The following is a 288,358-nucleotide window of genomic DNA, read 5'->3' on the forward strand; positions in this document are numbered from 1 at the left end:
AATTATGGTGTTGATGGATAAACAAGTGGTTCAACGTGCCAACGAAAACTCGTTTATTTTCTTTTACGTAAATATATTATTTTCATTTCAACAATATCAATTTATGCCATAAATTTGATAAAATGTTAAAACAAATGTAATAATTATTTAATCAACGTGGTATTTTGATTATAATTTTTGTGCTCAGATGTTGGATAAAGCTGTATAGCAACTAGAAAAATGCGTTTGCTATACCCTATGAAGTGTCCCCCCCCCCCCCCTGTATTGTGTGTCGTTCCTTTTCTACAATGCGCTCTGATGCGCCATTTTCGTTCATGTTTGAAGTACTAATGTAATACCGTTACGTGTTTATTTAGTTTTAATAAAACAAATGATCGCTACAATTATAAAAATATTTTACATCGGCGTAGCTGTCTAATTTGACCATCATCTTTTAAAGGTATGCTCGTATTCGTACACGCACCTTTCCTCTCGTGATGTATCCTTGTAACAAGATCCGTATCGTGAATGCATTACTTTAGTGTCCATTCGTTCATAACGTAATTTGTAAAGGAATGTAAATGAGGTGTTCAAACAGCAATGACAATAAATCCAAGTCAGATTTTAAAAAATGCAAATAAAAAGAGTAGGGTTCTAAAAAACATTTAAACGTGTTTTTAAGTCCATTCACATTCTCTCCTGATTCTCTTGCTCGAAGCGCCAGGGTTGTTACCTGCTCAATCAAAACGATATTATTAAATAAGTTGCCTGAGTAAAAAGGGGTTGGAAGGAATGGGGTCAAAGTATTAAGCAAAGACGAAAATTGTGTCAAAAAGCGGAATTTGCGTAGCCAACAAAATAAACTTTAACTAAAGTAAAACATTAAATAATCCTGTAAAATAAAAATGGAAGAAAATGTCAGGAATTTGGTTCATTAGCCATTTGTTAATACCCTGTGATAAAAATAAGAGTCGAATAATAACTTCAGTAAGTTTAGAAACATTTTAGTCAAGCCATAGACTGTACAAGTACAATTACCTACAATATCTAATTTTAAAAAATACTTGTTTTTTTTGACCCCCTTCCTCAATGTACTCAAGCAATCATTCACTATTTGTACATAGGGAATTACTTCAAACTACAACAGATTTCTCTATCATTTATATTGCTTTAATACTTGTGATCATTTTATTTTAAAATATTTTAATTTTAGAGCAATTTTTTTTTGTCTTTTAATTACTTCATGTTTCCTGGAAAGGAAAATAAAGGGGGGGGGGGGGGTGGGCAGAGAGAACCACTTTGCCCGCTGTTTACATTCAGCCTTTTTCCTTTAGGTTGGTAGGAGTGATTGATTTTTATAGTTCTGTTTAGCATTTCAGAGATTCAAGTTAACTAGAATCCTGTTTTCAATGGTCCATGTTCCTTGCCGTTTGCTGGTGCTGACCACAGTACTGGCATGTTCAGTGTGTTACAGCCGTTGCACCAGAATGCCAAAGCGGAGGAGCGATGTGTGGTACCACTTCACGCACCAGGAGCTCAGTAGGGCCACATGCAACTACTGCAAGGCACTGCTTAGCTACTCGGGGGGCTCCACTGGGAACCTCGCAAGGCACCTCAAGAAGAGACATCAAGTCATTCAAGTAGAGCGGCCCGTACCAGCCACCACGACAATCCAAGGACTTCTCAGGAGCTTCCCGTTTGAAGAAACTCCAGAGATGAAAGTATGGAAACGATCCATCTTATTTAGAGATGGGCAAAGTAACACACTTAAATGTTTCAACTCATTTTAAACAACACAGCTTACAGTTTTGAAAGTGTGACACACAATCAACGTACTGGAGAATGATTATGTAACTGTAAGCTGGCAGGCTGAGCGAAATTATTTGCATGTCAATACAAAATGCAATGCATGCGCTGTTGAAACTTCATGATAGCATGTGAGTTGAAACACACTACTGACATCAAGATAGCACTGCACTGCATGTGCTCTAATTTGTCTTGACTCACGACACAGTGAAGAGTTGAAACAGTATGTTGTGTTATTGATACAAAGTAACATATCAATAATGGTTGCTACCTTTTTCATAGTAATAAATTGTAAGAATTTTTTTAAGGAGACCTTTACTGATTTTAATTCATTAATATCATTTATTTTTTTACTCGATTGTTCACAATAAGTAAATTATTATTATTATTATTATTATTAAAATTAAATCCTTGGACTCAGTTTCGAAATTTTCTGATTCACCATTGTAAAAAAAAAATGGAGGCACAAAGAGTATTTTAGTAGCTAAACAACTTTGTGGAACATAGTGTTTGTGCAAATCATTCCTTGCTGCTATTCCAAAACTAAAGAATAAATATTCACTAACATAAGGTGTTTTTCTTTCTTCATGCCGTTGGAAAGAAATTATTATGACAGTTTTATGGAATCCATAGTAAAATTTAGGGACATGTAGGTGCCCTTAAGCATTGAAACTCAATTTAAAGGCTTTTTAAGAAAAACGGGGAGGGGGGGGGGGGCATATGATCTCTTTCAGTGCATTGACATATTAACACAGGCATTCTCTAATATGATTGTAATTTTATTCACATAAGTTTAAAAAACAACTTCAGTGCTTTATTTTATAATTTTATTTGTGAAATACATGCAAAAATATAAGTAAGCAATAAGACTGCAGTTTTGTGCAAACATTCCTTTCATTCCTGCCGCTTGGAACACTTTCCAATATGTTGTGTCAAATGAAGTTGGAGGGTTATGACATAACCGAAGACGTCAATAGCGCAGCCATGTTTGTTTGACAAGTTAGTTGACTTCAGTTTCCATAAAATATTTTGCATATAGGACAGGTTCTAAAATATATTGGCTGTTATTCAGGCAGTCAAAATTGTGACTTTTGAAATGAAAACATATGAAATGACATGCGTTTCCGTCACAATGAATCTTTAAAATGGCAGAGAACACATGGGCGATTAAAGAGGTTATAAGAGTGAAATACATAAAATAATATAATGTATGTTAAATATATATATTTTTTTTGGGAAAAAAGGCAATTACGTATAACTTAAAAAAATTCACAGAAAAATTATTTTTATTACTAAATGAATATTATTGTGGGTTAAATTTATGTGTGTTTAGAAAATTTATAAATGCACAAATAGCATAAAAGTTTAATAAAATTCCATCCAGCACTAATATGCATTATTTAATTTCAAAATGAGATTAAAATTGAAAAAAATTTGCAATAGCTCGGACAAAAAAAAGTGAATTAGTACGTTGGTCAGTAAGTGACTTGAGCCAAATCCTTCCAAAGCTTTTATCACTCGTCAACTTATTTAGGTTTTTACTCTCTTTTAACATTGAAATTTGTTTTTGCAACACGACATGTAATATTCCACAGAAACTTTTAAGATGTTCTTTTGAACACATGGTCGGTTCTGAACGCACGTCGAAGAGCGCCGGCACGTGCAGCGTGAAGCGAGGTGGTTGTTCCCCCCGCAGGAGCCCGAGGCGGAGGCGGACGGCGGGCGGGACGAGGACGCGAAGCCGGGCGCCCGCAAGAAGGCCGCGCTGACCACCAGCAGCGCCCTGGCGGAGCTGATGCGGCTGTGCAAGGCCTGCGAGTCGTCGGCGGCGACCAAGCAGCAGCTGGAGGAGCTGAAGGTGCAGCAGATGAAGGAGCTGCACGACATGAAGATGAAGATCCTGCAGACCGACTTGAAGATCAAGGAAGAACTGCTTGGCAACATCAAGAACGGTAAGTGGCGATCGTTTCCGTACCGTGTACCCGAGTTTATACCTTGATCCTGTGGTACATTATGCGTGCTGTTTTTAGTACATCGCAAGATCCTGACCAAACAAAGACCCAACATCAAAATAAAAACAAATTAGGTCTCAGGTCTTGAAGAATACTATTATTTTCTTTTGTATTCTATTTGTGATCATAATTGTTATATCACATGTTATGACCAGGATCTTTTGGTGTAATACCGTATTTACTCGCATAATGTCCGCAGTAATTGGCTACATTTATGACCAAAAAAAATGGGGTGTGGACATTATGAGGTGAAGTCCGAAAAAAAAATTTTTCCTCCAAATTTTACATGTTTTGTGTAGAGTAAAAAAAAATTGTTCTCATAATTAGTTTACTAGTACCCTGATTTTACGTATGCTCACGGTTCCGCGGATTGCATTAGTAAAATCGCTGCTTCGTAAAAATTGGCACCCTTCCCTCGGCCCAGTTGAAAAATATTAACGGTGGCACACTACTTCGCACAGCACTGGTGACTGGCGACCCTCCGCAGCGGACGTGAGAAATGTGACAGGTGTCAAGATAATTGGGTGGCGGCGATTAGTTGAAGATGCCACTCAATTTTTTTTCTTCTATCACACCTGCGTGTGCGCTCTTACGTTCAGAAGCCGCAGCCAGCCTACACAAAATAAACGCTTTGCGTGAAAAGATATTTTTTAGGGATGGGGCGAATCCTGATTTCCTCGAATCCGAATCCTAACTCGAATCCTCGACTGGAATTGCCGAATCTCGAACCCAAACCCGAATCTTTTAATAGATGATGTCCACATATCTAATGTAAGTGAGATGTATTCTGCTTGCACTAAAAGTCCCTTGACTTTATCACATGTAGTTTGGTACATTTCTGGTATAAGTGTATATAAAGACAACAATTTTTTCTTGAGAAATTTCAGTTTTAGTACAGATTAGCGGTTAGGATTTTTTTCTATAAATAAGCTAGAGGTCTGCGAGCCTAAGAATTTTACTTCGAGCCGAGCTCGAGCTTTTGTGGTACAGTTACACTTTTGGGAAATTATTTTTATCTTAAACTTAATATCATGTTTGAATAAAGTATTAAAATGAAGTGGGCTTATTAATTTTGGGTAACTATTTACAGAGTGTGTTTACATTTTGCACTGCTAGAAAAAAAATAACATTTTTTTTCATTGAATCTTACCTGTTTCCATTGGTTCATTAGTAACTGATATCATCCAACTAACATAACCAAGTATATGTTTGTGTAAATGTAACATATCTTTGGAAAAATTTCACCCTTGTCAATTTTTCTGGAGTCCTTACTGAGCTTCAACAAACTTAGCACCAAAAATCATGTTGTTTGAAAAGTACATTCACATTGTTTCAACATTTCCACTTTTCAGCACAATAATTCTGAGAGAGATTGTCACAGAGTATTAAATTCTGTTCTTTAATCTATCATGCAGAACAATAATTTGTTCTGCACGTTCAGGAGTTAAATTAGCTCTACGATTGGAGATAGTGTTTCCAGCAAAAGAGAAGCGTATCTCGCTGGCAACCTGCTTGGCTGGAATGCTTTAGTAAAATTGCTTAACCTCAAAATTAGTGTCATAAATATCTGTAACTGGTCATTAAAGTTTAATCAATTGAAAGTAATAAAAATAAAAACATTTTACTTCATTCAATTTACACTTGCAAAAAAAACATACACACAATAAACCTACATGGAAATTAAAGTCTTTTTCAATATCCTGAAGTCTGAAATATGTTTACTCATGTCATTAAATGTAGAGCTGTATTGAAGAAGCCAATTTTGCCAATATTTAGTTGAATCGGCATTTCTGCCGACTTCCGATACAGTACGCTCGTTAATTTTCGGCCGATATTACTGAAAAACGAAAGAGACTGCCATAACCTAAAAATCCACGAGTACCATTTTCACTTTTCGTAGTAGTACTGCATTCTTTCAGATCGCATTATTTCTTAGCAACATGTGCCAACCGTACATATCAAAGTTTAACATCCTTTTTTTTTTTAACAATGTTCTTTAATTTAATATGTCATAAATAAATAATACATTACTATCACGGTAAATATACATCTCGGTTGTTACGGTAACTATAGTGCAAATATGGTAGCTAACATGCTTCTGTAGTAATTATGGTATTCTACAAAGAATCTTTAGTTCTTTTTATGGTAATTATCTTAAAATAACTATTGGGTTTGTACTGTAGTTATGGTACATCATCCATATTTCTTCGTATGTTGTTGTTCATTTGTCTTTTCTTCATATTTACGTACGCCATTATTTGAGACAAGAAGTTTCAGAAAGAATTTTAACTGACATTATATCACACATTTAATGGCGTAATGACGAGACCTCGGGCAATTTAAACGCTTTATACGGAAAAACCTACCATGCGGGACCTCGTAAGCGAGTTTTACTGTATTTTTTCCCCGTAAATAGTAAAAACCGAATCCTTTGACGAATCCTATATCAGACCCGCCGAACCTTCGAATCCCTAGGATTCGGCGGATTCGGCGGATATTGGATTCGGTCGCCCCATCCCTAATATTTTTTTAATCTTTCATTGAGATGGCCACTAACGGCACGGGGCAGATGTCTAATGTCTGCATTAGACGGCGCTGGCGAGCCTCCCTCCCTGTCCCTTGCCCACTGTGTGTATAAAAAAAGTTACCGGCAGACGTCTGTGCATGCGAGTCCCCTCCTGCCCTGCTTGACTGAAGCGGGGGAAGGAGTGCAGAGTGTGGAAAAGGCTGAGCAGGAATTTTTAACCAAAACAAAGCAGAGCCTTGTCTTCTCCACTACCTCCCCTACTTTGTGACATAGTGTGAGTTGCAGCTGCATTGTCCGCGCGTCTACGCGTGGGACGTGTACTGGCTTGTGCTATATATAGCCCATCCCCTTGCAACTCGCGTGACGTCGCAGGCAGCTGCGCAGTAGAGTGCGAGTTTCTGAGTCCGGACGGTTTCACCACGCTACAAACCCTCTCAGCGACCGCTCTGGAGAAATGAACAACTCAAGGTCAAAGCATTGTTGACAGTAATTTTCCATCCCGTTACTGTGCCTTTCAGGGGTGGCCAAGGTTGCTTTGTCTGGTGCTGACTTTATGCGGATTTTAAAAAATTCCATTTGAAGTATTTAAAAAGTAATGTGCCGACATTATGCGATTAAATACGGTAAATTAAAACAGCAAACATGTACTACAGGATCAAAACTTGGATACGTGATACAAAACTTTTACCATTAACTTTTTTATTACTTGCCAAGATTTTTGTAGATGACTTTAATTTGCTGCATGATTAAAATAATTTTGTGCAAGGAACGACTGTGGAAACCAGTGAGGTTCCACAGTTGTTAAACACTGGTCTCTTAAATCATTTCGGAGGATTTAGGTTCAAATCCTAGTGTGACCGTCCCAACTTGTCTGCCACTGTTAAATTAAATAATTCCATAAATTTTGTTGATCACGTTATTGAATGCTTTAAGTCATTAGAGAAGATATCCCTGTACCAGACACATTTAGAAAAAAATGGGTTGGGGGGGGGGGGGGTGTTATTGTTGAGAATCAGAATTCAAATGATTCATGCCAGTGTGATGAGATGCCGAAAGTTGTTTCCACAGTCAACAGAACCAACTGTTTCACTTGGCACCTGTCATCCTCAACCGGCTTGGATAATGGACAGGGTAAGATGACGAACTGGAGAAGCCATTACGGATTGAAGATGGTAGGGGAAGGAGAGCATCCAGAGAAAACCCACCTACTAATGACGAACATGTATGTTTACCTCTTGCTAGAAACTATAGTGAGCATCTGCCGAGGTCAGAACCAACACACTTTGGTGAGAGACAAATGTCTGGTGGTAAATTATTTACAAAGTCCCTCTTTAAACAACTACATACGTTAAAGATTTGATCAGTGTATGTTCATGCATGTTTCAGAAATTGTATGAAAATAATATACTTTCTAATAAATACTTATACATTTTTTTTTTCAGGTTCTCTTCCAATTCAAGATGCTATACGATACCTTGAACTTCACGACAGCTAATGTCATATTATAGTTTTCTTTATGCATTAGTAAAACTAAAATGTTATGTTAATTTTGTGAAAAACACTGGATCTTGATGTTATTTAAATGCCAAGATTTTTCATTCATGATAGATTACACAATCAGTAATTAAGCTGCTCACTACTATTTATTATCAAAACAAAATTATTTGTATGTGGAACAAATGTTTAGAGCTTGATGTGTTTCAAGAAGTGCGGTGGAAGACATTGATGTTTACTTGCTGTTGTGAGATATTGTTCATCATAATAGGCAGTGAAAGAGTGAAGATAAAAGAGTAAACAGAATGAAACTTGTGGTCATGATCCCAACTTGTATTTTTGTCTATGGTCTTGAAGAATAATTAAATGTGTGTATACTGTTGACTCATATTACAGCAGTCACCTTTTTTTTGTTTGTTATTTTGTACTACCACAAAGTGTCCGTACAGACATTTAATTCTTATTTAAATGTATTTTCAGTATTATTTATATACTTTCCTATTGTTTGAATTAACCTTCTCTCGTGTCAATGCATTTTTACGAGCACACTATTGTTGTATTACCTTAACTTGAAAAACACTATAGGTCTAACCTGAAAACAAGAACTTATAATAAGTATTTTGAACCTTATTATTATGAACTTATTTTTCCTATGTATTGTTGGAAGTCCTACTGATTTTTCATGTATGTTTCATCCTGTTCACATTTTTTTATTTGAAATCTTATTGTTTTCGAGCTATTACTTACCTGTGATTTAACACTATTGTTGTGACCGAAGGCCATGAGATGCTGCTCTGGATCTCCCAGACAGGGTCTTCACGGGATTCGGCAGCACCGGAACAGGAAGTAGATTAGAAATTAAGAAATAAGTTTTTTTTTTGGCGTTACCACGTATAGGCTGAGGCCTAACGCCTTGGTGATTTAAAATCTATAAAATATGGTTTTCTTGCATTGTTGCTTATATGGTGTAATGTAAAATTGTGCATCTCGACCCAGACATCGACAGTGAGTAAAGTTGTTCTGGAACTAAGGAAATTATTTTAGATGAAAATTGACTTAAGTTTCACTAGTAAAGGTACGCCATAAGCAAATAGCGTCGCCATTGTATTAAGCAAGGGGCTTATACTAAAAGTGATTTTACGCCCGCATTAATTCTTGAACTGTACCGTCATGTAAACGTTGTAACATTTAAACATTATTTGGAACGAAGATCAAATATTTTTGGCTATTTTTGAAGAGAAGTACGTTTTTCCGAACACTCAGAGGTCCTTCAGATCAATTTAAAATTGCTTCTACTGAGTAATGCCGTGTGCCTTAAGTAACTATTATTTTCTGTTTTCGTTATAACTATCTCTTTGAATTTAAACTGTATTAAAGTATCTACAAACATTTGTAATTTATCTGTGCCTCCGTATCTCCCAATGAGTTTAGCTACAATTAGACTCCAGAAGGGATAGATCACATGTAAATTTTAAATATTCAAAATAATTATATTTTTTTTTGCTCAGAAATAAAGCCTGTAAAATATAATAAATTTTCAACTAATCCTCAACTACGTCATACACCAAATAGAATTGTAAACTTATTGTAAGATTTTCATGTTTAATAATCTTAATACTGTTTAAATAGGATTTTAAGGTTTTCAGTAATAATTGTTTGGTTCTGTGTGTCAGTGTTTTGTTGTTAGTGAAAGTGTTTGCTGTGTTTTGCCTCCTGTTTATAGTCATTTTATGTATCTACCATTTCCACCTTCAAAACTATATTTTCATCCAGACGGCTCTTAATTTTAACTAATAAACTTTCCACCATTAAATATTTTTGTTTCTCTCATCATAATTCTCTTGTTGTTATTTCCTTTTCTAACTGCATTCCTACCAGTATACTATAGTCTAGGGTTCCATAGCATACTGACCATATCATTTACAGTTTATCAGCAACAGGAGTCATTTGTTGTTGGCTCATTTATTTTAATGTATTTAGTGTTCAAGGGTTTTAGTACAAATTAGTTTTAAATATGTCAACGAGTCATCAACACCACAGATTAAACATTTTCTTCACCTCTGTGGTATCACCCACCATACTCAAGTATTAATTCTGTAAGCTGAAGTATAAGGTTAAGTTCCGAGCTCAGAAAATAAAGAAAAAAATAAAATATATATATATAGGAGGAGTGGGGACTGCCCAGAGGGGAAGTGGCGCCCGCAACGTGGTGGCTCCGAAGAAATAGTGCCGAACATAGCCACTACAAGAGTAAGAGTGCATTCTACGTGTTGGCACCAGGGAAACGACTTCTCTACTGTTGTACTCCAAAATGTCATTCAACAAGGTGTATGAGTTGAGGAACCGGTCTGAGACCAGCAGTGATATGGGCGAGACTGCAGCACCTGTGCCAGTCCAGGAACATACGAACACAGCACAGGCCAGCCAACAAGAAAAGTACGAGCAGGTGTACCAACATCTACTGGATGTACAGCATGGACAGAACACACAGTCCTATGCAGCCATACCTGAAGGTATACTGGTGCTCACTGAACACAACACGCCGGAGAGGTGTGAAACCAACAGGGAAGGTGGGACAGCAGCAGCCACACCTGCAGCTGCTACTGAAGAGGGAAAGGCACCAGCAGAGGAATCGGACATGTCTGCCCCCACCACTCCTACAGGTGACATACCATCGGCTGATTTATCCAGCATCTTGCTGATGTTGCAACGTATGAATAGCAAGATGGACACCAACGCCCAGAACATGACTAGACTGAGTGAAAAGATTGATGCAGTCACAGGGCAACTGGATGCTAATCTCTGCGAGTTAAAGAGTGAGCTGAATATAAGGATAGAGAGCTTAGATCGCCAGCTGCAAACAGGCCTCAGTGACCTGGAGGTACGATTGGATGCCAGACTGCAAGAGCAATCTCAGTCAGTGGGACAGCTGGCCAGTCAAGTGCAAACACAGCAGGAAAGGGTGCAAAACCTAGAATCCCACACCACGTCTCTGATTAGATCTGTGGACCGAGTACGGATGGAGGGACAGGGCCAGTCGCAAGTGATCCACCAGAGGCTCGAACACATTGAAGAAACCACAGTCACTCTACAGGCAAGAATTGAAACTGTTGAGTCAGGAGCAAGAGCAGCCGCCGAACAAGCTGCACAGGCATGTGCCAGTGCTCTCCAGCAACAAGTCCAACAGCGAGTGGAAGAGCTGCACAGCAGGATGGCGACAACAAACACCTCCATGACCGAGCTACCCAGCCTGCAGCCTGCAGTGACAGCCAGCCAAGACGTATCACCACCCCCAGCTATCTCATCACTTGTCACACCACCTCATCCTACCCCATCGTGCAGCACCCCACATCTTGACCAGGCTGCATTACTGCATCATCCAGCCAAACATTGGGCCGAGTCCATGCCCATGTTCTCTGGCAAGTCATTGGAGAACCCAGTCAGATTCCTCAATAAATTTGAGGAATATGCAAAGACTTTCTCATTAAGTGACAGTGAAAAATTGAAGTGCCTGAATGTAGCACTCAAAAGCACTGCTTTTTTCTGGTGGGAGCTCCAGAGCCTACATATCACCTCCTACGAACAGTTCAGAGAAAAGTTCAGAGCACAGTTCTGGAACTTAAAAGTGCAAGGCAATTTGAGGGCCCAATTGCACACGGACCGGTTTGACTGTCGCAAGGGGAGTAGCCTGGAAGCTCACATTTCAGCTATGTATGAGCGTACCCGGTACTTAGATATAACCATGTCAGATGATGAGTTCATAGCAACCATGTTGACACAGCTCCCACTCGCCTACCAGATTCAGATGTCGGGACACACATACAAAGATGTCACCGAATTTAGAGATCATGTTCTGGCAGTAGACAAGCTACAGAAGCTGCAGCGAGGGCAAGGAGCTAAGGATGAGGCTGAACGAACACCTCAGCAGCCTCCCAGTAAAAATGTGCCAGTGCACAATTACTGGCAAAATCGGCCCAAGGACGATCGCCAGGCAAATGTGCACACCCTGACATGGGAGAGTTCAGGTAAAAATGACGAGTACCTCAGCCAAGGGCAGCAAGGGAAAAAGCACAAGGGCAAGTACAACCGCAAAAGCAACCGTAACAATCCCTACCACAAGACCACCTGGTGGTCAAGCAAGCAGACCTGCAGCGACGGTGAGGACCCCAACAGCCAGTTCCAGGGGAAAACATCAACTGAACGGCCACCCAGGAAGTTCACCTACCCGCAGCGCTATGCCGAGTCAGATGGTGAGGCTGACTACCGTCACCAGGGCCAGAAGCTGTTTCATTCTGACTACGCTAGTGGGAAACCTGACTTCCGCCCGCCACACCGCAAGACCCCTGCCAGTCCAGAGAGAAGCTGCAGACCACAGTATCACACTGGCTCATCTGGTGGCATCCAATATCATTTTCCATACCCACCACCCTCATTCTCATCGCAAGACAATTCCCAGCCTCAACAGGGCTACTTCCAGCGCAATGCGCCAGTGAATCCTGTTGCTGCAGAGTTTCAGGCAGCAGTAAACAGGGCTGCTAATGGTCCAAGTAATTGGACAGGGCCTAACCCAGCAGGTTCAGCTGCCCAGCAGTGCAGCCGGAACAACCAGGATAGAGTGTTAAACTAGAACGGGTCAGTTTTGCATCGCCCTGAACTCATACCCGATATCCAGAGCCTACAAGTCACCCCTTATGAAGCTCTGTGTCTGGATAGATCGGTGGCGATCGACCCGCTCTATATGCCCAAATTTGACATGGAAACTGATCAGGCAGAACTACCCACAGGCAGTGAGGTAGAACAGTTGATCAACGACCGCCTACAGTCTGAGGCGCAAGCAAGGCAAAGAAGGAAGAGTGCTTCTAAAATCAAGCAGTTCAGTATAGGAGACCTAGTGTTATGCAGGAGTGCAAGCGGGAGCAAGAAGTGGGACCATGTTACCAAGAAGTTGTTCTTGCTGTTCAAGGGACCCTATGTGGTCATAAACAGAATTCACAACAACTGCTATGAGTTGGCAGACCCTGCCACCAACAACATCATAGGCAGGTATAACCTAACCCAACTAAGGGCCTACCACAAGCCTATTGTCCCACAGTAACATGTGTTGTTTGTGTGTTAGCTAATAGAATTGGTTTTTTTATGTGGAGTATAGAAACAACATTAGTGTACATGTTGTCTACACTGTGTAGTCCTATGTGATCAAGGACCTGTACATCGAACACTGTTAAGTGTGTGAAGCTCAATGTTTCGTGTCCAAGTCAGGACCTGTGTAGCCAAGGTTGTACGGTATGCTGTATTTGTTAGTGTAAGGAAATGCACTAGTCTGGTTGTCTGATGAGCTTAAAACCAGTGTGTTGTCTCGTGACGGTCTAAGACTAAGGCTCTGCCGCACTGGGATTTGTTGTCCAGCACTAACCTAGGGTTATTATGGTACCGTAATGTATGGCTATGGCATGACCTAAATGGGTATGAAGCTTCGGTGACACATGTGAGCAGGACTAGATGTCTACTAACAGTGTAATCATGTTGTTTACTCTGAAGAAAAAAAAAAAACCTACTGATCCACTATAGTGTGAGCTAACCAACCTAACAAGAGTGACTACTATGTGTTAAAATTTTCGCCGACCAGCTGTGTGACTTCTAAGCAGGGCATGCACATTGCGTACTACAAGCACAAGAACACTTGCAACTACTAAGCCATGCACACTCTAACTGCTAGTTACCTGCAGATATGATACTCCTTCTTGTAGCACTCTGAGCCTTAGCTTGTTGTTGTATCACCCACAAAGCTATCTTATTTAAAAAAAAAAAAAAAAATTAAAAATTTAATAATATTTTGCAATTTAAAAAAGAACATTTATGGAAGCTTGATATGAAGAAATTTGTGGAATTTATTTTGCTCAATCAGAATGAAAGAAAAAAAAAACTGCATTGGAACTGATTTATTTTGGAATTTGATTTTATAAATTATGGGCACAAATTAATTTTATGAACGCCAAATATTATTTTTGATGTGTAACACATAATTCGAAGCACTGTCATCTTGAGGATCACACTGTCACGCGAGTGACGTCACTGTTGTTCAGCAGCACATGATGATGTGATTGTCTTCTGAGTTGTTATCCACAGTAGCAAGGAACACTGGTGTTGCGAGAGAAAGTCTGCTCTTATGCTGCCCAGTTGTTGTATGAAGTCACTGTAACAGAAGTGTGACAAATTTATAAAAGTGCAAGAAATTTTTATATGTCAGTGTAAATAGGTGTAACACCTGACTGGAAGATCATGAACATTCTTGAAATGATATGAGACTCTGCATCAGCCAGTAGCTGACAGCCTACCTGACAAGACAACAGCATTCTGCAAGTAATCTACTGTGCAGCTGTGTCCAGAGTAACAGAGTGAGAGACAGCTGAAAGCCTCACCATATTCAAGAGAGAATACTGAACCTTCAAAGACTGTATATAAATTATTATTCATCTGGCAAGAAATAATAATACTAGTCTTGAATACTAATAATAAATGTTAAGGTATCATAAGAAATGATAATATTTGATTATGTATAAGCTTAATTATGTATATAATTTTTCAACTGGTTATTTTTGTGTGTAAATATTTTTCTTGTGTTATGTTACTATTTAATAATCTCTTAGAATTGTTTTCCATGTAATAAATAATTTTGATTTGTGATGTATGAACACCTAACATCACATGAAAGTGATATATCCATATGTAAACAAAACCAAAATCACTGAGATCAAATTGTAAAAACAAAACAAAAAAAAACTCTTAAAATATGTTGTAAAAATTGTAATAATACTGCTAATTGCATTAGTAGTCAACAAGTTTACTCAGCTAATAGTAAACAAAATGCTGTTTAAACATTTTAAGTATTGTAAATATTTTATGTTTGTTATGAATGTCAGTAAAATAAGCTGAATAGCAATTGTATACTATATTATCATGATGTCTAAGGATAATAATTAGAATGAAAACAATTTTAATAATTTTTCTGAAAGGAAAAAAATGCCAATCAACCCTGATAAGTATTTATATTGTAATTGCAAGTTTTATGGTAACAAGTTATAGTATTATAGTACAGTACCAAGGCTAGAGTACTATATGTAAACAAAGCCAGCAAGACAGTTAAACCACTGTACAACTGAAAGACTAGTTAACCAAGAATAAAACTAGCAGTACCATTGTGTAAATAGTGTATTCCTATCATATTTAATAATTATAGCAAAATATTAGTGTTTAAGAAGTAATAAGATGTTATGTGATTGTTGCATACTATACTGTATTCTCATAAGTCAATGATAATTAATTATAAGAATTCTTAATAATTTCATATTTTTCATAATAAGGATAATTTTTTTTTTGTATGTGATCACATCCCTATTGTTGTCTTACACCAATGCGACAGTGAGTGCGACTCCAGACAGCAACCAGTAAGCACAGAACATTGTTATGGTTATTTATGGAGTAAGTTATGGGACCGCGAGATACTAGAGACACGCCTGTCATGTGCCCAGTACGGAAATGAAAACGAGTGTAGGACACGGCCATGTACTTAGCGGTACGACGACGGAGCTGGACCCGCTCCAACGGGACGTCCGGTCGACGCCACGTCCTGCTGACGCAGCTGCGTCAGCATGGGACCTCCATCCACCCCCTGCTGTACACCACTGGTCCCCGTCTGGGACGGCTCTAGGGCTGCCCTGCGGACCGCGGGTGCTGTCAGGACCCGCCGCCGTCAGCTGCTCGTCCCCACGAGCGCAGGCGACCCCGGCACGGCACGTGCTGCTGCCCTCTCGGTAGCAGGCACCCTCCGCGATGGCGTGGAGAGGACGTTGCCGTCTGCCCCGGCGTGGATCGGCACACCACAACGCCGTGGTCACACCTGCAGAACGACTGAGGGTTGTTAATGGTACACCTAACACTGAATCGCCGTCCACTGCACTCAATTGTAAGTAAACTCACCAGTGTCCTGAGCCTGCCTGATGCTAGACACCCTCCCAACACCTTACCACCAGCACGACGACGAGACGACGGAGTTTTCGCGCCATTTCTGGAGCGCGGAGCAGCGAGGTGTTGCTTCGAGGACGGCCGGCGGGAGACAACGAGTCACTCCGAGCGCCAGCACTTGATTAGTCGCCGCTCGCGCGCCAGTTACCCCCACCCCTCCGCCAATTCTCAACCGTCGCGCGGGAACCTGAAGCGCATGCTACGTAAGACAGAGACAGATGGGCTATCACTAAACCGGCGGCCACGTGGTTCGTGTCCCCTGCGTTTTATTGTTACCCCATGGGACAGCTTCTGTACTACCACAAAGTGTCCGTACAGACATTTAATTCTTATTTAAATGTATTTTCAGTATTATTTATATACTTTCCTATTGTTTGAATTAACCTTCTCTCGTGTCAATGCATTTTTACGAGCACACTATTGTTGTATTACCTTAACTTGAAAAACACTATAGGTCTAACCTGAAAACAAGAACTTATAATAAGTATTTTGAACCTTATTATTATGAACTTATTTTTCCTATGTATTGTTGGAAGTCCTACTGATTTTTCATGTATGTTTCATCCTGTTCACATTTTTTTATTTGAAATCTTATTGTTTTCGAGCTATTACTTACCTGTGATTTAACACTATTGTTGTGACCGAAGGCCATGAGATGCTGCTCTGGATCTCCCAGACAGGGTCTTCACGGGATTCGGCAGCACCGGAACAGGAAGTAGATTAGAAATTAAGAAATAAGTTTTTTTTTTGGCGTTACCACGTATAGGCTGAGGCCTAACGCCTTGGTGATTTAAAATCTATAAAATATGGTTTTCTTGCATTGTTGCTTATATGGTGTAATGTAAAATTGTGCATCTCGACCCAGACATCGACAGTGAGTAAAGTTGTTCTGGAACTAAGGAAATTATTTTAGATGAAAATTGACTTAAGTTTCACTAGTAAAGGTACGCCATAAGCAAATAGCGTCACCATTGTATTAAGCAAGGGGCTTATACTAAAAGTGATTTTACGCCCGCATTAATTCTTGAACTGTACCGTCATGTAAACGTTGTAACATTTAAACATTATTTGGAACGAAGATCAAATATTTTTGGCTATTTTTGAAGAGAAGTACGTTTTTCCGAACACTCAGAGGTCCTTCAGATCAATTTAAAATTGCTTCTACTGAGTAATGCCGTGTGCCTTAAGTAACTATTATTTTCTGTTTTCGTTATAACTATCTCTTTGAATTTAAACTGTATTAAAGTATCTACAAACATTTGTAATTTATCTGTGCCTCCGTATCTCCCAATGAGTTTAGCTACAATTAGACTCCAGAAGGGATAGATCACATGTAAATTTTAAATATTCAAAATAATTATATTTTTTTTTGCTCAGAAATAAAGCCTGTAAAATATAATAAATTTTCAACTAATCCTCAACTACGTCATACACCAAATAGAATTGTAAACTTATTGTAAGATTTTCATGTTTAATAATCTTAATACTGTTTAAATAGGATTTTAAGGTTTTCAGTAATAATTGTTTGGTTCTGTGTGTCAGTGTTTTGTTGTTAGTGAAAGTGTTTGCTGTGTTTTGCCTCCTGTTTATAGTCATTTTATGTATCTACCATTTCCACCTTCAAAACTATATTTTCATCCAGACTGCTCTTAATTTTAACTAATAAACTTTCCACCATTAAATATTTTTGTTTCTCTCATCATAATTCTCTTGTTGTTATTTCCTTTTCTAACTGCATTCCTACCAGTATACTATAGTCTAGGGTTCCATAGCATACTGACCATATCATTTACAGTTTATCAGCAACAGGAGTCATTTGTTGTTGGCTCATTTATTTTAATGTATTTAGTGTTCAAGGGTTTTAGTACAAATTAGTTTTAAATATGTCAACGAGTCATCAACACCACAGATTAAACATTTTCTTCACCTCTGTGGTATTACCCACCATACTCAAGTATTAATTCTGTAAGCTGAAGTATAAGGTTAAGTTCCGAGCTCAGAAAATAAAGAAAATAAATAAAAAAATATACATAGAAGGAGGAGTGGGGACTGCCCAATTTATTACAAAGTTTTTAATGTGTTAGTTTTATAACAATAAAAAAGTAAATTAAAATTTTGCTTTTTTTTAAATACCTGAATTAGAACACGTTAGACACTGTTACAGGAAAAGCCTAATTCCATCAGTGAACTAGTTCAAATAAACATCTTAGTTGTGATATGATTTAACTAATTTGAAAGATTATAATATATCAATATATGAACATTAAAAATAATGAGACTTTTTTTTTGCAATAAACCTTTTTATAAAATAAAACATTAATAAAATAACTATGAAGTTTTGTAAAACTGACACACTAACACCATAACAATATTGGACAATGCAAAATCCCATTGTCAAGTTGCAGTGTTTTACCCAACATACTTTTCTATGCTCAAAAACACTAAGGGCAATATTTCAAAACATTTGGGTGAGGTAGTGAATAAGCACTACCTTGTTGGGATACAACTGTAACCTAACTTGCAGACCATATTCCAGAACGTACCCACACCCAATCCCTGTTAGGTAATGAAAAAGCAACTACGTATTTTAATAATCCGTGCCCTGCCCGAGGATAAAAAATGATTTCATTGTATTCTCGTGGTCGTTTGGCAACCATCGATACATTTGCTACGCCAAATATCCTAAGATAGCAGCACTATCGCGCAAATTAAATTTTCTCAAGTACCTACTTTTAAAGTAAAAATTATTTGTTTTCATGACCACTAAAGTGTACAAAATGTATTCCAGAATAGTTTTGCTATCATTAAGTTTCATTTTGCACACCAATAAGCTTGGTACATCTCCCGATCACAAAAATGACTAAGAGTTAATACTGACATACGGTTAGGCCATCTCGACGAAAGCAACGAAAAAATGAGTTCTCATGCAACAGAACGGCAATGGGTGGGACACCAAAATTCATTGCCTAAAAATAAGGGATTGGCTGTGTCCTATTGTGCACTAAGAATAAGGTTAGGTGTAGCATATTCAACACCTAAACCCTTATTTTTATGTCTTAGAATATTGGCCTAATAATCATACCTTAAACTGTGTTTTGGGTACAAAGTTTAATGTACAGCTGCAAAGAATTCAAAAATTACCCTGCTCTGCTTTATATTATAATGAAGCAATTTTATGAGCTTGAAGTGTGACAATGATTTGGTTTTTTTTTTTTAAATAAGATTTATAGTTTACTAGCTGAAGTACCTGGCATTGCCCGGGCTAAACACAACATAAGGAACATCACTAACGAGTTTCAAGTGTGTAGGAAACACACTCGAAAAATGGGAACTTTTGAGTTTATTAAAGTTCCATTGATTGCATAATCTAAGTGCATCAATGCTACTCATCAAAACAGAGACACCAGTCTTCGGCTTCATTTTGTGTAACCCCTAGGCGGGACGTGATGACACACCAAACTATAGTGTGTTACAAATACAAGGCAACACCATCTATTGATTAAGTTCTAAACTATTATTAGCATCGTTAGTTTGCTAGCAGCAGCTAGTTTCACTAAGCAGTTGGGTTTCACTAAGTAGAAGGATACAAAGTTGACAGACCTTACTATATGACCACGTGGTGGAAATACAGAAATGACACAAACTCATTGTTTGTGTATCTATCACCTACCTCTTATGATTTTCTAAACTGAAATGACATCTTTTTCAATCTCTTTGCGATGGAATTTCATAATTACATGTAGTCTTTGTCATAGTCTATGTCACCCTCCGGCCCATAAACTATCTACAAGGAAAAAAATGTCAATTCGTTGCTCCGTTGCTGCATGAAAGAAGGACAAACAGACAAACACACTTTCACATTTATAATATTGTTAGGAATTTTGGAAGTGTTTGATACAGCCCCAAGACTTTAGATAAAGTAGGCTTGGTTACTTGGCTGTCGCTGGTATGGATGGTTCCAGCCGGCAATGGGTCAGTCAGTCAGTCCCCGTTTCAGCTGCACAGGAGCGAAAGAGTTTAGTGTCAGAGATAGAGCGTCAGACAGAGAGAAGTCATACTCAACCGCTGGGTTGCGTCATGGCAGAAACAGATGCGAGCGAAGGAGTTAGTCAATGCTTTAGTAGATATTGTTATTTAATTTAAAATGTTTCGGCCTGATGGTCCAATTCTTAATTTAGTATACCGTATTTACTCGCATATAGGTCGCAGCAATTTTACCAGATTTGATGGGGAAAAAATGAATTGCGACCTATATGTGAAGAAAAATTTTTTAAAATTTTTGAGGATTTTTTTTTGCAATTGTATTTTGCTTTAAAATGTAAAAAAGAAGTTTATATAGGTATAGGCAAATTTATTTACAATGTACACATAGTTAATTAACCAAGCGAATTTTCATAACAAGAAATCAAACACACAAAAAAAATTAAAGGCAACAAAAGATTTAAATGGCATCTTCGAAGAAGGGGAAAAAAACTGTTGAAAATGTCCACGCAGTAAACACAAAAAAAATTGTAAACGAAGGGCGATGTTGCACCTGGATGGCAAACAAGTAGAAAAAGGGAAGGGGAGAAGCAATGGTTTCCCCAGCCACTATCTTATCTGTGTCGGGAACTTCCTCACGCATCAGACCAATTGCACGTTTAAAACGAAAACCGCTGTAGATATAAAAAATCATAACAGGCCTTTTTTATTTGTAATTAAATTTACTACAAATTTTATTCTGTGCATTTTTTTCAATACAAAGCACTGTTTTCGAGTTATAGGTAGTCTACAATTAAGACATTTTAAGAAGTCAGGAATCTAACTTGACTTCAATTTTCTATATTCGGTTATTACGAGTACTTGTTACAACAATTTATCACGCCATTATCGTAGTAGCGGAGTTTTACAGCACCCGTTAACTCTTTCGTGCACGGCACGCCGGCTGTTCGCGTCATTAAATTACCGGTGCGACCTATATGGGGGGAATCTTAAATACCAAATTCAAGACCTCAAATTATGGGTGCGACCTATACGCGAGTAAATACGGTATTTAAAAGATGTAATTTGGCCAACTCTAGAATTCAGATTTAATAAGCATTTGTAATGGCTAAACTGCTGCATTGTTTTGTAATTTATAGTGATACTATGAGTGTATGTGACAAAATAAAAATTAGTCAAGGTATAAAATACAAATTATAAAAAAACATTTTATAGGTATATAGAACATTACTCTATATTTATTATGTTCAAATTTTACACTTAAATTTTAAATATTATCACTGAAAAGAAGTTGTATACACAGTCAAAACATTTTTTAATTCTTTGTATAAGAAAAATAGGCAATAGCCATATCATGATAACATACAAAACCTACCAGAGACTATCTCTACATCCTCTTTGTTGCACCAAGTTTAATTTTCAACAGCATTAACAATCAGTCAGTTAGTTACATCTAGCAACATAACTCTAAACAGATCTATATTAAGAGAGAATTATTGTTAAATTGTATAAAGCCTGAGGAAAATTCGATTGAAAAACATTAAGCAATTATTACAATACTTTCTTTGGATCAACACAATACGTATCAATTTAAATGCATAGCTGAGCAGTTATTAAAAATTTTCAAATTATGTTAGACTTAATACATACAACTTTTATTAATAAGATTTACATTTAAAAAGTCAGTTACACACACTAGGTCAAGTTAATTATCAGAACACTCAGAAACAAAACATACCTTAAAGGAAATTGATTAAACAAAATTGTCTCCATTGTTAGTCTCACAGTAACATTTGCGAGATGCTGCCACATTCTGCACACAGGTACAGTGTGTCTTTGTTATGGCTTCGAGATACATGAATTTACAAAAGGCCTTAAGCCCCAAGTAAATCAGTTGTTTTCTACATATTTGTAATACTGCAAAAATGGAAGCGATGTTCACTCTGTCCAGTGCATTGCAAATGCAAATTACATCATAGAATGTTTTCTTAAATTCATCTGTGACATACAATGTAACAGAAGTGAGTACATACCTACATTCTACAACCAACTGGCTCGGTACAATGTTGTCAAGTATCGGAAACATGGCAAAAAAAAAATCATAAAATACTCAGCTATACATGCAACGCTGAACCTGCAATTCAACTACATAGTACATACCCTTTATGCAAAGCTTAGTACAATACCAATTAATTTAAATAATAAATACTGACCAGTACTGTGCGCAATACTCATTGTAGTTCACAGAATGAAAGCCAAACTACTCCACTATGATTGAATATGGGCGGAAGTTTCTCCTCACACAGAGATAGTGCAGCATCAATTTAGCCACACGGCACGCTGTGTGCTCGCAACTTTCCGTCACTAATTCTCCCCATAAATTATTTTCCGTACTCCTCTACTCATCCTCTGCAGTGGTTTTGTATTCTTCGTTGCTGCTAGTATGACCCGGTTATATTGCTCTGTTGTAGCCTTGTATGCAGTGAAATTTCATGGCAACAAAATACTGCATCAAATAACAATTTTTCAACAAGTTTTGTTCGTGAATATTTGTTTTATTAATGAGTTATTTGAGAGGTGACCTCTCATGCACAGGGGAATTTTCAGGTCAACAACCGAAGAGATTACGAACACCAGCTTGACGTACATGCAGAGGTGTACTAAGCGTTCCAAATATAAATCACCTTTACCCTTCAGAATGTGAACATTTTTGCGGTGAAAGTTGCAGGATGTTACACTGTAGCTAGTCAACATTTGTTTAGTTTCATATTTAAACACTAAAGCATTATTCATTTTGAAACAACAGTACTGGCTACTAGCACAAAACGTTTGGCCAAAATTATAAAACTTGCTAAATGCGTCAAATTAACTGTGTTTCAGTACCTACATATTTATGAAAGTTTAAACATAGTTTGAAGTCATAGTTGAGTTTTCGCTTAATGTTCTTAAATGTGACTATTATGAGTTGTTGAATTCACAATATGCAGTTTAACAATGATCCAGTAAACTATTTAATAATATCTGCCATTGAAAGAGTTGAGTCTGATTTAAGAAGAATGTGTAATAAGAAACAAACTCCCACATTACACACACTTGTGAAAAAATAATAAAACATATTTAGATAACCCTTATATGTTCCAATAACTCTACATAATAAAAATATAGTAAAAAAATAAGTAAATTAAAATAGTGAGAAAATTAGAAAATGCAAAAGATTTAACAGTAACAAAATCCTCAATGTAGAAACATATTCCCACTGTAAAATTGGCCAATAAAAGCAACTAAATGAACTATATTAACATGCACTAGCCAAACACAAACTTAAAATATTTATTTTAAAAACCACACAAATACTTCACCCAAAAATAATGTACGCATGTGCAGGACACAAATTCATCAACGGATAAACATTTATGCATTTAAAAATCGAGACCCTGATTTAGTTTTGGTGCATGGTCTTAAAAATAAGCATATTTCATGTTTTGAAATTTAAAGTTGTACATACAATAAATATTCAATACATAAAATAAATTTTCCCATAACAAATAACTACGGAAATTTTACAACATATCAAACAGGAACTAAATACCTACACATGAAATAGCCTCCACCAAACATAGTGAGCAATACTTACATTACATCTCATTTATTAACAATTTAACTTTTAAAATACTAGGTATTAACAGCTTCTACAATTTCAGGATACAGAACATGTACAAATACCACATTATAGATCTGCCAAATCAAAAATCGCTATAAACAACAATTGTTATTATAAATTCTTGGTAGCCAATGCTACAACTTCTCTTTATCCTTCGACCCCAATAAGGCAAGACTGGCTGCCCGGTTTATAATACGCATGACCTTATAAAGCCAACCAAGTTTTTCCAATTTGATATCAACAATGTGTTCCTAAACTGCAATAAACCATCACTGCAGTTCAAGTCTAATTTTGTTTTTCCCAATGTTAAGCCTTGAAAGAAATGTTACACTTTAACATCAGTAAAAATAAAAAAATTACCTCAGTACGAGACTCAGCACATGCATACTTGGCATATACTGGAAAGGAAGGAAGGAAGGAAGGAAGGAAGGAAGAAAGACTGTAAATTCAAATTAAGTGCACAGATAAGATTCATGTAGAAAAAGATCTGTTGGACTGTGTAAATGTAAAACTTGTGTTACAAATTTCTTATCCCCTGTGATGTAAGTAAATTACGACTGTCACTCGACACATTCAGTTAAAAATCTGTAGGTGGGAGGGATAGTAAAAGTTTGGTTCTAACATGGAACAGTTCCACACAAAATGTAAGGTGACAAGATGTTCCACGACCATACTGAGTTACGAACCGCTGGGACATCAACTTGAGTCACGTCAAAGCCTAGTTCCTTTCGCACGCCCACCAAACTACAGGATGAATTAGAAGCCAGTGGGTGTAATCTATCTGTACCAGGCTCGGAAGTCCAGCAAAGAAAACTATTTGAAGAAACTTGGTACTGCAGCTCTCTACTAAGTAGTGTCACATCCACTGATTACACTACCATACAGCCACGCAAAATGCCAACAAGAGAAATTTAGACTAATCACTTGACTGGAGGTTGTGTATGTATCCATGACTGTTGCAAATAAAAAAGTAATGAGAGATCATTGCAATAAATGCAACTTTTAATGTTATCACACAATTTTTTTTTGTATTTACGACACAAATATGTGGTCCTGACATGCCGCACGATACATAGCACTATCTCGTGATATTATTGAAATAAATTTGATCATTTGATATGGGTTTCAAATTCTGGATGATTATGTTAACATTTTGAGTTTTAATTGCTGGAAATGGTGCATTTTCGATCGTGCACATTAATTGACTTAGGTTTAAACTGAAGATTTCCTTCAAAATAGTTAACTGTAATATTGGCACATGGACATGGACATGTTAAGTTCTGCTGTAAAAACAAGACACAGGGAAAAGTAACTTTTTTTGCCAGAACTTTTCGGGAAAAGTCCACAGAAATGGGAACTTTAGTTCAGTGTAAAAATTAATTGCCATGAAATAATTTACCTTCAGCTTGGTGTGTACTGAGCTTTATGGACAAAATAATAGGTATGTTAAGAAAAGCGATGATCAGTAAATTCCTTGTTGAATACGACGCACGCTAAAGAAAGGGTACGAGAAAATTGCCGTCAAGATACAATCCTGTATGCGAGGACGTACACAACCATGCATTTAATGCACAGTTTCATTAAAACTTGAGTTCTTTTGGCATGCGTAAGCAGATGGAATGTGGTAAGCAACTTTGTGCGACAATCTGCAGTCATATCTTCAAGCTAAAAACCATCGACAGGAACTGTTCGTAATGAATGGTAATGACTCCATCTTGGTCAGTGTCGTACTGTCTGAACGCAGATGTCAACGTCTGGAAAAACAGAAAAAAACAAATATGAAGTTTTAGCAACAGCATCAATAGGACTACAAAATCTAAATAAAGTGCATTATTAAGTGTAAAAAACAAGGCAGCTACGTGCTAACCAATTACCATTTTCTCCAGAAAGAAATTTCCTCAGCAAAAACAAATATTTTAATTTTACAACTGTGTGTGCCAAATTTGTTGGGCAGGATTTGAATATACATTTTTAATGTGCAGTAGTCTCAATTAACCATGGCAGCCTTAGATAACACAAATCTCTAATAACATGGACAAAATAAGAAAATAGTCCTGGTTTTCAGCTGACCCAGTGTTATCACTTTTAGGGTGATTTTCCCCCAGCTTTCCTTCATTGTAGATTCCTTCACGTCACTCCATTATTTGCCCAACCAGTAAATAGCATCTTCGAGATTCATTTTCTTTTGGCTTTCGACAAGTCAGATCAATAACTACATCCTCAAGCAAATTATTTAACAGTCTCAGCTGGTAATGGAGCTTTAGGTCGCTAGGATAATACAGAACTTCGGTTAATTGAGACACTACTGTAGTATATTTAATGACATTTTAATCTTATTCACGTGTTTCCATTTTTTTTTTGTTATTTAATTTGTTTGGCAGAGGGCAGAAACCCAGCAATAAATTGTGTACATTTTTTTGAGTATAAATTTACTACAACTTTTTTATGTATAAAATATGTTTCTAAACATCAAACATCATAAACAATAACAGAAGAGCTATTAATAGGGACGAGATTATATGGTGAACTGCAATAAAACAGAAATAACACCAAAAAAAAAGTGTCAATACACAATATAACACCAAATTTCAAGTCAATACACCACAAAGCACCAAAATATAATTAAAATCATGAAACTATTCAGTATTTTCAATCAAAACTTAACTCTATTGACAAATATGTTATCTTTTAAATATTAAATTCAATTAAAGAAATTTATTTAGCATGAAGTTTGTACCACAATTTATGTAAAAAAAGATTGGAATAAGTTTACTTTTTTTAATATTGCAAATGTTATTAGTTACTAATTTCTACATTATGACATTAGTACATACATTGATTTATTCTGATATTTAGACATCCTGTTACATGGTGGCATTCTACATGTCTACTGGTATCTACTCTACTACTGTAATTATTTACCCTTGGAACAAAAGCACTTTGTATTACATAATAACCATTCTATTATATTAAACCAATATACTTAGCATTATAAATCCTATGTAATGGGTAGGGACTGTGAAAACACTGTATTAATGAGAGTTTTGTATTAACATAGTTTTTTACTAATGAGGTTTTACTGTAGTAATATTGTAATTTGTTTAGCATTTGTTAAGCAAGTGATTTTGTGGTGAGATTTTATTAATTAACAGGTAATGAAAATCAGCATGTAGTTACCTGCCTGAGGCAAGGTCTACATGAATGAATTGAAGCACACACACACAGGAACCGGCTGCCCTACCTGAAGATAATAAAGTATTCTATTTTGTGTTTTTAAATTATTTTAAAAATATTTTTAACCCAGGATTTTAAAGGTAAAGTTCCTTTTTTATTTCTGCATGTAAATAATTAAATTTCTTTGGCAAATTAAGAGCTGTTTCGAACTCTTCTCGTTGAGAGGGGAAAGGAAAAAATGTTGTGAAAGAATGTTCTTGTTACTATTCTTAAACCCAAAACTTTACTGTTTGTCTAGTAAGTGTTCATAATTGGTATCATGATTAATTTATAACATAACTCAGATGTGCATCTAGTCACCTTATCTAGTTGGTTTTTTTCTTTTGGCAAAGACTGACTAACAGGTGTGGTCTGTTTTTCTTAATGCACTTTATTTTAATTTTTTTTATTTGGAACACCTTTGCTGAAAGTGAGAACCATCTATCTTGTGAGTTTATTTTAATTTTATTTACCACACGGGAGTCGAAGCAATTGATCCACCCTCCTGCAATACCCTACCCTTGTGTCCCACCAAGGTAGGTTCTACAGCTGTACCAATCCACAACATTTTGCAGATATGACGATACAACTGTTGCCGATTCACCGATTCCGAACCGACACAGGAGAAAACACATTTTCGTTAAAATATTTTTATAAAATTACTAAATTACCCAAAATTACTCATTCTAAGAAAAGCATTCAATGCAAATACACATGTATTTTAGTTTATAAACGGAACATATTTATCTTTTTTAAACTCATATTTTTAGCTTGTTTTCATTTGTTTGTTGACGACTCAGTTGCTTATTGAAACATTAATTAACTAATAGAGGCTGCAAAATTTATAATTATTTAATACATAATTATATAAAATAAGATTTAATAATAGTTAACTATGAAATATGTTGATTCACAAAATATGAAGTTTAAGAAAAATGAATTTAAAATGTGCAAAATTGCCAGACTTTGTACATGTTTACAATTCAAGAACGTGAATTCCAATACCATCTTAATGCGTGCGACTGCACAAATTCACGGTACAAATTATGTATTAGGAAATGCATTTCATGGGGTCACTTTGCACAAAAAACAGTAAAAGTAGGTTATGTTATGTAAAGTCCTAAATTATTATTATTTTTTTAATTCAATTTCAAAAACTTTACGTGAGTTTATTAAAAAATGTTTCAGTTACGATATTACCAACATTTAGGTATTTGCAGTTCAAGCAGTTGGTATTTTCCATTGTTTACGTGGTAGCTATGCTCTAAATAAAGCAAGTTTTTTGTTCCTATCTAACTTAACCGTATTTGTGATATATTTATTTACGATGTATTAGATTCAATAACGTTATTAAAACTTAGGATGTTTATTTTTGATATGTAAGGCTGACACACGTAGCTAAGAAATGATGATCAAAGTATGTAGTAGTATGAAAAGTGAAACGGGTACTGGTTCAATAATATCAGCCAAAAATTAACAAGTGTGTTGTGTATTCAACTAAATATCAGCAAAATCTGCTTCTGGCAATTCGTGTCAGCACAGCTCTAGTAGGTTCCAACATGACTGAGCAAGGGTACCATCATTACATTTTGTTTTATAATTTTTCCCTTGAAAAATAAATCTGCATGCCATTTATAAAGAAGTATAAATACAAAGTAATAAAAAATCAAGTTCAGTCTACCTTCAGCATTCCTCCATGTAGCTTTGTAAATTATGCAATCACAGCCCTGGATATTTTTTCTGAACTTAACTAAATGTTTCTGGTCACAATATAACAATAATAAAAAAAGGATTTTCTACTCTTCTAAGAATAATCAAAATGCACTTGTGAAAATATAATTTTCCACCAAAGATTAAATCCAAGCCATATATCACTCCAATTCATAATATGAGATTTCCATAGCTACGACTTGAGTTTAGCACAACCTCCTGACGTAAAAACATGTTCAAGAAAAGGGACCAAAGATTGTAAGCTAGTGACGATCTACCCGCCTGCCATAAAATAAACGTACAACAGCAACTCACATGCAGAACAATGCAGCACTGAATGAAGTCGTCGAACAAAATGGTTCCTTTCCCCAGCCGGTCGAACTTCCTGACCATCATGTTGACGAGGTGATCGGACAGCCGGTAGCCAAAGGAAGTGAGGGCCATCTTCAGCTCGGACTGGTCGATGTTCCCAGAGTTGTCGCGGTCGAATGACCGGAAACAGTTCTGCCAGTCCGTGACGTACTTCCACAAGGCCCCGAAATCTTCGAAACTAACAGTGCCTCTGCTTTCTTTATCAAACATTCCTACAAATAAACAGACAGGGAATATCAGCCAATGTAGATACTAAAATGATTACATTGGTACATTTATCGAAATCTTGGTGTTTCAGCATCACCACTGCATTAAAGGGTGCGTTCAAGAATGTCATAGTCCTACTGGAAATTAGTTAATAAACAAAACATGTATTACTTATGGAAACAATAAATTAAATAAACCATCACCCTTGGGGTTGAAAAAAGAAGTAAATTATTATTTAGGGAATGGAACATGACACTGAAGCTACTTCCCTCTACACACCCCCCCCCCCCCCCCCCACCATCCAGGGTTGGCGCACTATTCAAAAATGGCCCGATCACATGTCACTCGTAGCACTTGCTAGTGATAACAAAACAGTACTAGGTGTAGGGGGAAGGGAAGAGGGAAGTTGCATTTGGCATTGTGGGGCACAGCCCCTGGACGTTGTCATTCTGTTGTATTTAATGACTGCAATAAAGGATGAATAAATATCATTCTGCAACATGTCAAAATTAAAAGTGACATGGGTAACTTAAATAGAGCATTGACACAAATCTGAATATTGCAGAATCATGGAATCATTCAACTTCACACAGTTATTAGTGTTGAAAAAAGCACAAACAAGAATAAACAAAGTTTGTCTTATAACAGTTACAACTGACATCATACTAGAGGACATAGGTTAATATGTTAATGTGATCTTTACTCATTTATGTTCTTAAATTACTCCACAAGATTTTCAAAGTGATCTGTTACGTGATATTCATGCACTAATCATGTGATTCTTTGTCATAAAACCACCCAATCCAGGCAATATTATCTTCATCTGAAATTTTCTGGAGCAGTCGAGACTAAGAAATTACTCAATCTATACCTACCCACAAGACAACCAAAAAATAGTTATTATCTAGAAGAGGGATACAGCAAAAAAAAAAACCTTAAATTGCAATTTCTTTACTCTCAAACATATTTTGTAGGATTGCATTGTGATATTTAAAGTAATGTACTAGTGATTATCAGTTTTAATGGTTGGAATGTTAGCTATATCAAAAATACTATAAAAATGTAGAATGGCCAACATATGCAAATTGTTATGTATGTTGTGTATGTCTTTGATATCATGTCTATGGAAGACACAGTGTTGGTTGATTTCCGGCACTCAATAAAGATGGCTGGATCTACAGATGTGTGTGGTTAATTTACCAAGCCCTCAACATCAGACACAACATGGCGCTGCGGACTGACGAATTATGGTACAGTATGATCTATCACGGGGCAGTAAAAGAACAGTGATTGTGTGCAGACGGTATTAACCGTAGTGATAATTTAAACGCAGATCGAAGTGTTGCATGGATTTGGTCCATTCACGAGCGGTACATAATGCAATCCCTGAAACCGCCAAAACCACTAAGTTTGGAAGGAGACTTAGGTAATAACTGGAAACGATGGAAGCAGTTATTTTGTGTGTATCTAAAAGCGTCGGGTGCGACGAATAAAGACGATGACGTGAAGATTGCCATTTTGTTGCTCGTTATGGGTGAAGAGGCTCAAGACTTGTACACCACGCTGGATGTGCCTACTAGTGATGCTACTAAGTTTGATCGTGTACTACAGCACCTTGAAGATTATTTTCTACCGAAGACTAATCAAAGTGTTGAACGTCATAAATTCAACACCAGAATACAAGAAGAGTATGAAAGTGTGGATTCGTTCGTTACTGCATTGAGGCGTCTCAGCTCTAATTGTGGGTTTCATACATTGCGTGATGACCTGATTAAGGATAGAATAGTCTGTGGCATCAAGGATCCTCGGCTTAAAGATAGGTTGTTGCGAGAGACAGATCTCACGCTAACCAAAGCTATTCAAGTATGCAAGGCGGCAGAAAAAACACATCAGCTACTCAAGTTCATCGAAGGGGAACACGTCGTACATGAAATGCACTGCACTTCGAACAGACCTGGTGGTGCGGTAACAAGAGGCAGTGCTTCACGGCAAGAAACAAGTGATAGGCTTGGGTGGCGTCAAGAAAGAAGTGATTACCGCAAACCGAAGCAGACCTACACTACGGAACGAGGACCGGCACTTCAAGTGCCACAGCAGCAGACTCCAGGCAGAAAACAGTTCGAGGGTAAAATGGATTATAGGTATCAAAATAGTCACCAAACGCAAGGTATGGTTCAACATTCTAATATTCAGACTAAGTTTCAACGCCGAGTTCCAGAACATACATGTGGTAAATGTGGATTAACCCATGATAAATTTAAGTGTCCTGCCTACAAAGTAGAGTGTCACAAATTAAACCATTATGCTCGAATGTGTAAGTCTAGACAGAATGTACAACTAGTCTCAAAAGTAGGAGAGTCACATAATGAAACTAGTGTTTCTGGGTCACAAGACCTAGTGTTGGGTTGTATTACAGGAGAGGAAACTAGCATCATGGACCATCCCATAGTAAACAAACCCCAAGTGGTTAACCCAATCAATTGTGATGTCCTTAATGGCAAATGCTCCTGCAATAATGTAAACTGTGAATGCAAATGTGTTGCAAATGTTCTTAATGAAACAGCTGAAACTGAAGTCAGTACACTATGTAAAAAAAATAATGAAACTAGTGATAGAGGGTTCTGGGATACGGAATGGTTTTGTAAACTTAAAGTGAAAGAGCCGGATGGCTATATTAAATTTAAAATTGACACAGGAGCACAGGTGAATGTAATTCCTGAGTGTATATATAGGAAGTTACACTTACGGAAAATTGCGTTGCATGCAACAAACACTAAACTGAAAACATATTCGGGGACAGACATAACAGTTTTGGGTAAATGTTATTTGTATTGTAAAACAGAAAACAGTGCTCCAAAAGTCTTGGAATTTTATGTTACTAATGTAAATAATTCTCCACCTATTATTGGGTTAGTAGCAATGCAACAGTTAGGAATACTGAATAGGGTCGATGAGGTTAGGTTAGACAAAACTCCAACAACTACACAGACTGAAGTTCAGAAGTTTGCCTATGTATTTGAGGGACTTGGAAATATTAAGGTGAAGCCTTGTGAACTAAAGATAAAGCCTGAGTGTCAGCCACAAGCATGTAGGTTTAGAGGAATTCCCTTCTCATTGCATGCAAAGCTAAAAGAGGAACTAGATAGGATGCTTGAAATGGGAGTGTTAGAGATAGTGAACGAACCCACGGAATGGCTCAACCCCATAGTGCTGGTTAGAAAGCCCAATGGAGACATACGGTTGTGCCTAGATCCTCAACCACTGAACAGGGCTATTCAAAGGGAATATCAGAGATTACCCACTTTTGAGGAAGTGTAAGTAGAATTGCTGAATGCTAAATATTTTAGCACACTAGATGCTAATAGGAGTTTCTGGCAAATACAACTGTCAGAGGAGAGTTCAAAGTTGACTACTTTTGACACACCTGCATATGGTAGGATGAGATTTATTCGATTGCCATATGGTCTCTCATGTGCGCCAGAAATTTTTCACAAAATATTTAGTGATCTGTTCAGTGACATCCCTGGAGTAGAAATTTACATTGATGATATCATTGTGCATGGTACGACTTTGCAAGAACACGATGAGACCCTACAACGAGTCTTCACTAGGGCAAGGGAGAATAATGTAACATTTAATAGAGGCAAATGTCAGTTTGGGGTAAGTGAAGTCAAGTACATTGGTCATGTCGTAGGTAGGGATGGGATTAAAGTTGATAAGGAGAAAGTGGCGGCTGTGCAGGAATTCCCAGAGCCAACTAATAAGAAAGAGTTGAATAGGTTTTTAAGAATGTTAACCTATATAGGGAAATTTGTTCCTAGGCTAGCTCAGCACAGTGCTGACCTGAGAGAATTATGCAAACTAGAGACCCAGTGGAATTGGACACAAAAGCATCAGCTAGCCTTTCAAGACCTAAAGTTGATGCTAACACAGACTCCCATTTTGCAATATTACAACCCCAAGGAACCACTTACGCTGTCGGTCGATGCATCCAGTAAGGGGTAAGGAGCAGTATTACTACAACCAAAGGGACCAGTAGCCTATGCATCAAAAACACTTAGTACAACACAACAAAATTATGCTCAAATCGAGAAGGAGTTGCTAGCAGTATTGTATGGTTGCGAGAGATTTCACCAGTACATCTATGGCAATCCCGTAGTTGTAGAAACTGATCATAAACCACTCCAGGCGATATTCAATAAACCCTTAGACAAATGCCCCCTGCGTCTTCAGCGAATGCGAATCAAGCTACAAAATTATGAGATTACACTTAAGTATGTACCTGGCAAAGAGCTAATTGTTGCCGATGCTCTGTCCCGAGCTAGTTTGCAGGATAGAAAATGTAATATCATGGAACAGGAAATAGCTGCTCAGGAGGGTTTGGTAATACATCACATACAGGCAACACAGGACACTATGAACAAAATAAAATTGCATACCCAGCAGGATGAAACGCTCAGTCAGGTAAAAGAGTTAGTTTTAATGGGGTGGCCACCTTCTAAAGAAAAATTACCTCAGTCAGTCAAGCCATTTTGGGCATATAGGGACGAGCTTGTAGTACAAGATAGCTTAGTTTTCAAAAACAAACAAGTAGTCATCCCTACACTAATGAGGAAAGATATTCTGCAGCATATTCATTATAACCACATGGGAATTCAAAAGTGTAAGCTTCGCGCTAGAGAATGTGTGTTCTGGCCTTTTCTAATGAAGGAATTAACTGATTTAGTGAGTAACTGTACTGCCTGTAGAGCAACACAAAATATGAACAGTAAAGAAAGTCATATGAATAAAGAAATTCCACAGAGGCCATGGCAGATCCTAGGAGCCGATATATTGCATTATGGTGGCGCTGACTATCTCCTGGTAGTAGATTCATATTCTAAATACCCAGAGCTAGTACAATTGAAAGACCTCAGTAGTGCCCACACCGTTACACAGTTAAAGTCCATTTTTGCCAGACATGGCATTCCAGAGGTATTGTATACTGACAATGGTCCACAATTCCGGTCAGCTGAGTTCACACAGTTTGTCACGGCGTGGAACTTACAACATAAAACTTCCAGCCCCATATATGCGCAGTCTAATGGGTTGATTGAACGTCACATCCAAACGATAAAGAAAATGTTGAAAAGAACAGTAGGAGAGGAAGGTAAGGACTTAATGTTAACACTACTGGAATATTGAAATACCCCGATTGGTACACACCTACCAACACCAGCACAGCTGCTTTTCAGTAGACGTTTGAGAGGTTTGTTGCCCTACCAGCAACAAATGTTTCACCCAGAGATACAACAAAGCATAGTTCCTGAATTAATGGATAGGCAGGTGAAACAAAAAACAAGTTACAACAAAAATACTAGAGAACTGAGGCAACTCCAGGTAGGGGATACAGTGCAGGCAAGGAAAGGGGATGGTTGGCAGAGGGGCCAAATATCCAAAATATTGGATAGACCACGTTCATACAGAGTAAGGGTGGATTATGGCTATGATATAAAACGGAATAGGAAACACCTCATTCTGGATAGTAACAAGACTCCGTTGGTGAGGTGGGGATATGAAGAAAGTAATATGAATCAAGTAGAAGGGGAACAAGATAGAGGGATAGGGGCAGAGAGAAGAGAAAGAAACCAAAGTGAATTTCGGGGATTTTGTGACAGAGATCAAAGTATGCCTGTAACAAAAGGGTTTACGGTGACCCCCATGGACACCGAAACAGAGGTCCAACATAATGTAAGAAGTGAAAACCAATTGTCGACTAGTGAAGCTCCAATAGTTCATACGAGGTCAGGCAGAGTTGTTAAAAGGCCTGGCTATCTAAATAATTATGTGTAAAAATAAATGTATGTAAAGGATAATATAAGGATGTGTATTTATTTATTTTTATTTTTTTAAGTTCTGTTATCAAAAAAAAGGGGAGATGTTATGTATGTTGTGTATCAGTCATCAGTTATGAATCAATTGAAATGTAGTGCCCTGCTTGTGTAATTGTAGTGGCTATAATTAGAGGTGGGTCGCAAAGTATTAACCTGATACTTTGGAACTGATTCACGCCTGTATCAGGACTGCAAACGAGTACACTTGAAAAGTATCAAGTACTTTAGTATCAGGTCAGAATTCGCCTGGAACAACACCACGGCCAATGTGCGCAGAACAGGATCGCAGATGATGATAAGTTGGGCGGAGCTTGTGAAAGGGGTGGGAGCAGGAACGACGAATAAGGGATAAAGAAGGTAAAGAATGTAGGGGAGGAAGCGCAGGGGAAGGCGTTGAAGGAGAGGCGCAGAGCGAAATTGTTACAAGTCGTTTTGTCAGTGATGCCAACTTGGGGGTTTTCCCCCCAAATTTAGGGGTAATCAAGATGTACAGGTTTTTTTTTAGGGGGTACATTTATTTAGGGGGATTTTTTAGGGGGCACATTATTCCAGAATTTTTTTTGAGAGAGTGAAATCAAAGTGTAAATCTTGAAAAAAATAAATAAAAAAAGAAAAGCATGTAAAATGACACAAAAGATAATAATTTTTAAACTGAGATAACGCTCAAGTGAACAAAAAAACCATGAACTCAATACAAACAAAAACGTACGACTCTATACAATTTATATTAAGCTTCGAACCCAACCAACAAACTAAACCAAACTTAAACTCCAAGCGCGGCTATAACTAAAATATCAGAAATAATAGCTGAACGGTCAGCGTGCTTGTAAAATGCACCCACGTAAATACAACAGCTATTTTATACTACTTGAATGTATTTTATATTTATATTAGAAATAACCTCTCAAACAGAATGTACGACAAAAACTTTAGGGGTTTTTAATAGAAATCTAGGGGGATTTGATGTTGGTCCTAGGGGAAACACTCTGTAGGAGTTGGCAACACTGCATTTTGTTTATTGTCCTACTTCAAAGTACGCTCAGTGCGCAGTGCGTGCACCGTCTCGTTCAATAATAAAACTAATGAAATTTTAATATTAAAAAGTACATTAATACAAGATATAATATTTATATTTGTGCACCTAACAGCTATGAAAATGCAAATAAATTCTCAGTTGACACTAATAACAAATGTAATCAACATATGGACTTTCTTTTTTCGAAAACAATTAGTAACTAGTGTTTTTATACATTAAAAATTCACGATTTTATCAAAAATAAAAACCAGATAGGTACATTAGTGAGCATACTATATCAATGTTTACGTTTCAAATGTTTCTTCAGATTAGTCGATGATGATTTATAACTCAGTTTTTGTTTACACAAATTACAATTAGCAAACTCATTATTTTCCGTGAAAAAATTCCACACAAATAAAGTCTTTTTCGTGCACTTATCCATTCCTTATTTCACTATAAAGATACTAACTACAAAGCATGACAGCCCGCAACATGGTGATACACGGCCAGGACGAACTGCAGTGAATGTTGAACTGATTGATACTGGCTGTATCAGGCGGGCATGAGAGTATCAGAGATAGAGAATTACCAGGCGTGATAAATAATGTATCAGATTCTCCTTCCGGTCGCACGGTCTGCGTACGCGGAGCTTTGTTTCCTCCTGGGACCGTCTGATACAGAAGTATCAGATACTTGTAACATGGTACAATGCTGTATCAGTAAAAGGTTGGAACAGATACCGAAAATTGCTGTAACAACCCACCTCTAGCTATAATGTCTTCGTCTGTAAGAAATGATGATGAATGTGTTTTCAATTGTTAATCACAAAAAAAAGGGAGATGTTATGTATGTTGTGTATGTCTTTGATATCATGTCTATGGAAGACACAGTGTTGGTTGATTTCCGGCACTCAATAAAGATGGCTGGATCTACAGGTGTGTGTGGTTAATTTACCAAGCCCTCAACATCAGACACAACACAAATTAAATCTAAAAATTGCCAATACAACAAAACATAAATAAACTAAACACCTTTGCATCTTACCGCTGCTCACAACATGCAACAGGAGATAATTCTATATTGGGTAGCAAAATATTTAAATGATAGCTTTGCCAGTTTACAAACGTATTAGAAAAAATGTCATATTAAAAAATTGAAAATTGTTGGCGTAAGCGTAAAAGCACTGTACCTATCATCAATCTGACGGTCTCCGGGTTGAAAGGCGTCCACGTGCCATTGGACAAGGCCAGCTGAAGCTCATCAGCAGATATGTAGCCACTGCGATCTCTGTCGACACTGTAAAAATATATTATCCAATCAGTATACACAATGTCTTTATCAAAATCACCAGTGACCAATAGCTACATGGAAAGGGTATTCAATACAGAATTAAGTTTTCCCACCCGTGTAGTTTATTCTTTTTCAATGACTAACTCTTAACTTGATAATTCTCAAACAAATAGGTTTCTGCCCAAGTACCAAGATTCTCCAAACCAGAATAGGCTGCCCCAAACTTCTTTTTTATAATTCCGAGACACCCTAACACAACCAAATATGGGTAATGTGTGCATGGAGGAGAAGCGATGGTGAAGATATTGACCATAAAGTGATAATAAAGGTGCTGTATAGGAAATACTACAGTGGAGGAGGCTGGTAAAAAAAACTGTGAGGCTGTTTAAGAACTACAAGCACAGAGGGAGGATAAATCATGAGTGGAAGATAATGCGGGCGACAGGGGCGGACCCAGAATTGACTTCTGGTTGGGGCTCCGGTAGTCTGGACCTAGTAGGCTATAATACCGGTTTATTACTTCAGAAGTCGTGTATTATCCAGTGCATATATAACACTTATGGGGATGGGGGGGGGGGGGGGGGCACATGCCCCCATCTAAATCCGCCATTGGCAGGCGAGGAGGTAAACAGAAAGAGGGAAACAATTCCTGACAAGGAAGTGGAATGAGCTGGAGGGGAAGTGGAATGAGCTGGAGGGGAAGGCATTGGGGATGAGAAGGTCCTAAGGAGAAAAGGAGTGAAGTAGGGGGAGGACTCCTGCATTCGGGCAAAAGCCCAAATGCACGTATTCAATCAATCAATCAACCAATGCTCTAACCCCATTAACCCCTTAAAAGTTGGAATGCATACAGAAACAACAGTGTGGTAAAAAAAAATAGTCATTTGGGAGATAGTTGTAAAATTCTCTTAATTAAGATTCTGTGTACCCTAAGGTTACCTTTAAGGGCACCTTTAAGATACAAAACATATAATACCTACAAAAAATATTGGTACATGACGTCATATTATTTACATCCCACTTTCGTCATACACCTATATCAATAGTCCATAAATCGTAAAAGTTACGAGCCCCGAACTAACTCAGAGAAAAATATCTCAATTTCTCAAAAATTAATCATAATGATGCAATACCAAGGAAACAAAGGCAAAAATAGAGCGTTTAAAATTACTCACCGTTGAAATACATCCCACAGAAATTCACGCGAAGCCATCCCTAAAAGTTAGATTCACACACCTCAACCGATGTTAATAATTCTCATCAAATCTCAACACTGGATTATTCCCTCCCTTTTCCAACTAATAGCCCCGGCAGTACGGGGAGGTCACGCACGTCACTTCGCTCGCTAAATTTGACTTGACCTTCGTTTCAAATACAGCCATAAGTTGTATCGAGCGATCGGTGCTCGTGTTATGCTGTGCTGAGCAGTGTTGTATTTTGAATATTCTCGTTTGATGCACTCTTCGATAAAAATAAAACAGTAAATACGAGATGTTTCAGTGTAAAACTCGCCAGGTGTACGTTAATAATTAATAAAAGCACGTGCGACAGAATTTTAAAGACATGTATTTCAATATATTCTATTTTATCAAATATTTCTTATAATAGTTCTAAAAGTTTGTCAGTCCCAGCGTGAGTACTTGTTTCTCTATGAGTGATAGTTTTCTTCTCTTCTTGAGAGTAGTAATCAATGGTAGTGAGGTTGTTTACTAACATTAAATCCTGTTGGTAAAATTGTTAAGATTCAAAGCATTGAAAGTGAAAGAATACAGTATATTACTATTAAAATTCGCAAGAGACCTAAATTAGAATTTTTTTTTAAAATTTGAATTTAATTTAAAATTCAAATTCTGAAAGTAACAATGCAGTGCTCCAAGTGGGCAAGATTTCAAACGAACTGTATAAGTATATTTAGCACGTCGTTTAATAAAAACTTTTGTGTTGTAGTACAAGGAACACAAAATAACAGTTATTTAAAAAATGATTTGATATTGGATGGACGCTCTTATAAGCGTGATGAATGGACTAATGTTAGTTCGAAAATCCTGTCATATGTTGGAAGGAATCTTCACCTCCAAGAGCACCATCCTCTGTGCCTCGTGAAACGTAACATAATCAACTACTTTTACAAAAATTATGTGGATCGAACTGGAAACCCAATTTTGTCCGTGCATGATGATATAAAGCCAGTAGTAACAGTAAAATAAAATTTTGACAGCTTGTTGACCCCCGTGGATCACCCCAGTCGACGTAAAAGAGATTGCTATTACATTAATCGCGATTATTTACTGCGAGGACACATGACAGCCCATCAGTCTTCTCTGATATCCATGGGTTTGAACAATTTCTTGATTGCGGGTGATGTATATCGCATTTTCCTGTGTTTCATCAAATTGATGCAGTGCGACTCCGCTCTGAACATGAAGTTAGTAATTACACACATAGTATCTGTTTATTTATAATTATAACTGGTATGTGTAGACTATCTCTGTAGTTCAGTTCTGCCAAGATTGGGTGGAACACACTAATTGTTTGCCTTAGAGAGGAGGGCAGTAGCGGATCCAGAGGGGGGGCTAAGGGGCTCAAGCCCCCTCCAAAAGCATCTGGGTCCACTATTGTTTTAGTGTTTGCCTTGATAAAGCCTAGCCTCAGCTGGGTCAAGCCCCTCCCAAACCAAAATCCTGGATCCGCCACTGGAGGAGGGTATGTTATAGGTGAAGGATACTAAAAGATTTGCTGGCTAGCTTGTGAAAAACCTTTATTACAGTTACGATTACGATTCAAATATACACCTGCAACTGGGCTTTCGCCCAGTGGCAAAGAGTCCTCAGCTACTTCACTCTCCCATTTCCTTTAGCTTTTGCCATAGCCTTTTCGCACCCCTCACTTCCATCACCTTCCTCTCAACGCATTCCACTCCCACCCTGTTTCGCCAGCAATGAGTGATTCCCTCTTTCTGTTCGCCTGATATATATATGTTTCTTAATTTTCTAAGATAGCATGTTTTGAGATATTTAAGGTTCAAATTATTGCCTTAAAATGGTAGTCCATCACAAGGAGGTCATGTAGGGTATCCTTAGAAAGTTATTTTTCTTAGCTTTTGAGTAATTTTTGAAGTTATACTGTACTACAATAAGGGGAAAAGTTGAAGCCATCTAGGAGTGTGCAAGTATGTCGGTTTTATTTTACCAGAATATGGATTATTATTATTTCTATATCCTGGACCATTTTGAAAATAAAAAAATTAATTTTGACAGCAATACTTACCTCGTCACAGTCATATATGTCCTCAATACCAAATTTCTTCAAAATCTGAACTGCTGAGGTCAGAAACTTATTTTTGAGTTGATCAGACATGGAATGTGTCCTGTGGTGGATCCATCCTCTGAGCCCACCTCTGTGTGATCCATCCTCACGCTCCCCCAATCCCCCCCCCCCCCCCCAACCCCTCCCGGAACATGGTTACCAGCGTGAATTTTTGCCATCAAATCAATCCTCTTAAATGAAACTTAAGTATTGTTTTACATGTAGTGTTAGTAAATAATACAATATAAATTGTAAAAATGTTTTAGACTAACAGTTACAAAAGTAATAAGAGCATAAAAATATTAAAAAAAAAATTTTTTTTAAGAATAATGTTTGTATAATTATATAAATATAACCGTTTTCAGCTGGTTTTAAATTTTTTCCAAGGTTTTTCAAATAAATAAAATGATTAGTAAAGGTTTAATGTTAAATAGAAATGATTAGATTTTGTATTTATTAAATCACAAAAAACTCAAGTGGTTCAAGATTTTACTGAAATAAAAGTTAGTGGTTAAAGGTTCTCTTCAATTATTAATTAAATGGGGTCACTGCAAAAATTTGCTGTTCAAGCCTTTCTTCAGGTCTGTCTATGTTTAATCATGTTAGCCTTTCAAATTTTACTTTTCATTACTTAAAACAAGCATATTAATAAATACTTATTCAAAATTCAATAAACTTTTAAAGGCAAAATATTAAAATTCCAAAATATATCAACATAAATTGGCTTAATAAGTGGACAATTTGGCAGAGGCCAAGGATATTTTTTGAAATTCAAAATTGGGCAAGTAACTGCACTTAATCCAATTAACTTTTTTTTTGTGCTTATGAATGAGCAGACTGATGCCGTTAAATAAAAATTAACTGATATGGGTTAGTGTGTTCTTGACTAATTTTAAGAGTAAAGTTTTTTGTTTTTTTGGAAGAATTTTATGGATGTTTTAATATTAACTATCCAGGGTTCTGCAAATGTTTAATCTAAGTGAGCTCTGACAAAACAACTAATTTTTGATTGCAACTTGCTGATCAGTCCTTTAGACTTTGTTTACAAAATAAAAGCAGAACGATATTGCAAACTCTCATCTTTGATGTAACCAAATTCCTATGGATGAAAAATTTTTGTGAACCATGTACTATTAAAATATTTTTGTACTAAAATCAAAACAAGTTTGGTATTTTCAATTTGATATCGGGTGTCCGCAGCCCGCTAAATGTGTTTGTTTAAAGGAATAATAATTGTTCCATTAATATTAAGAAAATAATTTATTGTTGTAAGTCTGTTCATAAAATAAGTGTGCTCTATTATGTATGGTTTTACAAACTAATGGGAGCCAAGTCCGGTTTGGATTACCATAATTTTGGATTATCCAAACAATTGCTGTAATGCAAGAGCATGTATTAAAATACATCTCTTTAAGCATTAAGTTATCACGTAACATAGCATATAGCACGAAGTCACTAAAAATGTTGGTAATTGGGTCAAGAGATAATTTTAAATACATAATTTTTTTTAAATCCTTTTCTCCCTAAACTTGTTCATATGAGGGAAGGGAGGGGGGGGGGGGGGTTGTCCACGGTAGCGGACTCCGCTGTATAAGCTAAATGCCTGGGCAGTTTTGTTGAAACAATTCTGAGCTGTGTCTGTGTTTTGAAACTATATTTTTTAGGAGGAAGGATTATTCTAGACTAAGGGGGCGTGTGATGCCACACAGCCTCGGAGAGAGGCCCAGTCGCCCGGGTGGCAGACAGCTGGGGGCATTGTTGCAGGTGTTCAGACGCGCCCGGCGGCGAGGAGCCGCGCGTGTTCGAGCACGGCGGCACGCGCACGGACAGCAAGCAGCGGGAGCACACGCTCGAGGCCACCGAGGCGGTGTCGCACGAGCTGAATAACTCGCTCGTCGGGTTGGCGCGGTCGCTCTTCGGTGAAGGTGCATTTGGAGCACGTTTAAGAGTTGGATCCGCACCCCGTGACCAGTGCGCTTTGCTCATGTTGGGGCGGCAGCTGTTTCTTCGTTCGTCGAAAATAGCTAGTTTCCATGACATGAATCCAAATTGAAACCTAGTAGTAAGATGGTTGTTATTCTTGAACATGATGTGAACATGAATGCGTGAACAAGAAAGTGAACATTAATTCTAATTTTAGCCGGATAGTTAGACAGTACGTAGGTACTGTACAAGTTTATCTGCTCGTTATTTTCAATGGGAGGTCCATTTTTACACCAATATTTATTGAATTAATGGTATTAAAACTATTAAAATGGGGTATAATCAATTTTCATTTGTCAATAAATTTTAAATTTTTATTTTCTAGTGCAGTAGTGTATGATTTTTTGTTTGTTACATTAGATTTGTACAAGGATGACCGTTAAAAATTTAAACCATACATATCGCGCAGTAACTGGAATACTAGTTCTTGTTGGTTGACAGTAGTGAATATTGCAGCTGTTGCCCCGCAAGACGAGGTGTATAACACGTTATGTATTCTTGCATGAGCAAGAGGTTCATGTGTGCTGGGGTTCAAGTACTAAAAATGAAATGTTGCGTGAACCGAAGACAAATAAAACACAGGATGAAAACCTGCAGCGAGCAAGAATGGGAAAGTATTGTCGAAGCTAGAGCTCATGACCTAGGGCAGTTATGCATACCATTAAGGTGGGCTTTAAATTAACAAAAAAAAAAAGTTCCATACAACGACTAGGGTAGGTCTGAACTTTAAGAATAAACAAACATTGCAGATGGTTTTATGGTTTTCAAATACAGTACAGGTTTCGATTTGAAGTATATTAAATAAAATAAGTAAAAATTATAAAAATTCACACAAATTGGTGTAGAAAATTAAATGATATATGGACATAAATGTAATATGAATTTTATTTCTTTGGTTATTGAAGAGGCTCTGCATATACAATCATCCTAATAAAACATCTAAAAATGACACGTAACTGTAATTCTGAACGGATTAAGTAGTGATTTTTTCCCCCCATCCTCTAGCAGTACACATCAGTTCGTGACCTGTGAGTTGATACTCAAGAGGTTTGGAGGTTGCCGCCAGTGCACGACTTTGTGTTGTGAAACTACATCTTCACATCCTCGGAAATGGCACTCACGTCCATGCCTCTCCCGAGACTCAAACCCAGAACCTCATGGCGACTCCAGCCACAGAGGTTGTTTTGTGTTTTTGTTTTTAAATTAAGTGGAAAAGGTTGTCAGCAATCTCACGTATTGTAACTGTTTAAAGGAATTCATGTACATCTAAAGAAATAATTAATTCCAGTTCTTTAATTTTGGCATGCTGGGGACAGCAGCCTTGCCAGATTGATGATTTTGCTGGATTATCAAACATTGATATGATTTTAACAGGAATACCGAATTAAAATTTATATACAGTACAAGGCATACGTATGTGCATGCATGCGTGAATATATCTGTGTGTGTATAAATATGTGCGTGTTTGTGCACTATTGCATGCATAAACCTGTGGGTGCGTGCATGCATGCTGTTGTGCATTTTGTATGGTGTGTGTGCGTACAGAGAGAATGACAGGTACATAGCTGGAAAAAAAATAGTTTGGTAGATATATGAAAAATACGAGATGGCTAGATTTTTATAGATAAGATAAATGTACATATATGGATCGATCAATGTAGATGGAAATATAGAGATAAAGATAGATATAGAGATGGATAGGAATAGAGATATAGAGAGTACGAGAAAGTTTTTCATTATTTTGCTTGTGATGATTTATGAATGTTTATCATGTATAAATGGAAACAATCCGGTGGGCGGGAGGACGAGCTGAGAGCGAGAGCGCGGTGGCGTGTCCCCAGAGGCGGAGCTGCGCTGGGTGTAAACCTACTTCCCGTTCACCCACCCGTCCTGGGAGCTGGAGGTGCGGTGGGGCGGCGAGTGGCTGGAGCTGCTGGGCTGTGGCGTCGTGGAGCACCGGATACTGCAGACTGGTTTGTGCCTACTCTTCTGGTCTCCCCCGCAGCTCGGGACTTGTCTCGTCAATGCATTCCAATTTCTAGTCTCAAATTTTCCAAACAGATTGTTTACTAAATATGATATAATAGCAGTAAAAAAAAGTTACACAAGTTTTAGTTATTATGATCACTTGCCTGCCCTTTACAACTTACAATATTTGGTTAGAAGATTTGTGATTAAAGTGCAAAAGAGCTTGTCAGAATCAGTTAACAAGGAAAAGCCCTAAAATAACGGTGATAACAAGTAAAGATCCAGCGCGGCACGTGAAACCGACCCTCTAAGTACTAGGGACTGGAAAAATGCGAGGTTCTGTGACCCATATAGACACTCCAAATCATTATGCACGCTCGAGGAAAAAGTCCCCTATTAATTGGCTGCTAACCTGTTGTGGGACGCCTCAGATGGGTTATCTGTGAGTCGGTACATCTTTAATTAATAATTGGTTCTGTCGTTCAGGTAAGTCGTTAGCCAGTAGGAGGAGTTCCACTCTTAAGTTAGATAATTTGGCAAAACGAAGCTGTTGTACATCTTTAAGCTACTAATGAAGTATGGTTGTACTAAACATTGGCACAGAAGACTAAAACCTTGTTTATTATGCTTTTACTGCTGTTAAATTACTGTTTTGGGGACAATATTTCTGTGGGTTTATGTTTTTAATAACTTCTCTGCAGTTATATCTTTTGTTTTCAGCATTATTTTTTTTTATTTTGATTGCATAACATGGTGTTATGTATTTTCGTATCATTTATAGCTTCAACTGCATTTTCAATTGGCATGATGTTGTTACGGGGGGGTTTGTTCGGATGGTTTTATGGTGATATGTTAGTGGGCGCCACCACGTGGTGCGGCACGTGGACCCGGTGAGACTCCTAACTCAGGGCGTGACGTCGCCCATGTGAGGCGTGATTTTACCCCCTGAAAACACCTAGCACTTATTCCTGCCCGCTCTCAGCGTCGGGCACGCTATTAACTACGCAGTGGGCTCTCAGGCGTCCCACACGCCGTCACACTCCATGTGGCCGTACAGATTTAAATAATAAAATAACACGTTAGATTTACACACCTGATTTATTCGGCGAATGCAACTCACACACGTACACATTTGAAACTGTTTGAAACGCCCGCGGCACGAATTGGCTTAGGTGTAAAGACCCACCACGTGGTCACATCTCAAATTACGTAATACATAGGAGAAAAGACTGTTACTGGTCGTAAAACAATTCATTATGCAGTCTCCCGACCGAGAGGAGCTCCGAGGACAAAAAGAAAGCGATTTAGAGAGAATTAAAGTTAGGCGGAATTACTTGGCAGTGAAAAACAAGCGGTGAGGTCCCCGGAGTGCTGGCGCGTCTGCTCTCGGTCGTTGATGGCGGAAGACTGGGGTGAGCTCACGGCTCTGCTCGACTAACATGGCGTCCTCCCGCCAAAACAATTGCCGTTAAAGATATTTGTTAAATCGTGCCACGGGAAACAATAGTAACATGACAAGAATGATTTAAAAATTACGTAACATTTTCTGAATAATGCAAAAGAATACTACAAATTACAATTATTGAGAATTACATTTAAATTATTGTCTGGCTTCAGGTTTCCTCGGGAATGTCCGGAAACGCTATTATATTTTGATACCTTATTTTAATTAAAAGTACATAAAACCCTCCCGGCCGATCTGCTGTCATGTTGCACTTGGGGAACATCGAAACAAATAACAAAATTATATTTAATTATGTTTGAGGGGTGCGGCGCACTGACTCGACAGCGCCCTCTTGCCGGGCGAACACACACGCATGCACACGTACGCATGGTTAGACGGGAGGTTTGAATGGAGGGTGGGTGGTGTTTTGGCGGTGTCATATCGGACTTAACAGGGGCCGCAGGCCCGGACGATGTCAATGTGATTGGTGGCTGCCTCAGCGGCACGGCATTCAAAAGTTGAAACAATTTGATTGTTTGAATCTTTTCAGTATTCCTGAGATATAGGGTTTGATTGCAATACTGACCTGAACTTTGCCAGAGCTTTTAATAAAATTACCTTGGGGTACAATTGTTTGAAATTTGAAATATTTAATTTGAGAACTTTTTGTCTGGTGAGAAAACTTGCTTTATATATGTGCCTATCATACTGGCCATGCTAATCAGAGATTTTATTATTTCATCAAAATTATTTTACTAGGAAGAGTTGGGGTAAGTTTTCTGATTTTAATGTGTTTGCATAATATATTTGAATAATTAACAAGTGTGTGTTCATGTGTGATTGTCAAATGTTTTTGTTTTGAAAGTGTACTGCTATCTTATATGTTGGTGATTTCTCACCTTTTTGTTAATACAAGTATAATTCATTTTCTTTTATCAATGGAGTTAAATGAGAGTGTTTGCGGATGATCGCATAGTGCATGAGGAAGTGGGGGAAAGGGTACGGCTGCAAAGGGAAAATGATCAGGCTGGAACGATGGACAGAGGAGAATGGGACGTCGCTGGGTGTTGGAAAGGGAAGGTGGTTAGGTTCATGGGGAAGAGGGAGGTAACAAGAGAGGTGAATATGTGGACAGAGCAGGAGATAAAGGAGGCCGAAGAGTACAAGTGCCTGGGGGTGACCCTGCACAATAACCTGGGATGGGCAAAACAGGTTCAGCAGGCGGTGAGTAAAAGTAGGAGGGCGCTGGGGCTTGGCAGGAGAGTAAGGGGCTCACATCGGTCAGGCCAGTGATGGAGCATGCGGCTGTGATCTGGGATCCCTACCTAGTGGCTGAGGTAAGGGAGATGGAGAAGGTGTGTATACCAACGAGGTGGGTGATACTGATGAGTATATGGTGGAGAAGGGAAGGGCAAGAGGGGGAAATGCATAGTCCATCAGAAATGATAAAAGGATTTGAAGGGCAAGAGGGGGAAATGCATAGTCCATCAGAAATGATAAAGGATTTGGGGCGAAAAGCATTACAGGGAAGGAGAAGGGTGGAAAGGTTATTCAGACTGTCTAAGGTTTTAGAAGGGAGAGAGCCGGGGGGTAGCTGGGAACTAGCTGTTTCCCCAAATTTTACACTTGACTCATGTGGTGAGTTTCTGGTTATTGTTCTCTACAATAGTTTTTTTTTTTTCCATGTCTCTAAGATTAAGCCAAGTTACATGCATTCTGAGATAACATCAATATATAACCCAAGCCAATTAATCCAGTTGATTTGTGAATTATTCTACGAATTAAACCTGCAACTTAATGTTTGCTAGCATATCACTCTACCAATTTTTGAAATAAAATAAGCATTAGATTATTTTTGTGATTTTAATCTAAGAAGACATGACAAAATTGGGGTTTTTTTTATTTACAAAACTGAACTTAGAGGGTTTTATATAGGTATTTGTATATGTAAAGATTTAGTTAGTAAATGCTCAGAATGTAAATATTAATTTTTAAATAAGTTGCATTTAAAATGCTAATTTCGCAAATAATAGATGATAATTTTTCCAGCCCCTACTTATTACATGTATTCAATTACAAAGTTGTCTATTAACAGTTAGAAAGAGCTCCCTTTATCAATTTAATTCTGTTTATAGAAATTTTGATTACTCTAATAATTGTTTCTACATAGTGTGTATGATGTGGATGCTAATATACTTAATACTTACTTAATACATACTTTATATTTATCTGTAATTTTTTTAGGCAAGAGTGGTGCTACATTTTTGAATTTTTAAAATTTTATAATAATTGGTCATTGCAAATTATTTGCATATGAACTATCAGCTGTTAAAAGCAGGGGTTAATTTCAGTGGGAACGCAAGGGAACGGCGTTCCCTTACCTCCCAAGAGTGCCGGAACGCAAGGGAACGCACTTAAAACTAAAAGTTTAAAAAACAATTACGTTGGATCAATATTATGCTTTGTTTGGGAGTGACTCGTAAGCAGGTAGGAAGCGCCCGTACAAGCCGTTGTGAGCTGTGTTGTGATGAGTCATGCACAGAATCAGGGAGGAAGGTGACTGGTGAGTCATCCTCGTCCGCGCCTCTCTATAACATAACAATGCCCACCCCTTCCTCCCCTCCATTCTTTCGCCGCGCCACCGCCCCCGTGATCGTTGGAGTTTAGTCAGTTTACAACAGGTGCGTTGACTTGACCTTGACGCCGTTTCGCGTTTAAGTTACAAGTTGCATTGTGTTCGATGATTGTGTTCATTTTTATACTTATTAGTGCTAGTGCAGCTAAATAGTTTGACTATGACTACCAGAAAATTTGTTGATTTTTTTAAACCTAACCCTAAGAAACAAAAAGGTTACGTGAATTCGGAAGCATCAAGTACGACTTCAATTGTTAATCAAGATAAAAAAGAAGACGCAATCGGAATCAAGGAGGATAATTGCGATTACCTTTCCCCTTCGACTTCCTCGTCGGACAAAACAGTATCCAGGTTGGAGGGTTTGGGATCTGATACAGACGAAGCTAAGGTTAGTATAGAAAATAATGATTTTGTTGGGGGTGAACAGCCAGTTTGTTGGTCTGTAGAACAAACTGTTGAATTCAAAGCAAAAAATCCATGGTTAATTGTGAACAGAGAACTAGGTTGCAATGTTTGCAGAAGCGTGAGTACTCTAGGTGCCGGGAAAACGAAGGGCCTAAAGATTAGCGAAGAGTGGGTTTTAGGAACTATTACCGCTTCCGGAAACAATAAGAAAGACCAGCAATCCTCTCTTAGGAAAAAGATATTTTTACACCGTGGGTCTCGAGCTCACTCTTTAGCTGAAAAAATACTCAATGAAGCAAAGAAAGATACAATGAAAAAAGCTGTTGCTTCTATGCATCAAGAGCAGCAAATTGTAACTGAGCGCATTTTCCGCACGGCTTATAAGCAAGCCAAATTAAATAGGCCATTCTTTGAGTTTGAAACTGAAATTGATATTCAAATAATGAATGGTTTAGATATGGGCCGAATCCTCCATTCAAATGTCGCTTGCTCCAATATAGTTCATCATATTTCTGATGAAATGAAATCAGACTTAATAAATGGCCTAATCAAGTCAGACTCTAAATTTTCCCTGCTTTTAGATGAAGCCACTTCAGTTTCAAACAAAAATGCTTTGGTGGTTTATATCAGAACTGTTCTAAAAGGAATGCAAAACCCTATGACAGTGTTCTTAACACTTTTTGAACTAAATAGCACAACATCAGCTGGTATATTACAAGAACTTTTAAATCAGTTACAAGCATTAGGTCTAAGCTTTGAATTCATAAAAGACCACATGATTGCTCTAACTTGTGATGGTGCATCAGTGCTACTAGGCAAAAAATCTGGCCTTGCTATGCAGCTTACTGAAACATTCCCCAACTTGTTCATTTGGCATTGTTTGAACCATCGTTTAGAGCTTGCCGTACACGATTCCGTAGAAGAAGTAGCTGGAATCAATCATTTTAAGATCTTCATGGATAAAATTAGAAACATGTTTAGTTGTTCTCCGAAAAATAGCAGGGAGTTGGCAGAAGTTGCTAAAGGACTAGAGGAGCAAATTTTGAAAATCGGCCGTGTTTTAAATACTCGTTGGGTAGCTTCCAGCTTAATGGCGGTGAAAGCAGTTTGGACAGATTTTAAAGCTTTGTACAACCATTTCCTTGAAGCATCTGAAGACAAGCAAAGGGACTCGAAGCAACGTTCGACTTACAAAGGGCTTTGTAGTACATTGTCTTCTACAACTTTCGTACACAACCTTGCATTGATGTACGATGCTCTAGAAGAGTTAGCTGATTTGTCCCTTCAGCTTCAAAAATCAAGCCTCAACCTTATCCAAGCCCACAGTGATATAACACTGTTAATCAAAGTGTTTGAAAACCGAGTTGAAAACATGGGTAGACGTTCAGTGGAAGCTAAAATTGCTATTGACGATTTGATGTTTCAAGATGTTGAACTTTATGTGAGAGCCAAGATACCAAGTATTCCAGAAAAACAGTTCTATCGGAGCCTCGCAAACAACTTGACTTCAAGGTTGCTATCATCTTCAAATGCGTCTGAAAACTACAACACAATCATGAATGACATCAAAGTGATCCACCCCATGTATTGGCCAAAAGACTTATCCATCACCTACGGAGAATGTGAGATCCAGCGAATCTGCGATAGATTTAAGATTAGCAGCTCTCAGGATATAATTAGAGACTTCAGACACTTCAAGCAGCGACTGAAGCCTATGTTAAGTGGAGAGAAACCTACTATTCTTGAGCAGCCGCCGTCGTTTAAGAAACTGATATCCATCATAAATAGCATTGCAGTGTCTAGTGCTGAATGTGAACGTGGATTTTCTGCAATGAATTTAATTATGACTCCTCTTAGATCTTCACTCTACATTAGCACGTTTTGCGATTTATTGCGGATCAGGCTCCTAGGACCTCCTGTGGCTAGATACAATCCCGAGCGACACGTCAAAACTTGGCTGGCGAAGGGACACCATTCTGCACTTGACACCAAGTCAAAACAACGAAGGCAGAAAACGTACAATGAAGACAGCATTGCATTGTGGGAACTTTTTTCCTAAACCCGTTCTTTTTTAATATCTTTTAGAATTTCAGAACATTAAGTTTTCATAAAAATAACTAGGCCTAACTTGTAGTTGTGTTCTAAACTAAAGATTTCTTAGTTTTCTTTTTGTATTTACAGTTAGTTGTGTATTGATGTTTTTTTGCAGTTTTCACTTCAAAAAATTAACAAACAACTAATTTTACCAACTAGGCATTGCCTTACAATATTAGACTACAATGACTACAAACCGTACATTGTCATAATAAGTAGATGAAATAACACCTTAACTTTTTAAAATTTCATTAAATTTTTAAAATGAAACCGTGTTACTTCTTTGTGTCATTTATTTTGTGTGTAATTAAACACTTCCTTTTATTTTCCAAGAAGTTGGTCTATTTTGAATGTATAAATATTGTTTTTTTACCCATAAGGTAGGCCAAATTTTCTTTGTAAAATATGCAAAATTGTAGTTCAAGCAAGCTGTTATATTCAAAAACATCTATTTACATATGGATATGTATTATTACAACTGTACTGTATATCAATAAAATTGTAAATAAGGCTTTATTTGTTTTTATTTTACCATTCATTAAAAAAGTAATATTGGTAAGCTTCATTGCTTCAAACAAAATGGCCAGTGAAAGTAGTCAACAAGATGTTAATGGAGCAAAGGGTGAACTCAATTTAAATTCATGTTTTTATTTTCTTACATCATAATCAAGCACTTTAAAAAGTAATCACCATTAAAATATCAATTTTTTATAAAAATAATTGTAGTATTATGTCTGGATGGCCTAAAAACGCGGGTTTACAGTTATAATTTTCAAAACTTTTTCCCGGGGGAGGGCCCCCGGACCCTCCTCCTTCCTGGGGGGTATTCCAGACCCCCCGGTCTGAGCATCCCGCTTTAGAGTTCCCACACCTAAAACTTTAGAAATTAAGCACTGGTTAAAAGTATTAAATCATTCAACTTACAGAAGCACCATACATTGATTTTGTTAGTCACAAATTTTATTGAGTTTACTAATGTCTTTAGATAGAGTATTAGACCACAGTAAAAATGTTTGATTTAATTCTTTTATAACTGTATGCTAAGGATTAGAAAGTAGTACACAATATTCGTTCCATTTCAGCTGGGACCGTTGGCCATATTGGCTGGGCGTTCGGCATTGGCCTAGAACGTTTGGCGATGCTGCTGTACGGAATCCCAGACATAAGACTGTTCTGGAGCAAGGATTCTGGATTCCTGTCTCAGTTTCAAGGGAAAAAGCCAGAGGATCGCATTACATACACGGTACTGGCATTTCCATCGCTGTTCCTAGCTAGCTCTGGGTGCCAAAGCAGTCGTATACTTTATTTCATTGGTTTATTTTTTTTTTTTTCAACTACAGCAGTAAGCATTTTGTGAGAGTTTCATAATGCTGTGTGTGCGGTGTCAGAATACTCTTTGCACCTGCGTTTCTTTCTACAGTGGTGAAGCAGAGGACTTTCATCAGTTTAATTTTCGGATAAAAACATACCTCTATTGTAAACCATGGGGTAAAACAAAATTTATTAATATTTGTTACCTTAAATCATTAAAATTTCTGAAAGGGCTCCTTAAATATCTCTTAATTTTTAGATTTTTATTAATAGTCTGAAACCATGTATTTTTTTTAGGAAATGTTATCTATGAAAAAAAAATACTTGAAGTTAATACACCCAGAAATTAAGAATGAAGCATATATTTCTCACTGAAAATGTAAATACATTAACTGTTATGTTGTCATTATTTTCCAGCCTGTGAGCATATATCCCCAGTGTGCAAATGACATAAGTTTCTGGTTGCCTCAAGATCAGACATTTTCACCCAATGATTTCTACGATCTTGCTCGCAGCATTGGTGGGGACATCATTGAACAGGTAATACATAGTTATTTGGATGAAAGTCTTTGATCTGTCATGTTTATTGATTAAGCACCATAAGAAATATGCCTTAAGGGCGCGGTTCAAGTCGAAAAAATCGTCACTGTTCCGAAACATTATTTTGCGGTCGTGATGTCATTAGGGGTCTCAAAGCGATGTCCCCCACTACTCCGCGCGCTTGTATTTAGGCTAGGGCCGGTCCCAGCGCGGTTCAGTCGCGAGAGAGTCGTCTAGCGGGGAGGACGTATCGCCTCTCTGTTCGGCCTTGAAACCGGAGCGCGCGAGCTCTGGAAGAACTCCCTTCTCCCCTCACCCATGTGTGCCAACCGCCTCCACGCAGCGTTGCCAGCTTGCTCCCTCCCCGGGGCGCGCGGCTGTCCGGGCGGCCGGCTGATGTTGTAGCAAGGTTAGGGGAGTGGACGGGACAAACAATATATCAAAAGCACTATATGAAACACACATTATCTTACACTATGATTATATTCTCATTAGCGGAGTCGACCTTTCCGCCACCCGCAGCACCACGGGAAACTCGTTACGTCCGGCCGTCGCTGCTACCCCTCCTTCACTGTCTGCCACTTTTCCCTCCTCGCTCGTCACGCTCGCACTATTCATCGCTTGTTCGTTCATTTCGCTGTTGCCCCCGCTCTGCGTGTGCGTTAGTCCGCCGCTACTGTTCTTGTCACACTCGCCTGTGTATCGCTTCACTTCCCGGGTCCACAGACACGGACACGATCCCTCTGTGTCGTCGCCCTCGGCATTATTTTCCCGACACGGTAAGTCACACCACTCGCACTTTGTCGACATTATCTGTCCCGTCGACATCCGCTATCGTCCCATCGCTATCTTCTCGGTGTCACCGCCCGGCTTCTCTTACGCGCCAGCGCTGTGGGACGCGTCGCAACACGATCCGCTGCTATCTCGCTGCACCGCCCTGTCGCACCGGCCTGTCGCGCCAGCTTCCGCACGCAGCTGCGTCTCCCACGCTCAGCCCTGTAGCGCCGCGTCTCAGCCCGACCCACTCAGAATTTAATAAAAAGTTCGTAAAAATGTTCAGCATGAATTTCTTAAGAAATTGGCCAAATTGGGCGACACTTGTCGTAGCCCCGGATATCACCCCCGTGATGCGCGTTGCGTAGTATGCTCAGGTAGGGTTCAGGCCTGGTGGCGGGGGAAATATTCACTATCCGAGCTACAATGACGTTACGACAGTTTGACTTTAAGCATTTATTCAGCCCTTCACGTATGCTAAGTACATGGGCAATCCGCGGCACAACACCCGTCCCTCTGCGGAGTGAGGCTCGGCTGCACGTGTTTGGGGTTGAGCAGACGCCAAGTGCAAACTGCACCCCCTGGTACTTTATGCGAATGATGAACGGTCTCTCTGCCCCTTCCCTAAGGTAGCGATAGCCGAAAAAGTTAAGATGCCGTCGCCGGCGACGCGAAGTCCGGCCCGTGGCGACACTCACGTGTCCGCCGATGCGCGAAAGTCCCGACTCACCAAAACCAACAAAATATTTAATTATAGTTTGATCTAGATTCGATGACGGTTGGAAGCGTAATGCCTGCGAACACGGCAGTCCCGATCGCCCGGTTACAGTCTCACCCTTTCTGGCCCACATATCGCTCCCGCACTCGTCTTGTCGTGCGACCGCCTTCCTCGGCCGCCAGATGACTACTGCCCCCTCCTGCCGTGGCTCTCTCTCTCCGCCCGTCTTCCCCCCCCCCCCCCCCCAAAATCCGCGACACGTGCAGCGCTCGGAGAGATTCCGGGTGTTGGCCTCGGCTTCGACGCCCGGTGACAGTTAACGTAAATATTTACATAATATTTCAGAAACATGTATAACAATAATTACCAAAGTTTACAGAAAAACAATACATAATAAATAATACATAAAATTAATATACATGACACGTTATTAAATATAAAAGTACGTTCCTCACAACACACACTCACTGCACGGGGCAGGGGAGGATTAGGGGTTGGCGCAGCATAACGGACTTTATGAGCAGGGGAGACACCTGGGTCGACGTCAACGTGTCAGTGTAAAGTGTTAGTGCAACATGTCGAATATAATTGCGTACTTTGTAAACAGTGTTTGCGGCATCGCAAAATTAAGTGAAGCGCACAGAGCATAATAAAATCTACCAATCGGACCTTGCCGTTAATTATTTCACTCAAACCAGTAATCACCTCAACCGACCCTCGGCATATGGTGTGTTGCAAACCAACTCACAGCCTACGGACCTAGTTAACACGCTGGGGCTAACGAACCACACCCTGCTCCACCACCCCGTGTCTTCAACAACGGCTAGACACACGGGCTAGCCTGACGCCCACCTGGTAAATTCGGCATAGAAACAACTCACTACACACTAGGTCCTCCCCAGGTTGCGACCACAAAAACCCGGGAGATGGCACAGTTCACTAAGTGGACACTGACACAGTGGCGGTGTGGTACAATGAGAAACATTTGTCTGGTTTTAAACAGAGGTAAAGCTCTTGCGGGCATGTTCCACATGTGCGTAAATACTGCCTACAGTAAAATTCTGTGGGGATTAATGCTTATGTAAGAAAGTTAAATTAAACATTTACATTTATCATCCGTAGACGGCCCTATGTGGGCGACGAAGGAAAACATTCACAAGCGCGACCTACTCTCGAGGATGGACCACATACATGGCCCGTCAACTACTAAAGAAATAAGTGAAAACTCACAAACGCACACTGGCGAATAACATATCTAGGTTAAGTGATGAGTTTGGCATACTGCACTGGAGAGTGGGGACGGCCATGGGGCCGATGAGAAAGGATTCGAAATTACTTACATTATTGCGGGTTACTGGATGTGAGAGCAAGCGGTGAGAACCCCAGTGGTGTGCGAGCTCCAGTCCATGAGCCGTTCAAATGACGACTGGCATGCCTTTGGCGGCTCAGCGGCGCCAAAGCCTGCTATTCCATTGCGAAGCACGCAGAGCGCAGGAACGATTCAGGCTGGGTTTTGTGGCCTTATCGCACAGTGAAAAATTGTGATTTTTTAAATAATGCAAATGATGAGGATATAAATATTAATAAATAATAATTAAGGAAAAATAGAACAAAGTTTCGGACTAGGTTTGACAGATGAATATCCCTCTGGAATGGTGAACAAACTCAACACACTCGATAGCCACATGTTTTGTTTTGTGGGGGGGGCTATCGATTTATCGGCCGCGGAGCCATTCCATATAGTTGCATGTTTGACTCTGGGAGAGGACTAGGGGTGCCATCCGCCAGCGGCGTCTGGTACTGGCGGGGAAGGAACCAGTTTTTTTTTTGTTGCAGGAGTTACAACGTCAAAATAACATTGTAAAAAAATTTCCTAAGTTTTTTAGTTTGCAATTATACCCACTCGGACCCACTACTCTAAGGGCGGTATTCCAAAACATTCAGGTAAGGTAGCGAATAAGCACTACCTTGTTGGGATACAACTGTAACCTATCTCGCAGACTGTATTCCAGAACGCGTCCCAATCCAATTCCTGTTAGGAAACGAAAAAGCAATTTAATAAACTGTGCCCTGTACGAGGCTAGAAACTGATTTCAATGCATTCTAGCGGATGTTTGGCAACCATCGATGGATTTGCTACGCCAAAATCCTACAGATAGCAGCACTATCGTGCGAATTGATTTGCGTAATTTTAATTTTCTCAGGTAATTTTAAAGTTGTTGATTATTTGTTTTTATGACCATTTAACTATTCAAATATATTCCAGAATAGGTTTTGCTATTATAAAGTTTTATGTGACACACTAGGTAATTTTAAAGTTGTTGATTATTTGTTTTTATGACCATTAAAGTAGTCAAATATATTTCAGAATAGTTTTTGCTATTATAAAGTTTTATTTGACACACTAAAACACATTATACATCCCCCGATTATAATTAAAATGACTATATATGAGTTAATGGCGCCAGATGCGATTCAGCCATCTGGGAGAAATCAACGAAAAAGTGAGCTCTGCACATGCGCGTGATTTTGGCAACGAAACGGCAACAGATAGGACACCAAAAATCAGTGCCCTAAAAATAAGGTACTGGCCGTGTCCTATCGTGCACTTGGAATATGGTTAGGGTACAGGTATCGCATATTCAACACCTAAACCCTTATTTTTTTGTCTTGGAATACGGCCCTAACTCTTTAATACACCATTCTATAAATTCTGAACTAATAATGTCTGTAAAATAAATTTAAAAATTAAGTCTTTATATTTAAAAAATTATGTTTTCATTGTATTTAAAACTTAATTTTTTATGTTGGCATTTCACAACCGCACAAATATTTTAGTGGCTCTATTACGCATATTTAGTTTCGCCCCCCTGTAATTTCTATATGACCCGAGACCTTGTATATGACCGTGATCGTGACTAGACGGAAAAGTTTGTTCCTAACCCTATACGTGACGTCACGGTTAATTTTATACAAACTATGGTTGTGTAAAGTATTTGTGAATTTTGAGTATATAAGCACGTGTAATAGAGCGCGGGCAAGAAGTTTGAGCGGCGATTTGAGTGTTCATTTGGACAGGTATGACTGATAATTATAAATGGGACTCAACTGGTTATCTGTTAGCTGTTCATATGCAGTGCTTAGAGAAGGCAGTGTATTTTTTTGAAGCTAACTTATCCTCAGTGTGTAATTTTTACAATATATCCGAAAAAGATTTTTTAAAGGGATATCAAAAATTTTGTAAACTTGTAAGAATGGTTATGTTACCGTATTTACTCGCGTAAAGGCCCCCCTTTTTTCCAAAATTTCGACTCCAAAAAAGGGGAGGAGGCCTATACGCGAATTTGGAGGAAAAAATAGTCGTGCGTCTTTGTTCAACTGAGGGAGGGTTGGAAAGGCATGCGGCGACGCGGCGGGAGGGTGAGAGAGGCAGCGAGTCCGCAGGGGGGAGAGGCAGTGCCTTGGCAGGAGGGGGAGAGGCAGAGGCGTGGCTTAACCTCCCTCCAGCCAGCTATCACGGATAGATGGAATGTGAAGCGGTGGGGAAAAAAAAAAAAAAGGGGAGAGCGAAGGAAGAAAGGAAGGGTGTTGGCTGGTCTATTTTTAGATTTACCCCTCCGCCGAACTAGGATGGGAAGCAACTGGCGCCGTCAAGAGAAAGAGAGGGAGGGAAAGAGAGAGACAAATGAGTGTTAGAAATACCAGAAGCGCTTTCCGTAGGTACCTGCTCCAACCACTTCCCTTCCTCCTTCACTTCCCCTTTCCCCCAACGACTAACTGTTTACGTCTGTCACGCCTCAAGACAGCCTTACAAATCACCTCCTGCCGCTCACAATACATGGCTTGCTGTTTGATGCATGCCAAGCTGCCCTGCCCTCAGATAAACCCAGAAAAACAGTTTTTAAATTTTTTCTCAAAAATGTTTACAAAACAAGGAGGGGGGCTTATACGCAGGCGGGGCCTTTACGCGAGTAAATACGGTATGTTAGCTACGTTATAATAGTGATGTCATTTGATTAGGTTATTGCATTAAAAAATACTTTAAAATTGTAGAACCACTGGTTTAAAATGTAGCGAAAAATGTAACCAACCGTTTGAGTTTTTTAACATGGCTTATCTAACCTAACCAGTTATAGACACAATTTCAAAATATTTTAACAGCAGCTAGCTTGGGAGCAACGACCATATAGCTTGGTAGTAACCGGTGGAAGCTACAGAGGGCATCGTGGTGAAGGGAAAGAGGGAGAGATGCCTTCCTAGTTATGACAGGAAGAAGTGGAATGGGCTGGAGGAAGGAATGCTGGGGATGAGAGATGCAAGGGATATGAAGAGATGACTAAGAGGGCCATTCCATTGTCATGAGTGGGACACTTGTGCAGCATTTAATTTATTCAGGGATTTAAAATAAGCTTTAAAAAATATTTATTGTATATTATTTTTGCAGTGTGTGAACTACAGTCACAATGCTATTTATTGGTTAGTGGTTTACTTTTAAATCTTCTTCTGATAATTAAATACTAGTGCCTAAACATTTGTCACGGGTGGGACAGAAAAAAGACATAGCCTTAGACACAACAAGTTTCTCGGAAAAAACTCTGTGAATTTATGAGTGTAACACATTTGAACTCATAATAATCTTATATGAGAGGCATTGATCTATACATTACCACATGAGAGGAGGAGCTAAAACACCAATATTGAAAATAATATACAACTTTGTTCTGTCACGGGTGGGACCACTCCGTGTCACGGGTGGGACACGATGAGAATTAATAAAGTAAATACAATTTTAGACCAACTAAAAACTGCATGTTAAACAGAGAATAACTTTGAAAGACAAATTCTACACTTGTGAGAAATTAAAAATAATATAATCAAAGTAATATTAGTAACAAAAACAAAATGCCCAAAATAATATGTTGTTGGCAAAAGTTTTCTTTTTAACTAAGTTCATGTTTGTTCATAGACATCCAACTGGCAAGGAAAGTCATAAATAACACTATTTCTTATGTTTTTCACTTCAGGTGTTGGCAACAGAGAAAGAACCTGTTCAAATTGCACTTAGGAGACATCTTTTTTATCGGTCCTAAATAGTTTGCCACTCTCTCCAACAGTTCTCATGCACATGATTTTCAGTTCTCCATCACCTTCTACTTCACTTTGACAAATGGCTGCATACTTATACTTGACAGCATTCTTCTTGCTGGTCGTGACGAATTCTACGAGCAAAAATGTTCCTGGCACTACATTGGCAGCATCTGGTTTTGCAACAAATTGAAGAACACCTGGTTGTCTTGGGAATCTTTGCAGCACTGGCTATTATCATCGTGATTATTTTCAGAATCTGAGTACACATCTGAATATCTTAGTTTGAAGACTCTACATTTCTTTAGTTCTGAGTAAAATGTACAGCCGATACTAAGGTTTTCACTGTCATACCGTCTGAAGTAATGTTTTGATTGGATACCGTTGATAGCCAGTACATTTTGCCATATTTTGTCCAACAACTCCCTATTATCCTCAATTTATGATTTTGAAAGGAGTACAAATTTTACATTTGGGACTGCAGATGATGCAGCAGCAACAAAGTCTTCAGCACATTCTACGACACATTTCCGTTGTTTCACTCTGTTCCACACCGCACGTTTTGAGAGTCCCCCAATACCATCTACCGCACCCTTACCGTGCGAAGTCGCAAAGAAATACCAGTCACCTTCAACACCAAAATCTGTTGGCATAAAACATAGGTTTGACAAGGTAAATTTGTTTTTGAATTGGCTAGCACAGCCATCTGAAAAGATTTTTATGTATTTCAAACTTTCAAATTCTTGTGCCAGTAAATTTGTAATTTTTTTATACATGTATAAACAAAATACTTGTCATGGCTTAAATTATTGCTTACAATAGCAAAAGAACGTGTAGCTCCTTTTACCCATGCACAAGCTGAGAAGACAGTAATTTGTTTGTGGTTCCAGTGAGCAGACTGGATTTCATCTTGGGGCATAGCAGAATAATTTTCTGCAAAATCAACTTGTAAAATAACATCATCATCCTTTAACATTTCTCTCATATCCTTAAATGCTTGTGATTGAGCTCTTTTTATATACACATGCTTTTTATAAATACTTGTAATTGAAGTTCTTTTAGTGCTTCATCAACTGACCCATTAGTTTCAATGAGTTTGGGGCGACCTTCTATATCTTTCCACTGTTTCCAGTTGGTTCTAAGGCAGGATGTATCTGTCTGTTCATCAATTAAAGTGATAAGATTATGAATGCATTTAGTACAGTTTCCAATCATGCAGTTCTCATTTGTCAAATCACAACAGATATTTCAAGAAGTGTGGAACTATTTGAGGGAAAGTTTGGACCTTTTTTAGCGACAGCCTCAAGAATAAAAGTGAAATTTGAATGGTATTTGCACACACATACATTGTGTGGCATTTCACTTGTCAGAATAACATGCTGGGGACGCAATGCATAAAATGTGGACAGTTTTACTGCACCAAGGTTTTCAGTATTAAATAACTGATACGCTTCCCTTACTGTCATATTCATATGACGTTTTTGTAGCTGCTGTCTTTGACCAGTTTTCGGATCCTTAACTGATTTGACATCCCTAATACCAGGTGACAGGCGACTGATATCATCACGTTCATAAAATTGCTGGACTTCAACAGCAGTGTTTTCACTTAGTGCATTGTTCAATCTTATACCTCCCCTGTTATCCAATTCCGGAAAGATAGTTTTAGCCTCAGTGCCAGGCATATTGTCAAACACTAGTTTTTTTATCACTGCTACTTTTTTCCTTGGGCTACTTGGAAGAGATTTTTTTTACTCTATTTACAGCCTTTCCAAGTGACTGAACACACAAATATGAACCTAGTGGTGAGGCAATGTCAGCAGCTTTATTTTCAATACTTGCATTCTTTTTCTTTTGCCTGTATTTTCTTTTTCTTTCAGCATCTTTCTGTCTTCTTTCCTTACACAGCCGAATAGATGACATTTCTTTCCCTTTCATCTTCTCTCGCCGGATCCTATCTCTTTCTCGTTCCTTTTCTCGATGACTTCTATATATTTTCTCATCCTCTTTAAGCTTTTATCTGAGCTTTCTCATCCTCTCAGCTGATGTAGTTTTCCCCATGCCTGCACAAACAATACCCCAGAAAATTGTAGATATATACTGCAATACATTTTAAAGACAAATTTAAACCAAGTAATGAGATCAATAATATTATTACCTACAATATTTGACTTGAAATTAAAACTGCAAAATGAGTTACTGTACTATTGGCATAATTAGGAAAAAAATGTCAAAAAGGAGGGCATTGCCCTCTTTTAAAATAATAGGTATAATCTATGAATTTAGCTGACAGTTAGTTAATGTATCACCAGTGCCACTGATCTTGTCACGGATGGGACAGGTCAAAATGTTTATATATATATAATTGTACTATCTTCATCTGTCCAAATTTTTTGCAACATGATTCACTCAACTAAATCCTTACTTCCACAACATTATAACCCTAACCTCAAACTGGGTATTACACAAGATACACTTAAGTAAGTTTTTTGTCACGGGTGGGACAACTAAGCACATGCTTTTCTTTTTTCAATAATATCACAAAAATGGCTTACCTTACAAAACAAACTTCATATGCAGCTTGAAGAACAAGATATTAACTTCACTATGAATAAACTGAGAACACTGAAAGTAAGTAATGAAGTATCTACAATGTTGCCAAACTAGACAACAAAAATTGTGTCACAAACTGACAACTTTCAACACTTAAGACACAACCAATTACTTTCATACATTTAAATATATTTTCAACTTTTTTGTTTTGGCAAATTAACATAGCATATATTTACTTCTCATTTCCCTGAATAATAAACAATTATTCACATTTTTAAAATTTTTGCTCCAGGATCACTTTGTTATGGAATGGCCCACGAGGGAAAGAGGGTACAGTGAAAAAGCCACCGGTGAAAGCCCAATTGCAAGTGAAATCAATCAATAACCTCATGTTCACACCATATTTTTAATGTAGTTAACCTAACTGTTGTTATGTTTTTATTGTTTTAAGAACTTTGGTGAGGTTATAGAGAATGAAATTCAAGAGTATGTACTTTTTAGGGGCATTTCTATTTATTTATTTAAATTTAGTCATATTTAGTGATTATCTCTGAAGTACATTAAAACCTGTCATATCCGGACTAATATCGCGACTTCCCGATCCGGATTTCACAAGGCCATTTATAAATAGTTTGAGGGCCAGAAATAATTAACTTGTTTGTTGTTGAATGTTTTTTTTAGATGGTTTGGCATTTGTATTTTTACAAAATATATATGTGTAGTACACTACTGTAGGTACATGTATTTAAAAAAAAAAGTTCAAAATGTAATGTACGCAAAACATTAATATGTACATATGCATTTTAATTCTACAGTCCATATGTATAGAGTATTGTACTTATCAATATACTTTAGATTATATTGAAATACTGGAACATTATTTTTGAACACAGTAAAATATGTATAAATTATTTACAGTATAGTACATTACACTGTACTCTTAAAATACATAAGAGTAAATTTGATTCAAACTTTTTACTTACAGTACGCCTACATCAGTGAAAAAGTTTGTGATTTTCGGCTGCTTCACCCACTTCACACGTTTTTTCGAAGTCATGTCTCTCAACCTTCTTAAAAGCATCACTTCAGTTTCACTTGTTTCATCTTGATGTTGAACATAACTGATCAGAGATTCGATGATGATCTTCAATGCCTCAGAGTGACTCCTTACAATAGGCTTTTTGTCATCCTCTTCGGGTTAAGAGATTTTCTCATCGCTATTCACACCATTTCTAAAATATCACTGTCTGTAATTTCGTTGACTTTATTATCTTCACTTAACCATTTCTTGATTTCATCGTCATTGATTTCTTCACATCCAAGCAGATTTTTTACGAGCCCTGCAATCCGACTCTCTTCTTCTTGTAAACAGTTTTATTGATTGCTTCTGGTTTCTCCCCACTCCATTTTTTTTTTTTCAGTTTCATCATGATCTAACAGCTTTATCCATGATCTAACCAGTGTAATCAGTTTTATGTCATCCCATGCTTAGGATACCTACATCACCACAACTAACATGTTCACCTTTTTTTAAGGATTCCATAACACTTTCACCCTCATCCATTCCAGCAATCAACGAGTCAGTAACTTACGACGATAAGTACGTTTCAGTGATCCAAGCACACTTTAATCCATAGGTTGACAAAGGGATGTTACATTTGGGGGTAAAAACACACATATTACGTCACTATTTTTCAGTTCATCTTCACATGGGTGTGAGGGTGCATTGTCTAGTTGGAGCACCACTTTTCTTGGCAAATTATTTTTTGCTAAATGTTTTTCAACTTGTGGCACAAACAGCTTGTTTGTTGTTTCCATCACCCCATCTGGCACACTGTCTCCCACACAAATTTTGCTAACCAAAATTGAAAAATTAGTTTGGAGGTATGTCTGGATATTGGAGGATCCACATATCACAGGTCCAGATGTGACAGGTTGTACTATGATTTCTTTCGAGTATATCTTTTGTTTACAATTTCAGGTTTCACAATTCTGGAAAGCAACAAAATGCTGAAGAATGTACCTGCGACTGTCAATAAAATTCTTGTACACACAGAAAACATTCTGAATTTGAATGAACTGAAGATAAAAGCAGGACAGAATCCAACTGATGAGGTGAATTAATGTTTTCACAGTAATACCTCATTAATAAAAACCCTGTTAATATAAAACTCTCATTAATACAAATTGTATTTACAGGCCCTAGAAATTACATAGGCATCACAGTGCTACATAATTTGTTCAGTACTAAAAGTATTTGTATTGTGTAATACAAAGTTTTTTTTGTTCCAAAGGTAAACAAAAGCATTAAGTCAAAAATGGTTAGTACAAATATCCCAGAATAATGATAAGAAACAATGTGTATTTTCAACTAAAATAAGACTGATCCCATTTCTTGGAAAAATTATTGTAACATTTCTTTTTGTAGTTTATTTCTAAACCTTTGCTTTATTTTTCTGTTTTAAATCCTTGAACTGTAGTACAGTACAAATTATTTTTTAAGCTATAGTTGTAGCCATCTTAAAATGTATTTTACAATCCATAAAAAAAAAGTACATATTATGGTGAGCATATTATTATATTTTGTTTAGGTGTGTTATGCCTGTACTAAAGTAGAAAAATATTTTTTAACTTTTATTTAGAAATCATATAAAAATTGTGATTAAGTTTTGTAATAGTATGGTTAGTACAAACATTATTGCAAAGTGACAAAGTTATGGTCCCTTCAGGTTTGTATTTTTGAGGTTTGACTGTATTTTTAATCTCTTGCAAGGTTTGTTTTAGTCACTAAGTTTTGCGGTTTTATTTTATTATTTCATACCTTGGAAGAATGTTTAATACTCTCACTTAAGGCACAAGTAGGTACATATGTTGGCATGAAGATGTTTGCGCTGCACTAAGACTTGCTATCTTAAACAGTTGTGAGCAGCAAAGTAGTACATAAATTTGTATGGCTTAAGGTTTTAGATAGGTGTTGCATAGCATATGTAGGACTAGTTGTGGAAATACACAACATGGCTTGAGTGGTTGCATATTAAAAGTCAGGGCAGTGGCTCTGAAGGACCTGTTCTCTTAATAAAGTATGTAAAATGGCTTCGTCGAACTTTACCAAGGACATACAGAGACTCCCTGAACATAATTTGTGTAAATAATTGCATATGAAGGTTTGTCAATGAAATTAAATGTATATATTTGTGAACAAATGCTATTTAAACTCTAGCAGTAGGCCTACTAAGATGTTTGTCCAGAATTGCTTGAGACTTTAAGCACATCTAACACATTTAGTGTTCATTGTAAGATTAATGTTGCAATCATTGTTTAAGACACAAATGAAAATAACTACAAGTCATTTTTATTATGACATTATTTTACTTACTCATAGTTAATTTAATATTTAATATTGGTAAATTTGAAATTAATGCAAAAAATTTTCTATATCCATTTTTCCTTGTGTGTGTGCATGGCAGACTGCCAAATGTTTGTTTGCTTCTGTTTGCAGTTGATCGAGAGCCTGAAAATAACTCTCGACAGGTGGACTCCAGTTGACAATGGCACGACTGACACACTGGAGGTAATTGCTGTGCTGAATTAAACATTAAGTTTGTTCTAACAAATGGCCACTGGTGTACGTGTACTCTGCCAATCTCGTCCTTATGCCAGTTTTAACAAGGCCTTTCTGTCCATGTTTATGTATGTAGTAGCCTTTATGTTGCTTCTAACATGACCATTTAATATAGTTTTTAGCCTGGAACCAATCATGCCATCATTGGTAAATGAGTTTAATCCACTATTTCTCAAATATGAATTTCAAAAATTTGATTCTTAAACGAGTGTCTCGAATCCGAATGTAGATCTCTAGAGTCAAGAACAAAATAATATCAGGGGGGGGGGGGGGGGGGGGGAATTTCAACTCATTCAATGTTAATTTTGAAAAAAAAATATGTTTATGATAAGAATTTCTTTTTGTGTCACACTATTGTGATTTTTTATGTACATATATGATATATATACTATCTTACTGTATTTTGCATCTGATGTGTATTATATATTTTTGAATAATTTGATATTTGATTCAAATTTTGCATAGTAAAACCAGGATTTGCAACAAAAAAAACTAGTCTGGAGTGATTTTGGGAAACTAGACAACTGAAATCAGGATGGATGGAGTGGTTTTGAAACCTGGTATTTTGAAACGTACCACCTTGCTCCATGAACAAGAGTGCAAAGGCAGCTTGATATATTTATGTCTTCCATTCTAATTTTCAAAATTCCAGTAACTGAATGTGGTGCATTTTAATGAAACAAGTATTTGAACTGTACTGTCATACTGTTCCCTTCCAAGCTTTTGATGTAGATTTTTTTGTCCAATGTTTTGTACCAAGTTTGTATTTGGTGGTGGTTTTCTGTGCCTCAGATTCGTGGGAACAGCGGACATTGTGCGTCCATTCCCGAGTCTGAGTCGAGAAGTGACCTGAAGATCAGCGTGAAGGTGTTCATATCCTCTCTCAAAACTGAAGCATTGAGCGAGGCTCTTGAGAAAGGTTAGCCAATTTGTACAGTTAAGTTTAAATTCCATCCTATGCTAATACAGTAGAACCTCGTTAATTAGTGATGGTCGGGACCGAGTTAGTCACGGATTACCGAATTTCACGGACTAGCGGTTATAAGCCCAGAAGGTCTTATCAAGCTTCTCAGACACCGGCGTGCAGCTGGGTTAAGGCCCTGGTCATGTGACGTAACATTTCCCGAGGCTTACTGCGCATTGGCAGCAGATGGATAAAAATAGTAAACTCCCCATTATTCGTGTTAATTGGGACCCGCCGATGTCCGGATAATTGAAATCCTGTAAAAAAAAAAAATATAATAAACCCGGATAATCTGTTCACGGTAAGGGCAGTCTTCAAATTAGTGTCTCGGCTTAAAAAAATATGGCACTGCCTAGCCATTAGTTCACGGTCATTTACAACAGCCGAAGAGAGAAAGATAAGATTGTGCTGACCTTGCACATATAAATTTTAAGTAGCCCCTTCCTACCCTTACTCCCACCATTCGTCCGAATGCCAGCCAGACACGTCACACGTCACTTGCCAGGCGCCTGCCGTGCGTTAGCAGCATGTGAAACAACTTTCAAACAAACAGGAGATGGGAAGCAGAAGTCAGGACATCCCCCTCAAGTTTAAAGAGTGACAAAAGTGACAGCTGAAAGGGGGGTGACACAAAGGGTCGGTACAAACAGCGTTTCAGAGTTTGGCGGCCCACGCGATGGCTTGCAGTGTTTGCCAGCGGTCGGCCCGCGTGATTTTAATTTTAAGCGCTGACAATTTTTACTTCTCTCTCTCTTTTTTTTTTTTTTTTTTTTTGCACTTTTAAATCGTTCTGGATTATACGATTCACGAATTAGCGCGTCACGGATTAACGAGGTTCTACTGTATTAACTTTTCATCCAACTTATGTATCTTGTCATACTCCTGGTCTTGCGTTTGCCAAATTAAACCAGCTTTTGACAAGATGTGTTTGAAGTTACGAAAAACATGAGCAATTTTTCTTTGTTTAGTGTTTGTGGTTGGAGAGGGTGTTTTTTTTTAATGAGATGAGAAATGAAGGTTTTACCAGTCCGTGTAATTATACTCTTGTAAGGGAATTAGTAAACATAAATGGCCTAACTGCATAAATTGTATTGAAAAGAGTGTGTTAAAAGTGAGATATAATTAATGGTAGATAATTTAATTGATATTTTGCATCAGCAGTTTGTACTTTTATTAAGAGGAGTAGGTAAAAATAATGAAAATCTATGGTTTCAATAAAGCTCAAAAGATTTATGTATTTTTACATGAACCTTTTGTAAACATGGCTGTATTTATTAAACATAATTCTCTTTTTGGTAAAAAAAAAAAAAAGTTACTTTCAAGAATCTTTAATATTTAATTAAAAAATTAAATCTTAGAAAGCTAAGCTTATTTGAGGCTATATGCAAACAGCTTGTTTCCAATGAGCAGTGATTATCATTATGTTTATGCAACAAAGTACTAAAGGCCAATTTTAAACAGAGCTTAACAACACATTAGTATCGTTTAATAATGAATTGCATTTCACCAAATATTTTCTCTCCTTTAAGATATACAACCATCATTTAACTTAAAACAATTTTGGTCATTCAACTTCTTAACTGTTGTTTAGCACTCACAAAAATGACTGCACATAGTGTCAGCTGATTCCTGAAGACAAAGAAGACACATAAATAATCTCAAATTTTTAAGCAAGAAAAATTAGTTACATATGATGGTGGTGATAATGATTTAAATGCATGTTTTGAAATAAATAAAGAATGTGCTAAAGGAAAGTGAACTAGTGCTTGTGTTTCCAACAAATGTCGCATATATTGTTTTTATGAATAAATATGTTCAGATATAATTTTATGTGATAGTTTTAAAATAAATAAGTTCATACTCTAATTTTTAATTAAATGCTTTAGTTTTTGGTTGTGATAAAAGTTATATATAACCATTTACACTTAGTGTGGCTATCTTTATTTCCTTTTCATTGGTTTGAAACAAAACCCGAACCTTTATAGACCAATGATTTTTACTTCCTAATTATGGGTTAGTCAATTATTTATAAGTACAGTAGAATCCCGCTGATCCGACCCCTCACGTTATCCGGAAAAATGGACTTATAAACGGAATGGTCGCAATAGAGAATTTGGGCAAATTTTTACCCCCCCCCCCCCCCCCCCCTCCCTCCCAATAAATCAAAATACATAAAAAATCACCTTTGTTCGCATAGATTTCATATTCAAATAGTCTATCATGTAAAAATACCAACTTTTTAAATTCATATTACAGTATTTAAATAGCACGATGTCTCCCGAAAAAAACGATACCCTGGAAAGCAATATTGGAGCTCCCGTTGCCGAGAAAAAAAAATATTTCAACACAGTGCAACTTGTCCATTTTCGCCATCTTTGTATAGAAAAATCAGGTGATTTAGTGTTGAAATGATAACTTTTTATTAAAGGTTTATTATGTCTCTTGCGGGCAGTATTAGTGTGGCGTTTGAAAGGTTGCGTCCTGTGACACAATAGCAATACGTATGTATGTGACGGGTGGTCTGGCGGCGCTTATCGCTCTGGTCTGTCCGGCTGACGTGCAGGAATGCGAGAAGTAGAGTAAGTACCTATAGGAGGGGAGGGGTGTGGGCGGGTAAGTGAGGGGAAGGAGAGCGGAGCTGCTGGCTGCTCACGCATCTACTCGCCAGTCACCACTGTCTGGCGACACAGACATTTGTATTTTATTCACTGGCTGACGATGAAACGTAGCAAAGTAAATGTGTTTGCCGACTTGGGCAGGCAGTAAGTTGTTTAGGCACTAGGCCTGCGTGTCAGTTAGGCATGGTCGGGCAGTGAAATTTGACTTCGGGCAGGCGCGGGTGGATGATTGTCCAAACGTTTCAGGCTCTGGCAATCTCGGTCAGCCTTGAACACTACTTTGTGACTGAGCAGTGAGCATGCGCCGTGCGTACGCGTGTGTGAGTGTGTGAGGCTGGCGACCAGCAGCATCGTTAGCTAGCGAGAGTGTGACGGTAAAGGTCGACCTTGACCACTTCCGCTATCTTCGTCTTGGAAATTGTCTTCGGATCCACTTGCTGGATAATCTCATATTTTTTCATTAGCGACAAACTGGCTCACTTTACACTCATTTTCATGAATCCACGAGTCCGTGTAAATTCAAAAACGAGTCACAATCGTCAACAATGCTTTGCAAAATCAGGCCAAAATTGTAAGCAAATCAAAATCTGTGTAAAACTGCCTGTGTTGTCATCGATCATTCATAGAATCAAGCCAACAATGTTACCAAATCAAAATCCAAAAACAAATGCGTGTGTCGTCAACAATTATTCACAAAACCAAACCAGTAGTGTAACCAAATCGGTGTCCAAGAAACAAAGCTTAATAAGTCGTCAACCAAGGGCGCCCATACCCGGGGGCAGGGGGGGGGGCCGTGGCCCCCCCCTAGCTTTCAGGGAAGGAAAAAAAAATAGTGTAGTCAGGTGTTTTACTTTAAAGAAAATTATTTAAATTCAGTATTATGTAGAAGTGGTTCAACACGAAGATATTATTGTATATCGTTTTTTACATGTCTACTTCATTTTTTATGTTAGTTCAAGCATTAGTTCTGCTGCTGTGATATAAGGTGTTGTGTACAGGGAGAAAACGCTGTTCAAGCGCAACGTCCGTGGCGAGTCATTCCCCTTCGTAATCCTACCCAAGCTCACGCGATAACACAACACAACAGATTTAGAACAGTCAGAGTTTAGACGACGCGACAGTTGACACGTGCTTGTAGACGGCGAAATGTTTTGCTACTTTTTCGTCATAATGTGTATGTTCACAAATAACATCTCAAAACAGAGATTTTTCAATAGTCTTTAGGTCTACAGTTTTATGCATCTGGTCTAGATTTAGTTTAGTGTATTCAGTCAGTATAAATAACTTAAGTGTAAATAAATCAGTGAAAGTGTAAAGATAAAAACCTTTGTTATTATGTAGTGTTTCTTAGATTTCCTCATTCGTCACATCCGTTCAGATTATTCACAATTTTTAAGGTAAGCTAACACATTTAAAGTTACTCAAATAAGAATTATTGTCCAGAAAAGTATACAACGTAAAATTTATGTTGGAATTTTGAATTTGAGGAAAACCACTTTTTCCCTTCAAAAGTGTTTAAAGGGATAAGGATTCCGCTACCTTCAGTAGACTCGTAAGCAATTTACACTAGAATCTCGATTTTACGTACGCTCACGGTCGCTTGGATTGCATTCGTAAAATCGTTATCTTCATAAATTTTAAACACCCCACCCCGTGAAGATACATGTTATAATTTATTGAACGGAATATATATAATATTAAATAGTAAAAACAAGACTGCCATCTGCCCTCTGCCCTCCCTTGCGTTCCCCTTATTTTTTTTTAACATTCCACAACTTGCCTCATTGCACGAGTGATATAAAAGTGACATCACAGCGACTAAACACAGTTGCACCACGCATTGCATCATGTTAACTTTTGTGTGGTGACAGTAGGTTGTCCGACATGCCTTTCTTGGATATCTTTCCTTTTCGTAAGACGCGTGCTACTAAAATAAATTTATATTTGAGTTTGCAAACTTGTTCACTCCTTGCCAGAGACAACTGAACACAGACGAGACTTTCCAGGGTTGGGTTGATGAGCTGGAAGAATTCCCTGCCTTGCATTTTTATGGACTTTACCTTATCATATTTATCAGTTAATCTTTAACAGATAGGCTTGAAAAATATTAATGAACGCACTTTTAGTAACATAATCGAGGAGATCAAGCACACAGTTCAGTGTACACCTGTACTGTTTCATAAAAGTGATCATAGGTAGGGACTGAAAAAATTCGCGGTTTCATTGACCACTCGGATAGACTCAACGATTCTCTATGTACTCGGGCAACTATCACCTGGTCATTGGCTACCGACTCGGGACACCTGTTTATTGCGATTCTTATGATTCGATACTTCTTTAGTTGAGTCTTTGCCATTGGCCTAGAGTCCTTCAGGTAAATTGCGGTCCAATCACTGACGCAGCATTAAGCTAAATGAGTTTGGATTCCAGCCTGTCTCGAAAGGAATCCGCGAATTTTTACTGTCTCTAATCATAGGCTTATTTGGTGAAGAAAAACGCTGCTCTGTAACGACAGACATTCATTAAAAACACAGTACATTTTAGTGCGAGAAGCCCTTGAATTTGTGATAGCCACAGGGAATTATTTGTTTGTATAGTAAGTTAAAAAAAAACTTAGTTGAAAATCCGCTCGTCACGTCTACTTGCTGTCACTTACACCAATTTTGAGTGTTTTTTACTGGGAAACCGATGCAGCGAAGGTAATGAATGCGACACATGTCAAGATAATGCCTAATGGCATGGGTTGTTGGATATTAGCGGAAAGGAGAGGAAGTAGCTACTCAATATCGTTTCTTTCTCTCACGCTTCACAAGGTTTCAAGCTCAGTTGCTATGCTCACGAGCTGGAAATGTTGGAATGAGTAAGTAATGTTGAGTATAGTTCATTTGCGGTAAAATATATATTTTTACGGCCTCCACATAATTTTTCAATCGAAGAAATTTCAAACTTTGCGACAAATAAAGTGTACCTAGTCCATTTTTTCTTTTCGATTTTGAGTTTGATGCCGCAATAACTTATACAATATTCACTAACGGTAAATGGCTGTTGTATTAGCTTTAAAATATGAATACGCTGTGCATAAAAAATAAATATTTTTATATGTTTTCATAGTGTTTTTTTAAATTTTTATTAAATATATTTTGGTGTCAAAATTTCCGAATTTTAGATGGTTCCTGAAAAATGTATTCGTAAAAACGCGGCTTCGTTGAGTCCGGGCTCCGTAAAATCGAGGTTCTAATGTATCTTAATTCTGAAGTTAAGTACTGAACATGTTATTTAAGGGTTTATCAGGGCCGTATTTACGCGCAGGCTATCTAGGCTGTAGCCTATGGGCCCGCACCACAAATGAGGGCCCGCACCACACGACACGAAAAAAAATTATACTGCGATGTGGATCTTCTTATATTCTTAAAATACGCGTCGACATATTGTCCAGTTGTTTTGTGTAGATTAATTGCGCTGAACTAAACTCTTCTGTGGAAAGCTGATTATGAGTTATGTCAGCATTTAGAAATTTTCGATTATTTTCATTGGTTTTGGTGTCACTTAATTCCTTAACCTCTAAATACTGTTTGGTTAAATTGTCTAGTTTAATAATAAACTAATTTTTTCTGCGCTTTACTATCACTAAATAAACTTATAGTCCTCGACTACTGAATCCATCTGTGCTAATTTTAAATGATAAGCAATTATGATTCATATCGAAACATAGTAATATTCATTTAATTGTGAAACAATTTTTGACTATAATTATAAGCGTATTTCAGGTGTTACATTTAAAAACAACTGTTTTCTGACTGTAATAACATATTTAAATCGTTTCTCTCCCACAGTTGAATCTTTTGACCAACACGTTTTCAACTTTATAATTATTTTAATTTAATTTGTACGCGACATTTATTTAGGGGTAAAGAGAGCAATTAGTTGAAGGACTGTATTCTTGATATCCGTGTACCCGAGACGCTGTAAAAGTATAAGGACTGTATTCCTGCATTTTTGTTGCTAAAAATTCATTTGTTTCAATAAAATAGTTAATATTTAATTAATAAAGTAGCCAATAAAGATTTTTTTATGGCGAATGAGTACTGTGGTCTAGTATTTTAGTAACAGGACAAAAAATTTTAACAGGGTCAGAACTGGAACTATTTTATGGCTAGTAACAAGCCGCAGTTAAGTCTTCCAAAAGATTAAAAATACTTCATACCCCTAAGTCTGGCCCCCCCCTACAAATTATCATATGGGCGCCCTTGTCGTCAACAATCACTAATAAAAACCAAGAGAAATCCGAATCAACAAACGAGAGTAGCGTATCCACAAGTGAGCAAGATCACACTAACGAGTCGCAAGATAAAGGCACGGGACCGGGACGGCAATAGACGCGCGTGTAGATGCTATCAGGTGATGCGCGCAGTTTGCCGGTATTGGCTGGCGTGGACAGTCTAGAGGGGTGGTATCTATTTTTGACCGTCTTTTGTATGCCTGCCTGCTTACAGTACAGCGCTCGCCAAGATAAACGTGAAACGTGAACTTATAACGCCCAACAAAATGTAACAGACTTGTTTTTCAGCCGATTTGACTCAAATTTTCGACTTTCTCTGCTCAAATTTTTCACTGTTTCTCTAAAAACGGTCGTATAAACGGAATGGACGCATCAGAGAGGGGTCGTATCGGCAGGATTCTACTGTATTGCAAAGGCCCTTTCTATTTATTTCACAAAGATTAATACTAAATGCATGGACATCTTTATGAGTTAAATATCTCATTCATCTATAACATATTTAATTACTACCAATGTTTTGAAAACATGATTTCACAAATCAATTAAAGCATGAAAGTTAAAAGGCCAAAATTATATTTCATATATTATTTAAAAATTGCATCTCAATTTTACATGCACATTCGAACAAAAATACATTTTCATAATGTTATTACAGCTAGGTATAGGTACGATTTCAACTGACAGAAATAACTTAACCTAATAATAACATTTGATGTGCTTTAAAAAACTTGTTTGTAAAATTAATATAATGAATGTTTAAGTAATTGAAATATTTATCATTCTTTATTAATTATATTTGTTTACATATTTGAAGGGACGGCGTAGATGGATCATCTCGTCTCTCGTCGCAGTCACTTCCGCACCGTGGTTTCACTCCGGAATGTCTTGTTCCGACGCGCGTCGCGCTTCAGGAACTTGCAGACCTTGAAAGGCCTTCATTTGCCAGTGTATAGTTTCAAGACCTTGAAATGTCCTTGAATTTTGAATGTTTCTGAAAACATAATAATCCTAAATAACATTCAATTGCAAGAGTAGTGGTTATTCAGTGGAATCTCATTAAAAAGTCACCTAGATGACCCGGGTTCGATTCTCAGCGGGGTGGAACCAGGACTCTTCACGAGTGGGGAAACATGGAGGAAGCACTATGCCATGAGCCCCGGTGGGTTTTTTTCAGGATACTTTCATTTTCCCCATCTATTCATTCCATAGTGCTCCCTTTTCATCTCGTCATCTCTAATGACCTGGATGTCGACGAGACTTGGAAGCCTCGATTTGTTAATTAATTCAGTCATTCATTACAAAGTACTTCGGTTTTCAGATCCTACCAGATGTTTTCCATTCATTAAATTTCAATATCAATTATTTTCTTAACTAAGAAATAAAAAACAAAAATTGTGGATTTTTCATATGCATTTTAGTGTGACGTCACACGTGATGCACAGCAGCCATATACGTTAGAGTTCTGAGCATTAACAAAAGTACTTGGAAATGTAAATAATGTATATGCTCGTTGAGTGTTTTTCTAATCTGTATGTTTTCTAAGTACTTTATTGTAAATGACTCTGACAAGAAAAATGTCAACATTTATATTTATACACTATAAAGGTTGAACTTGTCAATTTCATCTAACAAGATGGATGAACAAAATTAATGTAGCATATTTATAATTTCACTTCAGTACACATTTTATTTCTCTATGAACCATAAATCAGTAATTTGTATTTATATCTTTGAATGTAAAACTTCTTTGCTCAAGTAATGATATATTTTGTTTAACGAATAAGAATGGGTTTTTCACAGTTCACATGTAATATTATATGACGAATATTTGTAAAACAATCTGGTATTGGTGGAAAAGATTTAACAAAAATTATTGCTAGCTAATAAAAGTTTGTTTGGAAGGAATTGAGAAAACGAATAGGAATGGATATAGTAACTTCGAATAGGAAAGACATGACATTTTATGACTGCAGAAATTGAACTTATAAATATTGAAATATTTTGAAGAATTATAAGAAATGATAGTAAACTGGAATAATATTAATAATTTGAAGATATATATTGAACTAAAGAATAATTATTATTTATAAGAAGATTTAATTACTACAAGGCGATCCCAGGAAGAAGACTACGAGTATAAACTACGAAGAGCTGAAATCATATTAAGGCGTTCCCAGGACGAAGAAAGAAATATTTGTAATAATCAACTGTACGAGACCATACGGAAACGACGAGAGGCGTTCCCAGGACGAAGACGATCAACGATAGGCGTTCCCAGGACGAAGACGACTAATTGCTACTAGGCGTTCCCAGGACGAAGATACAAGACAGCGAATGGGCGTGCCAAGGATGAAGACGCAGAAGATTCATTGCTGAGGTCCTGGTTGAAAGAAGACAAACATAGTAACGCATAGTTCGTTACCACGGAACTATAATAACAGGTCGGTTATATAATGATTAAGGAATGTCACTACATTTACTAGCTTGCAAAACTGACACTCGGGAATAATTAATATCACTTTAAATCCCTTACTAAATCTTTACACACTACCAGATTGCTAAAGTTATGGACAACTTGAGTTAAAGTTCATAAAATCGTTGTATATAAGCTAATCCAAGGTTTTACGAATTTTTCCACGACATACCCAACTCTACCCTCTGAATAGTCCGGACAACAATAAAAGAAATTTTAATTAATGGTGTGTAGTACAAATTAATTAAAATATAAGTAATTGTAATGTTTATTCAGTATTACAACTTCGTAGAAGTTGTTGGCGCCCACTAATTAAACTAAATGATTCGTTCTTTTGTTCTTATCATATAAATACACCAGAACGAGTCTAAGTACTTTCGAGTCTTACAAGGTCAGATATATTTATTATAAATAATAAAGAATTTGATAGTTAAGGCCCTATCAACACATTTAATATTATCAGTTGGTCCCTGACTAAGTACTTGAGAACATAGACATAACCCTGGCATAACCCTTGCAAAGGTGTCGAACACTATCAAACTGGTTTTTGAAACAAAATCATGCTTGAACTTTAATGGTGCAAGTGGCCATTTGCCAGGCACAGAGTTTTGCGTTCCCTATTTGCTTTCGGGCATCCCAGCTGTGGTAACGGGGTTGATTCTGCTCCCTCCCTGCCGGCATGCAAGATTCCTGGGAGGTTCATTGTGGTATTCCACTTTTTTTAGGGCCTGACATCTCAGCAGCGACTTCGGCGATGGTAGCTCACGACAACACAGGCCAGGGATATAGAGTAAAGGACTTGGTCACAGTCTTTAGCAAGCAACCATCCCGGAAACTACCTGGAGTGTTGTCGTGAATCTGTGGAAAACCATAATCGAGATGGTCAGACTGGTTGAGTAGTTTGATCACTCGCCTCCTGCCAAGGCGGGTTCAAAACTGTATTTTCCGAAAGTGAGAAACATGACGGCCGCAGACCTCGCTAATGCATTCTGACAGTGCTCCATCATCGGCACGTCACTTCCCATGCGTCCCTGTAAGGACCATGGTGTTGGCGTGATGTTGAGTCCTTCATTCGTTCGTCCAACCCGGTGACTCTCAAACATTTTGAAGTCGGGGCGTGTTTAAGATCCTACAAATAATTATAGGCTCACTATAAATGAATTTCTGAGAAATATGTTATGATAATTAAGTTAAATATTACAAAAAACAAACATTGTGATAAAAAATAAAATGAAACATATAATAAGTGTACTTATTCTTGTATTTTTGAGTGAAGGAGCCTATTGAAATGTGTTAATAAACAGAGCTGTAAATTCCTAATTTATTTATTGATATTTATTTATTTATTTGTACCATGCCCACCCACAGTTGGGAAACTTTTAAGGTGGGCACAACATAAAAACAATCAAACAAATGCATACACATACGGACAAATCAAATACCTATATAAAGGATGATTGCAGGCAGTGGCGGCTGGTGCCTTTTGAAAATGGGGGTTCACGGCATTAGGCTCTTTTTATAAAGAATCGCCGATCCCCCCCCCCCTCCTACCCTCCCTTTGAAGCGGGTGGTACGGACGTGATCAAAAAGGCATACCGCAGAATAATATGTTGTGAAAGAAAACCTCTCCTTTACTTGATTAGTAATCACATCACATACTTCCTTGGCTGCAACAGTTCTATTTACATGAACATCTTCCACTTTTTTTTTTTTTAGAATGCTGCTCTGGCACCAACATTTCAGTTCGCATTCTCACTTTATCCATATTCTATCTTTCTTTCTCAAATGAAAGTCAAAAACTGTCAACATGTTTCCTGACTATCGGCATCGATGCTCCTTTTTTGTAACTGATTAAACAAAATGTCTACGTGCGGCATTATATTGTGAAAAACTGTCAGCCAAAATACAAACACTGGATCATTCAACATACGCCGAATAGCTCCCGACTGATTGATTGTTGTTGACTGCTTGCATGACGACTCAATTTTCTTCATGCATTCAATCAGTTGTTTTCTAAACTCTTAAAATTCCATCTTGTAGAAGAAGCACGAGAAATTCTCCTGCCAACAACGCCATCAAGAACAGCAATTCTCTGTGTGAGTGGCTAAAGAAGTTAGTTATATCACTCAAATTGGAAAAGAATACATGGACTTGTTAGTTTTGGCTTGTATATTGTGCCACAATTTAATTCATCTGATGCGCATAGCAATGCACGTAATGCGCATATATATAATTTTGTTGAATAATGGCCTGAACACCATTGTGATGCCCACTCATTACACTAGCCCCATCATAACTCTGTGATATCAATTTCTCGGGTTTGTCAACAATACTTTCCAAAAATATGCTAATACATTCTGCGATTGATGCAGCATCATGTCCTGGAGGATTTACAAACTGCCAGAATCGTTATACTGCTTGCCCGTTAGGTAACACATAGCGAAAAACTATAACCAATTGGAATAAAGATGATATGTCTGTAGTTTCGTCTGCAATCACTGAAACAAAACTTGCACATGAAATTTCTTTTTTGATGTATTCTTGGCAGACTTTAAGCATACAAGCTAGCAAATCGTTATGGATTTCTTTACAAGTCCCTTTAAAAACAGTTGCAATTGCAAGGTGTTCTTTCAAAGATTTGTCTAACTCTGCTGAAAAATTAACTAACCCTCTAAAAATTCCAGGATTAGCAGATTCTTGTGTCTCGTGACCTCGCAGCGCGAGTTCAAACGCCCCGCAAATGTTTATACAATCTATAATTTTAGACAAGACATAACGATTTTTTGTAACTTGCTCGTTATGTTGTTTAAAGTTCAAACGGTAGGCACAATCAAGTTGTTGGCGAATGTTTAATTTCCCCAAAAGATGAAACTCCCGGACGGAATTCAAATGTGTTTCTGCACTCTCATGCTTCTTTTTTTTTTTACTTAAGTGAGAAAAATCTGAGATGCCAAAACGTACAGAACTAGATTCACCATTTCGTTTCGCGAAGAGCAGGCAGGGAAAACAATAGAGCCGGTTGGTTTCTTCGCATCCACAGATCCACGAGTTTTTCTCGTAAATGTCCTGCTTAAATTCTCTCCTGAACTCCCTATTTTTTGACTTAGTCACTTGCACTATAGTAAGTTTAGGCATTGGTCTGCCTGCTTGTTGTATTTAGATTTTCCTTTCCAATGACAAATTAGAGAAAACCAGTGTTTTTATGTTAACTTACTCAAGGCCATAACGAGTAACTTAACTTAGTAGTTAAAACAAACTTTTTAAACGTCGAACTAAACGCACTAAAGTATAACAATAACACATGACAAACAGCGTCGTCATCATTCTCGAAGAGCGAGCAAAAATGGGAGAAACAGGACAAGAAATGTTGCGCCGCGCACAGGATAGTGTAGCACACGCCTGGACTGTGCTCCTAGGCTGGCTTATGGGGAGCTACCCCCACCACCTCGCTCCGAGCCGAGCGGCGCGCCGTCGCCCGCCTAGCCACCATCGCACGTGCGATCCCAGCATAGCTGCGCTTACTCTATAGCGGCGGGTTTGGAAAATATTGCTAATTGTTATAAGACCAAATGGGTTGCATTTATTTATTATTCGATGTGTATGATATTTAAGTATTACAGTAGGCGCCTATTTAAATGAGGCGAGGGGGTTCACGTGCGAGTGTGCTCTAATGCAATAACCGCCACTGATTGCAGGCACAGCACTGCCGGCAGGCGGGCAACACCTGCAAGCAGGTTACACATACTTGCAGGCATTACAGACAGGACAGACACACAAGGACAAAAAACAACACATCTACGTTACTTTTAATAGTAACTAGAACAACCAAAGATTGTGAAATTACTAAATGGTAAGAAATAGAATATGAAAAGAGAAAACAAAGCAAATGAAATAGAACACTTATACTTGTAAATCTCAATAATGATCAGTATTTAGAATATAAATATTATTTACAATGAATATTAAATTAATATAATAAAAATATTTTATTTGTTTCTTTATTTTTTATTGCATATTATTTTTTTTTAAATTTATATATATACACACATACACACATTTCAGATTCATATATAAATATATATTTTTTAAATTTCTTTAATTGTTTTGAAAAAAGAAGCATTTTGTAGTACTAATTTGATTTATCAAAGGAATTTATCAAGATAGTCAATAATTAGAGATTAACCTATAAGTGCTGTAATGTCTATTATGAATTGAACAGAGTGCGTAGGTACTTCAGGCTGTAACTGTAATGACGCACCCTGGACGGTTCTAGATGGTCTGACGCGCCTGGTTGCAGTGTTTGCCGCGCTGGGGGTCGGCTTCGTGGACTCGCTGGTGCTGGCCTACCCCAGCCAGTCGGAGCCCGACGCGCTGCTGCCCGCGCTGCAGGAGCTGTGGCGAGTCCTGGAGAGCAGCGTGCAGCTGCAGAGGCTGGGCAGCATCGGCGTCAGCGACGTGGACACCGACGTCTTCATCTCGCTCTACCACTGGGCCCAGGTGACGCTGCACCGTTTCAACTCTTTAACGTGGCGCGTTTCGGGAACGTGCGGTGTTTAAAATTAAATATATCATATTGTTCGGACTTTGCGACTTACTTCTTCGTTGTGTGAAGTGTTACTTGTGCCCCGTTTGCGTGTCGTATAAATAGAGACTGGAAAAATTCGCGCTTTGGATGACCTCTAGGATAGACTCCACAATCCCCTACACACTCGGGCAAATGCCACCTGCTCATTGGCTATTGCTTCGTGACACCTGTCAACTCAACTGGGACGCTTGCTATTCGATACTTTTTTGGTTGAAGGTATTTTAATTGGCTGAAAGTCCTTCAGATAAACTGTGAGTCGATCACAGAAGCAATATAAAGGTACAGGTGTTCAGATTCTAGCATATCATAAATGAACCCGCGAATTTTTCCGGTCTCTATGAATAAACAGTTCGGAAAGATGGCGGGCCGCATGCATACCGTTCGTTTGATTTGTACATGGCTTTTGTTTCGTTGTCATAGTTGTATTCACTAAATCAGACTTATTATATTTATGGTCCTTCGGAAGAAATTCGTTGAAACAAAGAACAAATGTTGTAAATTATTATGTTTTTGTTTCGCTAAGTGGTAAATTTAAAATCAGTGGCAGACATTTGCCTCCATGATTTTTTTATCACAAAAATTGCGTTTAAAGGTCAAGAAGTGTTGCTGATTATTTTTTTCTTCCTGTACAACATTCTTTAGGTACGTTTGGGTGAAGTTGCACTCAGTATTACGCGGCACAATTGCTGGGATTCTTCTTCCCAAACTTTATCACGTGTCTACATGTCTTAAGTACTTTCATCTGTCATGATGGGATTTAACAGCAAAATGGTGTAGGGTGCATTTGAAATTTTGTAAGCTGAGGTTTACAGAAAGGCATATAGTGGAATAAGTTACGTGTTCACGGTAGGCTTGAGATTGATACCAAGCGATCATTGCACTGGAAGAAATGATGTCAAGTGCATAGACATACGTGGTTAAAAATTATAATTTTAATTTCTTTCGTATGAAATTAATTTTATTTACTATAAACTTTTGTACCATTGAATGTGAAATGACACTGCTTCTAAGCAACTGGATATTTGGATATGTAAATGATGATTATCTAGACATTGTAATATATCCTCACTATATCTGCAGAGTATCAGTGATCATTTACAGGTTTTTTAATTTCATATTTCGTGTTTTCAGTTTGCTTTTCAAGACAAAGTTAAAATTAACAATTTATGCTACAGTGAACAGTGTTTAAGGTAAATTAATGTATTTTGACATTTTGCGCTCAAATCAGCAGTGTTGTAAAAATAAATTCTACATCATGAATGGTTTTGAGGGGTGTACAAATATCATTTAAAGCGGCTTCTGATTGCATATCTTGATAAGCAGATTACTCATACTGATTATCAAATGGCATGTAAAACAATGAAACACCTGAAAAACTACACTTTACATTTGAAAATTATTTGTAGGGCTGAGATAGTCAAAACTTTGAATACTATAAAATCTTTAGTATTCTAAAGATTTCATATTATTAAAAGAAAAAATCTGAGAAATGGAGATATGAAATTTTGAGCACTAGCACCTTTGTAGTGGACATTGACTACATTATTTATTTATGATAACTGATAAGCTATTAAAGACATGCTTGTCATTGCAGGAGACATGTCTAACATAAAAGGAAAATGTTTGCATCCTAAACATGTGAAAAAAAATTTTAATTTCAAAAATTCAAAAATGTTTCTTTAAGATGTAAATTTCTTTGCTTTTGCTTGTATATTATTTTAATAGGTAATTGAATTCTAAATTTATTTCATGTTTGGTTTCCATGTACTAGATGGATTAATATCAGTGTTATTTCACACAATTGTACAGATGTTAGGTGACTTGTACTTTGCAGATACAGTAGGCCCGCCTATCCAGACATGTTGTTAATCTGGACAAGATTTAATCACAAAGGTGATTTGTTTTGTTAATCTTACATCAGTTCATAGGTTAAAAACTTAATGTCTGTATATAGTAGTATTAAAACTAAAATTAAGCTTTAAGAAAAATTGTATTTATGAAAACTAAACATTGATTTAGTATATAGTTTACTTTTGTATGTACATTTTAAGGCAAATTGCGTCTAATCCGGATTTTTTTGTTGTCCGGACAAGGTCCTTTCCCACCTAGTGGGGATTGGCGAGACTTGACTGTAGCTGGTGTTTCAGTCGGGATGCACGGTGGTGGTGTGTTGCAGGTGAAGCCCAGCATTGTGCAGATAAACCTGGCGACCTGCTGCGTGGTGCCGCCGGCACTGCAGGACTTCACCAAGGAACACAACGTGCAGCTCCTCACGCACAGCGATCCCTTCGGTACGTGCATTCCAGACATACTGGCCATTCTGCATGTGCTGTGGATGGTGCATTCCAAACATACTTGCATTCTGCTTGTACTGTAGGTGGTGTATTCCAAACATATGTTGAATAATAAGAAATACCGGCCTGCTCCATTCCTTAGTTGATGCACGTACATGCAGTTTGACAAGGAGGTTTATTAAGACATTTCCCAAGTGTTTAAATCAACTGACAGTTTTGTTAGTTTACAGCGACTTATTTTATGTTGTTTTCTTTCCTTGCTATTCTGAAGGGAAGTTAGCTGAAGATAGGGGTAAGTACTGAGATGAGTGAAATAATCACAGAATGAAAACTGTTTGTGAATGTAATTTCTTGCTTCTAGAATTCTTTTTTAAGTGTACTTGTTCCATAAATTTCATGTAAATAGCATTTGTATGGTGGTGGTGATCAAGGTACAGGGCATAGAACAGTTTCACTACACTTTGAATAGAAACTAATACTTGTTAATTTTGAAGTGTAAGCTTTTGGTATTGAACGTGAATAATAAATTGTTGTTTTTATAATTAAAATTTGGATATTCGCACAGGTCTGAAAATTGACACATAACTCTTAACAATCCTTGTTACTCGAATACTGTCAAGTATTTCTGTTTCATATCTAACCCTGTAAATGTGCCTGGTTGTCATTGGTGCAGAGATACTACCGAAGGCAGCGCTGAACGAAGTGTTTGGAGCTACGGAAGACGACGTGAGCTTGTTCTGGGCCCGGAGGTTCCAAGTTCACGTCAAGTGCCGTGGAGTTCTCGCCAGTAAAGGTTACCTATTGTGCGTGCATCGCACTGGTTAGTCGGACAGAACACATTAACACAACAATTGAGGTTTAGTGTATCTTGCAGCAATATATTTTTTCAATGTTGCTGGTACACAGAAAGGTGTTTAAAAAGTTTTTCCATACACCATACATCAAGGGATGTCAAAATTTTCCTGAATTGAGTTGTGGAAAACTGTCAAAAAACTACTTTAGTTGAATCCAAAGAAACACAGGTGCTGTATTTTAGTTCAAAAAGTATTATGTTTATTTTAAATTTGTGTAATATATGTTTCAAAGAAAGCTGAAAGAGAATATTTCATGTACAAAAAATTTGTTGTCTAAATTTTTGAATTTTAAACAGTATTCTGCTGCAAAGACTAGTATTGGAATTTCCAGAATATATTTGTGTATTCAAACATTGTGAAGCAAATTACGGCAGTTTCTACAAGAAAACTGTAATGTGTTATTACAGGCATACATTAACATCACAAGAGAGTATTGTATACCAAATTTCCTTAGGACAATGTATTACTGATGTCTCATTTCTTAATTCAATGATCTAATGTACACAAATAAAAGTTGTGTACTCATATAAAGTGCAGAGTTCAAAGTTCAAAGGGTGGCGGGGTGACAAATGTCTAGAATTTTTCGTCAGAGGCTGTGAGTAAATTAAAGTATGAAAACTAGAGAAATGTGTCAGACAAAACTGTTATGTAATTTTGAACTAAGAAGTTAAATAAGAGGAAAGAAACTCTCTCAAGACATGTCAAGTGTTTCAGAAACACATTTATTTGTATTATTAATTATGTAGTTATTTTTGTAAAAAGGTCTGCATGGGAGAAGTATGTGAAACCAGTTGACTGTATTGTAAGTTACAAATAAATGGGGTCATATTGTAATGATTGCATTGTAGTATTTAGCATGTAAATTTAAGGTAAAGATGTGATGCATAGATTTTTTTCAACATTTTGGATTTTCCAATATTCACATGCATGTACTTTTTCTGTGAATGTTTTTCGGAATGAGTTGCAACTAAAGTTGATGTCCAACTGCGTAAAACTAGCAAAATTCTTCTTCTAGTTTGTGGTCAGTACTTGCTGTTTGCTGCCGTAGCAAATACATTAGAGACCTGTACATGTACAGGACAGCTCTGTGCTACAGCACAGGCAGTGTGTAACAAGTTTTTGTGATGCAACTGTATATTCAAACATTGTTTTTGGCTTGAGATCTCCCATGCTTTCTACTGCAACAATCCTATGGTAAAACTGCTGTAAAGGGCCTTTTTTTTATAGGAGGAACAGACAAAAAAATCGGAGCAGCATACCGTCTTTTCTCTTTCTGAAGACAGATATAAAAAAATACAATAGACAAGAAAGGGAAACACTAGTATAAAAAATAGTATTCTTGGGCTATGTCTGTGAAGGATGTAAAAGGGAATCAGTGCCGTGTTTCCAACAGCAGTAAGCTGAGACATGGACCATCAAGACTTTGCTTGTGTTCCACTGGAGACAGATTTACAGTGCTACCCATATTAGAAGGCAATTCTTGAAAATGTAACATTTATTTTGCCCAAAATTATAGATGTGACCCTTCCGTGGGTACATAATGTATATTTTGCATGGGATTTATTGTTTGTTCACCAACAATATGGCGCGCATTATTCAAAACAAACCACCAATGATTTCACAATTTTAATCGGATTGCACTGCAATGATGCGTTTTAACTACCATTAGGTAACAACAAAAAAACAACTGACTAGAAAAACATCACATCCGGGCGCCAGGTGGACCACCTGTTAAACCGAAAATTCCTCAACTTTCAGGCAGGCTGGCCAACATGACATTTTTGTTCTTCTCTTCAAGCACTGCACTGTTTACACTAAACATTTATTACTCTCAATTATTTTCCCATAAAAAGAACAGAAATATCTGACATTCCTTTTAAAAATGCAACAGCGGTAGCCATCCCGATTTTACGAATGCAATCCATGTAACCTTGAGCATACGTAAAATCAGTGTTCTATTGTAGTGTTTAGCATTGAGGAAACTGTTTAAAATTACTGTATTTAATGGAAGTGACTGTTCAACGATGGAGATTATAATTCATACATCCTAACCATCAGACTTGGCCATGCACCATTTCCATATTGTTTTGGATGTGACAATATGGCAGTGGTTAGATAAAAAAAAATTACTTCAAATATGTTGCATGCTTTTTCTTGACAATTCACAACTCCCAGGAATATTTGCTGAAGCACCTGCAAAAAAAATGGGTTGCCTTATCCAGTAGTGTAGCCAGGATTTGTGTATGAGGGGTGTTAAGAAGCATGGCCCCCCCACCCCCGTATTAAAGCGGGGGGTCGGGGGGTCCTCCCCCAGGAAAATTTGGATTTTAAGGTGTAAAATAGTGCTATTTTAGCAGTTTTCGGTACTTAAATTTAAATATTGTAATGGTAAATATTTTATTAATTTTAATATGAAATTTGTTTGAGTGATGTATAAGAAATTAATTAAAGGTTTTTTGCTAAGGGGGGGGGGTGTTAAACCCCTAACCCCCCCCCCCCCAGACTACGCCCCTGGCCTTATCTGGAATAGAGTATTGAGGTAAGACAGCATACTACAAGCATGCAAATTAACAAAAAATTGCATTCAAGAAAAATACTAATGTAAAAACTTTAAATGTTTTACATTTGTAGGGAAACAGATATGACTATTTTTGGTTCGTAGGCACGGTCATTTGCGATGGAGGAAATCGAGTCAGATATTACTCACGTATTTTCACTCCTAAGATCGCATCAGTTCTGTTGCGCCCTATGATAATTACATATAATTAATGTAAACGTCGTTTAGAAACATCCTTTTACTTGAATGACCTAAATAGCTTCGTCGCTTATCAGATTATTAAGGGATCCAACCCCGGCGATTTTGACTGTGACGCCACAATTTTATAACTCTCTTATTCTTAATTTTAGTTCCAAACTCTTCATTATTGCAACTCGGCCTCCCATTGGCCGGAACAAAAACACCGTTAACGTAAATTAACACTTTATAATAAAATCCAACTTCACCCAAAACGTCTTAAAGTGTCAAAACGTCACAAATTTAAAATGTTATTTTTCAACAATAAACACTCTTTTAAATAAAATCAGTGTCAAAAGCTTAAATCACCGTTAAAACCAATAAGGCCCTAGAGGGGTCTAGTCAAATGCTGCTTAAATGTCAGCTTGAATTATATCAAAGATTCCGACACACGTTAAATTACACAAAATAAATCGTTTAAACGGAAAAATATAAACAAACAACGATAAATACAATAAAATGTTAGTAAATAAATAGTTTGTTTACATTCTGTGCATGCAGTAGTCATAAATGTAACAGCACAGAATTGCCGCCCTTGGGAAGCATAGTGTACTGTGGCTCTCAAGTCTTAGCACACAGCACAGTATGGGTCTCAGTTACCATACACTTCGTTTAAATTTTAAAAAACTTCGTCGCTAGGCAACACGTAGAACGGCACAATAGGAGAAAAAAAAACACACTTTCGGCGCGAGGAGGGAACTTCACCCCTCCACTTCTCCTGGATTCGCGCTCACTCCCACCATTTGGTGGTGAGCCGACACAGGGATTAGACCTGCGATCGTTGACTGCGCGTTTTCCCGCGCGAACTGCAGCTAGGCTGAAGTTCTCGACGTCATCAGCTCTGGAACTGTTTCTGATGCAGTGGCACTCGGAGGACTATACTTACGGTATGTATTGGTCGCAATCACTCGGGAAATGCAATAAAATGTACTTGTTGCATAACAATGGAATGTTCTGCAGGTCATCACGTAGCAGTGGGCCAGCCTCCAACTGCGGTGCGGACAGCACCCTGAGGAAAGCGAACCCGGAATCAGCAACGTCGGGTGGCGCCTCTCGTGACCTTGGACAGCCCTGCCGGACCAAATCCGGCCCAGGACCTCAGCTGACGTCTGGGCGCGCGCGGCGCCGACGGGAGTCGTCAACACCTGTTCCCGCTGGGAACATGTCGTCTCGTAGCAGCAGATCCTGCCGCCCTGGCCCTGGAACCAGTGCGTGACGCGGCGAAACACCGCGGCGACAGCACATCGTTGCAGCACAAGTCATTGTTAGGTACACTCCCAAAGGAATTCGCGTCTATGTTCCCCTACTTGCCGAGTGGAATCACTGCACTCTTTTAACTTAAACACCTCGGTCCGTAATCAAAGTTTATCACTATCATATGTGTGATCGTGCACTTGTAAGCACGAGTGTCTGCAGGCCTATCAACTTCCATTCTTAACGCAATAGAGCCATATGCCAAGTTAGGGATATTAAGAATGATAATATTACTTTAACAATAAAATCTTAGCTTACTTACAATGCCATTCTCTTAATTCCTAATAACAATAATATAAATTAGTAAATATTAAGCTCATAAAGCAATAATAAACTATTAACATTGTTTGCAAATTATAATACATTTGCATTATCTCAATTAATTGAGTAACATCCTCAAATATATACAATGTTGTACTGTATTGGTAATATGCAGTCTTATACATGATGCTGCTTATGTGTTTCATCACATTTCTCATCTCATTTACATGCATTTTGTGCATTTACATTTCATCAACAATACATAAACATTAACAATTCACAATATCACTTCAAAACATATACCGTATTGGCCCGAATATAAGGCGACCCCGTATATAAGGCGACCTGTAGTTTCAGGAGGCCAAACAAATGTAAAAATAATTTTGGTAGAAATTAAAGTGAAAATTCATTAGACATACATTTTGTGTTGATAAATCCTTTTTGCATTGATGTATAACAATTAAATTATATTTATCACATTACTTATTTAAAAAAAGGTTTGAATGGCCTACCCTAACAGTAAAAAAAAAAAATAATAAAAATATTTATATTTTTAAGTATTACACTAGAAATTTTTTCGTATGTTTACTCTAATGAAGCTGCATAGTTGTCATCTTCAGAGCTCGTTCCCCGCCGTTCCACCGATGTGTGATTGTTCATTTTTCACAGTTTACTGTATCTACGAATTTTAAATTTTTACAATGGCTATTAATCACTTAAAATACAGCATTTAACTTTCCGTTTCACTTAAGCTACGTATTACCACAGAACAATGCGTATTACTATTTAATAGTGTGTTAAACGTAACAAAGTAAACAAAGAATGCAGCTTGCCGGAACAAAACAAGTGGCTAGCTGCCATGATGAAGCATACGGCCATGAATAACATCGGTTACGTGACCGCGAATATTTGTCTATATTACTCTCTGACAGAGAGAGTCTCTGTCCTATTAATTTTAAAGAATAATCTATGATAATTAAGTTGTTTGAAAGGTTTTGACTTATATAAAGAGTGGATTATTAAAATAGCTTTTGAAACAACGTACCAAATTCCTGTTAATATGGCGTCTTCGTGCGTGTTCGGCAATGTTCGTTTTACAACAAAGAAATATTGTGGAAAGACAGTTGGCAGCCGTGAATTTCCAAACATTACATCCGAAATGTTTGTAAACGTAAACAATCGTTCTGAAAATAGCTGTGATATTTTAGTACAAATATTTCCGTTAAAAATCTGAAGATGAATTACCGTAAATGTTAACACGCGATTGTAGACAAAGTACAAATATGAATTGTGTATATAAGGTTGCCATTTTGAGATGCTTCAACATTCACATTTTTACTCAAGAACAAATATTTTAATTTTCAACTTTAAACAATTGTGAATTACTGCAATATTGGGTGGATTTATCGTTTTCCCCGTGTGAGGTAACGAAGTTATAGTTTATATAAAAAATCGTGAACATTTTGTTTCTACTGTATCTTTCAGCTTGGAACTAATTTTTGCGGTTCTGACGTCTTGGGTGCGAAAATAAGGCGACTTCCAATTTTTGCATCTCTCGTTTATGTAAAAATGGTCGCCTTATATTCGGACCAATACGGTACATTACATATAATTACATCTTGTGGGCTAATATATTTGCCTCTTTAAATACCAGTTCATTTACATTATTTAAACATAGGCTAAATGTTTTTGTTGGGTGACAAGGCTGTATAACAGAAAGAACAATTCATGTCTCTTTCCTTGCCTTTCTTAACCACCCCTTTTATTGCAGCGGCAGGCGACTTCTTTTTCCTTCCCCTGTTTTTTTTTTCTCTTTTTTTTTCCCTGTCTAGTCGAGCGGGCGCATGACCTTTTTTTTTCTTAGCAGCTTCAGATTTCACACTGATTATCGGAGCCGATCAGCTGTTCAGAGTTGTTTTATTTCATTCTCATTATCATGGCTTTTTTTATCAATCTGTAGCGGGCTTCGCTGGATTGTAATTTCATGATCATCTCATGAATATTTCCTTACAGGGACTGTGTCTTGTTAAACACCTGAGGCTCCTGGCCTCGGTGTAAATAGTAGTGGGCTATCACAGCAATGACAAAATGAAACAAAATGTGTTTCAGGATAGCTTGCAACAGCTCCTGCTGAGTAGTAATTTTCAGTTTTCTGTTTTCAATGTTGATTTAATATTTTAAAAATTTAGGTTTTCTTGAATTTTTCTCTTTTGCTTGGAGAAGGCTGTAGCTTGAAGTTTGTTTATATGAGGCCTGTGGACACTCACTGCAAGAGCGTGTCATCTCGCGACATAGGGTTCTACACAGTGGTTTTCAGGTCAGCCTACATCAAGATTCTTCATCGACAAATACATAATAAACTTACTTCGAAAATCGTGTGCATCGTATAGTGAAATTTACAAATTTTCTGTATAGGGTCCTTTTCACAATAAAACTTCGAATAGATGTCTTCTGCAAATTTCTTGTTATCATTTCCTAGCAGATTAGCATCCCCTTTTATTTAACCAAATATAGGAATAAAACCTAATTAAATTCAACATCACTAATAGATTGGATTTGTATGCGAAATGGATGCATACTTTTCTACTTGTGAGAATACAACCCTACAAAAGTCACAACATACCAACAAAAGAATAATATTAATACAACTAAAAGTGTTTTTACATAAAAAAATATATATATTGATTCATCGAATCAAATATTAAGTGCAGTGCATCGTCGTCTGATGGGATTACCTCCAGCAGCTTGATATCAAGGTAATCTTCACTGTTCTTGTTGCATGCTGTTTTGTAGTGCAAAAGGGTTCTGTTACTTGTAGATTGCATTTCCGCATGTTAAAGCTTGGACGACACACAGCTGGTCGGAGATACTGGTAGCCTTGCTCTCAAAAGTTAGTTAGACTTGACATACAATTAGGTCAGCTATTATTTCTGCAAATGTCGTATAACAATAAATATAATATATTTTCATTCTCAGTGTGTAGTTTTTGTTTCATTGCGACCAACTAGATTCGTTTACTGCCATACTGAACTGTACATCTAACAACATGTTAGACACTGCAAACATCCCGGCGCGAGTGGTATATATCTTCACTTCGTCGCAGGACAAAGACTGGAATTAATTATACTTCAGTCACACATTAAACAGCATACAGTCAGATGGGTTCACACGCGTCTCCTTGGCTTGACGCAACATGTAGCATTATAATATTACACACTAACGTTTTCAAAACCTGTCTCTAAACATGGGTCTTTCATCCACGCACTTAATTTTAGCTGACCACACAGCTGATCAGGTCTTCATAACGCAGGCTATAGACAGTTCTGGTCGATTTTTATTACGTACCTACTGTAGGCTTATTGTAGGCTCGCAGCTGTGTTATGTTGTACCTTCCGATGGGATTTTGTGTTGCGGGTTCTGACAGCATATAGCAATTCTCGTGTACAACTTCGGACACTACATACGGCCCGTCGAACAACAAGAACAGCTTCTTAGTAATTTCTCCCACTTCTTGCTTATGTGGGAAGTTTTACGCAGCACTAGATCACCTAATTGAAACTTTTTAATTTTGGAGGCTGATTTTCTTCTTTGGCGAGTAGCAGCTTCTGACATTAGCTTCTCTCTTACAAGATGCTCTACTTCTTCTCCAGTCGGTAGGTCCTTTGTTTCGGTGTCGTCGTCGAGTCTAGGTAAATATCCGGGGTTGATGGCCACCAATCTATCCAGGCACAATGTCTCGTAAGGGGTGAATCCACCTGGACTCTTCCTAGTTTAACAGGCGGTTGCTGTCACGACTGACTTGCTGGGCAGGCGAACAGGCATTGTTTCCCCAAGTTCTACTGTTAGCAGTATTTGACACAGCAGCCTGAAACTCTGCGGCTACTGGGTTCAGTGGTTCATTTCTGCAGAAATATCCCAGCTGTTTACTGGTTGGTGTAGTCAGCGCAGGCGGTGGAAACGAATAGTCAAGTCTCTTGCTACAGGAAGCTTGGTCCACCTGAAGGTTGCTAACATTGGTGTCCCTTCCAGCTGAAAATCTAGGATGTGGAGGTCGGCTGCCTTCGTAGCGACCTAGGTACTGCCTCTCATTACTTCCCATGTTCCGCCTGGAGTATTCGCACTCTTCGTCAGACTGTGCTCTTCTTTGTTTTTCTTTGTAGGTTTGCACCAACCTCTGGTTAGGTGAATTGGCTCTCTGGTATATAGGCACCCTTGAGTCACCTGGTCTGGATGCTTCCTTTTCTTCATCGCTATGATAGCGACGCTTTTTTGCCCACCATGTGTTCTTATAGGGATGCACTCCCCCGTTATTATTTCCCTTCCATTTCCTGAACTGATTCCTGGACAAGTTGTTAGGTTGATGGGTACCTGGCTGTCGCTCCCAGCTGAGGGTGTGCACAGCAGCTGGGCGGTCTTCTCTCTGCTTGTTTTCTCGGCCTTGCCAGTAGCCATGCACTGGCACTTGCTTGTGTCCCTGGGGCTGGTTCCTGTCAGTTTCTTCCCTGGCTGACTGATTCTTATTGAGCCTTTGTAGCTTATCCATAGTTAGTAGATGCTCTCGGAATTCAGTCACATCCCTATAGGAATGTCCTGCCAACTGAATCTGATAGCTGACAGGGAGCTGGGTCAATATAGTGGCCACAAACTCATCATCAGACATGCACAAGTCTAGGTATCTTGTGCGCTCGTACATGTTAGAGATATGAGCCTCCAGTGATGCTCCTTTCCTAGGGTCATACCTTTCGGTATGCAGTTGTGCCCTAATGTTTCCCTGTATTTTCAGACTCCAGAAATTTTGTCTGAACAAAGCCTTGAACTGCTCGTAGGTGAGGGTGGTGGCACAGAGCATTTCCCACCAATAATAGGCTGTGCTCTTAAGGGCAGTGCTTAGGCACTTCAGCTTCTCTGAATCACTAAGGCTGAATGTTACGGCATATTCATCAAATTTATTTAAGAATCTGATGGGATTCTCATAAGATTTGCCCGAGTAGGTAGGCATGGCCTCTGACCAATGCCTAGCGGGGTGGTGGACTAGAGCTGCTGCGTCTAGCATCAAGGCATTTACGGTGTTATGGCCAGATGGACGTTCTGGTGTAGATAGGCTTGCTGTAGCCAAGGGTGCACTAATCCCCTCACTGTGAGTTGGGTGAGTAGGTGCATGCAGTTGTTGTCTGGTAGGCACACCAGGGCTCAGCTGTGCTACTAGCCCTTCAAGTACCCTAACTCGGTCTTGAACGTGTTGGTCGACAGCAGATGAGTGAGAGCTGGCAGTCCTCTCTGCCAATCTCAGAGCTTCCGTCTCAATGTTGTCTACACGGCTGTGTAGAGCTTCTGTGGAGACTTCTACTTGTTCCAATCTGTCACCTAGCTGTTGTGTCCTGTTGATGATCTCCTTTAACTTAGCCTGGTTTGTGGAGTACTGTTGTCGCATTTCCTGCCGTTCCTGGGCAGCAGTGAACAGTAGCGAATTGGTGTTCGTCTCTAACTCTTCAATTCTAGCCTGACTCTGAGCCACTCGCTCGGTCAGCTGTTCAATAGCTTTGCTCTGCTCGGTGAACTGTGCCTCCAACCTAGACTCCAGGTCTTCTAAGCCGGAACTGACCTTGCAAATATCAGCAGTCACCTTTTCTACTCGGTGGTCCACTTGTTCTACTCGGTGGTCCACTTGTTCTACTCGGTGGTCTACTTGTTCTACTCGGTGGTCTACTTGTTCTACTCGGTGGTCTAGTTGTTCTACTCGGCTGTCCACTCGGTCTACTTTTGTACCTAATTGAGCAAACAGATGTTGCAACAGCTCTACTGTGATAGGTGTTGTATTAGCAGGCATGGGTTGTACACCTAAACTGGTATGGGTGAACATAGTAGCAGGAACAGGAACAACTGAAGCGGGTTGTGGTGTAATCTCGCTAGCCACTGACATTTCTGGCGCCACTGGCCTTTCTAACCCTTCAGCCATACTACTTAGGGATGCCAGCAAATTACATGCAACAGCTGTTGCAGGAGAAATAGGTTCAGAACGTGCTGTTACTGTTTCGCTATCGGAAGTCAGTACATTAGAGTCCTCGTGCTCCTCTGTTACATGCTCTGCCCTGTTTCTCAAAAAATATTTCGGGTGTCCAGACATGGTAACAAAACTGCAGCTCGAAATTACACACAAAAAATAAAATTATTAATACATAAAAGGCGGGTAGAAACTCTTATTTATCCCCACAGGTTGAACATAGGGCTGTTCTATTCTCCTCAGGTCCCACATTAGGTTGACACTTTCTGTAGAGTATGCTTACCTCACCCAAGTGTGTGTGAGGTGTACAAACAAAACAGATGAATAAATAAATATATAAACATAATAACATTACCTATTGACATTGTGTTATGTTGTTTTTTTTTGTATCTCTGCAGCTAGCTCTATGCCACAGTATAGTTCTGCACCTAGCTCTATATCGATCAGCTGATCGGTCGCTCCACTGAAACGTCTGTATTATTATAATTATGGGCGCCACTCTTATGTGTATAATATCAGGTGTTTCTAAAGAATAAATAGTACAATACACATAAGAGAAAATTTGTAAAAGTTTCAGGACAAATAGTTAGACTGTCGAAACAAGGAGAATTGGGATATTTTACCATACATAAAACAGACAACTAAGTACAAACGTGATTTTTAGGTCGTATTTAATAAAACAATAAATATTCAAATTAATAATTTGACATATGGCAACTAAATATGTGTTTTACCATGCTCAGGAATTAGGTTGCACACATGAATACATATACAAAAGTCCGTTATATCCCGTTTGTGACGTTCGTCGTTTTCAGTTTAGGTGCGGCGAAAAATGAATAAATACTTTCAAAGTTCATTTCAATTAAAATGTACCGCGGCGTAGTTCATTATATGTGTCGGCAAAACACCGTGAGATCCTATCCTGGTTAACCTCTGGGTATAGGAATTATTTTTTATTTTATTTATTTATAAGCCTCCATTTCTCCAGGCAGCCGATTGTGTATTCAGAGTAAAATTAATTAAAACACATCTGCCTTTAATATATTGACGTAATTTCACGTATTAATTAAATGTTTTACATTTGCAGGGAAACAGATATGACTATTTTTGGTTCGTAGGCACGGTCATTTGCGATGGAGGAAATCGAGTCAGATATTACTCACGTATTTTCACTCCTAAGATCGCATCAGTTCTGATGCGCCCTATGATAATTACATATACATAATTAATGTAAACGTCGTTTAGAAACATCCTTTTTCTTGGATGACCTAAATAGCTTCGTCGCTTATCAGATTATTAAGGGATCCAACCCCGGCGATTTTGACTGTGACGCCACAATTTTATAACTCTCTTATTCTTAATTTTAGTTCCAAACTCTTCATTATTGCAACTCGGCCTCCCATTGGCCGGAACAAAAACACCGTTAACATAAATTAACACTTCATAATAAAATCCAACTTCACCCAAAACGTCTTAAAGTGTCAAAACGTCACAAATTTAAAATGTTATTTTTCAACAATAAACACTCTTTTAAATAAAATCAGTGTCAAAAGCTTAAATCACAGTTAAAACCAATAAGGCCCTAGAGGGGTCTAGTCAAATGCTGCTTAAATGTCAGCTTGAATTATATCAAAGATTCCGACACACGTTAAATTACACAAAATAAATCGTTCAAACGGAAAAATATAAACAAACAACAATAAATATAATAAAATGTTAGTAAATAAATAGTTTGTTTACATTCTGTGCGTGCAGTAGTCATAAATGTAACAGCACAACGTTTTCCTGCTTATAATTTTTTTTTTTTTTGTTGTGCTCCCTTGAAAAACATTATAACAGGGTTCTACTGTAGGTATTTTGTTGTAGTGATGGGTCGTTCGTTAACGATTCGTTCAAAAAGAACGAATCTTTGAGAGAACAAAATCTTGCGATTCGTTCGCGATGTAAAGAACCGGCTCTTTGAGAGCCGGTACCTTGAAAGATTCGGAAGAACGAAAACGCGGAGAGAACGAGAGAACGAGAGAACGAGATGAGAGAACCGGTCACGCGCCCGGTCTGATTCGTTCGTAAAATGATTCATGACGTCAGGAGTCTGAAGAATTAGTAATCACAGCGTGCGCATGTTCTCAAGAGCAAACGATAACTGATCAAATAAAATAGGGTAACATGAAAAGTATCTATACCTGAAAATGTCAACTGTTAAGTAGTGGTTTAAAATTGCTTTTTCACATTCACATACACAAATTTGGAAATAAAAAACTAAAAAAAAAAATAAACAACCGTATGAATTAAAAAATAACAGGGAAAGTAACTACAAATGTTCACACTTACCATTTTTGGGTTAATTAATGTACTTCATTTGTTTCTCTTCATACTGAATTGCAGTAGTATTAAATTTTTGTCTTTTTTCTCTAAATGTGTTGGTCTACATGTAAACACTTTACTGTCACTAGAGTGTAAATAGCCTATATATTAATATTTGTAACTTAAAAAGTAATAAAATATAAATAATCTTGTTTCATATACGCAACTGTGATTCACTGGCTACGGAAAGCAATGTTCAAATTCAAATACAAAAACACGTACGTAATACTCTAAAAGATGAACGAGTTACGACACCTAATAAAAGAGCCAGATCCCATACACAGAAAAGAACGAATTGACCGAGATGAACGAATCGTTCTGAACGAATCATCTCACGGAACTGATCCAAAAGAACCGATTCGGTCAAAAGATGTGTTCTGCCCATCACTATTTTGTTGTACCAGATACAGTTTTTTTATAGACAGTTGGTACTGGGACTTACATGTATTTCCACCTCCCCTTTCATTATCAAAGTTTTATTACAGTTTAGTATGTATTTTGGCCTGAAGACTATTAAGATGTTAAGTATTTTCTATAGATCATAAATTATATATTAACAAAGTAAGTGTGCATGTTTTTCATAAAGATATTGTAATAGCTTGAAGAATAAAAAGCTTAGTAACAATGCTGTTCAGTTATATTTTAACCAAGCAAGATGGTAGGTACTGCATTTGTGTTATTGAAAATAATTGAGAGTTCTAGAAATATAAGAGTACATACATCTCCCAGTCGTAGGACAAAAAAATGTTTTTTGTGTGTGTATCTATGAGTACCAACCCATGAGTACTCGTGCATTTATCTTTGTATATATGTAGTACATCTCCCTAAATAGTCTTAACATCATTTATTTTCTGTAAATATATAATATGAGTTGTAATAAAATTTTCATTTCATAACATGTTTTTAAATAAGTACCTAAACTCATAAGTTTTTTATGCTAATAGAAAGTTAGGGCACATGGTAATAGTTTATAAAATTTTGATAAGTTATGTTCTGCTGATCTTTGTATTCTGCTCAATATGTTTCACACCATGTAAACATGTCATCATTTTATTTATATTATAATATACTTATGTAAGTATCTTAAGTGACGCCGTCCCCGCTACCTCTGACTATTTAGACGTGATTTTTGTTCAGTTCGTGATCTCAGGGAAGGTTCGGCCTTGTGGCTAGAGGTAGGGGTCAACACAGTAGGGCCCCCCGAGCTGTTATGGCCACTCGGGACGCCTGAATAATAACACAAAGCTTCTGAAGATAGTTGGTGAATTTAATACAGCACAGCCCAATACATGGTGCTGCCCGTTCTGGCCGTAACGGTTTGCCCGACGCGACTAGTCACACGCGCAGCTCACTTCCTCAGTGGCGGCTCACGATTTTTATGCGCGTGAGGGGCTGACTCGTACACGTGATGCGATAGTTACAAAAATACACTCTGACATGGCACACGATATCTTGACGCACAATACACTACACTATTACCTAACTCTAAATAAACTGGGCTAGCAGCACGTAGGCCCGTGTCTCCGGCGACTCTACGTGGTGTCTAGGTGTGTCCCAGGGACTGAATCGTTAATTAAGTTAAGTACCTCATGGTAAAATTAGGCCGACCGCGGAACTGTACGTGAAAGGTTGAAAAGAAATTACACTATTGAAAACTACATGTCGGTGAAAGCAAAGGTTGAAGGTTCCGCGTTGCGCGCAGGCTGCCGGCCTGGTTGAGTTCTCGAAGGACACTGACGGTGTCGCCGCGCGCGACCCCCCTCCCCCGCCAGCCCTCCCCCGCCAGCCCTCCCGCGGAAACGTGTGAATTTCGCGGGAAACTGAACCGGCCAGGTTCGGGACAAATCGCACAGTGAAACATGATTTTGCAAAGACTTAATTATTAATTAATGGAAAATAGTGTTTAATAAAACCTGTGGAAAACATAATTAAAATAATTTGTTGTAGTGCGGCGGAGGGACATGCCACACCCGGCCGGATCCTTCCGCCGGTGCAGCACTCGTTGCATGGTGTTCGCCTCGTCGCACGCACAGCACTTTGATGCGCGCACGAGCGCGTTCGGTGCACACGTTTTTACGAGACGTTGATGAGGCATAGCGGTCTATGCGACAGAGGAGCATTGGCGGTCGGCGTCAAAGATTATGTAAAATATTATTTTAATTGATAACATGTATTATTTGATGTATTTTTAATTGTAAAAAAGTGGCTTGTCCAATACCATTGTGTATATTTCACTATACAGGAATAATCTGGATTGGATGCAAATAAACAAAATAGCAAACCAAAACCTAACTGAATTAGCCCTCATTTCCTGCTCCTAAGACTGTTCAAGCACGTGTTTAATCACACACATAATGTCTCGTGCATGATTACAGCTCACTCTCATTGTATGCATAAAAAAAAATTATTTAGAATAATACACAACACTTATTCTTTCCACAAATGATACATTTGACAGACTGTGTAATAGCATGCCATGAAGGAAGATATCTACACAATTTTTCAAGATTTTGTTGTACCAGTTGTATGTAATTCCATTAGTTATATTAAAATCCCTACATTGCAAATTAAAGAGTTACTGGACATTACATACTGAACATTGACAAGGGTATTCACTTGTGAGAGTAATGCAATACACTGTATTTTTGTACCAATGTTCAGCAGGGAAAACTTTTTCAGTTCAGTTAAAATTTATTTTTCAAAAGAGCAGTTACCGTTACATTCTATAGAACTGGTCTATTTTTCTGAAATTCGGTGGTGGTGTTCCTGATTTGGTGGTATTGCGAAAGTGCATAACTTAGTATAGTATTATGGGTATGGTCATAATTTCAACCTTTCTCATTATTCAAACAATAGTCGCAAATGATTTAGCATTGTTTGTTAATTTGTTATAAATTTGTTTTACAGACAATATTTTGTACCTATGTGTGGTGACTGTGGATTAGTGATGATTTGATGTAATTATGGGTCAGAAATTATTTCAAAACACTTAAGTAACTTTTCCTTTCAGTTTTAAATACCACTCTGACATGAACAAATAATATAGTGACAATTTTGCCCTGCATTAATTGTAGAGGGGGAAAATAGTGTTAAGTGCATCAGAATATTTTGTTGCTCCAGATATGGTTTTTTATTCCCAGTTAGTACAACAAATTAACTGCACTTCCTAGGTGTATTTCCACCTTTCCCCTTCCATTTTGTAAAATTTTTACAGTTTCCTTTGTATTTTCGGTTAAAGACCATTAAGATGTTTAATATTTTCTGTAGGTCATAAATTATATATTAACCAAGTAGTATGTATAACTGTGTGACAAAGGCCACTAGGAAACTAATTACGTATTAAAAATAAGACAAACATACAGATACAGATCGGTACTTGTAGAAAGTAAACACACGCACACAGTTCGGATGACATTTTTGTGCGGAAGCGCGGTCGCAATGGTTTTGCTAACTTAAGCAAGCTTCATCTGTTGAGTAAATGTGTCGTACAAACTGTGTGTTTTTGCTTTCTACAAGTACCGATCTGTGAGTACTTGTGTGTCTGTCTTATTTTTATTATGAAAGTAGTATGTTTGTTTTTCATGAAGATAATGTGACTGCTTGGAAAAAAGAAATCCTAGGTAACAACATACCTAGTCATCGTTGAAACAAGCAAACTGCATCTGTATTATTGAAACTATACAGAAGTTCCTTTATTATGTCTTGATTATCAATAGTGAAAAGGTTATGGAATGGGAGGAAATGTGTTATCTCAATATATGCAAAATACAATATAAATATAATGAAATGAAGTACGATGTTAAAAGGTTGCAGTGAATGCAAAATCTAAAACAGTACGGACAACTGTTAAGTCCAGGATAATAGCTGGCGGAGTGTAAGAACAATTTATTAGTGTCACTCTGCTTCCCAAAGGGTCACACTAACTCAATGACCAAAATTTTTAAACCTTCCACCCACATGCTTGCACCTACAAATTTTGGAGAAATCTTAATAGCTTTTTTTACAGCTGCATTCTGACTTATAAGTGTTTTAAAAACAAACATCAATGTTGATTATTAATATTATTTTTCCATTCTTTATCACATTACTTGGTAAGTTTTCAAATTCTACTTTTTCTGATCAACCAGGCATTCTAGGTGGTGGTGGTCGTCTGGAGCTAAACATTTTTGGGGACCTAATTTTGACAAAAAGTACTTTGGGTGGCAGCTTAGATAAACACGTAATAAATATTTGGTATAAAAATTATAAGTTCAGAAGAAGAGTGTGGGAAAAGTAGGGAGAATGCTTGCCACCGGGCACTTCTGTACCCAATTGCAGCTATGATGATGATGATGATGATAATCATCCACAGCTTGCAACACTCCCCGGCATTCATTTGCTGATCATCCAAAGTACTACAAATAAGAGAAATGGTGGAATGGAATGGCCTGTAGCAACTGTTAAACAATTTTTTCTTAGGCAAACTTTTCACTGCAATTTTATTTTGCGACATAGTTTAAGCTCTTGTTATAGTTAGTTTCACAGAAATTGATACTTTTACACAAACTGTTACTTTATTTTCGTAGCTTGGCGTAGTCAGTTAGCGGAAATTTTGTACATAGGAGAGTTATTAGACTACTGTGTCTAATTAAACACTCTATATATATATATATATCCCGGAAAAAAGCATTAAAATATTAGCATTATGAATCACGATTTTCAATAGCGCGTAGTTGACCGACGTTATTAAATTATGAAAATAATCTTTCAAAACAATAACAAACATAACCTATCACACATCAACATAAGCCATTTTCTTGAAATGTGCACATAAATTCTTTATAACGTTGTAAAAATGTTTTATAATACCTACATCTCTCCTCGAGTTTTTTAAAAAAGCTGCAAAGTATGTGTAACTATCATTTAAATGCAATTAACTAAAAAAAGGTCATAAAGCACAATGTTAAAACCGGACCACTGTCTTGAGGCGCCAACGGCAGATTCATGAACTAAATGAGAGAACATAGCAACGAGACCCCCGCAGGTACAGGCGGTGAGCATCACAAATAATACCGGAACCATGACATTGCCGGAGTTCGCAGGACAAGCGCACGAGGATCCCGGCAAGTTCACGCGGACTTGTCGCGATCGTCTGACCCGGTTCGCAGTGCCGCTCAACGAGTGGACTGAACGAGTCAGCGAGTGGTTGCGGGGGAGCGCTCTCGACTGGTGGGGAATGATTGGCGAATTTGAGATGGAGTGGGACGACTTCGTGGTCCGATTCGAAGGGCGCTTCGACGGCGCACACGCACGCACGCAGTGTCAGCGCACGCTATTCTGCCATCCCCAGGCCGCCGATGAGGACGTGGAGACGTTTATACGCAACAAAGTCCGGTAACACAAGCGTCTGGTCCCAGGAGGCCACATCGGCGCAGCTTTGGGAGTAGTCGTGGAGTTAATGGTCCCCGAGCTACGGCCGTTCCTGCGGAGCGCCACCGGACGGGGTTAGAGGACTTCTTACAACTGGCAAAAGAGGTGGATCATGACCTGCGCAGCCTGCGCCGACAGAGGAGCTCCCCGGCGCAGCGACGAGGGACGTACATCGCGGAAATGACGACACCTGAGGACGCGCTTGCAGTAGTCTCCTATGTACCGCAGGCACAGTCACAAGGCCCACTCAGGCAAAAAGAAGGGGCGCAGGAGCGCGGCAACCCATCACCTAGCAGTCAGAACCAGGGCAACCAACGGACTCAGCGTGACAAGCGCAGAAGCGCGAAATCGGAAGGCCAACGAGACAGGGCACCGCGCTGCAAGTACTGCCGGACGGAAGAGTACCACTGGCATGACGTCTGCCCTACCAGGTCTGCATTATGGCAGACTCTCAGGACCGAGCGATCCACGGCGGGAAACGCCAACTAGGGGGTGATGCACCGGCTGGCTGCCGCCCCTGGACCCCGTGTCCAGCCCCAACTGAGGTACCAAGGCGCCCCATCAGGACGGAGGGGTATGACCAGCGCCACCCGTCAACGGCCCGCACCAGGTCGCCGGCGAGCTACACCAGCCACCGGGTGCCCCCGGCGACCCCGACAGCACCTGCGGTGCCTCCTGATGTACCGGCGTACCCCGTCAGGACGGACGGGGGTGACCAGCACCACACGTCAGCGGCCCGTACCAGGTCGCCGGCGAGCTACACCAGCCACCAGGTGCCCCCGGCGACCACAGCAGCACCTGCGGTGCCGCCTAAAGCACCGGCGTACCCCGTCAGGACGGACGGGTATGACCAGCGCCACCCATCAGCGGCCCGCACTAGGTCGCCGGCGAACTACACCAGCCACCGGGTGCCCCCGGCGTCCCCGACAGCACCTGCGGTGACTAGTGATGCACCGGCGTACGCCGTCAGGACGGACGGGGGTGACCAGCGCCACCCGTCAGCAGCCCACACCAGGTCGCCGGCGAGCTACACCAGCCACCGGGTACCCCGGCGACCCCGACAGCACCTGCGGTGACTCGTGATGCACCGGCGTACGCCGTCAGGACGGACGGGGGTGACCAGCGCCTCACGTCAGCGGCCCGCACCAGGTCGCCGGCGAGCTACACCAACCAGCCGGGTGCCCCCGGCGACCACGGCAGCACCTGCGGTGCCTCCTAATGCACCGGCGTACCCCGTCAGGACGGACGGGGATGACCAGCGCCACACGTCAGTGGCCCGCACCAGGTTGCCGGCGAGCTACACCAGCCACCGGGTGCCCCCGGCGACCACGGCAGCACCTGCGGTGCCTCCTAATGCAACGGCGTACCCCGTCAGGACGGACGGGGATGACCAACGCCGCCCGTCAGCGTCCCGCACCAGGTCGCCGGCGAGCTACACCAGGCACCGGGTGCGCCCGGCGACCATGGCAGCACCTGCGGTGCGTCCAATTGCACCGGCGTACGCCGTCAGGACGGACGGGGATGATGAACACCACCTGTAAGCGGCCCGCACCATGTCGCCGGCGAACTACACCAGCCACCGGGTGCCCCCGGCGACCACGGCAGCACCTGCGGTGCCTCCTAATGCACTGGCGTACCCCGTCAGGACGGATGGGGATGACCAGCGCCACACGTCAGCGGCCCGCACCAGGTCGCCGGCGAGCTACACCAGCCACCGGGTGACCCCAGCGACCACGGCAGCACCTGCGGTGCCTCCAAATGCACCAGCGTACGCCGTCAGGACGGACGGGGATGACCAACGTCACCCGTCAGCGGCCCACACCAGGTCGCCGGCGAGCTACACCAGCCACCGGGTGCCCCCGGCGACCCCGAAAGCACCTGCGGTGACTCGTGAATCACCGGCGTCCGTCGCCAGGACGGACAGGGGTGACCAGCGCCACACGTCAGCGGCCCGCACTAAGTCGCCGGCGAGCTACACCAGCCACCGGGTGCCCCCGGCAACAACGAAAGCACCTGCGGTGCCCCTAATGCACCGGCGTACCCCGTCAGGACGGACGGGGATGACCAACGCCGCCCGTCAGCGTCCCGCACCAGGTCGCCGGCGAGCTACACCAGGCACCGGGTGCGCCCGGCGACCATGGCAGCACCTGCGGTGCGTCCAATTGCACCGGCGTACGCCGTCAGGACGGACGGGGATGATGAACACCACCTGTAAGCGGCCCGCACCATGTCGCCGGCGAGCTACACCAGCCACCGGGTGCCCCCGGCGACCACGGCAGCACCTGCGGTGCCTCCTAATGCACTGGCGTACCCCGTCAGGACGGATGGGGATGACCAGCGCCACACGTCAGCGGCCCGCACCAGGTCGCCGGCGAGCTACACCAGCCACCGGGTGACCCCAGCGACCACGGCAGCACCTGCGGTGCCTCCAAATGCACCGGCGTACGCCGTCAGGACGGACGGGGATGACCAACGTCACCCGTCAGCGGCCCACACCAGGTCGCCGGCGAGCTACACCAGCCACCGGGTGCCCCCGGCGACCCCGAAAGCACCTGCGGTGACTCGTGAATCACCGGCGTCCGTCGCCAGGACGGACGGGGGTGACCAGCGCCACACGTCAGCGGCCCGCACTAGGTCGCCGGCGAGCTACACCAGCCACCGGGTGCCCCCGGCAACAACGAAAGCACCTGCGGTGCCCCTAATGCACCGGCGTACCCCGTCAGGACGGACGGGGATGATGAACACCACCTGTAAGCGGCCCGCACCATGTCGCCGGCGAGCTACACCAGCCACCGGGTGCCCCTGGCGACCACAGCAGCACCTGTGGTGCCTCCTAATGCACCGGCGTACCCCGTCAGTACGGACAAGGATGACCAGCGGCCAGCACCAGGTCGCCGGCGTGCTACACCAGCCACCGGGTGCCCCCGGCGACCACGGCAGCACCTGCGGTGCCCCAAATGCACCGGCGTACCCCGTCAGGACGGACGGGGATGACCAACGCCACCCGTCAGCGGCCCGCAACAGGTCGCCTGTGAGCTACACCAGCCACCGAGTGCCCCCGGCGACGCCGACAGTACCTGCGGTGACTCGTGATGCACCGGCGTACGCCGTCAGGACGGACGGGGGTGACCAGCGCCACACGTCAGCGGCCCGCACCAGGTCGCCGACGAGCTACACCAGCCACCGGGTGCCCCCGGCGACCACGGCAGCACCTGCGGTGCCTCCTAATGCACCGGCGTACCCCGTCAGGACGGACGGGGATGACCAACGCCGCCGGTCAGCGTCCCGCACCAGGTCGCCGGCGAGCTACACCAGGCACCGGGTGCCCCCGGCGACCACGGCAGCACCTGCGGTGCGTCCAAATGCACCGGCGTACGCCGTCAGGACGGACGGGGATGATGAACACCACCTGTAAGGGGCCCGCACCATGTCGCCGGCGAGCTACACCAGCCACCGGGTGCCCCCACGACCACGGCAGCACCTGCGGTGACTAGTGATGCACCGGCGTACCCCGTCAGGACGGATGGGGATGACCAGTGCCACACGTCAGCGGCCCGCACCAGGTCGCCGGCGAGCTACACCAGCCACCGGGTGCCCCCAGCGACCACGGCAGCACCTGCGGTGCCTCCAAATGCACCGGTGTACGCCGTCAGGACAGACGGGGATGACCAATGCCACCCGTCAGCGGCCCCAACCAGGTCGCCGGCGAGCTACACCAGCCACCGGGTGCCCCCGGCGACTACGGCAGCATCTGCGGTGCCTCCTAATGCACCGGCGTACCCCGTCAGGACGGACGGGGGTGACCAGCGCCACACGTCAGCAGTCCGCACCAGGTCGCCGACGATCTACACCAGCCACCGGGTGCCCCCGGCGACCACGGCAGCACCTGCGGTGCCTCCTAATGCACCGGCGTACCCCGTCAGGACGGACGGGGATGACCAACGCCGCAGGTCAGCGTCCCGCACCAGGTCGCCGGCGAGCTACACCAGGCACCGGGTGCCCCCGGCGACCACGGCAGCACCTGCGGTGCGTCCAAATGCACCGGCGTACGCTGTCAGGACGGACGGGGATGATGAACACCACCTGTAAGCGGCCCGCACCATGTCGCCGGCGAGCTACACCAGCCACCGGGTGCCCCCGGCGACCACGGCAGCACCTGCGGTGACTAGTGATGCACCGGCGTACCCCGTCAGGACGGATGGGGATGACCAGCACCACACATCAGCGGCCCGCACCAGGTCGCCGGCGAGCTACACCAGCCACCGGGTGCCCCCAGCGACCACGGCAGCACCTGCGGTGCCTCCAAATGCACCGGCGTACGCCGTCAGGACGGACGGGGATGACCAACGCCACCCGTCAGCGGCCCGCACCAGGTCGCCGGCGAGCTACACCAGCCACCGAGTGCCCCCGGCGACTACGGCAGCATCTGCGGTGCCTCCTAATGCACCGGCGTACCCCGTCAGGACAGACGGGGATGACCAACACCACCCGTCAGCGGCCCGCACCAGGTCGCCGGCGAGATACACCAGCCACCGGGTGCCCCCGGCGACCCCGACAGCACCTGCGGTGACTCGTGATGCACCGGCGTACGCCGCCAGGACGGACGGGGGTGACCAGCGCCACACGTCAGCGGCCCGCACCAGGTCGCCGGCGAGCTACACCAGCCACGGATTGCCCCCGGCGACAACGGCAGCACCTGCGGGGCCTCCTAATGCACCGGCGTACCCCGTCAGGACGGACGGGGTAGACCAACGCCACCCGTCAGCGGCCCGCACCAGGTCGCTGGCGAGCTACACCAGCCACCGGGTGCCCCCGGCGACTACGGCAGCATCTGTTGTGCCTCCGAATGCACCGGCGTACCCCGTCAGGACGGACAAGGATGACCAGCGGCCAGCACCAGGTCGCCGGCGATATACACCAGCCACCGGGTGCCCCTGGCGACTACGGCAGCACCTGTTGTTATGCAAGCCAAGAGGGGATGGGGACCGTCCTATACCAGGTAGGGGAAAAATAGGAACGCCGGGTAGTGGAGTACGCCAGCGCCAAGTTCGGCAAGCCCGAGCGGCGGTACCATGTGAACGAACAGGAGTGCATGGCCGTCGTTTGGGCGATGCGGCGGTACCGACACCACCTGGAGGGTTCGTCGTTTCACATTGAGGACAGACAGTCAGTGTCTAAGCTGGCTGGATTCCGCCCAAGGCCGCAAGTCGAAGTTCACGCGGTGGGCACTCATGCTCCAGAGCTTCGACTTCGCGGTCGAGCATGTGAAGGGGCAGGACAACCAGCTCGCTGACGAGCTGTCACGTCACCCCGACCCTAGGTCCACTTTCCAGGATGACCACAGTTGGGAGGGGCTACTACCCCCACCAGGTACCCTACCTGTCGCTGCCGGGGAGGAGGCACCAACGGTGTTGTGCGCCGTGACCACGCCCACGGACATTGCCCCAATCCAGGTGTTCGAGACCCTCACTGCCCTAGTGGGGGCCGTGCAGCATGCCCAGCAGGCGGACAAGGCCACTCAGACCGAAGTGCAGGCGGGTGAGGTGACAGTACACCCCTACCACCGGGTAATAGACAGAGTGCTACAGACACGGGTGCCTGGCGACATGGAGGCATGGCGTCTCTACGTACCCGGGTGCGCACGAGCTGGCGTGCTACATTTTCACCACGACCATGACTTGGCTGGCCACCCCGGGGCAGACCAGACGCTGACGGACATCCGCAAAATATTTCATTGGCCAAGCATCACCCGCGACATTAGGGGTTATGTGCGACAGTGTCAGCGCTGCCAACAGCGGAAGGCGCGGCGGATGGACGGAGTGGAGCAACAGCGCCCCCGTCGACCCCGTGACCCGTTCCACACACTGGCACTTGACATCATGGGGCCATATCCCCAGACCACTCGGAGCAAAAGATTTTTAGTGGTCATCACGGACATCTTCACAAGGTGGGTTGAGGCCTTCCCAGTGTCCAATGTGCGAGCTGGGACCATAGCGGCTCTACTGGACCAGGAAATTTTCCCGTGCTATGGCTTCGCGAGGGTACTACTGACAGACAATGGGTGTCAATTCAGTGGGAAGCGCTGGCGAGCTGACTGTCGTTGGTGGGGCCTAGACCACCACACCACTCCTGTCTATCACCCCCAGGCCAATCCGACCGAGCGTCGGAACCAAGAAGTAAAAGCACAGTTAAGATTGCGCCTGGGGGACGACCATTCTAAGTGGGATGTACATATACACAAGTTACTGTATTGTCTTAGGCGCCGTACGAATGCCGTCACAGGCCACAGCCCGGCCGAGCTGCTGTATGGACAGAACCTCGCCCTACCAGGGGAGTGCCGGATGACAGCGGCCATCACGGAAACTCTAATCCGTCCGGAGATCGAGGAAGGGAGGGAACAGGCCAGGCAACAGCAAAACCAATTCCTATCGGAGCACACACCACAGACCAGTCACTCCCCAACGCCCCTACAACCTGGACAGTGGGTGTACGTGAGGCAGCACCATCTGTCATCGGTAGCTCGCAATTTCTGTGCAGGGCTGGCTCCCAAGTGGTCGGAGCCAAGGGAAGTGCTCTGAAAATCCAGACCCACGTCATACGCGGTCCGTACCCCCCGAGGACGGCCTGCCAAGGTCCACAGGGATGACCTGCGGTTGGTAGCACCCGGGGTAATGGAAGGCATGTCACCAGGGCCCAACTCGAGGGTGCCTCAATCAGAGGGCCAGCAGGTAACGAACCAGCAGGTTCTGCCAAAGGGCACCACCCCACCATCTGATGTTAACACGGGACTTGAGCCGATACATATTGCCCCCCCCCCCCCCCCAAACAGGAAACTCCAACTGCCGGTACACTGAGCCCTCCGATCGACACCGCGGGTGGCTCCCATCAGGACTCCCCGATATGGCAACAGAATGACGAGGAGGAGACAGAGGAATGGGATGAGCAATAATGGATGCTGAACATGAGCTTGGTAGATGCCAACCCCCAGATGTCTGTCGACGAGTCTGGTGATGAGTCAGAAGAGGGGGAGGAAGGAACTAACATTGGGGGAAGGTACCCATCACGCACGTGGCGGGCTCCAGTCCGGACGTGCTGTCTAGACGAACATGACTCCATGGATATCACGCCCCCAGGCGAGCCCGGGAAATACATAATTGAGGATGTCACCCCCCCCCCCCCCCGGACGAACTTGAGAGAGACCAAGTTAGCCATGCCTACACCCTGGCCGAACCTGGGACATCCATAATTGAGGATGTCACACACCCCCCCCCCGGACGAGCCTGAGAAAGACCAGGTTAGCCAGGCCTAAACCCTGGCCGAGCACTCCCCTGGACGAGACTGAGGACAATACCTCGGACAAGTTCTTGCCCCTGGAGGGGTGCCTCCCGCCGAACATCACACCCGAGCAAGCGGCAGCCCCCTCCCCTCCACTGCGGCCAAAGAGAACCTGCAGGGCTCCGGTTCACCTTGCTGAGTACGAATGGACCAATCATCAGGGCCAGGCCAGGGACCCTACAGTGCCACCACAGTGCAACTCAATGGAGCTAATCCACATCAAAACATCACTGCCCCTACTGAGGGGGAACGAGCATAGTGAGGGAGGCACACAGTTATTTTCTTGTTTGAAGAGGGATACTCAGGGCCTAGAATCTCACCCCAGGCATAGTACACCACCCCAGTGCAGCGCTTTGAATGCATCACTCCCGTGCGATCATTTATTAATTAAAACTTATTTTATAATAATAATAATTTTGGTCATATGCATGTGTGCACTTATTTTCGAAGCGGGGATAGGGACCATCCTGAACCGACAGATGCCAAACTGCTTTTGTTGAGGAAAGTGCAGGTTTGCCAATTTGATATACAAGATCCCTTTCAATTATCAAAGCACCAGAAACGTATTTTCACATTAGAAGCTATAAGTATATGTAAATGATATATATTTTCTCGTCTTTTGACAACCCCCCCCTCCCTGAAATTTTAATGACGCAGTCTGCGTCGTTACCCTCCTTGTGGGCACCCCTGGTTATTGACGGTATTCCGAAGATCAATCCCAGACGGCGTTAGAGCCGAGGCAGTTCCTCCAGACAGCCCGAGGGGAGATGTTTGCACGTGGGTTTTGATTTCCGGGGGTGGTCGCGGCGGAAGACGAGCCAGGCGGTGCTGGTCCGCCGGATGATCCGGGGAGGCTGGAGGGGCGGGGAAGGGCGCTACCTGTCAGCTGCGCCGCAATAAAGGGGGCGGCCTCAGATAAAGGGGGGCATTTGACGCCAGCCGATAGTGCGCCTCTTAGTCGCACAGGCCGCGATGCCTCTCCGACGCCTCTCAAAGCCGTGTGCCACGAACACGCCCGCGCGTGCAACATGGTGCAACGAGTGTGAGTGCACCGAACGACCCGCAGCTAGCACCACTACCAGCCACCTCGGCGGGAGCACTCCGCCGGGTGTGGCAATGTGCTTCCGCCGGACTATATCATTCAAGGGCACATGTTTTCTCTCACGGACATAAGCTATATAATGTATATTTCATCAAATGTTTTAATTGTTAATGCAATTGTTCAACGTGCGAACAGGTCCTAAACTTGGCCGCGTCTGTTTCCCGCGCGCTGCGCTTCTGGCGTGCAATTGGCAGGCCTGCTGTAGCGCTGTGCTACACGAGCGAGTCAGTATCCACCGGGAGCTCGGAGAGGCTGGTCGTCTTCGCGCAACGTTTAGAGGCCACCTTCGCGCCAACTCCGCAACCTCATTTAGATCGTGAGTTACAACACCACTGGCCGTGCATCACCGCGCAGGTCTTAGCAGCAACGTCCGCCACGTACTGTTCTCTCAAACCCCCCCCCCCCTCTCCATTATAAGCGGGGTCATCGCCGAACAGCCGTACACGCGCAGAGCTCTCTAACCCCGAACAGTCGCGGCCAGGGAATGGATAGCACCATGTAGAGGTTGATGTGCAATAAAAACCACACTTCACGTAGCGGCGTGTATCATTTGTAGTGTAAGGCGTCTTGGGTGGCCTAAACAGCCCAAGGATCACCTCTACGGACATGTCCCTGCCTCCCGCCACTTGGCCGAACCCAAACCCCGAGACCCATTCCGCAAAAACTTGATAGCTTTGACGGGGAGGCAGCCGGAACGGTGTCAGTACATTAATAATAAATAGCAAGTGGCTCTAAATTCATACAATAAAACTTAATAATTAACTTAATATCTATATATGTTTTAGAATTGACATTTAATAAGTTTGTCTAAAATAAGTTTGAATATTAGAGTCAAGCTGGAGACTGTCTGTTTCTTGATAACTACTCCAGTGGCGAATTATAATGCTAATTTGGGGCGGTTTGCGTTACGTCACACGTTTCACTACTGAATTTAGGCTGAAGGCCGCAAGGGTTGCACTCACAGCTGTTTTAGTAGAAAACTACACGTGAGTGACCCGGGCACTCCTACGTCGCACTCTATTAATTAGGGGCTTTTGTTTGTTTTTGATTACTTTATTATTGTGTGGGGAATTTTGTAGGCACGGGGAGTGCGTTGCATGTGTAATTAAAATGGTTCGCTATTCTCTACCTTGAGCTGCGGTCTGCTCACTTGACTCAGGTGGGCCATGGCTAGGGGTGCTTTCCGTTAGCGGAGCCGAGTACTGGCGGGTGCAGGTCGGGCTTTGGGGTGGCCTTCGGCCGTACGATGTCAGTAGGTTAGCGGGAACTCACACTCCTCCCCTCTTGAATAACTATCTCTCGTCAAGGGCGTTACGATTTTCAGAGATTCAATTCTTCATCATTTGGAATGTCAGTGCAGTGTCCTATCGCAACACTACTTTGCTCCAGCGCACACATGGAGGCATAATTTACTGCTCTATGTTATCACAGACTTGCAAATTGCCTTCCCAATGTTTTTCTATTACCCAACGACCTTAGCTCTGAAAGAAAAAAAGTAATGGGGCTGGCATTTTAAATGATTTTGAATAGAAGCAAACGTTGCACGTGAATTTTTGTCTTCAATAAATTGGTTACTTTCTTTTTACAGGCTAACAAAACAAATAAAAATATTATTTTATAATAATTTTACTACTTCACCTTTAGTTGATTTTTATTGTTACCGAAATCATCCTTATTTTACATTTTTTTCCACTTAATTCATACAATGATACATGCTCAAACATATTTGTCAGTAACACCCAAAAATAGTGCAAAGTATCAAAAAATGTCAGAAGTATGTTTGTTACTTAGTATAGGAAAGTGCCTTATTGTGTGTTGTTCCTTTTCTAATAATGCGCTCTGATGTGCCATTTTCGTTCATGTTTGAAGTACTAATGTAATACCGTTACGTGTTTATTTCGTTTTAATTAAACAAATGATCGCTACAATTATAAAAATATTGTACATCGGCGTAGCTGTCTAATTTTACCATCATCTTTTAAAAGGTATGCTCGTATTCGTTCACGCACCTTTCCTCTCGTGATGTATCCCTGTAACATGATCCGTATCGTGAATACATTACTTTCGTGTCCATTCGTTCATAACGTAATTTGTAAAGGAATGTAAATGAGGTGTTCAAACACAGCAATGATAATAAATCCAAGTCAGATTTAAAATTAAAAAAACGCAAATAAAAAGAGTAGGGTAATAAAAAACATTTAAACGTGTTTTTTTAAGTCCACTCACATTATCTCCTGATTCTCTTGCTCGAAGCGCCAGGGTTATTGCCTGCTCAATCAAAACGATATTATTAAATAAGTTGTCTGAGTAAAAAGGGGTTGGAAATGAATGGGGTTAAAGTATTTAGCAAATACGCAAATGGTGTCATTAAACGGAATTTGCGTAGCCATCAAAATAAACTTTAACTACAGTAAAACATTAAATGATCCTGTAAAATAAAAATTGAAGAAAATGTCAGGAATTTGGTTCATTAGCCATTTGTTAATACTCTGTGATAGAAATAAGAGTTAAATAATAACTTCAGTAAGTTTAGAAACATTTTTGTCAAGCCATAGACTGTACAAGTACAATTACCTACAATATCTAATTTTAAAAAATACTTGTCTTTTTGACCCCCTTCCTCAATGTACTCAAGCAATCACTCACTATTTTACATAGGGAATTACTTCAAACTACAACAGATTTCTCTATCATTTATATTGCTTTAATACTGAGGATAAGTTAGATTCGAATCTGAAAAATTACCGGATCGTACCATAATTATCGTACACACCTTGAAAACCCGGAAATTCGTTCGTGCAACAACAGTCTATGTCAAGTCCATAATAAATGTGTATAAAAAAAGGTAAAAAAAAAATTATATATGCATGGTCATGAATTTAGACATGTTAATAAAATCTTTGCAAGTCAGATCTTCAAAATTAAATAAAAATGTAAATGTTTAATTAGATAAAAAATTTTAGAAACAGAAATTCGAATTAGAAAACAAAGCGTAATTTTGATATATAAATATTACAATAGACAACAAAAAAGGTATAATAATTACAAATGTACAGGTAGCTCAATCCAGGTTCGTAGGTATGTTACGAAAACCCTCCTGTATGTCACACATGTGTCACATGCGGGCTATATTACACCAGATTTTTACCGGAGCTAGCCGAAATAGAGAAAATGTGTCATTCTTGACAACTAATGTACCTATCTACTTAAAAAAGTATAATAATTACAAATGTACATGTAGCTCAATCCAGGTTCGTAGGTATGTTAAGAAAACCTTCATCTATGTCACACATGTGTCACATGCGGGCTATATGACACCAGATTTTTACAGGAGCCAGCCGAAATAGAGAAAATGTGTCATTCTTGGCAACTAATGTACCTATCTACTTTAATTAGAAATATACATGTAGCTCAATCCAGGTTCGTAGGTATGTTAAGAAAACCTTCATCTATGTCACACATGTGTCACATGCGGACTATATGACACCAGATTTTTACAGGAGCCAGCCGAAATAGAGAAAATGTGTCATTCTTGGCAACTAATGTACCTACCTTCTTAAAAAAGTATAATAATTACAAATATACATGTAGCTCAATCCAGGTTCGTAGGTATGTTAAGAAAACCTTCATCTATGTCACACATGTGTCACATGCGGGCTATATGACACCAGATTTTTACAGGAGCCAGCCGAAATAGAGAAAATGTGTCATTCTTGGCAACTAATGTACCTATCTACTTTAATTAGAAATATACATGTAGCTCAATCCAGGTTCGTAGGTATGTTAAGAAAACCTTCATCTATGTCACACATGTGTCACATGCGGGCTATATGACACCAGATTTTTACAGGAGCCAGCCGAAATAGAGAAAATGTGTCATTCTTGGCAACTAATGTACCTACCTTCTTAAAAAAGTATAATAACTACAAATATACATGTAGCTCAATCCAGGTTCGTAAGTATGTTAAGAAAACCTTCATCTATGTCACACATGTGTCACATGCGGGCTATATGACACCAGATTTTTACAGGAGCCAGCCGAAATAAAGAAAATGTGTCATTCTTGCCAACTGATGTACCTACCTTCTTAAACAAAGTATAATAATTACAAATATACATGTAGCTCAATCCAGGTTCGTAAGTATGTTAAGAAAACCTTCATCTATGTCACACATGTGTCACATGCGGGCTATATTACACCAGATTTTTACAGGAGCTAGCCGAAATAGAGAAAATGTGTCATTCTTGACAACTAATGTACCTATCTACTTAAAAAAGTATAATAATTACAAATGTACATGTAGCTCAATCCAGGTTCGTAGGTATGTTAAGAAAACCTTCATCTATGTCACACATGTGTCACATGCGGGCTATATGACACCAGATTTTTACAGGAGCCAGCCGAAATAGAGAAAACGTGTCATTCTTGGCAACTAATGTACCTATCTACTTTAATTAGAAATATACATGTAGCTCAATCCAGGTTCGTAGGTATGTTAAGAAAACCTTCATCTATGTCACACATGTGTCACATGCGGGCTATATGACACCAGATTTTTACAGGAGCCAGCCGAAATAGAGAAAATGTGTCATTCTTGGCAACTAATGTACCTATCTACTTTAATTAGAAATATACATGTAGCTCAATCCAGGTTCGTAGGTATGTTAAGAAAACCTTCATCTATGTCACACATGTGTCACATGCGGGCTATATGACACCAGATTTTTACAGGAGCCAGCCGAAATAAAGAAAATGTGTCATTATTGGCAACTGATGTACCTACCCTCTTAAAAAAGTATAATAATTACAAATATACATGTAGCTCAATCCAGGTTCGTAAGTATGTTAAGAAAACCTTCATCTATGTCACACATGTGTCACATGCGGGCTATATGACACCAGATTTTTACAGGAGCCAGCCGAAATAAAGAAAATGTGTCATTCTTGGCAACTGATGTACCTACCTTCTTAAAAAAGTATAATAATTACAAATATACATGTAGCACAATCCAGGTTCGTTAGTATGTTAAGAAAACCTTCATCTATGTCACACATGTGTCACATGCGGGCTATATGACACCAGATTTTTACAGGAGCCAGCCGAAATAGAGAAAATGTGTCATTCTTGGCAACTAATGTACCTATCTACTTAAAAAAATATAATAATTAGAAATATACATGTAGCTCAATCCAGGTTCGTAGGTATGTTAAGAAAACCTTCATCTATGTCACACATGTGTCACATGTGGGCTATATGACACCAGATTTTTACAGGAACCAGCCGAAATAGAGAAAATGTGTCATTTTTGGCAACTAATGTACCTATCTACTTTAATTAAATATATACATGTAGCTTAATCCAGGTTCGTAGGTATGTTAAGAAAACCTTCATCTATGTCACAAATGTGTCACATGCGGGCTATATGACAAAAAATTTACAGGAGCCAGCCGAAATAGAGAAAATGTGTCATTCTTGGCAACTAATGTTCCTACTGTCCAATGTATCCCCTGGTCTGTCCAAGATAACCCCATACGTCAATGTGAAACTAATATTGAATTTGTCAATAATCTAATTGAATGATTTCATTTTTGCATAACATTGCGTTATTTCAAATAATTTTAACAAATTTTAAAATAAGATATAACAAAATTGACACATGTGTGACATAGATGAAGGTTTTCTTAACATACTTACGAACCTGGATTGAGCTACATGTATATTTGTAATTATTATACTTTTTTAAGAAGGTAGGTACATTAGTTGCCAAGAATGACACATTTTCTCTATTTCGGCTGGCTCCTGTAAAAATCTGGAGTCATATAGCCCGCATGTGACACATGTGTGACATAGATGAAGGTTTTCTTAACATACCTACGAACCTGGATTGAGCTACATGTATATTTCTAATTAAAGTAGATAGGTACATTAGTTGCCAAGAATGACACATTTACTCTATTTCGGCTGGCTCCTGTAAAAATCTGGTGTCATATAGCCCGCATGTGACACATGTGTGACATAGATGAAGGTTTTCTTAACACACCTACGAACCTGGATTGAGCTACATGTATATTTGTAATTATTATACTTTTTTAAGAAGGTAGGTACATTAGTTGCCAAGAATGACACATTTTCTCTATTTCGGCTGGTTCCTGTAAAAATCTGGTGTAATATAGCCCGCATGTGACACATGTGTGACATAGATGAAGGTTTTCTTAACATACTTACGAACCTGGATTGAGCTACATGTATATTTGTAATTATTATACTTTTTTAAGAAGGTAGGTACATCAGTTGCCAAAAATGACACATTTTCTTTATTTCGGCTGGCTCCTGTAAAAATCTGGTGTCATATAGCCCGCATGTGACACATATGTGACATAGATGAAGGTTTTCTTAACATACTTACGAACCTGGATAGAGCTACATGTATATTTGTAATTATTATACTTTTTTAAGAAGGTAGGTACATCAGTTGCCAAGAATGACACATTTTCTTTATTTCGGCTGGTTCCTGTAAAAATCTGGTGTCATATAGCCCGCATGTGACACATGTGTGACATAGATGAAGGTTTTCTTAACATACTTACGAACCTGGATTGAGCTACATGTATATTTGTAATTATTATACTTTTTTAAGAAGGTAGGTACATTAGTTGCCAAAAATGACACATTTTCTCTATTTCGGCTGGCTTCTGTAAAACTCTGGTGTCATATAGCCCGCATGTGACACATGTGTGACATAGATGAAGGTTTTCTTAACATACTTACGAACCTGGATTGAGCTACATGTACATTTGTAATTATTATCCTTTTTTAAGTAGATAGGTACATTAGTTGCCAAAAATGACACATTTTCTCTATTTCGGCTGGTTCCTGTAAACATCTGGTGTCATATAGCCCGTATGTGACACATGTGTGACATAGATGAAGGTTTTCTTAACATACCTACGAACCTGGATTGAGCTACATGTATATTTCTAATTAAAGTAGATAGGTACATTAGTTGCCAAGAATGACACGTTTTCTCTATTTCGGCTGGCTCCTGTAAAAATCTGGTGTCATATAGCCCGCATGTGACACATGTGTGACATAGATGAAGGTTTTCTTAACATACCTACGAACCTGGATTGAGCTACATGTATATTTCTAATTAAAGTAGATAGGTACATTAGTTGCCAAGAATGACACATTTTCTCTATTTCGGCTGGCTCCTGTAAAAATCTGGTGTCATATAGCCCGCATGTGACACATGTGTGACATAGATGAAGGTTTTCTTAACATACCTACGAACCTGGATTGAGCTACATGTATATTTCTAATTAAAGTAGATAGGTACATTAGTTGCCAAGAATGACACGTTTTCTCTATTTCGGCTGGCTCCTGTAAAAATCTGGTGTCATATAGCCCGCATGTGACACATGTGTGACATAGATGAAGGTTTTCTTAACATACCTACGAACCTGGATTGAGCTACATGTATATTTCTAATTAAAGTAGATAGGTACATTAGTTGCCAAGAATGACACGTTTTCTCTATTTCGGCTGGCTCCTGTAAACATCTGGTGTCATATAGCCCGCATGTGACACATGTGTGACATAGATGAAGGTTTTCTTAACATACTTACGAACCTGGATTGAGCTACATGTATATTTGTAATTATTATACTTTTTTTAAGAAGGTAGGTACATTAGTTGCCAAAAATGACACATTTTCTCTATTTCGGCTGGCTTCTGTAAAAATCTGGTGTCATATAGCCCGCATGTGACACATGTGTGACATAGATGAAGGTTTTCTTAACATACTTACGAACCTGGATTGAGCTACATGTACATATGTAATTATTATTCTTTTTTAAGTAGATAGGTACATTAGTTGCCAAGAATGACACATTTTCTCTATTTCGGCTGGCTCCTGTAAAAATCTGGTGTCATATAGCCCGCATGTGACACATGTGTGACATAGATGAAGGTTTTCTTAACATACTTACGAACCTGGATTGAGCTACATGTATATTTGTAATTATTATACTTTTTTAAGAAGGTAGGTACATGAGTTGCCAAGAATGACACATTTTCTCTATTTCGGCTGGCTCCTGTAAAAATCTGGTGTCATGTAGCCCGCATGTGACACATGTGTGACATAGATGAAGGTTTTCTTAACATACCTACGAACCTGGATTGAGCTACATGTATATTTCTAATTAAAGTAGATAGGTACATTAGTTGCCAAGAATGACACGTTTTCTCTATTTCGGCTGGCTCCTGTAAACATCTGGTGTCATATAGCCCGCATGTGACACATGTGTGACATAGATGAAGGTTTTCTTAACATACCTACGAACCTGGATTGAGCTACATGTACATTTGTAATTATTATACTTTTTTAAGTAGATAGGTACATTAGTTGTCAAGAATGACACATTTTCTCTATTTCGGCTAGCTCCTGTAAAAATCTGGTGTAATATAGCCCGCATGTGACACATGTGTGACATAGATGAAGGTTTTCTTAACATACTTACGAACCTGGATTGAGCTACATGTATATTTGTAATTATTATACTTTTTTAAGAAGGTAGGTACATCAGTTGGCAAGAATGACACATTTTCTTTATTTCGGCTGGCTCCTGTAAAAATCTGGTGTCATATAGCCCGCATGTGACACATGTGTGACATAGATGAAGGTTTTCTTAACATACTTACGAACCTGGATAGAGCTACATGTATATTTGTAATTATTATACTTTTTTAAGAAGGTAGGTACATCAGTTGCCAAGAATGACACATTTTCTTTATTTCGGCTGGTTCCTGTAAAAATCTGGTGTCATATAGCCCGCATGTGACACATGTGTGACATAGATGAAGGTTTTCTTAACATACCTACGAACCTGGATTGAGCTACATGTATATTTGTAATTATTATACTTTTTTAAGAAGGTAGGTACATTAGTTGCCAAGAATGACACATTTTCTCTATTTCGGCTGGCTCCTGTAAAAATCTGGTGTCATATAGCCCGCATGTGACACATGTGTGACATAGATGAAGGTTTTCTTAACATACCTACGAACCTGGATTGAGCTACATGTACATTTGTAATTATTATACTTTTTTAAGTAGATAGGTACATTAGTTGTCAAGAATGACACATTTTCTCTATTTCGGCTAGCTCCTGTAAAAATCTGGTGTAATATAGCCCGCATGTGACACATGTGTGACATACAGGAGGGTTTTCGTAACATACCTACGAACCTGGATTGAGCTACCTGTACATTTGTAATTATTATACTTTTTTTGTTGTCTATTGTAATATTTATATATCAAAATTACGCTTTGTTTTCTAATTCGAAGTTCATGACCATGCATATATAATTTTTTTTTTTTCCTTTTTAATACACATCAATTTAAGGACTTGACTTAGGCTGTTGTTGCACGAACGAATTTCCGGGTTTTCAAGGTGTGTACGATAATTATGGTACGATCCGATAATTTTTAGATTCGAATCTAACTTATCCTCAGTGCTTTAATACTTGCGATCATTTTATTTTAAAATATTTTAATTGTAGAGCAATTTTTTCTGTCATTGTATTACTTCATGTTTCCAGGAGTGTACACTAAATATCATTTTGGAAAGGAAAATAAAAAAGGGGGGGGGGGGGGGCAGAGAGAACCACTTTGCCTGCTGTTTACATTCAGCCTTTTTCCTTTAGGTTGGTAGGAGTGATTGATTTTTATAGGTCTGTTTAGCATTTCAGGGGAATATCATGCCTCTGCTCGTCCCTGCAGGGTTCTGATAAAAGCTTGACAGAGTTTTAGATATTTTGAATACGTACCTTCCAAGTTAACTAGAAACCTGTTTTCAATGGTCCATATTCCTTGCCGTTTGCTGGTGCTGACCACAGTACTGGCATGTTCAGTGTGTTACAGCCGTTGCACCAGAATGCCAAAGCGGAGGAGCGATGTGTGGTACCACTTCACGCACCAGGAGCTCAGTAGGGCCACATGCAACTACTGCAAGGCACTGCTTAGCTACTCGGGGGGCTCCACTGGGAACCTCGCAAGGCACCTCAAGAAGAGACATCAAGTCATTCAAGTAGAGCGGCCCGTACCAGCCACCACGACAATCCAAGGACTTCTCAGGAGCTTCCCGTTTGAAGAAACTCCAGAGATGAAAGTATGGAAACTATCCATCTTATTTAGAGATGGGCAAAGTAACACACTTAAACAGGCGCGTAGGAAGCAAATATTTAATGGGGGGGCAAAGAAGAGTATCATTATAAGTGGTGGATTTAACAAAGGGGGTGTCCGGGGGCTCTGCCGCGGTAGAAAAAAAAAATTGTATTCTAAGTTTTCCATAAATCAAGCTCAAAGTTGGAAAGGTCTATACATCAATAAATTCTCAAGTAAGGCTCCAAATTTTTGTAAATATACTATTTAGTATTCATTATATTTTTTTATTATTTAAGGGAGTACTAGAAAGTATTTCAATTGTATTCAGAAAGGTCAAAATAATATTTTTTTTAAGCATTTAAATTTGAAAGTTAAATAATTTTCGAAAAATGCAGTTCAACTTTAAAAAATAAAAAAAAATTATAGATGGAAAACTTGTTTTGCAATAACAATCATATAATTTTATTCGGAAAATTCTTAAGTTTATTTTGACATTAAAAATGAACAAAAAACCTTTTATTTTTTATTTTTACTGTCAGACTTCATAAATCAAGGTCAATACAGGAAATGTCTATACATCAACCAAATCTGAATTAAGGCTCCAAAGTTTTGAAAATTTACTATTCGTTATATTTTTTATTGTAAGGAGTACTAGAAAGTATTTACATTTAATTCAGAAAGGTCAAAATAATTTTTTTAGCAGGGTCAGTCCATATCAAGTGGTCCAGCTCTGGTTGCTCGACTATTTTTAAAAAAATTCATAATTTGAGCCTTGTTAACATTATGTATTGACAGTTTAAAACTGACACAGTTAAATTTTTATTCTCACTAGTTTGATTATGGCAGCCATTTTTTTGTCATGGGGCGCGACAATTTTTACATTTACAAGGGTTCAGCTACATTGCTATATCTTGGCTCTGGTAGGCCATATCATGATGAAACAAAATCTAAGGGGTTAAGCACATTTTAAGTTACAATTCTGATGACAAACCATTTTTTTAACATCACTCAATCTTGCCAACTTTAAAGGTTGAACTTGTGCCTTAGAATTGCAAAAATTTGCATTTTCATAAATTTTTTTAAGAGTGAAGGCAGTATCTGTTGGGCTTCAAAATATTTATGGATGTGCTTATGTAATAGTAGAGTAAATACAAATTATTTGGAGTGTGAGACTTCAATACTTTTTTTTTTACAATTTTGTAAAAACCAGTTTTTTCAGATTTTTGCTTACTTTACGGCTTGATATCTCTGGTGGGCAGTTATCTAAAAATCTTAAATTTACACACAATTAAGTACTCCATGGTACATAACTCCTGTAAAAATTTAGACTTTGAGATTCAACTGGTTCGGTAGTTACAGCCTTGCCAAACTTGTGTATAATTGCATTTTTTTTGCAACAATGAAACTATAATAAATTCTAATTATATTTTTAAAAATCTTAATACCCTAAAATTGGCATTTACTATGCAATTGAAAAGAGTTCTCCGACTAAGAACATTAAAAAAATATGCCTGAGATGTTTACCACTGTTTGGAGTGTGCAGGTCTTAACAGGCACGGACTTGCTCTAGTATGGTCTGGTATTTGTTCCATCCTGTTAGTCTGCCAGCAGCTCTGGTATAGGAAAGGTGGTTTGTGTTTCCATGAAGGTTTTTTGTTTTTCGGTATGGAGAAAGAGTGTTCAATAGGACATTTAACAAATGAACAATGCCACAAATGTGTTTATGGTTCAGTGCAACAGGAATTGAAGAAAATCTGTGTGTTTAGTTTAGAACAGCAACAGCTAATATTTACCAGAGTTTCTAGTGATGTTAAGTCTGTATGTAAGTACCATGAGATTAAGTATCTTATTAAATATCACCATATATTTGGCCGGTATTGCAGTGATCCTTTACAAATACATAAAAAGGCAATCACAAAAGGACTTAGGGAAATACTTCCTGAACACATGTATAAAAAAACAAACTACAATTTACTGCTTGTCCCTGGTAAGTCCTTGTGTCCTACATGCTACAAAAAAATATTTGTGACAGCAAATGATGGAACAGGGGACACATGTGATTCAGACTTTATTACAGAGATTGAAAAGTTGGGAAAAGTAGACAATGTATGTACTCAATTAGGGGTTTCGCCAGCATCTAAAATAAGGAAATTGGGTTTAGATAAAAGACCACAAGCAATAGCTGACAAGATCAGTAAAGTTTCAAATGTTTTGAAAAGAAATCTTGAGGAATCTTTTGATGAAGTGATGGAAAACAGAGAAGCAAGTGAAGAGTCTGTAGAAGAGTTTGACGAATTAATCAAGAAACTGAAGGATAAATGTGCTGTTGCAGGAAAAGAAATGAAAGTGAAAATAATTAGTTTACTTCCAAATTCATGGAGTCGACTAAGAATAGCTCAAGAGTTCAATGTATCTGATCGTTTGGTAAAACTGACAAGAGACCTAGTGAAAGATCAGGGCATTCTACCAGAGTTGGGAAAGAAAAAGGGTTTTGGCATTCAATCAGAGGTGGTTACTACAGTCCGTGAATTCTATGAAAGTGATGAATACAGTCGTCTTTGTCCCGGAAAAAAAGACTGTTTATCTGTAAAAATAAATAACATGAAATGTCAAAAGCAGAAGAGACTGGTGCTTTGCAATTTGAATGAATTGTTTGTGGAATTTAAATCTAAACATCCAGACTGTAGAATTGGAAGATCAAAATTCATTGAACTCAGACCTAAGTGGTGTGTCACAGCCGGATCATCGGGAACACACAATGTTTGTGTTTGTACTTATCATCAGAATGTTAAGCTAATGGTTGACGGTGCAAAGCTTATGAAAGATTACAAAGACCTACTTGCTATACTTGTTTGTGATATGAGTAGTTACGAGTGTATGATGGGCAAATGTGTTAAATGTCCAGGAAGTAAAGCCCTAGTATCTCTGTTTGATGAATTTGAAGAAAGTGATGCCATCCCAGACAACATAATTTTTCAACAATGGACCACAACAGATAGAGCTGAAATGATAACTGTTATTCAGCCAAAAGAAGAATTCTTTTTGTCCCTTATTGAAAAACTTGATTCACTTAAAACTCATCATTTTATATCAAAGATTCAAAGTCAGCATTTGAGAGAGAAGAAGGAGAAACTTAACGAAACAGAGTGCATTGTTCTTGCAGACTTCGCAGAAAACTTTACATTTGTTATCCAAGACGAGATTCAGAGCTACCACTGGGTAAATCGCCAAGCAACTGTTCATCCTTTTGTGTATTATTACAAAGAAAACGATAAACTTCTAACCCAATGTGTTTGTGTAATCAGTGATCATTTGGACCATAACACAACAACAGTGCATACATTTCAATCTCATCTTATGAAACACTTAAAAGACACTGTTCCTTCGGTTCAACATATAATTTACTTCTCAGATGGATCAAGTCAGTACAAAAATAAGAAAAATTTAATTAATGTCTTGTCACCACAAGAATGATTTCGGTCTTAGTGCTGAGTGGAATTTCTTCGCAACATCACATGGAAAAAATGCATGTGATGGTGTTGGAGGAACAACAAAAAGGGAAGTAACAAAGGCAAGTCTTCAAAGAACAGTCAAGGATCACATTCTTTCCCCTGAAGATATGTATATGTACTGTACACAGACTATTAAAGGTATCAAATATATATATGTTAAAGAAGAGGAAATTACAGCTCGACAAGAAGAGTTGAAACCTAGGTTCGACAACTGCCAACGGCTCCCTGGAACACGAAAATTTCACCGCTTTGTTCCTCTCACCGAGATTATAATGAGATGCTATGCAACGTCCAAATCAGAAGAGTATGAGGATCTTCCAGTTTCAACCAAGTCCATCCCCATGAATCTTCGGAACAATGACATTATCGCCTGTGTGTATGACGAACAGTGGTGGCTAGGAGTCATTGAAGAAGTTAATTTTGTGAACAATGATATTTACGTAAAATTTTACAACCCAGCTGGACCTAGAACATCATTTAAGATGTCATGTGCAGACAGAGTGTGGGTGCCGCTTAAGAATGTGTTGAGGAAGCTCAGTCCATCAGAGCTATCCACAGCAACTGGACGTTCACACAACATTTCAGCATCATTATCTGAAGAAATTTCAATGCTGTTTAACAAACATAAGAAATAAGGTACAAATTAAAATCGTAAATCATTTGTCTGTTTAAAAATGTGATATAGAATGACTGTTATAATTAATATTTTTGTGCATAGTATACATGTGTTTTGGCAACAAACTTTAGTGTAATACTTTTTATGACTTAGTACAGCACTTACAGCATATATATAAAATAATTAAGAACGTATATAAAATTACTAGGGTTGCTTTTATTTATGCAAATAAATAAAAAAAATTACGAGTTTGGCAAGGCTGTAACTTCCGAACCAGTTGAATCTCAAAGTCTAAATTTTTGCAGGAGTTATGTACCATGGAGTACTTAATTGTGTGTAAATTTAAGATTTTTAGATAACTGCCCACCAGAGATATTAAGCCGTAAAGTAAGCAAAAATCTGAAAAAACTGGTTTTTACAAAATTGTAAAAAAAAAGTATTGAAGTCTCACACTCCAAATAATTTGTATTTACTCTACTATTACATAAGCACATCCATAAATATTTTGAAGCCCAACAGATACTGCCTTCACTCTTAAAAAAATTTATGAAAATGCAAATTTTTGCAATTCTAAGGCACAAGTTCAACCTTTAAAGTTGGCAAGATTGATTGATTTTAAAAAAATGGTTTGTCATCAGAATTGTAGCTTAAAATGTGCTTAACCCCTCAGATTTTGTTTCATCATGATATGGCCTACCAGAGCCAAGATATAGCAATGTAGCTGAACCCTTGTAAATGTAAAAATTGTCGCGCCCCATGACAAAAAAATGGCTGCCATAATCAAACTAATGAGAATAAAAAATTAACTGTGTCAGTTTTAAATTGTCAATACATAATGTTAACAAGGCTCAAAATATCAATTTTTTTAAAATTGATGAAGCTTCCAATAAATTTTTTTTGAACCACTTCATATGGATTGACCCAGCATTAAAAATTGAAAAAGTCACAAAAATTATTTTTTTGAAAAATGCAGTTCACTTCAATTTAAAAAAAAAATAAAAAATTAAAGATGGAAAAAAAGCTTTTCGCAATAACTTTCATATCATTTTATTCAGCAAAGTCGAAATTTTATTTTGGTATTAAAAATTAAAAAAGTCAATATTTTAATTTTTTAACTGTCAGACTCCCCTTAAGATTAAGTTTAAAATGCGAACCTCACAGAATAGGCGAGTGAAGATGCTTAAAAATAACTGCAAATCTGCTTGATAAATTCTTGTTCAATGATTTGTAGATTCAAAGAAATTTTCTTATTACTCGATGGAATAATCACGAGCGACGAGCGGAAAAAAATAATGTACCGACATTCTAAACTTTAATGTCAAATAGGTATATTACATATGGTTTTCGGGATCATGTGAAAATTCGTCTCAGTCTAAACTGCTCAAAAGTAATAGAGTTAAAGGAATCCAACTCTTCTTTAGGATCTTTGTCTTCACAGGCATTACAGCCTAATGTGCACTGCTTTTTAGGCGGTGGTTGTGATGAACTGCAGGACTGTGCAGAACGGTTGTTGAAGAAAAAGTTGATGCTTTTCTGAGTGATTGTACGCCGCAAAAATTAAAATACTATTATAAATTTTCTCCTTAAACCCTAAATGTTTTTCATCACTGCCATTCCGCACTTCTCACTCACGATACTACAGATAAATAAGTTTATTTTAAACAGTTCTGTAGTACGGCTCACAACGTTTCTTGGACTTAAAAGCAAGACGTACAGCTGTTGAAAGATGACTGATGTGGAAAGCGGTATGCACGTCAGGTCGTTACCGTTAGGTAGAAACGAGGCGGGGTGAATGCAAGGGTCTGAAGGTCAGGTAGACAAGAGTGGACAAAAACGGAGCGTAAGCTACTGCAACGAGCGGAAACATTTACTGGTCTTATATCCCACAATAATATTTCCGCTATCAGCACTGTGAAACGTGAATATTTAGAAGAAAACAAGAGCAGTTGCCGTATTTATTGTGCCTGTACACTTATCGGAAAGTCTTAATTTATTTTAAGAATAAAGTAACGCACAGACAAGAAAATCCCACAAAACCACTTAGCATTGCAATGAAGACAATGCCTCTTGTTCGTCTGATGCAATGGCCGGGCAAAACCATCACTTTGCCCGGCCATGTAATGATATGGCCGGGCAGTCGCCTGGGTCGCCCCCCCCGGTTCCTACGTGCCTGCACTTAAATGTTTCAACTCATTTTAAACAACACAGCTTACAGTTTTGAAAGTGTGTTGACACACAACCAACGTACTGGAGAATGATTATGTAACTGTAAGCTGGCAGGCTGAGCGAAATTATTTGCATGTCAATACAAAATGCAGTGCATGCTGTGCTGTTGAAACTTCAAGATAGCATGTGAGTTGAAACACACTACTGACATCAAGATAGCACTGCACTGCATGCGCTCTAATTTGTCTTGGCTCACGCTCACGACACAGTGAAGAGTTGAAACAGTACGTCTTGTTATCAATACGAAGTAACACCTCAAAATGGTTGCTACATTTTTCATAGTAATAAATTTTAAGATTTTTTTTAATGAGACCGTTACTGATTTTAATTCATTAATATCATTTATTTTTTTACTCAATTGTTCATAATAAGTAAAATCATAGTATTATTATTATTATTATTATTATTAAATCCTTAGACACAGTTTTGAAATTTTCTGATTCACCATTGTCAAAAAAAATGGAGGCACAAAGAGTATTTTAGGAGCTAAACAGCTTTGTGGAACATAAAGTGTTTGTGCAAATCATTCCTTGCTGCTATTCCAAAACTAAAGAATAAATATTCACTAACATAAGGTGTTTTTCTTTTCTTCATGCAGTTGAAAGAAATTATTATGATAGTTTTATGGAATCCATAGTAAAATTTAGGGACATGTAGGTGCCCTTAAGCATTGAAAATCAATTTAAAGGCTTTTTAAGAAAAACAAGGGGGGGGGGGGGGGGGCATATGATCTCTTTCAGTGCATTGACATATTAACACAGGCATTCTCTAATATGATTGTAATTTTATTCACATATATTCACAAAACAACTTCAGTGCTTTATTTTATAATTTTATTTGTGAAATAGTAAGTAATAAGAATATTGACTGCAGTTTTATGCAAGCATTCCTTTCATTTCTGCTGCTTGGAACACTTTCCAATATGTCGTGTCAAATGAAGTTTGAGGGTTATGACATCACCGATAACATCACTAGCGCAGCCATGTTTGTTTGACAAGTTAGATGACTTCAGTTTCCATAAAATATTTTGCATATAGGACAGGTTCTAAAATATATTGGCTGTTATTCAGGCAGTCAAAATTGTGACTTTTGAAATGAAAAGATATGAAATGACATGCGTTTCCATCACAATGAATCTTTAAAATGGCAAAGAACACATGGGCGTTTAAAGAGGTTATAAAAGTGAAATAGATAAAACAATATAATGTATGTTTAATTTTTTTTTAAAGGCAATTACGTATAACTTAAAAAAATTCACAGAAAAATTATTTTTATTACTTAATGAATATTATTGTGGGTTAAATTTATATGTGTTTAAAAAATTTATAAATGCACAAATAGCATAAAAGTTTAAAAATTCCATCCAGCACTAATATGCATTATTTAATTTCAAAATGATATTAAAAATTGAAAAAATTTGCAAATGCTCGGACAAAGAATAAGTGAATTATATTGGTCAGTAAGTGACTCGAGCCAAATCCTTCGAAAGCTTTATCACTCGTCACTCATTTAGGTTTTTACTCTCTTTTAACATTGAAATTTGTTTTTGCAACACGACATGTAATATTCCACAGAAACTTCTAAGATGTTCTTTTGAACACATGGTCGGTTCTGAACGCACGTCGAAGAGCGCCGGCACGTGCAGCGTGAAGCGAGGTGGTTGTTCCCCCCGCAGGAGCCCGAGGCGGAGGCGGACGGCGGGCGGGACGAGGACGCGAAGCCGGGCGCCCGCAAGAAGGCCGCGCTGACCACCAGCAGCGCCCTGGCGGAGCTGATGAGGCTGTGCAAGGCCTGCGAGTCGTCGGCGGCGACCAAGCAGCAGCTGGAGGAGCTGAAGGTGCAGCACATGAAGGAGCTGCACGACATGAAGATGAAGATCCTGCAGACCGACTTGAAGATCAAGGAAGAACTGCTCGGCAACATCAAGAACGGTAAAGTGGAGATTGTTTCCGTACCACGTACCAGAGTTTATACCTTGATCCTGTGGTACATTATGCGTGCTGTTCTTAGTACATCGAAAGATCCTGACCAAACAAAGACCCAACATCAAAATAAAACAAATTAGGTCTCAGGTCTTGAAGAATACTATTATTTTTTTTTGTATTCTATTTGTGATCATAATTAATTGTTATATCACATGTTATGACCAGGATCTTTTGGTGTAATACCGTATTTACTCGCATAATGTCCGCAGTAATTGGCTACATTTATGACAAAAAAAATGGGGTGCGGACATTATGAGGTGAAGTCCGAAAAAAAAAAATTTTTCCTCCAAATTTTACATGTTTTGTGTAGAGTAAAAAAATTGTTCTCTCATAATTAGTTTCCTAGTACCCTGATTTTACGTATGCTCACGGTTCCACGGATTGCATTAGTAAAATCGCTGTGAAACGCCCCTCGTGTCCTTGTTTTTACTATTTATTAATATTGACAAGATGTCGAAGGCGGGCAGAAAAGAAATAATTAAGAACAAAATTTTAAACATCAGAGGCGGACACGGGGTGGGTCTAACGATAATTTGTAAACTCCCTATCAAGACCTGGGAGCATAGTGTGGATCGTTATTGCCTTAAGTAATAAAAACACACAGTTACGTTTATAGGTAGAGACACGGAAATTTCGCGAATCGCGATATCGCGAAATAACACCGCAATTTACCTTAATTCGCGACAAAACACCGAAATCGCACAGCATCGAGAAATAAAACTGATAATAATGAATTAGACCACCCATGCAAGACATCGCGAAAAACAAGTAAACACGACGTTGACGGCACATCGCCATTTTTCTAAGTTTCAACATGGCCGCTTTGTAATGAAAGTAAATAATGATTTACAGTATTCCCGTCACGTAATCATTACAATTTGAAACGAAAGCAGTAATTGCAATCATAAACTAATTAAAAAGAGAAAAATGTACCTGAGCATCAACACAAAGTTAATAAAAAATACCGGCGATGTTTTCAACACAATATAGCTGCCATGATTTTCAACCCGCTGTATTTACACATTAATCTTGTAGAGAAATATAAAATTTTAATTCTTCCTTTCATGTTGAACAGTTAACAACCTCATGCTTTCAACTACGTTTGACTGGCTTGGCAACCTACTCGTTAGAGCTGTAGGTGTAGCCAGTGATGCCAGGTCGTAATGTTACAAATTCCCGCATCTGATGACAAAAATTCCCTTATTTCCCTCATTGGAGTGTGAAAATTCCCTCTAAAATCCCTCTCACAAGCGTTTATGTTTTAGTGCTAAAATTATGTACCGGTATCGCCGGACACTGGTATAACACAAATAATTGTTATTAAATAACTGTTAATATTATTTACAAGCTATAAATTCACCTTTTTCGTACATAAAAATAAACATTCACGTAATTTACATGAATAAGCTGAAGAAATAAACATGAAGATTAAATATTCAGTTAATTAACATGAGGATCACAAGAAATAAAACATGAAAGTCACAATTAACAGTATGTTTCCTGTTTCCGAAATATTTACATGTCAGAAGTTCCTGGAGGAGACTCCTCGTCATTGTCATACAATTGTTTTGTGTTGTGAAGTTTGAGGTGTTCGTGCTTCACTTGAAAAGAATTGCAGTTGATGCCTTTACTTTGAAAACACGAACGCACGATTGCCACGGCATTCAAAGTGCTGTCACTAAGTCTGTTCCTTTTCTTAGTTTTAGTGTCGTTCACAATGCTGAATATTCTTTCAGCTTCAGCATTTGAGTGTGGAAATGTTAATGCCAATTTCGCAACATAACCAAGGTTAGGAAATATTTTCCGATTATTGAAGTCTGTTGTTTCAGCAATTTTGCACCACATTGTATCTACCGGCATTGTTAGCAATTCAGTTTTTTCTTTGTCACTAAACGAATGAGGTAGTTGTTGCCATTCTACGTTTAAATCAGTCAAATCAACTGAAGTTTTGTATAATTCTGCAAGATTTACGATATTTGGTACAAGATCCCTCCCACTATAATGTAAAGCTACATTGGGATCAATAAATGCCAGTTCCTTAAAAATTGGTTTATCCAAAGGTAGGCGCTTTTGCATTTCTTGAGCAGCTTCGGAGTAGAAATCAAGGCACCTTTTCCTAAAATCTTCAACTAAATTTGGTGGAAATGTTTTTAGTAAATTTTCACATTCAGGACCCAAATAAACTGAATTTAATTGCACAAAATTTGATGGATTTTTGCAGTTAGTTTTGACAACATCTTTAATTGCCTCCTTCTTCATAAAATTTTGACAAATTTGCTTTAGAATTTTTTCTGATTCTTCTGACAGTTTGTGTACAATAATATTTCTGGACTGAAAGATGGCATTGAAAGTATTAAAGAAGTTCAATGAATACTTGAGGAACAATAAATTAGCCTTGGTCATGCCATTCTGCAAGTGGGTAAGAATGAATTCAGCACTCTTGAGTTTGTCTTCAACTACTGCCAGCAAGAAGAAATGCTCGAGTGCTGGCCATATTTCCAGAACTCTACATATACACTGATGCATCGCTAGCCACCGAGTGTTTGAGGGCTTCAGTACTTTCAACCGTTCAGCATGAAAGAATTCTTGGATATCAATCAACTGTTTACATCTTTTGGCACTGCCCGAGATGTAGTTGTATATTGCCCGAAGTAACTCTTCTGCAGATCCAGACAACTTCTCACAAGCTTTGCTTGCAACCAAAGCTGCTGAGTGGCAAATGCATGGAAGCAAAACAACATTTGGGGCATCGTCACGCAAGTGTGAGAAAAATGAGTTTCTCGCTCCCACCATTACTGAGGCACCATCAGATGCTACACCAACAATGTTCTCAACTGGGATTTCTTTGTCTTGTAAAGATTTTTTAAAAGCTCCGTAAAGTGAAGCGGCAGAGCAACTTGATGCATCAAGAGGTATTAATTCAAGAAGTTCAGTTCTTACAGTGTTTTGAACAGGGCAAACGTAACGCACTAATACGCACATAAATTTGGTGACTGAAATGTCAGTACTTTCATCTACAAGTACAGAAAAAGGAACATTTTTTATATAGTTTATGGTCTCTGCATTTTCCACAGTTGCAAGTACATTCTTAACAATTGATGTACATTTTGTTCGTTTCATTGTTACCTGTTGAGCTATTTTAGAATCTTCAAAAATTTCAGTACACAATGGCACTAAGTGATCAGCTATACTCAGTGCTACGTTGTGTTCTGCAAAAAATGCAGCAAGTTTAATTTCAGCAGCCTTTACCTTGTTTTCAAGTGTTGGTTCTTTTTTCTGTACCAGTGAAACAATTGATGGTACTGATTTTATAGCTCTCATGTTACTTATGTGTTTGTTGGTTTTTGCATGTTTTTGAAGTTCGCTTTTGCCACACACCAAAGTAGAATTACAAACTTTACACTTACACTGCTTTGAATTGTTAGGTACTGGAATCAATCAAGACTTGAACTCTGGATCTTCTAACCAAGCATTGAAGAAGACCTTTTGTTCCCTTTTGGATTTCTTGTTATTGCTTGTTTCACCATCGGCACTTCGTTTTTCTGTAGTAGTTGCAACCGAACTCGCCATTTTAAAACAAACTTAATCCGTAAATTAAAACACTAATACACTATATATCCACGATCCACCATGATCATAGATATTCACCATTCACATATAACAAGTATAATATTAATAAATATAAATAAAACTCTCTTACCGAAAATTCCCTCCAAACACATTAAAAAGCGCGAAAATTCCCTTTTCCCTCCAGCTTAAAATTTTTGTTGAAAATTCCCGCAAAACGGGAAAATTCCCGCGACCTGGCAACACTGGGTGTAGCAAACTGTATGTATTCGGTACTGACTGAGTAACGGGTGCGCCATCTAGTATCGAGTAACGAAACGTTACACACGGCTGGATTTCGTTACTCGCATTTTTCGTATGTTTTACGCATGCGCGCGCATATTCGATGAATTTACGTTACAAAGAACGATGTTTGTTTATTAAGTATAATATGGAAATTTGTCGTCCAAGTTTTTTACTGTTTATAAGAAAGTATTTTTTACAAATTAGAAATATGTATGTTTTTGTTATTTATTATCGCGTATTTTCACGTTTTTTGTTGTTTTTATCTTAAAAGAGATAATATAATAAAACCGCTCTAATGAGATTTAATTGTTTCTTGGTTAACAAAAACTGTTAATTATCAAATATTGTTAATTGTTTATATTCTATTTATTATTATTTACGTGACGTCATACTGTACGCGTACGCAATACGACTCGATTCGTTGCTGCAAAATAACATTGCATGTTATGCGGTATCAGAAGTAACGAGTAACGTAGCGACACGATAGTAACGAGTACTAATTGTTATAGTAACGAATACATACGGGTACACTTTTTTTCGTTACTTTTACACCTCTACTACTCGTAAACATGAACACATGGCACTACGCCGATTGATAAGCAAAATCAGTGACCTTTAACTGCCGTAACTACACTTCTCAGCAAATCCAATACGACCGCAGAGCAAGTGAATACGGCGTCAACGGGACAAAGAACAGCAGCAAGAAATATTAAAAGAATACTAAGTTGAGACATGCCGTGCCGAGGCAGCGCGCTAGGCGACACCGGGCCGTGCCGAGGCAGCGCGCTAGGCGACACCGGGCCGTGCCGAGGCAGCGCGCTAGGCGGCACCGGGCCGTGCCGAGCTGTTTCAAGCCTACAATTTTTATTTGCCAATAGTGTTGACTTTAGAGTGCAGTATACGAGTATACGCCGTGCCACTATTATTTAGCCAAGCAAAACTTGTAGGTCATAAAACCATTCTCAAAAGTTAAAGTAAACATGAAAAACCAAAACAGCGAAATAAAACCGAAATTTGATTTTTTCAAAACGAAATTTAAGGAAAAATAAAACCATTTTTACGGGACTCTATTTATAGGCATCCTTTTATTTAAGATCAAAGATTGTTTTCAAGATTTTCTATTACAAGTTATAAAGAGAAAATACTTCTATCATTTAACCATTATTAAAGAGAGCTCAGTTTACCTACTCATTGGCCCACCCGGGCCGCGAATAGAAAATTATTTTTCCAACACATCATTCTTAAATAAACCGTAAAGTTTTAACATTTTACAATAATCTGTAATCATCATATTAGCTTATCATTGGTTAGTTATAACCATTTCACATATACAATTTCGAAATGGCAGAAGAGACCAAAACTGTTAAACTGGTTCGAATCTGATATCTGAAACTACATTTGGAAATTAACAAAAAAAAAAAAACTTTCACTGGCACTCGCTCTCACGAACTGAAGATTTTCTGGCGGTTCGTAGCTGATGGCGAAAAGGCCGGGAGTGAGGGCTTCCAATGGCGAAACCACCGATTCAAAATTGGAGGTCGCCGGGCTTCCTTAGTTCCCCATGATGGTTTCTTTCTCTTTGGGAGGGGGGACTAGGACCCTGTCTGGGGACAGACCAAACCAAAAAAAAAATTAGATCTGCACCACAGACAGAACAAGGTCGGGTCAGAAAACGATCGCAAGAGAGGCAAACTTCAAAGGACCGAAGAGAGAACTTACCAAAACAGGGTAGTAGTTGTTAGGCACAGCCATGTTGCTTGGTAGGAAGATGGAGGGCGATGCGCGGCCGACGTCGCGGTTAAAAGAAAGAAAATATATGCGGAACCAGACAATAAATTTGGTTCGCGGAGAAACTAGGATTACTACGTAGAGGCTATGCTGAGATGACTAAAATAAAAAACCAAAAGGTAAATAGGGAAACATCCCTTTTCTGATCAGACTACATCTTAGTACTGTTGCTCGGCGTCAGCTTTGATTTAACTGGACGGAGCCCGAAACGCGATCAGTGGATTACCGACGCGGTCGTTCCAGAGTGCAGAGCAAGAGTCCACTCACATCCGCGCCGCGTCACTAATTAAAACAAGGACTTCGTCCTAGAGGGTGGAGGGGCGTCGGAAACCTTCGGCAACTCTCGTCGTCCGGCCCGAAGTGAACTATCGTAAAAGACTTCCCTCTGTCGGAGTATGCACACACTAAGGTCGACCAGGGGCGAGTCACGGTACAGTCGACTTAAAAAAAAAAACTACACCCTTATGTAACCAGTTTATATGGAAAATAAAATTATTTTCAAAAATAATTTTAAAATTATGATAAAATTAAAAAAACGTGCCGAAATACCTAATTTCCGGCACAGCTGCTTCGTAAAATTGGCACCCTTCCCTCGGCCCAGTTGAAAAATATTAACGGTGGCACACTACTTCGCAGAGCACTGGTGACTGGCGACCCTCTGCAGCGGACGTGAGAAATGTGACAGGTGTCAAGATAATTGGGTGGCGGCGATTAGTTGAAGATGCCACTCAATTTTTTTTCTTCTATCACACCTGCGTGTGCGCTCTTACGTTCAGAAGCCGCAGCCAGCCTACACAAAATAAACGCTTTGCGTGAAAAGATATTTTTTTAATCTTTCATTGAGATGGCCACTAACAGCACGGGGCAGATGTCTAATGTCTGCATTAGACGGCGCTGGCGAGCCTCCCTCCCTGTCCCTTGCCCACTGTGTGTATAAAAAAAGTTACCGGCAGACATCTGTGCATACGAGTCCCCTCCTGCCCTGCTTGACTGAAGCAGGGGAAGGAGTGCAGAGTGTGGAAAAGGCTGAGCAGGAATTTTTAACCAAAACAAAGCAGAGCCTTGTCTTCTCCGCTACCTCCCCTACTTTGTGACATAGTGTGAGTTGCAGCTGCTTTGTCCGCGTGTCTACGCGTGGGACGTGTACTGGCTTGTGCTATATATAGCCCATCCCCTTGCAACTCACGTGATGTCTCAGGCAGCTGCTCAGTAGAGTGTGAGTTTCTGAGTCCGGACGGTTTCACCACGCTACAAACCCTCTCAGCGACCGCTCCGGAGAAATGAACAACTCAAGGTCAAAGCATTGTTGACAGCGTCGGTAATTTTCCATCCCGTTACTGTGCCTTTCAGGGGTGGCCAAGGTTGCTTTGTCTGGTGCGGACTTTATGCGGATTTAAAAAAATTCCATTTGAAGTATTTAAAAAGAAATGTGCCGACATTATGCAATGGCGGACATTATGTGATTAAATACGGTAAATTAAAACAGCAAACATGTACCACAGGATCAAAACTTGGATACGTGATACAAAACTTTTACCATTAACTTTTTCATTACTTGCCAAGATTTTTGTAGATGACTTTAATTTGCTGCATGATTAAAATAACAATTTTGTGCAAGGAACGACTGTGGAAACCAGTGAGATTCCACAGTTGTTAAACACTGGTCTGTTAACTCATTTCGGAGGATTTAGGTTCAAATCCTAGTCTGACCGTCCCAACTTCTGTCTGCCACAGTTAAATTAAATAATTCCATAAATTTTGTTGATCACATTATTGAATGCCTTAAGTCATTAGAGAAGATATCCCTGTACCAGACACATTTAGAAAAAATAGGTTGGGGGGGGTTATTGTTGAGAATCAGAATTCAAATGATTCATGCCAGTGTGATGAGATGCCGAAAGTTGTTTCCACAGTCAACAGAACCAACTGTTTCACTTGGCACCTGTCATCCTCAACCGGCTTGGATAATGGACAGGGTAAGATGACGAACTGGAGAAGCCGTGACGAATTGTAGATGGTAGGGGAAGGAGAGCATCCAGAGAAAACCCACCTACTAATGACGAACATGTATGTTTACCTCTTGCTAGAAACTATAGTGAGCATCTGCCGAGGCCAGAACCAACACACTTTGGTGAGAGACAAATGTCGTGGTAAATTATTTACAAAGTCTCTCTTTAAACAACTACATACGTGAAAGCTTTGATCAGTGTATGTTCATGCATGTTTCAGAAATTGTATGAAAAGAATATACTTTCTAATAAATACTTATACTTTTTTTTTCAGGTTCTCTTCCAATTCCAGATGCTATACGATACATTGAACTTCACGACAGCTAATGTCATATTATAGTTTTCTTTATGCATTAGTAAAACTAAAAAGTTATGTTAAATTTGTGAAAAACACTGGATCTTGCTGTTATTTAAATGCTAAGATTTGTCATTCATGATAGATTACACAATCAGTAATTAAGCTGCTCACTACTATTTATTATCAAAACAAAATTATTTGTATGTGGAACAAACGTTTAGAGCTTGATGTGTTTCAAGAAGTGCGGTGGAAGACATTGATGTTTACTTGCTGTTGTGAGATATTGTTCATCATAATAGGCAGTGAAAGAGTGAAGATAAAAGAGTAAACAGAATGAAACTTGTGGTCATGATCCCAACTTGTATTTTTGTCTATGGTCTTGAAGAATAATTAAATGTGTGTATACTGTTGATTCATATTACAACAGTCACCTTTTTTGTTTGTTATTTATTACAAAGTTTTTAATGTGTTAGTTTTATAACAATAAAAAAGTAAATTAAAATTTTGCTTTTTTTTTATACCTGAATTAGAACACATTAGACACTGTTGCAGGAAAAGCTTAATTCCTTCAGTGAACTAGTTTAAGTAAACATCTTAGTTGTGATATGATTTAACTAATTTGAAAGATTATAATACCGTATTTCCTCGCGTAAAGGCCCCACCCGCGTATACGCCCCCCCTCCTTTTTTTGTAAACATTTTTGAGAAAAAATTTAAAAACGTGTTTTTCTGGGTTTATCTGAGGGCAGGGCAGCTTGGCATGCATCAAACAGCAAGCCATGTATTGTGAGCGGCGGGAGGTGATTTTGTAAAGGCAGTGATACAGAGACTGGTATTATAGTTTGTCTGTTCTCAGCAGGACCGTCCTGAGGCATGCCAGACCAGACGTAAGCAGTTAGTCCTATCTCAAACGACATAAAGATAAAGAAAGTTGGACTCGTGGGCTAGTGTTGATGTGCAGTGTTGTCGGAGTAGAAGAGGGGAGGAAGAGGGGAAGTGAAGGAGGAAGGGAAGTGGGTGGAGCAGGTACTTACACTCCTTTGTCTGGTTGGCTGGCTAGCTGGCAGGAGGGAGGTAAAGTCACGCCTCTGCCTATCTCCCCCCCTGCCGCAGCGCTGCCACTCCCCCTTGCAGACTCGCTACCTCTCTCTATCGCTTGTCGCGTCGCTGCCTCTCCCACCCTCCCTCATTAGAACGAAGACGAACGACTTGTCACTCGTTCCGCCAGCTGTTTCATTTAATCAAAATTTAATTGGCGTTTAAATAAGTTGTGGCGGTATTTCATTTTGCTTTTATTAAATGTTAGTTTTTCATGTCTGAAAAAAACAAAAATCTATTTTTTCCTCCAAATTCGCGTATAGGCCCCCTCCCCCTTTTTGGAGTCGAAAATTTGGAAAAAAAGGGGGGCCTTTACGCGAGTAAATACGGTATATGAGCATTCAAAATAATGAGACTTTTTTTCTCAATAAACCTTTTTATAAAATAAAACATAATAAAATAATTATGAAGTTTTGTAAAACTGACACACTAACACCATAACAATATTGGACAATGCAAAATCCCACTGTCAGGTTGCAGTGTTTTACCCAACATACTCTTTTCTACGCTCAAAAACACTAAGCGCAATATTCCAAAACATTTGGGTAAGTTAGCAAATAAGCACTGCCTTGTTGGTATACAACTGTAACCTAACTTGCAGACCATATTCCAGAACGTACCTACACCCAATCACTGTTAGGTAATGACAAGGCAACAATTTTAATAATCTGTGCTCTGCCCGAGGATAGAAACTGATTTCAATGTATTCTAGTGGTCGTTTGGCAACCATCGATACATTTGCTACGCCAAATATCCTAAGATAGCAGCACTATCGCGCAAATTAAATTTTCTCAAGTACCTACTTTTAAAGTCGAAATTATTTGTTTTCATGACCACTAAAGTGTACAAAATGTATTCCAGAATAGTTTTGCTATCATTAAGTTTCATTTTGCACACCAATATGCTTGTACGTCTCCCAATGATCACAAAAATGACTATAAGAGTTAATACTGACATATGGTTAGGCCATCTGGACGAAAGCAACGAAAAAATGAGTTCTTCTCATGCAGCAGAACGGCAATGGATGTCAGTCAGTTCCCATTTCAGCTGCACAGGAGCGAAAGAGTTTAGTGTCAGAGCTAGAGCGTCAGACAGAGAGACGTCATACTGAACCGCAGGGTTGCGTCATGGCAGAGGCAGATGCGAGCGAAGGACTCTCAGATTAAATTTCGACCAATTGTAAAGCGGCGGACCCCAGGTGGAAAGCCATCTTGGGTTAGTCAATGTTTTAGTAGATATTGTTATGTATTTAATTTAAAATGTGCTGGCCTGATGGTCCAATTATTAATTTAGTATACCGTATTTACTCGAATATAGGTCGCAGCAATTTTACCAGATTTTATGGGAAAAAATGAAGTGCGACCTATATGTGAAGAAAAATTTTTTAAAATTTTTGAGAAATTTTTTTTGCAATTGTATTTTGCTTTAAAATGCGAAAAAGAAGTTTATATAGGTATAGGAAAATTTATTTACAATGTACACATAGTTAATTAACCAAGTGAATTTTCATAACAAAAAATCAAACAAAAAAAAAATTAAAGGCAACAAAGGCAACGAAAGATTTAAATGGCATCTTCGAAGAAGGGGAAAAAACCGTTGAAAATGTTCACGCAGTAAACACAAAAAAATGGTAAACAAAGGGCGATGTTGCACCTGGATGGCAAACAAGTAGAAAAAGGGAAGGGGAGAAGCAATGGTTTCCCCAGCCACTATCTTATCTGTGACGGGAACTTCCTCACGCGTCAGACCAATCGCACGTTTAAAACGAAAACCGCTGCAGATATAACAAATCATAACAGGCCTTTTTTATTTGTATTTAAATTTACTACAACTTTTATTCTGTGCATTTTTTCAATACAAAGCACTGTTTTCGAGTTATAGGTAGTCTACAATTAAGACATTTTAAGAAGTCAGGAATCTAACTTGACTTCAATTTTTTATATTCGGTTATTATGAGTACTTGTTACAACAATTTATCACGCCATTATTGTAGTAGCGGAGTTTTACAGTACCCGTTAACTCTTTCGTGCATGGCGCGCCGGCCGTTCGCGTCATTAAATTACCGGTGCGACCTATATGGGGGGAATCTTAAATACCAAATTCAAGATCTCAAATTATGGGTGCGACCTATATGCGATGGCGACCTATAATACTATGAGTGTATGTGACAAAATAAAAATTAGTCAAGGTATAAAATACAAATTATAAAAAACATTTTATAGGTATATAGAACATTACTCTATATTTATTATGTTCAAATTTTACACTTAAATTTTAAATATTATCACTGAAAAGAAGTTGTATACACAGTCAAAACATTTTTTAATTCTTTGTATAAGAAAAATAGGCAATAGCCATATCATGATAACATACAAAACCTACCGAGACTATCTACATCCTCTTTGTTGCACCAAGTTTAATTTTTAACAGCATTAACAATCAGTCAGTTAGTTACATCTAGCAACATAACTCTAAACAGATCTATATTAAGAGAGAATTATTGTTAAATTGTATAAAGCCTGAGGAAAAGTCGATTGAAAAACATTAAGCAATTATTACAATACTTTCTTTGGATCAACACAATACGTATCAATTTAAATGCATAGCTGAGCAGTTATTAAAAAATTTCAAATTATGTTACATACAACTTTTATTAATAATATTTACATTTAAAAAGTCAGTTACACACAATAGGTCAAGTTAATTATCAGAACACAGAAACAAAACATACCTTAAAGGAAATTGATTAAACATAATTGTCTCCATTGTTAGTCTCACAGTAACATTTGCGAGATGCTGCCACATTCTGCACACAGTTCCAGTGTGTCTTTGTTATGGCTTCGAGATACATGAAGTTACGAAAGGCCTTAAGCCCCAAGTAAATCAGTTGTTTTCTACGTATTTGTAATACTGCAAAAATGGAAGCGACGTTCACTCTGTCCAGTGCATTGCAAATGCAAATTACATCATAGAATGTTTTCTTAAATTCATCTGTGACATACAATGTAACGGAAGTGAGTACATACCTACATTCTACAACCAACTGGCTCGGTACAATGTTGTCAAGTATCGGAAACATGGCAAAAAAAAAATCATAAAATACTCAGCTATACATGGAACGCTGAACCTGCAATTCAACTACATAGTACATACCCTTTATGCAAAGCTTAGTACAATACCAATTAATTTAAACAATAAATACTAACCAGCACTGTGCGCAATACTCATTGTAGTTCACAGAATGAAAGCCAAACTACTCCACTAGGATTGGTTATGGGCGGAAGTTTCTCCTCACACAGAGATAGTGCAGCATCAATTTAGCCACACGGCACGCTGTGTGCTCGCAACTTTCCGTCACTAATTCTCCCCATAAATTATTTTCCGTACTCCTCTACTCATCCTCTGCAGTGGTTTTGTATTCTTCGTTGCTGCTAGTATGACCCGGTTATATTGCTCTGTTGTAGCCTTGTATGCAGTGAAATTTCATGGCAACAAAATACTGCATCAAATAACAATTTTTCAACAAGTTTTGTTCGTGAATATTTGTTTTATTAATGAGTTATTTGAGAGGTGACCTCTCATGCACAGGGGAATTTTCAGGTCAACAACCGAAGAGATTACGAACACCAGCTTGACGTACATGCAGAGGTGTACTAAGCGTTCCAAATATAAATCACCTTTACCCTTCAGAATGTGAACATTTTTGCAGTGAAAGTTGCAGGATGTTACACTGTAGCTAGTCAACATTTGTTAGTTTCATATTTAAACACTAAAGCATTATTCATTTTGAAACAACAGCACTGGCTACTAGCACAAAACGTTTGGCCAAAATTATAAAACTTGCTAAAGGCGTCAAATTAACTGTGTTTCAGTACCTACATATTAATGAAAGTTTAAACATAGTTTGAAGTCATAGTTGAGTTTTCGCTTAGTGTTCTTAAATGTGACTATTATGAGTTGTTGAATTCACAATATGCAGTTTAACAATGATCCAGTAAACTATTTAATAATATCTGCCATTGAAAGAGTTGAGTCTGATTTAAGAAGAATGTGTAATAAGAAACAAACTCCCACATTACACACACTTGTGGAAAAATAATAAAATATATTTAGATTACCCTTATATCTTCCAATAACTCTACATAATAAAAATATAGTAAAAAAATAAGTAAATTAAAATAGTGTGAAAATTAGAAAATGCAAAAGATTTAACAGTAACAAAATCCTCAATGTAGAAACATATTCCCACTGTAAAATTGGCCAATAAAAGCAACTAAATGAACTATATTAACATGCACTAGCCAAACACAAACTTAAAATATTTATTTTAAAAACCACACAAATACTACACCCAAAAATAATGTACGCATGTGCAGGACACAAATTCATCAATGGATAAACATTTATGCATTTAAAAATCGAGACCCTGATTTAGTTTTGGTGCATGGTCTTAAAAATAAGCATATTTCATGTTTTGAAATTTAAAGTTGCACATACAATAAATATTCAATACATAAAATAAATTTTCCCATAACAAATAACTACGGAAATTTTACAACATATCAAACAGGAACTAAATACCTACACGTGAAATAGCCTCCACCAAACATAGTGAGCAATACTTACATTACATCTCATTTATTAACAATTTAACTTTTAAAATACTAGGTATTAACAGCTTCTACATATTTCAGGATACAGAACATGTACAAATACCACATTATAGATCTGCCAAATCAAAAATCGCTATAAACAACAATTGTTATTATAAATTCTTGGTAGCCAATGCTACAACTTCTCTTTATCCTTCGACCCCAATAAGACAAGACTGGCTGCCCGGTTTATAATACGCATGACCTTATAAAGCCAACCAAGTTTTTCCATTTGATATCAACAATGTGTTCCTAAACTGCAATAAACCATCACTGCAGTTCAAGTCTAATTTTGTTTTTCCCAATGTTAAGCCTTGAAAGAAATGTTACACATTAACATCAGTAAAAATAAAAAAAATTACCTCAGTACGAGACTCAGCACATGCATACTTGGCATATACTGGAAAGGAAGGAAGGAAGAAAGACTGTAAATTCAAATTAAGTGCACAGATAAGATTCATGTAGAAAAAGATCTTTTGGACTGTGTAAATGTAAAACTTGTGTTACAAATTTCTTATCCCCTGTGATGTAAGTAAATTACGACTGTCACTCGACACATTCGGTTAAAAATCTGTAGGTGGGAGGGATAGTAAAAGTTTGGTTCTAACATGGAACAGTTCTACACAAAATGTAAGGTGACAAGACGTTCCACGACCATACTGAGTTACGAACCGCTGGGACATCAACTTGAGTCACGTCAAAGCCTCGTTCCTTTCGCACGCCCACCAAACTACAGGATGAATTAGAAGCCAGTGGGTGTAATCTATCTGTACCAGGCTCGGAAGTCCAGCAAAGAAAACTATTTGAAGAAACTTGGTACTGCAGCTCTCTACTAAGTAGTGTCACATCCACTGATTACACTACCATACAGCCACTCAAAATGCCAACAAGAGAAATTTAGACTAATCACTTGACTGGAGGTTGTGTATATATCCATGACTGTTGCAAATAAAAAAGTAATGAGAGATCGTTGCAATAAATGCAACTTTTAATGTTATCACACAATTTTTTTTTGTATTTACGACACAAATATGTGGTCCTGACATGCCGCAAGATACATAGCACTATCTCATGATATTATTGAAATAAATTTGATCATTTGATATGGGTTTCAAATTCTGGATGATTATGTTAACATTTTGAGTTTTAATTGCTGGAAATGGTGCATTTTCGATCGTGCACATTAATTGACTTAGGTTTAAACTGAAGATTTCCTTCAAAATAGTTAACTGTAATATTGGCACATGGACATGGACATGTTAAGTTCTGCTGTAAAAACAAGACACAGGGAAAAGTAACTTTTTTTGCCAGAAGTTTTCGGGAAAAGTCCACAGAAATGGGAACTTTAGTTCAGTGTAAAAATTAATTGCCATGAAATAATTTACCTTCAGCTTGGTGTGTACTGAGCTTTATGGACAAAATAATAGGTATGTTAAGAAAAGTGATGATCAGTAAATTCCTTGTTGAATACGATGCACGCTAAAGAAAGGGTACGAGAAAATTGCCGTCAAGATACAATCCTGTATGCGAGGACGTACACAACCATGCATTTAATGCACAGTTTCATTAAAACTTGAGTTCTTTTGGCATGCGTAAGCAGATGGAATGTGGTAAGCAACTTTGTGCGACAATCTGCAGTCATATCTTCAAGCTAAAAACCATCGACAGGAACTGTTCGTAATGAATGGTAATGACTCCATCTTGGTCAGTGTCGTACTGTCTCAGGGTGGCTACCAAACTGTAAAGAATAAATTCCCTGACTTTTCCAGGAAAATCATTTTTATTCCCTGACCATGCCTAACAATCTCATCAATTTTTTTAAGCGTAAAACCTTCTTATTTTTACATATTATAACTAACTTATCAGATAACATACACAAATATATGTCAAAACAAAATCAGACAAACAATAATAGCTTTTAGAAATTAAATTTTTTCGATTATAATGTATGTTAAGTGATGATGAACTTGCTAATATTTAGTGAATTATATATAGGTACTAATGAACATACACATTCTTAAGCAATATTAGCAAACAATCTTACTTAAAGAGTTTTTATTAGTTTTTCTATGTCTAATTGTAAGGTAACAAATTAAAAGAGTAATGGGTCTTTTTTCTTAATAATGTACGTAATTTTGTTGCCTGTAAATAATAACACATTTTTTGTTGATTATTTCTAAAACTTAAAAAAAAATTAAAATTTGTATATTTATAAAACTGAATTTTATTCACTAAAATAAACACATTTCATAAATAATATTTCTTTTACTAGCTATAAAATAAATCCTTTTATAATTAAAATTTTTCGATTATATTATATGTTAAGTGAAGATTAAAAACAACTGTTATATATGCCATTTTACCCAATTATTTAAATTATTGTTTTATTTACTCATTTGATGTATAATAACCCAAAAAAGGATAATAGTCTAGGCGTTCACAACACTGATCATTATAAAAAATAACTACTATAACATACAAAGAAGATCGCCTGCAGTAGCGGTAGCAAAGCGAACGAACTATCTGTGACCTGCCTTCTTTGAATTCGAAATGGGAGCGGACAAACTAAAAGAGCGACCTAGTTCGCACGTGTGTGCTTTTTTTTTTTTTGTTCCCAGTCGTGTAGTGCTTCTCTACGTTTTACTTTTCAGATGTACTATTTATTTTATTTTGCTGTCCTCTTTGTGTAAACGTTTTTAATAGGAGCGCTCCCGGTCGCGAACTATTATGCGCAAGTCTAATGATTAGCTACTCTTAATATTTACCTTTCACTTTTCTTATCCTGTATTGGAATTCATTTTAAAAAAAATGTTTTACTCCATAAAAGTAATGGGCTAAAAATTTGAATATAACCGAATAAACACTTTAACTCATTAATCACCTTTACTCTTAGCTTTCAGCAACGGCAATATTCTTCCCAAGCCCACACGTTCATATCTGATCCCGCGCACATTTTCCCCCCCATCTTTGTCTACTACTTCTATTCTCTCCTTTTTATCTTCAGAACAAAGCCCGACTAGCTTACTAAATAATACTGAAAACATGTACACACCACTATTCAAAACGTTTACACAAAGAGGACAGCAAAATGAAATAAATAGTACATCTGAAAAGTAAAACGTAGAGAAGCACTACACAACACGACTGGCAACAAAAAAAAGCACTCACGTTTTCATCCCAAAACGTTCGTGTACTTGTACCACAGTTGCCAATAATACGAGAAACAAAAATAAAACTATTTCGGTCATCTCGGTGTACTATGAGCTATAAAACTAGTAAGCATAGAATAATTTGGTACACGTACCATGACTATGGTGGCAATACAATGCATGCGCGCGCACGCCAGCCAGCTGTTATCAGCAACGCAAACACAGCAGAGTTTTTTATGGGCCCGCGACATCAAAAATGGCTTCATTAAAATGTCAAACTTTGTATAAAATATAGTACATATTCAGAATTTCAGTTAATAATTCGCTACATACAATTAACAAATTAACAAAGACTATGAATAATATTAAGCTGTAAAATGCTGCAGCAGGAACTTTAGACAAGATTTAATTTTTTCCCTGACTATTTGAAAAATTTCCTGACTTTTCCCTGCTGGCAAAATTCCCTGACTTTTCCCGGTTTTCCCGGTTTTCCCGGTTGGTCGCCACCCTGTGTCTGAACGCAGATGTCAACGTCTGGAAAAACAGAAAAAACAAATATGAAGTTTTAGCAACAGCATCAATAGGACTACACAATCTAAATAAAGTGCATTATTAAGTGTAAAAAAACAAGGCAGCTACGTGCTAACCAATTACCATTTTCTCCAGAAAGAAATTTCCTCAGCAAAGTCAAATATTTTAATTTTACAACTGTGTGTGCCAAATTTGTTGGGCAGGATTTGAATATACATTTTTAATGTGCAGTAGTCTCAATTAACCATGGCAGCCTTAGATAACACAAATCTCTAATAACATGGACAAAATAAGAAAATAGTCCTGGTTTTCAGCTGACCCAGTGTTATCACTTTTAGGGTGATTTTCCCCCAGCTTTCCTTCATTGTACCTTCACGTCACTCCATTATTTGCCCAACCAGTAAATAGCATCTTCGAGATTCATTTTCTTTTGGCTTTCGACAAGTCAGATCAATAACTACATCCTCAAGCAAATTGTTTAACAGTCTCAGCTGGTAATGGAGCTTTAGGTCGCTAGGATAATACAGAACTTCGGTTAATTGAGACACTACTGTAGTATATTTAATGACATTTTAAACTTATTCACATGTTTCCATTTTTTTTTGTTATTTAAATTGTTTGGCAGAGGGCAGAAACCCAGCAATAAATTGTGTACATTTTTTTGAGTATAAATTTACTACAACTTTTTTATGTATAAAATATGTTTCTAAACATCAAACATCATAAACAATAACAGAAGAGCTATTAATAGGGACGAGATTATATGGTGAACTGCAATAAAACAGAAATAACACCAAAAAAAAGTGTCAATACACCATATAACACCAAATTTCAAGTCAATACACAAAGCACCAAAATCTAATTAAAATCATGAAACTATTCAGTATTTTCAATCAAAACTTAACTCTATTGACAAATATGTTATCTTTTAAATATTAAATTCAATTAAAGAAATTTATTTAGCATGAAGTTTGTACCACAATTTATGTAAAAAAAGATTGGAATAAGTTTACTTTTTTTAATCTTGCAAACGTTATTAGTTACTAATTTTTACATTACGACATTAGTACATACATTGATTTATTCTGATATTTAGACATCCTGTTATATGGTGGCATTCTACATGTCTACTGGTATCTACTCTACTACTGTAATTATTTACCCTTGGAACAAAAGCACTTTGTATTACATAATAACCATTCTATTATATTAAACCAATATACTTAGCATTATAAATCCTATGTAATGGGTAGGGACTGTGAAAACACTGTATTAATGAGAGTTTTGTATTAACATAGTTTTTTACTAATGAGGTTTTACTGTAGTAATATTGTAATTTGTTTAGCATTTGTTAAGCAAGTGATTTTGTGGTGAGATTTTATTAATTAACAGGTAATGAAAATCAGCATGTAGTTTCCTGCCTGAGGCAAGGTCTACATGAATGAATTGAAGCACACACACACAGGAACCGGCTGCCCTACCTGAAGATAATAAAGTATTCTATTTTGTGTTTTTAAATTATTTTAAAAATATTTTTAACCCAGGATTTTAAAGGTAAAGTTCCTTTTTTATTTCTGCATGTAAATAATTAAATTTCTTTGGCAAATTAAGAGCTGTTTCGAACTCTTCTCGTTGAGAGGGGAAAGGAAAAAATGTTGTGAAAGAATGTTCTTGTTACTATTCTTAAACCCAAAATTTTACTGTTTGTCTTGTAAGTGTTCATAATTGGTATCATGATTAATTTATAACATAATTCAGATGTGCATCTAGTCACCTTATCTAGTTGATTTTTTTCTTTTGGCAAAGACTGACTTACAGGTGTGGTCTGTTTTTCTTAATGCACTTTATTTTAATTTTTTTTATTTGGAACACCTTTGCTGAAAGTGAGAACCATCTATCTTGTGAGTTTATTTTAATTTTATTTACCACACGGAGGTCGAAGCAATTGATCCACCCTCCTGCAATACCCTACCCTTGTGTCCCACCAAGGTAGGTTCTACAGCTGTACCAATTCACAACATTTTGCAGATATGACGATACAACTGTTGCCGATTCACCGATTCCGAACCGACACAGGAGAAAACACATTTTCGTTAAAATATTTTTATAAAATTACTAAATTACCCAAAATTACTCATTCTAAGAAAAGCATTCAATGCAAATACACATGCATTTTAGTTTATAAATGGAACATATTTCTCTTTTTTAAACTCATATTTTTAGCTTGTTTTCATTTGTTTGTTGACGACTCAGTTGCTTATTGAAACATTAATTAACTAATAGAGGCTGCAAAATTTATAATTATTTAATACATAATTATATAAAATAAGATTTAATAATAGTTAACTATGAAATATGTTGATTCACAAAATATGAAGTTTAAGAAAAATGAATTTAAAATGTGCAAAATTGCCAGACTTTGTACATGTTTACAATTCAAGAACGTGAATTCCAATACCATCTTAATGCATGCGACTGCACAAATTCACGGTACAAATTATGTATAAGGAAATGCATTTCATGGGGTCACTTTGCACAAAAAACAGTAAAAGTAGGTTATGTTATGTAAAGTCCTAAATTATTATTATTATTTTTTAAATTCAATTTCAAAAACTTTACATGAGTTTATTAAAAAATGTTTCAGTTACTATATTACCAACATTTAGGTATTTGCAGTTCAAGCAGTTGGTATTTTCCATTGTTTACGTGGTAGCTATGCTCTAAATAAAGCAAGTTTTTTGTTCCTATCTAACTTAACCGTATTTGTGATATATTTATTTACGATGTATTAGATTCAATAACGTTATTAAAACTTAGGATGTTTAAGTTTGATATGTAAGGCTGACACACGTAGCTAAGAAATGATGATCAAAGTATGTAGTAGTATGAAAAGTAAAACGGGTACTGGTTCAATAATAGCCAAAAATTAACAAGTGTGTTGTGTATTCAACTAAATATCAGCAAAATCTGCTTCTGGCAATTCGTGTCAGCACAGCTCTAGTAGGTTCCAACATGACTGAGCAAGGGTACCATCATTACATTTTGTTTTATAATTTTTCCCTTGAAAAATAAATCTGCATGCCATTTATAAAGAAGTATAAATACAAAGTAATAAAAAATCAAGTTCAGTCTACCTTCAGCATTCCTCCATGTAGCTTTGTCAACTATGCAATCACAGCCCTGGATATTTTTTCTGAAATCAACTAAATGTTTCTGGTCACAATATAACAATAATAAAAAAAGGATTTTCTACTCTTCTAAGAATAATCAAAATGCACTTGTGAAAATATAATTTTCCACCAAAGATTAAATCCAAGCCATATATCACTCCAATTCATAATATGAGATTTCCATACCTACGACTTGAGTTTAGCACAACCTCCTGACGTAAAAACATGTTCAAGAAAAGGGACCAAAGATTGCAAGCTAGTGACGATCTACCCGCCTGCCATAAAATAAACGTACAACAGCAACTCACATGCAGAACAATGCAGCACTGAATGAAGTCGTCGAACAAAATGGTTCCTTTCCCCAGCCGGTCGAACTTCCTGACCATCATGTTGACGAGGTGATCGGACAGCCGGTAGCCAAAGGAAGTGAGGGCCATCTTCAGCTCGGACTGGTCGATGTTCCCAGAGTTGTCGCGGTCGAATGACCGGAAACAGTTCTGCCAGTCCGTGACGTACTTCCACAAGGCCCCGAAATCTTCGAAACTAACAGTGCCTCTGCTTTCTTTATCAAACATTCCTACAAATAAACAGACAGGGAATATCAGCCAATGTAGATACTAAAATGATTACATTGGTACATTTATCGAAATCTTGGTGTTTCAGCATCACCACTGCATTAAAGGGTGCGTTCAAGAATGTCATAGTCCTACTGGAAATTAGTTAATAAACAAAACATGTATTACTTATGGAAACATTAAATTAAATAAACCATCACCCTTGGGGTTGAAAAAAGAAGTAAATTATTATTTAGGGAATGGAACATGACACTGAAGCTACTTCCCTCTACACCCCCCCCCCCCCCCCCCAAGACCCTATCCAGGGTTGGCGCACTATTCAAAAATGGCCCGATCACATGTCACTCGTAGCACTTGCTAGTGATAACAAAACAGAACTAGGTGTAGGGGGAAGGGAAGAGGGAAGTTGCATTTGGCATTGTGGGGCACAGCCCCTGGACGTTGTCATTCTGTTGTATTTAATGACTGCAATAAAGGATGAATAAATATCATTCTGCAACATGTAAAAATTAAAAGTGACATGGGTAACTTAAATAGAGCATTGACACTAATCTGAATATTGCAGAATCATGGAATCATTCAACTTCACACAGTTATTAGTGTTGAAAAAAGCACAAACAAGAATAAACAAAGTTTGTCTTATAACAGTTACAACTGACATCATACTAGAGGACATAGGTTAATATGTTAATGTGATCTTTACTCATTTATGTTCTTAAATTACTCCACAAGATTTTCAAAGTGATCTGTTACGTGATATTCATGCACTAATCATGTGATTCTTTGTCATAAAACCACCCAATCCAGGCAATATTATCTTCATCTGAAAATTTCTGGAGCAGTTGAGACTAAGAAATTACTCAATCTATACCTACCCACACGACAACCAAAAAATAGTTATTATCTAGAAGAGGGATACAGCAAAAAAAAAAACTTAAATTGCAATTTCTTTACTCTCAAACATATTTTGTAGGATTGCATTGTGATATTTAAAGTAATGTACTTGTGATTATCAGTTTTAATGGTTGGTATGTTAGCTATATCAAAAATACTATAAAAATGAAGAATGGTTATAATTTAGTTAGGTCAACAAAATTAATTATGTATTTCATTTATGTAGCTTATCAAACCCAAAAAACCTTTGTTTTTAAAAGAAACAGCCAACATATGCAAATTAAATCAAAACATTGCCAATACAACAAAACATAAATAAACTAAACACCTTTGCATCTTACCGCCGCTCACAACATGCAACAGGAGATAATTCTATATTGGGTAGCAAAATATTTAAATGATAGCTTTGCCAGTTTACAAACGTATTAGAAAAAATGTCATATTAAAAAATTGAAAATTGTTGACGTAAGCGTAAAAGCACAGTACCTATCATCAGTCTGACGGTCTCCGGGTTGAAAGGCGTCCACGTGCCATTGGACAAGGCCAGCTGAAGCTCATCAGCGGATATGTAGCCACTGCGATCTCTGTCGACACTGTAAAAATATATTATCCAATCAGTATACACAATGTCTTTATCAGAATCACCAGTGACCAATAGCTACATGGAAAGGGTATTCAATACAGAATTAAGTTTTCCCACCCGTGTAGTTTATTCTTTTTCAATGACTAACTCTTAAATTGATAATTCTCAAACAAATGGGTTTCTGCCCAAGTATCAAGATTCTCCAAACCAGAATAGGCTGCCCCCAAACTTCTTTTTTATAATTCCGAGACACCCTAACACAACCAAAAATGGGTAATGTGTGCATGGAGGAGAAGCGATGGTGAAGATATTGACCATAAAGTGATGATCAAGGTGCTGTATAGGAAATACTACAGTGGAGGAGGCTGGTAAAAAAAACTGTGAGGCTGTTCAAGAACTACAAGCACAGAGGGAGGATAAATCATGAGTGGAAGATAATGCGGGCGACAGGGGCGGACCCAGAATTGACTTCTGGTTGGGGCTCCGGTAGTCTGGACCTAGTAGGCTATAATACCTGTTTATTACTTCAGAAGTCGTGTATTATCCAGTGCATATTTAACACTTCTGGGGAGGGGGGCACATGCCCCCCATCTAAATCCGCCATTGGCAGGCGAGGAGGTAAACAGAAAGAGGGAAACAATTCCTGACAAGGAAGTGGAATGAGCTGGAGGGGAAGGCATTGGGGATGAGAAGGTCCTAAGGAGAAAAGGAGTGCAGTAGGGGGAGGACTCCTTGCATTCGGGCAAAAGCCCAAATGCACGTATTTAATCACTTAATCAATCAACCAATGCTCTAACCCCATTAACCCCTTAAAAGTTGGAATGCATACAGAAACAACAGTGTGGTAAAAACAATAGTCATTTGGGAGATAGTTGTAAAATTCTCTTTAAGATTCTGTGTACCCTAAGGTTACCTTTAAGGGTGTTCGAAAGATACAAAACATATAATACCTACAAAAAAAATATTGGTACGTGACGTCATATTATTTACATCCCACTTTCGTCATACACCTATGTGAATAGTCCATAAATCGTAAAAGTTACGAGCTCCGAACTAACTCAGAGAAAAATATCTCAATTTCTCAAAAATTAATCATAATGATGCAATACCAAGGAAACAAAGGCAAAAATAGAGCGTTTAAAATTACTCACCGTTGAAATACATCCCACAGAAATTCACGCGAAGCCATTCCTAAAAGTTAGATTCACACACCTCAACCGATGTTAATAATTCTCATCAAATCTCAACACTGGATTATTCCCTCCCTTTTCCAACTAACAGCCCCGGCAGTATGGGGAGGTCACGCACGTCACTTCGCTCGCTAAATTAGACTTGACCTTCGTTTCAAATACAGCCATAAGTTGTATCGAGCCATCGGTGCTCGTGTTATGCTGTGCTGAGGCCCTATTCTTGACGCTGCCGGAATAATTCCGGTAGCGGAATGATTCGCAAGTTTCAACCCGCTAGACAGCTAAATGTCTACTCTTGAAACTGCTACTGCTGCTACCGGAATCAACATTGTTGGGTTTATGAAATGTCTTTATGGAAGTGTGGCAACGTTCAATATTGTGTTGACGTCACTGGTAGAAGGCCAATCACGAGGGAAGGACCATTTATTATTAAAAGTTAAATAATAATAATAATAATAATAATAATTTACACCTGCAATTGGGCTTCCGCCCGGTGGCAAGGAGTTCCCACCCCCCAACTACCCTCACTCCTCCCCCCTCTGGAGCCTCCTTTGTAAGTCCTTCCCTCCTCCCAGATCCAGTGTCCTCCCCTCAAGTTCGTTCCACTCTCGCCCCGTCCTCACAAGGAATACCTGTCTTCCTCTCTCTGTCTGTCTCCATTCCCTCTGAATCTTCCACTCATGATCCCTCCTTCCTCGATACAGCCCTCTGTGCAACCTAGCTCCCAGCTTTCCCCAGCCCCCCTCCCCCCCACGAATTACCTTATTCATTCTCACCAGCCTTTCCACCTTCCTCCTTTCTTGCAGCGTGTCCCACCCCAGCTCCTTCATCATCACCGATGGTCTGTGAGTTTCCCCCATCCTACCTTCGCCTTCCCTTCTCCTCCACATATTCGTCACCCATCTCGCTGCCTTGTGCTGCACCCTCTCCAACTCCTCAATTTCCTTCTCCACATAGGGGTCCCACACCGCCGCAGCATACTCCAACACTGGCCGCACCAATGTCGCGTACGCCTTTTCCTTTACATTCCTACCTGTCCCTTTCAGTGTCCTGCTAAGCAGCCCTAACCCCATTCTGCCCTTCGTCACCACCTTCTTGACCTGCTTTCCCCACCCCAAGTCGTTCTGCAGGATCACTCCCAGGTATTTATACTCCTCAGCTTCCTGTATCACCTGTCCCTTCCAGCAGTACACTTTTCCCTCCACCCTTATCTTCCTTGTGAACCTCACCACCTTTGTTTTCCCTACATTTATACCCATTTCGTTTTTCCTCGACCAGCACTCCAGTTTCTGCAAGTCCTCTGCCAGGTGCGCCCCTTCCCCCACAGTTTCATAGAGCACACAATCGTCCGCAAACAACCGCAGCCTACTTTTCAACCCCTCCCCTACATCATTCATCATGATCAGGAAGAGCAGGGATCCCATGACACTGCCTTGTGGTACCCCTGACGTCACATTTCCCTCTTCTGACCATTCCTTACCCTCTCTCTTTCGCTGGATCCTGTCCCTCAAGAAGTCCCCTGTCCAATTTACCACCCTTCTGTCCTCTATCAACCCCTCCACCTTTTCCATCACCCTCCTGTGCGGCACCCTGTCAAACGCTTTCTCTAAGTCTATAAAAATAGCGTCTACCTGCTTTCCCTCATCCACTGCCTCCACCAAGTCCTCCAGCAGCCCTGCCATCTGCGTTTCACAGGAGTAACCCCTCCGGAAGCCGTGCTGCCTCTCATCCATCCAGTCCCTTTCCTCCACCCATTCTACTATATACCTCACTACCAGCCTCTCCATCACCTTGCCTACGTTTGACGTCAAGCTGACCGGCCTATAGTTTGCCGGGTGTGCCTTATTCCCACTCCCTTTATAGATGGGCACCACCACAGCCTCTTTCCACTGCCTCGGCAGCTGTCCCTCCTCCAGTGACTGCGCATACAGTACTTGCAGGTACTTCCCTATAACCTTCCCTCCCAGCTTGAGGTGCCTGTTCCCTATCCCATCTGGCCCAACTGCCTTCCTCACATTCAGTCTCCTCAACTCCCTTAATACATCATCCCTCCGTATTTCCAACCCTCTCTCTCCCCCTGACTTCTCCTCTTGTGCTCCGCACCATACTCCCCCTTTTACAAAAACCGATAAGTATTGTTCCTGCAGTAAACGAGCCTTTTCCAGGTCACTCACACACTCTTGCTCTTCTCCCCATTTACTCTCCTAATATATCAGTACAGATCCGCCCAGTTTCCCCGCCCCCCTTTCTCCATCATCCTTTCCATGTACGCATCCCTTGCTTCCCTAGTTTTCTTTCCCAGTTCCTTCGCCAGATCCTTCATTTCTGCGTTTAGCCCCTCCCCTCCACGCTTCTTGGGTCTTGCGTGGAGCCTCCTGCACTTTCGCTTTAATACCTTTACCTCCCGTCCATGGTAGGGCGGGTCGCCACCCTTTCCTACCCTCCTTTGGAGTACGAAGCACTCCACCATTTGCTCCAATATGCCCCTCAAAACCTCCCACTTCCCTTCTAGTTCTACAATCCCTTCCCACCTACAGAACTACAATTCAAGATATGCCTCCGCCCCTGCTCTATCCGCCCTGCTCCACTGTCTTAACACTTCCTCCCTACTTTCCTTCACCTCCCTCCATCCCATGTCTATCTATGGCGTATTATTATCTGAAAAGCATTTGATTGTGTAAGCCATGATATTTTATTAGAAAAATTAAGTAAATATGGTATAAGAGGTGTTGCAAACAATATTATAAAATCTTACTTATCAAATCGTTCACAAATTACTAGTATTAATGTGACTTATAATAATATTACCACTACTTCTAGGTCAAAAATTTTGAAAATTGGTATTGGTGTTCCCCAAGGTTCAATTCTCGGTCCACTTTTGTTTTTGCTTTTTATTAATGATTTACCTTTGTTTCTAGATTATGGCCAGACTATCATGTTTGCAGATGATACCTCCATTATAGTAACAGGCCAGACTTTACAGGAACTACAAAAAAGAATTTCCATAACCCTCAACCAAATGCAAACTTGGTTTACTGATAATAGACTGATTATAAATATTCAAAAATCTTCTATTATATATTTTAACTCTCAAATAAATAGATTAAATAATATTGAAGTGACTATTGGCAATAATATTCTTAATACTGTAAAAACAGCAAAATTACTGGGACTGAATCTTGATGAGAATCTAAATTGGAATAATCATATATCTTTTCTGTGTCGTAGACTTAGTTCTCTTTGTTTTGCCATAAAAACTATTAATACTAACTTCACATAAAGCAATAATGGCTATGTATTATGCAAACATATATATTCAATAATGAGATATGGTGTTATTTTTTGGGGAAATTCCTTAAATTGGCTAAAGATATTTAAGCTTCAAAAACGGGTTATTAGAATTATTTATAATCTTAGTAAGACAGATTCTTGTAGGCCTATTTTCCTGAATAACAAACTCTTAACATTTCCAGCCATTTATATATATTCGGTTGTCATTTATGTAATTCTAAATATTAAGTATGTAAAGAATAATGAAATACATAATCACTTTACCAGATCCATTTATAAGAATCATATTCCTTTTCATTCAACAAAAAAATACGAATTGAACCCTTTTTACATGGGCCTTAAACTAATAAATGTTCTACCGATATCCCTGTTAAATACACAGCATCCCAATCACATACCATATTCAAACGACATCTCAAAGATTACCTACTACGAATAGCTCCATACTCGGTTAATGAATACTTCAGTGCATCTACATAAATTGCTGCATTGTTTTTTATTATCATTTTTTTATTGTATCATATATTATTGTGTTATAATGTATTTTTTTATATTGTTTTGTTAGTGTATTATGATGTTGTATTTTATTTATAATGTTGCTGACAAAACCTAGACATATGTACTGTCAAATATAGGACGCTAATAAATGAAATGAAATGAAATGAAATGAAATGAATAATCACATAACTTAATGAGGCGAATAAGTTATTTCTGGTTTTAAATGAAGTAATCTAATGTAAGTATATAAACACACGCATTATTAAAGGAGATATGTAGCTAACCTAAACTAACCAAACATACAAACGATTTAAATATTTTTCAGAACTATAACAGAGACTCCATTTTGGACAAATCATGGTTTCAAAGAACAAAAAACGCTCAAATCTCTACCGGAATTGTGATTCCGCCACCTCGTGAGCATGAGAATAGGGCCCCAGTGTTGTATTTTGAATATTCTCGGTTGATGCACTCTTCGATAAAAATAAAACAGTAAATACGAGATGTTTCAGTGTAAAACTCGCCAGGTGTACGTTAATAATTAATAAAAGCACGTGCGACAGAATTTTAAAGACATGTATTTCAATATATTCTATTTTATCAAATATTTCTTATAATAGTTCTAAAAGTTTGTCAGTCCCAGCGTGAGTACTTGTTTCTCTATACAAGAGTCTAGCGTCAGCAATGCTACCGTCCTGATTTTTTTTTTTTTTTTTTCCTAACCTAACTAAAACTAAGTGTATTTTGGAGGGGTCCGGGTTAGGGAGGGACCTAGGTGCGTCTCAGGCCGAAGCCTATACGCCTAGTCATGCTGGGATTAGCCATGCAAGGAGAGGGTCGCATGCATCATGTGCTAGGAGGGGATTGGCCAGCCATGGCAGCGATTGGCGCCATGACTAACTCCCCTCACTCTTAAATCTAGACTATAACTAGAGATAGGTTGGGCCCAGGTAAAACCTGCATAGACACAGGGAAAACCCTGGGCACATTCATGCGGGATGCAAATTGGCATGCATTACGTTGACGTCCCTCGGCTTCAGGTCCCCGTTTTCCCGTTGAAATAAATGTCCTGTTATGCCCGTACTGCCCTCGTCGGAGAGGTGTGGGTCCAGGCCAACGTGGCCGGGACCGGGAAAGGCGGGACCTGGAGGGAGAGTGAAGTGATTGCGAGGAATGTTGGTAGGTTGTCGCAAGCAGAACACGGCATTAACGAATTTCACGAGCCGTCTTTTATTAACGCTTATAAAGTCCTGCCGCAGCCTGGCGGAACCGTCGCGGAACAAGTGCCCTACCACGGCGACACGGACTCCCTGATGACGGGGCGGTTCTCAAATACGTTTCGGCGCGAATCGTAAAGTTTATTAATGCTAGGCTGACCCAGTGAGAGAGGGCCCGAAGACGGAGCGCTGTACATACGCGGCCCGTTACGTAATGTTCCGTGGACGGCGAAAAGTTCAGAGACTCGTAGCACCACGTTCGCGTTGTAGAAACTGCCCGCTAGACACGTCTCCCGATGACTCGTAAGTTAACAATGCTAAGCTGATTCGCGGTGGCAGCTCAGCTGCCGTGACCGACTGCGGACTGAGCGAACGTTCTATCCCGAGCGCAACGTGCGCGGCTCGCGGAGCAACGAACACGTCTGTCTCCGCTCGAGACCAGGACGCGACTGCCTCTCCCCGCTCGCCCGCGGGTGGCGGGGAGGGAGGGGAAAATCGGCCGGCGTGGGAGAGAGCTCCGTCCCGCGGCGCGCCAGGCTGCAATTACATACTACGGCGAAACACTTCAGAAAAAGTTATTGAATTATTTACAAAGACATACACGAGACATTAATTACACAGCGAACTTGCACAATGAATAATAAATAAAATAAGTTAATTACACACATTCAAATCCCTTAATCGTTTACAAATATATACACACTGAAATAAAAGATAAAGTCACATAGAAAAAACACTCGTTGGCATGCTAGGGCGCACGCGGGTGCGTCCCTGGCCGTCGCACACACTGGGGTTCACTGGGGGGAAAACAGGCCCCCTCAGGCCCGCGTCGGTGGCCAGGTACGGCCTCTGTATCTGGGAGGGTACGACGACTGTCGTCAACGTGTAGGAGTTTACAGGAGACAGAGGATGGTCTGGATGAAGTGTTGGATAGAGTAGAAAAGAGTCTACCATGCGGGGGTTGGGCACTTGGACTCGTAGTCCGCTTTGCTTTTTATCCAGGACTGGATTTAGTGACCAGGGACGCAAGCGCCCCTGGTGGTGAGTGGTTGCACTGACCACTCACTCCGCCGCCAGTCAGCACTGCTACCGTCCTGCAACTGGCAGCAAATGCCGATCCTCTCCGAAGTTGGCCGATCGGGAGCGCCTACCCCCTGGATGTTTGATTTCCAAGTATCTTTAATGTAACTATCCTAACCAAATCAACCGTCCACAAAGTTTTAAAGTATTTATAATGTAGCTAACCTAACCTAATTGACCATTAGTTATCATGTCCTTATCTGAAAATTACAATTTAATTAATAAATTTACTTTTATTTGCATTCATTATTCAAATAAATTTATTACTTTTGAAATTATACGTGCTCGTATTTATTTTTACAAGTACAAAAAACATACGAACTTGCCGGAATTCGAACTGGCAACCTTACTATTAGATGATGGCGCCGCTAAGCGCTCAGCCACGAGGCCATATTGGACTAATAGAAGTTTCAGATGACATATATGATCGTGCCGCCGGCCCCAGAACGAGCGTGAGCGATGCGGCAGCCGGCCCCGGAACGAGCGTAAGCGGTGCCGCAGTTGCAGGAAGGTAGTTGCTGTCGCTAGACTCTTCTTTTCTCTATGAGTGACAGTTTTCTTCTCTGCTTGAGAGTAGTAATCAATGGTAGTGAGGTTGTTTAATGTTTACTAACATTAAATCCTATTGGTAAAAATGTTAAGATTCAAAGCATTGAAAGTGAAAGAATACAGTATATTACTATTAAAATTCGCAAGAGACCTAAATTAGAATTTTTTTTAATTTGAATTTAATTTAAAATTCAAATTCTGAAAGTAACAATGCAGTGTTCCAAGTGGGCAAGATTTCAAACGAACTGTATAAGTATATTTAGCACGTCGTTTAATAAAAACTTTTGTGTTGTAGTACAAGGAACACAAAATAACAGTTATTTAAAAAATGATTTGGTATTGGATGGACGCTCTCATAAGCGTGATGAATGGACTAATGTTAGTTCGAAAATCCTATCATACGTTGGAAGGAATCTTCACCTCCAAGAGTACCATCCTCTGTGCCTAGTGAAACGTAACATAATCAACTACTTTTACAAAAATTATGTGGATCGAACTGGAAACCCAATTTTTTCCGTGCATGATGATATAAAGCCAGTAGTAACAGTAAAAGAAAATTTTGACAGCTTGTTGACTCCCGTGGATCACCCCAGTCGACGTAAGAGTGATTGCTATTACATCAATCGCGATTATTTACTGCGAGGACACATGACAGCCCATCAGTCTTCTCTGATATCCATGGGTTTGAACAATTTCTTGATTGCGGGTGATGTATATCGCAGGGATGAAATAGACTCTACTCATTTTCCTGTGTTTCATCAAATTGATGCAGTGCGACTCCGCTCTGAACATGAAGTTAGTAATTACACAGAGTATCTGTTTATTTATAATTATAACTGGTATGTGTACACTATCTCTGTAGTTGAACTGGCAGTTCTGCCAAGATTGGGTGGAACACACTAATTGTTTGCCTTAGAGAGGAGGGTGTGTTATAGGTGAAGGATACTAACAGATTTGCTGGCTAGCTTGTGAAAAACCTTTATTACAGTTATGATTATATTATGATTCAAATATCGCCCAGTGGCAAAGAGACCTCAGCTACTTCACTCTCCCATTTCCTTTAGCTTTTGCCATAGCCTTTTTGCACCCCTCACTTCCATCACTTTCCTCTCAAAACATTCCACTCCCACCCTGTTTCGCCAGCAATGAGTGATTCCCTCTTTCTGTTCGCCTGATATAAATCTGTTTCTTAATTTTCTAAGATAGCATATTTTGAGATATTTAAGGTTCAAATTATTGCCTTAAAATGGTAGTCCATCACAAGGAAGTTATATTGGGTATCCTTAGAAAGATATTTCTCTTAGCTGTTGAATAATTTTTGAAGTTTTAACTCTACTACAATAAGGGGAAAAGTTGAAGCCATCTAGGAGTGTGCAAGTATGTCTGTTTTTATTTTACCAGAATATTGATTTTTATTATTTCTATATTCTGGAGCGGTAAATATGTAGTGTACGGATTATCGTCAAAAAAATTTTTAAAAATCTGAAATAACTTTCATTATATGCTCTTTTACGTCTTATTTTCAAAACAGCCTGCGGAGATAAGAAATTCCAATTACTTTTGGAGATACAGCCGTTCTTATTTTGCAATACAAGACCTATGTAATCATTCGACCGCCGTGATTTTATATTTTGCAGTGTGTGCGTGAATGCCTAAATAACAGAAATTTTCCATTAGGTAAGGTTAGTTACATTATAAATATTTCAAAATAAACGGAAATTAAAAATAATATTAATTAATTTTATTTGTTGCATAGTTTTAAGTATTTATAATGTAACTGACCTTACCTAACAAAACGGGACAAAGGTAGATTAGGAAAGGTCAGCTACATTATAAATACTTTGAAACTGAACGGACATAAAAAATAATAAAATTAATTTTAATGGTTGTTCAGTTTTCAAGTATTTATAATGTAGCTGACCTGACCTAACAAACCGGGATAAAGGATTAACAGTAGGAACTCACGTAATTTTCTTTTTACTTATTACTTGTGCAACAAATAAAACATTAAAATTTGAAACATTAAAAACTCACCTAAGTTAGAGGCGGGTACAATTTCTTTGCCATTAGTAGAAAATGATGTAGTCGTTCACCTACGTCGCGAAAAAAAAAATCCTACACGTAAACAAGCAACAATGTTGAATGCCGCATGAGTGCACAGGATGAAAATTAAAAAACTTGATATATCTTAAAGTATTTGGAATTTCTTATCTCCGCCGGGTTTAATGAAAAGAGGAAGTTAAAGAGCACAAAATAAATTATTTTCGGAATTTTAAATTTATTTTTAACAAATATCGCCCAAATATGAAAATTAAAAAATTTGTTATCTCCTAAAGTAATTGGAATTTCATATCTCCGCAGGCTGTTTTGAAAAGAGGACGTAAAAGAGCATATAATGAAAGTTATTTCAGATTTTTAAAATTTTTTTTGACGATTATTCGTACACTACATGTTTACCCCTGGAGCATTTTGAAAATAAAAATCTGAATTTTGACAGCAATACTTACCTCGTCACAGTCATATATGTCCTCAATACCAAATTTCTTCAAAATCTGAACTGCTGAGGTCAGAAACTTATTTTTGAGTTGATCAGACATGGAATGTGTCCTGTGGTGGATCCATCCTCTGAGCCCACCTCTGTGTGATCCATCCTCACGCTCCCCCAATCCCCCCCCCCCCCCCAACCCCTCCCGGAACAAGGTTACCAGCGTGAATTTTTGCCATCAAATCAATCCTCTTAAATGAAACTTAAGTATTGTTTTACATGTAGTGTTAGTAAATAATACAATATAAATTGTAAAAATGTTTTAGACTAACAGCTAGAAAAGTAATAGTACTTAGCATAAAAATATTTTTAAAAAATTTTTTTTGAAGAATAATGTTTGTATAATTATATAAATATAACCGTTTTCAGGTGGTTTTAAATATTTTCCAAGGGTTTTCAATTAAATAAAATGATTAGTAAATGTTTAATGTTAAATATAAATAATTAGATTTTGTATTTATTAAATTACGAAAAACTCAAGTGGTTCAAGATGTTACTGAAATAAAAGTTAGTGGTTAAGGGTTGTCTTCAATTATTGATTAAATGGGGTCACTGCAAAAAGGCGCTGTGCAAACTTTTCTCAGGTCTGTCTATATTTAATCATTTTAGCCCTTAGAATTTTACTTTTCATTTCTTAAAACAAGCATGTTAATAATTGATAATTCAAAATTCAATAAACTTTTAAAGGCAAAATATTAAAATTCCACATTATACAAACATAAATAGGCTTGATAAGTGGACAATTTGGCAGAGGCCAAGGATATTTTTTGAAATTGAAAATTGGACAAGAACTGTTACTTAAACCAATTAACTTTTTTTTGTGCCAATGAATAAGCATATTGATGCCATTAAATAAAAATTAACTGATAAGGGTTAGTGTGTTCGTGACTAATTTTAAGAGTAAAGCTTTTTATTTTATTTGGAAGAATTTTAATATTAACTGTCCAGGGTTCTGCAAATGTTTCATCTGATAAAACAACCAATTTTTCATTGCAATATGCTGATCAGTCCTTTAGACATTGTTTCCAAAATAAAAGAATGATATTGCAAACTCTCATCTTTGAAGTAACTAAATCCCTATGGATGAAAAAATTTTGTGAACCATGTAGCCTACTATTAAAATATTTTTGTACTAAAATCAAAAGAAGTTTGGTATTCTTAAGTTGATATCAGGTGTCTGCAGCCCCATAAATTTATTTGTTTAAAGGAATAATAATCATACCATTAATATTAACAAATTAATTTATTGTTGTAAGTCTGTTCATAAAATAAGTGTGCTCTATGTTTTGTTTTGTTTTACAAACTAATGAGAGCAAAGTCCTGTTTGGATTACCATATTTTTGGATTATCCGAACAATTGCTGTAATGCAAGAGCATGTATTAAAATACATCTCTTTAAGAAGCATTAAGTTATCACGTAACATAACGTACAACACTTTTAAAAGCACGACGTCACCTAAAAATGTTGGTAATTGGGTCAAGATATAATTTTAAATACATAAAATTCATTTTTTTTAAATCCTTTTTTTCCTGAACTTGTTCATTAGAAGGGGGGGGGGGGGGGGGGGGTTGTCCACGGTAGCGGACTCCGTTGTATAAGCTAAATGCCTGGGCAGTTTTGTTGAAACAATTCTGAGTTGTGTCTGTGTTTTGAAACTATATATTTTTAGGAGGAGGTATTATTCTAGACTAAGAGGGCGTGTGACGCCACACAGCCTCGGAGAGAAGCCCAGTCGCCCGGGCGGCAGACAGCTGGGGGCAGTGTTGCAGGTGTTCAGGAGCGCGGCCGGCGGCGAGGAGCCGCGCGTGTTCGAGCACGGCGGTACGCGCACGGACAGCAAGCAGCGGGAGCACACGCTCGAGGCCACCGAGGCGGTGTCGCACGAGCTGAAGAACTCGCTCGTCGGGTTGGCGCGGTCGCTCTTCGGTGAAGGTGCGTTTGGAGCACGTTGAAGAGTTGGATCCGCACCCCGTTACCAGGGCGCTTTGCTCATGTGGAGGCGGCAGCTGTTTCTTCATATGTCGAAAATAGCTAGTTTCCATGACATGAATCCAAATTGAAACCTAGTAGTAAGATGGTTGTTATTCTTGAACATGAATGTGAACATGAATGCGTGAACAAGAAAGTGAACATAAATTCTAATTTTAGCCGGATAGTTAGACAGTACGTAGGTACTGTACAAGTTTATCTGCTCGTTATTTTCAATGGGAGGTCCATTTTTACACCAATATTTATTGAATTAATGGTATTAAAACTATTAAAATGGGGTATAATCAATTTTCATTTGTCAATAAATTTTAAATTTTTATTTTCTAGTGCAGTAGTGTATGATTTTTTGTTTGTTACATTAGATTTGTACAAGGATGACCGTTAAAAATTTAAACCATACATATCGCGCAGTAACTGGAATACTAGTTCTTGTTGGTTGACAGTAGTGTATATTGCAGCTGTTGCCCCGCAAGACGAGGTGTATAACACGTTATGTATTCTTGCATGAGCAAGAGGTTCATGTGTGCTGGGGTTCAAGTATTAAAAATGAAATGTTGCGTGAACCGAAGACAAATAAAACACAGGATGAAAACCTGCAGCAAGCAAGAATGGGAAAGTATTGCCGAAGCTAGAGCTCATGACCTAGGGCAGTTATGCATACCATTAAGGTGGGCTTTAAATTAACAAAAAAAAAGTTCCATACAACGACTAGGGTAGGTCTGAACTTTAAGAATAAACAAACATTGCAGATGGTTTTATGGTTTTCAAATACAGTACAGGTTTCGATTTGAAGTATATTAAATAAAATAAGTAAAAATTATAAAAATTCACACAAATTGGTGTAGAAAATTAAATGATATATGGACATAAATGTAATATGAATTTTATTTCTTTGGTTATTGAAGAGGCTCTCCATATACAATCATCCTAATAAAACATCTAAAAATGACACGTAACTGTAATTCTGAACGGATTAAGTAGTGATTTTTTTCCCCCATCCTCTAGCAGTACACATCAGATCGTGACCTGTGAGTTGATACTCAAGAGGTTTGGAGGTTGCCGCCAGTGCACGACTTTGTGTTGTGAAACTACATCTTCACATCCTCGGAAATGGCACTCACGTCCATGCCTCTCCCGAGACTCAAACCCAGAACCTCATGGCGACTCCAGCCACAGAGGTTGTTTTGTGTTTTTGTTTTTAAATTAAGTGGAAAAGGTTGTCAGCAATCTCACGTATTGTAACTGTTTAAAGGAATTCATGTACATCTAAAGAAATAATTAATTCCAGTTCTTTAATTTTGGCATGCTGGGGACAGCAGCCTTGCCAGATTGATGATTTTGCTGGATTATCAAACATTGATATGATTTTAACAGGAATACCGAATTAAAATTTATATACAGTACAAGGCATACATATGTGTGTGCATGCATGAATATATCTGTGTGTGTATAAATATGTGCATGTTTGTGCACTATTGCATGCATAAACCTGTGGGTGCGTGCATGCATGCTGTTGTCCATTTTGTATGGTGTGTGTGTGTACAGAGAGAATGACAGGTACATAGCTGGAAAAAAATAGTTTGGTAGATATATGAAAAATAAGAGATGGCTAGATTTTTATAGATAATATAAATGTATATGGATCGATCAATGTAGATGGAAATATAGAGATAAAGATAGATATAGAGATGGATAGTGAAAGTAATCTCTGTTTTTGCTGCTACTCCTAGCTTGTGGTAGCCACTGTAATAAACCTCCTTGCTATTGTATTGATGTGTTCTCACGGGGTTCTTGGCGCCTACCCTCGTTGCAGCAAATACCAGGACCGCTACTGCTGGATGGTCTGCCCAGACTGATAGTCCAGCTAGCACGTCACTGCCCTGGGTTACTGTATGGAGAGTAATTATAAAAAATAAATTTAGTGGTGTTACGTGAATAGTGGAAATTTGCATATAAATGAAATAATAATAATTAAAAAAACATATGATTTAAATGGTTCTTAAATATTGGTGTGAAGTTACGTTTAAAATGAGATTAATTGAGAACAACCAAGGTATCAAATCTAGGTGTCGGAAATTAGATGCAAATGACGTCACTAGAACACGTCGAATATACTGCCGGGTCTAGCTATACGTTGTCGGAGGCTTGAGGCTCTCTTCACAGGACCTCCAGGTGGTCTGCTGCTACACTGGAACTCTGGATGCTGTAATGCTGTAATTAGCGAACTACAGAGGTGTTGAGGTCGCCGGGTATCAGCTGAAGACTCGACATCCCTCTCGTCCTGGAAAGTCTGGTCTAATTCTGGATTGGTCTCACCAATCTTCGTGGTCGAATCTCATCTGGCGCTGCCCTCAGATGTCTGGAACCACTACGAGACAAAAACGGGACCGACGCGGAAGTTGGCACTCGAAGTCGCCGATACTCCCTATCTAGGATTTATTTAATCCAGATGCAATTCTCTCAACTCGTAGAGATGAGAATGCTAAGCAGGACACGATCGCGGATGACGCGAAATCTTCTATTTCTCGGGCGGCAACCAAGGCTTTGGTTCGCCCCAGCCCGAGAAACGTCTTCTTTCTGCCAGATGGCGATGGCGTCTCCCTTCTTCCTACTAATAGCTATTTACTGGCCGTCCCTAGCAACCAAGGAGCTATCGATATCAGCAAACAGAATAAGCTGCATAGTGAAATAAAAACTTGGATGTTGGAGTGTAAAAGAATCGAACTAAGACCAAATGAATAAAGTTTCCAAGGAATAATTCTTAGAAGACCCTGAAGTTGAAAGTGTATCGTCTATGGTAATAAGATGTGTCATATTTGTTATGCCTTGGTTGTCCTCTTTACAATCAAAACAATTAAATACATAATATTCCCTCATGGAATATACAATTAATATTACAATCATAATAAAAATAATAATATATAACTGTAAACAGTTGTACTGGTTACAGAGCCGCTTCAATGTTTGTTGTGATCTTTTCTTCCAGAAAAATCAAAATAAACTTTCTAAATATACCTACATTGAGTTAACATGACTATGTTTTTCTTGAATAACAATCCATAAATTTCTCACTTCTGTTCGTTGAAAGTCTATCAGAGTCTGTGTGAGATAAGTTTCATGACGTTACATTCAGCATATCATAAAAGTAATAATTATTAACATAATATTCAAGATAATAAAATTAAACATATCCCTTGTTTTAGACTAATAGGTAACATGTTGTTATGTTTTAAATCAACATCAATTAATTATTTAAAACAAATCAAATTCTCATATTATATATACACAATATCACATATCAGTATCTAGTCCTGAATAAAGTGACTTAGTTTTTTTTTTCCTTTTGTAGATAAAGATTAATAAAATAATAGAATAAACATGTACAATAGACACAAGTACGTAGAAATGTTATTGACAAATTCGTAGATCGTTGATAAAATATCTGACAATGTTTTCAGTTTAGATAATGCACGAAGTTATGAATCACAAATAAAACATTACGTAGTTATCACGTATACACACTCGTGTTCTTGAACACTTTCTCGTTGTCGACGAAAATGCACTCACTAGTGTTCACTTCCTTTAGTTTGTCTGACAAAAATATTTTAAATAAATGGTTGTTCTCTGCTTAGGCAAAATTGTTTATAATAGTATTGAAATGTCTTTATTATAAGCTCAATACTAATGGTTGAGTATAATGATACTCAAAATTAGCTCATAAGGCAAGCTTTTTGTTTGGTAATAAGCATGTGCCAAATGACAAATTCAATTAAATGAAATCTCATCAGATTCATATATTTATAACAAGAGTAATGAAATACTATCTCTTTGTTTAGCTTAGCGTGTATGGTAGGAACAATTCCTAAATAGAAAATAATATGAATGTCGAAGCTAGGAGAAATGAAACGAAGTAGTGTACGTGTCAGTGCAATAGTGACAGAGCTGTGTTCAGATATGTAAGTTGGTTGAAGGAAGAACGGTAACGTGAACTATATCTCAAAAGAATCTCAGGTATTAATAATAGTGTATGTGACAGTGACGTGTTTCGCCTGACTAACAGCTGGCTCTTCTCTCTTAGATGACGCCTCTCGACGAACACTACTGGATCTTAACGAGTTATCTTCATGATCTTCAAATCTTCCATGACGTAGACATATAGTAGATATCAAATTTTTCAATAATTTCAAAGATAAAATAATTATGTGGCATGGCTCAAATCCTACGCACTGGCTAATAAAAATTCACACCACCTATAGGTGTGACAAACATCGACGACGAAAATCGCATATCCGCGACAAATGTCCGCACTGGCCTACATGCTCAGTGGACAAAAACAAATCGTCGATAAGTGCTCTACGCACAGAAATGTCCTCACTGGTACTCCGACACAGTGGACACTAAATTAGCCTCAAGCATGCGTGCTTGTTTTAGCGATGCAACATATTGTTCTCCCTTACTGTTGGGATAAACATTAATTATAGCCAAACAATAAATCTACTTCATGTCGAATGTCACTGATGACTTGACCAAACATCATTTCTTAAATATACGTTATAGATCAGCGTATCTAAGACTTAGGTTGCTTATAAAGCCTTAGCTGTGTTAGATTAAATCTTCCGATGACCTTGTCACTGTCAGTTTCCTTGAGAGTGTAACAGTTCTCATTTATTCGTTCACAAACTTGAAATGGCCCTTCGTATAATAAAAACAACTTCTTCGTCACCTGTTTCCACATGTCACTAACAGGATTAGTTCGTTTAAGCACTAGGTCTCCTATATTTAACTTCGTTATTCGTTTCGGCTTCTGTAGCTTACTTCGACGTTCTGCAGCTAGATGTAGACGAGCTGTAACAAATTTCTCTATTTGTTCCCTCATATCTTCGCTTATCGTTTCCGGTTCTTTCGTGTTCTTATCGTGGTCGGGTAATATGGCAATCGGTAACGCCTCTGATCGTTCCGCAGTAATAATTTCATGGGGTGTTAATCCTGTCGAACTGTGTACTGTATGATTAAGGATGCATTCTACCAACGGTATATAATCTCGCCAACTTTGTTGTGCATTGTGACAATACGCCCTAAGCATATTTCCTAAATTCCTCATCTGCCGCTCCACAGGATTACTTTGAGGATGACGGACAGAAGAAGTAGTAGGGATCACCCCTAAACTTTGCATCCCTCGATGCCACTTAACGCTGGTGAATTGCGTTCCACGGTCTGACAAAACGCACTCAACTTTTCCTATTTGCGAAATGAATGATTTCATCTTCCTTAACACGGTCTCAGCGTTTGCTTGCTTAATAGCAAAAAGCTTAGTATATTTGGAAAATATATCCATAATTACTACAACGTATTTTACGCCAGCCTTGGATGTGGGTAGGGGTCCATACAGGTCAATAGAGACTAGTTGTAGTGGTTTTTCAGGTAAAATTGGCTGAAATGTCCCTTCAATACTTTCGTTAGAGTGTTTGGATTTCTGACATAGGTCACAAGTAGACACTATTTTTAATATACACTTCGGCATATTATTCCAGTAAACTTGTCTTCGTAGCATTTCGTAGAGCTTAGGAGAACCAATGTGACCTACCAATTCGTGTATTTCTCGAACTATAGTGTTTTGCATGCTAGCTGGTATCACTGGTTTCCAATACTTTTCCACTGGTGTTTTAGGTGCGTTATTCCTAAAGAGAATTCCTTCCTCTGATATACTATACAATAGATGTATCTTGTGAGTTTGTGGTAATTCCAATAATTTAGTTTTGACAGCTTGGCAAAACTCGTCCGTTTCTTGCGCTCCCTTAAGATTGTGAAATATATCCTGTAACTTAGGATTTTCCTCTATGGCTTGCGTGATTAACTTCGCTACCAGGTACTCCTTACTATTTCTGTTTTGAATTGACGACTCGCCTAACATGTCCGGAGCTCGGCTCAAATAGTCAGCTGCTATATTGTCTTGACCTTTCACGTGGTGTATTTCAATGTCGTATTCCTGGATCAGTAAGCACCAGCGCGTTAATCTGCTACCGAATGTCTTGCCAGTTTTTAGACACGTCAGTGCCTGATGATCTGTCATTAATTTAATTTTCTCGCCAAGGAGTAAATCTCTAAACTTCTGCAAAGACCAGACAATTGCCAACGCTTCCCGCTCGGTTACTGTATAATTTCTTTCCGCTGCGTTCATAGTACGACTCGCCATAGCAACTGTTTTCTCTATGCCCAATTCATCATATTGCGCTAGTTTCACGCCCAATGCATACGCTGATGCGTCAGTGTACAAAATAAACGTTTGCCCTTGGATTGGATGGTGAATTACATGTTCGTTCAAAAATATGGCTTTTAACGATTCAAACGCTTGCTGTTCAATTTCAGTCCAATTCCATTCTTTACTTTTCTTAAGTAATGCAAAAAGTGGTAATGCGATCATAGCAACTTGATCCGAATAATTTCTGTAGAAACCTATCACTCCGATAAAAGCTCTGAGCTGCTTTACATTCCTCGGTGTAGGAAAATTCACGATAGCATTTAGCTTATCAGGTGCAGTTCTAATACCTGAAGGTGTGAGTATGTGACCTAAGAAAGGTACCTCTTCCCTGCAAAATAGCGATTTATTTAGCTTGATTGTCATTCCTGCGGCTCTCAGTTTCGATATTACCATGTTTAGATGTTGCATGTGTTCTTCAAACGTACTGGAAGTTATCAATATGTCGTCCACGTATGCGCGTGCAAAACTCTTGCATTCCGGACCCAATGTCGCATCTAAACAACGAGTGAACTCTGCCACCGCATTGCAAAGTCCGAATGGCATGACTTTGAACACGTATTGATGATTTCTGAATAGAAATGCGGTGTACTGCTGTGACTCTCGTTTGAGCGGAATCTGCCAATAGCCTGCAGATAAATCAAGAGTAGTTAAGTACTTGACTCCCTGGTATAATCTCAGTATATCGCTCGTGTTGTGCGGATTTTCACGATCTCTTACAGTTATTTTGTTTATTTCTCGCGCGTCCAAACATAGCCTTACACTACCATCCTTCTTTCTTACGCAGACCATCGGATTAGCGAATGGACTAGCTTCTCTGTGAACTACTTTCCAGTCTAGCATTAAATTTAAATATTCTTCGGCTTCCCGAAAATACTTCGCAGGTATCGGGTACGATTTCTTGTGGAACGGTTCTCCTGCTTTCACAACTATTTTAGCTTCATACAAGTTGTTCCGACCTGGTTTATCTGAAAATACAATTTTATGGTTTTCCAATAAATTATACAACTCCTGCTTCTGATTATTCTCGATCGTCTTTACCTCTAAAACGGCTTGCAACAAATCCTCGGATGTGGCCATTAAAGATTTTCCTTCACTCACATTAGATATCTGGTGTAATCTTATCTCTTGCTGTAGCAATCCGACTAATTTATCAGATACCTGCCATTTTGTTGTAGTGTTTGATACTGTGCTGTCAGTAGTAGTTACTAACCATCCTCCAAAGTCTAGTATAATGCCGTACTTTGTTAAGAAGTCTGTTCCTAGAATGACTGGTTTAGCTAGACCTCTAACGATCAATGGGTTAGCTGTTTTAGTGTGTCCCAATCCTTCTATAGTAATCATTGCCTGTCGATTCACTACTGGGCTTGCTCTAGATGTGACTCCTAATATCTTGAGACTTGAAATGGGTAATATAGGTAATTTAAAAGCTGTATCTTCAATTGCAGATACTAAACTTTCGCTAATGCAACTTATCTCAGCACCACTATCCAATAACACAGGTGTGAGTAATCCGCAAACAAATAAATTTAATTCCGGACAAAATGCTTCTGGAATTTTCGTAACAATGTCATCTTCGTTTGACAAGAAATCTCTCTCATTTTCATGCATTACTATTGTACACATCCTCTTACTGTCTTGGACTAGGATTAACCCCTTATTACTATTCACGATCGGTGCTCGGGGCGTACCATCACCGACCTCTTCTAGTTTAACTTTCTATTTTCCTGGCTGTTACCGGCGCTAAACGTCACGGTACTGGACGTAGACTTAGCCAGTATCGGTTCTATGCCTTGTGGATTTGCATAGTAGGTGATAGGATTGACGGGTTCTTGTCTCGCAAAATACCCTGCGTACTGTGATGACGATGAAGGTTGATTCTGGAATGTATTCTGTGAGAATTGAATAGCTTCATTACCGGCGGCTTCACTTCTCAGTTGGTTAACCGATAACTTGTTAGGGGAGTTTGGTTTGTGTGGCTGTCGGTTCCGCGGACTACCGGATGACTTCGCCTCTCCTCGATTTTCGTAATAATGTTTCGAGTTGTCGTAGTTTTTACTCGAATATTTGGGCGAATGTCTGTCGTCCTTATAGCGCGGCGACCTGGGTGGCCGTCTCGGTGAGGTAGGCGGGGTTCTAGACTGTTCGCCCCTACCTTCTCGCCTAGGCGTTGAATCATAAATAATTCCTCCACGTCTGTATTCTCCGCGTTCCTCGCTGCTACGCCACGAGCGGTTGTGTTTTGAGCGTTCAAACTCGCGTGACTTCGAACCTCTATGGTAAACATCGTTGTTGTCACGGCCTGAATACCAAGTGTTTCGTCTATGGGCCGGCTTATTCTTGCCCCAAATTAGACTGTTCACGTGCGGCTGTTTACGTTGGTTATTGTCCGGGTAATTTTCATTACGCCGCTGATTCCAAGGCTGATACAGCGGTGGTTGTCTGTTCACCGGTGATTTTTCAGATTCCTCTCGCTGGCTATTTCTATTCTGCCGGTCGAGCCTGTCATATGCGAGTAGCTGTTCCCGGAAATCTGCTATCCTGTCAAAGCTTCTACCTGTCAGATGTAATTGGTAGCGCATCGGAAGTTGGCCTAGAATCATTGCCACGAATTCATCGTCGCTCATGACAACGTCTAGATAGCGGGTACGCTCAAACATGTCGCTTAAATGAGCCTCGAGTGTTTTGTTTTTCTTAGGATCATACTTTTCTCCGTGTAACTGAGCGCGTAAATTCCCCTGAATTTTTAAGCTCCAGTGTTGTTGTAGGAAAGCTGCTTTAAACTGTCCAAATGATGATATGGAAGTTTGGTTAACTTCCCACCAATAATATGCGGTTCTTTTCAAACAGTTGTTCAAACATCGCAATTTTTCTGTGTCCGAAAGATTGAATCTCTCCGCGTATTCTTCAAATAATTTTATAAATTTACGTGGATTTTCCGTGGATTTTGAGGAAAATACAGGCATTTCCTCTGACCAATGCCTAGCAGGGTGGTTTAAGGCTGCTGTATCCACTAATATTACTTGTTGTCCGGTTGCAGTGTTGGTAATCACGTCTTGAGAACGGTAAGTAGGCGTAGCCTGGTGTGACGATGCGGACGGGTCTCGCTGCGCTGACGTCATCGTTTCCGCCGCAGACGCGCTTGTAGTGTCAACGTTTATCTGTGTATGCGCTGCCGCTCCAGACAATGATAAATGCTGCACGCAGTTCTCGAGCTGGATCAATTTTCTATTCACGGTTCGAATGTCGTCTGCACTACTCGCTTCATGTCGTTGTAGCGCGGTATTTACGTTCGCGAATTGTGTTTCGCTAAGCTGAACGTAATGGTTGAACTGTTCCTCTGCAGCACGTTTTGCAACCTCTATGCACGTAGTTTCCGTGTTGATTACGTGTTGTTGTAACTCGGTTACTTGCGCGTCAATTTCCTCAAATCTGTTCATTACCGTTTCGCGAATGTTATGAACTTCCTCCTGTGTGTCGCGAATTTGTGTCGCTAGTTGTCTGGTTACGTCACCAATTTTAGCTTCTACTTTGTCTATCAATTCAAAGTGTTGTCGCGCTAGCTCTTCAGACAAATTTTTAGACTGTGCGGCCGCTTCGGTACGTAACAAATCTGTAACTTCCATACGCTGAGATGCTAACGCAGTATCCATTTGCCTAGCCATCTCGTCCGATAATGCTTTTGCCTGTTCCGCCGCTTCGGACCTCTGCCTAACCATCTCGTCAGATAATGTTTTTGCCTGTTCGAGTTTCTGTCTTGTCATTTCATTAGATATATGTTCGGTTACTTCTACACGCTGGGATTCTAACGCAGTATTAATTTGTATAGTAACCACATTCAATGCTCGCATTAAATCCTCCATGGAAATATTATTCGTGTTTTCTTTAGCTGCCTGCATAACTGGTTCGGAAGCGTTACTTTCCTCTATGCGCGCGGGTTCGGGAGCAAAGCTAATTTCTTGACCTGCCTCAACGCTTAGTGTGGGTGTGTCCTCTTTGTTTTCGCTTTCCACAACGCCTAGCATTTCTTTCTGGCCCTCGACTGACGTTTCCTCCTTGTCGGAGCTGGTCTTTTTGTGCCACAGGAAGTACATACCTTCGTCGGCCATCTTGTTGTGGTCCCGACGTACTAGTATGCTATGCTACAGCAAACTACACAATTGCACTTTGGTAGACGGTCCAGTGAGCGTAGACCCTCGTCGATGCCCCTAAGTTGGCTCGCCACTGAAAGTAATCTCTGTTTATGCTGCTACTCCTAGCTTGTGGTAGCCACTGTAATAAACCTCCTTGCTATTGTATTGATGTGTTCTCACGGGGTTCTTGGCGCCTACCCTCGTTGCAGCAAATACCAGGACCGCTACTGCTGGATGGTCTGCCCAGACTGATAGTCCAGCTAGCACGTCACTGCCCTGGGTTACTGTATGGAGAGTAATTATAAAAAATAAATTTAGCGGTGTTACGTGAATAGTGGAAATTTGCATATAAATGAAATAATAATAATTAAAAAAACATATGATTTTAATGGTTCTTAAATATTGGTGTGAAGTTACGTTTAAAATGAGATTAATTGAGAACAACCAAGGTATCAAATCTAGGTGTCGGAAATTAGATGCAAATGACGTCACTAGAACACGTCGAATATACTGCCGGGTCTAGCTATACATTGTCGGAGGCTTGAGGCTCTCTTCACAGGACCTCCAGGTGATCTGCTGCTACACTGGAACTCTGGATGCTGTAATGCTGTAATTAGCGAACTACAGAGGTGTTGAGGTCGCCGGGTATCAGCTGAAGACTCGACATCCCTCTCGTCCTGGAAAGTCTGGTCTAATTCTGGATTGGTCTCACCAATCTTCGTGGTCGAATCTCATCTGGCGCTGCCCTCAGATGTCTGGAACCACTACGAGACAAAAACGGGACCGACGCGGAAGTTGGCACTCGAAGTCGCCGATACTCCCTATCTAGGATTTATTTAATCCAGATACAATTCTCTCAACTCGTAGAGTTGAGAATGCTAAGCAGGACACGATCGCGGATGACGCGAAATCTTCTATTTCTCGGGCGGCAACCAAGGCTTTGGTTCGCCCCAGCCCGAGAAACGTCTTCTTTCCGCCAGATGGCGATGGCGTCTCCCTTCTTCCTCTTAATATCTATTTACTGGCCTCCCTAGCAACCAAGGAGTTATCGATATCAGCAAACAGAATAAGCAACATAGTGAAATAAAAACGTGGATGTTGGAGTGTAAAAGAATCGAACTAAGACCAAATGAATAAAGTTTCCAAGGAATAATTCTTAGAAGACCCTGAAGTTGAAAGTGTATCGTCTATGGTAATAAGATGTGTCATATTTGTTATGCCTTGGTTGTCCTCTTTACAATCAAAACAATTAAATACATAATATTCCCTCATGGAATATACAATTAATATTACAATCATAATAAAAATAATAATATATAACTGTAAACAGTTGTACTGGTTACAATAGGAATAGAGATATAGAGAGTACAAGAAAGTTTTTCATTATTTTGCTTGTGATGATTTATGAATGTTTATCATGTATAAATGGAAACAATCCGGTGGGCGGGAGGACGAGCTGAGAGCGAGAGCGCGGTGGCGTGTCCCCAGAGGCGGAGCTGCGCTGGGTGGACACCTACTTCCCGTTCACCCACCCGTCCTGGGAGCTGGAGGTGCGGTGGGGCGGCGAGTGGCTGGAGCTGCTGGGCTGTGGCGTCGTGGAGCACCGGATACTGCAGACTGGTTCGTGCCTACTCATCTGGTCTCCCCCGCAGCTCGGGACTTGTCCCGTCAATGCATTCCAATTTCTAGTCTCAAATTTTCCAAACAGATTGTTTACTAAATATGATATAATAGCAGTAAAAAAAGTTACACAAGTTTTAGTAATTATGATCACTTGCTTGACCTTTACAACTTACAGTATTTGGTTAGAAGATTTGTGATTAAAATGCAAAAGAGCTTGTCAGAATCAGTTAACAAGGAAAATCCCTAAAATAACGGTGATAACAAGTAAAGATCCAGCGCGGCACGTGAAACCGACCCTCTAAGTACTAGGGACTGGAAAAATGCGAGGTTCTGTAACCCGTATAGACACTCCAAATCATTATGCACGCTCGAGGAAAAAGTCCCCGATTAATTGGCTGCTAACCTGTTGGGGACGCCTCAGATGGGTTATCTGTGAGTCGGTACATCTTTAATTAATAATTGGTTCTGTCGTTCAGGTAAGTCGTTAGCCAATAGGAGGAGTTCCACTCTTAAGTTAGGTAATTTGGCAAAAGGAAGCTGTTGTACATCTTTAAGCTACTAATGAAGTATGGTTGTACTAAACATTGGCACAGAAGACTAAAACCTTGTTTATTATGCTTTTACTGCTGTTAAATTACTGTTTTGGGAACAATATTTTAGGTTTATGTTTTTAATAACTTCTCTGCAGTGATATCTTTTGTTTTCAGCATTATTATTATTATTTTTATTTTGATTGCATAACATGGTGTTATGTATTTTCGTACCATTTATAGCTTCAACTGCATTTTCAATTGGCATGATGTGATTGGTGGCTGCCTCAGCGGCACGGCATTCAAAAGTTGAAACAATTTGATTGTTTGAATCTTTTGAGCGTCCTGCCCGTTGCATCATGAGAAATGTAATGCTGGAGAGAACTCGGGGTGTAGGTCCGGTAAGTTTAAGCATCACCTGGGTCAGGTGAGATTTTATCTGGCCCGAATTTCAGTAAAATATTAACTGTGGCATATAAATTAATGTGAAAACAACATACTGTGTTTCTACGTCAAAAATTTGAATATTTGTGTGACGTGGTTGGCCTGGGCTGCAGAACTACATGAGTTATTAGGTGGTCCACGTCAGTAGCATCTCAAGGTAGGCCATCTTGAAATATCGTTGGACTCTGCTGTCACATAATCTAGTAACATCACTATGATTTGTGCTTAAATCACATTTCTAGTGATTTTAAACTTGCTTCCACATATAATAAAAACTTCACTGCACATTTTGACACTAATTAAATGTGATTATAGCAACCTCAATCCTATAAAACAGTCACTTGACATTATTATGCTACCAAGTATTACAGGTTCAGTAGTCCTGAGATATAGGGTTTGATTGCAATACTGACCTGAACTTTGCCAACGCTTTTAATAAAATTACCCTGGGGTACAATTTTATGAAATTTTGAAATATTTAATTTGAGAACTTTTTGTCTGGTGAGAAAACTTGCTTTATATGTGCCTATCACACTGGCCACGCTAATCAGAGATTTTATTATTTCATCAAAATTATTTTACTAGGAAGAGTTGGGGTAAGTTTTCTGATTTTAATATGTTTGCATAATATATTTGAATAATTAACAAGTGTGTGTTCATGTGTGATTGTCAAATGTTTTTGTTTTGAATGTGTACTGCTATCTTATATGTTGGTGATTTCTCACCTTTTTGTTAAACAAGTATAATTCATTTTCTTTTATCAATGGAGTTAAATGAGAGTGTTTGCGGATGATCGCATAGTGCATGAGGAAGTGGGGGAAAGGGTACGACTGCAAAGGGAAAATGATCAGGCTGGAACGATGGACAGAGGAGAATGGGACGTCGCTGGGTGTTGGAAAGGGAAGGTGGTTAGGTTCATGGGGAAGAGGGAGGTAACAAGAGAGGTGAATATGTGGACAGAGCAGGAGATAAAGGAGGCCGAAGAGTACAAGTACCTGGGGGTGACCCTGCACAATAACCTGGGATGGGCAAAACAGGTTCAGCAGGCGGTGAGTAAGAGTAGGAGGGCGCTGGGGCTTGGCAGGAGGGTAAGGGGGAAGGCATACTCCACATTGGTCAGGCCAGTGATGGAGCATGCGGCTGTGATCTGGGATCCCTACCTAGTGGCTGAGGTAAGGGAGATGGAGAAGGTGTGTATACCAACGAGGTGGGTGATACTGATGAGTATATGGTGGAGAAGGGAAGGGCAAGAGGGGGAAATGCATAGTCCATCAGAAATGATAAAGGATTTGGGGTGAAAAGCATTACAGGGAAGGAGAAGGGTGGAAAGGTTAGTCAGACTGTCTAAGGTGTTTGAAGGGAGAGGGCCGGGGGGTAGCTGGGAACTTGCTGTTTCCCCAAATTTTACACTTGACTCATGTGGTGAGTTTCTGGTTATTGTTCTCTACAATAGTTTTTTTTTTTTTTTTTCCATGTCTCTAAGATTAAGCCAAGTTACATGCATTCTGAGATAACATCAATATATAACCCAAGCCAATTAATCCAGTTGATTTGTGAATTATTCTACGAATTAAACCTGCAACTTAATGTTTGCTAGCATATCACTCTACCAATTTTTGAAATAAAATAAGCATTAGATTATTTTTGTGATTTTAATCTAAGAAGACCTGACAAAATTTGTTTTTTTTTTTTATTTACAAAACTGAACTTAGAGGGTTTTATATAGGTATTTGTATATGTAAAGATTTAGTTAGTAAATACTCAGAATGTAAATATTAATTTTTAAATAAGTTGCATTTAAAATGCTAATTTCGCAAATAATAGATGATAATTTTTCCAGCCCCTACTTATTACATGTATTCAATTACAAAGTTGTCTATTAACAGTTAGAAAGAGCTCCCTTTATCAATTTAAAGCTGTTTATAGAAATTTTGATTACTCTAATAATTGTTTCTACATAGTGTGTATGATGTGGATGCTAATATAAGTGACGTATTTTATATTTATCTGTATTTTTTTTTAGGCAAGAGTGGTGCTACATATTTGAATTTTTAAAATTTTATAATAATTGGTCATTGTAAATTATTTGCATATGAACTATCAGCTTTTAAAAGTATTAAATCATTCAACTTACAGAAGCACCATACATTGATTTTGTTAGTCACAAATTTTATTGAGTTTACTAATAATGTCTTTAGATAGAGTATTAGACCACAGTAAAAATGTTTGATTTAATTCTTTTATAACTCTGTATGCTAAGGATTAGAAAGTAGTACACAATATTCGTTTCATTTCAGCTGGGGCCGTTGGCCATATTGGCTGGGCGTTCGGCGTTGGCTTGGAACGTTTGGCGATGCTGCTGTACGGAATCCCAGACATAAGACTGTTCTGGAGCAAGGATTCTGGATTCCTGTCTCAGTTTCAAGGGAAAAAGCCAGAGGATCGCATTACATACACGGTACTGGCATTTCCATCGCTGTTCCTAGCTAGCTCTGGGTGCCAAAGCAGTCGTATACTTTATTTCATTGGTTTATTTAATTTTTTTTCAACTACAGCAGTAAGCATTTTGTGAGAGTTTCATAATGCTGTGTGTGCGGTGTCAGAATACTCTTTGCACCTGCGTTTCTTTCTACAGTGGTGAAGCAGAGGACTTTCATCAGTTTAATTTTCGGATAAAAACATACCTCTATTGTAAACCATGGGGTAAAACAAAATTTATTAATATTTGTTACCTTAAATCATTTAAATTTCTGAAAGGGCTCCTTAAATATCTTTTAATTTTTAGATTTTTATTAATAGTCTGAAACCATGTATTTTTTTTTATGAAATGTTATTTATGAAAAAAAAATACTTGAAGTTAATACACCCAGAAATTAAGAATGAAGCATATATTTCTCACTGAAAATGTAAATACATTAACTGTTATGTTGTCATTATTTTCCAGCCTGTGAGCATATATCCCCAGTGTGCAAATGACATAAGTTTCTGGTTGCCTCAAGATCAGACATTTTCACCCAATGATTTCTACGATCTTGCTCGCAGCATTGGTGGGGACATCATTGAACAGGTAATACATAGTTATTTGGATGAAAGTCTTCGATCTGGCACCATAAGAAATATGCCTTAAGGGCGCGGTTCAAGTCGAAAAAATAGTCACTGTTCCGAAACATTATTTTGCGGTCGTGATGTCATTAGGGGTCTCAAAGCGATGTCCCCCACTACTCCGCGCGCTTGTATTTAGGCTAGGGCCGGTCCCAGCGCGGTTCAGTTGCGAGAGAGTCGTCTAGCGGGGAGGATGTATTGCCTCTCTGTTCGGCCTTGAAACTGGAGCGCGCGAGCTCTGGGAGAACTCCCTTCTCCCCTCACCCATGTGTGCCAACCGCCTCCACGCAGCGTTGCCAGCTTGCTCCCTCCCCGGGGCGCGCGGCTGTCCGGGCGGCCGGCTGATGGTGTAGCGTGGTTAGGGGAGTGGACGGGACAAACAATATATCAAAAGCACTATATGAAACACACATTATCTTACACTACGATTATATTATCATTATCCTTTTATGTTGATTTGCAAGTGACGGTGGACATTATTTCATAGCCAGATATTCGTTGCGACATCCATTATTTTACTGGCGCTGTCACTGCTAGTAATTCTGTTGGTAAATAACCTTTAAAAATAAACTTCACGAAGTTTGTTAAGTTACAATTACTTTATTATCCTACAAAAATGTTACATATATTTGGCAGCACATTATATTTAGTGTCACGTCATGAAACAGTATAAAAATGAGTAGAAACTAATAAGCGAATTAAACAGCCTCATAAACATACCTTCTGATCCAGTTAGCGGCTACATAAATATTCTATTAGACATGTTTTAACTTGGAATGCCTCTTGAGTCTTGTGTAAGTGCACATTCAATAGGCAGTATGCCACATATGAGAATTTTACAAGAACAGCATGTCAAGATCCAATATACAGTATGTATATAAAATATGTATACATACACACATACACAACAAATATATATATATATATAATATATACACTATCATACATGATTCATGAAATGATCACTGTGAAAAGAATGGCGATTTTGATAGGATAAAATTACTGTATAAAACATACTTAGTATTATATAAGAATGTAAATTGAAACTGTTACCATTGTTAAAAAATGACTCCTTTTATGCCAACCCAATTCAAACATATCAAAGTTGCAATTTTTGCAAAGTAACATTTTGGTGGTGTGACAAAACTCTTCGCAGTACATGACATATCACTAATTAATTATACAAAAACTTGATTGTGACTACATACTAAAATATAAAACACTAGTACAGTAGAACCCCGATTATCCGTGTTAATGAAGGGGACGAGTGAGTCGGATAATCGAAAATCGCGGTTAGCAGAGTCATGCTTGCCTCAAAGGTCATTAGCCCACAGACAGCCATCTGTGGACATTTGGAGATTACATATATACACATGCTTTGTGTGCGTGTGCGTTGTTGACATAGAAGCGGACTGCTTAGTGCTGGGCAGCAGTGGTTTTTAAGTCTTTCGTGTGCGGAGACGTGGGCACGCGAGTTGTTGTTGCACCGAGGTGTGCGGCTAGCCGCCCGCCAGTCTGAGGGCCCAAGACGGCTGATAGCTGCCAAGGTCACGCATTCTTTTCATCGCCCGTAAGCGACGCTGCCACACTTAGCTCATTGCTCTGTTGTCAGTAACACCATCGGGCTGGTTATTGCTTTACAGAACGACTGCCTTCAAAATTCTTTTCGAGATAAGATTTTTCATACCAGTGCATTGAGACTTGATTTGATGGTTTTGAAACGGTGTCTCTGTCTCGTATAATTCACTGTGTTTTTATCACCCTTTATTTATATGAATTTTAAATGTTAGATTTTTTTTATTTTTAGCTTGCTGAACGTGGAATTAGTGCAAAAACGGCCTATTATGACTTAGTGTTGCAGATGGGTCGGAAATCTTATAACGACCACCTCTCTATAACGACCCTAATCTCGGGAACCGTGATGGGTTGTTATATCTATTCTCCATTCACTCTTAGCTGAGTTTTGAAATAAACAAACACCGTCGTATCACTGCGCCGCGTCAGCAAGTGATAGGCTGAATTTATCTTGCGTGCCAAGCACTAGTTGCAACACACACACTTCCGTACAGTCGGTGCTCATAAAATAACGGAGAAGTAATATAAGAGGAAAATGGTTCTTCTGTCAAGCCTAGTTTTTTTAAAAAATTTACGTCTGCTGTGATAAAATTACGCCACTTAATGGTACACCCTCCGACCTTTTCTGTTGAAACCATTCAAACAAACAAGTGTCCAAGCTGCTAAATGTGGATTCTTTCATCATCTTGCGTTTATTTAATCCACTTGAAGTGTCAGCCTGTGAAGCAAACTGAAGGATTTTTTTGCGATTTTTTATGATGTGGCGCACTATTGTGTTACCGACATTAAACTCAGTCGCAAGTTTGCAATCGTTTCTCCACTCTGAAATCTTTCTATAATTTTTGTTTTGCTGTCGATGGACAGTACCACTCGCTTTCTTTTCTGTTCATTTGATGACATGATGAAATGTTGCGCTCAACACTTCCGCACAACACAACGGTATAATCTGTCGGAATGCAGATCACTGTTACAATACATAAAATTATCAACACCTTCACGCTTCAACAACGTACACTAATGGAATGGACTGTCTCCATGCGCCGGGTAATCTCTGTGGCACGGCGCCGTGCTGCGCGCGGGAGTGTACAGTCCGGTCATGCGGACGTGGAATAGCGCACCAGTGTATAATCTATTCACGTAACATGGAACACAAAAATATTATGTACATACGTATGTACCCTAGTATTTTTTTAAAAACTTTCTGTGTATATAAACATAACTGAGTCAAAGTACTTTGACCAACATACATTTTGCAAAGTATTTTAACATTTACATAAATTTTGAATCATTGGTTATATGTAACTAAAAAATTGGACTTGATGGACATAAATCGCGGTTAATCCGCGAATCGGATGATCGAGTCGCGGATAATCGGGGTTCTACTGTATTACATAGGGACACCTGTATTTCGCAATTTCATTTCATGTCAAGGTATTTCACAAAACACTGTATCTTTTTCTAAGAAACGTAGTAAATTATGAGGGTGCAGCAGTACGGTGACCACATTTTCATTGGTCCCTTGTGAAATACCTTGACACGAAATGTATTCGCGAAATACAAGTGTCCCTAGTAATACAGCAGTTCAAATTAAAATTATTAGTAAAAAGAATGTAAGTTACAAGCATTTTATTACAAAGTTAAGCAGTACAAAAATAATTAAAGAAATACAGTACATAGAGTTTGTTTGATAACTGTAAAATATTTAGATTTTTCTGCATTTAGTAGCTTTTTTTTTTATTTAAATTTTATTTAAGTACAATGTTTTTCCCACATTGTTATCTTCAGTGGCAGTACGTAAATAGTATATTTTATATTTAAACCACGTTAATAGTATTCACAGGAATAGAGAAATTACAATGGATAAGCAAGATATAGGATGATTCTATCATTTATTTTATTACATATCAAGAAATAAAATTTTGAGTAGTAACACATCTAGTTTTAGTTTCCTGATTATCCCAATCCCACACTGTTTAATGTAATAGGTTGGTCATATTAACTTTCAATGCAATACCGCAATATTTAAACATTCAATCCATTTAAAATCCAGAGTGCCTTGTTGTGTAAATATTGTGCAGGAATTCAATAAGTAATATGAGCTAAAATCAACATGAGAATGGAGGTGGCAATAATACAAGGCAGTAATTAATGTCCAGGCATAGACGCAAATCATAGGCCAGATGAAATTAGTAGTAGTTACCAAGTTACCCTATATTAATTTACACATTTCGGAACAATAAATGTAAAACATTAGAAACATATTAATTAATCTACAAAAACAAGCCACATCAAAATACTCACATTTGCAACAAAAAAAAATTGTTTTCTTTAAAAGTACCATAGCACACATGCGGAACAGACATAGGAAAAATGTATACACAGCACTTCAAATTATTGTAACACGCAAATCATGTTTTGCAGCGGACCAACATTTGTAGGATGCAATGTCTTAGTAGGCATGGGCCAGCCAGTAACATGGAGACGGTGTTACAATCTCACATGGAAGATACATAAGTCGGATATTCTCCTGAATAAGATCATGCTACAGCTGGCGCTACTGACCCTCCAAATACATAGTAGTTGTCACTGGCCATGTTTGCGGACCAACATTATGGTTCCAAACGTTCTCGTTGAACGAACAGTCTAGATGCCTTGCGTGTTCACTGGACTTGGCTCGGAGGGTCACAGTCCTTGGCTACTATGACCTCACTATGTGTATTGCAGCTATAAATTATTGAGGGATACTATGTCCGAAGTGGTACATCCGCTCATGTATTCTGCATAAAACGTGAATGGGACACATGTTAGGCTACTGCGATACAGTGCGACAACCTTTGTTGTACGAATACTAGCGACATACGCTCATGCAGTTCTGTTTTTTGTATGTTTTAAGAAATGAGTTTATTTTAACTGCTTGAAATAAAGGCTAATAATAAATAAATTACAAAAAAAAAGTTTTAGTGTTGCAGAAACAAATAACAATTAAGGTTAATTACTTTGGTAACTTTTTCTATTGTAGGCAGATAGTGCATTTCACTTCATAGGCCGTAATTTTTAACTTTGAATTCCGAAAATATGAAAACAGTGATTCACTAAAGTAACATTAATTATCGGTATAAAAAGTAAAACGAAAAAGTTCTGCATGAAAAATGTTTTAAACACTGTTATATTCAAAATGGACAAATGCCCATTATCTTGATAGTAGTGAGTCATTGTCAAAGGTATCACGGAAATTTATTACGACTGAAATAACAACTACGTATTTCACAAACATCAGCAGAGATCAAAAATATTTATGCACAGTCTGCTACTAATCAAGTGTGTAATATCATAAATGCTACAGGAAAACTGACAGAGAGCCATTTGTGAAAGTGGGGATTTCATGTTTAAAAAAAAGAGGTTTACATCCCCGACACTGATCGTTACATTATGTTTCATCCGAAAATTGGACGCTTAGCAAGTAGTAGTTTAAGACTAATTTTAGAAACTGAAGCCAGTAGTACATTAGTGTGATTACTTTCCTTTTTAGTCATGGAAACATTACCTTAGTTTCAATTACAGTAACCTTCAAAACATTTTATTACTAATTTTTGTATTTTAAACAACATTTCCTGCAGAATTGCCTCAACAAAAATCGTGAATCATTAAAAATAGTAGCTACTATTATAATAGCTGTGAAGATGATACGGGTTTGATTCCGGGTCGGGCAAACAATTTTTTTTTCAATTGTCCTAACAAAGTTGTTGGTCGGCTGGTTTTTGCAAGGACCACAATTTTTTTTCTCCCTTTCGTTAAACTATTCCATGTTTGCCCCATTCATCACACATCTTAAATATAGCTGGTCCCTTCCGACTTCCAATCAATAAATTACTATGTGTGTATATTATATTATATATACACACACACTCACTCAATTATAAAAAGATTGACTGTTGCTGTTATAGTGAGGGGAGAAATCGAAATGCCATGTACGTACTACATGTGGTGAAGCACGGAAGTGTTTCATAAAATTCAAACCAAACAATATAGAATTATGTATATATCATACTTATGTATAACAAAGGGTGAGATATCACGCGAGGCAGACATAAGATAGTGCGCACCGTCAAATTGTAGGATGTCGCAGGAGATAATGACTTTGGCGAGGGTAAGGAACAGGCGGGCCGAAACGAGACAGCAACACGCACAACTGCAGCTCATCGCGGCCGTAACAGTATAAATTTTTTAAACAGTCAGTAACTTATCGCAGTTTCTTCGTATTTTGCAACTTTTAGGTGCTCAAATAAGCATAAAATAAGTAGAATAAGCTTTTGTAGTCAAAAGATACATCAGTTTGCAAAATGCTTACATAAATTTGTGTATGGTAGGGCAGTACATATTTTTTTTTTTCAAAGTGTTCAGTTAGGAATTATTTGAATACTTTGAACCAGTTAAAACTAACTCCCTATCATGGCCTTGACCCCTCCCCCTTCGGCAAATGATATTACCATACTATTACTTAATGAAAGCGTGATCCGCCACGAAGGCAGGTATCGACCCGAGAGGCGTCGGGGAGAGAACCACTGCCCTCCAAGGTTCTCTACGTGACATGTTTCTGCGATGGTTTCGCTATTGCCTTCCGCAGTATGGCGTGAAGAACAAACACCACAACAGCTCTGCCCGAGCCGGGATCCGAGCCCGGGTCCTCGTGCACCGCAGGCCGGCGCCTAGCCCACACTGGCCGCTGCCATTCAAGTGTTCACATTTATACAGTTCTGCAACTATTATTAGTATGGTGAAGTTAGAATTCTGGATTAAATAATATTTACAAACAAGAAACGAAGTTCTCAATTATATCCTTCACTGGTATTTTTTTTTTTTTTTTTAAAGAAAATGTGTTCATCGTGAAACCAATAACCACTTGGAATATTTCGAGCTACTGCAATTAACTTACGTGAAAAACATAGAACAAACACTATGTTACCTAATTCTATGTTAGCGTAACAATAAGCATAACTAACAAAACTGTTTATAACAGTGATGCAAGCGGCGATTGCTCAACATCTTGAGTGTTTTCGTCATTTGATTTTTCAATTTTCTTATTCCGAAAGTACAATTCTCTTGCGACAGCTTTCTTTGATTTCTTTAACCGGTGATAAAGAGCTTTTCTCTTTGCCCATTCTCGTGAAAATGAACTAATTTTTACATTATTAATTAAATAAGAGACTAAATTTGCAAAGTTTGTTTAAGTAGTCTCCCTCACAAGGTAACTATTAAAAATACGTTATTTAAATATATATGTTATAATAATAACTGCAGAATTAAAATTGTGCTAAATATCACATTTACTGCAAAGAAATACGGCAGCAGATCTCAAAATTCTCGTTCTTCTCTCTCTGTGAAGACACAAACTTTGGACTTGGCAACACTGAGCGCGGCCTTCGCCGTTTACTACTAGTGGCACATTCTATCGGCGCGTATTGAAGTACACCGGAACGCTGCCGTGCGCGGTGCACAAGTATTTGACATACCATTCAAAATCTATACGGGCTACGTAAACCGCAAGTACCAATTTAAAATCTACGGAATTTCCTCTTTCAACGATGTTAAGTATCATGTGTTTAAAATATGTTTTTCGATCAAAAAATGTAGTTTTCAAATGTTGATTAAATGCTACTACAGAGAAATAAATTATTTTAAAACTTTAATATACTATTCCATACAAAGTTTAGGAGCTGATTCCGTACGAAAAAGTGATTATTCTTATAATATAATTTTTGGTTATAGTTTCATTTGTTATTTTAAAAGTTTTCCTTAAAATTCTCATGTATTACAGCACATATGTTGCATTATATATTATGGCAATTTTTTCACATTGAAAAAAATATTAACCATTGGAACTTCTATTATAGTTTTAAAATAACCTTTATTAATCTATATACATGAATACCTTTTCCAGTAACCATATTTTAACGCCAGAAATTGCAGTTATAAATGGTGCCAAATTGAACATTTTGTTGAACCGCGCCCTTAAGGTGTAACCACACTTGGTAAAAAGCATTTAAAAAAAAAAAAGAAAATCCTGAGATTCCTTCCACATTAAAGTAAAAAAAAAAAATCCTAATGCCAGCCAACATAATTTTATTTACTCTTAATTTCACAATTTTAACACAAAATTGAAAGACTTGAGCACTAAAAAAAAAGTCCTGAAATAAACCAACAGTGCTGTTAAGTCTGAAAACTTTAATTTCCAGGACTTTTTTTTTTTTTAATTTTGTTCTGTGAATTCTAGCTTCAGCGTATAGATGTACACTAAAAATAAACATCACATAATAATCAGCAAGTTCCTGCAAATAGATTTACCTTGTATCATGTTAAATTTTGCTTATTGCATGCAAAAAGGGCTCTGTAATATATATAAAAACTGTAAGTTAATGGTATTTAAAGTTGATAGAGGAGTCCTGAACTTGATGCACCAGGGAGTCCGTACGACCGTGTAACCTGTCTCGCAGGTGAGCCTGATAGACGTGTTCACGCATCCCGGGACCCGGCGCACCAGCCACTGCTACAGGGTCGTGTACCGCCACATGGAGCGCACGCTCGCGCAGGAGGAAGTGAACGCCGTGCACGCGCGGATCGAGCGGGCCGCGGCCTCCCGGCTGAACGTCACCGTGCGGTGACCGAATCCGTCGATCGTCGTCGCTTCCGGCGAGAGTGCAAGCATGTACTGCACAACTAGTCATACATGTGTCACGTTGGTCATAACGACCACTTGCATATACTAATCTGTTAATTGTTCCTGTTACATGAAGCAACATAATTTCGACACACGTAGATGATTATAATTTTACGTCGTTAATTACAGCGTTTTGTCGCATAATCGTCACACCGTTATTTTAGGACGTCAAAATTTGGAGAAAAAAATTCTCTCGCATAAACGTTGCATGATGTTTTTAGATTCAGAGTGATTTGTGTATTTTGTTTTTCCGTATAGAACAATGTATTTTGAAGTTGAAATATAATATTCATTCGGATGTTACGGCTTACTTATTTAATTAACACAAATACAAAGTTGTCTGATGAGTAAATTTTCTTTTAAAGATGTTTTCAAATGTTATAACTTTTATTTTTTCGTCATCGCCACTGTGTACAGCTTATAAAAATATAGCTAGCACTAGTTGGCATCGTTATGTTTGGTTATGTTGTTTCTAGTATAGAGCGCGCGCGCACGTAGTCAAATATCGATAGATACCGTATACGCCCCCCCCCCCCCCCACCCCTCCTTTTTTATAAACATTTTTGAGAAAAAATTTCAAAACATGTTTTTCTGGGTTTATCATAGGGCAGGGCAGCTTGGCATGCATCAAACAGCAAGCCATGTATTGTGAGCGGCAGTGATACAGTGACTGGTATTATAGTTTGTCCGCTCTCAGTAGGACTGTTGTGAGGCGTGACAGACGTAGGCAGTTAGTCGTATCTCAAACGACATAAAGATAAAAAAAGCTGGACTTGCGCGCTTGTGTTGATGTGCAGTGTTGTCGAAGAAGAGGAGAAGTGAAGGAGGAAGGGAAGTGGGTGGAGCAGGTACCTACACTCCTTTGTCTGGTTGGCTGGCTAGCTGGCAGGAGGGAGGTTAAGCCACGCCTCTGCCTCTCTTCCCCCCTGCATCAGCGCTGCCTCTGCCTCTCCCCCCTGCGGACTCGCTGCCTCTCTCTCCCTCCTGCCGCGTCGCTGCCTCCCCCACCCTCCCTCATTAGAACAAAGACGCACGACTTGCCAGTCGTTCCGCCAGCTGTTTCATTTAATCAAAATTTAATTGGCGTTTAAATAAGTTGTGGCGGTATTTCATTTTGCTTTTATTAAATGTTAGTTTTTCATACCTGAAAAAAAAAGTATTTTTTCCTCCAAATTCACGTATAGGCCCCCTCCCCTTTTTTGGAGTCGAAAATTTGGAAAAAAAAGGGGGGGGCCTTTATGCGAGTAAATACGGTAGCTCATCGATTGCATGCAAAGCGCGTGCTGTCTGGTGCCGAGTTGTAAGTATATTTGATAACCCCTGCTTCCTCGTGGTGTGTACTATGATAGTTATGTGCTCCAACTCACGTTCGTGTTACACTTTTTATTTCTCTATTTAAAGTTGAACAAAAATTTTTTGTTGCATGACTTATTAATTTAAATTGTTTGGCGTGTTTTTGAATACTCTACTTTTTAAATGAACGTACTTTCCTTGGATAGGTTTGGTTTTTATGAATAACTTTACCTAACAAAAAATGCTTTTTTCACATAATCGTCACACCCCTACTTTTCAAATATTATTTTAGTATAAAATGTGTGATGATTATATGATAAAACACGGTAACAGTATCTAGGCATGTTGAAAATTAAAGTCAATAGCTGGGGCTTCAAAGAGATTACTGTCTATTAAAATGTATTGAACATGTTTGTGTCAAAATATCCTGATGTGGATATTTCTTCTGGCCCCTAAGAGGATGACGAACTTTACATGGAAATAGAACAAAATGTTTCAGCTGAATGATTACGTGAAGGGAGAGAGCTTGGATACTTAATCATCAAAAAATTGAAGTCAATGAATTTTTTCTATCAGTGATAAACTAAACTCTTGGCTTTTTGATTTCAGAAAATAATAAAGGCTTTTTCAAGTTGCCTATGCAGTTGAAGATAGATTTACATACTAATACAAAAATAAAACTACAGTTTTGTGAAGGAAAAAATCTAGTATTTTATTATTGTAATTATATAAACTCAAACATATGTACATTGCAGTTAACAGTTGTTATATGCAGTTCTCAAAGTGCATTTTAAATAGTTACTTTAGTGAGCACACAGATCACCAATTAGGCTAGAGAACATAGCATAACTAAGTACATACATACAGTGAAATTCCATTACAAGGTACCTGAAAAACCCACAAATTTGGCACTTTGTTTACGTTGAACTGTTACCGAATGAATACAACTTATAGGAATCTGAAATTATATACATACTTTTAAGGGAGACACACTAGCAAGGTACTACTTTGAAGTGAATTTTCACTGTAGTGTAATCTTAGATGCAATTTTTTGATTATCACAAAGGAGAAAAGGCAATAAATTATACAATAATCCAAAGTAAAAAAGTATAAATAAAATAGTAAATTATACATCTTTGGCAGAAGAATTACAACATGCATTTACAATTACAAAATACTCCAGCGACATGTTCCTAGCAATGTTTCCACCATCAAACAAAACTCATCATTAATCATGATATGTAAGTTATAACAAAGACAACACTTCAGTGTAATACATTGTAAATATGCAGCCAACTACAACACACACACACTGGATGTTACTCAAAAAGTTGTAAATCAATTAAAACTGCTTTTAAAAAAATTTGTTTGCTTTCATTACGACCAGGGGCGCAACAAGGGGGGGGGGGGGGGGCCAAGAGTATTTTGCCCCCCCCCCCCCCAAAACCTTAAGTGGGGGCAAACAGGGGCAAAGAAAGTGCTGTGTAATCAATTTTTAGATAATAAAACTGCTTAAATAGCACCATTTTCCACCTTGAAATACAAATTTTGAATAACTTCAAAAGGGAGGGGGGGGGGGGGGGGGGGAAATGTAAAAAAGCACTATTAAATGAGAAAATGAAACTTTCCATTTGAGCAAAGTAAAGTGAGGGATAAATATAATTACATAGGTACATACTGTAAAATTTAAATGCTAAAATAATTATGTACCTGAGTAGTGACTTTGTTTTAAGTCTCCTAGCACGATAGTTACCATTGGTTTTGATTTGTCTAGAAGCTGCACATCTGTTCAAGAAGGAAAAATAAACTCAGAAATTTATGGATTAAAAAACCAAATGCTAAAAAAAATTGAAAGGTCAACAGTTTCATACTTAAAAAAAGTTGACTGCCATAAAAACAATCTCACTTTAACAGATTGTTTTTTTTTATTATTATTATTTAGGTATGTTATATCATATCAAATCACACATTTCATTTTTTCTTCTTCCAAACTTTATACACTTGCTTTATAAAACAATGCCATCAAACACCAGATATGACTCCTACGCACCATCAATGTTCATGCCCAAACTCTTCCTAAATATGTAAATGAGTTATGAAATGACATGGGCAAAAAATCAATCTGCAATTTTTTGTGTGTTTAACATGTTAAATGTTTTATTAATAATCTGAGGAGACAAAATGAACGACACTTAAACCTCACAACCAAATAACACGGCATTTTACGTTCAATAATCACCACATTACCTGATAGACAAGCCATTGAGTGATTATATTAGCTATTAATCTGCGAATAAACTTATTTAATGTAATCATGCTGACTCACTTAGGTCCAAAGTAATGAAAAAATTATCCATTTTCTCCTTGCCTACCACTGCTGTGTTTGTATAGTATGTTGAAGAATAAAAAAGAATACATTATAGGTATTGTTTCATTTTAATTTACACTAAAATATAAAAAAGATAATAAGCAAAGTAATTCAAGAATAAATATACAACCTCATGGCAGACCAGCGTAACGAACCTACTATGAAAGAACAAGTGACATGATCGCACACGTATTAGTTTGTATGCTGGCGATTATAGTTAGTAGGTTATAACGATAATTTAGTTCCTCTTGATTCTGGCACATCTGCAATCTGACTTAAACAGAAAAACATTTTTTGATATTGTTCCTAAATTTTGATGATAACTTTTCTAAAATAAATTGTTTTAATACTTATTAAAATAATTTATTTTAGAACTTCTGTTCAAACTGTGATTACTAGTATTACTGGAAAAAAAACTGTAACAGGTACCATCAGTTTTTTAAAAGCATAATGAAATTGCAAATAATTTAATACTCCCTCTCCAAAATAAAGCAAACTGATAGATTTTATGTTAACAGTTATTAAGTTTTTAAACAAAGCAGCCTTGCCTATGTGAAATACAATTTAAAAGTATTCATCTTCCTGCAGTAAAAAACAGTTTAACAGCAATACTTACTTTTACACATACAGTATAGCTTGATACAAAATATATTGTATATTGAATATATTGAAATACTTAAAATGTTATAGATTTTGCAGAATTTAAAGGCAAGCAAAAAAAAAAATCATTGAAATGCAAAATATGTTAAGATTTACATTAATTTCATTTTGCCACCTTAACATTTATCTAAAAACCATGCTTTTTATAGTTTTAGTAATACAGTTTATCAGGAATATTAAAATTATTAGAAAAATTGTTACATTTATTTACCAACCACAGAGAAAAAAATGTACTTATACTCTCAAAAGGCAGCTCCTTAAAAAAAGTGTAATATTTAAAATATGTGCATTAACTAAATTTAAAAAAAAATTACTTGTTTTTCAAGGCTAATTATATTAACACTGATATTTTTTAATGTTTTCGTAAACTCCGACACACTAACAACAAAATTCTTAAAAAATTAAGGGTGCAATGAAAGGCACAAATATTCAGGGTCTTGTGTACATTTAAATCACACACCAGGATATCTTAACTACAATAGATCCCACATACCAACTCACAACCTGCATTACAATCATTAGAATGCTTACTTAACTTGCTTATTATAACATTGGGACAATAAAACAACATAACCACCTAAACTTTTGATTTGCAACCTTAAGAAATTAGGTACAATACTATAATACACCTGTGTTTTGACAAAAAATTGGCTTCCAATTTACTTTAATTATGTATGTATCAACTCAATTATTCTTCATCAAAAATTAGAAATGAATGAATTTTAGTTACAAAATAAAAATTTCTTTATTGTACGAAGAACCTCGTCAAGTCAGATTAATTGGGACTGCAGCGGATATAAGGTAGCAAAATCAAAGTACAACAAATATTTACAAAAAAGTATGTTTATACTGAACAAAAATAGGCAAACATATTTTACAACTTACAAACATGCTGAGATCACTCAACAAAAATGTGTATATTAAAGTATACTCCTTAGAAAAGCATTAGTGGGGAGTACCCCTAATGAGCTGCACAATTACACATACTTTTGTTTGAGAATGAGGCTCAGACAATATCATCATGTACAGTCCCAGATAACAGGTGCTTGATGTACAGTGCAGTTAAAGACTGTATGCACCAATCAAACCAAAAACTTTGCCTGCAATTCTCACGCAAGACTTTCTTTTAAGCTTTACCTTTCATTTGTTACTCAAAATCTTTCCGAGTTATCGGAGCTAAGTAAGAGGGCTGACTTAATGAGGTTCTACTGTACTAAGAGAGTAAAAAAGGCCACTACAGAGAAGGAAGGTTTAAGTTATGAAGAGTGCGAGAATACAATTATTATATGCTAGCCTCACACATTATTAAAGGCCAGCCAGACATCTACGCAAGGATGATTTATTCAGTGCAGCATACACATTGGTCAGGCAAAAACAGGCTGAAAGTGACTCTACTTTTGTTTCTTTTAAAGTACAGGCAGTGATCCAATTTTGTAAATATTATTTTCCTGAAAATGTGTGGATTCAAGTTATGGGCAAATAGCATATTTTAGCCAGAAGGCAAACAGTATATTTTAGCAGAAAGCTCATACTAATTATTACAAAATAACTGGTAATAAACATGTTGCCAAGTTGTAAATGCTACATAAGTAATTTAGTACAAGTAACATTAACTTGTGGATTTATAAGGGGATGAAGTTTTTTAAATTCATGCGTACAGTTTATAAAAAAAAAAAAGTAACCGCAAAACTAAATAATTACTTATCTATGTCCTTATTTGTTTTGATCTAATTAAATAATAATAAAAAAAAATGTATACAGCCCAAGTATAATTATAAAATACTCAAAATTTAAAATACAAAGATATTAAACAATTAAATAGATGTTATCATTTTACAGAGACCATTTCAGTACAACACACACAAAAATATTCTAACATTCCATAACTTTAAAAAAAAAAATCTTCTGTTCAAATCTTTCCTGAATGTCATTTAGGCAGTCTATTTCTTTCATTATAATGCTGATAAATTCTAATGTGTAGTTATTAGATTCAGTTATAAATATCTGAATTTAATGAGAAAAAAACTGAAGAGAAAAAAATAAATGGCTGAAATTAAAATAAGTCTTCTGGGGTGTGGCATGGATAGAGGCTAACCCCCCAGCGCACAAGTAGAATACACGCTACTTCGTTGGCATTTCCTGAAGATTGAATGTAGTGACGCAACTAGCACTTTTTAGTTGCAAAATTCAACTACAAGCTTTTCATTGACAGTTTAAAAAAAAAAAATTAAATGGAACTGTCATTGGGGCTGGGGCCTCACACACTCAAAACACCATCACGATTCACGGTCAACAGCTCACTAGGGACACAACGAAACGGGTCAGTGTTGCCAGCATGCCAACAACGGCGATAAAAGATGCTGAAGCTCTCTGATGCAACTTACATTACGACAGCTTCGAGTAACTGGGAGGGGAGAATTTTTTCCTAAGGAACTTCAAGATGTAGAGTGGTAAACAGCTCACAAGCGTAATCACCAAAACCTTCCACAGGAAGTCTGTTGTCTGGATGAAATTGGCATCTAAAACAGAGATCATGTTCATAAAATATTTGTTATCCTTAAATATAACAGTGTCTTACACTTTTAATTTGATTAGCCCAAAATGAGTAAGAGAGCAGGAACTTAATTATGTGGTGATGAAGAAATCACACGGAGATTTAAATTTTAAAGAAATAACAATATGACTAACCTCTAGATTAGGCTAACTCTAGTGGTTGAAATGATATTAGCAACAGGAGTGCACTAGTTTTACAGAAAGTTAAGGAGTGACTTTGAAAAATAAGCAAATGCTCAGGGAATTAAAAAAGTGAGTAATTATGTACACGTTGGCATGATTAAATAAAGCATACAGTCATCATCAAAGCAAATAGTGCTACATTCGTTTAAAAGATAACCAGAAAATTGTATGGTCTACCACAATTTTCTCTGCTAATAAACTATCAGTAGAAGGCTGAAAAATTTGTGATTGCCTCATTCTCAAAAAATAATGCGATTTGTGATGCTTTTAAGTTGAAACTTGATTTTATATATTTTTTCATCTTTTACACATAGGCTCTCATTTTACAAATTTTGAGTTTTCACGACTTTCTGGTCAAACGTATCTGGAAAACAGTGCATTGTAGTGAATAAATTACATTGAATAAATATACCATCGTTGCTACAAGCTTGGAATTTCAAAATTTCCTGAAATTCCAGGTTTTCCAGACCTGAATCAACAAATTTCCTTGACCTTCCAGAATCAAATAATCCTGCAGATCCGCTTGTGTTGAAAATGGAGGCTGTAAATGTGTGTCATTTTAATCTTAAAACGTACACCTACTAAAACAAATTGTTATTTACATAATAAAACCTCATTTCGTAGAAGAAAACACGTGCAATGGACTTCACCTGATATGATTTTACTTATAGAACTCACCATATTGAATAAACTTTTTTTTAATTCTGAAGGGGTCTCTGTTATAACTTTTATAAAAAAAATTTTTACTTGAGGTTGCCATATTCACCTGTTGAGGTTACTTAATTTCAAAAGTTAGTTTTCTGAGTCACTCACTCATTATCAACGCTTTTGCAGTAATTAACACCTGTGTTGTTTTGTATATGTTATAGTTGGGAATGATTGCCAATGCCATTTTTTTCACCTGCATCAAAAAATGTACAGTAAAACAAACAATTTTGTTTAATGTATTTGTTTAGAATTAAACACGTAGGCCCTAAACATTCATTGAACTCTTAACATTGTGAAAATCACATATCTTGAACTACTTCTTACAAAAACCCTAAGAGAAACAATTAAAAAAATAAATAAATAAATAAGATCTATAATCTATTAATGCCACAGTTGGTCTCATGCTTGGCTTGCAGTACAGAGCAAATGACATCCACTGCTGACCTGGATCTTGGCCTAGGTATAATCGCATCCACAGCGCCACAGTGCAATTTCGTCGGAAATTACTGACTGTAATCAATTTACCGTATTTACTAGCGTAAAGGCCCCTCTTTTTTCCCAAATTTTGACTCCAAAAAAGGGGAGGAGGCCTATACGCGAATTTGGAGGAAAAAATATATTCTTTTCAAGTCGTGCGTCTTTGTTCGAATGATGAAGGCGGGGGAGGCAGCGACGCGGCAGGAGGGAGAAAGAGAGGCAACGACTCCGCAGGGGGGAGAGGCAGCGCTAGAACAGGGGGGGAGAGACGCAGAGGCAGCGCTGTGTCAGGAGGGGAGAGAGGCAGAGGCGTGGCTTAACCTCCCTCCTGCCAGCTAGCCAGCCAACCAGACAAAGGAGTGTTAGAATCCTTGACCCACTTCCCTTCCTCCTTCACTTCCCCTCTTCTTCTACAACACTCCACATCAACACAGCGGCAGCGCGCGAGTCCAGCTTTCTTTATCTTTATGTCGTTTGAGATAGGATTAACTGCTTACGTCTGGCATGCCTCACGACGGTCCTACTGAGAACGGACAAACTATAATACCAGTCTCTGTATCACTGCCGCTTACAAAATCACCTCCCGCCGGTCACAATACATGGCTTGTTGTTTGATGCATACCAAGCTGCCCTGCCCTCAGATAAACCCAGAAAAACACGTTTTTAAATTTTTTCTCAAAAATGTTTACAAAACGCGGGCGGGGCCTTTACGCGAGTAAATACGGTATTCGTCACTTGGTTTTTCCCTGCCGACGGCTTGTTTACATTGAAATTCTTATTCTTATAGGATCAATAATTATAACTAGTTTATATATATATATATATATATTTTTTAATTTTTCTATTTTTGATTTTTCTAATGCTATAAAATAGTGACTTTTAACAGTATTATTAAAGTTTCATTCATTCTAAAGAGAAAAAAAGTATCATTTCTAAGCACAAATTATTTAACAGGAAAAAAATTTTTAAAGCAGTCGGTCACTATTAAAACCAAAATATTTCATTATTAGTGCTATAGTCAAACAGAGCCTAAATTTTAATATCAGATCATATATAAAAAAAAACTTTATGGCATAAACTGTTGAAACCAAGATGGCATCTTTCAATTTTCTTAAAAGTAACAATTCAATACAACTAAGATGATGCTCCTGATAAAATACACAAAATTGTATTTTGAAAAATAATATTTTTCATACATTTTTTAAATTTTTAAAGTTAGGTCTAAACCGTTTGTGCTATTTGGGTATTCTGGCAACAGAGCACAGTGAAACAAGGACAGCACTAATAGAAGATGATATGCACTGGAAAGAGAGAGTATATGAATACCCGGGGACACAGTAACAGGACGGCTGTGCTCACCGAAGAAGTCCTTGAGGACGATGAGGGAGAGTATGTAGAGAGCTAGACTGATGAGCTCCGCCAGTATCATGATGTAGTGCCAGGTCCTGATGGTCAGAGCCACCATGATCAGTTCCGTCAGGATGAGCGCGGTGAAGCTGATGGCCACGATGTGGATGAACTCGTCTTCGAAGAGCACCAGCGCTCCGTACATGATCACCCCGCCCTGGTAGATGCTGATCAGCACCCACATGAAGAACGTCTTGAACGAAAGTGAACGGCCTTTGCTCAGCTCCTTGTACAGCTCCGGGTACATGAGCGCTATTTTCCCAGAAACATCCTTGTCCAAGACCAACGAGAACACAGGAAACATTGTGTACACAGTTGCGTATCTGAAACAGAATCACCAGATGGCACTGACTTAACACTCTACTTAATATTTAAAAACTATATACCATGTTATATCACAAAATCATCGCACCTTTTATGCTAAAACCGAATTTTGAAAAGTAAAAATACAATTGATTTTTATGTGAGTAAAGTATTTAGTTTAGGTTAAGGTTTTCATAAAAACAAAACATGTTGCACGGAAAGTACGTTAAGTTAAAAAACACAGAGTACACAAAGCACGCCAAACAATTTAAATTAATTAAGTCATGCAACAAGAACATATTTCAGTTCACATAAAAAAGAAAACCAAAAACCATGACCCCGAACATGAGCCAGAACTACCGTAGTGTACCGTACCCATAAAGGTGGGTTTACGATTGAAAATTAAGAATTAAGACTTAGTCGTGTACTTACCATATGACTATGTAAACTAGTGGAATGGTTTATGATTGTCGTGTGTGAATTTTGACGGGTTGTGTGCAAACCATATGATGACTTAAGACTTAACAGAAATGGTTAAATTTTATATTTTTCGTTAAGACTTAAGGGAAGCGACCAATCACAACAAACCGGAAGTTTATGTCTTGGTATTGTACCGAGCGAGGCAGTATTTTTGGTTAGAATTCGTATATTTGTAATTTGTTATACTGTACTGCTGCTAAACTTGTTGGTGTATGCTTACTGCTGGCGCCAGTACCATTAATACTCGTTGATTTATAAATAGACCCTTTTGTTGTGTGTGTGTTGTCGGGACGATATACACTGGCTGTCACTATTTTTCAAAAAAAATTATATATATATATATATATATATATATATATATATATATATATATATATATATATATATATATATATATATGTCAATGGTACTGTTATGCTATTGTACTCTGACCCTTAGAAACATGCATAAAATGTTATTTATCATAAAACACACACTCTTGGACACAGGTAGCTAGGTAACATATATCAACACATAGGGATAAAATTCAGGTTTTTATTATTAAGAATAAAATGGCTATTCATCAGGGACAACTAACATAGGTGTAGAGATAAAAATCAATATTAATACAGTGAAACCCCTTATTTACACTTTTCAGGGGAACAGAGTCAAAAAGTGTAAATACCAGGAAAATGTAAATTGAGGGAAACATATTTTTAAAATGTAACATACCTGGTTTAATGCACTCCTTTTACTTCAGTAGTCAGAGACATCAAAAAAAGACACAGTGAACGAAATATCTTAAAAAAATCCTTCATTAGGCCTATGTAAACCAAAATAAATTTACAACATATAACTTATAAAATTGTGTGAATACAACACTGAAGCAATGTGTGCCATGATAAAATGTTACCATAAAAAAGTTTTGTAGGCTTATGTGCAAAAACTTTCATGCCTAACTTAGGTCTATTTCTTTGTAAAATAATCAGAAATCTTGGTTTGCTTGCATCTTTGAGTGTTCATGCACATGATCTGCTTCTCTAAAGTATAAAAATTATCAAAAACACCATCACAGTTTTCACCAGCAGATACTCCAATGTAGTCTCGCAGAGTTTGAAGAGCAGCAAGAGCATCTTTACTCGTGGGTGTTGTCACTTCTTCATCATCATCATCATCTTCGTCAGTATCCTGTTGAGAAGTACTGACATGGCTTTCTACAATATCTTCTATACATTGCACTTCCGAAGTGATCACCTGACTGTCCACATCCACGTAATCTTGAAATATTTTCTCCTGCAACACCCTCTCATGTCCTTCAAAATCTTCAATGTCACTGTAATCTTCTTCACTGAGAGTGTAAGGCTTTTCTGGGAACACAAATCCAGCTTTTGCAAAGCAGTTTTGAATAGTTGATGTTTTCACTTCTTTCCAGGCTCTTGCACTAAAATGCAATGCAGTCAGCAGATTTATCTTCATCAAAGAAGGGTCTTTTCCAACATCAAGCATTGTTACTGCCCTTGAAACTAGGTATCTGCGGTACAAAAACTTGAATGCCTGAATGATACCCAAGTCAAGGGGCTGTAGCTCACTCGTGCAGTTTGCTGGGAAGAAGACAATATCAGTGTTGCGAAGCTGGATGGTTGCTTTGTGAGCAGAGCACTGATCTATGAAAAGAAGAACTTTCCTATTTTGCAAAGCCATTTTTGAATCAAATGCATGCAACTGGCTCTGAAACAAAGCATTGGTCATCCAGGCTTTGGTGTTTGCTTCGTACTTTGTTGGGAGTGACTTGATGTTTTTAAAACATCGAGGTTTCCTCACTTTGCCAATGACATAAAGAGGGAATTTTTCACTTCCATCTGCATTGGTAAGCAATAACACAGTAATCCGTTGCTTGCTGAGCTTACCTCCGTGACACGTTTCCCCTTTAAAACTAAAGGTTTTGTCTGGTAGAACATTGAAAAACAACCCTGTTTCGTCGGCATTGAAAACATTTTTCGGGTCGAACCCAGCAATTTTTTCCTGTAGAATTTCCTTCCAATGTTCCACAGTCTCCACATCCACACTTTTGCTTTCGCCACAAACCACCTTGTAAACAATATTGTGACGCTGCTTAAACCGATCAATCCATCCATTGGAAGCTGAGAAATCTTGAATTCCCAGCCTAGAGGCAATAACACGTGCTTTTTCTCTCAGTATTGTACCATTTATTGGTAAATTTGCGGCACGTGCACCAGAAAACCACTCAAGAAGAATATCTTCCAACTGTTTGAATTTCGAGTCCTTCACATATTTACGTTTTTTAGCACTTGGCCCACATTGCGCGGCATTTGCAGTGATGGTTTCTCGGCTTTTGATGATGGTGTTAAGAGTACTCACAGGGATTGAAAGTTCTTTCGCAAGGTCCACACGTGATCCAACATATTCGTCGAATTTGGCAATTATTTTGATTTTATCGGCAACGGTAATAGTTTTTCGTTGTTTCACTTTCTCCATTTTCTCACAGATATTAATAACGACAAAGAGTTAAAGATGTGTCAAATACATTTACCGCTAAAGCCAATGATACTACCAGCGCTCGTAGCGGAAAGCTGTGGAAATAGAAGTACTGTGAATAGTGCAAGGTTACTTGCACTGTTCACGACACGAACGCATTCACATACGCAGCTTTTGATGTATCTTTCTTCTATGGCGGCCATGTTTCGGTGTTTGTAAACACTGAACGAGACGTTAATAACGGGAATGAAGCAATTTTTCCGACGTAACAAGCGTGAAAACGACATATACCGCCTTATGGAAAATAAATTGGGCCAAAAACAAAGGAGGTAAATAACGGGAAAACGTAAATACCGTTAACGTAAATACGGGGTTTCACTGTATAATTAGATAAAAAAATCACAGAAAAACAATCCTAACGATACTGAACATGACTCGTGGATATACGCTTATGTAAATAAAACATCAGGAAAATACGTAGCACACATGAATCGTTCACAAAAGTTCGTTAGTGTAAGTTCAGAAAATCAATCAAATGATGTTTTTACGGACGCATTCTTACATAACAGAAAAATGTTTGAAATCATAGCACAATTAATTAGTATAATTACTATTTATGTTTATATTTGGGTTCGTATTTGCCTTGGCTTAACTCAGTTTATATGGTAGAGACACGAAACTTGTACTCCCATTTCACCTCTGGGTATCACAAAATAAAATAATAATTTAAATCTTGGAAATATCATTTCATTACGTAGTTCAGAATAATTGACACCTTTTACGTGAAAACTAATCAGTTTGTAGTTAAATCGAAGTGATTCACGAAGAAATTACATACAGCTGGGTATGTCTATGGGCGATACAAAATGCAAGATCTTTACTTACAGATTTTCACTCCTAATAACATATCCGTCAGAATATGCCCTTGTAAACTTACACATTATTTACTTATACGTCGTTTAAGCTCATCCTGAGTGTCGGATGGCATAATCTAGCTAGCTATATTTCAAATTTAAAATAGGCCTCGCGCCTTTGCGTCGGCATCAGACGCCTTCTTACAACCAACTTCTTATTAATTAAGATGTTCTAGACGCCTCACATCTAAAACACGGCCTCTCATTGGCCGAAACCAAAATCGGTTAGCGTAATTTACAATATAAATACCGTAAATAACACTCATTAATACAATTGAAAACACAAAAATGCGGTAAATTTAAAAACGAAAATTTCCAACAATGAAAATTTCTTTAAGTAATACCCCGAATAAAATCATCGTTTATTCGTTAAGTTCATTAGTCCTTAGAGGGGTATACTCAATTGGCTGTCCATATAAGTCCATTTCAGGTCATAGAGCATAGCTCTCGTAGATATACATAATTAATAAAAAATATATTTAAATAACTTTTGCGGGCGAACAATATACAAATTAAATAATAAAATTTCATAATAATAATAACAATCAAAATAATAAGACTTTATAAATAATAGTATCATTAAAATAAATCATTACTTTCTGTGCATTATGAAAATAGTAACAGCACATTGTAATCATCCATTTCGAAAAATAGATATCCCATCTGTCAATAACCTACAGCGAAACCCCTTATTTACGTTACCGTTATTTACGTTTTCCCGTTATTTGCACTATATTCTTCAGGTCCCGTTTGGTTCCCATATAGTCCAATACAATACTTTCCCGCGAATTACGTCTCAAAAATCGAATCAATCCCGCTATTTACGTCACGTAACAACCATAAACAACCAGAAAATACCGTGGAGCTAGTAGGCAATGAACATTTTAAATAGCAAAATATACATATTTTATAACATGAAAAGTTGCTTTTATTTCTAAACATGTAATAATTTAAGCCTAGGCGTGTAAAAGTACGAGTAATTATAGCAGGAGACAATCTAAAATGCACGAGGGGAAAACGTAAACTCATGAATGTACAAACATGGCTGCTTGTAAGTTCTGATACTGTATTTATGTCACAACTTAGCCGAAATACTGGTACGAGACATAAACTTCACAAGATAAAATGAGCGGTGTCTTGGTAACTGTTTTATACGTCTTTTATAATTTGGGAAGTATTGTACAGTTGACGCCATATTTTTTAAACTAACCATTTATTTCTGGGGATCGTAAATAATTAATTATTGGTATCAAGACATCATGATAAACGTAAACTTGAACATGTCACGGCAGCGAGAAAACTGGTGCGTATACCAATAAACTGGTATTAGAACTGGACAAAATTGGTACACGGGAGGTGGAGCTTATATTTTTTTCCGCTAAGCTCGCATCTATTGGTTGGCGGCTGATGGCGTCATGAGTCTGGGCGGAGCATAGAGTGCGCATGCACCGCCGCGTCGTTACAGCAGCTGACCGAGTACAATGACCTTTCTCCGCGTTTGGCGCGCTATTGACGGTAAATATTCATCAATTTGCGGCCTTTTCTTAAAAAATTTTTTACTGTGAGCAATGTGTATGTAGCCCGTATTTGTTATAAACCCTGCCGGTTGCAACTGTATTTATAATTTGGAGAGGCAAATAATCTCCTTGAACAGCCAAAAAAGCAAGCAGAAGAAAATTTCAAATTTATTTTTTAGGAAGTAATCAGAAAAACATTTTGGCTTTCATTCTTTTTTTATTTTTGTCAAATGTGGTAAATTAATAATTGATTAAATACTAAAGTAAAATTTGTTGTTAGTGTGTTTGTACCTGCATTGTAGTATGTGCTATTAAACAAAAGGAAAAAAATTCTAAATAAGGTAAACTGTACTCCTTTTTATACTTTTCCCTTTATTTACACTTTCCCGCTTTTTACACTTTTTTACTTTGTCCCCATGAAAAGTGCAAATAAGGGGTTTTGCTGTATTTCAAACCTGCTTCTCCATTTCAAACAATGGCCGACCATGTGTTTTGTGCTGTGATTGGTTGGAATTAAGGACTTCTATGTCAATCATAAACTGGAAAATGTAGTTTTGACTTAATCGTGTGCTCGATGTTAAGTTATAATTCTTAACGAAATCAATCGTAAACCAAGCTTAACCATTGTCTTGATAAACACCACCTATGAAAGCGAACAAGTAGAATGACTGACCCGACCATGAGGAAGCCCTGGTACAGGGCCACGGAGGAGAAGTAGAAGACGGAGCTGAAGACGGCCTGCATGGTGGTGATGATGAGGCCGCGGTGGATCACGAACTGGCTGAGGGAGGCGGAGCGCTTGTAGCTGCGGCGGCCGTGCACCAGCAAGAGGCGCGCCAGGTGGCTGAACTGCAGCACCGAGAAGTCCGCGGCCAGCGAGGCCTGGTGGCCCTCCTTGCCCGCGATGCCGATACCTGCGCCGTCGCGCACCTCGCTGCATCCATCCGTGCTCACATATCAGTACTTCATACCTTAATACGTTCAAGTGAAGCTCATCGATCACTATCCTCCAGTGTACACCTTCATTTGTACTTTATTTGATATCAAATTACTTGCCGAAAACACAAATGGCAAAGCAGCACCCAATGGCATGTTCCCATACTTCAGCACATATTATTATGCACTCTCATACCTATATGTTTACCAGCACAATAGTAATGTGTTTGACATATCTGTGTACACTGCAAATTTCCTACTCAGCCACTGTGAAGTTTTACTTCTAACCTGTGTTGTGGCCACGCAGCCATTATTTTAATAAATGTAAAGACTTAACTGAATACATATATGTAAAAACTCAACTGCAATAATTATTATTATTTTTTTTTTTATATATACAAAGGAGGCGACCCATCCGCAGGTAAACACGGTGAGTAGTTACCTGCATCTGCGGCCTGGATCATGGAAACGTCATTGCCCCCATCGCCCACGGCTGCCGTCTGCTTGCCCGTGTGCCTCTTGACGAGTCGCACAACCTCCGCCTTCTGCGTGGGGGAGCAGCGACAGCACACCACAGCCGGGCAACCGCACGCCAGCTCCAGGAACTCATGTTGGTAGTACTGCAGGCACACCTGCGCAACATTCACCAACTCACTAACCTTCACAGTTAAACCTCTTCATAGATACTATAACATCACTACTTTGCGACCCTACTGCTCCCAACTTCACCCGCTTTGGAATCATTTTCTGGTCTCTTGAAAACAAAGCCGTGAGTCTTAAATCAAAAGTAATTTTACGTAGAGTCGATTAAACTTAACGACCCTGACTCCTACGAAGTTTACAGTTGTTTTAAGATCCTGTTTGTTTCATGTTTACAGTCATATTAAACTTAAAATTTTTCAGATGGAACTATTATCTACCCGCTTGGAACACATTTATGAAACATAAAGACAACCCACCTCCAACGAGTCTCCGCTGATGACGAGGGCGCAGTCCTGCTTCTTGCGGAACATGTTGAGCTCGAGGTGGGCGTCCGTGCGCGTCACCACGGATTTGAACACGTGCAGAGACTGCGTGCGCGACACGAGACGAGAGCTTTTGGCAATGCAGGTCGCAGTCTCCAGCTTGTCTCCTGTCAGCATCCACACCTTCAACAAGAAGTAGACACACGTTCAAGAAGCGACACCCACATACTTGTTCATGACAGTGTTGCAAATTGTAAAATATAATGATTTTGAAGGTGGAAAATTTTTTTATTCAATAACTAAACCCTTCAGCCAAGTAAAGACTGATCCACTACTACAAGCCTGTCAATGCTAAAGGTACACACTTACTGACGGGCAGTGTGGGCTACGGAGGGAGAAAGAAACAGGCCTTTGGGCTGACGATCATACCTACAACGCAGCAGCGGTAGAAGCAAACAGAGTAGCGAGTCCACCAGTACCTACCTTGATCCCAGCATTTCGCAGCAGCTCGAGCGTCGGCCGGACCCGTTCCTGCAGCCTGTCCTCCACGCCCGTGACGCACAGGAGCTCCATCTCCCGCTCGAGGCTCTCGATGACGGCAGCCACGCGAGCCACTCGGTCCGACACGCTCATCCTCGCCGCGTTGTATCGGCTCTGGAAGAACACGAGCCGGTCACTTGCTGACCGCAGGAACACACCACAGCACCTTATGTCAACTTCAATCATTTGTTCACAATACTCTCTACATAATATCTTTTTTTTTATCAATGCGTCACTGAAATATGTTAATTCTATCTTAAAAAATAAGGACAATAGTAACAACAATGGGAAAAGCACTCAACAATTGTCAAAACTTAAAAAATAAGTTAATTTATCCTTTCATTGTAAAATACTGTAAAATCTATCAAAATGACCAATTTAAAATGTTGCTAACAATCTCAGCAACAAACAAGTGCTACGAAAAAGCATTTTATCTTTGTTAAAAGAAATTTTATTCATTGCACATTATTTCGTTTCTGACCCTTGAAACCAGGATTCGGATCTGAGGGGTGGATTCGCGGCACTCTTTGAGATTCGGAATCGAGAAACTTGGGATTCGACCCATCACCAAGTTCAAGTAGCCAATAGTTCCAGTCCCAATTTTTTTAGAAATGAGAATACAGCTACGAATGACAAAACTTGACAGTAAGAAAAACCAAGTGTAATTCCAGACTAATGTTTAAAAAATGTTACGCACTAAAAATGAAAGTACAAACATGAAATATAAGCCACACTAAAAATGAACAGAGGTATTTGTCGGAAAGAGAAGGATGAGTGGCACCTCAAACTCGAGATACTGCTCCTCGGTGAGGGTCTTCTTGGCCACGACCAGCGTGCGTAGCCCCTCCCGCGCCATGTTGCCGCACTCCTCCTCCAGCCAGTCGTTGTACTGCACTATGCCGGACATCACCACGTCCGCCCCCTTCAGATAGAACACTATCTCCCCGCTCTGCTCCTCCTGCGGCACAGACACGGGGCGACTCGCTGACACTACAGCCACAAACACTCTCACTCATCCATCCATACATACTCATGTAGTAGCATGCGGGTTGTTTTAAAATGTCACGTGAAAAAAAAAAAAAAAACTAATGTGGTAACAGAAAAAAATTTAAATTGGAGAAACTAAAACGGGAAACCAAATTACTTAAATAAATTTATTTAAGGAACAGAACTTATGAACATGTTAGTGTGTATTTGTATCTGCAGCCATCATTAATACACCAATCCCTCGCATAGCACGTCTTCAATTAATGCGAATTCAGTTAGCACGATGTAAATTTTACTGCCCTAGTCTCGAATAGCACGTCTGTAAATTTCAGTTAGCACGAAATCGCCACAGGCTAAAAAAACTCTCGGAAACGACGCGACGTCAGGTATGGAATTCGAGGGGGGAAGAGTGGTTTGGAATGCGAGGGGAAAGAGATGCGCACGCAGATAAACAAACACCGGGCCGTACTGTTGATGCCCGGCCGCAGACCAGGCCCTACCGTTGATGCCCGGCTGCAGACCAGGCCGTACCGTACAGAAACCAAAGCAGATGAAATTGGACACGTTTTTTTAAAAAAAAGCAAGATGATAGTGTTAATTTCACCCCAGAAAATATTTAACTAACTTTTATGTTTTGTATATGTACATATTGTACATACAGTAAACTCCCGGTATATCGCGCCCCGATTGATCGCAGAATCGGGTATATCGCGGGTCAAACCATGTCCCCCAGTCAGAAATGAATAATAATAATGGAATAAATGGTTGACAGCCGATTAGGATAATTTTGCGTTGTAACTAACAAACTAAGCATCGGGCAGAAAAAAGCCTAGGCGTAGAAAATGTCCGCAGTAAAATTCTAAACAAGATATCTCCGTACATTATTCCTCTATCTTGTAGGGTTTTCAAATTATGGTCCAATCCAGCCCAGTGATATTTTCTGAAACACTAGTTCTTAACGTCGCTTCATCTCACAAATGAAGCATCGGACAGGGGACCTGATAAAGCCCACCATCCAGCGACATTATCCAGCGTGACTCGGCTGGGGATTGATGTTGGATAGACTTGGTTGTCGGCAAGCGCTGGGTAGGGAGAGACGAGCCGAGAACATGGAGAGAGGTAGAGATTAGAGCGGGCAGAAACACCAGGGGGAGTGGGGGAGGGAATGTGTTCACGCAGCACACAGGCAGAGCATGAGTCACTTGACTGAGCAGCGTCGCTGCGTACAAGGCAAAATCAGGTAGTCCGGTGTTTAAAATTCCACTCCAGAATCTTAATTGGTACTTTACTGGACATCTGTATATAAATGTTTTGTTACAACTTAAACCTACAGACGTAATATTATTGGGTAATTCATTGTATTATACAAGTTCATCTTTTTACTTTGGTATAATGTTTTAACATTAAATAGTAAAGTAAATCGGCTAGCGTATTTTTAATCTTTGCCCAGGAATTCCCAGTGGTCCAATATTTACGTGAACCATACTGTACCACTTTTGCCGTGAGGTAGTAAACAAGTCCCGGAAATGTTTATGTGTAGCGGTCTCCCGACCTTTAAACAGAGGCTGGGGAATATAACACTTGCCGATCCGAGCCACACACACTCAGCAACTCGACACAGCATTTGGTGAAATAAGTAAAGACAAAGTTTAACACGGTTTTTAATACGGCGTCACTGATTGCGCTAAAATTAAATTGGCGCAATTTTTGTTTCCCACATGTGACCATTTATAATTTACTGTAAGCATGGATAATAAAGTTTAACCACTTGACACGATAGACGATTCTTTATTTTTTATTGTACGAATGCTAGAATCGTTTTTTTCCTGTATCTGCGGCCTGCTTCTACAAAAGACAAGCTATCTGTAAGTAAATCTAGAATTTTTATTTTGTCAATCAAACTCGGTACTTTGCGATTCATATTCGGTTTGAAGTATCACTACGGCCTTTCTTTTTAGAAGACTTTGACCACAGAATCGTGTGTAACCGCACACACTGCACTTACTTTGTTACGGACACTGACGAAGCAGATACTGTGGCTGACACCACGAGACTGGCAGCAGCAGCTTGTGTGCCGCACGTGTGTATGGCGGCGTGTGGCGCGCTCGTAGGCCGTGCGACAAACTGTGCGCGGCACGCGGAAAAATAAAAACAATTCAACATTTAATATTTATGTTTAAAATTTATTATTTTTATTTTTCACCCGTGTTTAGAGGAAACTGCGGATGCAAAGTCCGCACAAAGGCGGGCCGTCTATACTGTGCGTGCTTGCCGACCTATTAGAACACAGGCGGTGTTTTATGCCTTCTGATTCTGACCTTGGTCACATCGAAACATCGCGGTTATGCAACAACGCGGGTAAAAGTTATGTCCCCCGACAACCGCGTTAAATAGGGAGTGTACCCGTATTTTAATGTTATGTTTGTGCTCTAGGGAAAATCTAAATCTGTTTATCTGTTAACTGATTTGTTTACATAGCCGCTTTTATAAGAGGTGTGCATAACAAATTAAATGTTTACATATGGCTGTGTGTTTTAAAGTTATATAAAACCGGTTCTTAATTTCATAAAAGTGTTTTAATGTTGTTAAGTTTTAAACGTAATAACAAAGGATCCAGCTGCTTGCAACAGCAGGCAGACAGACGCGCGCGCGCGTGTTGAAGGTCACGCCTGGGCGGGCAAGCCAACCTGCTGACTGACGGTAAATATGTTACCACTTATCTCCCGTTACACTGTGCCATGTTTTCTTTATCTAACGTATTCGGTGGTAGGCTTAAAAAGATAAATGATATGACATATGCATTTTCAAGTATTATTCTACGCATTTATATTATGTAAAGATTACTTCCCTACACATCTTGGAACACATTAAATAATTTAGCCTTATATTTATGGGGACTAATGCTTCAGAATACGCGATTTCGATTAACACGAACATTTTTAGGAACGAATTAGTCGTGCTAAGTGAGGGATTGGTGTACTTGAAAAATCAAAACATTTTTGTTATTTTAAGGTTTTGTACTGCAACCACACTCTTGCTATGCTGTAGTTAAGAGAAAAAGTAATCCCTTTTCACAACAGTTATGTGGTTTAATATATATATATATATATATATATATATATATATATATATATATATCGGCCATAGATAAGGCTCGATCGGATAGCCCGTGTATATGTGTGTCTATGTGTGTATATGTGTGTATATGTGTGTATGTGTGTGTATGTGTGTATGTGTGTGTGTGTGAAAATTCTTAATGTTTAAAAGTCATTATCAATAGTTACAGTTATTTCTGATTTAAACACAAATAAATTTGCGTAATCTGAGGTATCTCACAATATCGATCTGGTTTCACTGAAAATGGCGTATGCTGTACAGCTGGTTTTAGTATTACTTGCTGCGATTTGTCTTAACAACACACATTGTTATTCAATGATCCCTTTTGGGATAGTACTGAAAATTAATTGATAAACATTTTTATAATGTCTATAATGAGATACATAACTGAAACTTAACTAAATATATCAGTCCAAAATCACCAAACATCTTGCTTAGGTGATACTTAGTCATAAAAGAATGATCCTGACAATGAGTCTTTTAAATTTTCTTCATTTCTTACTTGCAGTGTTCTGATAAGTCCAAACTGATATAGCAAATCAAAAAATAGTCACATTAGACATGAAATACATACTTCAAGTTGTATAAAATTAATTCATAGTAAGTTTTCAATTTAAAATAATTTCGAAAATATATGGTCCACATAAACAATTCGATTTTAGTAAAATAACAGCATAATTATCATTCTCCAAGAGAAATTAAATAATTAAAACAAATTCTTGCTCTGTGGTCATAGAGTTATTGACTGGTAGAATTGTTTAATGTTTATCTACAAATAAAATACGTTTGTATATAAACATAATTTCAACCAAGTATAATCAATCTCAGATAATACTGCAAGTAAATTACATGCTTCTGTGACCATGTTTTGGCACAGTACAGTATAACCCCGACCTAACGAACACCGTTATAACGACAAACTCTTTATTACGAACACGCAATATGGTCCCGCCAAAACTGTATTATTTTTTACGTATATTAACCTCTAATTAACGAGCATTTTTTCTTCGCCACATGACGTAACTCCGTTATTACGAATTACTTTTACCATAGGACGAGAACTAAAATAACTTTAAACACGATATAGTGTTTGCAAGCTACATATTTCCTTGTATTATGCTTTCGCGTAATATGTATACATTCGACTTCACAACGTAAATATTGGCTTAGCTTCATAGATAACCATAGTACAGGCTACATACCACATCTATTGAAAAAAGTAAACATCTATGAAAACCTATTCCATAGCTGCGACAATACATTTTAGAAAAACCTCGACAGTAACTATCGATTATAGCCACAGTTGCAGTCTCATCTCTGTTTTGCCAGGTGACGATTACTGCATTTAAGTATGACATCTCTGACTGTTGCAAGGGGAAACATGTCACGGGGGAAAGAAAAGCAGGACAGGTTTACAGTTCTTTTGTGTTCAAATTCAGATGGAACAGAAAAGTTGGCACCACTTGTCATTGGTAAATTTGCAAGACCCCGCTGCTTTAAAAATGTGAAGAACCTGCCATGTCCTTACAAATTCAACAAGAAATCATGGATGACCTCATCTATATTTTGTGAGTGGCTTGGAAGCGTAGATGCACGAATGGGTTGTAAGAACAGGAAAATATTAATGTTTCTTGACAACTGCTCTGCACACAGAGTGGAAGGAATACAACTGAGAAATGTAAAAGTGGTTTACTTCCCACCAAACACCACTAGCAAGCTCCAGCCAATGGATCAAGGTGTGATATCGCAGGTAAAGAGGATTTTCCGTCGCCAACTTGTGCAGTACCTCATCAGAAAAATGGAATGTCAAGATACAGAAAACATGAAGTGGAACATACTACAGGCAATGCAACGCATATGTATGGCATGGAGCAGCATTGAAGCAACTTCCATTGCCAAATGCTTCCAGAGAGCAGGCTTTCAAGTTAGCCCTAACGAAATAGATGATGAAACACTTGAACATGTTGATGAGAATGAGTGGAAGCATGTTACCAACAATGCAGCAGGTGCTACATTTGAAGATTTTGTTGAGGTTGACAGTGCAGTCATCACAAGCTCATCTTCCACAGATGAAACTCAACCAACATGCAAGGATAATGAACAAGATGAAGAAGGTGAAGAGATTGAAGCTGAAGTGACCAGACCATCAAGAAAAGATGTGTATTCTGCTCTTGACGTACTCGAAAGATTCCTTTTGACGTCAGATTGTTCGAACAATCAGTCAAGCTTGAAATCACTACGCCAGGTAGAGTGTGCAGTTGTACAAGAAATGAAAATCAGCAGCTGTAAGCAAACTTCAATTCGGGACTACTTTTCAGAAAAGTAGATGTATATTTTCTGCATTGTACAGTAACCTGTACAGAATTACATATTAATGGGTCAGTGCCGATTGTCCTTATTAATCAAATCAATTAATTTTCTGTTTTTATTGTGAAATGTTGATATTATTTGCTAGGGCTTAATTGTAAGTTATTCTCTTGCAATTGTGCCATGTTATTATTTTTTATGATTGATGTGTACAGTATGTAGGCTATTGTGTTTGTCTTGGATCGTTTACTGTATTTCAAAATTCCTATTATCGATACCTTATTAAATTTGTCAAAAAACAAACTTTTTCAAGATTTTGGATAAAAAAATGACCCCTTTATAAAGAACTCCTTTATAACAAACATGCCAAAATATAATCCCTTCAATTTTGTTATAAAGAGGTTTTACTGTGAAAAATAAAATCACAGATACACGTTTACAAAATATTTAGGTCAGGTGAAGTTTGTATTATTTATAATTAACAAAGAGTTTTGCTGCATGTTACCGTAAAAGAAATAAACAAACAAAACTGAGAATCCACTTTGACCTACAAGCACGTGCAAACTGATCAACCCCATTAGAACAGCAGGCTTGCTTCAGCAGATATTTTGGACGGTCTCCGAGTAAAAGGTAACAAGTCACATTTTGGTGATTTTTAGTTTATTCCAGCACTTAAACTCTTAAGTATACTTAGAATATGTAATACATTTTTAATCATTGGCAACTGTGTTGGTAAATATGTTGGTAAATAAAAGAATAATGCAAGAAAAATTTAAGTATTTAAATTTCAATTTTTATCTAAGAGTTTTTTGTTTCCCCTGCAAAAAAAGTGCATTCTTGACTTGTTACCTTTTACCCGGAGACCGTCCATTTATCAGCGGACGTGGAGGCCCCACCTTGAGTATGATGCCCATCCTCTTGGTCTCGGAGGTGAAAGGGAAGATCTGCAGGATGGTGTAGGACAGCACCAGGCCGCCGCGTGTCCGCAGCTGCATGGACACCAGGTCGCGACGCACCAGGGCCAGGCCCACCTCCTCCGTCCACTTCACCAGCGCCACCTGCCACGACGTCCCATTCCCCCATCACACTTCTCACCTCAAGTAACTGCCAATCTAGTCCTAACTCCATAAGGGACGTTACATACATTCCCCACCCTAATTAACATCCACAATAAATGAACATAATGGATCACAGATAAAGATAAACCTACGTAAATTACTAATGAAATGATTAATGAAATACACATTCAGCTCAATTCACCCCCTTCAAAAAAATTATTCTTCTTGTCTCACTCTTGTAATCCTCCACTTTTTCTTTTTTGGTTCCTTATAAGGAACAAGTGTGGAAAGTTAAGAGAAATGAGCAAGATGAAGGAGAGAAGGACATGCACAGCAAAGGACGGTACACACAAGACTTCCCTTGTATTCACAGAACGCTATTGAGGACAAATTTGTGGTGCGACCTATTTGAGATCTACCACTAACCATGCCCAAAATTTATTGATGAGAGCCCATGCGTAGGAGCGACCCCTCTGCAGTGTGAACTTTTAATATCATAACCAAGTTTTAAATTAATATTATAGTTAATACACCACGTTATAAAATAAAATAATTTTAACTTGAGATTACAACCTACAAAGAACTGTAAACATTTGACTCGTGAATCACCCTTCAAAGCCACAGACCTCGTCCGGGCTGGAGGCCTGGTACACGCAGCTCTGGCCCAGGTAGTGCTGGTCGGCCTCCGTCTGGCTCTCGACAGACACGGGGCTCTGGGGCCGGCCGGCCTCCTCGCGCTGCTCCCACACCGGGGTCACGTTGTGGCACAGCGCCACCGCCTTCACCGCCTCCTGCACGCGTGTCACCTCCGAGCGGCGCAGCTTGTGGGCCGGCGACTGGGCGTCCGGCGGCGGCGGCTGGGAGAACGCCAGGCCGAGGTGCGACGAGATCTGTCACACAGAGGACGCATCAGCACCTCAGTCCCACATAAACCTCCATAACAATTCCACACAACTGCAAATAAATTTAAACTTAAAAATTCCTAGTGTCTTTCAATAAAGTCACAACAGGGTCTTCATATGCCAGAAATCACAAATCATTTACTCTTTTTTATTACATAAAAATTATAACATGTTAACTCAGAGCATCACTTTACTAACACATGGACTAGACACTAATGATCCGTGCGTGGTAAGTAAATATTTGACAGGTGGTGGAACAATACACAATATAATGAGCTACTTCCAAACGACTTAAATGAACAAGGACTAAACAACATAAAACAAGGAATAGTAATTGCAAATATGTGTACCTGCGTTTTGGCAATGACGAATGACTCACCTCATCGAACGTCTCAGTCCCAAAAGACACTGTTCCCAGATGCAGTTTTTTGAACACCATCTCATTCTGGGTGAGGGTGCCAGTCTTGTCGCTCAGCAGGTACGAGATCCGCCCCAACTCCTCGGGGATGGTGGTGGAGCGAACCACCGTGCCCGCAATCTCTCTGTCGCGCTGCATGGACCACGAGTAGAACGCCTTCCCCATGTCTAGGTTCACACGTAAACTGACACACAACGTTTGGAACTAAAGCCGCTGGGACACCACACCCAAGTTAAAAAAAAAAATTAGAGGTTCTCTTACCTGATGGGAATGATGTAGGAGAACAGCAGGACGAATCGGAACATGTAGCGGTACCACGGCCCGCTGAATCCCTTCAAGCACATCATAACCAGGGCCAGGCCAAGCACGGCACAGAACAAAACCTGCAATCATTACAATGCAACTAAACAATACTTTTGCTAGTTGTTTGGGTTTAATATTAGAGGCATAGCCAAATAAACAAAAAAACATAGTATGTACTTAATACAGTAAAGAGTGTCTATGGTATTCAAACTGAACAGGTTTTAACTAATAAAACAAACAAGCACAATGACAAATCATTAGAAAATCGATATGAAATTAAAAATGTTTTATGAAGAATAAAAGAATATGCATTTCTCAGGTTTGTGCTGTTCTTAAAAAAATTAATCCGAACTAAACAAATTCCGAGATTTTAAACAAGAACCTTATGTTAATATAGTTTATTACCAACAAAAAATAATAATTTATAACATACATCTTGCATCACAATTACAATAATTGGACTGTTACGCCACGTTCTCACATGTGGTTTATAATTGCAACGTCTCAGACCTTGGTGAGCTGGTTGATCTCCATGTCCAGCAGGCCGACCTTGCTGCGGGGCTGGGAGTTGTTCATGACGCTGCGGGTCTCCGAGCCAGTGTACACCACCACCCCCAGGGCCACCCCCGAGGCCACGACGCAGTTCGCCCACAGGGTGTTCTCCACGTCCAGGCTGTCTTCGCTGCCGTAGCCATCGTGCTGGAAGGACGTCACCACGGCGTTGACGACACACACGTCACACCTCAAAGTTTCAACTCTCTCCACAATGCCCACCAAGCTTAGTTTTACATGCAATTTCGCATCTAACATTTAGAAGTGTTTTAATTTTAAAACCTTCCACATCCTGTTTATAAATACCATTATGCAACATAGTCTTGTAAGTCCATTGTTAATTAAAAAAAAAACATTATGCAGCTCTTCCATCATTCCTCAAGAACAATACCTGACAATTTTTTATCAAGTAATCAAAGCCTAAAATTATTTTGATTACCAAACACAATATTTCTTTGAGAAAATTTTATCAGAAAGTTTAAAAAAATTTTTTTCAGTCCTATGTAACAAAATTAATCATAGAATAGTCGATAATCATATGTAATGTGATCAACTGTATTTAAATATTAAGGAAAGCTGTTGCCTGTGTATCCACAGAACTCTTTATCACGCACAAGAATGGTCTTGGAAAATGTAAATACTTAATAGTGAATTAAAAAACATTTTTTCGTCAGTGGCGGTGCGAATACACTTGCACCACGGGAGGGAGGGGCGGTGCGAATACTTAGTGAGAACACCAGCTCACTCGCACCACGGGAGGGAGCAGCGAGGCACTCACGCGCGTGAACGTGCCGATGAAGCTGTGGATGTCCCTCTGGGGCTTCTCCACGTAGAGGCTGGCCTTGATGTCGAACAGCTGCGCGTCCAGCTCCAGCTTCTGGGTGGCCGGCACGGCCAGGCGCAGCTTCCAGTCCGTCTCGCCGTCCAGCTGGTCCGTGCGCACGAAGCAGGCCCCCGAGCGCTCCGTGGTGCGCAGCAGCACCAGGTCCGCCGGCACGCGCTGGTCCTTCTCCACGATCACCTGCCGGGCACACAGTGCCGCTGTTATACACTTAGTACTAAGGTACTACGCAGAAAACTGGTGGTGAGGTAAACAGAAAATAAAATTTTCAAAATTTGCCAAAATATGCCAAAATGTTTACAAATGTGTAAGTAGCATTCAAGCATATATTTAAATTAATGAAAGTAATAAAAAGCACAAAAAAATGTTATCTGAATCCTTACCTCTGATTTACAGGACCACTAAATCTACCCTATCTTACCCTATAACAAATGAAGATGAGTCTTAACAAGATACCAGGGCCATGGTGGTCGAGTGGTTCAGATCACTCACCTACCACCAAGGCGATCCGGGTTCAACTCGGAATGAGGTTGAAATCAGGATTTTTCACGAGGTGGGGAAAAGTGATGGATGTTGCAGTGAGTCAGTGGGTATTCTAGGGTTACTCATTTTTTAATCACCAATTCATTGTCACTGCTCTATCTGGTACATTACTTTACCCTTATATCACCTTGATGACCTCGATGTCTATGAGACGTTAAGCATGCATTCATTCATTCATTCATTTCAGCAAGAACCGTTGCGCAGTTCAAGGGATTAAAGCAAAAATATTACAATATGCAGAAAACTGTTCACAGATAGTCAATCATTCTGTGTTAACTTTAAATTGAGAAAAACTAGCCAAGAAAACTATATAATAATGTTGTGCTAATTGCAGGAAAATAATCAACTTTAAAAAGAAGGGGGGGGGGGGGGGGAAGGGAGGAAGGGCAATACAGGGGTAACAAAAAGGATCTACTGTAAACTACGATAAAATGAATTCAAAAAAGTTTTCTGTGTTGGGTTTGCCACTTACCAAATCCCCAACGTGCAGTTTGGAAGACGGTACCAATTCAGGATCACGTCCTCTCGCTAATCTTCGATATCGCTGGCTATTTACTTCTTTATCTCTCTGGTATCGCCTTATGTCATCCACCGCTTCTCGAAATATTGTCACAGTTAGTACAAATGACTGTCAAAAAATAAAATGACTAGATACTTCAATACAAAAACACTATTAAAATTAAAAAAAATAATTAAAAATTACAGGCTATTACATACTGATGAGGAATATTTAGCAAATCATCTGAAATTCAACCTCAAATAATTTAAGTCATAAGAACAGAAAATGATCACAGGGTTCACACCCTCTTGCTTCAGCCAGTTGCTCTGCGTTTTTCCTGTTTACACTATCCTACTCCGAGTGGGTAGATAACAGATAGATTATTAACACACATTGTTATTAAAACATATTTTAACAAACTTATACAAAATATAATATCAAATTTTTGCACAATACTGTATACGGTTTGCTCTGTTATCTCCACTAACACTAAATAATCAAACACTGCCAGTCTGAAAAAAAAAAAGTAATATGTATTTGCAAGCTCAAACTTTGAAACTATACATTTTGGACTGGGATCAGGCTACAAGGCTACAGATATTTGAGTGTGCTTCACATTAATACACAATTGTTTGAATCCCTTATATCTGGTTTATGTTAGTAAAAATCAGATACTGATTATTAAAGAGTCACAACTAAGTGATTAAAATACCAAGGTTTTAAGATTTTAAGATACCACATGACATGAAAGGAAGGTTAGTGATACTGTTTTGCAACTACTATATTTGAAATTTCCTTGTGTTTCAGGTTTTTGAAACACACTTTCTATTCCTATAAAAAATTAGCAAAAAAAAAAAAAAAAAAAAAAACAGGTACACATAAACATTATTGAATCAATAGAGCTCACAAAAAGACACAAGTCGCGTGACCAAAACCTCAATAGTAATGAGTAAGAAATGTTAGAAAAATTGTACACATTGCCAACAACTGGCAGATAAGTTATTCATATAACTAAAATTACAAGTTTACCAATAAAATAAATTTTTTTTAGATAAATTATAATTTGTTTAATTTCTGCTTTCACCTTGAGAGAAGAGTTTTTATTTATATGCAGGTATACCTACCTAAGCCAACAGAAGGCCTAAAATATTAACATAACGAAACATTTCTTCAAATTATTTTAATTAATGGGTCACAATTAAGTTAAGTTTTCCAGTATGTATGTACCATACTATTGGCATATTTACTTACCAAAGGGCCCCAGTAGGTGTAGAGGTATCCTATTCGAATATCGGGTATAAACTGGCTGGTAGCCATCACCAAAAAGTAGAGATTCAAGAAAAACTTAAATTGCTGGAAAAGAACCTGCAACAGACAGACTCAATTTAAGATATGTAACTCAGTATAAGAGGTTTTATATTTTGACCACGCCTTCTCACAATGTGTCACGAATGAACATCTAACAGAAACTGAAAACAAATTTTATGATTACGTAGTTGATGGAGTAGCTGACTTCAAAGTTGACAGTGAAGGTGACTTCAAATGCTATCAAAGAAAATACGAATGCATATATTTCTACTTATCCTAAGCTACATGTTTGAAAACCTTTGACGCGGTTTAGCAAATGTTGCCCAATGCAGCCAACTTCCAAGCATACCCAACATTAATCACATTTCTTCCAAATACTAAACTCAACAAAATATTTAATAGTCTCATATAATAATAAGCTAATCCATCCATTCAAAAATTTTACTAATTACACATGTATAAAATAAAAACATCTATATAAAACTAAAATAAGTATCAAGATTTATATTTGAAGAGTTTTATATTAAAAAAAAGTCTAACTTCTGATTATCATTTTGATAATGCAATCGCTGATGGTTAGCTTCTTTGGGGGTAAATTTGTTCTAACAGCACTCCTAATAAGTGAATTGGATTGAATAATAAAATCATACGTGCAGCCAAGCCAAGTGGATATATGCCCACGATACACTGTACGGAATGCTGATAGACATAAATATTTCTGACATGTCAATAAGTTTTTCTGTTCTTGTTATAGATATTCAACACTAAGTTATTCCATAACTGGACGTCTAAATCGGGGCTAATTATGGAAAATCCTTAAAATGAGGCAGCACCAAAAGCCTAGTAAAATAAATACAATTGTTTTAAAAAAAACTATTGACACCAAATCTAATATTAATGGCCCTTATCTACATTACAAATGATAGCTTCCAAGTTTAGGGAAAACCTTTACTGTGTGGCAATGAAACATGGTTAGAATCAAGTAATTCTTGAAACAAACACTTTTCAAGTACAAACCTAGCTGAGAATTCCACAATACCTCTTGCAAAATAAAATTCTGTTAAAAATTCTTTGTTCTGTACCGTATTTCACAAACATTCATCACCATGTATTCTTTTAAAGAAAACGAGCACTAGATGGCAGTGATATGCACAATAATATATTGATGAGACAAGGCTCTGTGGTGCAAGTCTGTCTACCTCTGAGTTACTATGCAGAACGAGACCACAACTTTACCTATGGTCTACCTTTACGGGAAAACATTATTAAAAGGGTATTGTGTGTGGACTAACCGAATATACTGTCATGTAAAATTTGATTAATTTATATTTGTGACATGCCCACAGACAGTTGGAGAACTTTAATGTGGACACAAACTTACAAACAATACACATCAAATAAGGAAGACTGATGTAAGACATGTACATAGAACAACATACAAGACAAAAAAATGAGATGTGATGTAACACTACTAGGGCAAACAAATGATTTTGGATTGTAATTTAATTAAAAACATTTTTATCTGATTTATTACAGTTGGAAATTATAAATTAAATCATTTTTATGTGCAGAGTTCATAACATGGATTGTAGGTGACTATTGAACTGGGGAACTGTAATACCAGTTTAAATCACTAAATATTTACAATTTCATTATGTGAATGTTAAGACATTTTGAAAATTACATACCATAGGGAGAAATGTAAACATATTATATTTCTGGTTGCGGATAACATTTGCAGGAAATTTCTCAGGACAAGGATGACCAATAGCAATTGTCCGCGGCCTCAACTCTCTTTCTCGACAACACCGTTTCCAAAACCATGAACAGCATCTGAAAAATAATTAGAAATTTTTTTTTAAGTTACTTGCAATTCGTCTATGAAAATGTACTTATATTTTCTGTACTCCCAAAAGTCCATAAAAAGATACAGTCAAACTTATGAAAACGTGTACTTTTTGGGCAGATTCATATGCTGCATTAATCTGTAATTCTGCTCAAATTATTTTATTCAAAATAACGTATGTACTTTGTTTTCTCAAGAACTAGGCTAGCATTTATGAGTAACTTTCTCCTAGCAATGATGAAAGAATATTCAGCTGTCACATTAAAAGCCTTGATAAAGTTACCTGTCAAAAAATTGCACTCGTTCATACAATATAAACTATACCTACAGTGAAGACAATTTTATAAAATGTTATCTAAGAAAACAAAAGAATATAATAATTAAGTGATGTACAGTATTACATCTCCAAATTTTAACGGCAATAAATGCAAGGTTGCCCCATTTATAATAGCACTTCCTGTACCACAAGCATGTGTTATAATTATGAATTAACAGAAGCAACACTGCACAAGGCTAAAACAATAAAAATTGGCTTTCATAATGGTCATTTTCGTAACAGGTGTAGTCAAAATTATTGACAGTAGGGTAGTGATGAGGTGTTGTAATAATATGACAAAGTACAATTACATATTTTTACTACACCAACTTTCATCTCTGTCCACATCATTTTTATTTAACAATTATTTTATTCTACAACGTGATCCATACAAACCTTTACCATTTCCTTTAGCCAATTATCACGTTAAAAAAAAAACTTTATTATGGTGTGATAATGTCGGAACTAAAAAGTAACCAAGGACTCCACCAAAAGCTGCACGCAGTTTTACCCGTTGCATATGCGAGTTTCCTGCAACATGCTCTATAACGTTTATGATTTTGTTTGTGATGTGGACCTATTCTAAGCAATCCCATTCTTCACTTAACCTCACAGGTGGAAATCTGGAGAAGTAAGCTCTGGGGATCGCAGAGGCACAAGCTTGTGCAGATCACTGACACAATGGCATGTTAGGCAATTTAATTGGGGGGAAAAAAAAACCTTGACCACCTAAAACATGCCTTTGAATTGCACTAAAATTAATTGATGATACGTTCTTAAAATATTTTTTACTGAAGAAAATTTTGGTTGCAGACACCACGCATCAAATCCCAAAAATATATAACACGCTATGTGATAGCAAATGTGACTTCTTTACTGCGCTCTGGCTTGTGTCTTACAAGAAAACTGTCTTTTCTGGCTTAGTTGGCGCAGCAATGTTTTTGGCGAGTTCAAGTCAGTCGTATCTAACGATGTCACAAACTGAGCCAGGGCGTTTATGTTTTCCATTCTCGCTCAACAACAAGCTCTCTACAAGCACATCCCAATCTCAAACTATGAATGACAACTGTACACGAGATGATAAAGGTTTATATGGCTCATCCTGAAATATCTCAACATAGTTTAGGAATAAAATTTTACCACAGATGAATTTATTTATTAGAACTTCCCTACCTTTTATTTCGCTTTTGTGGTCTAAACAAGTCCCACAAATTCTATAAATATACATGATCATCCTAGTATGCACATGGATTTGTCATTACCTAGTATAGGCCTATGTAGTAAAAAAAAATGGTAAGTTGTCAACACAGCTACGTCACATGCATTAATTTTCAGATTAGTAAAATTGTGTTTCTTCTGTGCACCAACACTGTGAATCTTGTTATCCACGAGAACTATGAAGCTCAACCAACCCACTTCCTCACCAGCACTGCCTTTACCAACGCACTTGCATAACCATTAAACTACAAAATGGGAAAGAAACAAAGACAGAAGAGACCGTGAGAAGAGAAAGATGAAGGTGAAGAAAACAATGAACACCAACACGGTGTATAAAATTTTAGTGTTTTAAATGTAGTGTAATACAATGTGATTGAATTTAGTGTTTTCTGAAAAGTTTGAAAAGAAAATTGATTTTTCAATAATAATAAGTAATAGCGTTAAGCATTAAAAAATAAACTTTAAAAAAATAAGAGGAACAAATTCAAGAAATTGTGGGGTAAAATGATTAAAAATGAGGAAATATAAAAGCTAGAAAACTTACACAGCAATTTTTTTATTTTAAATCAATATTAACTGTTTTTAATACATACAAACAGTAAAACTTTCCTTGATTTAATCATTTCACAACTAGCAATTTTTACAGAAACCCGTGAAAAAAAAAATTACTTTTTTTTTGTAGAATTTCAACATTTTAACTATGTTGTACTATATTTTAAATGTGGTTGAACTAACTAAATCATTTCCTTCACTTCTGATCATTACGACCTGCAAAAACTTAGCAGTCATGAAAATAACCTAATCTTCGTGGAAAATCATAAAAAAAAAAGCCTAACATAATTACATAATTATTACACAAAAAATAACACAACCAACAGTAACGGAAAATTACATCAAAAAATCTTTTACCGAGTTACTTTGAATCTTAAGCACTAGTGCACACAAACTTGGAAATATTCCAATAATGGTGCACTAACAAACAAATTTTCACATATCAATACTTTGTATTGTGTATAAAATAGCAATATTATAAATTACACATTCAAAAAGGAAATAAAATTTTCAGCACGCCAGTCAGCGGCTAATACACTTCAAAGACAGACCAATATTATAAAAAAATCAGTAATTACAAAATTTGTACAAATATGTTTCTGTACTCAAATCTTTTGGTAATAGAGTTTAGTCACACTAATCTGAAAATCCAGTTAATATGTACAAGTTCAGGGTGAAAATAAACAAATAGCTTTATTTTGGATTTTAAAAATATTTTTTTTTAAGTTTTCATCCCATTATCAACATGTTTAGTGAATTTGTGCTTTTAAATATGTTATAGGCTGTGTATAACAACTTAATGCTTATAGAGATGTATTTTACTACATGCTCTTGTTGACGTTATCATGACATCATTTCCCCTACTTTCCTTTCAAATACGGTATCGTGTATTGAACTTGACCTGCTTCTTTAATTACAGTTGTTGATGACTTAACATATCATAAACTAACCACTCTGTTCAAACTGTAAACTGGTAAACAATTTCGGAACTCACTTTTAGATAATCAAGGGAAAACATGTCCAAAAATAAGAGAAACTTTTTGAAACTTTTTTTTATGGAAAAAGTTACTCTGCTAAAGAATTACCAATTACAGTGCACAAGCCAGTTTTCAGAATTACAAATCTCCCCCCACCCCCTTTTTCCACATTTGTAATAATAAGAATATATCACTCTGCTTCTTGGAGTAAGTGCGAAGGGTATGACGTCGTACCGACCATGGCCTTTAAGCCCATGCACTGCACCGCCAGTACCAGATACCGTTTTCAGAGCGCACCCCTAGCCCAGCCGGAATGAGTGAAGCGAGCGCCCCGGGCGTGACCTCAATAAACTGAATTAAACATCAAGACACGAAACCCCGGGGGCTCGACTACGGAAAACAATTCCCAAACGATGCATTAAGACAAAATTAATTAATCACAAGCAGTGAGCAAGTGCATCGTAGAGACTCCGTGCGTGAAAACAAACCTCATTACTAGCCACAACGGCTACTGGCCTTGTTTAATTGGCATGTGATAGTAGTCTAGCCAAACTAAGGGAATTCAAACCCAAACAGCGCACGTTGGGACAATTTATAGTTAAATTTACAGTCGCCAACTTGGTGCCACTTTTTTATTATTAAATCATTTAAAACAACTGTTAAGTTAGGCAACTATTTACCAGGTGCAAAGTTTTAATCAAGCACCTGGATCATGTTTTTTACTCATAGTAAAACAAATTAGGTTATTATAAGTTTTTGGCGCCGACTCACACAGGAGGTGAAAGTTCCCTCCCTTGCGAAGCGGCCATCTTTCGGCAGTCTCCAATCACTCCGCGCCGGGAACAGACGTGTGTCCGTGGGCAGCATTCGAGTTAGTTTCACTGATTATTTTTATTCTGCACTATACCTTCATAACTAAATCCTTTTATTAATTCACCGCTGCCCACGTCGACTCGGCGCATATTTTGCGGAACCAAGCCTATCTCGACCGTCTTCATTGTGATACTGCGCTGCGTATCAGATCACAAAACTTACGGTACTGACCGACTCCAGCGAGAGCATTTTATTAAGGACGCCGTGCATATGCCTGCCGGCTGCACTATCACGTAAGTGTTACTCCGAACTTAGAAGCCCGCTCGTTGAGCCCCCCCCCCTGCACCCGTTCACTTTCGGTGCTGGCCTTCTCCAGCGAGCATCAACCCACGTCCCGCGAGACTGCCGCGGTAACCATTTCAGTGTCACGTAGTGTTGTGTGTTTTTTGATCGTTTTGTAAGTGTAACTGTGTAACCGCTAGACGTTGCCAAGTGTTGTTGGAAGTTTTTGTAGCGGGACTGAACCGCGGAGCGAACGTGTAGAGCGTCCCGTGTACCCATGCGGACTCCCAATGAAGCTCTTAAATTAAACGTAATTATCACCAACTTGTGTTACAATCATTTCCGTAGTCTTCCGTCCTCCACACGGCCAAGCGGCCTTCACAGCCAAGGGAAAACCATTCAGGTTAGATTTCAAGCCGTGTACCTGGCGGGGCACGCAGGGGCAGAGTACCCACGACCCGACATCAACGGCCTAGCAGCCCGCTAGCCTGGTGCCCCTCTGGACAACAACAGCATCGCGATGCCCGTAGAGCCCGCCAGGTACCCCCCGGGCCTTTCACAGAGGTCGGGTGACGGCAGGTACAACAAGAGGGTAGAATAGTTTTGGGGCACTGATATGCTGTGTGCTCCCACAGCAAGCATTGTCAGCTGTAGTGACATAGTTTTCTACAAATTATTTTGTAACAAAAATTTATTTTTAATGTTGCACAAGTATGTATGCATTTTTTAAGTGAAAACACTAATAACATGTTTTACGTTTGCTCAACTTGCTATGATTTTTTTTTATTTTCAACTGTCAAATATTTGAGGCCAGCTGAGTTCATTGAAACGGATAACCTTTGAATATAAGTAAGTGATCCAGCATTTTAAAAGTTCTCAATTGATCAGCATCAGTAGCAGCTACTTCTGTGTTCGTGTTGATCAGTGTAATGTGGTGTTTAGGACAATGAATAACTTATTTATCATGTTACAAATGAAAATGATGATCATATATTTATATCTCATGATATTTTGGATAAGTATTTTTGTGAACATGTATTTATTTAATTACTACAGGTTATGTGGAGTGTATTCGTCTTGAACTTAAAACACGTACAACATAATTTGATTACTCTTTTATTTGTGACACAATATTAGAAGATACTGCCTAAGCAGTATCACCTTTCGACGAATCTTAATCCACAATTGTACTTTTCAAGACGTTCTGCTTTTGTGCCATGTAAAAAAAACTCAATTCGTTCTCCTTGCCTATCTTAGTTACCAAATCTTTCCAACCTAAGTTCATTTGCTCCTAACTCTTACAACTCCTAGGAAGAAAAATAAATGGTGAGTAAAACAAAACTCTGTTGTAAAAATGTCAAATTTTATGATATGAGCTGCAGCTGAATACTAAACTAAGTGATCCACTAGAAGTGCATTGTTGTGGACAGAGCCTTTCTTTTCGTTGCTTCCAAATTCTCACAAGGCATGCATCGGCATCCCTACATGTGTCCACTAAAATCACTATTTCTAGGGATGTGATGCTCGCATTAGCTTCTGTACTGTTTTATTTTGTTTGTTAATAACATTACTTTAATTTTTTTGAATAAGATTTGTTTAAAACATTATAAGGATAAGTGATAAGTCAAATAGACATAAACCTTAATAAAATTACTGATTAGGGAACAAACTTAAAGAGTATTTAATTCCCATTATAAGTAGTTTTAATACTTCGTTAGTTTTTAATACTTTGTGAGGCATAATAAAATTGTTATTTTGATCGCTGACATTTATAACATCCACGCTAGATTAAATTTTTAAAATTGGTCATTGTCATTACGTTTTTATGAATATTCGTAGATGTCACGACTCAATAAGTGTAGCCTCCGTACACATTAGTACGACCAACAGTCAATAGGTGGTGCTAGCAGTAAAAGTATTCTTATATTAGCCATTCATTAGAAATGCGTCCTCTACAGTGTGGCTGCATTTGCTAAGGGATGTAGGGGTTTGTGCTATTTAAGCATCCCTACGTATTAGTATAAAGCTAGAGTTAACCTCTAATATAGCTTCCAGTATTTGAAGGCCTGAAAATGCATACACAAGACCATCCCTTACTACAGCCACTGAAATAAATTTAACTAAATGTAAACGTAACATGGCGTTATGGGAGATTCACCTGCAACAGAGGTCGTCATTTCCTTTAGGAATCAGTGGCACATCTTCTTTAACAAGCTGAGTCGTCGACGACGTTGAATCTGCAATACTAACGTTTGTTGAACTCATGTCTACAATTTAATCAAATTACGTGATAGTAGCTTTAGAAACGGTAGCCAAACCCACTTCTCCACCGAAAACACCGTGCAGGAATAACAATCATGACACATTTCACTGACAGCAAATCCTTAATAGAGTTCGATATTGGATCGCACGTTGCGATTACCCGTACATTTGAATCGAATCAATTTCATATAACTCTTTCAATAATATACTACAGAAAATAAATACAAACTGAGTAGTCAATCCATTAAATTATTTTTTTCAATTTTTACCAAAATGGAGAGATAATAAATATTCCGCTTGTAATATTTCCGATTTAAACTAATTCACTAATCGATTTCTACTCTCGAATCGAGTAACGTTTACTCTTTAAATTATTCAACCCTTTATTTGTTTTTTATAATTTATATCGTATAATCGTGCAGTTATTAAGAAATAAATCTGGCTTTTAGAGTTTTCAAACAAACCATAGTTTTTTTTCAATCTTTATACATTCCCACGCAACTTTCGATGTTTTTAACAGGAAAGTTGAGCGCCTTTGTTTACATTTATACTATTATTACTTATTAACCTGCAATTGGGCTTTCACCCGGTGGCAAGAACTCCCACTCACTCCCCTCTCCATCAGCTTTCTCCTCAGCACCCTCCCATCCCTGACCTCCACCATTTCCTCCCCCAGCCCATTCCACTCCCTCCCCGTCCTCACCAGGAAGGTCTTCCGCCCTCTCTCTGTCCGCCTCCACACCCTCTGGAGCTTACATCTGTGGTCTCTTCGTCCTCTGTACTCCCCTCTATGTACTTTGCTTCCCAATTGCCCCCATCCCCCTTCCCCCTTCAGCACCTTGAACATCCTGACCAACCTTTCCACTCTTCTTCTCCTCTGTAACGTTTCCCACCCCAACTCCTTAATCATTTCCGTTGGGCTATGCAGTTTCCCATCCTGCCCCTCCCTCCTTCTCCACATTCCCATCACCCACCTAGCCGCTCTGCGCTGCACCCCTTCCAGCTCCTTCACCTCAGTCACCAGGTAGGGGTCCCAGACCGCCGCCGCATACTCCAACATTGGCCTGACCAATGTGGAGTATGCCTTCTCCTTTGTCCTCCTCCCAGCTCCCTGCAGGGTCCTACCAAGCAACCCCAGCGCCTGCCTTCCCCTCCTGACCACCCCCTCTATGTGCTCCGCCCATCCTAGGTCATTTTTCAGTGTCACCCCCAGGTACTTATATCCTGCTGCCTCTCTTATCTCCTGCCCCTTCCAGTAATATACATTTCGTGTGACTTTCCTCCTCTTTGCAAATCTGACAACTTTTGTCTTACCAACATTCAAGGACATTCCATTTTTCTCCGTCCATTGCTCCAACCTTATCAAGTCCTCTGCTAAACATCCCCCTTCCCCCACAACCTCATACACTACACAGTCATCTGCAAATAGCCTCCATCTGGCTTTCATGCCCTCCCCCAGATCGTTTATCATAATTGTGAACAACAGAGGCCCCAGCACACTCCCCTGTGGCACCCCCGACGTCACTTCCCCCTCCTCGGAGCTTTCCTCACCCACTCTCACTCTTTGTCTTCTATTCCTCAGGAAATCACCCACCCAGTTTACCACCCTTCCATCCCTCACCAGCAACTCAACCTTTTCCATTAACCTCCTATGGGGGACCTTATCAAACGCCTTTTCAAAATCTATAAAGATTGCATCTATCTGCTTCCCCCCGTCCACCGCTTCCACCAGGTCTTCCAACAGCCCAGCCATCTGGGTCTCGCATGAAAACCCCATCCTGAATCCATGCTGCCTGTTATCCACCCACCCCAGATCTTCCATTTCCCCCTTTACGTACCTTCCTACCAACCTCTCCATCACTTTTCCTACACAGGACGTCAAACTGACCGGCCTGTAACTTCCTGGCTCCGCCTTATCATTTCCCCCCTTGTAGATGGGAACTACCACTGCCTCCTTCCATTCCATTGGTAGTTTCCCCTCCTCCAGAGACTGCTTGAAAACCTCCAACAGGTACTTCCCAATCTCCCTATCACCCAACTTCAAATGACTATTCCCTATACCATCTGGCCCAGCTGCCTTTCTCCCTTTCAACCTCCTGATCACCTTAATTACATCTGTCAGTCTCAGCTCAAAGGCCTTCCTGCCCATTAAACTGTCGTCCTCTTTACCCTCCCATGCCTCCCCCTTTGTAAATACTGCCAGATATTGCTCCTGCAGTAAGTCTGCCTTTTCCCTGTCCTCTGTATATTCCTGCCCCCCTCCTCCTCTGAGAACCCCTATTCCCTCCTCACCCTTCACTCTTCTTATGTATCTGTAGAGCTCCGTCCCATTTACCGTCCCCCCTTCCCCCATCAGCTGTTCCATGTAAGCATCCCTTGCTTCCCGCGATTTCCTCCCTAGTTCCTTCCCAAGCGCCTTCATTTCCGCCTCTATCTCCTCTCCCCCAAGCTTCCTTGCCCTCGCATGCAGCCTCCTACATTTCCTTTTCAACACTTTCAACTCCCTTCCATAGTAGGGAGGGTCACCTCCTTGGCCTACCCTCCTCTGAGGTACAAAACGTGTAGCCATCTGCAGCAGAATATTTCTTAAGGCAGCCCATCTACCTTCGAGGTCCTCTATATCTACCCATCTACTGTATTACCCCTTCAGGAATGCCTCTGCCCCCACTCTATCAGCCTTACCCCAACAGTTTACCACGTTTCCCCTCCTTACCCTTTTCTCCCTCCAGCCCACGTCTAACTCCACTACTGGGATCCTGTGGTCACTGATGCCCTCCATTACCACACTTCCCCTGACCGCCTCCATTGGTCTCACAAGTACCACATCCAACAGGTTCCCGTCATCCTGCTCTCCTCTCCTGGCACCTTTTCTGGTGCTTTCAGTCACCACCTGCTCCAGTCCTCTGTTTGCCAGTTGAGATGCCCATCTCTGTTCCCTTGACCCCATCCCCTCCGGCCCCTTTTCCCATGCCACCCCTGGCATGTTCAGATCCCCCGCCACTATCACCCACTTGCCTTCCCCTAGCATGTCCAACCTGTCCTGCACCTCCCGTATGGCTTCATCCCCTTTCCCTGGTGGCCGGTACACCGCAATCAGCCGTACATTTTTCTCTCCTACCTGGAACTGCATCTCCAATAACTCCGCTCTCCCCCCAACCCATACAACCCTACCACAGAGTCCCTCTCGCATGCACACCATTACCCCTCCTCCATTCCTGTTTCTGTCCCTTCTAAATATTTCAAAGTGTGCTCTCTTCAGTTCCCCATCTCTAATTTCCTCGTCCAACCATGTCTCCACCGCTACAATGATATCCGCCCCATAGGCTTCCACCCTGCCCCAGAACTCCTCCACCTTCTTATATATATATTTACAGTTTATAACTGCGACTTTTACATATTGGCATTTTCCCCCTTGCGCCTCTGTCCCTTCCGCCCTGATACGAGTGCCCCTTCCCCTTAGAACCCCGATTTCCAGCACTCTTGCAGCCCTATCCAACTCCACCCCCCTCTTTCCTCCTTCCTCGCTCCCCGTCCAACCAATCTGAGTTTTGTTGACTTTAGCTGTCACCTCCTCCCTAGCATTGCTATCAGCACTATATTCACAATCACCCCCCTTCTCTCCACCTTCCTCACTATCTAGTTGCTATCTTCTTCCCTGCTGCTCAAACCTTGCCCTTTCCAAATGGCCAGAAGTCTCCCTTCCTAGCAGGTCTCCTAGCATCCATTTTCCCCTCTCTGTTAGGTGAACCTGATCCCTGCCCACACAGTCCTGCCCCACCCATTTCCTGCTATCTACCAACATGGCTCCCAAGTCCCTACACACCCTCTCATACACCTCGCTGACCGCCGCAGCCTTGACATAGTTTATACCCCTCCTTACTAGTACCCCACTGACCACAACTCTGGCTACAGGGAACTTCTCCTTCACCTTGCCCACTAGCCCCCTCATATCCTCCTCTACTTCCCTCCCCACCACTCTACCAGCCACATCATTTCCCCCTACATGAACAACCACCACCTTAACTTTACTGCTTCCTTTCATGCAGCCTACCCTCTCCCCCAAGTTCCTAATCTTTGCACCCCCAAACGCAGCTTTATATATACTTCCTTTCCCCACCCCCTGCAATTCTACCCCCTTCACAATAGAGCTATGGGGGAGGTCGGCAAAACAGAGGCGCATTACCTCACGAAAACATAAAAGTACAACAAAATCACTGATATTCGCAATCACATGATACCTAAAGCTGGGTTTACGATTGATTTCCTTAAGAATTATAACTTAACATCGAGCACACGATTAAGTCAAAACTATATTTTCCAGTTTATGATTGACATAGAAGTCGTTAATTCTAACCAATCACATCACAAAACACATGGTCGGCCATTGTTCGAAACGGAGAAGCAGGTTTGAAATAGGTTATTGACAAATGGGATATCTATTTTTCGAAATGGATGATGATTACAAATGACAAATATACGAATTCTAACCCAAAATACTACCTCGCTCGGTCCAATAATAAGACATAAACTTCCGGTTGAAAGGTTCCGGTTTGTTGTGATTGGTCGCTTCCCTTAAGTCTTAACGAAAAATATAAAATATAACCATTTCTGTTAAGTCTTAAGTCATCATATGGTTCGCACACGACCCGTCAAAATTCACACACGGCAATCATAAACCATTCCACTAGTTTACATAGAGTCATATGGTAAGTATCCGACTAAGTCTTAAGTCTTAATTCTTAATTTTCAATCGTAAACCCACCTTAACAGTACAGCGATCAGGATTTTATTTTGCAGTGTTTTCTAAAGTAACGGTTACTCCTACTTCAGCCTATTTTAAATTCAATTAGTGATCAAGGTACCTATTAAAATTGCTTACATAATACAGTATTAAAAATATCAACTGAAAAGTATTAATTATATATTTTTCTATATTTTCATAATAATTTGGAGGTCTGACACCCATAGCTACAGCTACCAGCCTAATGCTAAGGAACAGGCAAAATGTTTAAAAAATTTAAATATTAAAAAGGTAGCAAATTTATTTACATAACAAAAATCGATGATAATGATTAGTTGCTTCAATGGGGCCGAAATGAAAATTTACACGTTTATAAACTATGCAAGATAATAAAGTTATAACAAGGTAAAAATGCAAGGAAACCATTTCATTAACAACACAACTCATTAGATGTCATCAACCCTAATTAAAACGGCAGAAATGCAAGTTAGAAGGGAGCATCCGGCGTCCTGTAGTTCAGTACATTCCGTAATTCAAGACCAATCAGGACTATTCTACACTGCAATATCATACCATTGTTCACCAAGAGTGTCACATAATTACCACTCCTTTTTTTCGGGACAAGCACGAGAATATGGGGGTTTTGGGCAGGAAACATTTTATTCCCTTTTCTCTGTGTAGTTTTTTCATAATTATTATTTTCCGGCATGGTTTACACGAATATATGTAAAACCCCCAGGCTCTATTCTACATTACAAAACTAATAAAACGTTTCCCTGAAATTGTGGAATTTTTTACCAACTAAATACAGATATTGCCATTTTGATCAGATATTTAAAAAATTTTAACATGATTAAATACTGGTATCGTGTAGGCAATACCAATACCAAGAATACCAAGAAGAAAAAAAATTATTTTTATTTTTTACACATTTAACAATTTAAATACCGGTATCACCAAAATAGAGTACAACAGGTGGGACAGTACCATACTTTACGATACTTATAATACATTGATACCTACATTAATACCAAAATATGAAAAACTACACTGATACCAAACTTACAAAAAAAAACCTGAAATTTCTCTCATTCGCCTAATCCTATGACATAATTCACTTCCCCTACTTTTTAAGCTTCCTCAATTGCCAGTATCATGTTCTAGAAGTGACTCGACCAATCAACTGCTTACATTGACCTAGGCCAGGGGCGGCAACATTTTGAGTCGGAAGAGCCAAAAATTAAAATTTACAAAATTTCAATGTTTTTAAAGAGCCACAAAATTTTTTCTTGCCAACAATAAATAGTACCTACTTGCATAAATAAAGTTTTTTAATAAAAAAAAACTAATCTATTTATTCATAAGAAAAATTTATTCATATATAAGCCTATCTGTTGGGTGGGCCCGTAAGTACTTGGGCGGATGGATAGCTTTAAATGGATAATTTAACTGCTTGATGACATTTTGTTTAGTAAAATATAACAAGCGTGGAAAAAAACCAGACTTAATACTGGTTTGTAATAAAAAAAGTATTTTCTGTATAAATGACCTGGTGATGCAGTATTTCTGGTACGGAACTAAAGAGCCGCAGCTTCACATCCAAAGAGCCGCATGTGGCTCGCGAGCCGCAGGTTGCCAACCCCTGACCTAGGCCACCAGGTCGCATCATTGCGTTGCCTGGGTTTTTAGTTTGTTCATAGTTTATCATTACTGTCTGTTCTCATTTCAGTACAGTGTTTCCTGTTTTTTAGCTAGTTACATTGCACATTTAGTATTCCCGTTAAAACCATATTGATGTTTGATAATCCCGCAAAATCACTAATCCGGCATGGTCATGCTCCCAAAAATGTTGGATTAAATAACTTTCACTGTACTTGTGTTGCATTATTCTGTAATTTATAAACAGGCACTCCAAGTGTGTTGCCCTGATTGTAAAGATTATAAACTGGACCTAACGATCAAGTTTGTGTGCCCATGTAAGGTACCCACCCAAACTATAGTATATTTATTATGTGGCGGCAAATTTAAAGCTAAAATGTGCTATCTATCTTCAGCCAAGTATAGACAAATCCTCAATTATCAGCCTGACAATGCTGAAGGATGATTAATGTAGGAGTACAAACTAACAGGTTAACGTAAAATTTTCTTAAGTATATAAGTACATATATCATATTTTAGTCCATACTGTATATCTCTTGTAAATGTTAAACATGTTAAAATTTATATAACAGATGTGTGTATACAAAAATGTAAATATACTATTTGTTAATCTCACGAACTAAATGTAAAAATTTCTAAGAAATAATTACGTATCTTTCAAAGCTATGTACATATTAGTTCAATTATAAATGTATATTTCAGAGTATCATTTTGCATGTTTTGGATGTGTAAACTGTATATATGTAAATGATGTGTTCCATAGAATTTTGGTATTAACCAAAATCAAGGCCCAATGGAAATGTATATATATATAACTGACAATGTGGGCTTCAGAAGGGACAGGACCTGGCCTTCTTACTCCATTACTCCTGGCTCGGTTGCCTTCTCAGTGCTGTGTCGGTTCCTAGAGTGTCTAGAGCTGTCTGGAGGCACCTTCCTGTCACGGAGCCACTCGGAATTGAATCAACCATCCCTCCCACTCTTATCCAGGACCAGTCGTGAACAAGGCCAAGCTGCTCACCTCTAGTGCTCGTCTCTCTGGCGGGAGACCTCCGAGGGAGGGAGGGAGAGAACTGACAACGCATCAGGATACAGCTGTGGTATGCATTCCCATAGCCCGTCCATGAAATGACATAGACAGACTCAACTAATAGGAAGGGGCATCAGCTCATACGTACACTGACACAGTTCTTTTCTTTTATTGTTAAACTACAAAGTGGTCTGAACTCGAATTTGAGATCACTAATGATATGACAAATTTTAACATTACGCTATTTCATGTAATATCATAGGGCATGCAACTCACCATCACAAATTTTGTTAGTCATGTATTTTTCAACCAATATGAATGTCAATCTTTGTACAGTGTAAACATTTTTACTTCTTTTATTTATTGAAATTTTTTTCTTCATCTTTCAGAATGGAGACCAAAAGTGCAGAATGGAGACCAAAAGTGCTGTGATCCATTCATTCTGTGACACTGGAGATCCGTTTAAATATATACACCAATCCCTCGCATAGCACGTCTTCAATTAATGCGAATTCAGTTAGCACGATGTAAATTTTACTGCCCTAGTCTCGAATAGCACGTCTGTAAATTTCAGTTAGCACGAAATCGCCACAGGCTAAAAAAACTCTCGGAAACGACGCGACGTCAGGTATGGAATTCGAGGGGGGAAGAGTGGTTTGGAATGCGAGGGGAAAGAGATGCGCACGCAGATAAACAAACACCGGGCCGTACTGTTGATGCCCGGCCGCAGACCAGGCCGTACCGTTGATGCCCGGCTGCAGACCAGGCCGTACCGTACAGAAACCAAAGCAGATGAAATTGGACACGTTTTTTAAAAAAAGCAAGATGATAGTGTTAATTTCACCCCAGAAAATATTTAACTAACTTTTATGTTTTGTATATGTACATATTGTACATACAGTAAACTCCCGGTATATCGCGCCCCGATTGATCGCAGAATCGGGTATATCGCGGGTCAAACCATGTCCCCCAGTCAGAAATGAATAATAATAATGGAATAAGTGGTTGACAGCCGATTAGGATAATTTTGCGTTGTAACTAACAAACTAAGCATCGGGCAGAAAAAAGCCTAGGCGTAGAAAATGTCCGCAGTAAAATTCTAAACAAGATATCTCCGTACATTATTCCTCTATCTTGTAGGGTTTTCAAATTATGGTCCAATCCAGCCCAGTGATATTTTCTGAAACACTAGTTCTTAACGTCGCTTTATCTCACAAATGAAGCATCAGACAGGGGACCTGATAAAGCCCACCATCCAGCGACATTGTCCAGCGTGACTCGGCTGGGGATTGATGTTGGATAGGCTTGGTTGTCGGCAAGCGCTGGGTAGGGAGAGACGAGCCGAGAACATGGAGAGAGGTAGAGATTAGAGCGGGCAGAAACACCAGGGGGAGTGGGGGAGGGAATGTGTTCACGCAGCACACAGGCAGAGCATGAGTCACTTGACTGAGCAGCGTCGCTGCGTACAAGGCAAAATCAGGTAGTCCGGTGTTTAAAATTCCACTCCAGAATCTTAATTGGTACTTTACTGGACATCTGTATATAAATGTTTTGTTACAACTTAAACCTACAGACGTAATATTATTGGGTAATTCATTGTATTATACAAGTTCATCTTTTTACTTTGGTATAATGTTTTAACATTAAATAGTAAAGTAAATCGGCTAGCGTATTTTTAATCTTTGCCCAGGAATTCCCAGTGGTCCAATATTTACGTGAACCATACTGTACCACTTTTGCCGTGAGGTAGTAAACAAGTCCTGGAAATGTTTATGTGTAGCGGTCTCCCGACAGAGGCTGGGGAATATAACACTTGCCGATACGAGCCACACACACTCAGCAACTCGACACAGCGTTTGGTGAAATAAGTAAAGACAAAGTTTAACACGGTTTTTAATACGGCGTCACTGATTGCGCTAAAATTAAATTGGCACAATATTTGTTTCCCACATGTGACCATTTATAATTTACTGTAAGCATGGATAATGAAGTTTAACCACTTGACACGATAGACGATTCTTTATTTTTTATTGTACGAATGCTAGAATCGTTTTTTTCCTGTATCTGCGGCCTGCTTCTACAAAAGACAAGCTATCTGTAAGTAAATCTAGAATTTTTATTTTGTCAATCAAACTCGGTACTTTGCGATTCATATTCGGTTTGAAGTATCACTACGGCCTTTCTTTTTAGAAGACTTTGACCACAGAATTGTGTGTAACCGCACACTCTGCACTTACTTTGTTACGGACACTGACGAAGCAGATACTGTGGCTAACACCACGAGACTGGCAGCAGCAGCTTGTGTGCCGCACATGTGTATGGCGGCGTGTGGCGCGCTCGTAGGCCGTGCGACAAACTGTGCGCGGCACGCGGAAAAATAAAAACAATTCAACATTTAATATTTATCTTTAAAATTTATTATTTTTATTTTTTCACCCGTGTTTAGTGGAAACTGCGGATGCAAAGTCCGCACAAAGGCGGGCCGTCTATACTGTGCGTGCTTGCCGACCTATTAGAACACAGGCGGTGTTTTATGCCTTTTGACCTTGGTCACATCGAAACATTGCGGTTATGCAACAACGCGGGTAAAAGTTATGTCCCCCGACAACCGCGTTAAATAGGGAGTGTACCCGTATTTTAATGTTATGTTTGTGCTCTAGGGAAAATCTATATCTGTTTATCTGTTAACTGATTTGTTTACATAGCCGCTTTTATAAGAGGTGTGCATAACAAATTAAATGTTTACATATGGCTGTGTGTTTTAAAGTTATATAAAACCGGTTCTTAATTTCATAAAAGTGTTTTAATTTTGTTAAGTTTTAAACGTAATAACAAAGGATCCAGCTGCTTGCAACAGCAGGCAGACAGACGCGCGCGCGTGTTGAAGGTCACGCATGGGCGGGCAAGCCAACCTGCTGACTGACGGTAAATATGTTACCACTTATCTCCCGTTACACTGTGCCATGTTTTCTTTATCTAACGTATTCGGTGGTAGGCTTAAAAAGATAAATGATATGACATATGCATTTTCAAGTATTATTCTACGCATTTATATTATGTAAAGATTACTTCCCTACACATCTTGGAACACATTAAATAATTTAGCCTTATATTTATGGGGACTAATGCTTCAGAATACGCGATTTCGATTAACACGAACATTTTTAGGAACGAATTAGTCGTGCTAAGTGAGGGATTGGTGTACTAGATTTAAATTGAGTAGAGGGTATTTAAAAGAGTGCTAATTTAAGAAAGTACACAAACTACAAAACCTTACAATTATTGATATTTTAAGGAGCTAACAAACACTAATTACTTTTTTTTAGACAACATTAATTTTTTTTTTACCAGAGTTGGTATTGATGTTTTTTTTAAATAGTATAATTTTACATGTTTTACTGGATCGCAATAAGACAAATTGCTTGCCCAAAACGATACTCGTGATCTTACGAGATCTAACTCACAGACTGAATCGCAATTCATGTAGGCACTCTCCAACCGACTAATCACTGTCATGGTCCAATCTTCAGATGCGGTCTCACACACCATGTTGATTTTGAATTTTTTTATAATTACGTATTATTTAAGGGCTATTTTTTAAATTTTAAATTCTAAATTGATCACTCCCCTTGCATTTTCTGTGCTGCCCCAAATATTTTCAACAGATACTCACTTACTGCAATGTAACGGGTGTAAAAAGGTGCGCAAAATGATAATTATTATACAGACTTAACACAACCTTTTACATTCACTGTGCTACAATAAGTTACTATCTGTTGAAAATATTTGTAACAACAAAATGCAAAGGAGGTATCGACTAAGAATTTAAAATAGCCTTCAAATAATAAAAGTACCTAATGATGAAAAAATTAAAAATCAGAGCCTTAATGGATTGTTTAAAAATGTTCACCAAGAGCCTTATTAGGCCATAAATACATCGAGAATCACATGAATACTTCAGAGATCACCTTATTCAAAGGAAGCAGCACAACTGCACATATCCCGTGCCGTCGCAACGTGTCAAGAGACGTGCACAGAGTAGGAGCGCAGGGTGGCTGTCCGACACGTGGCCTATTGGAGTGCAGGGGATGGGTGTGAAAACATTCTCCAAGCATGCTATGTGCCACCGATATAGGACGAGGGCTACCTGTGGTATGACAGCTGGTTACATCTAAAATTATTTTAAATAATACATTGCTAGGTATACGATGATCAAAATAGTTGTATAGGTTTAAAATTTAAAAGCCTCGTTGATCTAGTATGCCACTTAATCCCTTCAGTACTATAGCAAATATCTCATTTACTATCAACACACATGTTAAAACCCCAAAACAGAATATTTTACTATTATATATGTGATAGCTGCATAATTCAAATCTCTCAATAACACATTCAGCCTTCTTCATTTTCACTTGAACTGTTAGTAACTATAGATGGGCAGGGTATTAAAAAATAAATGCAATTATCTGAAAAAGTAATTTAAAATATTTTGGTCTTTTGCACCAAAATACAGGGTAATTATAAAGTTCGTGAAACATTTAAAAAAATTGGTACAGTGAAATGGCTAAGAATTATGTAACAAATTATATACCACGTGAAAGAAAAACTCTCAAAGTTTTTTTTTCACTAGTTATAAATGTTCTATGTGTCCACCTTGCGTCACACGACACACATCTAATCGATAGTCCAATTCTGCCCATACCAGACCCAGAATATCAGGAGTGATGGTAAGAGCAGCTGCTACGATACGGTGTCTCAATTTGTCAAGGTTCTGTGGTAGAGGTGGAACATAAACACTATCCTTGATGTATCCCCACAAGAAAAAATCGCAAGGTATCAAGTCCGGTGATCGTGGTGGCCATCGGAGTAGCACTTGGTCAGCGGCCGCCCCACGGCCCATCCAGCGATGTGGCAACGTCTCATTCAGATAATCTCGTACCACATTGTGGTAATGAGGTGGAGCACCATCAAGTTGGAAGATGAAGTTCCTGCTATCAGCTTCAAGTTGTGGCATAAGCCACAATTGCAGCATGTTGAGGTAGGTGATACCAGTGACAGTTCTCTCAGCGAAGAAGAAGGGGCCATAAACTGTCTTGTTTGACATGGCACAGAACACGTTAACTTTTGGCGAATCTCGGACGTGTTCGAGAGTTGCACGTGGATTCTCTGTCCCCCATATGCGTGTGTTGTGTCGGTTGACTCTTCCTGAGAGATGAAAAGTGGCTTCATCACTGAAGATTAATTTGCTTGCAAAGTCATCGTCTTCAAGACGGTTCTGCATGGCAATGCAGAACTGCAGTCGGAGCAATTTGTTATTGTGGCTGATGGCTTGCAGAAGCTGCAATTTGTACGGCTTTACTCTTAATCGCTTACGAAGAATTTTCCACACTGTTGGCTGAGGGATGTTCCAATTCTGCACTAGCCCAATAAGTTGACTTCTTGGGACTCCGCACTATCACATCCCGTACACAATCCACTGTCTGTTGTGACACGCCTGGCCGACCCGACCGTTTTGCGTCGCACAAACAGCCGTCTTCCTCAAATTTCTTGTACCACTTCATTATGATATTGTAAACTGGTGGTGTTTTGTTAAACTTGCCACAGAAAGCTCTTTGGACACTCACTACAGATTCGCTACGGGCATATTCAAACACACAAAAGGCTTTCTCTGCCTGGTTCGCAGCCATTTTCAGCAACTACATGCACTAGCGACCCTGTCTGTTGTTTTTTAAAATAGCTTTTTGGCGCTACATTCAAAAAAACTTTAAGAGTTGTTCTTTCACGCGGTATATAATTTGTTACGTTATTCTTTTCCATTTCGCTGTACCGATTTTATGAAATGTTTCACGGACTTTTTAATTATCCTGTATAATCTTTAAGAATTTTTTTATTTTGTTTAGTTTCTTTAGTATATAGCTATTATTTTTCTAAAACTATTCCATTTAAAATATATTTTTGTGCACCACTAATATTGATATTATGAATGTTTGATAGTGCAGTGCTTTCACCTGGTGGTAGATGAACATGGATTGGCCAAGAAGCTTGTATAACTGCGAGGCAGTATTTTGCGGCAATTGTCGTTTGTATGTAAAGCATCTTTAGCAATAATCAATTAGTGGACAGAAATAAATATAGTTTTGTATAATTTACACATAAATTTTTATTATTATAAATAATAATAAGGTACTGAAACCTTTTGGGTTTTTGAAATAATAATCAAGAAAAATGCTTGTATTCAAAGGAACACAAACATACAGAATGACCTCCATGAATTCGAACCTCCAAAATATTCTCCATTACTAAGTTAAAGTAAGCTAATGTCTGGTCGACAATGAACCACGATCATGTAGTGAAGGTTGCTGCTTCGTTCGCAACATCCCCGCATGGCTCACATTTATAAACACATAGTTGGAACCCGAGTGGCTCGAAGCACACCATTACCTTGAAGTCCCATGGCCTTTACTCTGAACAAAACTGTGCCTCTGACAACCCTACCTTCACCTTTTTAAAGACTAAACCATCCTTTTTTTTCTCTCTCCGCAAAACACTACCACTAACTTCTGCATTCTTTGAATGGTTTTTTGCATTTGGGAAGATTGATTCAAGATGTAGTTTTGAGTTTTGGACAAACGCCATTTCTGATTATAGGTACAGTATGTCATAAGATACCTCAATAACAGACAAGAAAGAAAAATATGCGATCTCACAGAAAACCAGCCAAAACCAAACAATGTCAAAAAATTAAAAACATAGCACAGAAAATTCAGTGGAAGGAATGAGTCCAAAAATTCTTACAGCACAGGTTGACACAGTGGGCTAACAAAGATTAGACAGTAGCAATAAGAATAGTAAATAAAAACAAGAAATTATTTTTGGACAGCACAATGACAAACAGAATAACCCAACAATGATGCCTAACAGATAAAATGAACAACACAACACAGAGGCCAACAGGTGAACCCAGAGATGTGATAAAACAGATATTCTTAACACCACAACACAGACAGCACAGACAGACACAGAAGGCTTCGTAAGACAAGCCTGTCTGTGCCGGAAACATTGCAACTGTTGGCTTTTCTGTTAGTGATAGTGTTGTCCCAGGTCATTTTTGCACCTGTATTCACTGTTCTTGTTGCTACTGTCTCATCATTGTTAACCCACTGTGTCTGTCTGTGCTGTAATATATTATTTTTTGAAAAATTCCTTTTACTGAATTTTCTGTGAGTTTGCATATTCATCTTTCTTGTCTGTTATTGAGGTTTCTTATGACATACAGTGTAATCAGCAATGGCATATGTCCAAAACTACATCTTGAACCAACATTAAGTAACTTCTGGTAGTGTCAATATAAAGTACCCACATACATTTTTGTTTATTACTGTACCTAACCCCAAAAGATTCCAAATCCCAGTAATTGTAAATAGAGATGAAAAATCTTCATATCTCAAATGAAGACCACATTTTAGAGTATCTCCATATGGATGTGTACATTAATATCATGCTGTGTGTGTGTGAAGTGTATTTGTGTGCTAGGTGTTGGTGTTTACATTATGAGCTTTTATGACCCAGTTAAAACTGATAAATGTTACTGAACTCATTATTTCTCATTTACAAAATACTATATAACCGCTCACTTTCGGAGCCAAGTCCTCTTTTTTTTTTCAGCCTAAAAACCATAAACGAAAAAATTACGACTTTTTTTTACCATGGAAGTAAAACTCAATAAAACTGTTGTACATTTTTTCATACTGTGCATATAGGTACTTAAGTACAATCTGTAGGTTATTACGCATAGCTCCAGAAAAACGAAGACCATAATTTCACATTTAGAGCCTATACCATTTTGTTTATCTTGTTGTGGTTCTTTACCAACACAGACATAACTTCATACTTGTATATTTACACGTAGAATTATATTATATATATATATTACACACATGCCTGAAAATCTAATTGTTTACAAGAAGCGACAATAGAGAGGAGCCCAACATGGGAAAAAAGAAAGCATGATTATCCCCACGAGTTAGTATCAAAGCTGGAGCAAACCACTCCTTCACGTTAGTTTGCACCGTCACCCACCACGTCATGCTGGCACGATCCCACCACCACCAACACAGGCACCAAGGAACCAGGTCAACACGCAGCCGCGGGGCTGGCGCACAGTCTGAACACCGGCGCGGCGACAACCTTTCGTCGGCAGCGCGGTTCTCGTCGTCTCGCTCCGGATCCATGTCTCCCGGTGGGAGTCTCGAGCCGGCCGCTCTCGCGCTCTCGACGCTTCTCGGCGCGGTCAGCGCGGTGTGGCTGTCCGTGTCAAAGTCCGTGGGGGCCAAGCGAAGTTTTCTCCTCGACACCAACATTGTTCACTCCACAATAGTCCCTGCGTTACCAGTCAAGCTTTAGTCTTCGTCCACCGACTTTTAACTTTGGACATTTTGCACTTGCTCAAGTCAAAGGCATAACTTATAAAAAAAAATAAACTATGAAACAATTTAGATGCAAGTTTTATTCAAAAACTTAATTTAAAATGAAAAAGAAAAATTATTTTTTGAACATAGATTACGTTTATTTTATATATTAGTTACTTAGGTTTTCATGTACATAATGGAATTGTAATTCACCATAGGTGTCAATCAAAACAAATGTTTAAATTTTCTCCAAACTATCTATATTAAATCACTTATTGTCCTCACTAAACATTTTTCACTTATAAAAGTACGTAATGAAAGTATGCAACAAGAAAATAAAATACATGCCTACACTTTATTATTCAAGTTTGTAAGGGGTCGACTCCAAGATGGTCACTCCGAACGCAATGGTTTTTATGAATAACAGTGAAACCACTACACAAGATCCGCAGTGCGCTCTCTTTTTCTTGCTTGCAGAACAAAACATTTTATCTAATCACACACGGAGTATAAGGAGCCAGCAGTCTGCCTTATCAGCTCTTACACACACACACACACACACCACACATCATACAACGTTTATGAATCACTTCAACAAATACCACATTCTCGGCAGTAAAAGCCACTCTGTCGTCCTCAGAATGACTCTCTGCCCCTCGTAATGATAACAGGTTTTTAAAGGATGGATTTTGTGTTTCATTTGTATCTTGCAAGCAAAGCTTCAACACTGAAAGCATTTAGAAACATGAAAATATCACGTGGGAATAAACATTCAAGACACTTGGCCACTAGCATAAAGTTCTGAAGATTTAAAGAAAGCACCGACACACAAGGTTAGGCAAGATCTGTTTCCTCTATATTATTGAAGGATTTTAATCTTTGCATTCATCCACAAAAAGCTGCTTTTCCATAAAATTTACTTTATAAACCTTATAGAAATAGTTGGGACAAGATGAAACAAAACACTGTAAATGCAAACCTCAGCCTAACTACTTCTAAACAAGTCTGTTGAAAATAAGACTCGGGCAAATCAAAAACACTGGAAAGGAGGGGAGGAAATTTCTAATTAATATGGCTAAATATTTCTAGCAACAACCAAGTAGATATTGGAGCCAAAAAAATTATTAGTGTTTAAGGGGCGCAAGACTGTGGACTTCTCATAGTGCATAGGAGCAGTAACTATAACATTAGATGGCAGAAAAATGAAGACAAAAGTGTAAAGCAAGTCCCTTAAGTGCTTTCAAAAAACTTTATTAAGCATTTCATGTCTAAAAATTATTAAAAACACGTGCTTTTAGCCCTTTTCAATATTCTAATAATACAGCTTAAAAACAAAATACGTAATCAGAACTAACCATCCACCCTCAGTGCATTCTTAAATGCTTCCCGTAAAAGACACTACTATGGTAGTAAGAGCAGTTTTCAAATCGAGGGTTTTCTTTTGAAGCTCTGCACATTGTATTTGTGCATGGGTAGGTGGGACCCTTAATAATATCACATAAATTTATATGAACATTTTATAATGTCTAACATGAGTCAATAAAAAATAGTTACCACATTTTTATGCTTGTTTCTGTTAGTTTTATGATGGCTATTTGACTGCTACAATCTCTATTGATTCCTAGTTTGGTTTCTTTTGTTTCATTATTTGTTGTTCCATGTCAGGTGATGGAAAAAGTCCAATTAAATTTACTAGGCAACCAATAAAATTATAATTAATTAGCATTAGTAAAAAGTGATTAGTAGTAAGTGAAAAGTATTAGGCTTGCCAAAGCTAAAACGTACTGTTTCAGTATTATAAAACCTGAAGTTTGAAGCAACTTATCCAATCACTTTAATGGTACAACTAGTTTTCATAGTTTTCAGGCAAAATAAAAAGTTAAAATAACTAAGCTTAAAATAAGTTAAACAAAACTGCTACTGCACTATTTCAGAAAAATTAAAACACTTGTTATAAAGTTGCCTATTGCTATGTTTGAAGTCTGAAGTGCATAAATTTGTGACTCAATTAATCCACCTAAACAATATTAAACTGTCAATTCAAGTAAGTTACTACAAAACTGGTAAGGTATTCAAATTTGACAACAGCATGTCAGACAGTAGGTAGTTAAAGAAAGAGATCTAATACTGCAGGTGGGAACCAACCACTGCAATAATCAGTCAAACTACATGCAATAACTATTATATACAGTTTATGATTGTCAGACCAACACAAATGCAGCTATACAGGCCAAACGCCAGAGCTCAGATAAAATGCCTTTTTCCAAGGACAGACCTACAATACCTGTCGCCTAACTACACTTCGATCTCGCTACTTCCAGACTCAAATCCTTGTACATATTTTATCTTTAATCAATCTTCAGCCAATAGTTAACATTATCCTTCCCCCACCACCAGCAGTCCATTTCTCATTACCTACAGGGTTCATACTCCTCTATAGTCAAGAGTACGAAGGACTTATTTTGGAAGAAATTTTAAGGACTAGTCAAAAACCACTGCAAAAAAAAATAAAATAATTTGGGAAAAGAACATAATGACCATATTGTATTAGGTTCCAGTATTTATAGAGATAGGCCTAAAGTATTTGATTAGACAAAAAGTAAGTAACAATTGTTTGGCAACTGATAGGCCACTGACGCTGTTGTCACAAAATTGGCCATCTGTAACAATACTTAAAAATGGACATATTCTAATCCAGAGAGCTGCTTCAGTGAAGAATGGTGATCTAAAAACTATAAATCAAGAGTGTTGTTGGCGTTAAAATGGCTGTTGACACTTGTGGAAGTGGATGACATCGGTCCCTCAGTGATGAGGAGGAAGATGTTGCAAACTGCATCATTGCCGGTGGTAGCCCATTTAGGATATTAATTTAAATATAATTTTATTTTATTTTATTAGATACCTATTAGTTGCTATATAAACTACAGTAATATTTCAATCTTTTAAATACAAAATAATAACAGATATTATACTTAGTAGTTATAAATGTTGTTTATATTAATTAAAATGTTGGATTTTTTATTAATAAATTTTATTCATATATTTTGTTTTACAAACAAAACTCTGGATTATAACTATCATTAAAAAAATAGGCACAAAATTTTTTTTTATCATATTGCACGTTTAATAAATAATGATGAATGTTTACATGAACAACGTTGTTGAACGTATGATGGAAAACATACTTCATGAATTAGTTGGTGAGTATATCAAAACAAATAAATTGAAAAAATAATTCACTGATGGTATTCCAGATGAGGACTGGTATCTTGGATTCATTAAAAGACATCTTCGTCTAAGTCTGATAATACCACATTTGCAGAAATTGCAAAAAATGCTACAAATCCAAAGTCAAAAAAGATCACTTTGACAAACTGAAGTTGCTCCACAAAGATAAATAACTTACATGATTGGATAAAGCATGTTTTATCATCATCATCATCATCTTCGTCATCATCATCATCTTCATCATCATCATAGCCTGTGGCCGGGTCAGCAAAGTAAAATGCCTCCATTTCCTTTGTCTTTCCAACATTCCTCATTCTTCACTTTATTTCAGTCCTCTCCTCTCTCCTGCACTCCTTTAACTATCTGCTCTTCCCATCTCCTCCTTGGTTTTCCTTGGGATCTTCTTCCTGTGTGCTTCAATACCATCATTTTCCTAGGCAGTCTCTCTTTTGAGTCTTTTCCCATTCTCTGAACATGGCCATACCCATCTCATTCTCTGGACATGGCCATACCCATCTCATTCTCGCTTTTTCAATGATGTCATTCAAGTCCTGTACTTCTGCTCCTGCTTGCAGTATCTCATTCCTGATCCTGTCTCGTAACTGACAACATACTCCTCATAAACTTCATTCCTATTGAGCTGATCTTCATAGCATCTCTCTTGCCCACAGTCCAAGTGTCTGCTCCGTAAGTGCCTCCTGTGGCAACTGTCGAAATTTGACATTCTGTGTGGGAAGACAAGCTTGTGTAAGCTGAAGTAAGTGATTCCTATAAGGTTATTGCATATTAGCTGTTAAGCAGTGTTCCATTGCATTAAAATATTATTTTATGTTTCAATTTAAAATTTTTTTTAGTATTATTACTTAACTAAATAAGTAAATATTGTCACGAGTATAATGTGGGGAGAAATGGGTTCGTAAGGGAGAGTCCAATTAAGTTTTGTTACAGTTTTATTAATTACTAATATTTACATTACTAATAAATAATTTTACTTAAAAATGTCTGATCACCAATCACTTGCACTTAAAAATGTTTATTCGCAAGTCACTCAATATCAGTCAAAGTTCCACAGTTCACACTCCTTACTGGAGCTAGGCTTGACAGTGATTCGCCCCTTACCACGCAACTGTTCTCACCCACACAGACTTCCACCACTCATTTGCACTCTCACGGTCCCATTACTCTTCGTTGCGCTGCTCTTGAGGGGGTTTCTCACCCTCTTCGTCAATGTCGCACTTCCCTTTACCTTGCGGAACTCTCCGAACTCCCGCGGAGGCCAACGTCGTTCCTTATATCCCCGTGACGTCTCTGCGCGGCGGCCTCGGAAAACCCATGGAATTCCCAGGCACATTAAAGGGTTATTGACAATGGGCTGAGGCGGGATAGTGCGAGGGATGCGGAAAGGGGGGAGGGGGTAGCAAGGACCCTTGTAATCCGGCCAGGCACTCATTGCATGCCTTACATCAGTGGACAGCGCGTGACGTGAGTGGCCGTACGGGGCCGCCATCCAGCTCCGAACCTGGCCGTCACTGTCGTCTGCGTTCATAACAATAATTTTGTTTGCCATAAATTAGCAGTGTTAAGGCTTTAGATTGACATAGAGGAATCCAATAAACATCTTAGTTTGCCATGAGCGTGCTGCTCTCTAACACTAGTTTCATGAAACGGATCACACACATCAAACAAGGGGAAGGCATGACTTGGAAAATTCACATTGGGATGAGACTCTGTGTATTAGTAGTAAGAACACCTTTAGGGTGTTCACCCCTTAAAAAATAATAAAGCGTGCTAGCCAGCCAATTTAGAGAAAAAAGCATTTGAAAATTTAAGCACAGCTTATATTCTAGTTAAGTTTCACTCTGAATGGAATTGCAGTTGTTATGTGGACATACTTAGGGTTTTTTTTTGTCCCAAACTCCCTGTGCGATGACGCACCCGGGCGGCCAGATAGAGCCAGCAGATAGTGCTAACTTCAATACAGTCATAAATTTTATTACGCAGATAAAGCAACTTGATTTTGTCAGTTTTATTTTTTAAGTAATCTGACCTTTGTTGCGGAATTAATTAAACCAAATCATTACTCACCCACAGAATATAACAGAACAGCATCGTGAGCACTTTCTTGGAGAACGGTATCTTGTAGAAGCTGTACGAACGTCCCGGTCGGATGGATGCAGTAAAAAGTCATATTCGTCCATTTCAAAATCTCTTTCGTCAGTGCTAATTCTGAGAGGCACTTCCTCCATTATCTACTATTCAAAATTTTCCATCAAGCGTTTCAAAACAGTTACAAAACATCAAAAGATTATTTTTCTATAAAGTAACCTGCAATATCTTGTACAAATGACCACATTGTCGAATTTACGATACCTCATATTTCAATGATACTATCACCACTGCTTGGTATTTTACACATATATTTTTTAATCTGTTTGTTTACACTTGGGTTTTTACGCTCAACCATAACTTTAAAAACTAATATAACCATCCATAACCCCCAAAATAATACACAATAAACACACACGCATACAAACAATAGAAGGCTAAATGACAACTGAGATCCATAGAATAACGATGATGGGTACCCAAACAAGGATGACGGTATAAATATAAGAAATTTGGGAGTGAATATGTTCCTCAAGCTTAAAGACTGTACACATTAAACTTGGGTTTACACGAAGTCCTATACATACTGTTAGAAGCAGAATTCTCTATTTTTGCAAGGCACAAATTTCCAGCCCCTGCATGAAAGCTTTTTCTGCCCACCCAACTCTTCTCACTTGGACCTATTCCCGCTTATCTTGTAATGATATCGTACCTCCTGCGACGGTAAAGCCCGGTCCCACCCCGTCAGCAACAGATCCCGCTGACGGAAAGCACCCCTCGAGCGGTCCGCACAAAGGAAGTTTGCAATGCCGCAACCAGGCAGTAGACTACAGAATGCGGCCTAGGACAGATTCTCTGTCCCACGGGAAAAGAAAAAAACAATGGTGTGTGCTGATTAAGATGACGACAATATTCGCGATTGTGCTCCACAGCGCATGTTAACGAGACAGATGTTAATATTGTGTGCGTGGTGAAGACCTGTGTGAAGTGTGTTAGCATCAGGGCTCCAGCGAATACAACAAACAAAATATAATTATCCGGGAGAAGGATTATGCTTACCAGGTATGATCAGTGTACATGAACAGACATTATTTTAAAACTTTGGTAAACCTGTAAACTTGTTTCGCTGCCCAAAGATGATAAATTAATAATCGCCATGAGTCCAGTGATCCACGCTGGGGCCGACGACCCACGCAACCACATTGGCTATCCTGGCGCTCTCTCATAATGTAATACACAAATAATCCCGCCAACACTCACTGGGCTCATCCCGGGTCCCGAACTCGAGACCACGGGCGACGGCAGTAGTAACATTGTTTGCATTAATGCATGATAATTGATCCATGCATGACCCTGCCTAGGGTTTTTCCTGAGTCTGTACAGGTTTTACCAGGGTCACATTAACTAGTTTGGCTAGGAAGATCAAAGGGTCTTCAACTATGCACAAAAACTCCAGTAAGTCACTACGCACATGACCATTTATGTATAATGTTACCCCACTTATTTAAGGTATATAGACTTTAAGTCTGAGACACGCTTAGGTCTTCACCTAACCTGGACCCTGCCGGCACACTAAGAATAACTTAGGCCAGAGAAATAAATGGTATCATACTGCAAGATTGCATAAGTCTACAAATGCACTTTAAAGAGCAGCACACAGCCAGTACCTCGCCAGAAAGATTTCGCAGCATCGATTAATAATGTTGACGCCGACCGCCGGGGCTCCCTCTGGTTCGGACAGGCCGTTATGCCACAACAACACTTACTCTTAAGTGCGCCGAACACGCGCGAGCATGATATCCGCCGAGTGTGTGAAAGTGCGCCGCGACGAACACCAAAGCGAAATCAGCGCCCGGCCGGGTGTGGAAATGCGCCTAATTAATTGTATAATTATTTTGTCAAATTGAAACAACTAAATTAATAACAATTTAAAAGAAGATTCATGTAAGGGAAATTATGTCTAATTGTCTTATAAGCATTATAATGTGTAAATTGTCGTTAAGTCCAAAACTGGCCGGGTCGGTTTTCCCGCGTTCCACGTGGTTAGGCGCGAGGCCGCAGGGCGGTCTCGCGCACAGTTACCGTCGGGAGCTCGAAGGGGTCGGGCGCTCAGCGAACGTCGGGCCATCAACTTTCGCGCTTCATCTCCATATCAGCAATAGTGTACGTCTTTTAAAATCCTTTAACTAGCTCGGCGCCGACCCCACCCCAGTCACACGATATTTCGTGCGACTCGTAACATATTAATTTTTATCCCGACAGGGAGTTTTCTCATATTTTACGTAATTCCATGTCCAGTTTAAGGACAGCGTATAGTGAAACGCAGTTTCGGCTTCACAGCCCGCTAATTGTTATTACCGTAGGCTCGTTGTAACGAGTGTTGAATGCTACTGACTAACTTTCGCCTTTTAATTTTCACCATCTTAAATGTGTAATTTGTAACGTGTGATTTAACTGAATAACTTTCAATTTCAAGAGACGTTAACGTGTACGTCTCCAGTTGGCGTATCTACATAATTTTGGAGACATTATATTTCGCCGCAGGCTAGATTGCAAACAATCCTGAACATAGGGATTTCTCCTCGTGTTTCCGTGTCAGCCTAAGCTGTAGCAACATAAGTTCCGCGACTATCCGCCAAATCCTTCAAAGGGACGTGTACTCACCGTTTCAGCTTGTCGATATTACTTTGCAACCTATCCTGGTCGCGCGCGTCATTTATGTTCAGAGATACGCGTGTCACAGCGGTCCGACAACGGACGCGGCCAGTACCGGGACCAATAAGTGTATCAATACTGTATCAAGTGCAGTGTCCTGTAACTCGTTTACCAATCATTTACAAGGCGTCCTGGGTGGCCTGAACAGCCCAGGTAGGTTCCGAACCACGACGCGCTCCTGCCTGCAGCCACGAGGCCGAACCCTCGTTAAAACCCCTGAGATCCTTTCCGACGCTAATATTTAATTAAAAACTTAAACAGGCAGCGGGAGTGGCGTCATTTGGCGCGCAACTAGTGTGGCTTTCGAAAAACGAACTGTTGAACGTTTTTCAAACTTCAAAGTACTTAAAAATTAATTTAGCACAAGTGTATTCTAAGGCCGTCAAGTGACATTTAGTTCTGTGACTTTTATAACATTTCGAGACTATTCAATAAGGAACATTTGTATTTCAAAAAATTTTAATTTTATTTTCATAACTCCAACGCGACAGTCTCACGCCAAGGTGGCAGCGGAAGCCGGCACGCCAGGTCACGGGATACGGCGCCGCAAGATAGCGACAGGAGACGGCGCGGCGAGATAGCGACGGGAGACAAGAGGATCGGTTTCGCCGCGACGCGATAACGTCGGCACCACGAGATACGGCCGGGATCGGTTACACGGCATCTCACCGCGATCGGTTACGACTCGGTACCGCAGGAACGGCGCACCGCAACCGCGGGACAGCTGCTCGGCGCAGTGACGTCACAGAGAGACAACCGCGCACAGCCGCGCACGCATCACCGGGCTTCCGCGGGACAGGAGGCGTGCGAGCACGGGACACTGACTCGGTGGTGATTGGAGGCGGTCCTCCCTACCTGCTAGCGCCCTGTCATCGACGTCCTGATCCGTCGCTCGTATCAGTCTGCCGCGACCGCGTGACAGAGGCCGCACATCGTTATCAAAATGAACGACTTCCAGGAAGCATATGAGTCCTGGGCCGACGCAGGCTTCCCAGAGCCAGCCGAGAGTTGCGTGCACTACTCAAATGATGAATGTGGATTTTGTTACGAGTACCGGACTTATGGCATAATGATGTGCTGTATGCCATCATGCCCCGGCGGGACATCTGACGGGTGGTTCTGCTGGACGTGCGAGAGTTTATGGCACAATGAGTGTTTACATCCGATCGCTCGAGAAGAGGCGGAGGTGTTTGGATTGAGGTGTGAATATTGCCGAAAGAAGCAGTGTACAGGCGGGGCCGCAATCGTCACGACGCCGGCCCCGGAAGTTCACACATCCACAACTCCTGGGGACCAGACGACCACGAAAGCCGAGTGGTTACACTGTGCGGACGCCGACACGCTTCTCACAATGTCTCTGCCTGAGACGATTATACTACCAATACCACTGCAACCGATTACGCCGCCCCCGACGCCGCCACCACCGCCTGCCGAGAACGCTACTGGTGCGGTGTTGCGTCCCAACTTGGCAACATCGCTGCACTTCCCAGCCGGCCAACAGGCCGCAGAGGCAGTTACACAACATGCCATGACCATCACGCCGCCCCCGACGATGCCGCCACCGCCTGCCGAGAACGCTACTGGTGCGGCGCTGCGTCCCAACTTGGCAACAACGGCGCACCTCCCAGCCGGCCAACAGGCCGCCGAAGCAGTAAGGCACCATGCTATGACCATCACGCCGCCCCCGATGCCGCCGTCACCGCCTGCCGAGAACGCTACTGGTGCGGTGCTGTGTCTCAACTGGGCCACATCGCCGCACTGCACAGACGGCCAACAGGCCGCCGATGCAGTCAAAAACCATGCTATGAACATCACGCCGCCCCGACACCGCCGCCACTGCCTGCCGAGAACGCTACTGGTTCGGCGCTGCATCTCAACTTGGCAACATCGCCGCACTTCCCAGCCGGCCAACAGGCCGCCGAGGCAGTTATGCACCATGCTATGATCAACACTCCACCCCCGACGCCGCCGCCCCCAATTGCTGTGAAGGCTCCCGGGGGATTGACGCGGTGCAAACCGGCCGTGATGACACATCCGCCAGAGGACAAAACGAACACTGAGGCGACAACGACCACTGAGGCGACAACGACAGAGGATCACCCGGAGGAACCACTCCGATGGCGCCGTCCACGGTCGCTGAGAAAGCGGCTGGCACAGGGCGGTGGCGCAAAACGACGATTTTACGGCACTCTTCGGGGGATCAGCCACCTGCCGAGCCTTTCACAGTTAGCCCGACGCCACCTCACGCACGTCAACAAGGGCGTGCCGCCACCGCATGTCACGCACGTCAACAAGGGCGTGCAGCCACCGCACGTCACGCACGTCAACAAGAGCGTGCCGCCACCGCACGTCACGCACGTCAACAAGGGCGTGCCGCCACCGCACATCACGCACGTCAACAAGAGCGTGCCACTACTGCACGTCACGCACGTTAACTAGAGCGTGCCGCCACCGCACGTCACGCACGTCAACAAGAGCGTGCCATCACCGCACGTCATGCACGTCAACAAGAGAGTGCCGCCACCTCACGTCACGCACGTCAAGAAGAGCGTGCCGCCACAGCACATCACGCACGTCAACAAGAGCGTGCCGCCACCGCACGTCACACACGTCAACAAGAGCATGCTGCCACAGCACGTCACGCACGTCAACAAGAGCATGCCACCACCGCACGTCACGCACATCAACAAGAGCGTGCCGTCACCGCACGTCATGCACGTGAACCAGGGTGTGCCGCCACCGCACGTCATGCACGTCAACAAGAGCGTGCCGCCACATCACGTCACGCACGTCAACACGAGCATGCCGCCACCCTACGTCACGCAAGTCAACAAGGGCGTGCCGCCATCGCACGTCACGCTCGTCATCAAGAGCGTGCCGCCACTGCACATCACGCACGTCCACAAGAGCGTGCCGCCACCGCACATCACGCACGTCAACAATGGTGTGCCGCCACCGCACGTCACGCACGTCAACAAGGGTGTGCTGCCACCGCACGTCACGCACGTCGCCAAGGGCGTGCCACCCACACCAGTCACGCACTTCACCAAGGACGTGCCACCCACGCCAGCCACGCATGTCACCAAGGACATGGTAGCCACGCACGTCACCAAGGGCGTGCCACCCATGCCAGTCATGCACGTCACCAAGGATGTGCCAGCCACACCAGTCACGCACGTCACCAAGGGCGTGCCACCCACGCCAGTCACGCACGTCACCAAGGGTGTGCCACCCACACCAGTCACGCACATCACCAAGGACGTGCCAGCCACGCACGTCACCAAGGACGTGTCAGCCACACCAGTCACGCACGGCACAGGTGGCGTGAAACTTCCACCCGCCGTGCACATCACAAGGGGCATGCCACTTCCGACCGCCGCGCACGTCACAGGGGGCGTGCCACTTCCGCCCGCCACCGGGGGCGTGCCACTTCCGCCGCCGCGCCCACCACTGAAGGTGTGCCACTGCCGCCCTCCACACGCGCTGCTGAAGGGGCCACGCCACCGCCCACCACTGAACGTGCACCACTGCCACCTGCCACACGCGCCGCTGAAGGCACAACACCACCTCCGCATGCCACGTGTGCCACTGTGGGTGCGCCGCCTGCTGCTGAATGCACTGCGATGCTACCTCTGCCGCTCACCACGGCCTCCCCCTTGGCAACAGGTGCGGTCCACAAAGGCACCACGACGCCGCCGCCCACCTCGGTCAACCCCATGGCGACAGGAGCGGCCCACGCGCACACCACGCCGCCGGACACACCAGGTTAGTGCTTAGTGCACCAACCAGTGCACCACTTCCATGCGAGTGAGGAGTAGTGTTGTTGAGTATAACGGCCTCGTTGGGGGGGCATTTGACGCCGACCGCCGGTGCTCCCTCTGGTTCGCACAAGCCGTTATGCCACAACAACACTTACTCTTAAGTGCGCCGAACACGCCCAAGCGTGATGTCCGCCGAGTGTGTGAAAGTGCGCCGCGACGAACACCAAAGCGACATCAGCGCCTGGCCGGGTGTGGCAATGCGCCTAATTAATTGTATAATTATTTTGTCAAATTGAAACAACTAAATTAATAACAATTTGAAAGAAGATTCATGTAAGGGAAATTATGTCTAATTGTCTTATAAGCATATATTGTGTAACTTGTCGTTAAGTCCAAAACTGGCCGGGTCGGTTTTCCCGCGTTCCACGTGGTTAGGCGCGAGGCCGCAGGGCGGTCTCGCGCGCAGTTACCGTCGGGAGCTCGAAGGGGTCGGGCGCTCAGCGAACGTAGGGCCATCAACTTTCGCACTTCATCTCCATATCAGCAATAGTGTACGTCTTTTAAAATCCTTTAACTAGCTCGGCGCCGACCCCACCCCAGTCACACGATATTTCGTGCGACTCGTAACATATTAATTTTTATCCCGACAGGGAGTTTTCTCATATTTTACGTAATTCCATGTCCAGTTTAAGGACAGCGTATAGTGAAACGCAGTTTCGGCTTCACAGCCCGCTAATTGTTATTACCGTAGGCTCGTTGTAACGAGTGTTGAATGCTACTGACTAACTTTCGCCTTTTAATTTTCACCATCTTAAATGTGTAATTTGTAACGTGTGATTTAACTGAATAACTTTCAATTTCAAGAGACGTTAACGTGTACGTCTCCAGTTGGCGTATCTACATAATTTTGGAGACATTATATTTCGCCGCAGGCTAGATTGCAAACAATCCTGAACATAGGGATTTCTCCTCGTGTTTCCGTGTCAGCCTAAGCTGTAGCAACATAAGTTCCGCGACTATCCACCAAATCCTTCAAAGGGACGTGTACTCACAGTTTCAGCTTGTCGATATTACTTTGCAACCTATCCTGGTCGCGCGCGTCATTTACGTTCAGAGATACGCGTGTCACAGCGGTCCGACAACGGAAGCGGCCAGTACCGGGACCAATAAGTGTATCAATACTGTATCAAGTGCAGTGTCCTGTAACTCGTTTACCAATCATTTACAAGGCGTCCTGGGTGGCCTGAACAGCCCAGGTAGGTTCCGAACCACGACGCGCTCCTGCCTGCAGCCACGAGGCCGAACCCTCGTTAAAACCCCTGAGAACCTTTACAACGCTAATATTTAATTAAAAACTTAAACAGGCAGCGGGAGTGGCGTCAATGTAATTAAATTATTCTTCAAAATTACTTTTCATCCCTTTACATTTATTATTTTAGTGAAGATTGCTATTAAACTTAATTGTGCTAATTCAGAACGTGGTCATAATATAATAGTGTCCGATGCTGAAAAAAAAAGGTCTAATACATATAATATTATTAAATTAATAATTTACACTTACAATAACAACCTTGTGTTAACAACCGCGGTGGTATTGTCTGTTCATGGCATTGCACTATGTTGCACTTAAGCTGCACTGCTCATGTTCGTGCCACCTATCTGGTCTCGCATGTGCCCCTGTGAGGCAATGAGGTTGCATAACGGCCTGTGCAAACAGAGGGAGAACAGACAGTTCTCGTCAAGGTTTATATACATATAGGTACCTAAATTTTAAAATCTAGTATAAACCTAAAATCATATGCACAAATGACTGAAGTTCACACTGTTACCTTATAGCATCCAAACCCAGCCACAGATGCCGCTGTACCAGGGAGAGTTAATGTATTGACGCCAACCGCCAATGCTCCTCTATGTCGCATAGACCGCTATGCCTCATCAACGTCTCGCAAAGGCTTGTGCACCGAACGCGCTCGTGCACCCAACAAAGTGTAGTTTGTGCAACGAGGCGAACACCAGGCAACGAGTGCTACGTCGGCAGGAGGATCTGGCCGGGTGTGGCATATCCCTCCGCCGAACTACAACAAATGCAATTATGTATATTTTCCCACAGGTTTTTATTAGACATTATTTTCATCATTTAATATTTCAGTCTTTTCGAAATTATGATTCACTGTGCGCCTTGTCCCGAACCTGGCCGGTTCAGTTTCCCGCGAAAGTCACACGCTTCCACGGGAGGGCCGGCAGGGGGAGGGGGGTCGCACGCGGCGAGAGAGGCAGTGTCCTTCAGGAGCTCCGAGAGGCCGGCAGCCTTCGCGCAACGTGGAACCATTAACTCTTGCTTTCACCGACATGTAGTTTCAATAGTTATAATATTTTCTTAATCTTTATGTACAGTTCCGTGGTCGGCCTCAATTTGCCATGAGGTATTTCACTTAAATAAATCAGTGCTCCAAGATGAGTGTTCAGCATATTACATAAATACTGTGGGGAGTCTACGAGACGTTACTTCGGTGCTTCACGCAACAACCTAGCTTACCGGCTAAATAGTTTCAGCCCGCACGGGGCAGCCAGTAGGCGACACGTGCCACCAAACTTATTAACGAGTCAATATTTGGGACAAGCATAAGAGTCATGTAGAGTCACCGAAATTACGGGCCTACGTGTAACTAGCCCAGTGTAATACATAATGTATAATAGTAAAGTGTTTTTGTCGTCAGGGTTTAATATGTCATGTTAGAGTTTATTCTGTAACCGCCGCACGGTATCGTGCCACCAAACTTACTAACGAGTCAATATCTGGGACGAATCTAAGAGTCAGGTAGAGTCGCCGGAGATACGGGCCTACGTGTCATTAGCCCAGTGTAATACGTAATGTGCAATAGTGAAGTGTTTTATTCTTCAAGGTATAATTTCTCATGTTAGAGTTTAATTTGTAACCGCCGCATCGTGTGCAAGAGTACGTCCTTCACGCGTAGTAAAATCGTGAGCCGCCACTGAAGAAGTGGGCTGCGCATGTGACTATTCGATTCGGGACAACCGTTACGGCCAGAACGGGCAGCACTATGTATAGGGCTGTGCCGTAATAAATTCATCAGGCGTCAACCAGTAACTTTGTGTTCTTCTTCAGGCATCCCGAGTGGCAATAACAGCTCGGGGGGCCCTACTGCGTTAATCCCTACCTCTAGCCACAAGGCCGAACCCTCCCTGAGATCTCGAACCATATAAAAATCACGTACAAATCAAAGGAGGTAAAGGGGACGACATCAGTATCTTGTCCTAATAGTCATGAAAAAACATTTGATGAAGATGGGAGCATGCCAGTAGTACCTGAGAATATTTTTCAATAAGTCTCTGGAGAAGAGCAGCATACTTGAAGATTATAAAATGACAGAATTAGTAACATCAATTTACAAAGGTTAAGGGGATAAGTGCTATCCCATGCTATTATATGCTATGTCGTCGTCCCTCCGAAGGCCGTAAAACCCGGCCTCCACCTGCCAGTACTGAACTCCGCTAGTGGAATGCACCCCTAGCCCACCCCCATGCACGGAGATGTAGAGAGGGCCAGAAATCAGTTCTCCTCCGCTCCCCGCCGCGTAAACCCGCGCTTCAAGAGAGCTCCGGCCATGTCGTTGTTAGCCATACACGCAGCCGCAGATGGGATGGCGTGAGCGTACGAGTAGTGAAAGTGCGAGTAGTGAATGTGCAAGTAGTGAACATGCAAGTAGTGAACAGTGACTCCAATGTGACATCGTCCGACCGAAGGCCACCCTAAAGCCCGACCTGCAACCACCAGTATCCGACCTCGCTAACGGAACGCGCCCCTAGCCCTGGCCCACCCGAGTCAGGCGAGCGTCGCGGAACTAAGGAAGAATCAACGCCCATGACTTAATCGACCAGACAACCCGAATCACGCCAATTTTAAATTCAACACACATTAATGATCACATCACTTTTAATTAACAACCCCGTGCAAGGGAAGTGCGACGTAGGAGTGCCCGGGTCACTCACGTGTGGTTTTTAGTAATACAGTTGTGAGTGCTCCCCTTGCGGCCTTCAGCCTAATTTCGATAACTTAATGTGTAACTTAATTAAAACCGCCCCAAATTTCCGTGTATCATTCGCCACTGGAGCAGTCATCAAGCGACGAACAGTCTCCAGTGTTACTCAGATTATGCAAACTTATTTCATATAAACTTGTTAAATCTAATTTTTATAACATATATATGTATTAGGTTAATTGTTAATTTTTAATGTGGGAATTAAGAGCCACTTACAATCTTTTGTTTATATAATATTTTACGAATAATGGTGTGCCTGAAATTAGGCATTTTGTCACTTTTTTTAAATTTTTCTATAATTTTAAATTTTTTTTTGGAAATTTTATTTTTTAATTTATCTGGTTGTTAAGGAGGTGATGTACTCTTTGTTAGGCCGGTGTTTGCCACGTGTTTAAACTTTGTGCCAGTGGACCGAAGCCCCCTTTCTCAGGGGGCCTATCTGATATTTTGCTGTCTAATGTGGACTTGGGAAGCCCGGTTGAAATTTCTCTCGCCTGCAGTCACATCCCGAGTTTGTTATATTATTTCTCTTCATGACAAAAATTGCATAGAGCAGCTTCTGGGCTGCAAGCTGCTACTTCTTAGAGGCCTGCTGAGAATAGCAAGTCTCGTCACGAATGGGTCTCCAGTGGACCTGCGTTCCCAGCAGAGTGGCATTTTCTGTACACCCTCTCCTCTCCCCCCCATCCCCCTTAGTTCTGAGAAATCAAGCCAGGAGCAGTGAGCTGACGTGAACTTAGCCAAGACGATGGGCTACTTCAAGGACCTTTCCCTGGTCCGACAGAGACGTCCACGACATCTAGCGGCGAAAAAAGTAACCGCGGGCCTGGTCGCCAGCGTCCAGAGCTCACTCTCGTGAGACCTGGTGGCAAGTCAGCTCACCGCCTCAGTTAGTTCCCCTTTACGCCTCTAAAGAGCAGCGCTGCGGCGCCATAAGGCTCTATGCTTCCTTCTCGCGGCCTGTAGAAGTCGATTATTTGTAGCTTCCTGTAACCGCCAGTTGAGAGCGCGCATGTCGCTTGTTGTCACGCCCGCCTCGGGCACCTCCGCATGTTTTCGGCGTAGAACCGAACCTTCCCCCTCCTTCTCCCTAGGGGCCTTAGCGCCCGATTTAATTAGGAGCCTTGTCCGCCACTGTCGGACTCAGTACTCTGACCTCGGCTACTGACCACGTCTTCTCGGCGTCCTCTGCGCTAAGAGGCTTTTCGTGGGAACTGCGATTTCGGTTGGATAAAAGATGTAGTCAGTTGCTTAAGGGATGTGATCCCATTTGTACAGTAGCCAGGCAGATGTTTTTAGAAAAAGTCATGTGTAGTTAAAATTTTTATTTTTTTTATTCTTTAAAAATTTGGTTTCCTAACGCGCATCCGCGATTTCTCGGTGCGCGTCATCCTGATGTCGGCGCGAGACACCTCGGAAGGCCTGTTTCCACACCCTGTTTGGTGAGTAATCCGGTTTTTTTCCCCTCCCCATATTCCCGTTTGTTGGCCTTTCGCGCAGACTGTGTATGACTGTCTGGAAGCAGGTCTAATTCGTTTTGAATTTGTCTTGTGTTTCAGACAGGGTCCAAGTTTCTGGGGAGAGAAATTGCTCCCCGCATGATCTTCGGGACCTCCAGCTGATTTCCCCGTTTAGAAGAGTTTTCCTCTCGGTCCGACGTCATCCTGGGAAGACCCGGGTGATATGAGCTATATATATTTTGTGCTTGCATAGAAGAAACTAAATTCATTAAAAAGATACCAGCGAGCAGTGCTTTAAGAATGTAATCCTCAAGAACATGTAAAATCAAGGAAACTAATATATATGTAATCGTTGGGAGAATCAAATTTTGGTGCTACACTTGAAATTTATGTTAATGTAATCATTTGTTTGTTAAGGTGTAATATGTATTGCTTTAAATAATATAGGGGCGCCCCCTTAACTTTGTTAATTACTAAGATGTTTATTATCATGTCGAAATAATGCTAAAACAAAACTTCTTAATAATAAACCAGGAAAACCAAATTATTTATATAGTGTATTTATTTATCATGTACCTTCTTCTACATAATTATCCACGAACTCCCAAGTTACTAGTGTGCAGGGAGTGTAAATTTTGTCTTGTTCACCGCCTCGTGTCCCCTCTGGTAGTTAACTTTAATTTTCTTAATATTTTGCCCAGCAGTTTCCAAGGTATTTTAATTAATTTAAAATAATATAATTTTTGGGCACGAGGGGCATTACAATTGGTAGCAGAGTGTGGTTTACCACGAAGGAAACTGTGGCTGAAATTGAGCATAAGGGTTAAAATAGCCCTGAGCGCTCGGATACGGGAAAAACATGTTTGGTGGGTATGGTTGCGTCATTTGGTGTGCCATGGTTGGTAATCCCTTTGAAAATGTCACGCTAGTGACGGGGTGGGTTGTCACGTGACCATTTGTAATGCTTGTCGCCGCTGTCGTCAAATGCACAAGCAGCTCTGAATGAGTGGTAGATACAGGTATCGGTTGATTTGGAAGTGACGTTAGTGGCTGAGAGTCAGGGGCTGTGTCTGGCGATCTGCTCGTTTCCCACTCCTGTGTGTTTACCGTCGCCCGTACTTCTGATTGTCGCCTGTCGGTTAGCTCTACCCCCAGGGGCAAGCTAGGAGAGTCTCCTTCCGGGAAGGCGGGACAATCGATGCCTAAAGCCTGTGCCTTAGCCACATAGTGCTGACTGCGTCGTGTGTCTTCCAAAAAGGCTGCTCTCGCTGCTACTTTTGTGTGGAAACCTGCCGTCTGTTGCAAACATCGTTCTATCTCTTTTATATAAATTCTATGGAGAATGTCTGCCGAAAACTGTTTCAGGTTTTGTAACCGTCGGGTAACATGATTTAGCCTGACTATATGTCGCTCGACATTGGGTAAATTTTCCTCAACATCTAGGTAGCTTATAAAAGCCGATATATCATAAAACTTGGCGCAAGCAAGGTTGAATTCTTCAGTTACATCTAAATCCATATTCGATATACTAGTGGGCACGCCATCATGATGGGCGGCTCTGAGTCTCTTCCTGAGAACTTGCACATTGCCACTGTAGGGCAAATTGCGTAGCTGTAACTCATAGGTCAACTCATCTGACCGCAATAACTCTGGCTTAAACATACTGCTCGGATGTAACTTACTGCTAATTAAAACAAAAATTCATACACACATGTACGATTCAAATGTACACCATAAACACATATCTCTTAACAACTATCTTAATCTTAATTACCTCATAAGGCTTCCTATACTAACATAAAATACCAACTAGCCCCATTGCGCGGGGAAAAAGTCACACTTTCAAGGTGGGGGGGTATGTGCCAAAACTTATTTGCGTATAATTCCGCCGTACTACTCAAACAGCTGCGCGAACCTCCACTGTCAGCTTGACTTGGACAACCTCAATACGTCCTTGTGCAGCAGGGGGAAGGACCTGCCACTCGCAAGGTCGCCTGTCACGACAGACAGAGGCAGAGGGGTGTGCAGGAGGCACAGGGCCGTGTCGTTGCCCTCAGATTACGGGCGTGTCGCTGGCCAGAGCAGGTTGTGCCGAATCAGTGCTACTTTAGGCATGATTTTTTTTATTTTCTTAGTTTTACAAAATTTTAAATTTTTTTTATAACTTCAATTTTCCTCCTTTGCTCGCTGCTTTCGCCCCATCCAAACTTGTTCGGTCGAGTGTACCGGCAGGTTAGCTTGTTGAGCAGTATAGTGCTCTCACCGCCGTTTTCCACCAAATTTGCTGGGTCTAGCCAACTACAGGGCTATCATCAGCAACGGTATCCACTGGCCGTCGCGTTTCGTCACGAGTTTAGCGCTACGCGTGACGAAAGTAGCCGCCCTAAGCTTCCCATGGTCACCCCTTCTTGGAGGTGTGCTGAAGTTTGCGGTCTCTAACACGTTTTGGTGTCCTTTTTTCAAGCTCCACCGCACGTCCCGACGTCTGGCCGGCGAACTCTTCCAGGGCAGGTCATTCACCGGACATACCCCCCACCCCGTCCTGGTCCACAGCAGTCATCGGCCAGCCGCGGCAATGACCAACCTCAAGGCCAAAATCCCGCCCCCCCTTGCAAAATGGCGGCCACCAAGGGCCGCGATGATCTCTGCGAGACTCCGATCTGCATGCCCACACCATCTATCGGCGAAAGGACGAACCAGCTGAGAGCGAGAGCGCACTACTGACCACCCTATCCCCACCAGGAGAAACAGTCGACCTCACACTCAGTCGATAGGTCGCCGGAGCCCTTTTTTTTTCTTTCGGAGCCCTTCGGAGCACTTCGGGTTTCCCGATCCCCTCCTCCAGAGGAACAGACGACCGGACTTAGTTTTAAGTTAGCATCCCGGCGCCATTTCAGGGATTTTTGAGGGCAGCTCTCGTCCAGCGCGCATCTTCGCAACAGGTCGCAGTAACGACCAGCAGCTATCGTGATCCGCTTTCGGCAATAATGTAGTTGCTTTGTGAGCCAGGCCATGTCGCCTAGATTTTTTTAGTTTTTATTCGTAGCTGCCCAATTAGTTAATTTTGACTATAGTTTTTTTTTTTTTGGTTTTCGTCATAATTATTTCTTCTATGGCTACCGCGACCTCCCGCGCCGCGCGTCCCCGGATCACCCCCAGGGACAGCCACTATCTACTTCACCCTGCCAGCTAAGGTAAGCTGCACTTCGTCCCACACAAACCTGTTAGGTTGCCTTTTTTGGGGCTTAACTTCGCCCGTCATAAACTGCCTGCTAACCAAGCTAATCCAGGTGGATTATTGGTTATAGGCAGGGTTCCAGAATCCCAGAGTACTCAAGAATTCCAGAGTGCTTCAAGGACCCCAGACCAGTTCAAGATGGTAGCCCAGTTCCGGCGCCACATTTTGCACCTCAAAATGTAACTCGTGAGCCTCTATAACGGAGTCTCCCTCCATCTTTCGGCACCCCTCAAAAAGAAGTGAAGAACAGCTTTATAACTCCGCCAGTTTTAGGACGTTTTCCTTATTATTATAAAATATTGTATTTTAAACACATATATTTGTTTTTTTGAGCCGGCGAGCTCAATGTTCCTAAACAGTTGAACTTAGTATAGCATGAAATGGTGTTCCCCCGCCCCCCTTTTTTTATTTTATTCGTTAGTGTACTCAATGTAATGTATCAAAAATAAGAATCTGACATTGTTACCAGTTTTGTTTGTAATGGCTGTAATGCCGTAAGATATTTTAAAATGTAAGAAACCGGCAATGAAAAGATACTAAACTACTAATCAACAGTAAAAGCCTCTAATGAAACCAAACCATACGATTGTTTTCATTTGCTGCTACTTGAAACCACAATCCAAGTAACCTTTCCTACTGTCAGGGAGGTTAATTTTAAATTGTGTTTGTAAGTGGGCTGTGCCCCTCTGGCAAGTCGTTTTAGATAATTAGCCTGACGCTTCCACCGGACATTTATTATTAATAATTTTGGTTTTATCCTGAGCACAGCACCACGATTACAAGGTGAAGGAGGGGGGGGGGGGGAGGCCCGCTGAGACCAGATAAGACACGGAGGCCTGCCGTCTGGCGCGCTAGCGGACCACCGGACCCCGTGACTTCTCGTGCCGCGCGCAGACTAAGTCCGCACGGGACTTTAAAACTCAATCATAATTTAAAATTATAAACGCAAAATAACTACAGGGTGTACCAGCGATCAGTTTACAATGTTAAAAATACAGAATTGGTTTCACACAAAAAATTAATTAATTTTTTTTTCTTAAATTTATTTTTTTATTTTTTTTTATTTTAGGTATGCCAACTTAATTTAGGTATGCCTATATACCAAACCACGCTCTGCCCTCACATGCTGAGAGATTCAACTGCAATCTCCGGTCTGCTCTAATAGCTTACCATGCGCAGGAGCAGGATAAATGTGATTCGAATTTGGTGTGGCTGCAAATGGCCTTTAATTATGCACATCACGAATGACACAAAAGTACTCCTTTCGAACTCATGTTCACATACCGACCTAATACCTCTCTTTCAAATCGTTGGTCTTTGAATGACCTATTGCCCGATGATCCGAGAGACATCAGGGAGATTTGGAGAAGAGCTCGTAAAAATCTTAATCTGGTCATGAGAGCAGAAAAAGGAAATACAACGAAAATCGATCTCCTAACCCTTACAGGGTAGGCGATTTTGTGCTTTGTAAGGCACACCCACTCAGCAAGGCAGTGGATAAGTTTTCCGCCAAGCCTGTGTACCGCTGGAGAGGTCCCTTTCAAATACAGCGATTTTTAATGCCTGTTACGGTTAGCCTAGCTGACCCCAGTTCGGGAGAATTTGTGACCAGAGCGCACATCTCCCATCTAAAGAAAACACAGGCTAACTTAAAGTAAATGTGTTTACTTTCCTTCCCCTAACATAGGGGACTCTCTAATATTAGGCATGCAAAAAAAAAAAAACCTCAAGGTCTTAAAAATCCATGGTACTAGAAAAAAGTATGGTAGCATTAAGTTCTATTAGTTTTAAGTGGCCACTTAGTTAATAAGTTTGTTTAAGGTTTATCGATATGTTGTGCCTGAGAGGCGGACGCGTCTCAAAGGTGTTAGAATATAAGTAGTAGAATACAGGCGAATCTGGTACTAATTTTACTAAGGAGTGTAAATGTTGTTTTTTATTTTCCCTATATGCTCTGCATTCAAGCGGGGGAGTATGTGCCGAAAATTAGGCATTTCGTCACTTTTTTTTTAATTTTTCTATAATTTTAAATTTTTTTTTGGAAATTATATATTTTTTAATTTATCTGGTTGTTAAGGGGGTGATCTACTCTTTGTTAGGCTGGTGTACGTCACGTGTTTAAACTTTGTGCCAGTGGACCGAAGCCCCCTTTCTCAGGGGGCCTATCTGATATTTTGCTGTCTAATGTGGACATGGTCAGCCCGGTTGAAATTTCTCTCGCCTGTAGTCACGTCCCGAGTTTGTTATATTATTTCTCTTCATGACAAAAATTGCATAGAGCAGCTTCTGGGCTGCAAGCTGCTACTTCTTAGAGGCCTGCTGAGAATAGCAAGTCTCGTCACGAATGGGTCTCCAGTGGACCTGCGTTCCCAGCAGAGTGGCATTTTCTGTACACCCTCCCCTCTCCCCCCCATCCCCCTTAGTTCTGAGAAATCAAGCCAGGAGCAGTGACCTGACGTGAACTTAGCCAAGACGATGGGCTACTTCAAGGACCTTCTCCCTGGTCCGACAGAGACGTCCACGACATCTAGCGGCGAAAAAAGTAACCGCGGGCCTGGTCGCCGGAGTGCAGAGCTCACTCTCGTGCCGCCCGAGTACGTGCACCTGTTCGAGGAGGTGTTGGAGCAGCAGCCGCAGGTGTTTGCAGAGGTACGCAGAACACAATATCCCGACTCGGCCCCATGCCCCTATTTTTGTGAAACCGTTTGAGTTCGGTCCAGGTGAATGGCGGGTCATACAGGAACAAATTAAGGACATGTTACATACTGGAGTCATAGAACCTAGCGAGTCCCCGTACAATAGCACCATTCTTATGGCAAAGAAAAAAGATGGCTCACTAATATTTAGTGTGAACTTTAAGCCTATTAATTCTGTGACTGTTCTTGCCCCGCCACCGCTAATTAACATAGCTGATGCCCTGACTGGCCTGGGGAGGGCAAAGATTTTCACTTCACTTGACCTAAAGTCCGGCTACTGGCAGGTTCCAGTCTGCCCGGAGGACCGCCCCAAGACGGCGTTCACCGCTCCTGACAGCCGCAGATTCCAGTTCTGCGCCATGCTGTTTGGGCTAATGGACGCTCCTGCGACGTTTCAGGCCATGATGGTCCGCGTCCTGGACGGATTTGTTGGCGACTTCGTCACAGTCTACCTGGACGATGTGATTGTCAGGTCTGACACGTGGGAGGAGCATGCACAACGTTTGACTCTGGTCGTAGAGCGGCTGGCCATACATGGATTAACCTGCAATCCACATAAGTGCCATGTCGGGGCGGCAGAGCTGAAGTTTCTGGGGCACCTTGTCAGTGCGGATGGGTGCCGGCCGCTGCCCGAGCACTTGGACCTGATTGTGACAAAACCAGTACCCAAGACACGGAAACAACTGCATAAGCTCATGGGGCTACTGAATTGGTTTAGGTCATTCATCCCAGACTTCGCCACTGTGACAGCACCAATGACTGACCTACTATCACCTAAGACAAAGTACCAGTAGATGGAGGCGGCGGACCGCGCACTGATCGCGGTCAAGTGTTTGTTCCGCGACTGTCGTACTTTGGCGAGACTGACCCCGGACGAGCCCCTGTACCTGCAGTCTGACGCCAGTCTAGTAGGTATGGGGGTCGTACTGTACCAAGTCTGGCCCGACAACGAGCGACGCTTGATTAAGTACGCCAACGTGAAGTTCGGCCAGGCCGCGCAGAGGTACGATGTCAACGAGCAGGAATGCTTGGCAATGGTGTGGGCCGTTGGCCGCTACCGGCACCATCTGGAAGGACTTAAATTCACCCTGCGCACTGACAACCAGTGCTTAAAGTGGCTCAATACCATGCAAGGACGGAAGTCCAAGTTTGCACGTTGGGCCATAACAATCCAGAATTACGACTTCCAGGTGGAGCATGTCCCGGGAAAAGCGAACCAGCTGGCCGACGAGCTCTCCAGACACCCGGACACAACAGTAGAACAAGAGGACGTGGGCAGTTGGGACGACTTTGTACCACCAGAGGGCAGGAGAAACGACGCCCCGGACAACAACACACCCGCAGTGCTGTACGCTACAGCACTGCCCGTGCCGGAGGCGAATCCGGGGCCAGTGGACACTCTGCATGACCTGGTGGAGGCCGTAAAACAGACCCAGGTGGGGGACGCAGACACACTGACGATGAGGGATTCATGTGAGGCGGAGTTCTCGCCGTTTCAGCGGTGCGTGGATGGAGTCGTGCAGACCCGGAGTCCAGGGGCCATGGAGACCTGGTGCATGTACGTACCAAAGGGGGCACGAGCTGCTTTGCTCACATTTTTTCACGATCACAGTTTAGCTGGACACCCTGGGGCTGATCAGACAATAGAGGGGGTACGTAGGACATTCCATTGACCGGGGGTGTCGCGTAATGTTCATGATTATGTCCGCCGGTGACAGACCTGTCTACAACGCAAAGCACGGAGGTCAGACGTGGAGGAGCAACAGCGACTCCGCCGCCCACAGCAGCCTTTTAGACGGTAGCACTGGACATCATGGGGCCGTATCCCCCAAAAGCCAAGGGGAAATGGTTCCTGGTTGTCGTGACCGATCTGTTCACACACTGGGTGGAGGCGTACCCAGTGTCCAACGTGAGATCGGGTACATTGGTAGTGCTGTTGGAGGGGGAGGTGTTGCCCCAGTTTGGATATCCGGCTGTGCTGTTGAGTGACAACAGGGGACAGTTCAGTGGTGCCCGCTGGCAGGAGGCATGCAGGAAGTGGGGGGTTGAGCACCACATGACCCCCACGTACCATCCCCGCACAAACCCAACCAAGAGACGGAACCAGGAGGACAAGGCTCAACTCCGTCTCCGGTTGGGGAACGATCACACGAAGTGGGACGTGCATATCCCTGACTTGCTTTATTGTCTGAGACGTCGGACCAACGCAGCTATCGGGTACTCGACCGCGGAGCTGATCCAGGGCCAGAACCTGGCCCTGCCGGGCGAGTGCCGGGTGGCTGCCGTGGTGACGGAGGGGAGCTGGGGGAGGCCCTCAGGACAGAGTTGGCTGTCATGTGGGAACAGGCACGTCAGCACCAAGAGGCGTACGTCCAAAATACGACGCCGGTGGCGGGACGTCCTTCTCCGCCACTGGAACCCGGTGACATGGTGCATGTGCGGCAGCACCACCTGTCGTCCAAGACTAAGAACTTCAATGCAGGGCTGGCTCCTAAGTGGTCAGAGCCAAGGCAGTTCATCCGCAAATTCGGGCCCACGTCGTACCTGGTACGGACGCCGAGCGGACGACCTGCAAAGATACACAGGGACGACCTTTGGCGGGCAGGAGGAGACCAGGCGGTGTCAGGGACGACAGAGGTGCAAGAAGGGTTCTAAGGGGAACAGGTGGCAGGCGCAGTCTATGGCTTGGGAGGTGGAAACGCCCCATAGGAATGAGCGGGGAAGTTTTGGCCAGGGCAGACGCGGGGTGCGGAGGGACGTGGACATTGAGTCACACGAGAGCCTGGAGCGAGCTTTTGCCGCACGGACAGAGGACATGAGCCCCGGGAGGGAACCGGACAGGAGCCCGCTGGCTAGCGGGGAAGGGGTAGCATGTGAGAAGGGGCGGGGTCAAATGCAGGCATCCCCGCATCACGGTAAAGCAGAGCGGGTGGCGTGTCTTAAGGGGCAGGAAGGGGAACACGACATAGGGCGGGCACTGGAACTGACAGGTGATGAAGGTGAGGAGATTGAGATTATGGAAGTGGTGGAGAGGGACATAATAGTGTGGCCGTCGAGTTACGAGCTGGCGGGGAATGAGCAAGAGGGGACCGTCACGGAGCCAGAAGCAGACAGCGAAAATGCGGAGTCGTTAGGGGACTGGTACTGCCCTATCTGGCCAGTGGACATCAGCCTGGCTACCTCCAGTTTTACGGTTTCCGTTACGGAGCCGGAGTCGGAAGGGGAGGAGTCGGGCGTGCGTAGGTCAGTCTAGGGGAGGAAGAACCCGCCACGCCGACGGCAGGCGCCTGTGCAGTCGTGATGTCCGGCGATTCCTGATGAGGGGGGTCACGACCACACGGAGGTACTGGTGGGAATCCTGGTAGACACGTCGTGCGACGTATCGGACCAAGCTGTCCAGGGGTCCACGACGTCAGGGGAGGGGCCGGGACCCTCAGTACAGGGGGACGAGACAGGGAGACCTTCCCGGGCGCAGTGGGCGCCGGCCTACCTGAAAGTATACGAGTACCACCCACTACTGACTCAGACAACCACCGGTGTCGAGACGCCACGCATCAGCATGATGAACCTGCTGCTCTGGTTCGCGCAGAGGGGTGACACGGACAGGACATCCCTAGGGCGGCCAGCCGGCACGCAGCACGTACCCGATTGTGACTTGTAAATATGTTCAGTGTAGAGGGGCGTTGGCGCACATAGTGCACTCGTTGAGGGGGGGGGGGAGGCATTTGACATCGACCCAAGTGTCTCCCCTGCTCATATAGTCCGTTATGCTGCGCCAACCCCTGATCCTCCCCTGCCCCGTGCAGTGATGTGTGTTATGAGGAACATACTTTTATATTTAATAATGTGTCATGAATATTATTTTAATGTATTATTTTTTCTGTAAACTTTTGTAATTATTGTTATACGTGTTTCTGAAATATTATGTGATATATTCACGGTAACTGTCACCGGGCATTGAAGCCGAGGCGAACACCCTGAATCTCTCCGAGCGCCAGGGGCGCAACAGCAGTGGGGGCAAGGGTATTTTGCCCCCCCTCTGAAACCTTGAAGTGGGGGCAAACGGGGGCAAATAAAGTGCTGTGTAATCAATTTTTAGATAATAAAACTGCTTAAATAGCACCATTTTCCACCATGAAATACAAATTTTCCCAGGGGAGGACCCCTGGACCCCCCGCTTCAATAGGGGGGATCGATGATTCTTTATAAAAAGACATATTTCCCCCCCCTTTGAAAATTTAGTTGTTGCACCCCTGCCGAGCGCTGTACGTGTTGTTTAGGGGGGGGGGGGACGGGCGGAGAGGCAGAGATGCGGCAGGAGGGGGCATTTGGCATCTGGCGGCTGGACGAGGTCATCGCACAGTGAGACGCAGAGCCAAGATCACCGACGGTTGAGATCGTGTCAAGGGGAATTGAGACATCACGACCATGTGGATTACGCGCAGATCGTTTTTGTAAATAGTTAAATTGTATATAAGGGTTTTTCTTGTTTCCATGAAATCAGACTTTGCGCGTGTCGGCGGACGCTGGCGTATCGCAACGAGACGGACTTCACGTCTCCGGCGCTGGCAATCAGAATGACTTTGTTTTTTCTCTCTACCATTCAGGAGGGGCATAATAAGTTCTTCATACGTACGTGTCGCGAGACCACGGGGGCAGCCCGCACTCGGCGCCTGCCCACCGAAACACGTGTAGCCGAGCTTCACTCCGCGGACAGAACGGGTGTTGAGTCGCGCGCAGCCCATGTAAAGAGACTGTGTGAAAGACTAAGTAAAACGTTGTGTCACAACTGACGAACTTTTATTGTATTACGGGTAGTGATAATTTCTTCTTGCCAGAAGGCCTGAACCCCGACCCGAGAATAGGACATAATCAGCTAAATCATGGGGGGGGGGGGGGGTGATATCCGTGACTACGAACGACACCTTAATTGCCACTAATCAGTAGTCCTTACCATTTTACAATTTTGTTGAAACTAACGTCTTTGCTCTTTTAATTTACTTTAATTAATATTATGTTTCTGAAGTCATACACAAATAAATACCATTTATGGAAAATGGGTGTGATTGTAATTTGTTGTATAAATTAATTTGGTCCTTAATGCAGTGGTTACCACAAGGGGGGGTGGGGGGGGGTAACGACGCAGACTGCGTCATTAAAATTTCAGGGGGGTGGGGGTGGTTAAAAGATGAGAAAAATGTATATATTATTTACATAATTATAGCTTCTAATGTGAAAATACGTTTCTGGTGCTTTGATAATTGAAAGGGATCTTGTAAATCAAATTTGCAACCCCACACTTTCCTCAACAAAAGCAGTTTGGTATCTGTCGGTTCCGGATGGAAATATTACCTGATATGACCAAAATTATTATTATTATTATTAGAAAATCAGTTTTAATTAATGCAAAATGTGTTAAAATATAATACTAAAAAAGTATAATATTATAAAATAATTGAATAAATCATTGAGAAAATGGCATAACAATTTTGGGTTTGTTGGTGGCGCATCATTAGTTTTTTTGGTAAGGGGGGGTGGGTGGCGAGTCATAGTTATTTGGGGGAGGGGGTGGGCACCTCTGCATAATGGAACTGCAGGACCTCAAGTTTTTGATATATCTAGATCATAAGAAACGGATCAGTGTTTTTAAATAGTCACTGATAGATTCGATGGTTCAGTCAGAATATATTTAGCAGTTGCTTTGTTTTTTTTTTTAAAGAAAACGTTTTATTTGTTAACAATTTTAATATAAAATGCACCTTACGAACGGCCATGTATCTTTGCGTCTTTGGTGTATTTTATGTTTTTGTTTCTTAATTCCTACCCGGGATTTTATGAAGTTTTAAACCTTATGCAATAAAATTCTTTTCAAAGCTAAAATTTGTCATGGACGAAGAATGTGAGTTGCGTAATCTCGTTGAAAAGACTTTAGAAAAAAATGGGACACTTGCTAAACTGAGGGTAAGTAACTATATAGGTATGGAAAAATATTTTTATAAAGATTTTACCATTCACTCGAATCTTAACAATCATGCGTTTAAGGTGATTTCACAGTGTCTCGAATTTTCAATTTAAAAAAAATGTAAAATTCAAAAAATGTTAATTAAAGAATGTAATTTGCTATAGGAGCGACTTATAAAGATAACTGGAGTATGACAGTTTACTCATGTTATACATTTATTGTAATTTATTAATGCCGATTTCACAGTTTCGTAACATTAACACTACACAAAAATTCAATTTTCAGAAATTTGAATTCTTTTTCTTAGAAAAGCACCTACCTTAGAAAATTACGCTGCTAGTTATGCTAATGACTTCTTTTCCTAAAATTCCTGTTCTGTAGGGCAGCGAGGGTAGTGGAAAAGGGTGAAACTGGTATAGGACAAGATGCATAAACCATTTGTGGTGGGGAACACTTCTAGTGAGGAGGTTTGCAATACAAGATCTATGTAATCATTCGACCGTTGCCATTTTCATATTTTGCCGTGTTCGCGTGAATGCCTAAATAAGAGAAATTTTCCGTTAGGTAAGGTTAGTTACATTATAAATACTTCAAATTAAACGGAAATTAAAAATAATATCAATTTATTTTACTTGTTGTATAGTTTTAAGTATTTATGATGTAACTGACCTGAACTAACAAAATGGGACAAAGGTAGATTAGGTCAGGTCAGCTACATTATAAATACTTTGAAACTGAACGGACATCAGAAATAATAAAATTAATTTTAATGGTTGTTTAGTTTTAAAGTATTTATAATGTAGCTGACCTAACCTAACAAACAGGAACAAAGGATTAACAGTAGACTTGTGTAGTTCGCGAACGAACTAGTTCGGAAGAGCGTTCCCACAGACGAACTACGCGAACTAGTTCCCAGATCCCTCGCTCCTCAGTTCATTAGTTCGTTCTTTTTCCGATCTCCTTCTTTTAGTTCTGTGCACATGATCTGGCTCTTATCAAAAGTCTTCACTCGTTCTCCCTTTCGGGTATTAATTACGGCTTTGTCGCTGGTCTTTTTGGCTGGCTATCGTTATCGCTCGGGTCGGATAGCTGAAATTTCAGACGTCTAATGGATACTGACTTTACAAAAATGTTGACTCTTGATCGCTGCAAATGTTTACTGCAATGAATCATTTTCAGATGATAGCTTTATACTCGTGACCGAGCACGGTACCTTCGCGGTGGGGAAACCGTGGTGTATACTGAGAACAAGTCAGACATAATTACATTAGGTAGTTATATCAGTGTTTACAAAATGATTTCAATATTCATAAAATAATTTTGACAGCTGATGACAACTTTAATATTAAAATTTTGACTTATATAAAACCATTGTTAAATAAACTTATTTTTGACGTGACAAAGTCTAATAAATCGATGAACGCCAGATGCACGCATGAAAAAGTGTCCCGTTATGCACATTGTCACGTTACGCTGTGTACCGTTACGCTCATTTTGTACGCTTGCGCCGCATCTATCTCTCTTCCACTCGATTGGAACAACCATCGATTTGACTTTTTCGAGGCATATTAAACTTGAAACACTCCCATTAGTTTCCTACTTTTCCTATCATCGTCCTATCCTTAACAGAATAACACAGATTGGAAGAAGTTAAATAGCAAACATGTATAAAAGTTATAGTTAAAATAATATCTTCGTTAAAGTAATAAACATATTTGAATTAATGAGTGCAAATAAAAGTACATTTAACAATTAAATTGTAGATTTCATTTCACTCCTTCTTTGTATAAATACAAAATAGTGATAATTCAATAACAATGATTAAATTTTATTAATAGAAGTATGCTATCATTTCATCAATGTTTTGTTATGACGTCACGTTAAACTTTCGTCCGTAAACCGACTTTACAGACAAACAATTTTTTGTTGATTATTTCTAAAACTTAAAAAAAAATTAAAATTTGTATTTTTATAGGCATAAAACAGTACTTTATTCACTAAAATAAACACATTTCATAAATAATGTTTCTTAAACTAGCTAATAAATAAATTCTTTTAGAAATTAAAATTTTTCGATAATAGTGTATGTTAAGTGCACTTCATGAAGAATAAAAACAGAACTGTTATATACACCATTTTACCCAATTATGTAAATTATTGTTTTATTTACTCATTTGATGTATAATAACCCAAAAAAGGATAATAATCTAGGCGTTCACAACACTGATCATTATAAAAAATAACTATTATAACATACAAAGAAGATCGCCTGCAGTAGCGGTAGCAAAGCGAACGAACTATCTGTGACCTGTCTTCTTTGAATTCGAGATGGGAGCGGACGAACTAAAAGAGCGACCTAGTTCGCCAAGGAGCTGCGAACTAAAAGGAGCGCTCCCGGTCGCGAACTACAATGCGCAAGTCTAATTAACAGTAGGAACGAACGTAATTTTTTAAAGCATAAAAATTTGAAACGTTAAAACTCACCTAAGTTGAAGGCGGCCTATTGGTTCATTTGAATATTGGCCTATCACGAACTATCACGTGACAACATTATCCGGAAAAAAAATTGATACTTGTAAACAAAAAACAATGGTGATAGCCTTGTGAATGTGCAGGTATAGTGATTAAAATTTAAAAATTCGATATCTCCAAAAGTAATTGGAATTTCTTATCTCCGCAGGCTGTAATGAAAAGAGGACGTAAAAGAGCATATAATAAAAGTTATTTCAGATTTTTATAAAAAAATTTTTACAATAATTAAAATTTAAAAATTCGATATCTCCAAAAGTAATTGGAATTTCTTATCTCCGCAGGCGGTTATGAAAAGAGGACATAAAAGAGCATATAATGAAAGTTATTTAAGATTTGTACGATTTTTTTTGGCGCTAATTTGTACACTACATATTTACCAAAAAGAAGTTAATTAACTGAAACTAACACTTGTGTTATGCTATAATTTAATGTTAAGAGCTATCAAATGAAAATTTTTAATTTAATAAGTTTTAAAAAGAATTTCTGTTAATACTAAATTTAGTAATATTAAATTATTATTTTTAAACATTGCCATATTTATTTATTTGTCATGAAACAGTAACTATAATCATTCCAATACATTTTTCTAAACTAACTACATACAGGTTTGGTGCTATAGTCCTATCGAGAGGTAGAAACCAGGCCTGAGGTTACTCTTCTTCAGTTTCAGATGAATAGTGTGTAAATGGAAAATTTGGGCCGATGGAGTACAAAACTATTTTTTTTTTTTAGGGGAGAGGGCCACAAACCCTAAACTCTACCTTTGGCCACAAAATGTCTGTGCGGCCCTGCACATGGTGGAAGCCAAACTGCAAGTTAATAAATTATTTTTGTGTAAACTCTGTCCATTGTAATTTTGGTGTTTTTATTACTTGTGTAAATAAAGTTGTATCTTCACTAAAATAATCACAAGGTTTGGTTACATTACATGTGGGTTTTTTTTTGTGCACTCTTTTATACCCCCTTGATTTTATCCCCCTTTATTATGTTCTGCCATGTTATATTAGCATTGTTGTTACGGTAAATTTGCATTATTATGAGGATTTGGGTTTAACCAGAGAATACATAGTGGAAAAAAAGAGGGGGGGGGGGGGGGAAATGAAATAGTGACATGTTAACCTGTTTTTTCTGTATTCACAAAATTATTAACTTAAATTATGGTGAGTAACATAACTATTAATCCAAATTAATTTAGTATTAAAAACAGTTTTGCTAAGTTTGTGTCCTTTAAATGCTTTATGCCTGATAACTGGGAATATTATTTTTAAAATGGCAGTGAAGCATGTTGAGAACGTCTGTCATGAACGTGTTCTGTGTGTCCGTAGGCCCAGCTCCGAGCTAGCGTGTTCCTGGCCTTGGAAGAGCAAGATATAAGTGAGGTACCGCTGCTGTGAAGGGATTTACACGTTACAAATAACACTGCACTCTCATATTCCTGTCAGTGTGAACAGGTGTAAATGCTATCAAATACTGAACAGTTTTCTGTGCTTTTAAGTGGGAGCAAAACTGAAAATAAAATTCCGAGCATTTGTTGCTATGATAGTCACAAAAATTATAATTTTAAAAAACTTTAATTGCTACTTAAATTATATATTCATATACAAATTATAAAATAATTATAATAATCTTGAAGTTCTCACAGTATAAACAAGAAATTTTCTTTTATTCTTTCCTATTTCATCAATGTATTTTTCTATCAGAGGACAATATTGTCTTTTAAACACTTATCATTTAATTAATTATATCAGTGTGTATGTCCATTGTTTGTTAGCTGTCTTTAATAGGGTGTATTTTAGTAGCTGTCTTTTTGTTGTTTTGTCTATCGTGTACATCCTTTAAACTCACTTTTGAGTGTTGTTGTTCATGTAACAGTGTATATAAAATAAATAAATGTTCAATAAAATGATTTCATTTTGTATACTAATATTAACTTAATAATTTTTAAAATAAAATTTTGGTCATTGCCAATTTATATGTAGTACTGTAGTCTCCGTTGTTATTTCTCAGCATGATTTGTGATAGCAATGTTTTAGTTGGTAAATTAATCACTTGGAAATGTTAAAAGTACTTGCTCACAGTCATGGTGTTACATGCCAGAGCACTTATGTGGGTAAGCAGCTACCTGTGTGGGTGTTTCAGGTGTTCGTGAGCAAACCTCTGCAGGAGTTTGTCAGCACAACCGAAGGCGCGCTCGTTGCGTGTCTGGTGCGAGAGTTCCTCGAATGCTTCGGCCTGGACATCTCGCTGTCCGTGTTCGACCCCGAGACAGGCGTGGGTAAAGATTACGAACTCTGCGGCAGGAAAACTCTCTGTCAACAACTTGGTATCAATATTTCTAATGGTAATTATCATCAAAACAATTTTGATATGAATAGTGCATGTCCTTTATATACATTATTTTGAATTGGAAACACAGTGTAAGTCTAGAGCTTTCAGTGACAATAAAACACTTTTTTTTGTGTGATCTTGGTTCGATAGTAAACATTTGCATCCACATAATCTTTGCCTCAGGATATCCGCACCCCAATTTACTCCTAAATGTAAGACTTTTGGGGAAGACACCTAATTTTGTACCATAAGCATTAAGACAAAATTTTATTTTCACATTTATATTAAGCAAGGCAGGATTGGCAAGACTGGACGGAACACAGTTGTTCCTGTTGGCTTGTCCGTTCAGAAAGACCTACTTGGATAACACCCATGATTAGAGTGTTGAGTATAGTTATGGTGTTAGAAAAAACCAAATACAGTAAAACCTTTTTGTTGCGACCCCATTTATTGCGACCACCTATCTATTACAACCCTATTTCGAGGAACCGTGAAAATATTGCTGAAAATCCGAAGAAAATCGGACAGAAAATAAGTTTCTTGTGGTGAGTAGCATGTCACTGCGTTTCTCTTGCCGAGTGCCGACTTGGTTTAACTGCCGCAGCGATGTTTATTTTGACAGCTCAAGCAATTATCTTTTCCCGTGGGTTGATAGAAGAAGGTCGCTTCACCCAGCATAAAAAAAAGCTACGCCACTTATTCCCCATGCAGGAAACACACTGGCTGCCGTCTGTCTCCCCCGCATTTATCTTTCTTCTAACATTTCACGTCTCACCTCTCGCGCGAGCAATAACGAAGCGACCACGCATTTCGCAGTTTTATGCTTTGTTTGGTGACAGCAGCTTGATTTTATTCGGTATATTCCTTTCCATTCCGTTTATACGACCGATTTTTGAGGAACCGTGAAAAATTTGAGCAGAGAAAGTCAAAAATTTGAGTAAAATCGGCTGAAAAACATGTCTGTTACACTTTGTTGGGCGCTGTGTGTTCACATTTATCTTGGCGAGCGCTGTACTGTAAGCAGGCGGGCAAACAAAAGATGGCTAAAAATAGATACCACCCCTCTAGACTGTCCACGCTAGCCAATACCGGTAAACTGCGCGCATCACCTGATAGCATCTGTGCGCGCGTCTATTGCCGTCCCTGTCCCGTGCCGAAGTATTAGGTGCTTCAAGTGTGCGTGAGAGATAAGATAAAGAAGGTGAAGAGCCCTGTCAGCAAGTGTGTTTGTGGGAGGGGGAGACAGAGATAAAAGAGAGCGAGCCCTGCAGCAAGCGGAAGTAGTGAAGGTCGACATTTACCGTCAGGGCGCTTGCACACGCTCCGGCACAACCGGAGCCGGAGTTGGCACCGGCACCGGAGGACTCACAAGACAACAGTTCCTTATGGAGTGCCGCACACGCAGTCCGGGCCGGCAGGGAAACGGGTCCGGCTGCCGGCATGCCGGAGTGCAGCCGGAGATGACCTCGACAATCCGGACTACCTGCCCGGCGGGGAGCTGGGCAGGGGAGTGGGCTGCCGTCACCAGGGCCGCAACTAGAGTCTCTGACACCCGGGGCATGAATGGATTCGTGCCCCCCCCCTCTTTTTTTGCACATACCACACCAATAAAGCGGGGGGTCCGGGGGCCCTCCCACGGAAAAATGGTGCTATTTAAGCATTTTCCATACCTACATGTAACAGTGTCTGTGCTACTGTACCTTCCATGCATGAACCCACTATGTCCATAAAGTAGTCCGTATAATCACTAAACTTGTTCATTAAATATGTTGAGACGTTATATTATAATCAGATTAGACATTCCTGACATGCAAGTTAAAAAACATTTTACCAGTTAAGTACCAGTTGTAGTAGGAATTACAATGCAAGCGATTTCGGCGCCCCCACAGCTTTGCGCTCGGGGCAATAGAAAAATAGAATAAAATAATAAAATAGAAAAATGAATAGAAAAATCAATAAGCAATATTAAAAGCTGAAAACTATTTTACTTAAACATTTCCGTGTGATATTTATCTGTAGGCCTTATTCATGTCTGTAAGGTATGACAGTGTGAGCTATAGACTGATTTTACTTACTTTACTGGAAAAAAAAATCTACCTAGGAACAAAATAAATTTTGTTTACTTTGTATTTAATATTTAATGTTTTTTAAGTAAAAGCCTAAAGTAAAGAATTATGAAATCAATGATATATTTTGATAGTTAAAATTAGGTTATCAAGAAGAATTTTGCTGCAGTTTATTATGCTGTTTATTGACTTCCATTTCTGTTTTTGGCTGTGTTAATGACTTAAATTTTGGTGTCATTGATATTCACAATATAATCTTGCCTCTACTCATGAGTCATGTTCATCATGTATAAAAATTAAATATTAGTAATGATATTTGTATGGCTTTGTTAGGAAATATTGCAGCAGGTAATAGTATGTGGTACAGAACAAAATAAGCACCTTCTAAAGAAGCATAGTATAGAAAATAAGGGAAGTGTCACAGTCATTAACTGTTTCAACTTCAGCCCACATTGCGTTATCATAAGAAGTCATCGGTATATAGAACAACTGTGCTGATCTAGACTATGGTAAATGACACTTGAAGTGACATCCTGTTGCATACTACTAACGATACACTCAAATGTAGCCTGGTATATGCAGTGTAAAGAATGCAGTAGAGCAGGAACAGTAATTCGTAGATTAATTAATTGGTCTCCGTTCCATGCCTTCTGGTATGGGCAGTCTATGCGAATGTGATTTAATTTAATTTGTAAATAGTTGCCGCTTCTAAATTCTTGTATGTAATTTTATTTTTCCAGTGCTTATTATTATTATTATTATTTTATATAACAAATTTGGATCTTGTTTGGTTGTTTTACTGGATATGTAGTTAAAATGAATTGAAACCCTTAGATTTTTAAAATCTAAACTTTGTTTTAATTTTTGAGAGTATTGGACGTGTAATGAATTTTATTGTGTTTAGTACAAATTATCCAGGAAAAGTCAAAAAAAAATTTTTTTTCCATGAATTTCCCACTTGAAATTTCTTTTGAGTTGGGTTTCCTTGTAAATTACAGGGTTGTGTGTGACAAGCACAGCCAACTAGGATTCTTGGATTTCATTTATTTATTTATTTTTGACTGGTGTTCGTTTCCAGAGACAGGCACCAAAAAAAGGCCCCTTCTGGCCCACCTGCTGAAACTAGACAAGACCGCCAGCAGGTCTGTCGAGATCCCCCGAAAAGAAGAGGAACTACACGTAGCTTTCCAGAAGTCTGCATCCGTCTCAGATGAAAACGTGAGTATCCCGGTGCATTCAAGTCACCTATCAGGACAACAAGTTTTGTTTCTTTTGTGTAATGGAATCTCATTAAGGGGAAGAGATAGTAACCAAAAACCCCACACAGGTTTCAACAGTTCTCACGCCATAACAACTCTCTATTGTTTAATACTGAAAATTTGCCTTCGTTAAGGTGCAGAAATCATACATTAAGAGAATTTCAGAGATAAAATAGAGTTTACTGACTGTATTATTACAGTTGTAGTCATTCCCTTAAATTAATAAAATACTAAATTTACTAAATTCTGATGATTTCATAGCAGGGTATGTTGATTTTAATCAGCATGATTTAAATCATGATTTTAATCATGATTTAAATCATGTGATTTTTTTTTAAATCTCATGATTTAAATCATGTGATTTTTTTTAAATCTCATGATTTAAATCATGTGATTTTTTTTAAAATCAGTGAATAAAATTAATTTATATGATAATATGAACATTAATATTTCCTATACTGTATTGTTTAAACCAAGTAATCATGCCTACTTACATAAAAATTGACTGCTGCAAAGATAGAATGAAAATTGAATAGTACTTAATTTCTTCTACAATGTATTTATAGTTATTTTGAAACACATTAAATATAGGTGGGTGGAATGTAACTTTAAATGCCATCTCATTTTCTCTCTTCTCTCCTCTACCTCATGTGTTTGTGTTGTGTGTGTCATATCTCTTTGGCAACAGGTTTGTCTTCCAACAATGTCAAATGCTAATTTTAGAACTGTAGGAAGGAAATTTTCAGTTCTTTGGTATGTCTGGTTTGGTTCAGTCAACATTAAGAAATCGACTGGGTACAGAAAAAGCTGCAAAACTTGTATTTTTGTTTCAAATTTTTAATAAGTAATATTTTATGTAGAAGTTTTACTTTGAATACTCTCGAATGTGTGAATTTCTGAGAAGAAGAACAAAAGGAAATTGTGGTTTTGATTTAAATTACTTTATTTAGAACAATTGTACTACAAGACTATAAGGAATGACAGAAGTGACAAATTTACATTTAAATATTATATATTTTCAATGATGTAGTTATTTTCTATAAGACATATTTTTTTTTACTAATGTTAACTATGTTACTGTACTAAAAATTTTCATAAAGTGACATCATTAATATTAATGTTTCCTTAAAACATTATGCAATGTAAAATGTGGTTATTTCAAAGAAAGAAAATTAGGCTAGTTGTCTTTACAAAATGAATTAATCTGTTATTAATTGTACTGTAGAGCAAAGTCAAGTCATGAAAACAGTCATGAAAATGTACTGTATATTACACAGATTACAATTTTTTAAATTTTAATCAGTGTCGGCCGGGAGTTCCAGTGTCGGCCGGGAGTTCAAGCCGGACAGACGTGTCTTGTGCGCGCAGTCGGTTCTTGTAATTATTGATGTTCAAAGTGTGATAACTATCAATATTGATTTGTCTCTATTAGATCAGCAAGACTTTAAGGGGTTTCCCTTACCCTTACAAGATGGTGTATTTGTGAACTGTATTAATAATACTAATTTAGCCATGTTCAGGTCGCCTACGAAAAAATCGTCAAATAATACGGTCGACAGCCTGAATAAAAATTCTAATTCACCTTCATTTACTCTGAAACTTCAAGACACCAACATGGATGATCTATTTAATATGGTAAAATCTCTCTGTGTTAAGTTTGATGAGCTTAAGAGTGAAAATGCGGTGCTTAAATCCTTGTTAATGGACTCAAGAGAAGAATACTCTTTAATCAAACAAGAGTTAAAAGAGATCAAAAAAAGCTTATACATAAAGCAAAATTCAGACTTATCTTACAGCCAAGTGACCAAAAGAGCGCCCAATAATAAGGTGATCGATGTTAATGGTGCAGTGAGTATACCCAGCAACAGCTCCACGTGCAGTGACCTACTTTCTGGTCAGCAAGAAACGCGCACGGTCAGGAACTCCAACAATAACAACCAGCGAGTCGACTCTGAAGGTTTCACGTTGGTACAAAAACAGCATAAGTCAAGACATAATGAAAACCCAGTTGGTACCCATGATCAAGAACGTAAGAAATCTCCACCCCAAGTAGGAATACGTAATACATCCACTCTTAAAACTGTCTCCAAACCTACCTACAAAAAGACTAAATCCCTGTTTGTTACCCGTTTTGAAGCCTCAGTTAAAGAACAAGAAATTATGGATTACATCACAAATGAACTCAATTTATGAAGTATAATACTTATGCTTCATTTCATATATCAGTACTTGAAAATGACTTCAGTAGAATCAATAATATTGTGTTTTGGCCAAGTGGCTGTTTAATTAGCCCGTTTTACGGTAAACTACATCCCGATCAAGTCTACACTAATGCTACCAATCAAGACAATACAGCAGTGACCATCATGCCTCCTAATCCAATGGCGTCAACTTCCACATCTAATTTGATGCTGGAGGAGCATCCTACTTCCCACAGTGAAGCAGTTCCTTAGAAATTATGATATTGCATATCAAAACGTGAGAGGATTAAGAACTAAGTCTAATGAATTTCTGGAAAACCTTTTAAACTCTCATTACGACATTATTTGTTTAACAGAAACCTGGCTCAACGATAATAACATAAATTCTCACTATTTCACAGACCAGTATATAGTTTTTAGAAATGATAGAAATCCTCAACTTACACTGAAAAATAGAGGGGGTGGTGTACTTTCAGCATTTAACAAAACCAAATTTTTATCAGTGCTACCTGTTTACATGTACGACTTTCCCGGTATTGAAGCTATCTGGATCAAGGTAAAAACGTCTCATGCAACAACTTTTATCATCGGAACTATCTACCTAGCCCCGGACATCTCGCCGAACAAATATCTCGAGTACCTTGAACACTTGGAAGAAAAACTATCTACCACTCAAGAAGATATTTTAATTCTTGGTGATTTTAATGTTCCAGGTATTGATTGGCTCACTCGGCACTCTTCAAACATTACTCATTCACATGTCAAATCCAAAGCCAATTACCTTCTCAATTTTGTGTCTACATTGGGTCTGACCCAATATAATCACACCCAACCTTGCAAAAATCTTCTCGATTTATGCTTAACAAATCTACCTCAGTGTACAGTAACGCAAGCCTCTGAAATACTTACCAAAGAAGATCTGTATCATCCAGCTCTAAACATTAACATTGAAATTTATTCTAGCTCAAGAAGTGTTTATCCTCCCTACAGAAATTGCAAGGATGGTAATTTTTTAGGTCTTTATAACTCCATAAAAAATTACGACTGGTCTCATTTCTATGAATCAACCAATGTTAATCATCAGGTGGATGTTTTAACAAATTGTATAACTGACAATATGAACATATTTATACCACTAATTTCTAAAAAATTACCCAAATATCCATTATGGTTTTCTAATGACTTAATTCAAGCATTAAAATCAAAAAAACATTTTCACAAACTTTATAAACGATCCAACAATCCTTATTATTATTTACAGTTTTCACATTTTCGCAAAATGGCAAAATCTTATATAAAACGTGATAAAATTAATTGGATCCGCTCTACTAATAACAACATCAAGAATAATCCAAAGAAATTCTGGAAGTATGTTAAATTAATGAAAGATGGTTACTATGAACAATATTCTTTAAAAATCAATGATGATATTTGTGATGATCCAAATGTTTTATCTAATGTTTTTGCACAATATTTTTCCAGTGTCTACAAGACTTCAACCAATAACGTGACGTCTTCAAACATGTCCTCGGATTCTATTCCTATGTGCTACATTTCCGAATCCCTTATTCTATGGGGCATCAAGGCTCTCAAGTCATCCAAATCCACCGGCCCTGATGGCATCCCTAATTTTATCTTAAAAGGCTGTTCGTACTTATTAGTTCCTCTTCTTTATCATATCTTTAACACCAGTTTGCATTCTCAAGTTTTCCCTGACAAATGGAAAATAGCAAAGGTCATTCCGATACACAAACATGGCTCTAAATTGATTGTGTCAAACTACAGACCAATATCTTTACTTAATGGCTTCGCAAAAATATTTGAAAAAATTATACACAAAGTTTTAAATTTTCAACTTCAAAATAAATTATCAGCCACTCAGCACGGTTTCAGATCTGGAATGTCCACCACTACTAACCTAATTACTTTTCTTAACCCAATCCATAATGTAGTTACTAACAGAGGTCAGGCAGATGCCTGTTATTTTGATCTAGCCAAAGCATTCGATACAGTAAACCATTCGCTACTTTTAAAAAAACTATCAGACTTTGGTTTTTGTACTAACTACTTGAACTGGTTTTCTAGCTATCTCAATAATAGATATTTCTTTGTATCTGTCAATAACCATAAATCCTCTTTACACCATGCTAGTTCTGGAGTACCACAAGGTGCCACTCTCTCACCTCTCCTCTTCAATATATTTATAAATGACATTACCATGGTCCTTAATTACTCAACTGGTGTACTCTTTGCTGACGATCTGAAAATCTCTAAAATAATATCTACAGTCAATGATTGCGCTCTTCTACAAAGGGACATTAATGAAATCAATAATTGGTGTCTTCTAAACTTGGTCAATCTTAACGATAGTAAAACTAAGGTAATATCCTTTACTAGGAAATATAACCCTATAGTTTATAATTACATTCTGAATAGTAACCCAATCTCAAAAACTTTCATTATAAAAGACCTTGGTGTCTTTCTAGATTCAAAATTATTTTTTCATAAACAAATCGACTACTTAAACTCCATTTCAAAAAGAACATTTGCTATTATAAAATATATCACTCATTATGCTACCAATTCTGATTCAATTATTTCTCTTTACTTGGCATTAATTCGATCTAAATTAGAATACTGTTCAACTATCTGGAATGACATTGGGTCGACTGATATTGAGAAACTAGAAAATTTACAAAACAAATTGTCTCAACTAATAATTCATAGAGGTTTTCCGCATCCCAAACTTATTCCTCTAGCAGACCGTAGAGCCCATTTGGACTATCTTTTTGTACATAACATTTATAACTATAAAATTAAATGTAGCTATATTCTTGAGAACACCGGATTGAGAATCCCCCAATTCAATTCTCGCCTCTTTTCTAGTTTATGCACTATTTATAACAAGAATGATCTTATTTATAGACTCGTTAAAAACTATAATAGACACAACACCAAGTCAAATTAATTGTGTACAGAGCTATGTTAAAGTATTTAATGTAATTTATATCCTCATACTAATTATAGTCAGTATTTTTTCTCTTTCACGTTTACATTATTGTACTCTATTAAATTTTATGTCTTGCTGCTTACTATCTTACCACTTTGTACTAATTATTATTTTAAGTATTATATTTGTATTTGTCCTTGTGTTGTCTGTGTGTATGGATGTCTTGTCCTTTGTTTCTTGTTTCTTTATGTATTTATGTATATTTTGTATACGTCGTGCCCACCACTAAAGTCCCTGGACTGTTGGTGCGCATGTAACAAAAATTTAAATAAATAAATAAATAAATAAATAAAATCTGATTTTAATCAAAAAAACCCGATTTTAATCAAAAAAATCTGATTTTTTTGATTTTTTAAAAAAAATCAGGATTTTTTTCATACCCTGTTTCATAGGGAAAACAGCCAGTCAATGGAACTTCAGGGGTTTGGGCATTCAGTTAGATTATCACTATACTGTATACTTTAATGAAGCCAAAATTTGAAAATGAAACAAATAACATTGTTATGGCCTGAAAACTGTATAAACCAATATTTATTTTGGTTCTTCTCTCTCACTCTGTTATATCAGATCAAGGTAGAACCAGAGCGCATCCAAGATAACAAGAATCAGGGTCAGCTGAAGAATCTGGGGAAAATCAATGTAACACAATGTTGTTATAGGATATTTCCTTTGTATTGATAATAACATAGTTTGAAACACATTTAAAGCATAAAAATACTACAGTTTTTACCCGAACATAATGCGACTCAGAATATAATGCATCCTTAAACTTTTTTTTATGAGGTTATAAGAAAAAGACTTTATGGATTGGAAATTTCAATTAATGTTTTGCAACATAGTACATTTTACTCTTATCACACTTAGTTCAATAATGCAAAAATAATGTCATCTAAAGTACATAATTAATTATCAATAGTGTACGCACTTCAGTGTACTACCATAGAAAGAATATATGTATATCTGTCCAGTTTTTATTTTGTCTGATTTGCTCTAAGATTACAGACTTTGGAAAATTCTTTATACACTACAGTTAAAAATACGTAGGGTACGTGTTATTATTGTTGGTGATTAATTTGTGGGTTTCACATTACTTATAGAAAATTTCTGAGCCCACTGTTGGAGCAGTGGCGAGTGGGAAAGCATACAAACCTAAAGACAGCTCTGCAAAATCATCTGAAACACTTGAGAGATGGTCGCATGGGGATGAGACATCTGATGGTGCGGATGCATTGTCAGCAGCTAGGAAAAAGCTCACAGAAGAAAATAAAGAGGATGGAAATTCGTGAGTTTTTTTTCAAATATCATTAGTTTTTTAGTTTTGCTCACCACAATTTTATTATTTTTAAATAGATTGATCTGTTCCAATAAAACATTATAGATTATCTTGCTTTTTTTAATGTGTTCTTTCCTATTACATCCATTTCCTTGTTCTCTCTTATACACTATTTACGAGGGATTTGGCTAGTTTTTCATATTTGCAATTTCTTATGTTGGCTTCTAAAACTTAAGTTCTTTATTTTCTCTCTTGTGCATCACAACTGTCATGTCTCAGGCCGACTTGCAGAGTCAGACTTGAGACATAGGTGGAAATTCAATAGCCCGTCACCTCCGTCTGTCGTCATCTGTCCCTCAACGCCATGCATCCATTCAAGCGATTTACAACATGACTTCATCCTTCCATGAAAATATTATCCCAATATTTTCCTTATAAGTGTTTTTCTCATGGAGACTTATTTCAATTTTGCTTACTATTTATGCTGTGTTTTTTGTATGTATTGTATTAGCATATCCTCAGAAAAATTCAGTTGTGATTTAATTTTTTTTAGACATGAGTTTTAAGAACTGCAGTGTTATCAATGTTGTTATACAAAACATCTGAATGATCTAATACTAACACCACAGGTGAGGTCTGTATTCTAGTAACAATTGACTACCACAGTTAAAACCATTGAAATAATCATCTATCCATCCATTAGAAGTATGAGTTTGTCAGATTTTTGACGGGCCGACAGATGAAATTTTAACTAATAAATTGTATCAGCACAATATCACATTGTTGAGGGATCATACAAATATTACAATTGGTTCTTTTATCAGCGAAACTAGCTGGAATTGTGACTTTTGAGGAATAAGTTGAATAATAACTAAATGGAATGTTTTTTAGGTTACATCAGCTACATTAATAGGACGTAAAATCTTTGCTAAAATTGTAATTTACGTGTTATTAATGTAGCTGACATAACATAGCTAACCTTTCATTTTGTTACTATTCATTATAATTTCTAGAAGCAGCAACTAAAACCTACATCAGTAAAAAAAACTTCTTGAAATGTTTTAATGTTTCCTTCAGCAAAATAGTGGTTACAACAAGCCTGAATATTTTGTTGATTTATCCAGATTAGTTACAATAAACATTCACAGCTAATGATACCACTGCTATATGTGGGGAAATTATGTTTATTACTCAGTGAATTGGAAATGAAAGCTCCTTTATCTACTAGCATCCACTCTGCAACATCTTATTCCTCGTTACAACTGCCAGCGGGAGGGATGGATTGAGCTCCTAAACTTCCCGAAAGACTTGTCCGTGCAGAACGGCATTGTGTTGCATGCAGGCAACCGCAGACCCCCGTCTCTCGCAGTTCTGCAACATGTCTGAGCAACCTTCCTCCGCTGTTTGGCTCTGATGACAATCAGTCACAGCCTTCTCGTTTGTCAGCCCGCAGCTCTGATAGCGACCTAATCCTGAAAGCTTTGAATGATAACGGATTCGGTGAGTCTCGAAACAACCTTTTCCTCTGCTTTCTGCACCCATGAATTGTGTTTGTTTTCATAGGCTTGCTAGTGTATGTAATAAGACTTGTAGTTGGTGAAGTGTCATTGAGGTTGTTGTTGTTAAGTGTTTGAAATAACAGTTGAGAAAGTAGGATATATTTAAGGTACCATACCCAAGGTAATTTATAGAAGTAATTTTATAAAAAACATTCT

At 39.3% G+C, this 288,358-nt stretch overlaps 9 protein-coding genes and 1 long non-coding RNA gene across 20 annotated transcripts in view; 7 read left to right on the forward strand and 3 right to left on the reverse strand.

The window, feature by feature from the left end:
* Positions 1 to 255: 255 nt before the first annotated feature.
* Positions 256 to 8,226, forward strand: LOC134528337 (uncharacterized). 2 transcript variants are annotated; one of them, XM_063361881.1, is made up of 4 exons: positions 256 to 439; positions 1,444 to 1,700; positions 3,482 to 3,737; positions 7,767 to 8,226. In XM_063361881.1, the coding sequence occupies exons 2-4, from the start codon at positions 1,467 to 1,469 to the stop codon at positions 7,817 to 7,819; spliced, it is 543 nt and encodes a 180-aa protein (XP_063217951.1). In that variant the 5' UTR covers positions 256 to 439; positions 1,444 to 1,466; the 3' UTR covers positions 7,820 to 8,226. The 2 variants fall into 2 exon arrangements, with proteins under 2 accessions (XP_063217951.1, XP_063217950.1); XM_063361880.1 differs by having other exon boundaries at positions 265 to 439; positions 1,454 to 1,700.
* A 12,802-nt stretch (positions 8,227 to 21,028) lies between these two features.
* On the reverse strand, positions 21,029 to 38,549 carry LOC134528343 (programmed cell death protein 6-like). Its single transcript, XM_063361895.1, has 4 exons — positions 38,341 to 38,549; positions 37,065 to 37,171; positions 28,721 to 28,989; positions 21,029 to 25,236 (listed from the first exon to the last, which is right to left on the reverse strand). Exons 1-4 carry the CDS (start codon positions 38,376 to 38,378, stop codon positions 25,135 to 25,137), a joined length of 516 nt encoding a protein of 171 aa, XP_063217965.1. The 5' UTR covers positions 38,379 to 38,549; the 3' UTR covers positions 21,029 to 25,134.
* Positions 38,550 to 38,626: 77 nt separating this feature from the next.
* Positions 38,627 to 88,518, forward strand: LOC134528340 (glutamate--cysteine ligase regulatory subunit-like). Of its 5 annotated transcripts, none has more exons than XM_063361890.1 (11): positions 38,627 to 38,645; positions 42,236 to 42,396; positions 44,296 to 44,427; positions 52,083 to 52,243; positions 52,729 to 52,851; positions 63,960 to 64,093; positions 65,478 to 65,549; positions 66,393 to 66,519; positions 80,232 to 80,431; positions 82,696 to 82,810; positions 83,487 to 88,518. In XM_063361890.1, the coding sequence occupies exons 6-11, from the start codon at positions 63,986 to 63,988 to the stop codon at positions 83,636 to 83,638; spliced, it is 774 nt and encodes a 257-aa protein (XP_063217960.1). In that variant the 5' UTR covers positions 38,627 to 38,645; positions 42,236 to 42,396; positions 44,296 to 44,427; positions 52,083 to 52,243; positions 52,729 to 52,851; positions 63,960 to 63,985; the 3' UTR covers positions 83,639 to 88,518. The 5 variants fall into 5 exon arrangements, with proteins under 5 accessions (XP_063217960.1, XP_063217958.1, XP_063217959.1 ...); XM_063361888.1 differs by lacking the exon at positions 38,627 to 38,645 and adding an exon at positions 38,868 to 39,590; XM_063361889.1 differs by lacking the exon at positions 38,627 to 38,645 and adding an exon at positions 38,868 to 39,271.
* LOC134528345 (uncharacterized) lies at positions 75,233 to 77,256 on the forward strand. The gene is made up of 2 exons (XR_010074386.1): positions 75,233 to 75,902; positions 76,660 to 77,256. It is a non-coding gene; the product is annotated as an uncharacterized LOC134528345 (long non-coding RNA).
* A 23,457-nt stretch (positions 88,519 to 111,975) lies between the features above and the next one.
* Positions 111,976 to 137,142, forward strand: LOC134528338 (uncharacterized). Of its 2 annotated transcripts, none has more exons than XM_063361882.1 (4): positions 111,976 to 112,172; positions 120,102 to 120,358; positions 128,384 to 128,639; positions 136,617 to 137,142. In XM_063361882.1, the coding sequence occupies exons 2-4, from the start codon at positions 120,125 to 120,127 to the stop codon at positions 136,667 to 136,669; spliced, it is 543 nt and encodes a 180-aa protein (XP_063217952.1). In that variant the 5' UTR covers positions 111,976 to 112,172; positions 120,102 to 120,124; the 3' UTR covers positions 136,670 to 137,142. The 2 variants fall into 2 exon arrangements, with proteins under 2 accessions (XP_063217952.1, XP_063217953.1); XM_063361883.1 differs by having other exon boundaries at positions 111,997 to 112,172; positions 120,112 to 120,358.
* A 2,809-nt stretch (positions 137,143 to 139,951) lies between these two features.
* Positions 139,952 to 152,615, reverse strand: LOC134528341 (programmed cell death protein 6-like). Of its 2 annotated transcripts, XM_063361894.1 has the most exons (5): positions 152,443 to 152,614; positions 151,195 to 151,301; positions 149,548 to 149,816; positions 146,046 to 146,072; positions 139,952 to 144,105 (listed from the first exon to the last, which is right to left on the reverse strand). In XM_063361894.1, the coding sequence occupies exons 1-5, from the start codon at positions 152,478 to 152,480 to the stop codon at positions 144,028 to 144,030; spliced, it is 519 nt and encodes a 172-aa protein (XP_063217964.1). In that variant the 5' UTR covers positions 152,481 to 152,614; the 3' UTR covers positions 139,952 to 144,027. The 2 variants fall into 2 exon arrangements, with proteins under 2 accessions (XP_063217964.1, XP_063217963.1); XM_063361893.1 differs by lacking the exon at positions 139,952 to 144,105 and having other exon boundaries at positions 144,793 to 146,072; positions 152,443 to 152,615.
* A 6,382-nt stretch (positions 152,616 to 158,997) lies between these two features.
* Positions 158,998 to 188,327, forward strand: LOC134528344 (probable phenylalanine--tRNA ligase, mitochondrial; the record flags this gene model as incomplete). Its single annotated transcript, XM_063361896.1, has 6 exons — positions 158,998 to 159,078; positions 163,432 to 163,594; positions 175,529 to 175,660; positions 178,935 to 179,095; positions 179,582 to 179,704; positions 187,806 to 188,327. Coding segments are annotated over 6 exons (828 nt in total), but the record flags the coding sequence as incomplete, so codon positions are not given.
* A 1,662-nt stretch (positions 188,328 to 189,989) lies between these two features.
* On the reverse strand, positions 189,990 to 248,511 carry LOC134528339 (probable phospholipid-transporting ATPase IIB). 4 transcript variants are annotated; one of them, XM_063361885.1, is made up of 17 exons: positions 248,061 to 248,511; positions 220,332 to 220,476; positions 218,587 to 218,700; positions 217,309 to 217,464; positions 216,231 to 216,473; positions 215,411 to 215,599; positions 214,859 to 214,980; positions 214,559 to 214,781; positions 213,904 to 214,167; positions 213,116 to 213,277; positions 206,590 to 206,766; positions 205,752 to 205,922; positions 205,263 to 205,451; positions 204,746 to 204,935; positions 204,041 to 204,281; positions 197,631 to 198,001; positions 189,990 to 194,869 (listed from the first exon to the last, which is right to left on the reverse strand). In XM_063361885.1, exons 1-17 carry the CDS (start codon positions 248,219 to 248,221, stop codon positions 194,736 to 194,738), a joined length of 3,252 nt encoding a protein of 1,083 aa, XP_063217955.1. In that variant the 5' UTR covers positions 248,222 to 248,511; the 3' UTR covers positions 189,990 to 194,735. The 4 variants fall into 4 exon arrangements, with proteins under 4 accessions (XP_063217955.1, XP_063217954.1, XP_063217957.1 ...); XM_063361884.1 differs by lacking the exon at positions 248,061 to 248,511 and adding an exon at positions 242,527 to 242,904; XM_063361887.1 differs by lacking the exon at positions 248,061 to 248,511 and adding an exon at positions 242,419 to 242,498.
* A 3,951-nt stretch (positions 248,512 to 252,462) lies between these two features.
* On the forward strand, positions 252,463 to 266,806 carry LOC134528513 (uncharacterized). Its single transcript, XM_063362196.1, has 5 exons — positions 252,463 to 252,654; positions 253,236 to 254,115; positions 254,463 to 254,561; positions 265,889 to 265,965; positions 266,297 to 266,806. The coding sequence occupies exons 1-5, from the start codon at positions 252,463 to 252,465 to the stop codon at positions 266,804 to 266,806; spliced, it is 1,758 nt and encodes a 585-aa protein (XP_063218266.1).
* Positions 266,807 to 271,555: 4,749 nt separating this feature from the next.
* LOC134528346 (centrosomal protein 43-like) overlaps positions 271,556 to 288,358 on the forward strand; it is a 19,534-nt gene continuing 2,731 nt past the window's right edge. Inside the window, exons 1-6 of the mRNA XM_063361898.1 lie at positions 271,556 to 271,973; positions 275,832 to 275,885; positions 276,646 to 276,847; positions 279,979 to 280,118; positions 286,468 to 286,652; positions 287,986 to 288,143. Coding sequence (XP_063217968.1) covers positions 271,899 to 271,973; positions 275,832 to 275,885; positions 276,646 to 276,847; positions 279,979 to 280,118; positions 286,468 to 286,652; positions 287,986 to 288,143 — 814 coding nt within the window. The 5' untranslated portion in view covers positions 271,556 to 271,898. The remainder of the gene's footprint in view (positions 271,974 to 275,831; positions 275,886 to 276,645; positions 276,848 to 279,978; positions 280,119 to 286,467; positions 286,653 to 287,985; positions 288,144 to 288,358) is intronic.

The sequence above is a fragment of the Bacillus rossius genome, chromosome 1 (genome assembly GCF_032445375.1).
Source record: "Bacillus rossius redtenbacheri isolate Brsri chromosome 1, Brsri_v3, whole genome shotgun sequence".
Classification (NCBI taxonomy): domain Eukaryota; kingdom Metazoa; phylum Arthropoda; class Insecta; order Phasmatodea; family Bacillidae; genus Bacillus; species Bacillus rossius.

Bases quoted from the DNA above. Each gene is read 5' to 3' on its own strand.
- LOC134528337 (XM_063361881.1), top strand. From the start codon at position 1,467: ATGCCAAAGCGGAGGAGCGATGTGTGGTACCACTTCACGCACCAGGAG. The intron at 1,701-3,481 runs GTATGGAAACGA...TTCCCCCCGCAG, and splicing joins AAGAAACTCCAGAGATGAAA to GAGCCCGAGGCGGAGGCGGA. The intron at 3,738-7,766 runs GTAAGTGGCGAT...TTTTTTTTTCAG, and splicing joins GCTTGGCAACATCAAGAACG to GTTCTCTTCCAATTCAAGAT.
- LOC134528343 (XM_063361895.1), bottom strand. From the start codon at position 38,378: ATGGCTTCGCGTGAATTTCTGTGGGATGTATTTCAACG. The intron at 37,172-38,340 runs GTGAGTAATTTT...ATATTTTTACAG, and splicing joins CTGTGGGATGTATTTCAACG to TGTCGACAGAGATCGCAGTG. The intron at 28,990-37,064 runs GTACAGTGCTTT...GTTTATTTGTAG, and splicing joins GACCGTCAGATTGATGATAG to GAATGTTTGATAAAGAAAGC.
- LOC134528340 (XM_063361890.1), top strand. From the start codon at position 63,986: ATGCTGAAGAATGTACCTGCGACTGTCAATAAAATTCTTGTACACACA. The intron at 66,520-80,231 runs GTTAGCCAATTT...GCCTGGTTGCAG, and splicing joins GAGCGAGGCTCTTGAGAAAG to TGTTTGCCGCGCTGGGGGTC. The intron at 80,432-82,695 runs GTGACGCTGCAC...GGTGTGTTGCAG, and splicing joins CGCTCTACCACTGGGCCCAG to GTGAAGCCCAGCATTGTGCA.
- LOC134528338 (XM_063361882.1), top strand. From the start codon at position 120,125: ATGCCAAAGCGGAGGAGCGATGTGTGGTACCACTTCACGCACCAGGAG. The intron at 120,359-128,383 runs GTATGGAAACTA...TTCCCCCCGCAG, and splicing joins AAGAAACTCCAGAGATGAAA to GAGCCCGAGGCGGAGGCGGA. The intron at 128,640-136,616 runs GTAAAGTGGAGA...TTTTTTTTTCAG, and splicing joins GCTCGGCAACATCAAGAACG to GTTCTCTTCCAATTCCAGAT.
- LOC134528341 (XM_063361893.1), bottom strand. From the start codon at position 152,480: ATGGCTTCGCGTGAATTTCTGTGGGATGTATTTCAACG. The intron at 149,817-151,194 runs GTACTGTGCTTT...GTTTATTTGTAG, and splicing joins GACCGTCAGACTGATGATAG to GAATGTTTGATAAAGAAAGC. The intron at 146,073-149,547 runs GTGAGTTGCTGT...CTGTTTTTCCAG, and splicing joins AGTGCTGCATTGTTCTGCAT to ACGTTGACATCTGCGTTCAG.
- LOC134528339 (XM_063361884.1), bottom strand. From the start codon at position 242,699: ATGTTGGTGTCGAGGAGAAAACTTCGCTTGGCCCCCACGGACTTTGAC. The intron at 198,002-204,040 runs GTCAGTCATTCT...ATTCTGTTTCAG, and splicing joins CAGGGCTTCCTCATGGTCGG to ATACGCAACTGTGTACACAA. The intron at 194,870-197,630 runs GTGAGCACAGCC...TCTCTGTTTTAG, and splicing joins CGTCCTCAAGGACTTCTTCG to ATGCCAATTTCATCCAGACA.
- LOC134528513 (XM_063362196.1), top strand. From the start codon at position 252,463: ATGACCATCACGCCGCCCCCGATGCCGCCGTCACCGCCTGCCGAGAAC. The intron at 254,116-254,462 runs GTGGCGTGAAAC...CCTTGGCAACAG, and splicing joins ACCAGTCACGCACGGCACAG to GTGCGGTCCACAAAGGCACC. The intron at 265,966-266,296 runs GTACGCAGAACA...GGCTACTGGCAG, and splicing joins AGCCGCAGGTGTTTGCAGAG to GTTCCAGTCTGCCCGGAGGA.